This window comes from Sorex fumeus, unplaced genomic scaffold, assembly GCF_029834395.1.
Source record: "Sorex fumeus unplaced genomic scaffold, SorFum_2.1 ptg000098l, whole genome shotgun sequence".
Lineage (NCBI taxonomy): Eukaryota > Metazoa > Chordata > Mammalia > Eulipotyphla > Soricidae > Sorex > Sorex fumeus.
In genome coordinates this window covers 43,197,553-43,485,910 of record NW_026606155.1, presented here as the reverse complement: position 1 = coordinate 43,485,910, position 288,358 = coordinate 43,197,553, and the positions used below count along the sequence as shown (strand labels likewise).

Genomic DNA, 288,358 nt, shown 5'->3' with positions numbered 1-288,358 from the left:
CAGATTTATTGCATTTTCACAAGCCACTCAAAATTTTCAGCTTTCATGTCTAAAGGGAAGATTTTGAAATGGGATGTTCTTGAACTTCCTTTGCAGCTGTGAGGCAGGGATGGTAAGGATTGAGCTCTGAAAAGCGCACAATTGCTTGACTAACTCAATGCTATTTTCAGGACCTTTTCTCCTACCTACCTTTACTGTACACTCACTGGAAACACTCTATCCCCCTTTCCCATACTTCTTGCAGCTAAGGGGTGGCCAGTTTACTATGTTCTATCTGTATGAAGGTACATCTTATAGGGATGGTTCAACAGATCTTTTGCTTTCCTGATTTAAATTTTAAAAACAGGCATAAGAGAAAACAAACTCACCAATACTAGTTCTCCTACACCTTCTGCCTTCAGCACAGATTTAACTCCTGAATCTGCAGGGCGATGTGATGACTTTGTAGTAAAGCAGGGCTCCATGCATGGTGAAACCCAGCACCCCAGCAAGGATCTGTGGGCTTATCTTATTGGTGTGAGGTGGCACGTGGCTAGAGCTACTCTGACTCCTACCAGATCTACTTCAGGTTTTTCAAGTCCTATGCCAAATGCATGTGAAACTCCTTAGAGAGACCAACTTCCCCACTGGCCTGTCTACATTATTGAGGTAGGCGCTCCTGATAGACACAGCATATCCTGCTTGTCTTTAAGGTTCTCAGTCGTTCATAAGTTCCAGTTTGTTCTCTCATCCCCATAACACAGCTGAAAAGAAAGGAAGGGCTTTAGTGGCAAGAAGGCATCTAAAAAGTTGGGAAATTTGTCTGGACAGCATTGGTTATGGAGCAAATTGCAAAAAGAGGAAGTGAGAATCTTTTATGCTGAATAGAATGGTGGTGACATAATTGTTACCCTAAGTATATATTTAGAAGTAGCCCAGAAGAAATCATGTATATTTATGAGGGACACAGACAAGCATGCACAATATGACTATGCATAATTACATATTGCATGGACAAAACATGGCAGAGAAGCATCAACAGGGATACCTTATTTGTAAATTAAGGAGACAAGTGATTATAACTCAAGGAGGGTCCCAGTGTACAGCCTCCACTGACCAAGTTCTGTCTAGCCAGGGCTCTGTCCGGTGTCTTATCAGTATGAAGTTCTATCTTGGTCCAATCAAATCCAAGTGAATTTATCCTAGAGAAGGATTGTCATGTCATCCAAACTACAGACCCTTTGCTAGTGTTGCGTCTGCTTCTTTGATCCTAGAGAGTCTCTCTCAATTTTGATTTAAAAAAAAAAAGGATGCACAAGGGTCAGAGAGATAATTCAGCAGTTAGGAGCACTGTCTTACATATACTAGGCTCTGGTGAGATTGTCCAGCACTACAAGGGCCCCTGAGTACCAGCCAGGAGTAGCTTCTGAGCGTTGCAGTTTGTGACCCCACAACCAAAACCACAGAGGCACAAAACTGCATAAAGCTTTGATTATTTGATCACGGTCCCTTGGGTTCTGTTTCTCTGGTTGAAACCTGGCTATTCCAAGAGCAGTGGTAAGCCCATGGGGAAACGCATGCACAGAGAAAGGCAGCTTTCAAGAATGACAGGGCTAGGGAAAGCAAAGACAGGGCGAGAGAAAGCAAATAGATCGCCTGTTAGCTTGCCCTGTTGAGAACTGAATCCCAATACTGATTCCCTAAGCCAAAATTATTAAGGTGGGCCAAAATATTCATGGGGAAGAAGCAGGCTGAGGTTAGGGTATGTGCCCTTTAGCTGTCAATATTAACTTGAACAAGATGAACTTGTTCTAGAAGTTGTTCCCTGTGTGGATCCTTCTACCTCCCAGTCTCTTCTCTTTGCTCGACGGATCGACATTAATCACCACTATCCAACTGGATATTTTGGCTTTAATTATCAGATCATTTTCACGAATCTGCTAGTATGACAATAAACAGAGGACCACCATTTATTGTCAGGTTCAATTCCCTAGACTGGCCAATTGACAGTACACGCGACCAAACTCGGGTCTTGCTGAATGAACCCCACGGAAAGAACCGAGCACGAAATAAGCAGAACAACATGGTCTTTCACAGCTGAGCTTGAGAAGAGAATAACGTGCAGTGGTTTCAAATCCGTGCCCGCAAAGACAATTTCACACAAGTACAAGGAACATTCCTTTCGTTTTCTTTTTTTTAAAAAAAAAAAAGTTGCTCACACAAGCGTTTATCCGTTGTGATGTTGACGTAGGAAAAGGTGAAATGCTGGCAATAGAATCAGTGCAACAGTCGCAGACGGAGCGCTGCCTGAGGCTCCCGGGATGAACAAGTTTACGCGCTCCCCACTTCCTCCTAGTTTCGGAGCCACGCGTTGAAAAAAGAAAAAAGAAAAGGGAACGTGTTGTTCTAGCAGTCGGCCGTCTTGGGTGGCCTTTGTTCCCTTCTTTTCCACGCTTCGCGGGACCAGGTCCTTCCGATTTCTCTGCAGTTCGGTGAGTCCTGCGACTTTTCCTCTCGTGGCCGGGGGCCTGCGGTGGATTTTGCGCAGACCCCGCCAGGGCCCCGAGCCTCCCCTTCTGCTCGCTCCGCCAGCCCGGACGCACCTTCCGCGCGCGACCCCAGAGCAGGGGTACGCCGAGCGCCGCAGGTCCCCCGCCCCCTCCCCCCCCACCCCCACCCCCCACCCCCCACGCGCGCTCGAACCGCTCGAACCCGGGAAGACCGCAGCTGCTCGCTACCACTTCCACGTCCCGGAGTGCGTCTGACGGCATCCACCTGAGCAATCACCCACCCCTCCGCCCCTCCCCCGCCGGAGCCGGGGGACCGCGGGGTCGCGCCGCCCGGATGCTGCAACCCGCCAGCCTCTCCGCGAGGGAGCGCCGGAGACTCGGGGCGCGAACCTGCCCTCGAAGCGCGCGCCGAGCCGGAAGGGGGCTCTGGACTTGGATCCCTCCCCCTTTCTGCCTGGGTCTCCCCGGCCTCGGGCTCTCAGAGCCACCTCCTGCTCCTCTTCCCAGGTACCGGCGGGGAGAGGAGGGCGCGGCTCCCCTCCCGGCACCCCCACTATGTGCAATAGCTCGGTAGACTGGAAGCAAGTCTTTTTGCTCCCCGAAGGGCATAGCCCGGCCATCAGTGCGCTGATGTTCTCGGCCGGGGTGCTGGGGAACCTGATCGCGCTGGCGCTGCTGGCGCGCCGTTGGCGGGGCGACTCTAGGCGCAACGGGGGCTGCGGCGGCAAGTCCAACTCTTTGTTCCACGTGCTGGTGACGGAGCTGGTGTTCACCGACCTGCTGGGGACGTGCCTCATTAGCCCCGTGGTGCTGGTGTCCTATGCGCAAAAGAGGACGCTTTTGGCGCTAGGCGCGTGCAAGTACTTCGCTTTCGCCATGACCTTCTTCAGCCTGGCCACGATGTTCATGCTCTTCGCCATGGCCCTGGAACGTTACCTTTCCATCGGGCACCCCTATTTCTACCAGCGCCACGTCACGTGCCGCGCGGGCCTGCTGGTGCTACCGGCTATCTATGTCTCGTCCTTGCTCTTCTGCTCGGTGCCGCTGCTGGGACCCGGGGAGTACGGGCCGTACTGCCCTGGGACGTGGTGCTTCATCCGACCAGAGAGCAACTGGTACCTGAAGCTGTACTCCTCGCTGCTGCTCATCCTCTTCGTCGCCGTGCTGCTTTGCAATTGCAGCGTCACCCTCCAGCTCGTCCGTATGCACCGTCGGAGCCGGAGAACCCGCTGCGGGCCTTCTTTGGGTAGCAGTCGCGGCGGCCCCGGGTCCCGCAGGAGAGTGGAGAGGCTGTCCATGGCGGAGGAGATGGACCACCTTATCCTTCTGGTTCTTATGTCCCTCACCTTCGCTGTGTGCTCCCTGCCTTTAATAGTAAGTCGCTTACTTCCTTAGCCCGGATAGGGTGGCTGGCTCTGGGCAATCTTCTCTCTAACCTTCTCCCGACTCACTCCCACCTGGTTAGTAAAGGGGTTTCTTAAAAGAGAGACTTGACCCTCCACAAAAGCTAGCTCAGCCCCGCGGCCACTTTCCATGCTAGAGTTTAAAAATCCTTCCAATGTCTAAGGAGGTGTCTAAAGAGGTGTCTGTCACTCTGACTCCTTTGGGTGGTGGTCCTGCATTAGACAACCCTGAGCAGCAGTTTACCTCCTGAGTCCACCCCACCCTGCCTTGGTTTTTGTGTTTGGTCTTATTTCTCCCAGGGCAAAATTTCCACTCACCCCAAGACTTTCTAGTTGCTGCTAAAGATGAGCCCAGGAGAGAAGGATCTCTGTTGCAAAACTTCAGAGCATTCATCATCCCAAAGTTCATCAGAAACAAAGTTTACAATTTCCCAAATTACTGTTTGTGTTTTTGGTTTTGAGTTTGGGGCCACTCCTTGGCCAGTGCTCAAGGATTCCTTCTTGCTCTGTGCAATATTATGGGGGCCTTGTGCCATCCTTGGTCTGCCCCATGCAAGGCAGGCAACTTACCTGCTGTATTATGTCTGATCCCCAGTTTTCCCAAATCTACCTGTGGGGAATATAATTCCTTTTGGTCTTGATAATTCATAATAGTAACTAGAGGAAAGATGGTTGCAGGAAGAACCCCTTCATTATTTTCTGAGATCCTTCTGGAGGAGGCAGTTTCTTGTTCCCTTCTACATCTCTCCATGCTACTGTCAGAGATGGATACAAGTATCCTTCAGCTTAGAGTTGCACACTTCATGAACATAATGCCCTGAGCAGAAAAGAATGGCTATTCAATTCTGGGAGCAGATACAGAGGCATGATCAGTAGAATGGAAACTGCTCAAGGATCTGAGAAATAGGCACTGACCCAGGAGAGGGACTGTCATGGTCTGAGACACGTTCAGCAGTTTGATGCTGAAGTTTGAGCCTATCATGATGCTATAAGTTTGGGCCTACTAAGGTGGAAACTCAGTAGCAGAATCTGGGATGCATTCAAAAATGTGCTGACCTCATAGAGAGAGGAACTATGAGTTTTGGCAGCACCGCTCCCTAATCTTTCAAACAAGTTCCTAAGTTGGTAAACAGTCGGCAAGGACTACCACCTGCCATTACCTTGGAGAAAAGACAGACAGACCTGCCTTCTATCAGTAGTCTGACCAGTAGGAGCTGAAAAAGTAGTATTCCCCTATTTTCTACCTCCATTGCTGTCTCTAGTAGACAGCAGTGTGAAAATGTAGGAGCCCAAGTTAACACCATTTAGACTCCATTTGTAGACTCTGTTTCCCACCCTGAATCCTGCCTGTTCTCACCTTTTTATTCCATTCTCACATAGGTTAGGAAGTGGTTTAAATCACTAAGTTACACGTTGCCAGAAATGGGATGTAGTATATCAAAGGTGACATATAAGAAGAAGTAGCACCATGGGCTGCTATGTACCCCATTCCATCCAGCTTGAGCTGGGGAGTTTGTTAACAGAAATGCAGGGCCAAAGATACAGATGATAGGCTGTTTGCCTTGCATGTTGCCAACCTGAGTTTGATCCCTAGCACCTCATATGATCCCCTGAGCTCAGCATATGAGTGATCCCTGAACACAGAGCCAGGAATATGCCCTCAGCACAGCCAAGTATAGTCCCCAAAGCCCCCAAATTAAAAGGTAATGTGATGGTGTGAGACTAACATGATTTCTATGTATTTGTTTTATTTACTGGTAGGATCTTTCACTTATATTAGGAGATGAGTAGGCTGAGGCAGTTGGTACTAGAATATAAAATGTTTATCTCTGAAGGAAAACACTGCAAATACGACTAACGAACTTGGAATTCAACTTGGGGGACAGAAATCCTTTCTGAATTGGAGAATGCCTATCTTGAACTAGTGGAAGTTCAGATGTTGATGATAGAATTTTATCTATTTGCGAGTATTTCTATAAAAAAAGGAAAGCAGGAGAAAGTTGGCTTTGATCTCCTTTGAACTCTACTGACCCCTGATTTTAAAAGAATAAAATCAGTAATTTTCAACAGAATTCCCTGTTTTCAAATAAGTGTGCCTTTTATCATGAGAGTTACATTATTGCCCACTATATATATATATATATATATATATTTATATTACGGTCCTCCCATTGTTCATCAGTTTGCTCGAGCAGGCCCAGTAACATCTCCATAGTAAGACTTGTTGTTACTGTGTTTGGCATATTGAATACGTCATGGGTAGTTTGCCAGGCTTTGCCATATGGGCAAGATAGTCTCGGTACCTTGACGGGCTCTCCGAGAGGGGCAGAGGAATCGAACCCGGCTTGGCCGGGCTAGCTGCGCGCAAGGCAAATGCCCTACCCCTGTGCTATCTTTCCAGCCATATAATTTATATTTAGTGTATATTTATATAATGTATATTTAATTTAACATTAGGTTGGAGAGCTCCAGGTTGCCAAAAGGAAAAAGCTTAGAGATAGAATTCTGGTTAGCAGGGTTAGGGTAGTAGATTTGCTTAGAAACTTTTTAGATTAGTTACTTATGACTTGAAGAAGTGGGGAGATGAAGGTTATGAAAAAAGGCTTAATTCCCCTGTGCCATTCTTTATTATCAATAAGCATCATCTAGATTTTCTTCTTCAAGTACTCTTGGACAAAGAGCAGGGTTAAAACCTAGCATGGGGGGCCTGGAGCAATGACACAATGGGTAGGGCGTTTGCCTTGCCTGCGGTTGACCTGGATTGATTCCCAGCATCCCATATGGTCCCCTGAGCACAGCCAGGAGTAATTTCTGAGTGCATGAGGCAGGAGTAACCCCTGTGCATCGCTAGGTGTGACCCAGAAAGCAAAAAAAAAAAAAAAAACCACCAAAACCTAGCATGGACATAATCCAAAAACCACACAAATTAACTTCTTGCCTTGGGAGTAATTTGACATGCCATCCAAATGAACAATGGATATAATCCACTAGGCCCAAAGAGAGCCTTACACATATCTTCAGTAGAAAGATATGTCATCTCTTAATAGTAAAGTCCACATTGGCCATTGTTATCTTGTTACTGAATTAATGATACTATCATTTACTCGAAAACAGGTGCCTAGATTCTAGGCTTTAACCCTTATAAAATTCTGTACTACCCCATTTAAATTATTTCTTAGATGACAGTCAGTTTAAAATGCATGACTTCTGTTTAGTACATTGATCAAAATGCTTGACATGCATAATGATGGGAAAATGGTGCTTTTTCTTATGTTCATTTCTTCTATGTCTCCCACAATGAACTTGTAGTCAGTAATGGAATACTCCTGTCCCCAGACAAGGTGGGAATCGTTTCTCCATATTTTTTAGTTGTTAGACAAGACAAAGTCTTGTGGTTGCTTTCTAAAATTATCTTGTTCCTCTAAAAAAGCATAAAATCTAATAAAAATACATGATGGGCCACACATATGAGTCACATATAAAAATTTTAAATTTCTAGAAACCACATATCAAAAAGTAAAAAAAGAAACAGATGAAATGGATTCTAATCAATCTATTTCAGTGAGCCCAGTATATCAAAAAATTAGAGATTCAAAATGTGGTCAATGTAAAGTAATTACTAATGCAGTATAGTTGTCTTCCTATGTGCCCCCAAATACTAGCAATTTATATTATCACTGCTTCCTCCTTCCTTAAGAAAGCAGTGCTGTTCTTTGTATTCCTGAGAAGTGGGTCCCACCCATTCCAACCAGGAGGATTTTTCACAACTGTGTAACACCTGTTTTTTTCTACAACATTCCAGGAGTGGGGATAGGGAGTATGGGGAATTCAGGAAACTTGGAACTATTAATTCCAAGGTATGGACAGGTTAGAATTATTGGTTCTTCCAAGAATTCTACACTTCTGAAGTTAGGTAGCACTGCCTGTAGCACTGTCCTCCCGTTGTTCATCGATTTGCTCAAGCGGGCCCAGTAACATCTCCATTGTAAGACTTGTTATTACTGTTTTTGGCATATCAAATATGTCACAGGGAGCTTGCCAGGCTATGCCGTGCGGGCGAGATACTCTCGGTAGCTTGCCAGGCTCTCCGAGAGGGACCAAGGAATAGAACCCCGGTCGGCTGCATGCAAGGCAAATGCCCTACCCACTGTGCTATATAATTACCCTGTAATAAAGTCAAGTTCAACCTCAGCTATCATCACCAACATAAAAATAAGTAGCATTTTTAATTTTTAATTTTTGCATATATGAACCTACTACCTTCACAACATCTGTAAGATTAATGGTATTATATTCCATGTTATGTATATAGCAAATAATTTGGGCTGGAGTGATAGCACAGCAGGTAGGGCATTTGCCTTGCACACGGCCGACCCTGGTTTGATTCCTCCATCCCTCTCGGGAGCCTGGCAAGCTACTGAGAGTATCCTGCCCATATGGCAGAGCCTGGCAAGCTCCCTGTGGCATATTTGATATGCCAAAAATGGTAACGAGTCTTACAATGGAGACATTACTGGTGCCTGCTTGAGCAAATCGATGAACAATGGGAGGACAGTGCTTCAGTGCTACAGCAAATAATTTATACTGAGTTCCACAGCTAGTGAATGATGGAATCAGAATTTAAAGCCAGAAAGTTTTAGGCATAGAGATCTATATGCTTACCCATAATACTATCAGAGAGAAAGGAGTTGTCTCAGTAGTATCATAAAAAGATTAATACTGTATTTCATAACAGAATTGTGAAGATGTTAGAAATATCTGGACTACTTTTTCTTAAATTATAACTCAATGGCTTTAAACATACAATGATAAAAACCATTCTCTATGTCAGTTTCAAGGGGTATATAAGCTGGGACCATGTGTGCAGTTCACTTCTACTTCTCCAAAGACCTATGAATTAGAAGGCTGAGACTGGAATTTAAGGAGATTGACTAATATAAATACTGCCCTAAATTAAAAAATAATCAGATTTCCACCCCCCCACACACGCATAATCTTCCACTGTTATATTTGAAACATTTCTTAAGTAATTTTTTTAAGAAAAGCATGTGATGTTTAGGAAATGACATTATTTTGTCTGTCCAATATTAAATTATGCATGGGACCAGCAACATATTCCAAACAGTTTACGCACAGAAGGGATATTGTATGAATTAATAAATTTATCCTTATGTTAATCAGCTATTTCACAGAGATAAATCAAATCTTATTATCTTCCTGAAATGGAACAGAATACAGGAAATATATCAGGCCTCTATTCTTGTCTCAGATATTGTTTGTGTCTTAATTTCTAACCTATATTGAGCTTTCTCACTATATCATACTCTCTCGCAACTTTATAATAATTGTGGGTAGCCTGGTCATTTTAAACTGTTTTCCACATTCCACCAGGATAAAGTACTTATATATTTTATTCAGTTCTGAAATTTCAAGAGTGAACCACTGACTCATTCTTAAAATGTCTTCATCTTTAGAAATTCTTTACGGCTATAGTTTCTAGGTAAATCTGATTAGTGGAAATATGATCTTTGCAATACAGGAGAAATTCAAATAAATAGTTTCAGGGCTTCCTGTTCATTCCTGGTACTCCCTGTAAAACGTACATGAAGGATGGCTGTAAAATTGATTATGGAATTGCTCAGTTACATACATTTATAGTGCCAGGATTCTAACAGATTGAAAGAGTAGTACAGAACTCTCTCTGCATGACCACTATGAACTTTGGTAATACTCCCAAGTTAATACTCATAAACTACAGGAAGACTCTTTATCATAATGAGGTGTTTTGATTGTCAAAGTAATTTTAATACACATTCTTTTTAAGAGGAAGTTCTTCAGTTGACACCTTTTCCTTTGCCATTATATATTAAAAACGGGACTAGAGCAGTCGTAGAGGAGGGAAGGCACTTGGCTTGCATGTGGCTGTTAGTTATGACCTTGGTTCAAATCTGAGCACCATCTATGGTCCCCTAAGTACAGAGCCAAGAATAGACCCTGAATGCCTCTGTATGTGTCCCTCAAACCCATGTCCCCAAAAGAAATGCTAGTTGTGAACAAAGACATAACTACTCCGAGTTTTAAAACACTTGACAGAAAAGGCAATAGTCTTTTTTTTCCAAAGGAGAGACTGTCAATTCCAGCTACATTCTTGGTCAAGTTGATTATTGTTGCTATGTCAGATAATTTAGGCCAGATTCTTAGCTTAAAGAAGAAACTGTAATTTTTATTTTTCTTTTATCTTAATTTTTCAGTTTCACTTATTTGAATACAGGTGTCCTCTCTCTGTGATTTTCCACTTTTTTCTTTTTAAAAGCAAAGTAAGATCATAAAGGACATTGATATTACATAAAATACAATATATATTAAAAATCATACCTCTGTTTTTAAAATTTTTGAATCACCATGGGATAGGACACTACAAGGCTGTTCATGATTGGGTTTCAGTCATACAATGTACCAACACCCATCCCTCCACCAGTGTAATTTCCCAACACCACATACCTCTATTTTTATTTATTTTTTTACATTATAAATGTTTTAATATAATATTCTTCAAGTTTACATATTTGCATGTTTTAAACCAAGGATTCCAGTGAAGGACTTGTCTTACAGTTTTTTTTAAATTTTTATTAGTGAGACATCATGAGGTACAGTTGTAGACTTAGAAATTTTTGTGCTTGGGTTTCAATTATTCAATGATCAAATACCCATCCCTCCACCAGTGCCCATTTCCCACCACCACGGATCCCAATATCCCTCCCACCCCCCCATCCCGCCCATCCCACCCTGCCTCTGTGGCAGGGCATTCCCTTTTATTCTCTCTCTCTCTCTCTCTCTCTCTCTCTCTCTCTCTCTCTCTCTCTCTCTCTCTCTCATTGGGTATTGTGGTTTGCAAAAGAGGCAATGGGTGACAATCATGTTTGGTCTATAGTCTACTTTCAGCATGCTTCTCCCATCCTGGGAGGATCCTCCCAACACCCTTTATTTGGTGCTCCCTTCTCTATCTGAGCTCCCTTTTCCCCTAGCATGTGTGGCTGGCCTCCAAGCCATGGAGCCTTACAGTTTTTTTTCTCTATTTTTCTTTTTCCTAAATTTTTATTAGTGAAACACCATGAGGTACAGTTGTAGACTTACAAATTTTTGTGCTTGGGTTTCAGTTATACAATGATCAAATACCCATCCCTCCACCAGTGCCCATTATTCACCACCACCAATCCCAGTATCCCTCCCACCCCCATCCCCCCATCCCACCCTACCTCTGTGGCAGGGTATTCCCTTTTGTTATCTCTCTCCTTTTGACATACCTCTATTTTTAAATTGAAACTAATGATGAAAATTCAACCTTTAATTTTCTTCTCATAATCTTTTCTGTCAATTTAAACCATTTTATAAAACACCACCAATTGGCCCTGCTAAAAGCCCTATTTTTCTTATTAATTTTCTCTACAGCTTATTTTTCTTATTAATTTTCTCTACCTAGAGCTTATTGTTTTGCTATAGACCTCTATAAGAGCTGCATAATGGCCCAGCACTGCCAGGTGTGGCTCTGGGCACCCCAAGAATTGCCAAATGGCCTGAGTATCCTGGCTCTACAGGGCCGGAGTAGCATCCCATCTTCTAGTTCTTGTGCTGAAACATCTTGGTTGACTGAGATTAACAGAGGGGGTTCCTAGGCCTCATGGGAACTGCTTGAAGTCTCTCTACCTCCATACACATAAGAAAAAAATTGGAGAACCCTATAATGGTAGTGTAGCAGGTTGATTCAATGTGGTCAAGATATTATTGAGGAAAAATTGTTTTGGGAAATGGCATTCTTTTTTCAGGGTGTCAAGAGCCCATTACAGTCTTTTGTTTTATTTATTTATTTTGGGCTATACCTGGCAGTGCTTACTCCTGGGTTTACTTAGGGATCACTACTGGCCTTGCTCGGGGGACCATATGTGATTATAAGGATCAAACCTGGGTCAGCCTTGACCATATGCAAGGCAAGCATTCTAAGTCTTTTGTTGGGGAAATGGGAAAAAAATTAATAAATAAAAATGGTGAGTGACAGGCCCAGAGACTGAGTTCTAGGAAGGCGCTCACAGATCTCTTTCCAGCTAAAGAAACCCAGTGACTCTGCTTTTTGGTCTGCTGGGTTTCCATAGTTCCCATGCTCAGTTTCAAAGTTTCTGACCATCACTCCACATTCTAATCTTGAGCTCAGTTTTACTGTGTTCAGATTTCTAGTACTGAGGTATATCAAGCTTCAGTTATCTGAGAATAATTTACTGTGTAAGAGCTGGACTTAAGACTTCTGCAGTTGAGACATAAGTGTGAAGGGAAGAACCAAGGAAAGTGTAAAGCTGGAACATCCTCTAGAACAGCTTTTCTCAGTTAAGGACCATATGACTTATGTGGGCTCCCAGGGGCCACAGTAAAAATCACGTAAATGGGTGAGTCACGGTATGAGACTGAGAAGCCAGTGGTAGGACTCAGAGTGAGGGCACAGGAAGGAAACAAGGTCAGAAGGGGCCACAGTCAAAACATGGTTGAGAAACACTAATCTGGAACATGATTTTTCACCTGTACCTCATGGAGAGCACATATATTGTCTCAAAATCATTGACAAAACCTTGTGTTGATTAAAGCATTTTAATGCCACTCAGAAGATTTAATGCCACTCAGCTATTATAGAGTTTTAATTTGCTCCAAAATTCTGAATTCAATAGGTAATTGCTTTAAAGGTAGGTAAGTAGCTCAAATAACTAGTACCTAGTCAGTATCAAGATGAAGTTTTCCGCGAACTACTCCAAAGATTCTAAGACACACACTTAAAAAGCATACACAAAAAACTAAAACACTAATATTCACCTGTGCTATCATGAAGTCTCATAATCTGAAGCCCTGTAGACCAATGATTTTAAACCTTTGACACTTGCAAGCTAGCTCTGGTCTGTGGAGTGGTGGTTGGAAGACACAGCTAAAGATTGTGTGCTGTTAAGAATGAAAACTCAGTTCACACATTGACGTTAGCTTGGTATAGTTTCTCCTAACAAACTTATTGGTAATGTATACAAAGTCAATCATTTTTTTTCTACCAACCCCTGAAGTCAAATTCTAGAATATCACTACAACTCTATTAGTAGTTAATATATCAGTTGTGTAAGCCTTTACGTTTCTGGATTGTCCAGAGGGATTAGGGGATGTGGTGTTTTTGTTTAATGGCTACCAAGATTTAGTTCAATGAGGAAAGTTCTGGAGCTGGATGATGGAAATGGATAGTGGGTATATTCTCTTAGGTGGTTATCACCCAGGGGTGACCACAAAAGAGGCACAGAAAGGCTCAAGAAGATACCAGTTGTCTTTCTCTTGATTTCTAGAATCAGGATATATTACATGACTCATAGGACCACTAATAGGACCACTGGAAAGTGATAGTAGGGGGCAGAAGAATAATCAATCAAAGACAGAGCCTGAGCCATAGACTATTGGAGTTGTGAGGTCAAGTAGGCATGCCAGACAGTTTAGGACTCACTATTTTTGAATCATTTTAAGATGACTCCAAGATACAGGGCTAATTCATAGTTGCCTGGTCCTGCTCCCTGCAATGATTAAAGCAGAGGAATACTGCCTCTTGGAATATAGAGAGAGGAGCAAGTAATCACAATTTGTTAGTACATCACAATCTTGTGTCTGGGTGAACACTTGACTATTTCAAAGATGGGAAAGTTTTATTTTTTTTTGAATCTCAGAACATCACAATCTAGAGAAAACAAAAATAATAAAAATGCAGGTGCACAACAATGAGAATGTACTTAATTCCACTGAATTATACATCGAGAAATCATTAAAAGGGTGAATTTTATGTTAGCAATGATTTCTACAGTAAAAGTTTAAGCTTCAGATCAATAGTGGTGAGTTCTAAGCAAAAGACAAAAATCAGAAAAAGAAATGTAAAGTAGAAGATAAAACTTATGAGAACATCATGGGTCACTGAAATATGGTTTTTTTTCCCCAAGTGTTAAAAAAAAAAGATCTTTTACAAAATGTTGGCCACATCCTAAGAGGTATTTCTAAAGGTCATTTAGCCAAGTCAATGGAAAGGAAAGGAAACTTAGTACAGGATTGCTTCATCCTCTCAAACCAATTTTCACTTCTGCTTGCTCTCTCACACTCTTAGGGTACTGTGAATTATGGAGTGGATTATTCTTCCCTGGAAATCTGACTCATCATATGTGAAGACCTCTGTTAGAATACTGAGGCCTTGTTGCACTGCCCATTTTACCTAGCTAGTCTGGGGCTATTATATTTTTGGTTAAAGTGGATAATAAACTCAGTTACAGAAAATATAAAATTTTCTATAATAGAATGCTTGTGTGTGGGGCGAGAGGGGGCTGAAACTACTATATTTACATACATCAGATTTATCTCCATTGTTATCCTGACTTTACAAAGTCTGAAATTACTGAGGATTCTTCATCCCAAATGGTTGCACTGTCAAGAAAAATTTTACTTCATTGCATTCCCCACCCCATCCCAACTTTCTCCCTTTCTATAATTGAGGAAATCCACCAGCAATCCTTCTTTGTCCTTAACTGTTAAGTATCTTCTCCATTCTCTTTGCCAAGATTCCCTGGCATAAACATCACCAGTTGCCAAACCTTCCTGCTATTGTCTTAACATAAGCAACTGAAGATGACTACTCTTCTCCCTCTTTCAATTTTCTTTGTGTTTCCAGTTGCCAGATGCCTGCAAACTAAGTACCCAGAGAAGGAAAATAAGCCATTCCTTCTTCTAGGGAAGGAAGCAGAGAGAAGCAATAGCTCCCTAATTCACAGGCCACCAGTGATTTAAAAAAAAAGTCCCCAGAGTATTATAAAAAACTGACTTCAAACTACAGAGTTTGATTTACACTATTTTCCTATTTTTTTTTTTAAAGCTCAGTGGAAGTAGTTTGATCTTAATCAAGTACAAGCATGAACTTATGATGCCATTTCTTACAATCTGACCAAAACATTGCTCCCTGAAATCTAAATCTCTAAATCCTAAAATCTAAGAAATCATCTGAAATAGGCATAGCACTTGAAAACATAGGCCAGAATGTGAAGATGCATAAGCTTTCAATGTTTAGGACATTATTCTAAGTATCTTTGCCTAATATAAGTGACCTGTACTGAGCAAATGTCCTCAACACTACATGAGTATCAAGGGAGGTAAAATCTGTGTCCAGGCTCAGTCACTTACCCCCTTCTGGAACCTGAGAAAGTTACATAATTTCCCTAAACCTTGGAAAAATGGAAAAAACATCAGCAAACACAGTGGAGGCACTTTCCCAGAGATCACTGTTCTTCCAAGCTTACAAATCTTTGTCTTCCCATCAACCCTTTGAAGTAGACAGGTCTTATTATCACCATCACCCACTGGGACTGGAGGGGTTACACCACACCTGACTCTGCTCAGGGCTTATGTCTGGCGTACTTCGCAGATACTCCTGGAAGTGTTCAGGGGACCATGTAATGCCAGAAATTGAACCAGGGTCACCTGAATGTAAAGTAAAAGGCATTATCTTCTGTACTATCTCTCCACTCTTATCACCTGTTTTGAAGATGTAAAAACTGAAACTTAAATTACTTTATTAGGTCCCTAAATTATATCCAGAGCCAGGATTAAGATTAAACCTAGGCAGTCCAATGGCCAGAATCCATATTTTCACTAATAGTACTGTGGTATACCCTCTGAACTGTGACAGTTAAACCAGATTAATTATGTGGAAGTAAATAGTTAGGGTATTAACTTCTGGAATTTACTTTCTCATTTTCCAAAAAGGAATACTTATGTCTCAGATGTTTGTTAAGAAGGCCTAGGAATAAAGTGGATTTAGTATCAGGTACCATTCAAATGACATGTGTAAGGTTATTGATAAATGGGACCCCATAATGCCATCTCTTTGTACTGATATTGTTAAAGTAATTCTGTTCTAAGTGACAAGGCAAATTTATTCATATCCATTCATTTCCAATAATAAGCCCAGGATATTGTTCTTAGTGGTTTATGATAATCCTAATCCACAGAAAACTGGCTTTCCTCCATTATGCTGTGGCTTACATACAAGAGTGAGATTTTGCTCCCTGCCTTTCATATCATTACTCAACACAAACATATTTTACTTTTTAAATTTCAATAGCACATAATCTAAACATGTCTTCTGCTACAATATTAAATTTACATTATTCCCCCTTTTGCTTCTTACAGGTATTTGTATATATGGATAAATTCAAACCTAGCGATGACCAGTGGGACCTTCTCAGTCTTCGATTTTTATCACTCAATTCAATAATTGACCCTTGGGTCTTTGCAATCCTTAGACCTCCTGTGCTGAGACTAATACGGTCAGTCCTCTGTTGTCGGGTTTCATTAAGAACACAAGATGCAACAGAAACTTCCTCTTCGACACAGTCAAATGCCAGTAAATTGACTGACTTCTGTGGACAGTAGTTAAGAAGTGCTGAGTTACCTTGCATCTGGAAGATATTTTTGAATGACTTCTTGAAAAAATGATAAAAAGCTTATGAACAAAATGAACCTACCCTAATGAATCAGAATCTACAACATTTCAACCATGATTTGTGCTATAGATGAGCTGATAAGGAACTTGGAAGGTGCCCAAAGGGCTGACAAGTTACCTGGCCTTAGATCCAGTTGCCTTTTGATTTAAGATTTCCTGTTGAATGAGAAAGCATGTGGTTTTATAGTTTGTTTAAAAGTCCTAGTTACCATGTTTTTCATTTTCATCTGTTACTATTATAAACAGAGTACACTCAGACTAGACAAAATTTCATCTATTTTCTCTAGGAAGTCTCTATATGGGCACAACAAGCTTAATGTCTTTCTTGTGAGTGTTAACAAGTCCATTCTTGAGGCAATGAGGTTGGAAATCTGAAGAGGCACTATGTATTATAAAAAGGTAAAGGCCCTCCCGTTGTTCATCGATTTGCTTGAGCAGGCCCAGTAACGTCTCCATTGGAGACTTTGTTGTTACTGTGTCTGGCATATCAAATACGTCACGGGGAGCTTGCCAGGCTCTGCCGTGCGGGCGAGATACTCTCGGTAGCTTGCCGGGCTCTCCGAGAGGGGCGGAGGAATTGAACTCGGGTCAGCCATGTTGACTGCGTGCAAGGCAAATACCCTACCACTGTGCTATCGCTCCAGCCCTCTGTGCTATCGCTCCAGCCATACCACCCTGAACGCGCCCGATCTCAATGTATTGTAATGTTTCCATATGTGGAAGTCCCCTCATCACCACAGTATTATTCTTCACAGCATGGATCCAGCTTTTCATTAGTCCTCCAGAAACGACATGTCAAAGTGTCAGGTTATTTATTTTATAATATCTGTTGTGTACATAATAGTCAAGACGATTCTAGAAATTTTCCTCTCAATAAGAAATAACAGAAATGTTGTTCAGAAAGTTAATTTTAATAATTCTCTTTTTTCCCCAGGGAAGAATATATGTAGCTAAATCTAAGCCAAGTTTTAGTATTAAAAAAACTGAAAAATCTGGTCACTTCTTCAGATACACTGGAAATTCTTTAATGCTGATGCCAAGAGCATGACTAACATATGCTTAGGAAGAAGACTGTTGCAGCAAAATTCCTTTGTCTATATTTTGATCTGTGATTTGACTCATATAGGAAATCATGTTACAGTTAGTCATATCTTATTGTATTTCTAAATGTAAATATCTAGCATGCTATAAATGTGCATCAAAATAGTCCAGTGAATTTTCACTGTTAAAATTATAATTTAGTTTCTGTGTGAACTATTCTATAATGCTGCAAAAATAAACTATAAACCAAAAATTTAAGAATGGAATAGTATTTGTTGAAATTCTCAATGACATTTTACAATGTAAAATATACCTTTCCCCTCACTCCTTTGGGAGTACTAGGTATCAAATTCTGGTCCCATTATGAAACCTTTTAATGAGTGAAAAGATTTTTTTAAAGTATTTTCTTTGGAAGATCTTGAAAGTATGGTTGAATTATAAATGAAAATTTAAAAAACTATGTAACTTGGTAATAGACGATTTTTTTCTCTTTAATTTTTACCCTTATAATATGATCTCTGTGCTATAAGTAGAACTATTTTTTTCTGCAGTGAGTGTTATTCTAAGTTAGTTGTTATTTAAAAAAGAAACCTTACAGGAATGGAGTTTTGCTGCCCCAAAGTCTCAGCAAGTTGCTTACGCAAAAGCACTTCCTACATGTAACTTTCAAATTAGATGATCACTTAGAGTAATGCCAAACTGATGGAAACAGTATATTTTGACACAGCAAAATATATTATATCAGCTGTTATTTTACAAAGAATAAATAAATGGTTTGCTTTTCTACTAATTTAACCAAGCCAGGCAAAATTTAACTTGTTTAAATCTAACTTGTAAATAAATATTCTTTGTCCATCATGTTTTATAAAGTTCTAAATTGGAGTAATTAGACCCATGGGTAATTCCTAAACATACAATTGTGAAGTTACTTGGAAGCTGAAAAACTGATTTCTGGTGTCAGATGACTTTTTTTTTCCAAATAAAAATGTTAACTATAACTCTTTATCTTACCTTACTAACCTCCCAAATTCAAAAATCATACCTGAGAACTAAAAAAAAAAAAGAAATAATTGGAGGCTAAAGAGAGAGTACAGCGGGTAGGGCACTGCCTTGTGCACAGCACATCTGGGTTCCATCATTGGCACTAGATATGGTCCCTCAAGCCCTGCCAGGAATGATCCCTGAGTGCAGAGCCAAGAATAAACCCTAAGCACTGCTAGGTGAAGCTACCAAATAAAAAAAAACTAGATTTCTAATATTTTACTTCTTCATGTAGTTATATTTCTTGTACTGTATTAAATAACTAAATTCTATTATTTCACTTAGAGCAATATATAGAAAGACTTAAAAGTGAAAATCCAATGAAATTGTCAGCTTCCAACTATCAATAGCAATCATAAGGATGCTTAGAAAAATTTTCTTAGATTAGATACGAAAGCATTTCTGAAAATCCCATCAACCAGGCATACCTAAGTTTAGTGAACTCATTTTCAAGTTAAATGTAAGTAAGAAACACAGGATTTAGCCTGTTATTATAGGGAACTAAATTGTGATTAAAGAACTGCGTTTTGGGGGCCAGAGCGATAGCACAGCAGGTAGGGTGTTTGCCTTGCACGCGGCCAACCCGGGTTCAATTCCCAGCATCCCATATGGTCCCCTGAGCACTGCCAGGAGTAATTCCTGAGTGCAAAGCCAGGAGTAACCCCTGAGCATTGTTGGGTGTTACCCAAAAAAGGAAAAAAAAAAAGAACTGCATTTTATTCTTGACTCTAGCCACTCATGGCATGAAAAATTAAAGGAAAACTTCATTCAGCTCTGCAAGGGGTCCACGAAATGGTCTCAAGCCAAGCCATCCTTCTGAGCTGAATTGTTTCCTAGACGATTCATTGTTGTTGCATGTCATCAGAGATTTTCCAGGAGAGAATTTGTAAATTTAGGTACTACATTTTGGTCTTGAATATCCAAAAGTCTGATATGAATGTGGAATAAATAGTACAGCTGGCAGGGTACTTGCCTTGCACACAGCCAAGCCAGGTTTGATCCTCAGCATCCCATATGGTCCATGAGCCCACCACAAATGATCCCTGAGTGCAGAGCTAGGAGTAAGACCTGAGCACTGTTGAGTGTGGCCCCAAAACAAGCACACACTCTCTTTCTCACTCACAACACACACACAAACATATACACACACACACACACACACATACAAACACACACATACCTGATAGGGACCTGAAATGGTTTAGAAGCTATTGAAAACCTCCAAAAGACTTGGATCCTAATGTATATTGGACCTAAAAAGACCTAGAGTTAGACCCAAGAAAGCTCCAGAAAGCACTGACACTCTTACTCCCTCCCCAACTGCCATGCTGCAGAGTGGGCAAGCCCTGAGCAGTGGGGAGAGTAAATCTAATCCACATTTCTATGTTGATTCACATTACTATGTTCTCAGTGTAGTTCATTTAAACTTTTGGTGTCCCTCCCTGCCTACTCACAGGTACATCTTTGTACTTTGGAAAAGGATTGTCCTAATTATGCAACATCAGCTCTTATCTGAACCAAGAAAAAAACAACATATTCAGGTTTAGAAATTGAGTTCTTTGAAAACCAGAAAAACAATTGGCTTATCTTTAACTGGAGTTTTATTTATTTCACACAGTCAAAATGAATGATTTTCTGCATTTGACAAGTAACTCCACCTTTGCCTTTCATATACATTATCCCATGCAAATGAGTAATTTTTTATCATGATATCCATGCCCATTATTGCAGGTACTGTTACAACTTGAATATTTGATAACATTTTATGCTTTCACCTAGTTTCCCTGGACTTTCTCCCTGAGTATATGACGATACTTCCAAACACCAAACATTTAACATTATTATGACTTTTTAAAAATTTACAATACATTTTATCACCTGAGCTACAAATGTATTTCCATTATGGAAATAGAATATAATGTTAACAATTCACAAAAATCACAATATAATTTATATGTGAGTCCAAAGTCATGCTTAGGCATTAACTTTTATTTCAGAAAGTTGCCCTTTATTTCTGATAGCCTTTTATGATTTATTTTATTACATATAAATGTTCTTGATTAAATGTTTTAATTTTCTATAAAATATATGTAATAATAAAGGTCAGTTTTATTTGGATGTTGTAATTCTATGATTTACATGCATGATTGGGAGTGGCGGACTTGGGCCCCATCCAGCAGTGTTCAGGGCTTACTCCTGTCTCTGCATTCAGGTTTCACTCCTGGCAGGGTTCAGGGGACCATATGGGGTGCTATACATTGAACTGAGTTTAGCCATGTGAAAGGCCATAACCCTGTACTATCTTCTCATCCTCATGTGTTTTATTTTTGTTTATGGGCCACACCCTGTTATGCCCAGTCAGAACTTATTACTGTCTCAGTGCTCAAGAATCACTCCTAGTGGTGCTCAGGGAAACATACAATTCTGGCCTTGAATTTGATCTCAAAAATCTAACAATAGTCAAATCAGAGAGGATTCCAGAAGAATGGCCTATTGAAAAGAGTGACGGTTGATGAATGAAATGAATAGTAACTGAGGGGATCAACAGAGATATTGAAGTATCCCTTGGAAGCTATTATTCCTCTTTTCCTAAAGGACAAGAAGGAGCAGATATCAGAAACTAGTGAGAGCTTCAGGAGCTGTCATACAGTAGGGCTGTGGCCATAAGACAGAAACAGTTATAGAGGACAGAGAGATAGTACGTGAGGTAGGATTCTTGGCTTCCATGGCATTGACCTAGGTTCTATCCCAGCACCACATATGGTCCCCCAACCACTGCCTCTTTCCTACCTATTCTACCACTTTTCTATATCCCACTGGTCAAAACTGACAGTAGGATGAGAGCAATAGCATAGTAAATAGGGCATTTGTGCTCAGCCGACGTATATTTGATTCCTGATATTGTATATAGTCCCCCAAGAATTTCTGAGGATAGAATCAAAGTAATCCCTGAGCAGTGGATATGACCCCAAAACAAAATACCAAGACAAAGAAACAAAACAAAACAAAAAAACCAACCTGACAGTAAACCAGAGAGTTAAAGGAAACCCATGGGATGCAGTCCATAAATTATAAGTGGAGAGTAGATTTGAGTGACAAATGCAGACAATGCAGTGTGAGCAGATTAGATATATTTGTTCTCACTTTAAAAAAATTATAATACAAAAATAGAAGATGTGCACTAGTTATCCTCTCTTTCTGTCTTCTTACACATAGACAAGCTATTTGTCCTTGGCCCTGCTCCCCTGAGGTTCAGCATTTCTCCAACTCTGGAGACAATAGATTGGGGAGAGGTCAGTGGAACCACTGAATTTGACATCCAAGAGAACCTGAATCTCTAATCTTATTCATATTCACCATGTCCAGGTAGGTACAAAATGCTCTGAATGCTTGTACTTGCTCAATCCTCAGAGTAATTGAGAAGGTGACAAAGTTATCCTATTCTTTTTTGGATGAGGAAATAGAACCAGAGAGGTTCAATGACTTGATATCCAATAACTTGGGAAAACTCCAGTAGTGTGGTACAAATCATAATAAATCATACTCAAATGTATTTATTTCTGTTTCCCTGCCACAGCAATACAGCTTGACAGCTATTCCTAAGCCATGTGAAAAGAGTCACATATAACAAATATCTCTAAGAGTGGACTGAAGCATAAAAAAATTTCTGATGTCCCCAACTGTCCCTGACTTGACACATCATTGGGTACATCCCTCATCCCACCCCAAAAGCTTATCCAATGTCTGAAACTAGAACTAACCAATAAATAATTCTAAACCAAACAATAAATATTCTAAATAAATACTTTACTGGGGGGGAGAGGAGCTATACGACAGGATATCTGGGGGCCATTTCCAAGATTCTCAGACAACCAGGTCAAAGAGTTAAATGCTTAGGACGAGTAATGAATACAACTCAGGCCGAGTGATGCTGGAGGCCACCAGAGTCACTCTAGTTATATGGGACTGGGGTTTGAACTCAGGATCTAAAGGGTTTAGGGAGCAATTCAGCATTTCTGCATATTTTAAAATACCAATAAACATACCAGCAGAAATGAGACTTTGACAAAATGGTAAAAGATTGGACAAAGTATGACTTTGAAGGCCCTCTGTCAAGGTTGCCCTTTCTGCTATTTAGCTTTAGTTCCTTCACTCATTCTACACTGGTTTTGTCTTTGACCTCTACCTGCTACCACTGGACCCTCCCTCTGATGCACAAATTCAGCTGCCTGTCAGTAAACCCTAGATCTCTCCCATGTTATTAAAGGTTAGTCAGACTGCTGAAAGTTATTGAATCTCTCTAGCTCTGTTTCCTCATCTATAAAATAAATAGGATAACTTTGTTACCTTCGCAATCACTCTGAGGATTGAGCAAGGACAAGTATTCAGAGCATTTTATACTACACCTGCACATGGTGAATATGAATAAGATCAGAGATACAGGTTCTCTTGGATCTTAAATTCAGTGGCTCCACTGAGCTCTTCACATATGCTTGGTTCATTCTTGATGGTATTAATGTTGCTCAGGGCAATAGTCTCTGTTAATTCTCCATAACTATAAGTCATTATGACAAGGATGTGGGGCAGTTGTGAATTTCAAAGAGTTTAATGAAGATTGACACGCAGGAAACAAATGAGAGTACTGAATAAGTACAAGCAGGACAGAAAGACAACACAACATGTAATGTGGTTCCTGACCTCTCAAATGCATTTAAGAGGAGACCCGGAAGGAATAGTGCCTGAGATGTTGTTCAAATAGAGCAGCATATTATATGGTGCAAGTATTCCTACAACAAAGCCTGGCATCCTGTTGCTATAAAGCTCTTAAGAAGATTTCCACGGTCAGTTTAAGCCATGTGTCACGAACGATGTTTCAAGTTTCTGAAACCAGCTCCCAAAGCTTCTCTAGGCAAAAAATTTCTGATGTCCCCAACTGTCCCTGACTTGACTCCTCATTGGGTACGTCCCTCATCCCACCCCAAAAGCTTATCCAATGTCTGAAACTAGGACTAACCAATAAATAATTCTAAACCAAACAATAAATATTCTAAATAAATACTTTACTGGGGACTGGTATGTCAATTTCTGCCTTGATTTCGATATTATAGTATATTAATACATCCTAAAATTGCAAAGTTTGGGGGGCTGGAGCAATAGCACAGTGGGTAGGACGTTTGCTCTGCACACAGCCGATCCGGGTTCAATTCCCAGCATCCCATATGGTCCCCCTAGCACCTCCAGGAGTAATTCCTGAGTGCAGAGCCAGGAGTAACACATAAGCATCGCTGGGTGTGACCCAGAAAGCAAATAATAATAATAATAATAATAATAATAATAATAATAATTACTGTTCTCCCGTTGTTCATCAATTTTGCTTGAGCGGGCCCAGTAACATCTCCATTTTGAGACTTGTTGTTACTGTGTTTGGCATATCGAATATGACATGGGGAGCTTGCCAGGCTTTGCTGTGCGGGCGAGATACTCTCGGTAGCTTGCCGGATTCTCTGAGAGGGGTGGAGGAATTGAACCCGGCTCGGTCAGGTTGGCTGCGTGCAAGGCAAACGCCCTATCTCTGTGCTATCACCGCAGCCCTAATAATAATAATAATAATAATAATAATAATAATAATAATAATAAAATTGCAAAGTTTTATTCACTATTAGGTCATAAATTTAAACCCTTCAACAAGAACAGTAATAGCAAAAGAAGCAATATTTTCCAAGGCGAAAAACACACTAAGGACACCCTCATAAGAGACCCTAATCTTTGCACCTGGGAGCACATAGTCCTTTGATATTTCTCTTTCTGTATGTTCCAGAATTAGTTTTGTGGACAAGGGATGGGAGCTTTGGGTTTATCACTTGAACCTGGTCTTTTGGACGAAGAGAGATAATGTGTATCTATATTCTGGTGTCAGAACCCAGAGAACAATTGTTCCCTTGAAAACTGAATTCACTGCATTTGTTTAATAAGTGGTGCTTTTGCTAGAATGAAGTCACCAACATCATTTCGTCCTAAGAGTATGCCTCAGAATACTGTATCAGAATAAGTCAAAACATTTAACAGTAGTAACAGCTACTCAATAAAGCCCTTGGAGATAGTTAAACTATCTTTCAGCTCTTAGAAAATTTATAACATATTCGTGTGTTTGAAGAGCCCAGAGGCACAAGTTCAAAAACCTGTGACTTTGACAAATTCAAAAGTGACTTTTTGTGTTTTAAAAAATAAATGTCTTCATGGTACTTGTCAAATGTAAGTAACAATAACCAAAACACTTCATGCTGCACAGTGTAATGTACTACTTTTTGACATATAAAAATAAATCTTTCTGGTGTGAGTAAGTATTCTGATAAAAGGAGAGTAGTCATAACTATAAACTAAAGGTCTGTATTCTCTTTACTACCTATTATGGTGATTGGGGAGTTGAATGCCAGATTCTAACAGGAAATACTATCTCAGATGTTCACCAATTTTCTTGAAATGCCAGTTTGGAAAACCATGGAAAGTGGAGAATCAGATTTCTATCTTCCTTTTATAGATTTTTTTCTCTGTTTTCAATGAAGTTACAGTAATCACAATGATCACAAAAAATACTAAGTGGGAAAATAAAATTGTAATGTTATCAGTTATTATAGGTTTTTTAGTATAGTAAGTTCTTGCCTTTACACATTTGAGCATGCTGACACACTGTTCGGAATTTTCTGTAACAGAAATTTTGAATTGAGACTAATTACATGGTGAGGGTGGAAAAGACAGCTGATAACTTTGTTTTACAACAGCATACTGTAAGGTAACAGAACACAACATTAATTGGTGCAATCTTGGTAAATCTCCTCTCCTATCTCTTACTCCAGTCACTGGCCAAAGCATTGTGCTTGATGCGCACCAGCAAGCTCCAATCCAAGGCCATTACTCTGGCTGTTGTCCCTAACTAAAATAATTTCCCCCCATTTTTGCCTCCTTCAAAATTTAACTACTTCTGAAACCATGTTAAATAAAGTAAGCCATAAGAGGAAGGATAGACATGGGATGATATCACTTATATGTGATATTCAAAACAACTGGATGAGGGAATGCAATGATTTAAAGAGCGGGGGGTGCAGGAGATACCTGGATCACCCTTGGCCCCAGCATTTTGGGAGGAGAAGGAAAGAAGAAGAATGGGTAGGGGAAGAAGAGATAATGAAAAGCAACAAGGGGCAGGAATCAAAGGGATTCAAGTACACCAGTGGTATTAATGAATGATACAACTAAATATCCAAACCACAGAGGAATCGACGACACTGAAATCAAGAGACCCAAACTTTAACTACTGAACTTAAAAAGGTACCTGTGGAGATGGCAGATTGGGCTTGGGGGGATGGGGGGGCGCAGGCAGGCGAGGGAACCTGGCAGACACCACTGGAGGGAAGTTGACACTGGTGGTAGGATCAGTGCTGGAACATGGTACGTCTAAAATTCAACTGTGAATAACTTTTTAAATCATGTTGCTTTAATATGCTTTAAATTCACTCCATCTGACTGTGCCTTCTCAGAAATGTCTTCACTAACCACCTTCTCTAATATTATAGAAACAGACATTTGGAAATCCTGGATCTCATTTCCCTTCTCCATCATTTTTAAATATGTATGGCCTTAACTGGGGCTGGATCTATAACACAGCAGGTAGGGCGTTGCACGCGGCCGGCCCAGGTTCGATTCCTCCGTCCTTCTCAGAGAGCCCAGCAAGCTACTGAGAGTATCCCACCCGCACGGCAGAGCCTGGCAACCACCCTGTGGGGTATTCATTATGCCAAAAACAGTAACAATAAATCTCACAATGGAGACATTACTGGTGCCCGCTTAAGCAAATCAATGAACAGTGGGAGGACAGCGCTACAGTACTATATGGTCTTAACCATACTTCTAGGTTAGTATATTAATAACAACCATGTTTTGTGTCTTTTCACTAGAATATAAGTTTCAGAAAACAGAGGTGGATGTCAACTTGGTTTTTATACCTATTGTTAGGAGTTAGTTACAGAAGTTTCTAGATGTCCTGAATACTTGGAGCTATATCTGATAGATTTCAGAGCCCTTTATTTATTTTTCTTTAACCATCAATTTTATTTTATTTTTGAGATACCCCATGTTGTTTAATTTATTTATTTTTTATTTTTTTTAAATTTTTATTAGTGAGACATCATGAGGTACAGTTGTAGACTTACAAATTTTTGTGATTGGGTTTCAATTATACAATGATCAAATACCCATCCCTCCACCAGTGCCCATTTCCCACCAGCACGGGTCCCAGTATCCTTCCCACCTCCCATCTCCCCCATCCCACCCTGCCTCTGTGGCAGGGCATTCCATTTTGTTCTCTCTCAGAGCTCTTTATTTTAAAATTTTTATCAGTACATTATTAGATGTCTTGAAAATGATCACATATTATAGCTTTGAGTATCATATGTACATATATATATAATTTTATACTCAAAACAACCCATGAAATAGTTTTTGTTCCTGTTTTATAAATGACAAAATAGATACTCAAAGTTAAGCAATTAAAATAAAAATAAAAATTCACACAACTTTTAAGGGGAAACAAAAACAAAACAAAAAAAAACCCAACCCATATTTTAAAATTTCTCTATTTTATTTTCATAAAGTTGTTCACAATAATTGCTTACATTCACTATTTCAACCACCACCATTACACCTTCCCACCACTGTTATTTCAAATTTTTCCACCACCACTCAAGCCTGCCCCACAGGCAGATGATAAATAATTTATTTTGTATTGCTTATTATGAATAGTATGAGATATCACTCCTGGATTCTAAAATCTTAACTAATTGGGGTCTGGAGACATTTCTGCAGCATGCTGCTCTCTTCCAAGACTCATTTGTGAATCTCTGGATCATGGTCATTAATGCACTTAAATGGCACCCAGAGGCAGTTCGTGGGTGTGACTGCCAGGAAACTGGAAGGGCAAGGATAGGGGAGGAGGTAGTCCATTCCTGACTCTGTGTGGCCCGGAGTTTTCAGTCACAGGTCTCCTGTACACCTGGGTTTTTCAACAGATTCATTCTCATGTGTGGGGAACTCTGGGCAAGCCTGTGAAGATTGATCATGAGCGTGGTGGCAATTGCCAAGCCATTTGTCTGATTTCAAGCTCAGGGATCATTCTACTGATCTCACAGAAATGGAGGTCTGTAAGCACCTTTTATTTATAATTTTCTGATATGTTCTGTGGTAATAAAAACTCTCAGTATATGGATTCTGCCGATCTACCACCACCATATTTGTTGTGCTTAGGTTAATGTTTGGTGTACAGTTACTGTAGGTAACTGTAGGTTCTGATACTATTTGTTGGATGAATGGATGAATGAATGGATTGGTGACAGGGTTTAGGTATCTGAGCAGGATAAGGGTGTGCAGGGAAGTAATTTCCCACCTTACAATATTTGTGAAAGAAATGACATAAAATTAAATTACTTAAATAGTACCTGACTCTTACCCAGTAGTACTCAGGTCCATTAGAGCTATACATGTTGATGCTCTAGACACAATGCAGTACTATGGAAGGAACCCAGATTGGGCATGTATCTTTATTACCCCTATAATAATTGATTTTTTATTTGTTTGTTTTTGGGCTACACCTGGTGGTATTCAGGGTATTACCTCTGACTCTGCACTCATAGATCACTCTTGGTGGGCTCACGGTACCATTTGGGTTGCCAGAGATGGAACCCAGGTCAGCCAAAGGCAAGGCAAACACCTTACCTGCTGAACTATTTCTCTCATCCCTAGTCACTGATTATTTTTTTCATTGTTTATAATTTTACTTATTGAATCACCATGAGAGCAGTTACAAAGCTTTTGGGTTTAAGTCTCAGTCATACAATGAAATACCCATACCTTCACCAGTGCCCATTCTCCACCCCCCAAAACCCCAATATACCCCCATCCCACACCCTCCCCCTACCTGTGGGGCAAATGATTTTCACATTAATCTCTCTACACTGATCACATTCAATAATTTGACACCAGACCCACCATTATTATTTGGGATTTTACCCCAACACTCAGATCTGCTGAAAAGGCAACAGTAGACAATCTGTTTTCCATTGCTGGTTAAAAAGTAAAAAGGTAAAGGCCCTCCTGTTGATCATTGATTTGCTCGAGAGGGCCCAGTAACGTCTCCATTGGAGACTTTGTTGTTACTGGGTCTGGCATATCGAATACGTCACAGGGAGCTTGTCAGGCTCTGCTGTGCAGGCGAGATACTCTCGGTAGCTTGCCGGGCTCTCTGAGAGGGGCAGAGGAATCGAACTCGGGTCGGCCATGTTGGCTGCGTGCAAGGCAAATGCCCTACCGCTGTGCTATCGTTCCATTGCTGGTTATGAATAACATATGATGTTGCGTGGCTGCAGCAGTAGCCGCGTGATTTTGAAATTCAAAAATTTTAACACTTAAATCTGGAGGGATTTCTGCCAAAACCTGCTGGGTTCCGAGATTTGTTCCTGAATCTCTTGGATCATGGCCGTTAAGCAGCTTGATCAGGAGCCAGAAAGGTCATTTGTGGGTGACAACTCAGGGTCTCGTTGGGGTGGGAAACAAAGGGCCGGCTCCACCCCCATCCCGTGAGGTCCCTTGTGTCTCATCACTGAGGGCTCAAACCTGACTGTCCAATGGCCTCTGGTGGATAGCAGTCACCGAACCGCCAAGGGGGAGCAGGCGGAGGGACAATACCCTTTCCCCCCTGGGGTGGCCCGGCAACAGAACCTACTGCACGGTCTGGTCGCATTTCTGCCAAAAGCCTCTGGGTTTCAAGATTTGTTTCTGAGTCTCTGGGATCATGGTCTTAAGACACTTGATCTGGAGCCAGAGAAGCTGTTCGTGGGCAGCAACTCAGGGTTTTGTTGGGACAGGGAGGAAAGGACCGGCTCCACCCCCATCCCGTGAAGCCCCGCGTGTCTCGTCAATGCTGGCTCAAACCTGACTGGCCTCTGGAGGATGACAACCACCGGACCTCCAGGGGGAACAAGTCAAGGCAGGAAAGGACCGGCTCCACCCCCATCCTGTGAGGCCCCACGTGTCTCCTAAATGCTGGCTAAAACCTGACTGGCCTCTGGAGGATGACAACCACCGGACCTCCAGGGGGAACAGGTCAAGGCATGAAACCTATTCCCACCTGGATGTCCCAGTGCCGGTAATCTACTGCAGGGACTGACGTATTTCAGCCAAAAGCCACTGGGTTCCATGATTTGTTTCTGAGTCTCTGGGATTATGGCCATTAAACGGCTTGATCAGGAGCCAGAGAGGCCATTTGTTGGCGGCAACTCAGGGTCTTGTTGGGGTGGGAAAGAAAGGGCCGGCTCCACCCCATCCCGTGAGTCCCCGTGTGTCTCATTACTGCAGACCCAAACTTGACTCTCCAGTGGTCATCCTCTGGAGGATGACGGCCACCAGGCTGCCAGGGGAAATAGGCCAAGGCACAAAACCTATTCCCACCTACGGTGGCCAGGCACTGGTAACCTACTGCAGGGACCAGATGTATTTCTGCCAAAAGCTGTTGGGTTTTGATATTTGTTTCTGAGTTTCTGGGATCATGGCCATTAAGCAGTTTGATCAGGAACCAGAGAGGCCATGCCTCCAATTATATAGCTGAACCGGAGGTGGTTTGTGCATGTGTCTCCCACATACCTAACTTCTGACCATTTACTTTCTTGGTGAGCTTTGCCCCAAGTTTTTCGGGTCTAGTCAAAGACACAGCAGCAATTTTGGGGTATCTAGAAGTCTGAAGGTGCCATCAGGCTGCTGATGCACTCACCTCTCAGTTACAGATTGACCTGTTGGCTGCACCATACCCCTCCCCGTTCACTGATTAGACCCCTACTTATTCATTAAATTATTAAGTCATTACTTATTATATTATTAAATAATTATATCCTTAATCATTAAATAAAAATGGGCTGGAGCGATAGCACAGCGGTAGGGCGTTCGCCTTACAAGCGGCCAACATGGCCGACCCAAGTTCGATTCCTCCGCCCCTCTCGGAGAGCCCGGCAAGCTACCGAGAGTATTCGATATGCCAGACACAGTAACAACAAAGTCTCCAATGGAGACGTTACTGGGCCCGCTCGAGCAAATCGACGATCAACGGGAGGGCCTTTACCTTTACCTTTACCTAACATGATTAGGATTCTATATTTATAGCATATTTACTTCTAGCCCATTTCTGGTAAAACCTTCCTTTTTTATTTTTAGGATGAGGGTACATCTGTCAGTGCTCAGGAGTTACTCCTGGCTAAGTGGTGAGAGATTTAGCTCCCAGAGATGCTACAGGGATTATGCAGTGCTGGCGACTGAACCTTGGTCTCCTTTAATATAAAACATACACTCAGCCCATTAAGCTGTCCCTCTGGTGCCTATTTAGACCATTCTTATTGCCACAAACACACAACTACACACACACACACACACACACACAAATCACCAGCACCAACATTACAAAGATCACCACCAGCAACAAGAATTATATATTTGAGCATTTGTGCCGACCATGACTTTCATAGATACAATCAACAGACCAAAGTGGACTGGAGACCCTAAGGAATCCAGTCTAGTCAGGAGTGATGCAGCTAATTGGTCTACGTCAAAGAATCACCAAAGCGAAGAATGACCAAAGAAGTGGTGCGTTGGGCAACTGCTCCACCCATCTCCATACCTCTAAGACAGGGAGGCACTCAGGCATGTCTCTCCCACCCACACAATCTCATGGCTCACTTTTGCATTATAGTCATTCTAATTCATTCTCATTTCACATTGATTTCATTAAAGTTTCTGCTCTAATATTAATCCACAGAAGTCCTCCTGATTCATACAAATTTAATAAACCCATCACCCACTTTCCTCTTATCCTCAGTTTATTTCTTATAATTATTAAACTGTGGTTATTACATTATAATATCATGCTTCTTTCTACCCTAAATATGTGTGTTTGTGTCTATGTATGCATTTTATTGTCTTTCTCCTCAAGTCAAAAAAAAAAAACCTCTCCATGATGGTTGGGTCCTGGTCTTTTTTGCTTCCTGTTAAAATAATATTTTTATGGAAAATGTTGAATAAATATTCATTAAGTGAAAAATGAATGAATAAATCTAATTTAGGAGTTTAGAGGCAAATATCTTAATTTTAATTGAGGCTAAATATATTCAAAAATAAAATATTACCATTTTATTACTGAGCGGTTTACATGGAAAAGAAGACAACTTCATTATGGTTGAGGCAAAAACACACTTATAAAACCCTCACAAATTACCTTCGTTACAAAGATTCATTTCATGGATTAACATTTATAAAAGCATAATTTTGTATTAATGATTGTTTTTTTATTTTCATTGTATCTATATGACCTGGGCTGGAGCGATAGCACAGCAGGTAGGGCGTTCGCCTTACAAGCGGCCAACATGGCCGACCCGAGTTCGATTCCTCCACCCCTCTCGGAGAGCCCGGCAAGCTACCGAGAGTATTCGATATGCCAGACACAGTAACAACAAAGTCTCCAATGGAGATGTTACTGGGCCCGCTCGAGCAAATCGACGATCAACGGGAGGGCCTATATGACCTAGGAGACCAACCAGTGACTATTATCCAGAAACCAATTCATTCCTGTCATGTTTTCCTGGGCACCCTGTCATTATCAGGGTAAGATTTAGCAACTTAATGGACAAGCAAAGGTGATTTGGGTCTGCTCATTACCTCTTCTCAACTCTACAGTCTCTGACATCCTATCTCAGTGCTGAGGTACTTCCAACTTCTCCTCTCCCTGTGTCAGCTCATGCAAGACCTCAGCCTGCTGTGCTTATATTTCCCTATCCAGGTACACATACCCATTCATTTAAGCCTCAGAGGGAGGTGCTTCTGACTTATCTTTTCTGCTGTCTGGAGAATGAAAATCAAATGAATTAAACATTGCATTTTGACTACTAAAACTGGTTAGAGCAATTAAAATTCACCCACTCCAACATTTTAATAAAATAATATATGCTTCTGGGATATTTTAAGCTTTTTTTATTTTTGCTTTACTATGAGAAAAGTGTCTCATTCCATAGCATTCTTAGCTTCTGAGAATCAAATATAATGTTTGTTTTACCAATAACTGAAATTGAATCTATAATAGAAACTGAATACAGAAAGAAATGTAGCCAGATGAGTTGTTCACCACACGGTCACAGATAATCTTATAGACACTATCAAATTTTTACAAGAAAAGACAAAATATATACTTAATGCTAATTCAGTTGGATTCAATTCTTTAACTTTTTTTATTATTAAAGAACTTTGATTTACAAATTATTGGTAGTTGCCTTTCAGGTATATAATATTTCAACACCAAATCCACCACCAGTGTCAACTTCCCTCCCAGTGTTCCCATATTCCCTCCCCCCACCCAATTTCCACTTAATCCCTACCTGTCAGCTTGACAGGTACATTACAAAGTTTCAGTAGTCGCAGCTTAGATCTCATTTTCAGTATTGTTGAGTCTGTGGTTTGGATGTATGATTATACCACTCACCCATTTCTGTGAAACTATTTCGTTATCTTTAATTCAGCTGAGGAAAGGAAGCCTAGTTTGGTACATCACAAAACCACATTGCATTCACATTTTCAAAGTATGACTTATATTTCAGAAATAGTGGCATTCTAGGTTGGAGTGGTAGTACAGGGATTGAGGTGCTTGCTTTTCATGTTGGATTCCTGCTGCTGTATATGGTCCCCCAGCAGTACCAGGAATGATCCTTGAGCACAAAGCCAGGAATAACTATTGAGTGCTACTGGGTATGACCATCATCCAAAATAGTGTATTCCATTTTATGTTAAATTTCTCAATGCAAAAACATAAGCTAATAAGCTAATAATAATTTGCCTTTTTATGCAAAAAAAATCATACTTCCTGTGTTAAAATGAGAAGTCATCATTTGGATTTCCCAAGATTTTCAAGATCTCAAAATTGTGGTTTAAGTAAGCCAAATAACATATGTAAAATATTTGGGATAAGCTTCTATTTTAAGTTACTGACCAATAGTTTTGGTTTGTAATCAGGTCATTTATTTTGGTGAAGAATTTGTAAGAAGAGTGAGGACCAACACGGATGCTTGATTTTGACTGAAAAAGAAAAATTAGTACATATACACATAAGAAGAGAAGTTGTATTATTATTTTGAAGAGATACTTCTGGCTGTATATATTATTTCTAAACACTGATAAATAAAATGTGTTCGCTGAGAAGATTCTTCTCTAGAAATTAAGAGGATTTTTTTTTGGACTTAACTTTGTAAAGACTTGTGAAAAGCAAGCATTCTCATGAAAATACTGTTTTCATTTTAAACCATGTACTTCCAAAAAGAATTTGAGGAAAGTTATAAAAATAAATCCTATTAACATAATCATTATATAGTAATATGTTTTATGAATACATTTCATATCTCTCTGTTGTGCTGATATTATGGATATTTGTTATCTACTGCAAATAAAAAATAAAATTTCAACTGCCATCTATGAGGGCCTCTGGAAAATATAACGGACAAGGTCCAATGTTGAAACAAAAGAAACACTTTTCAAATGAAGCTCCAACAAACTTTCATTAAATATTGCTTAATTTGACCCAGTGAAAGTATTCTGTAAAGAGTTCAAATAATGTGATATACTTAAGATACTTTCTCACTATATAACAAGACAACAATTGTGGTAGCATTTTGTTGTTCTTATCATCAAGTCAAAAGTTTGTTTCCCAGAGTTTTCTTATCTGCCTGGCCACTGGAGAAATTTTTGCCAAATTTGAAAGGCCAGAGGCAAGTGACATCCATATTGAACCTTAGAATGCTGGTATTAAATCAGGAATCATTGCAGCTTATGCACAGTGTTGTGGGTTTACTGGCTCACCCTACTAGCATGGAAAGGCAGGCAGTAGCTGAACAAGTTTCCCATCTCCTCCCAGATTTCCTTGAGAAAGAAGGCTTGCTTCCCAGCAGAGAGCGATTCCCTCTTTAGCTTATTGGGTAAGGTTCTCATGCCACTTACTCATAATGCAGTAGGTCTTTTACTGGTCATACATCTCAGAGCGGAGGTATAAAAAGCTCAATTAAAGAATATATATATATATATAGATATATATATAGATATATAACCTAAATATTCTAGACTGACCAAAGAACCTAGAAAACCAGTAACTGTTACTGATATTTACTTGGTGTATTGCTTCCCTTGGGGATATATTTAGCTTCATACCAGATAAAGGGCTTGTAAGGGTAAGCATACTAGCTCCCAAGAAGTCTGTCTTTTGGAACAAGCAAAACACATGGTACAGAGGTGGGCCTCATTTTAGAAAGTTCTTTGTAAAATTGACAACAATATAAAGCAGGGACCTATTCTCCATGGTTTGAATAAGTTCTTCTCAGAACAGTACAAATTATATTTTTTATTCAAAATAGGTGGAGGGGGAGCATCTAAATGCAAATCCTCTAGACCAAGATATAAAGGAAATACTATCACTATCCCATGCATTGTCTATGTCCTAGACAAGACATAGAAACAAAAATTCTGAAGACTGAAAGACTACTTACAAGTAATGACTGACTATATGGAAAATCCTACAGACATCTGAGGCATATTATTAGAATTATTTTTCAGTTCAGCAAGTTAACTAGAAAAAATAGATTGGAAACAAAATCTAAACAATGACAAAAACAAAAAGTACAAAGTATGTAGATGTTGTCCTTGTGACCTCTGGAGCACCCTTGGATGTAGCCCCCAAAACAACAAAAACAAACTATAAAGTACCTCAGACTAAATCTTTCAAAGGATAAAAATACTTTTGTGGAGAAAATTATAATTAAGGCATAAAAGGCTGGAATGTGGATACATTAGGTTTTTAAATGGTAATATTCAATAAATGTACAAATATAAATTCCCAAAAATTTATCAATAAATTGCATACAATTCCAATCAATACTTTTTTTGCTGAATTTGTGGGTGTGTGCAGAATATAAAATTATTCTAAAATTCATGTGAGAGAGTAAAGAACAAGAATAACCAAATTTGTTCACTCCCTACTGCTAGTTCAATAATTTTCATAAACTTAGTGACTTAAAACAACACAAATAGTTTCTCTTACTGAGCTGGAGATCAAGTTCAAGTGAGTTTTACAGGCTTAAGATCAAGCTGCCATTGGTCTGCATTCCTTCTGGAGGATCCAACAGAGAATCTGCTCTGTTTTCCAGACTCTTGTCTGAACTCCTTGGATCATGGCTCTCACTCTCATCTACGCTTCCTCATTCTTTTTTGGGGGGGTGGGGCACCTAGCTATGTTGAGAGCTTACTCCTGGGTTTGTGCTCAGGGATAATTGCTGAAAGGACCATACACAATGCCAGGAATTGAACTGGAGTCCACAGCATGAAAGTCAAGCACCTCCTGTACTATGTCTTGATCTTTATTGGGAGAGAGGGAGAAGTGACAGAGGACACCCAATGGTGCTCTGGGGCAACTCCTGGCTCTGTGTCTAGAGACCACATCCAGCAGTGCAAGAGAAAGCTTTAGTGGTGGCAGGGATTCAAACTCAGTTTGTTACCACATTGCATACAAGGCAAGTACCTTACCTTCTGTTCTTTCTCTCTGGCCCAGTGACTATTCATCTTATTTCCTTTGTCCGATCCTGATGACTTTTCCTTAAGATTACACGAGGACTTTTGCAGTTACAAAAGGCAGAAATAAGTGGAACCCAAAGCAATTATGTATGAAGTATATGAAAACTGTATATGACCAAGTTACTATTACAAATTAGGAGATAACGTTAATAAGCATTGTACTTCATGGTGTTTCACTAATAAAAGTTTAAAAAAAAGAAATATAAGCTAAAAAAAGTTAATAAGCACTGTTGAGACCATTCTCCATGCAGGAAAAAATAAAATAGATCCTTTCTTCACGATGCATACATGTATAAATAAATTTTGGATTAATTATAAGGAACTGAAGGTGAGGAAAATCTAAAATTGTGGTCAAATTTTATGATTTCAGAAGAAAACTTCTTAATAAGACCTCAAAAATCAGGAACAATATAATAGGTTGTATAGATTTACAATATAATACTTCTACATGATACATATAACTCTAAATAAAGTAAAAAGACAAATTAAAAGATCTAAAAGAACTTGAACAGCCATAGAGCAATAAAGGTGTCAGTGTTTGGAATATAGAACTTAGAGAATCTATAAGAAATACGTATTAAATAAGAATTTATTCAAAATTGATTCAAAGGTCTAATATAAAAATATAAAATGTAGGAGAATATAATGTATTATAGTCATATGTGTTTTTGAATGATGTACATCTTGATCTATATGTCATAACACAATGTCACTCCAGTGTAATGTAGAAAAATGGAATAATAGAAAGTTGAAGATCATGGCTTTAGATTAGCAATTTTTACTTAGATATGACATCAAAAGTACAAGATACAAAGAAAAAATAAAATTAATTGGATCAAAATTAAAAACTTCTTTGCATCAAAGAATTACAAAGAAAATAGATGAATTAAAATTAAAGAAATACTATGTATGTAATAAGTTATTACATATGTAAAACCATATATGTAATAAGTTATGAGTACACAGAATACATAAATTCAAAACATATAATTCAACACAAGTAGAAATTCATTTTTAAAAGCATATTAGTAGATATTTATTTAAAGAAAATACAAACGTGGCCAACAAGAACAAACAAAAGATGCTCAACACAATTAATCATTATTAAAAGTAAGTCAAAACCATAAAAAATACTCTATCATACCATTAAGAGGATTAATAATTTGTGTCCCCCAAAATAATAATAATAATTTGTAATGTAACTAACAAGTGCTAAAAGGGATGTGGAGAAATTGAAAGCTTATACATTTCTTGAGGGAATGTAAAGTAGTACAGAAGATACTTTGTGGAAGACCAAATGTGGAAGACATTTTGGGTAGTCATCAGAAGACTAAATCTAGAATTCCTATGTGTGTCAGAAAATCTACTTTCAAGAACTAATTTAAAAATAAATATATGTACGGATCAATATTTTTCAGAGATTTGCTACAGCTTGGAGGAATCTTGAAAACATTATGCTAACTAAAAGACGTCAGTCACAGATCACCACAGAGAATATAGTTTCACGTGACATATTCAGATTCAGCAAAGCTATAAACAGAAAGCAGATTTGTGGTTCCTAAGACCTGCCTAATACACATGGGTTCCCTTTTGTTACAATTATTATGAATTTGCTAACGTCAGTCTAAATTTTATGTTCTGAATATTTCAAGCAAAAAGCACACATGATAAATTATATATTTATGCACATTTTAAAAACTATGAATAATGTAAAAAGACAAAGCACAAACTCTAAAAAGATTATTTATGCAACCAGTGAACATAATGTGAAGATTATTTTGTAAAGAAATTCTATAAATCATCAGGAAATAAAACTAGTACAAAAAGAAAATGAATAAACAGCCAATTGAAAGAAGAATGACACTTAAGTGGTCCCAAGTGGTCCCAAAAGTATCAAAATATTTAACCTAAAGTGGAAGTGTAAAGGATATAAATTTTGAAAAATCAAATATAATAAAATGTTTAATCTCATTCACTGTATCACTGTCATCCTGTTGTTCATCAATTGCCTCCAGCAGGCCCCAGTAATATCTCCTTCATCCTACTGCTGAGATGTTCAAAAGTGCCACATTCGAGGCTCTTTCAGGGTCAGGAGAATGATACCCATCATTGTTACTGGTTTTTGGCAGATTGTATATGCCATGGGGAGTTTGCCAGACTCTGCTGTGTGGGCAGGATACTTTGGTAGCCTGCCAGGTTCTCTAGAGTAAGAACTAGATGATAAGATGCCACGTGGCCGCAAATGCAGCCGCGTGCTTTCAGGAGCAGGGTTTTACAGTCTCTGGAACTTGGCCGTTGATGGGATTACACGGCGCTGGGGCAGTACATTCCAGTACATATTTAAAACAGGACATGTTGCTTTAAGATCCCAGATGCAGTAGTTTATGAACTCAAGTTTTTCAAAGTTTCTATGATGACCTAGTCCAATCCATCCCAATTTTTTCTTTCTGAGAAATTTCCATGAGGAGCCTGCAGCCCTCCAGACAGAGTCCTTTCCATCTGCGGTCCTCAGTCCTGCTCCAATGCAGGCTGCCTTTACACCCAGCAGTCATGTTGGGATTTGAGTTCCACGCTTCCTGTGGCTTTCATGTTCCCCTTTGTTAAACTACTTTCTCATTGCTGATATGTACACTTGGAGATCTCTTCTAGAAAAATTAATGTGGAAGATAAAATTTCAAATGTTTAAGTATTTGAAAATGCTTTGCCTCCATCTGCCCCCACTGCAAACTCAACGGATAGTGTGGATCACTTGATCACTTGTCCCCCGTTATTCATTGATTTACTTGAGCAGGTGCCAGTAACATTTCCATTCATCCCTGTTTCTTGCTAGCATAGCCCAATGGCATCTGTTCATTCTAGGAACATGCAGAGCCTCAAACCAATCATTCAAGGTCTTGACAAAGAAGTCTGACCATCTTGTAGGTGGGCATCCACGAGATCTTTTGATGTCCTGTGGAATCCAGTCAGTAATGGCTCTAGTCCAGCGGTTGTCTGTAAACCTCATTATGTGTTCAGCCCATCTGATTTTTGATGCCTTGGCAAATGAGCCAGTGTCCCTGATTCTTGAGCATTGACAGAGATCAGAACTCCGGATTCTATCTCTCATTTGAGTGAAGCATGATATTCCAAGCATAGCTCTTTTGATTCCTCTTTGAGAGGCCCGAAGAGCGTTCTCATCCTGTTTGCGTAGGGGCCAGGTCTCTGAGGCATATGTTAATGCAGGAAGAACAGTGGAATCAAAGAGATGTGCTCATAGCTGGAAGTTCTTTGTCCTCTTAGTTATTTCTTCAACGCTCTTGAAGGCATTCCAAGCCGCTCTCTTCCTCCTGCGTAACTCAGGTGCCAGGTCATTCATCATGTTGATTTCTCGACCTAAGTATATATAACTGTTGCATTCGGAGATGGTGGTTCTGTTGAGAGCGAATGGAGCGTCAGGAACAAGGCTGTTTCTCATAAACATTGTCTTCGTAAGATTCAGCTGTAGTCCAACCTTTCCACACTCACGGTCGAAGTCGGTCAGCATTTGTGCCACTTGGCTGATGTTTGGTGTTATTAGAATGATGTCATCAGCAAAGCGGAGGTGGTGTAGTTGCCAACCTTCTATCTTCACTCCCATTTCTTCCCATTCCAGTAGTTGCATGATGTTCTCGAGGGTGGCACTAAAGAGTTTTGGTGAAATGGTATCACCCTGCCGAACCCCTCTCTTGACATAAATGATTACTTCTTTGTAGAATGGTGAGATCCTGGTAGTGAATCCTCAATACAGCTCACAGAGGATCCTGATGTATTGAGTTTGTACGCCCCAATTGGCTAGGGCTTCCATGACCGCTTCCGTCTCAACGGAATCAAAGGCCTTCTTTAAATCAATGAACATTAGACAAAGCGGCATCTTGAACTCCTGAGAAACCCCAATGAGCTTAGTAATCATGTGGATATGGTCGATGGTACTGAATCCTTTTCGGAATCTGGCTTGTTCACATGGTTGTCCTTCATCTAGTGTTCTGCTAATCCTATTCAGGATGACTCGAGTGAACAGTTTGTAGATAGCAGACAATAAGCAGATTGGGTGATAGTTGCCAATGTCGTGGATGTCTCCCTTCTTGTATAGTAGTACAGTCTTGCTGGTTTTCTATTGGGATGGAACCTTGCATTCAGACAGGTAGCGTGTGAAGAGCCGAGCCAGTGTATTGATGAGTAATGATGGTAAGTTCTTCACGTGTTCAGGTCTGATCTTGTCTGGGCCAGGTGCTCTTTGTTTCTTTACTAACAAGATGGTGTATTGAATTTCGGAAGGGAGAACATTGGGAACACATGTCCATCCTGTGGAATTTGTTATGTGGGCAGGTGGACATAGCTATTGAAGAGATCTGAGTAGAAGTCATGAATAATCTTCTCCATTGCCCTTCTGGAAGATGTGTTAGATCCATCAGGATGTCAGAGGGCAATCATCTTGGTCTTGTAGTTGGTGAAGGACAGGTGGGCATTACGAATGCTTTTCCTGGCTTCTGCCACATCTACCAGCACTGCTGTTCTGTCTTTGAAGTCATCATTGATGGCTTCTCTGCATTGTTTTGCCAGCTCAGATGTTCGCTTGCGGTTGCCTGAGGCATGTGCCAAGCCACGTCAACGAATAAGTTCAAGAGTGTTCGAAGAAAGGCGGTTTTTTGTAGTTATCTCTCTCTTGGCATTCCTCTCACAATCATGGAGGTGCTGAATCATTCGATCGTATTCCTCATCAATGTTGTCAATGACGGCATCTTCCCATGTTGCCGCAACAGAGCCAAAGAGCTCCCAGTTGGTGGTCGTTCTGGGAGTTCTCTTCTTAAACTTTGCATTCTTTTCTCACCGTTCTGTGAGGTAGAATTGTGCACGAAGGAGACAGTGGTCCGATCCCGTTTGGAATTTTGGGACAACAGCAACATCAGTTAGGCAAAACCGCCAATTGAATATGATGTGGTCTATTTCATTGTGGAACTGTCCACCGGGAGACTCCCATGTCCAACGTTTAGATTCAGCCTTTTGGAACTGTGAGTTACCATGGAAGGTCTTGGTTGACATGATGAACTCAGACAGTCTGTCACCCTGTTCGTTCCATTCTAGGCCATGGGTCCTGATGTGGAGTTCATCGGCTGATCTTCTTGGTCCTATCTTGGCATTAAAATCACCCACAATGATCTTGTAGAAGGTGTGATTTTCTTTCTAGAACTTCTTCAGCTCCATGTAGAAATTCTCAATTTCTCTTTCACCATAATTGGATGTTGGTACATAGACAACAAAGATAGAAACTGCCGGCAGTGAGCCACATCTATTCAAGTGTAATCATCCTATTCGAGTTTTTAGGCATTCGAATGAATCAATGCTCATGGCTAAGTTCATGCTGACAAGGATACTGACACCACTGATGTCTCTTTTGTCACACGTTCCAAGGAACAGTTCTTCTCCAGTGTCGAAAACGGCGTGATGTGATTGATGTCTTCTCGTTTCGGTCAGACCAACGATGTCGTGCCTGATCTTTCGCGCTTGTATCATCAGGTCCTCGATGGATGCATCAGATGCCAGCGTACGTGCATTGAAAGTACAGACAATCATTTTTGTCTTTCTTCATTTTGGCAGCCTATTTCTGAGTTGGGATTTTATCAGCCTCTCCTTCCACATCCTTCTCGGTAAGGAGAATGAGATCCATTTTTTTTGGATTTGGCATATCGAATAGACCACGGATAGCTTGCCAGGCTCTGCCGTGTGGGTGGGATATTTAAGGTACCCTGAAAAATTAAATAAATGTAAATAAAAGTCGCACGACCACGTGTGGATAAGCACAGCAATATAGATTTCAAGTTATTTTCCTCAGAACTTTAAAAGCCGTGTTCCATTGTTTTTCTTGGCATTTCATGAAGTTGATAATTAATCTAATATAATAAATGGAAACTGTCTTTTGCAAATCTTGGCTCTCTGTTACTCTCTCATCTCAGATTTTAAGGTGTGGTGGAAGTTGTTTCTACGTGTAACTACTGTGTAAAGGGAATGTATATTTTAGTGAGGTAAGAAGAATCAAGTTCTCCCCTCCTAGGGTAAACAGGGTCCAGGAGGACAGGATGGTTAGAAGCTTCACACAAGCTTGTGTGTGTGTGGAGAGGGACACGGGGTGTAGGGCACAGGTATAGAGATATACCTAATAGCCTTTTATTATCTGCATTACAAATCATAAGGTCCAAAAGGAAAGAGGAAGAGAGGGAGAGAGAGAAAGAAATAGAGAGAGAGAAGGAAAGAGGAGAAAGAGAGAGAGACAGAAACAGAGACAGAAGGAATGAAAGTACCTGCCAAAGAGACAGGATAGAGATAGGGTGGCGGGAGGGAATCTGAAGGCACTGATGGTGGAAAACGTACACTGGTTGAGGGATGGGTACTGGAACACTGTATGACTGAAACCCAACCACTATCAGCTTTGGAACTCTGTATCTCATGGTGACTCAAAAAAAATTAAAAATTAAAATAAATAAATAAATAAATAAAGATACTCTGAGGTGGATGGGGGAAAAATTCTCCCCTCCTCCCAAAGATATCCATATCTGAAGACTCAGAACCTGTGCACAATCTAATTTTACACAGTGAAAACAATTTGGCAAGCAAGATGAAGGTTACTATTCCAGAGACAGGGAGATGATCCTAGATAGATATCATCCTGGATGGATATTACATAGTGCCCAATCCAATCACAGGTTCTTAAAAGTGAAGAGTCTTTCCTAAATCAGAGCTGAGACAGACAAGGAGTATATATGATGTGCAAGAACTTGAGCTGTGATTCTTGACTTTGAAGGTGGAGGAAGGCGACCATGAGCCAAAAACTACAGGTGGTCTTTAGAAGATGGATTGGCTTCTTTCTGTTGTTCTTCTTCCTCCTGACTCAATCTTGGAATTGAGAGAGAACGAAAGAGAAGGAGAAAGACAGAGACAGAAACAGAGACAGAAGGAATGAAAGTGCCTGCCAAAGAGACAGGATAGAGAGAAGGTGGCGGGAGGGAAACTGGGGGCACTGATGGTGGAAATAGACTTCAAAGATTTATCCATTTCTTCTAGGTTCTTCAATATTGTGGTGAAAAATTTCTGAGAGTGGTGGGAGGGAGGACGTGAAAATAAATTCTTTCTAAGGGTTTATTGATCTTGTTTATTCTTTTGAAAAAAGAAAGAATTTTGTTTGTTTGTTTCTTTGTTTGTTTGATTTGTTTTGCTTTATTAGGCCCCTGGTGGTACTCAAGTGTGAGTTGCAAAGGAAAAGCTTGCGGGTGAGCATGGGACTTGAGCGTTCGTTGGCCGAGAATTGCCTTCCAAGGCCAGACAATGGCGATGGACGGATGAAGGATAGGGAACAGAGAATCAAGGACTTGATCCAAGGCTGGCTGGTAGTCAGTTTATTTCTGTCTTCTACCCAGAGTAGTCTGATCTCTCCCTACTGCACAGTTGTGGTGGTAGTTTTTGTTATAGTCCCAGCCATCATAGTTCCATCATCCTAATTCTCATCTTTCTCTTTCTAGTTCTCAACTTTCTAGTTATTGTCTTCTCTCTAAATCCTCTAAGTCCTCAAAGTCCCAATGTCTCTTCTTTCCCCTTACAGCTTAGTTCTATAGCAATCATAGAGGGTAGGGTACATAGAGGTGGGGTTAAACATTGTCATATCAGCAAGCAGAGGTAAAGCTACTCTTTCAGGGGAAGTTCTAGGATATTAACTCAAGGACAAAAATTCATTTGAGGAGATTATTCCAGATTACTAAGAGATTTGCTCAAGGGCGGGATTCCATATAGGGTATATTGCTTTCTCCTTTCCTCAGCTAGCAATCCACTCAAACAATCATAGTGAATTTACTTTTTATATTTCTAGTCATTTTGTATAAACACAGTAAGAGATAATTATGCTTAAAGGTTGGCTCTTCCTGGGGACATCTCACTTTATATTTCAGACTATGGTCCTCAGGCCAGGTTAGTCTTTCCTAACCCCAGCAGCATCCTTATTCAGTTATCTCTTTCTGGATCATCATAGAGTTCGTTCCAAGACCATGCTCTTAACTTATACTTATGGTGCTTAGCTTGCCCCCTTTTGATGCCAGGGTAACTTACAGCTTGCCCTGGGTCCATCCAGTCCCTTTGTTGGGACCCTGCTTTTGCAGTGCTAGGAAGTAAGGGCAACTAAGGCTTAAGACAAGTAAATATGGATGCCTCGGAGTAAATATTATTTTTGAGTCAATTAACTCCATGTTACAAGACATAGCATGACCTGTCTTTCTGTGTCTATACAAAAAGGACATTGCTAAACCATGCAAGTGACATAAAGGAAAGAGAAAAGCAATACAGGATTATTAGTACTTAATGGCATTGGGTGTGACTCAGGGGCACTGTTGTGGGCACTGTTATTCATTAACCTCATTAATAAATAAAAATGCAAATGAGGCATGTTTTACTTCATCATATATGGAACACTAAAAATCTGATAACCGTTAGTGTTAGTGAAGATACAAAATGAAATTTCTGTTACATAGCCAATGTAGTACAAATTGAAACAATTTTGAAAAACAATTTGTCAGTTGAAAATCAGTATGAATCAGTATTCATAACTTCTAGAAAGAAATTGTAGGGAATCTTGCATGAGGAGATGTGTAAATATTTTTATAATGATATTATTTGCTACTACCAAGGGGAAGTAGAGAAAATAACTTTAATTAAATGGGAAATATGTTGTAGAATATGAAATAGTTCTAAATCCCTTAGAATGAATAAAACTAGATTTAAATGCTTCTATGGGCAGTTCTCAAAAGGGTAAAGCTGAATGAAAGCAGTTTCAGATTGCCGTCTATAAAATGAGAGAGAAAATGTTTCAGTATTCTGTTGTTCCATTGCCCCACATTATGAAATAAACCGGGTTATGTCTCTTTAAGGAGAGACCTCATAATAGCAACTTTGGTGACAGTCTATAGCAGAACTTCCTGGAGAGTGCAGTGCCCACACACTTGTATATTTGGTCAGTACAGCATCTACTATAATCAACCAAGGTCACTGCCCTAATACTAGCTCTTCCAGAACAGACGACCAAATGACAAATTCAAAACAGAAACTATCACCTATTTCTGACTTACTCAATATTTTTCATCGAACCCACCTATGTTCATTTATTTGCTTCTTGACTTACTGATAAAAGATGATGTTTTTTGGTCGGATTAGACAGTTTTAAGATTACCTCTACTATTTTAACTACTATTGTGGGTGGGGGTGGAAATAATCTCTAATCCAATTATATTTGAGACTGTTTCCTGACACCAGTTCATGTTCTCTGAAGAATCACAAATGCAAAATGCTATCCCTGCTCATTTAACAAACTGCTGCTGATTTTCTGGACTGCATATTCTAGACTAGCATATTCCAAACTATCATACAGAAATGACAGTGTATTGACAAAGGGGCCAAGAAGTTCAGCAGCTCCACAGTTCAGATCTTTTTTCTTGTTGTGATGAATCTAGTTTGCCTCTCTGCTTGCTCAACACGCAGGAATGTTAAATTTACATGCTACTTTTTCTCACTCATAAACAATTCCTAATGCAAGCCTTACTGGCAGAAGCCCTGACAGTGATCTTAGATTTTTAAAACCTTACCACAGGAGACAAAGCATGGAATTACATTCCGAAAATCATCATAAATATATATGTTATGTGTCTGTAAATGATACAATACAGTGGATTACTATTTGGTCAGACTGATGACTGCAAATTGCAACAGCAAGCTTTCTGAAATAAAGAGAAAGTTATTACTTCTGAAGCAGAGAACACATTCCAAATTTTTTAGAACACAACTTTCCATATAAACCTGGGCAGGGTAGGGGACAAGATTTTGTCCTACGTTTTTGTCACAGACCATGGCATCCACTTAATACATGATAATAATGTGAAATCAGATGATCACATAGATTATGAATTGTATTATATAGTCAAGACATAAGAAGCATACTTAATTCTCTGGTTTTGCATGACAGAAAGGGAAAAATATAGGAGCAAAAATAGTGGGATTCTAATCACTCCCAGTCAAGAAAACCACAGGAGTAAATTATGAATAGACTGATAGAGATTTGGAAAATGACAATCTCACACTGAAGTGCATAATGAAAAATAGTTACTGTCACTGTCACTGTCCTCCCCTTGTTCATTGATTTGCTCGAGCGGGCCCAGTAACATCTTCATTTTGACAATTGTTACTGTGTCTGGCATATCGAATACATCACGGGTAGCTTACCAGGCTTTGGCATGTGGGTGAGATACTCTTGCCGGGCTCTCCGAGAGAGGCGAAGGAATTGAACTCAGGTCGGCTATGTTGGCTGCTTGCAAGGCAAATGCCCTACCCGCTGTGCTATAGTTAAGCTAATTAATCTCTAAAGAACAAATCTTAATATTTCTGAATGGTGACCAATTGTCTAATTAGTTTAAGATGTTTATTAGGAAATTAATAAATCCCTCATTTCCTTATCAAAATCTTCAGCAAATTTTAATTTCTCCAGTATGAGTGATTTTTATTTAAAGACCTATTTAAGATATGCTGGGTACTGTTTCTGGATTTATGTGGATCAAACTGAGAGACCTCTCGTTTTGAACCAAAGAGCTAGCTAGTTATAATCCAGCTAATTCCTTGATGGTCCCTCTTGGATATCTTTAAGGCATTTCAAACTTAACACAGGGACAGAACCAAACTCTATTCTCTCACCCTCACCTTGCTTGTCCCCTTCCCTGAGGTTTTCCTTATGTTATTAAAGGGCATCATATCCATCAAAGTGCTCAAGTCAAACACAAGGTCTGCTTTGTTTTCTAACATTTTCCTCATTCCCTATTATCCATCAGCAAGTTGGCAGCAAGTCCTGCCAACTCTATCTCCCATATATACCCCTACTGCATTTACTCTGTCACCCAGCATCATTCCTCATTTCTCTCCCAAATTATTGAAATATACTCCTAGCTGATCCCTTTAGTTCCACTTTTACTAAACACATCTAATCTGGACTGGCTCTCGTACACATAGCATTCAAAGCGATCCTTGAAAAATGAAAACCTATCATGCACAAGTCCCCAACTTAAAACTCTCCAATATTTGTTCACCCTACCAAAACTATAATCCACTTTTAACATGATCCACAGTGTTTTGTGATCATCTAAGCTCTGACCTCACCCCTCCAGCCACATCTGATCCCTTACCGTTCCATCTCACCCACTTCCTGTTCCACATCAGCAGTACTGATGTTGCTCCTGTTTTGCAAATATCTTCACCATAAAAGGATCCTTTTATCCTGTGGACCCAGATCCCTGCAGCATTTATTTTCTAAAAAAAAAAAAAAAGTTTCCCTGTTCAAGGTGCAGCTGTTGTTCTACTAGAAATAGTCCATCACATCACCCTGTTTTAATATCTTTAGCATTTATCATTATTATATCATTGGTTTTTGTTTTCCTTGTCTCTCCTCATCAGAATGAGTGATCCACATAGGCAGAAATTGTATCTGCTAGCATATCACAGAACCTTGAATAATGTCTTTCAAATAGAATAAATTCAGCAGACAGTTGCCAAGATGCAGGAAAGCACAGTATGAAATATCTGAACTTTGGCATCAAACATCCTGGGAAATTTTTTCTTTTTGATTTTTTATTTAATTGATTTGGAGGCCCTACTCAACTGATGTTTGGCGTCTACTCCTGACCTTGTGCTGAAGGGTCACTCCTGGAAGTGTTCAGAGGGATCATACAGTGTCAGGTATTAAATCCAGTATGCTTGCATGCAAAGCAATATTCAGATCATCCAGCTATCTCTTCAGCCCCAGACATCCTGGGTTCGAACTGAAGTACTACCACTTACTGAACATGAAACTTTTTTTTTTAAACATGAAACGTTTTAAGTTATTTACTTGGCTTCTAGGTTTTCCTCCTCTAATATGAGAGAATAACAACGGCACTTGTCTCATATAGATTTTGTGTGGATTATATAAACTAATATAAGTTAAATGTTCAGAAAAGCAGAAATAAAATAAGCACCAAAGAGACTAGCTATTATTCATTCACTGTTATCTGTCCTTCAATTCTTATCCATAGGCAGACTTGGTTGGTGGCTGGAAACTGGGGACATTGGTGGAGGGAAGGGTACACTGGTGGTAGGATTGGTGTTGGAACATTTAATCCCTGAATTAAAACTTTAATACACACATATGTATATATATATGTATACACAAATATATTTCTAGGGGCTGAAGTGATAATACACTTACACAGAGGTTAATGTACTTACCTTGCATGCAGCCAACCTGAGTTCAACCCCAGCACCACATATAGTCCCCTAAACCCCACCGGGAGTGATCCCTGACCACAGAGACAGGAGTAAACCCTGAGTACCACCAGGTATAGCTCCCCCAAAACCAAAATGACTGTAAAATAAAGTATATTTCTATTATATCAGAACGAGATATATCATGCTTACATACTAATCCAGACCCCCCACAAAATGTAACCTAGGTATTGATAGGGCTTTCAAATTAGATATAGGACATCCATTAATTTGAATTTTATTTTATTTTATTTTATTTTTTATGTAGGAGTACTGCTATTTATTCAGCCACTGATTAGCTGATTGAATTGGGCATGAGCTCCACCTTTTTTTTCTGTCACTGTCACTGTCCTCCTGTTGTTCATCGATTTGCTCGAGCAGGCCCAGTAACGTCTCCATTGGAGACTTTGTTCTTACTGTGTTCAGCATATCGAATACGTCACGGGTAGCTTGCCAGGATCTGCCGTGTGGGCGAGATACTCTCGGTAGCTTGCCGGGCTCTCCGAGAGAGGCAGAGGAATCGAACTCGGGTCGGCCATGTTGGCTGCGTGCAAGGCAAATGCCCCACCGCTGTGCTATTGCTCCTTTATTTATTTATTTATTTATTTATTTATCTTTTTATATTTATTTATTGAAACACTGTGGAAAAAAGTTACAAAGTTTTCAGGTTTAAGTCTCGGTCATACAATGATCAAACACCTTTCCCTTCACCAGTACTCATTTTTCACCACCCAAAACCCCAATATACCCCCCACCCCTCCCAATGCCTGTGAGGCAGATGATTTCTACTTAACTTTTCTCTACACTGATTACATTCATTATTTTGACAAAAGATGCACCATTATTGTTTATAATTCCCCCCCCCCCCAACAATCAGAATTGCTGAAAAGGCATTGTGAAATGCTTCGTTTTCTATAGCTGGTTATGAGAATCATATAATGATTTTGGATTTCTGCAAAGAGCCAGATAATTACGAGATTGGTTTCTGTGCGTCTGGTGTTATGGCTGTATCATAGAGCCACTCATGGGGGGCAACTCGTGACCTCAGTAGGGTGTGAAGGACGAGCCGGTACTGCCCCCCTTCCCAGGAGACTGCAGTTGCCCCATCACCACCGGTTCATACCTGGCTTTCCTATAAGCTCTAAGGCAGGGGCCACCTTGCTGCCGGGGGTGGGGGAGGAGGGGGGAAAGGCAGAAGGGAGCAACACCCTTTCCCTTCCAGGGAGGCATGGCACCATAGTTTAACGCATGGTCCATTCACTTTTCTGCCACAAGTTGCTGGGTTCTGGATTAAGTCCTTTTGCCTCTGGAGCCATGGCCGTGCCAGAGAGCCACTCATGGGGGGCAACTCGTGACCTCGGTAGGGTGTGAAGGACAAGTAATTTGAATTTTAGATAAGCAACAAGTATGTTTAATCTTAAACTCAAACTTAACTGAAGTTTTTTTTAACTGAAGTTTTTAATTCTATAGTTTTATTTGATGTCTCCACATACCAGGACTAAAAATACCCTGTCAGCAAGAACTTGCAGCAAACAGATCTGGGATAAAATCTGTGCTTTGGGCTGAACTATAGAAACAACTTTTAGTATGTTACTTAACCCTCTGAGCCTCAACATCCTCTTCTGTCAACAAACCTTCCTCACCCTGTGAGGCTCTAATAGTGTTTATGAAGCCAAGTAAATAGGAGAATTGTCAAAGAACATTAATTTGTCTTCCTTTCCTTGTGATGCTCCAGGTCTAATCTCTGGATGAGATGCTGAAAGTCAATTTTTGTCTAGGATAATTAGAATCAGCCTAGCAGGCAATTGAATTAGGGAAATAAAATTATATTTAAATGACACATTTTCCTGTATCAATTATCTGTTGCCTCAATAATTCTGTGTAACAAATAACTATGAAATCTCACTTATATTCAACAATAAACATCTGTTCTGATTTATGAATCTAAAGTTGGTTTAGCAGTGCTAAGTCAATCTGAGATGGATTAATGGGTTCCCTTATGTTTCTTTGGTTCTCTCTCAGATTGGATAGTGGTTATCTGGTCATCCTCATGATCTCAGCTGGGATGGCTCAGTTCTGGGCTAACTGGTATTTCATCCTCCTAGTCTAACCTGTGTCTGCTCTTAGAACCTGGCATTAGTATGCAAGAGAAAATACAGAAGTATGGAAGAGCTTCTACAAGACCATGTGTGGCAAGTTTACTACTTACTACTGAGCAAAGCAAGGCTGTGACCAAGGTCTTTTCGGGTTATACAGCACTAACAAAAGGTCTGAACAACACAAAAAATTGGGATCATTGGTGCAACCAGTCTACAATACCCCACACATGGAATTTGTAAAGTAAACCTTCAAATTTCTGAAGTCAATAAGTGGAGGTATAAACAATATAGCAGATCCCTATTTGGACGACTCTCTAGTCCCTCATCTCTGAGCTACCAACGCATCCAGATAGATGGGTTTCTCCAATGCTGTAAGACTTTATACTTTTGGAGGATCAGCTAAGTGGGGAATCTCTGATTCAAACTGATCTGAACAAATTTTCTTTCTGAAACAAAGTATTTGGGTCACAATTTGTGTGACAGGACTATCAAATACAATTTGGGGTGCTCTTGGAAGGCTGGGTTTTAACTGAGAAGCAGAACAAAATAATATTTTGAACAAGAGATGGATAAATAAATAAAATACCATTTCAATTCCTACTGATGCTAAAAAAATTACCACAAAACGAGTGGATTAACTAAATGTAGGAGTCAGAGACAGTGAAATGGGTAAGGTGCTTGCCTTGCCTGCAGTTAATCTGGGTTTGTTCCTTAGCACTAGGTCCCCTAAGTCTTGACTAGGAGTGATCCCTGAGCACAGAGCCACAAGTAGACTCAGTACCAGCAGGTGTAGTCCCAAAACAGAAATAAAACAAAAATCAAATTTATTACTTTATAGTTCACGATCACAATCAAGATCATCCTGTTGTTTGTCGATTGCCTCGAGCAGGCACCAGTAACATCTCCTTCTTCCTAGCCCTGAGATTTTAAAAGATAATATTCAATGCTCTTTCAGGGTTAGGAGAATGAGACCCATCATTGTTACTGGTATTTGTCATATTGAGTACGACACGGGAAGTTTGCCAGACTCTGCTGTGCGGGCAGGATACTTTCGGTAGCCTGCCAGGTTCTCCAAAGGAAAAATAAGATAATAAGATATCGCATGGGTGCAAATGTGGCCACACACTTCCGGGAGCTGGGTTTTATAGTCTCTGCATCTTGGCCATTGATGGGACCAACCTGGCGCTGGTGGCAGCTGGTGGGTGTGACGCCTACCTACTGGAAGATGGGGAATCTGGGTAGAGAAGGCCCAGTCCTGATCCGAGCAGGCTTGGAGATGTCAGCCCCGCATGCCTGGGTTCCTCTGCCGGTTCCTTCATGCATGAGGCTTCTCTGGACGTTTGGAGAGTGGTCTCAGCATGGCTGTGGCTGGTTCTGGAGGTCTTCAGCTGCTGGGGCTCTGCTCGGAAAGGAGGGTAGGGAAACTCAACCTGCCTTCCCCCAAGGGGCTCTGGTGAGGACAGCCAGGTGCGGGGGCAGGAGACTCTGCGCTGTTCTCTTCAGGGAGCTGGGTTTTATAGTCTCTGCATCTTGGCCGTTGATGGGACCAACCTGGCTTTGGTGGCAGCTGGTGGATGTGATGCCTTCCTACTGGAAGATGGGGGATCTGGGTGGAGAAGACCCAATCCGAATCCAAGCAGTTTACTGTACAGTTAAGAAAGGTAAAGTGAGTTCCAGTTCTTCTGGAGCCTCAGATAGGATTTCACACATTGTCATCTTCTAGATTATGTCTGCATTCCTTGCCTTATAGTTATATGCATTGTGATTTCTTCTATGATGATTTTGACTCTGATGTCTATGTCACTTAAGGAACCTTATGCTATACTAGATAATCCTCAACAATTTCCCCATTTTTTAGATCTTTAATAGCATAGGCAAAATCCCAAAATCAAAGTTGGCCTGGGATTATGATATTTAGGGGAATGGTGAGGGCTGCATCTCCCACAAATGCTTAAAGAACAGATATGTAAACTGAAGAAGGTTCCAGTGGCATTCCTCCTGCTGTACTTTACACAGTCCTTGGGTCCCCTTCCCCACTCTTAAATCTTTATAGGCAGGGTTTTGGTAAATAGCTGCCTGAAGAGTTCTGTTGCGAAGAATTCTAAAGGCGCATTGTATGATCAACAAAAAGTATCTGGCATGGGTACCAAATGACAGAATTTTATCATATATGTGACAAATTTATGTTTTCTGCTCCAGTTGAGACACTACCAAATTAGCATGACTGAATGCAAAGAATTCTCTTTTTTTTCTCATCAAAGTAGGACTTAAGCTCTGAATATTTAAATCCTGGCTAATGGTTGCAGCTTCTGAATTCATGATATCCTTCAGGAGACTGCCTCTAACCTGTCAACATGAAAATTGGGGGCTATGGTTATACTTTACCATATACCAGATACTGTAGCGCTGTAGCACTGTCCTCCCCTTGTTCATCTATTTAGCTCAAGCGGGCCCAGTAACGTCTTCATTTTGAGACTTGTTGTAACTGTGTTTGGCATATTGAATACATTATAGGTAGTTTACCAGGCTTTGCTGTGTGCGCGAGATACTCTCGGTAGCTTGCAGGGCTCTCCAAGAGGGGCAGAGGAATCGAACCCTGCTTGGCTTGGCCGGGCTGGCTGCACACAAGGCTAATGCCCTACCGCTGTGCTATCGCTCCAGCCCCTGCCATACCATATACGTAGCACTTAAAAGACCAACTTGAAACAAAACTATACCCCATGTTGGTGATTTAACTACCCTACATCTTTCCCATTAACAAAGTATTTACTGTTCACAGCCCCTGAGCATAGCCCATACTGGAGAGTCATCGCTTCCCATTAACTGCTCCTAAGTCTTGTGGCCATAGCTGAAGGCAATCTGCATCACTACAAACATTTTTCTTTGTCATTTTGTTCACATAGGAGAAGAAAAGTTCCCTGGTTTTGGAGCAAGTTTTATTTCCATCTGTTTTGTTTAGAGCTGTGTGCCAGGAGCTGACTTTTGCCTGGATCCTTGGCCTGGCTTTTAAAGGGATTTCTGCTTTAAGTGATGCTTAAATAAACCTACTCATCACTCATTCCAGTCATCACAAGGCATAACCATATCGAAACTATACCATTATAGGCACATGGAATATGAAGGAAAATAAGTTAAACCTCTCATATCCCAGAACTTACAAAAAAAAAAAAACAAAGGGCTTCTGGCAGATATTGCTGTTTCCTTAGTGGTATAAAGATTTCAAAGTCTGTATCAGAACTAGTGAGAACACTTACCAGGAGAGGAGGAAGACAAACAATTTTTACAAAAGAGACATGTTTTTGCTCTCATGAAATTCTCTTCTCATCAATAATTCTTTCTTCTCTGAAGATTTAGGAGACAAGTATGATTAAACCCTCTGTAACTTTTAAATTTAGTGGAATGAGTATTATATGTAACATTTTCTACTAGATACTGTGGGTTTTTTAAAAAATCGATGTTAATGTGCATATTTTGCCAGAAATTAAAATATGGTCTTTGCCAAGGAGCAAAAATATACATGGTAGAAGTCAAAGATTCAGTAGCAAAGATAAAAATAATTACTCCCTTCAGCCGGTTGCTCACACCTACTACAGAACATTTGTCTTCTTCCCTGGGATAAATTTTCTCCCCTCATACAGTTTAGCCCTGGAAAATAGCTTCTGTGGCTCTGGATGGTCTGAGAGAGACACAATGAAGCAATAATTACATCTACACAGTGCCAAACACACGAAGGTTTCCTAGCTCAATACTCAGTGAATTTAATACAGATTATTTATGTGAGCACTGTGGTGATTTCAGGATTTCTCCCTTAACCCTTTTAGATGTCCTCAAAGATAATGACCCTTGGAGAAAAAAAAACAATCACAATAGTCTGATTCTGAGCAAAACCTCTGTCCTTCCGTTTCCTGTGACTAGTGCCCCACTGTCAGAAAACCAATTTTTTTCCTTAACCCAAATATAAAATTGGTTCTTTATAGACCAAAGCATAGCAATATGTTTTATAGATCAAAAAAAGTATGATACTTCTTCAAAAACAAGAGCTATGAGCAGTGATTAAAAATTTAAAACAGTTTTGGGGGGCTGGAGAGATAGGATGGTAGAAGGGCATTTGCCTTATGTGGCTGACTGGGGTTTGATCACCAGCATTCCATATAGTCCCTTGAGCATCACCAAGAGTAATTCCTGAGTGCAGAGCCAGGAGTTGTCCCTGAGCAGTACCAGCTGTGGTCCCCAAACCAAAAATAAATAAAAAAAATAACCCACATTTGCAAAATTGCTCACTTACTCTCATGTTGAAAACTATAACCCATGTAATTATTTTCTTCTCTTCTGAACTGTGGGTATCTAGAGAGGAGGCACCTTTAGCATAAAACTCTGGAAACCAAATAAAATCCCTGACCTTCAACTCTTCTTATAAAGGCTTTTTTCCCTCCTTCTATCCACAGCTAGTCTTAGAAAAAAAAAGTAATTATTTTCATTATCCATTTACTTAGGTTTTGTCAGAAACTTCTATGAAGCAGTCACCTCAGATACTTTCTTGAAAAAGAATAAGATATGTTATATATCATTTCTAAAACTCCTAATAATTTATAGCAGAAATATGTGTGGCAATGTTGGGGGTGGAAAGAAGGTTAGAAAGGGAAAAAGGATGTGCTTTGGAAGAAGATGATGATTAAAGTCAGCCATTGGACATTATTGTGAAATTTGACTACACATGTCTAATTAAAGCTGCAATTTTGTAGATATTATATTATAAAATAGTCTCAAAAGTCAAACATCCTGGGGTAGCATTTTTGGTAGATTAAATACCATTATTGAGATCTTTTCCTGCTAAATTACCAATGAAGGGGTGAAAATGTTATGGTTCTTCCCACAATATTGTCTGACAAACAGTTAAACAAGTCAGAGTTTCTATTAATAAACCAAGCAAGTCAAGTCTGTTCCAGGAAAATAAAAGTAAAATAAAAACTAGTTGGAACCTACTATGAGATTCAGATGATAATCCTCTTAAGTGTGCTTTCTACTATTCTTTAGTTGACTTGATGCATCAAAGCTTAGATTTATACAAATCTGGGAGAAAGTTCTTTGAATACAAGGTAAAATATCTTTAGTAGTCAACTTTTCTACCTCAACTTAGCAGTTTCTAAATATAATTTTAGAATTACATAAAATTTAGGTAAAACAATGTGTTTCCTGACAAGAATCCACAAACTCTCTAAGTCTATAGGAGAAAATTTAAGTCTCCTGGTAGTATCTTCTTCTCTTCTGAACTGTGGGTATCTAGAGAGGAGGCACCTTTAGCATAAAACTCTGGAAACCAAATAAAATCCCTGACCTTCAACTCTTCTTATAAAGGCTTTTTTCCCTCCTTCTATCCACAGCTAGTCTTAGAAAAAAAAAGTATACTCCCTATAATTTTCCACATGTTAATTGCCACTGAAGCTATGATTAAAGCAAAAACACCCACTGCAATCATTGATTTCTATTGAGCCAGTTTTTACTATTTTATTTTATAGTTAAAAAAGCCTATATTCATACAGTTTTAATTTTGTTCTTATAACTTATCAAAAAGATTTCAGAAAATATCTTGAATAAGGGAGAACACAGAAAGTAATTATGGAAAATTCAAACTCAAAATGGGCACATTTCCAAAACACACATTTCTGATCCCGAAATAACTTTCCTCTCCCTAAATAACTGGCAAAACTTTACAGACACCTTGCCCTATCTCCATCTTGTTTTGTTTCATATGTTTCCCAGGTTCCCAAGAATTAATAAAACTTATACACAGAACCAATCTAAAATGACTTATCTTACACTGAGGAAAACAGGCAGAACCTACATGACACTGATTTCAAATGAGATGACTCCACTGGAAAGGCAAAAGCAAACAAGTTCAGAAAGATAGCTTAATGGGCTAAGCATGTGTTTTGCAGTAGGGAGCATGACTTTGATCTTCAGCACTTCATGGGCCCCAGAGCATCATTGGGAGTATTTCTTGAGCACAGAGCTGGAAACAACCACCAAACACTGTTCTGTATAACCCCCTAAACAAAATAAAACAAGGCAGAAATAAATGGGACTACATTAAACTAAAGGGCTGGAGTGATAGCACAGCAGGTAGGGTGTTTGCCTTGCACATGACCAACCTGGGTTCAATTCCTCCATCCCTCTTGGAGAGCCCGTCAAGCTACCAAGAGTATTTTTCCTGCATGGCAGAGCCTGCCAAGCTCCCTGTGGCATATTTGATATGCTAAAAACAGTAACAAATCTCACAATGGAGACATTACTGGTGCCCGCTCGAGCAAATCAATGAACAATGGGAGGACAGAGCTACAGTGCTACATTAAACTAAAAAGTCTTTTTTAGTTTAATGTAGTGTGTACTGCACTGTGAAAGAAATGCTTACTTTTCTAAATCAAACTAAAGTCAAATATTAGCTACTAAATGGGAGAAATGGTAGCATATCATTTATCTAACAAAGTGCTAATCATTCCAAACTACATAAAGAACCCATAAAAATCAATAACAGAAAAAGCAAACTACTTCACCAAAAAAGGGAAAAGGAACCAAACAGACACTTCCTCAAAAAAATCAGCGAAAAACAGTCATTCAGATGGCCAACAGGTAGTTTTGAAAAGATATTCAACAAATCCAAATGATGATGAGATATCACCTAACACTAGTAAAGGTAAGAGGTAAAGGCCCTCCCGTTGATCATCGATTTGCTCGAGCAGGCCCAGTAACGTCTCCATTGGAGACTTTGTTGTTACTGTGTTTGGCATATCGAATACGTCACGGGGAGCTTGCCAGGCTCTGCCGTGCAGGCGAGATACTCTCGGTAGCTTGCCGGGCTCTCCGAGAGGGGCGGAGGAATCGAACTTGGGTCGACCATGTTGACTGCGTGCAAGGCAAACACCCTATATAAAAAAGTGCAGATATAATCTCTGCTGATGGGAATGCTGTGAAAAAAGAATCTACATTCACTATTGGTGGGAATGTTAAACTGAGATTTGCCTAGTGCTGTTTAGGACTCAGTATGAAATGCTACCAAATTTTCATGATCTTTTATGCATATATGAGACACAAACAGGGGAAAATAAACTAATAGCAAAAATAATAACGACCTCATAGCAAAAAATAGCAACAAGCTCTTGGTAATAAAAACAGAATCTATATTTTTACATTTGTAGGAAAACTAAAGTGTGAGAATAAAAGTTTCTTTTAAACTAACTGATTATTAATACCCCAGAGAATTTAGCTAAAACTAAAGGTTGGTGAGTTTTCTTTTATTCACAGGGACTTTTTATTCATTTTTATTTTCTTCACTGTAGTGGGAGCAAAGATTTTCATGAGTATGACCTTTTCTACCATCTTCTCAGACTTGCCATAAACCATCCCTTTCACAAAAGTCAAGCTACACTTCCCCTTTCCAGATATCTCTTTCTGTAATATCCCACAGACTGTCCTTAAAAACTCTAACTCTAATTCAGAGATGCATATTACTTGATTATCAGAATTATCTTTCATAAAGTATTAATAAAAATGATATTTTCTGTGTTTAAATTTGGGATTTCTGAATTATTCAGATGACTTAGAACATCAATATTTTAATTAATTTCCATGAATTTTCTCTCCAAGTCATTTAAAAGTCTCTGATGAGTTAAAAGGAAAAGAGCCTGAAATTGATCCCTGCAAAATGTATAATATCAGCATGAACCCTCAATATATTTCAACTAATGATGATGTTTCCATTGCTTCTCTTGGCCTCAAGGATCATTTTACTCAGTGATGAAATAAGGGAGACAGACATGCTCTGAATAAATGTGATACAAGAGGAATTGAATCAGAGTGTCGGAGATTAAAGTGATCTATAATAAAAGTACAGAGGTAGACTTCTTGGCCTCTCTGCTGGATTTTACTTCTAAGGAGTTCATAGTCTTGCTTGGACTCATATTCAAAAATTACAAGATGAACAGATATCATTTCTTCTCATCTCTAAAATAAGCCAACCAACAACTAATGACAAAGAAGTGTATCTTTGCAATAATCACACAAGGAAGTTCTTGGAACTAGTTATTTAATGTGGTTTTGTTGTTTTCTTTATGAAAGGTGATAGATATACCAGGAAATAAGGTGGTTTAAATAAGGTGGAATGTGCAGCACATCAAATATTCATGACACTTTTACTTTCTCTTAGGGATTTTGATGATGTAGAAACCAATCCCTCATCTCCAAGCTCACTCAGAGTGGAAATGGACCTCCTCCCCCATCTCCTAAGTTTACCAGTAGCTCAGCAGTCACACCCACAAACCAGTCACACCCTGGAACCACATAATCTCATCAACGGCCATAATTCAGACTCAGAAATAAAGCTCCCATAAGAGAGCAACATAGGCTTCACCCATGAGTCAATAAGTTGTACAGTTGTATTCTAAATTTAGAATTCCTGGAGTTCGCAGTCACATTCATGGATGTGGTACCTCTCATACTCTACATCACTGATGTACCAAGAGTAGCACACAACATTTGCTTGGGTTTAACAAACATGTTTGTAATCTCTTATACAAGGACTTAATGGCTCCAGGATGAACTACAACAATCTTGATACATTTTCCTCCAAGGACACTTTATTGGGTCATTTTTATCAATTTATTCATAACAAGCAAAACAAAATTAATTGTTTGTTCTGCTTTGGGGGGGCACAATTGGGGATTTAGGGGTGGAAACATTCAAAATATGGTAGTGGGAAGGTGCAATGGTAGTGGGATTGGTGTTTGGATATTAAATGTAATGAATTATTTTGAACAACTTCATAAAAATAAAATAAAATTTAGAAAAGAAAGAAAAGAAAACAGTCCCTCACTAGCAGAAAGAGCAGCCCAGACCAATCCTTGTGGGCCAGTTTTCTCCAATGCTGCTGTGATGCCTTCTGGTTCTCTGTCCTCTGAATGAGCCTCCACTCCTTAGCCAAAGACGACACAGAGCCCTGAAGTCCTTTTGCCAAAAATGAACAAGTTTATGCACAGCCTAGAATAATTGTGTCAAATAGTGATGCCCTAACCCAATATTCTGCACCTTCTTTAGTTGTGTGCATACTCAGACAGAAATAAAGGCACACCTGACATGGAGAGGGGAGGGTAACTTTTGCAAGACAGGTGATTCCCACACTAAGGTAGGTTCTTTATCTTACATCTGAGGGAGCAGAAGCCCAGAGAACTCTGGAAAGCTGCTCAAGGTCAAGTAGCTACCAGAAACAGGATTTAAATGCAGGAAGTCTGCAGAGTCCTTAAGCATCTTTAAGCAGTATGGAACAGAGGTAAAAAAAAAAAAAAACAGAAAAAACAAATAGAGCATCAATGCTGCAAGTTTTTCTTCTTTAATGAAGTCTTATCATTTTGATATAGGAAAATAGTAGAAGACTTCATTGAGAATGAGGTTCAGTTTAAAATTTTCCACAAACAATAAAACATGACTAGGTTCTTACATGAATTTCTAATAAACTAAAAATCTTTATACACACACACTGTTACCGTCACTGATCTTCCGTTGTTCATCGATTTGCTTGAGTGGGCCCAGTAACATTGTGAGACTTGTTACTGTGTTTGGCATATCAAATATGTCACAGGTAGCTTGCCAGGCTTTGCCCTGCGGGTGAGATACTCTTGGTAGCTTGCTGGGCTCTCCCAGAGGGGAGAAGGAATCGAACTCAGGCTGGCCATGTTGGCTGTGTGCAAGGCAAATGCCCTATCTGCTGTGCTATTGCTCCAGCCCACACACACACACACACACACACACACACACACACACACACACACACGTATATATAAACTGTACACAAGTAAGTCAGAATATATGGAAGATGGTGTTCTGAATGGGAAATCTCCATATGATAAATAAGAGTTTTAAGTTAATAAATGTAATGCTGAAAATAAAAATCCCAGTGATAGTGCTGCTCCTCATCTGGTGATAGTAGTTCACATTCTCACAGAGCTAAATTTGCATTCATATAAAACCACAAAAAATCATTATGTGCATCCATTTCATTTCATTTCATCATCCTGTTATTCGTCGATTGCCTCGAGCAGGCCCCAGTAACGTCTCTTTCCTCCTAACCCTGAGATTATATTCAAGGCTCTTTAGGAGAATGAGACCCATCATTGTTACTGGTATTTGGCATATTTGGTACGCCGCGGGGAGTTTGCCAGACTCTGCCCTGTGGGCAGGCTACATTCGATAGCCTGCAAGTTTGTCCAAAGTAGGAATGAGATAATAAGATGTCATAAAAAGATGTCCTGATAAGGTTCCGGGAGCTGGATTTTATAGTCTCTGAGTCTTGGCCGTTGATGGGATTACACGGCGCCAGGGGGCCAGGTGGTGGGTATGACCCCCGCCTACTGGAATTTGGAGGATCTGGGTGGAGGATGCTTGACTCCAATCTGAGTAGGCTGGGAGATCTCGGCCCCGGAACCCGCGTGGATTTGTCCCTCTGCCAGTACCTTCATGTGTGTGGAGAGTGGTCATTATGAAAAGAAATACTTAGCTACGGCTTTGAGATCTCAAAAAGTCCGAGCTATATGAAGAGTATCTAACACCAGAATGCCTGGTCTTGTCTGGTGGAAGTCAATGTCCAAACCTAATTCAAGACAAATGATTTGTTTCCCAAATGCTGTAGAATCTTAGAACCTGATGACAACACACTGACAAATTACTGGCAGCAATAGTTACAGGTGGATCCAGAAGTCAATCAGGCATGAACAATGTCCAAGGACATGTGATTTCTAGGGATTCACACAGAGTCCTTGTTTTGTGTCCATCTAGTAGGAAATCTGGCACTTCCCAAGCCTAACCAGACAGAGGTTACAAGGTGAAGAGAGAAATTGGTTTGGGACTTCCTGCTTAGAATAAGTGATACTTCTTTTGCAGGAGACAGCTGAAAGCCAGCTGGGAAAAGCTGGAGATGAGCAGGGCTAGGGAAATGAGGCTGGGCTCACCCAAGCACACATAAACTTGGATGAAAGGTCAAACTCAAGTTTATTTACAAACAACAGTGCATTACTTGAATTCCCCAAAGCAATATTCAGTGAAAAATACTGAGTTAGAAGTTCTTCAGATTGAAAACTTCTCTCAGAACTAGAATGAAGTTTTTTGGTTCCTTCCATCCAAGACTAGATGTGGCTAGGCAAATATATTCTCCTTGAAAATGTCAAGGTGGAATATATCTTGTGGTTTTTATTTTCTTTAAAGATAAATGAAGTTAAAGTGGGCTTAAGGTGGATGAGATCAACTTATTTATCTTAACTTGACTTTTATGCAAGATATGAGAAAGGGATCTGAGTTATTTATTTTTTTGCATGGGACCTATCAATTTTCCCAGCAACATATTTTGAAGAGGCTTTCTTTGTATCACTTCCTACTTTTTGCTCCTCTGTCAAGGTTAACTGTCAATATATTTGCAAATCTATCCCTAGAATTTTAGTTCTCTTTTATTGGCCTGAAAGTCTGTCCTTATTCCAGTACTGCACTGTTTTGATTATTACAATTTTATAATATAATTTAAAGCTAGTAAGGAGCAGTCTCCAATATTCTTTCCCTCTAGGATTGCTTTAGCTCTGCTGGGGATTTATTATTCTATAAATTTCAAAAGTGATTTATCTATGTCTTTTAAAATGTCATAGGTATTTTTATTAGTATTGCAATTAACCTATCTAATACTTTGGGAAGAATTGACATTTTGACAATATTGATCCTTCCAATCCATCAACAGGAGGATATATTTCCACTTCCTCATGTTCTCTTTTATTTCTTGTAGCTGTGATCTATAATTTTATTAGTATAAGTCTTTTACCTCTTTTGTCAAACTTATTCCTAGGTATTTTATTTTATGAGGCACAACTGTGAATGGTATTGTTTTTAAATTTCTCTCACTTCTATTTTATTATTTTAATATAGAAAAGCTGTAGGCTTTTGTGCAATGATTTTGTAGCATGCCACTTTGTTGTACATGTCTATTATTTCTAGGAGTGAGATTTTTATAGTCTTTAGTGTGTTCTAGATACAGTAGATCATGTCATATGCAAAAAAAAATTGAGAGTTTGACATCTTTTCCAACCAATCTGGATGTCTTTAACATCAGACCTGAATCCATTACTTATATCAAGGAAAATGCTGGCAGAACCCCCCATGACATTAAATCCAGAGGCATCTTCAGTGATTCAATGCCATTGACTAATCAAATGGAAGCGAAGATAAACAAATGAGGTTAAACTAAACTAAGAAACTTCGGTACCGCAAAATAAATGATTACCGGAATACAAAGATACCCCATAGATTGGGGAAAAAGTGTTTGCCTACCGTTTATATGACAAAGGGTAAATATCCAAGATATATAAGGAACTGATGAAACTTAACAAGAAAAAAATTCAACCCCATCAAAAAATGGGGAAAATATAATAACAGAAACTTCCTCAAAAGCATGCAAATGGCAAAAAGGCATATGAAAAATGTTCTGCATCACTTGTAGTCAAGGAAATGACAAGAAAAAGGGATACTTGTTCACTTCTGGTGGGAGTACTGCCTGGTCCAGCCTTTCAGGAAAACAATATGGACATTCCCCAAAACCCTGGGCACTAAGCTTCCCTATGACTCACCAGCAATTTCATTCCTTGATATATACCCCAAGGTCCCAAAAGCACAATAAAGAAAAGACAGCAACACTCCTATGTTCATTGCAGCACTACTCACAATAGCAAAAATCTGGAAACAACCCTAGTGCCCAAGAACAGATAATTGGATAAAGAAAGTATTGTACATATAAATAAAGGAGTACTACTCAGCTAAAGACGATTTCATACAATGTGCAGATATGTGGCTGGATCTGGAGAATACCATACTGATTGAAGTCGTCAGAGGAGAGAGATAGATACAGGATGATCTTCCTGATATGTGGTATATAAAGTAACAAAGTAAAGAAACAACAAATACTTGAAGGCAATGAAAACCTGAGAACTGGTCTTTAATAGGAAGCATATCATTATAGAAGTGATGAGGAAATAGAATAGAGAGATGGGGAAACACTGGAACAAGGTGGAGAGAAGCTGATGCTGGGGAAGGATGCTGTGTTGAATGTTTTTTGTACAAAACCTTGCCATGATCATCATTGTAAATCACAATGCCTAAAATTTAAAAAGTTATTTCAAAATATAAGAAAATGATGTAATCATGTGATTGTTCTCTCTCCTTTTGTTGATAGAATACATCAAATTAATTTATTAATCTCTATTGTACCATCATGGAATCTTAGGGTGAAACTTTTTTGATCACAGTGTGGTGTAGAGTTCTTTTGATATATTGCTGAATTGTGTTTGCTAGAATTTTATTGAGGATCTCTGCATTATGTTCATCAGAGATATTGGTTTATAACTGTATTATTTAATAGTATCTCTTTCTGATTTTGATGTGTGTAGTAGTGACTTCATAGAAGATATTAGGGAAAATTTCTTTTTTATTATTTATTTATTGAATCACTGTGGGAAAAGTTACAAAGCTTTCAGGTTTATGTCTCAGTCATGCAAATATCAAACACATTTCCCTTTACCAATACTTATTTTTTACCCTGAAGAACCCCAATAAAACCCCACCCCCCACCCCTCCCCGTCCCTGTGAGGCAGATGAATTCTAGTTAACACTCTATCTGCTTTGATTAGATTCATTGTTTCAATAAGATTCACCACTATTATTTAGAGTTTACCCCCCCCAAATCAGACATGCTGAAAAAGCATTGTGAAGTGATTTGCTTTCTACAGCTGGGTTCAAGAATTAAATGTTGGTTTTGGATTTCTGCTATTTTACCTATTGACCCTGGAAGTATTTCTACTGAAAGTCAGATAGTTAAGAAATTGGTTTCTGTGTTCTGGAGTCGTGGCCGTGCTGGAGAGCCACTCGCGGGGGGCAACCGTTGGCCTCGGTAGGGCGTGAAGGGCGGAGCGAAACGCCCCCCTTCCCATGAGGTTTTAGTCACCCCCACACTCCCGGCTCATACCTGCTGTCCACAAGGCTCCCATGTGGCCGCCATCTTTCTTTCCAGAGAGGAGAGGGCGAATGGGGCAACACCCTTTCCCCTCCGGCAGACTTGATGGGCTGGATCAACGCATAGTCCGTTCACTTTTCTGCACCAAGCTGCTGGGTTCTGCATTAAGTCCTTGTGCTTCTGGGGCCATGGCCGTGCTGGAGAGCCGCTCGCGGGGGGTGACTGGTGACCTCGGTAGGGCGTGAAGGACGGACCGGAACGCCCCCCTTCCCATGAGGTTTTAGTCGCCCCCACACCCCTGGCTCATACCTGCTGTCCACAAGGCTCCCATGTGGCCGCCATCTTTCCAGAGGGAGGAGGGCGGAAGGGAGCAACACCCTTTCCCCTCTGGGCAGAAATGATTGCCTGGATTAACGCATAGTCCTTTCACTTTTCTGCTCCAAGCTGCTGGGTTCTGCATTAAGCCCTTGTGCTTCTGGGGCTGTGGCCGTGCTGGAGAGCCGCTCGTGGGGGGCAACTGGTGACCTCGGTAGGGCGTGAAGGACAGACCGGAACGCCCCCCTTCCCATGAGGTTTTAGTCGCCCCCACACTCCCGGCTCATACCTGTTGTCCACAAGGCTCCCATGTGGCCGCCATCTTTCTTTCCAGAGAGGAGAGGGCGAATGGGGCAACACCCTTTCCCCTCCGGCAGACTTGATGGCCTGGATCAACGCATAGTCCGTTCACTTTTCTGCTCCAAGCTGCTGGGTTCTGCATTAAGCCCTTGTGCTTCTGGGGCTGTGGCCGTGCTGGAGAGCCGCTCGTGGGGGGCAACTGGTGACCTCGGTAGGGTGTGAAGGACAGACCGGAACGCCCCCCTTCCCATGAGGTTTTAGTCGCCCCCACACCCCCAGCTCATACCTGCTGTCCACAAGGCTCCCATGCGGCCGCCATCCTTCTTTCCAGAGAAGAGCGGGCGAATGGGGCAACACCCTTTCCCCTCCGGCAGACTTGATGGCCTGGATTAACGCATAGTCCTTTCACTTTTCTGCTCCAAGCTGCCGGGTTCTGCATTAAGTCCTTGTGCTTCTGGGACTGTGGCCGTGCTGGAGAGCCGCTCGTGGGGGGCAACTGTTGACCTCGGTAGGGCGTGAAGGACGGACCGGAACGCCCCCCTTCTCGTGAGGTTTTAGTCGCCCCCACACCCCCAGCTCATACCTGCTGTCCACAAGGCTCCCATGCGGCCGCCATCCATCTTTCCAGAGAAGAGAGGGCGAATGGGGCAACACCCTTTCCCCTCTGGGCAGAGATGATGGCCTGGGTTAACTCATCATCTGTTCACTTTTCTGCTCTAAGCTGCTGGGTTCTGCATTAAGTCCTTGTGTTTCTGGGGCTGTGGCCGTGCTCCAAACTTAATTCTGATTTTCAGGGAGAAAGATCGGGTGGTTTACTTCTCATTGATCACTTTGTATATAGAGGTTTTGAGAAAAAGTCCTCGTTCCCGCGTACTCGAGCTGTGTTTGTAGAGGCTTCTGGTCACCGGGGTTCCATCTGGGGGAGGCGGGATGCGGCGCCTACTCCATCTGGAACTTGCCGGTGATCTCGGCTCTTTTTGGAACCTGTTTTTTCTTTTTTTTTTTCCTCCGGGATCCCGCACCCTCCATGTGTTCCTTCTCTTATGGGGAAAATTTCTTTTTACTCAATATCTTGGAAGACCTTAAGAAATATGGGCACTAATACTTGAAGTTTTGGTTGTACTCTCTAATGAATCTATCTGGACCTGGACTTTTGTTCTCAGGATATTTTTAGTTACCATTTAAATTTCTTTACTCAAGATTGATCTGTCCAGGTATTCTATTTCCTCTTGATTTTATCTTTGGAGATGGTATAATCCTAAGAATTTATTCATTTCTTTCAGATTTGCAAGCTTAGTGCATAAGGTTGTTCATAGTGACTTCTATGATATTTTGTATTTCTAAGGTATCTGTTGTAATTTCTCCCCTGTCTCATCTGATCAAATTTATTTGGGTTTTCTTTTTTTCTTGGTGAATCTAGCTAAAAGTTTGTCAATCTTCTTTATTCTTCCATTCTCCTTTTCTATGTTAACAACTTCGTTCTTAGTTATTTTAAAGTGTATATGTATAAAGAGTATACATCCACAAATAACATGTGCTGTGCTTTTGTGTGTCTTTAAATTTTTACTATTAATTACCAATGTTTAATCATAACTGACACCGAAAAAAACCAATTGTTTTTGTCACTTTATTTTGTTTTATTAAGATTCTTAAGCACAGGTCTACTTTATTCAGTTTAAACATTGATTGTATTCTATTGAGAATACACAATTTATTCATACATTTTTTCTACAAGTGGGTATTTTTAAACTGTAAATTTTCAAGAACTACAAACAATGCTTCTGACATGTCTTATTTGAACATTACTTTACACATGAGCAAGAGTCTATCTAAGAGTTATATCCAGAAGAGAAACCTCTGGGTTTCTATCTTTTAATATAAATATGATACTATCATCTATCTGTAGGTGCAGAATCTATTATCAGTGTTCACTTTTGGAGTGACAGAGAGATTCAGCAGGACAAAGATTGTTAGTAGGCTATATCATCTTATAGAATAATTAACATACATCTATTTGTGGGACAGATAGACATTGTTTTATTTATTAATTTTAATTAAATAATATGTACATATGCTTTATGCATTATAAATTTACATAGCATAAAAACAATTATTATGCTTCTAGTTTTTGGTGTATACTCCCTTTGATAAAAGTTCCCTGTGTCGTATTCAATATGCCAGAAACAGTAACAAGTCTCACAATGGAGACATTACTGGTGCCCGCTCAAGAAAATCGATGAACAATGGGACAACAGTGCTACAGTGCTAAGGGCTATAATCCCTTTACCCTAGGGTATTTAGTAAAACAAATCTTAGTCCCCTTGGAGAAATCTCAGAGTCATGTTGTTTTATTAACTTTCAATAACCCAAGAACTATTTTCTTATATACGTGCTTTTGGCACTTGATTAATTTTCTTATATTAATAAGAACAGCTTTATCTGAATTTGAAATTTTTAGAAGTTAACTGGGACTTTAGAAATTAACGTAACCATATTGTGTTTATCTAATTTTAGGCATAAATTAATAACTTAAATATTTTGGCTACTCTCAGGGTTGCTTCAAGAAAGCTTGATTTACAGTAAGATAGAAATAGTATCAACAATCTTTTCAGACCACGATGCACTGAGGAAAGAAGTGAATCACACACAGACACAGAGAACCAAATAAAACACCTGGAAACTAAACAACTCACTGCTGAACAACGAGTGGGTCAGGAAGGAAGTCAAGGACGAAATCAAAAGGTACCTGGAAACAAATGAGAATGAAGATACAAGCTACCAGAATTTATGGGATGCAGCTAAAGCCATATTAAGGGGAAAATTTATAACCCTGCAAGCATATCTCAGGATGGAAGAAAGGATGCACATAAGCAACTTGACTTCACAGCTCAAGATCTTAGAAAAAGATCAACAGAAGGAGCCCAAATCAGGCAGAGGAAAGAGATCATAAAACTTAGAGCAGAAATCAACGACATGGAAACCAAAGAAACAATCCGCCGAAAGATCAATGAAACCAAGAGCTGGTTCTTCGAGAAAATAAACAAGATAGATAAACCACTAAAAAAACTCACAAAGAAACAGAGAGAGAGAGAACCCTATTAAACCGAATCAGAAATAAGAATGGAGATATCACAACGGAAATCAAAGAAATTCGAAAGATCATCAGAGACTATTTTGAAAGTCTGTATGCCACGAAACAAGAGAACTTAGAAGAAATGGATAAATTCCTGGATTCCTATAATCTCCCAAAGCTGAGTCAAGAAGATATAGAATACCTGAATAGACCTATTAACATCAAGGAAATTAAAACTGTAATCAAAAGTCTTCCCAAAAACAAAAGCCCAGGTCCAGATGGATTCACTAGCGAATTTTTCCAAACATTTAAAGAGGATCTACTGCCAGTCCTTTTCAAGCTGTTCCAGGAAATTGAAAAAAACAAAAACTCTCCCAAACAGTTTCTATGAAGCCCATATCTCTCTAATACCAAAAGGAAACAAAAACACCACAAAAAAAGAAAATTACAGGCCGATATCCCTGATGAACACAGACGTGAAGATTCTGAACAAAATACTAGCAAATAGATTTCAAAAACTCATCAAAAAGATCATACACCATGACCAAGTGGGATTCATCCCGGGGATGCAAGGATGGTTTAACATTCGAAAATCAATCAACAAAATCCATCATATCAACAAAATAAAATAAAAGATAAAAATCATATGATCATATCAATAGATGCAGAGAAAGCATTTGACAAGATCCAGCACCCGTTTATGATGAAAACCCTTACCAAATTGGGGATAGAGGGGACTTTCCTCAATATAGTTAAAGCCATCTACCACAAGTCTACAGCAAGCATTATCCTCAATGGGGAAAAACTGAGAGCCTTCCCCCTAAGATCAGGGGAACAAGGAAGCCCACTGTCTCCACTACTGTTCAACATAAAAGGTAAAGGTAAAGGCCCTCCCGTTAATCGTCGATTTGCTCGAGCGGGCCCAGTAACGTCTCCATTGGAGACTTTGTTGTTACTGTGTCTGGCATATCGAATACTCTCGGTAGCTTGCCGGGCTCTCCGAGAGGGGCGGAGGAATAGAACTCGGGTTGGCCATGTTGGCCGCTTGTAAGGCGAACGCCCTACCCGCTGTGCTATCGCTCCAGTACTGTTCAACATAGTACTGGAAATACTAGCAATAGCGATTGGGCAAGAAAAAGACATTAAGGGCATCCAAATAGGAAAGGAACCACAGATCGCGGAGACAAAAAAAAAAAAAGAACAGGTCCCAAAAAGAGCCGAGATCACCGGCAAGTCCCAGATGGGGTAGGTGCCGCATCCCGCCTCCTCCAGATGGAACCCCGGTGACCAGAAGCCTCTACAAACACAGCTCGAGTATGCGGGAACTAGGACTTTTTCTCAAATCTGCCGGACTACAGCTCCCAGGTAACCTCTGATTCCAGAAGTCATGCCCACAGCCCGCCCCCCAGCACCATCTTTGCAGCATTCAGCCTAAGAGAAGGACCACATGGAGGGTGTGGGAACCACAGATCCCGGAGGAAAAAAAAAAACAGGTTCCAAAAAGAGCCGAGATCACCGGCAAGTCCCAGATGGGGTAGGTGCCGCATCCTGCCTCCCTCAGATGGAACCCCGGTGACCAGAAGCCTCTACAAACACAGCTCGAGTATGCGGGAACGAGGACTTTTTCTCAAAACTGCGTGGCTGCTTATGCGGCCACGTGACATCTCTCTCTATACAAAGTGATCAATGGGAAGTAAACCACCCAATCTTTCTCCCTGAAAATCAGAGTTAAGTTTGGAGCACGGCCACAGCCCCAGAAACACAAGGACTTAATGCAGAACCCAGCAGCTTAGAGCAGAAAAGTGAACGGACTATGCGTTAATCCAGGCCATCATGTCTGTCCGGAGGGGAAAGGGTGTTGCCCCATTCGCCCTCTCTTCTCTGGAAAGAAGGATGGCGGCTGCATGGGAGCCTTGTGGACAGCAGGTATGAGCCGGGGGTGTGGGGGCGACTAAAACCTCATGGGAAGGGTGGCGTTCTGGTCCATCCTTCACGCCCTACCGAGGTCACCAGTTGCCCCCCACGAGCGGCTCTCCAGCACGGCCACAGCCCCAGAAGCACAAGGACTTAATGCAGAACCCAGCAGCTTGGAGCAGAAAAGTGAAAGGACTATGCGTTAATCCAGGCAATCATGTCTGCCCAGAGGGGAAAGGGTGTTGGTCCCTTCCGCCCTCCTCCCTCTGGAAAGAATGATGGCGGCCACATGGGAGCCTTGTGGACAGCAGGTATGAGCCAGGAGTGTGGGGGCGACTAAAACCTCATGGGAAGGGGGCGTTTCGGTCCGCGCTTTACGCCCTACCGAGGCTACCAGTTGCCCCCCATGAGCGGCTCTCCAGCACGGCCACGACTCCAGAACACAGAAACCAATTTCTTAACTATCTGACTTTCAGTAGAAATACTTCCAGGGTCAAGAGGTAAAATAGCAGAAATCCAAAACCAACATTTAATTCTTGAACCCAGCTGTAGAAAGCAAATCACTTCACAATGCTTTTTCAGCATGTCTGATTTGGGGGGGGGGGTAAACTCTAAATAATAGTGGTGAATCTTTTATTGAAACAATGAATCTAATCAAAGCAGATAGAGTGTTAACTAGAATTCATCTGCCTCACAGGGACGGGGAGGGGTGGGGGGTGGGGTTTTATTGAGGTTCTTCATGGTATAAAATAAGTATTGGTAAAGGGAAATGTGTTTGATATTTGCATGACTGAGACCTAAACCTGAAAGCTTTATAACCTTTCCCACAGTGATTCAATAAAAAAAAAAAAATAGGAAAGGAAGAAATCAAGCTCTCACTATTCGCAGCTGATATGATACTATACTTTACTTAGAGAACCCTAAAACTTCTACCAAGAAACTCCTAGAAACAATAGACTTGTGTAGTAAAGTTGCAGGCTATAAAATCAATATCCAAAAGTCCATGGCTTTCCTATATGCAAATAGTGAGAGAGAAGAAAATGACATGAAAAAAAATCCCGTTCACAATTTTACTCCAGAAAATCAACTACCTAGGAATTAGTTTAACTAAGAAAGTAAAGGACCTATACAAAGAAAACTACAAAACGCTGCTTCTGGAAATAAAAGAGGACGCGAGGAAATGGAATAATATCCCCTGTTCATGGATCAGGAGAATTAATATTGTCAAAATGGCAATACTTCCCAAAGCACTGTACAAATTCAATGCGATCCCTATTAGGATACCCATGACATTCTTCAAAGAAATGGAGCAAACAGTCCTGAAATTTATATGGAACAATAAGTCCCCACGAATAGCTGGGAGGAATTAACCTCCCGAACCTCAAACTCTACTACAAAGCAGTAATAATTAAAACCGCATGGTACTGGAACAAAGGCAGAGCTGCAGACCTATGGAACAGGGTTGAATATACTGACATTTCCCCTCAAACATATGATCATCTAATCTTTGATAAAGGAGCAAGAAATGCGAAGTGGAGTAAGGAAAGCCTTTTTAACAAATGGTGCTGGCAAAACTGGACGACTACATGCAAAAAACTGGGCTTAGATCTCTGCCAAACACCATGTACAAAAGTAAGATCAAAATGGATCAAAGACCTCAATATCAGACCGGAATCCATAAGGTACATTGAAGACAAAGTTGGCAAACCCTCCATGACATTGAAGCTGATGGTATCTTCAAAGATATCACGCCACTGGCTAAGATAGTGAAAACAGAGATAGACAAATGGGACTATCTTAAACTAAGAAGCTTCTGCACCTCAAAGAAACAGTGACCAAAATACAAAGACAGCCTACAGAATGGGAAAGGATATTCTCCAAATACCCATCTGACAAGGGGTTGATATCAAGGATATACAAAGTACTGGTTGAACTCCACAAGAAGAAAACATCCAACTCCATCAAAAAGTGGGGCAACGAAATGAACATAGACTTTCGCAAAGAAGAAATCCAAATGGCTAAAAGGCACATAAGAAAATGCTCTACATCATTAATCACCAGGGAGATGCAGATCAAAACAACAACAAGATATCATTTCACACCACAGAGACCACATTCAAAAGAACAAAAGAAACCTGTGTTGGCGTGGATGTGGCGAGAAAGGGACCCTCCTTTACTGCTGGTGGGAATGCCGACTGGTTCAACCCTTTTGGAAAACAGTATGGATGATTCTCAAAAAATTAGAAATTGAGCTCATATTTGACCCAGCAATACCACTCCTGGGAATATACCCCGGAGAGGCAAAAAAGTATAGTCGAAGTGACATCTGCACTTGTTTGTTCATTGCAACACTCTTTACAATAGCTAGAATATGGAAAAAACCTGAGTGTCTGAGAACAGATGACTGGTTAAAGAAACTTTGGTACATCTACACAATGGAGTACTATGTAGCAGTTAGAAAAAATGAAGTCATAAAATTTACATACAATTGGTACTACATGGAAAATATCATGCTAAGTGAAATGAGTCAGAAAGAGAGGGACAGACATAGAAAGATTGCATTCATCTGAGTAACATAAAGTAACAAAATAAGAGACTAACACCCAAGAGCAGCTGTGATAAATACCAGGTTGTTCACTCCATGGCTTAGAAGCCAGCCAGACACTGTAAGGGCAAAGGCAACTCAGACAGAGAAGGGAGCACCAAATAAAGGGTGCTGGGAAGATCCGCCCAGGATGGGAGATGCATGCTGAAAGTAGTCTATAGACAGAACATGATTGCCACTCAATTTCTCTTCTGCAGACCACAGCACCCAAAAGGAGAGATAGAACAAAAAAGGGAGTGCTCTGCCACAGAGGCAGGGTGGGATGGGGGATGGGAGTGGTGGGGGGGATACTGGGATTGATGGGGGTGGAGAATGGGCACTGGTGGTGGAATGGGTACTCGATCATTGTATAACTGAAACCCAAGCACAACAACTTGTAAGTCTACAACTGTACCTCATGGTGTTTCACTAATTAAAAAAAAAAAAAGAAAGCTTGATTTAATGACATCACTATTCCAGAATCTAGCTAGTTCCCATCCAGAATCTAAGGTTTTTGATTAATGATTGATTATTAAATTCTTAATTTATGATTTATTATATAAAATGCATCAATAAACTATCAATATAACCTTTCATTTCAACTAGTTATATGTACCAATGACACAATAATTAGAAAGATATGAAAGAAAATAAAAGAATGAAACATTATGAGAAAAAGCAATAAATAGGACAAATGATAAATTGATAAATAACTTTCTAATGACCGTTTATGACTAAATGGTTTTTTCCTGTTTGTCATTGATTTGTTTTCCATCCACAAAGAATAAAATGTAACGATTTTTTCATTCACATTTGCTCTGTAAAAATGTAGGAGTTAGCTGATAAATTGATTCAGTAAAATCCATTATATAGTCAGGATTATTGAATTAATTTAATTCAGTTAGTTAAATCAGGTTATTTCCACTTCAACTAATATTATGTAATATTATCTGGCAATATGGGCATGTAGTTATATATCTGAAAACTTCAGATATAGAAACACAGAAATATATAAACACAGAAAAAACAAGAAAAATTGCACTCTATACTCTGATATAATGGGCCAAAAACCTGGATCCACTGCCATTCTGAACTGGACTGCTGCTGGATCAGTACAAAGCAACCCATAACTTGTATACCAGTACCAGTAACTCAAATAAGTCAGTTTGGGAAATGGGATAGATAATTTACTTAGTTTCTATGCAGATTTGAAAGTTTTTGTGCATCTTTAATATTTCAAAAACACAAATGTGCAGGTCCATAAATAATAATATAAACAAACACTGTCCTCCCGTTGTTCATCAACTTGCTCGAGTGGGCCCAGTAATGTCTCCATTTTTGAGAATTGTTGTTACTGTGTTTAGCATATTGAATATGTTATGGGTGGCTTGCCAGGCTTTGCCCTGCGGGTGAGATACTCTCGGTAGCTTGCCAGGCTCTCTGAGAGGGGCGGAGGAATTAAGACTGGCAAGGCCGGGCTGGCTGCGCTCTGCACAAGGCAGACACCCTACCGCTGTGCTATTGCTCCTGATTAACAGGGTTTCTTGTATGCCAGAGCCCATATATGTATGTCTTTTTTTGAAAAAGTGTTTGTTCTTTGATGAGATAGACTTTTTGCTTCTGGTTAGTTTTGTGTCTTATATAAAGGTATAGTAGATATGCAGTGTTATCACAGTATGGTGTGTGAATATACAGATATATACATACCTGCTTATATTGCCACATAATATTTTATTGACTTGGTTCTAACATCTAAGTCTTTAATTATTTTGAGTTACCTTTAGTACGTGGTGTAATTTTAATCTGTTTTGTTTGTTTTTTGTTTGCAGGGCATATCTGGTAGTGTTTGAGGGATACTCCTAATTAAGGGTTCAGGGAGTACTCTGAGGGTTGTTCCAGAGAGCCAGTGAAACCAGGGATAAAGTCCAGGGCTCCTCCTAGCAAAATATCCACTTCAGCCTGTTGAACTACGTCCCCAGCCCCAATTTCAATCTTTACACATAGCTAACCAGTGTTCCTAGCACCATTTACTATGGAGACTTTCTTTCCTCCATTTCATGTTGATTACTATTTTGAAAATTAAATTCCATACATGTGAGGGTATATCTGCAGGTTCTCTGTATCTATTTCACTGGTTTGATTTTCTGTTTTATTCCAGTATCACACTGCTTTGGTTATTTATCTTAATTGTAAAGTTCTGGAGAGTAATATCTCTCAAACTTCTATTTACTTATAGCTTGAAAATACTGGGAGGTATTGTGGGTCCACATAAATTTAGTAGTTAATTGTTTTTTGAAGACTGCCATTGAAATTTTTTTTGCTTTTTGGGTCACACCCGGCAATACACAGGGGTTAGTCCTGGTTCTGCACTCAGGAGTTACTCCTGGCGGTGCTCAGGGGACCATATGGGATGCTGGGAATCGAACCGGGGTTGGCTGCGTGCAAGGCAAACGCCCTACCCGCTGTACTATCGCTCCAGTCCGCCATTGGAATTTTGAGAGGGATTTCAATGAACCTGTAAAAATGTATTGGCATCATTTTATGTCTCTTCAAATGAGTTAATTCACTAAGCCCTAATATAATCACATAGGTTAGAAATTTTCTTTACTCTATTTTGCAGGTGAAAACTAAAGGTAAAGTTACATAATCTCACCAACTTATACAACTCTTATTACTCCATTTTCCAAATATGAAAGTCAAGTATGAATTACATTAACTAAGCTATACAGCTCTATTTGATAATATTTTAAATATTATTAACTAGATCATGCTACATATTCTACATGGTTCCAATAAGGACAGTAAACCACTTATTAGCTATGGTCTAAATCCTTAGGAATCAATTTCTCCTGGGACCCAGACTCCAGGATCCGAAATCCTGAGAGAAAGACTAAGAAAACTAAGACTTGATTATGTCATTCACTCTAAAGTTGCCAACTAAAAGTCCTGGAGACTCTTCAAAGCCAGTTGGAGCTTTCTGTTTTTCCTAATGTCAGAACTTTATCAACCCTGTTAATAATTCTTTAAGCACAAATAGTTGAACTCATTGTTCAACTAAAATGCAAAGGGCTATCTCCTAGTAAAAAATAAACAATATTCTAAAATATTAAAACGTATCATAACAAATATATTGAAATTTTAGATAAATCCTCCTAGTCACAAAACATATTTAACTTTTCTTAAACTAATATTTTTCAAATCTGTATCCTTTCCCAAGTTCATTACCATTTCGAGAAAGAGGTTGACCAGTAGCGTCTTAGTATGGGAAAATAAGAATTCCCTCTGATCCACCCTGTCTTAAAACATCCCAAGGATTATTGTTGTCCCTGCATCACCCCTACTCCCAGCCTGGGTTTAACATAGACTTCTCCCCCTGAGAACCTTGGCAGGGTCTGGGTTCTGAGGTTGGTGCTTCATAGTCCCATGGCAAGGTTTACTTTCAGAGTCCCCTAGGACTTTTCTTTTCTGCCCACAATTTGATGTGTGACCCTGAGCAAGTTGAAAATGAACCATTCAGTTTTTCTCCTAAAGCCAGAGAGCAAGACCTTTTGTTTGGATGTGAAGATCTTTGGCAACTTTCCATTACAAGTGGCTCCTCAATAAGCAATGAATCACAAACATTGTCTATGACCAGGAGCAACTGGGTAATAATAGAATGACACATACTGTTCTTATGGCCTTTCCTCCAAAGGGGTGATTAAATTAAATTAAGTTTGTTCCCACAGTATATTACTCAGTATTTCTTAGGAATATGAGAAACCTGGAAATGATGTGACAAGTCACAAATGGATTACTGTTTAGTCGTCACACAATTAATAAAGTTAAATTCCTCTGTGGCCAAACAGAGAAACTGACTCCTAGTTTACAAAAAAAAGTATCAAGCTGGGAAAAGACCACTTTACAGGTATCTAAACGGGCTTAGTGAAGTATTTATAGTACAACCTTTATATTCTCTTTTTCAATTGTTAGGAAAAGTTGGGAATTGGGACTCTTTCTTATTTTTGGTAGGGGGCTTCCCAAGTGGTACTCAGGATGTCTCAAGGACTGGTAATCAACCCCCTTGAAATAAACACTTATGATTAGAGGAAACAGACCATTGATTCCCACTGTGTCCCAAGACAGAGAATCCATGGCAAAGATAGATTAAGAGGTGGCTACTTGGTTTGATATTGAAGGTTAGTAGATCTGAGTGAGAAATTATAATGAAGACATAATTTTCTTTCTTCTATAGTAGCTGGTCAAAAGCATATTTTCAACACTAGAACATATTCTGGGCTTGGAGAAATAACAGAGAACAAGCAAACATGCTGCAGATTCACCAACAAATTAGTACAGATGATAAAAAGATGATAGCTACACCAACAAATTAGTACAGATATCTAAAAAGATGATAGCTACATCTCATGTCATTAATGAGTCTACAATTTTGTGAAAATTCTTGTGAAAATTTCAGATCATGTAATTTTATGAACTGGAGAGATGGGGTTAAGAGATTAAAGCTCTTGTTTTGCACATAGCTGACAAGAGTTCAATCCCTGACACCACATATGACACCACATTTGACAGCTGTGGTGTCAGGGGGTTCTACTGAGCAAAAATAGTAGGTTGCTAAGGAGCACTGGTGGCAAGGTAGCCTCAGGGCCTGCAGTGCTGGCCTTGTACATCTCTAAAATATAAGTAAGAATGAGTATATGAGCCTGGGTAAAGGAAGCCATCATTTTTCACTTGCTGAGTTGTAAATGGCATACCTTCATGTGATCAAGGAAAAGAATAGGGTAATACTTTGCATTTTATAAAACTTATTATGATACTACATTCACTATCAATTTAATTCCCATCAAAAACTATATGAGGTAGGCTTCATTCTTCCAATTTTGGGGAAAACAGTGATTTAGTGGTTTATCACTTGCACAAGAGAGCAGGAATTTGAAAATAAGTCCCCCATATCACTAAATGACCTCTTACCGCATATGTCAATATTCAATAAATGTATGCTGGAGTACCATATTGTACCATATTGTAACTCTGGGGATTAGAAGCATGAATTAGATATATTTTCTGTACTCAATGCATTTATGATTTAACAGGATAAATAGGTTCTACTTAAATAGGCATACAAGGCAAATGATACAACTCCATCATAAATGAATTAAAACATCTATAGCAAGACAAGGCAGAATAATTACAATGAGTACAGATATTAGAGAAGAAAGGCACATGATAAACAACCAGGACTATAGGAGTACTATGGAAAATGAAAAATATTGAAAAGAGGAAGGAAGATAGGAGGAATGGTACTTGAGCAGATAATGGAAAACTCTTAATTGACAGTTAGATTTGGTTGCATTAATTCTGGAAAATAATTTCTTTTTCAATCAGAAAGTTACATTAGGAAAAGAAACCTGGAAGTGGTCTGCAGTGAAGATTAAAAGTAGAATAGCTTCCTGGCTGTCACGACCATTAATTACCTTCAGGCACCATTTAAGCACATTAACGACCAAGATCCAGAGACTCATGAATGAATCTCCAAAGGCAGCAGCTCACCACAGAGATGCCTCCGGACTCCAATTATTTAAAGTCTTAGACACCCTACACTATTTATAACAAGCATTACAAAATAAATTATTTAACATTTGCCTGTGAGGCATGCTTTAGTGGTGGTGAAAAAATTCAAAATAATGATGGAGGGAAGGGGTAACGGTGGTGGGATTGATATTGAAATGTTGAATGTAATCAATTACCATGAACAACTTCATGAAAATAAAATTGAAAAAAAAGTGGACTAGCTTGAGTGAGAAAGAATTTTAATGAAACTAGAATATTCAGAGACTGGAAAATCCAGCCAAGAGCTAAAGAACTGAACTAGGGCAGGGATATTAAAGCTATAGGGGATGGATATCAAGTATATAAAAAAAAAAGATTTGGGGAAAGAACATGTCAGAATAAATAAAAAAGAAATATAAAATATAAAATAATGTGAAATATAAAACATTTCAATATTTTAACACTGTTTGATTAAAGAGATGATGATATTATGATAAATGATCATGGGATTTAGAAAGGAAGGGAGGAGGCAGAAGCAAGCAGGGCCAGATCTGTTGGTGCAGGCGGTGCAGTAGGGACAACAGGGCTGGTAGTTGCTCTGGAGTAAGATACTTTCATAGTTTGTCTCAATCATGCACTGGACACTAAGAAGGAGGAAGAGATGAGACTGTGCAGAAGGGAGTTAAATGATGACACCAGGAGCAACTCTAAATTTACATCTACTGGATTTGTAATGCCCACAGTTGCTGAAAAAGTTGGTACCATCAAGATTATTAACATTTATTATGTCATCATTTTGTGATGTTCCAATAAGAAGAGGTTAGTGGAGGAGGGGAATGTGGGGGATGGCAGGAGGGATACTGGGAATATTAGTGGTGGAGAATGGGCACTGTTGGAGGGATGGATACTCAGTCATTGTATGACTGTAACGTAATAGCGAAAGTATGTAAGTCTGTAATTGTATCTCATGGTGATTCATTAAAAAATAAGTAAATTTAAATTTTAAGAAAAGGAGAGAGTGTGGTATGTTCCCTGCTGATTCAGCAGAGGAAGATCATCTTTTTGTCTACTAATACTGGAGCAACTGAACACTCACACACAGGCTTAAGAAATGAACTTTTACCTTAACTCCACACCTATATGCAACATATATACCAATCTAATATGAATTTGAATGTTATATAAAATCATAAATCATAGAGAAATGATATAGGATCTTGGACTAATTAGCAAAATCTTTGCCTTTACCCCAAAAGCACATTTCTAAAAGACAAATGTTGATATATTTGACTTCAACAAAATTAAACTTTTGGTATTAAAAATTAGTAAGAGGAAAATACAAGCTATAGATTGTGGAAAATTATTTACACACTATGTATTTGATCAATATAGACATACATAGTCAATAGAAAAAGCAATATAAATAGAAGAGAGGTAAAAGATGTCAGTAAATATTTTCACTAAGAAGGATAAATAGATGGCAAGTAAGCACATGAAGAAATATTAAACTTTAGCACAGCGGGTAGGGCATCTGCCTTGCACGCAGCCAACATGGCCGACCCGAGTTCAATTCCTCGGCCCCTCTCGGAGAGCCTGGCAAGCTACCGAGAGTATTCGATATGCCAGACACAGTAACAACAAAGTCTCCAATGGAGACGTTACTGGGCCCGCTCGAGCAAATTGATAATCAACGGGAGGGCCTTTATTTATTTATTATTAGTCATCAGAGAATGCAAATCAAACCTACACTGAGTTCTGACTACATACTTGACCAGAATAGCACTGTAGCACTGTCCTCCCTTTGTTCATGGATTTGCTCAAGCGGGCCCAGTAACTTTTCCATTGTGAGACTTGTTATACTGTGTTTGGCATATTGAACACATCACGGGTAGCTTGCCAGGCTCTCCAAGAGGGGCAGAGAAATCGAACTCAGGGCAGCCAAGTTGGCCGCGTGCAAGGCAAACACCCTACCACTGTGCCGTCATTCCAGCCCACTTGACCAAAATAACTAAAGAAAAAAAAAGTGAAAATACCATTTTCTCTACAGCATAGAAACAGCATAGAACGTTTTTGGGAGTAGAGAGATTATACATAGAGTAAGACACTTGCCTTGCACATGGCTGACCCAGGTTCGATTCCTGGCACCCCATGTCCCAGACCACCAGGAGCGACCTCTGAGTATAGAGCCAAGAATAAGCCCTGAAGACTGCAGGGTGTGGCCCAAAACAAAGCAAACAAACAAGAAGATAAAGAGAGAAAGAAAAAAGAAGAAACGGGGCTTCTCATACATTGTATAGAAGAATGCAAAATATATACCAACTCTGGAAAATAACTGAGGAACTTCTTATTAGGTTAAACATGCATTTACTATATAACCAGAAATTATACTCCTGGACATTTATCTGAAATAAATGTAGTCTTGTGTTGCCTCAAAGCCTTGTTCACAAATATTCTTAGCAGCTTTATTTGTAATGCAAAAAACTAAAACCAACATGGTTACCTTGCAATTGATTAAGTGGTTAAACCAACCTTACATTCCATAGATACTACTCTACAATGGAAAAGAGTTGACTCTTCCCACAATCTGTATGGACACCAAGTGTATGATGATCAATAAAAACAGTCTCAAAACTGTGCATGGTGCATAACTGGTTTTATATAAAGTGGCTGAAATGGCAAAATCATGCTATTCTTGGATATGAAGAACAGTTGCCAGGGTTAGGATCAAGAGGGACTATGTGATATGTGTGACTATAAAGGTATAACACAAAGGGTTCCTTTGAGCTGACAGAACAGTTCTCTCTTGATTGTGGCATATCTCTGCTAGAACAACATTGATCTAAACATGGCCACAAATGAATGCATATAAAATTTTATGAAACTGAATAAGGTCTTTAATCTAGTTACAAGTATGCACTATTGTCAATATGTGGGTTTTGAAATTATACAATATTTATTTAAGCTCTTACCACAGGGGAAAACCCGGTGAGGAGTATAAGTGACTCACTATTCTATTTTAAACTTGAGCGGTCTACAATTAATTCAGAATTAAAAGTTATAAGTTTGAAAGGAGGGTGAGAAAGGAACTGAGAAAAAAGGAAGTTTAAAGCAGGTGCCAGAAAGATATAGCCCAAAGGGCTGAGTGGATGCTTTGATACAAGAGACTTGTATTCAAGCCCCAATATCCTATGGAATCCTGAACGCCATAGAAGGGTAAACCCTAAATACAAAACTGTGAGTAGCCTCTGAACACCACCAGATGTGACTCCTCCCCAAAAAAGTGAAAGAAAGAAATGGAGGGGGAAGAAAGAAACAAATGAAGGAAGTTTAAAGCAAAAGCAGTAATCTCAGTTTTGATAGTCAACCTGGAATTGTCCACAAGATATCCAAGGACAAGTGTCAGGCAGAAATTGAAAGTGTTGGACAAAGAGAGAGAGAGACAGACATACATACAGACAGACAGACAGACAGAGACAGACAGAGAAGAAAAGTGCTTGCCATAGAGGCATATGGTGGTGGGGGGTGTCAGGGTATCTGGGAACATTTACCATGGTGGTGGGAAATGTACACTAGTGAAGAGGTGGATGTTCGAACATTGTATGACTGAAATCTAATCATGAACAACTTTGTAACTGTGTGTCTCATGGTCATTCAATTAAAAAATAAATTAATTGACCAAAAAAAAGGTGTTGGACCAATGACAGAGCAGTCATGGCTGGGTAAAGATATGGCTGTCCAATGCATGAAGAACTGAAACTACAAGTGTTTCAGGAAAATCATTTATTTGATTAATTTTTGTTGATCCTTATTCTGAAGCAAACACTTTCTAGACACTAGGGATACATAAGTCACAGGCCATTTTTCATGGTTTGTGCATTTTGGAATGTAGATGAAAAATAAGAAATACAAATACCGAATTGTAGAGAACATTTACTCCTAGCAAATAGATGGTGAGGACAAGCAACAGAGGAAACATGCATATATTATATTTCAGGTGTCAAAAAGAGAAATTTTAAGAAAGGAAAAATGAACCTATTACAGAGAATTAACTTATTATAATTATTTCATAAAAACTTACCAAGAGCCCTGAACCTAACTAAATATGGAATAGGAGCCCAGAAAAATGAATTCAGTCCCTGGCACCTCATAATCTCCTGAGCATCACTCAGAATGACTCCTCAATAATATTAATAAAAATAAATGAAATAGAAAAACAAGAGTAGTAAGCTATGGATTGGAAGGTAAGTTGAGATCAGATAATTGAAGGCTTACATGCCAGAATTAAAGGACTAGATTTGCAAGGTGCCCTCTCTGTTTGAGAGAGTGGATGATGGGACCCAAGGACACCTTAGGAAGTCGATTTAGTGATAAAATGATGAAATACCAGAGGTGGGGAGAACATAGATTTTTTGTTTAATTTTTTTAGTGAAACACCATGAGGTACAGTTGTAGACTTACAAATTTTTGTGCTTGGGTTTCAGCTATACAATGATCGAGTACCCATCCCTCCATCAGTGACCATTCTCCATCACCACTGATTCCAGTATCCCTCCCACCCCCCATTCCCCCATCCCACCCTGCCTCTGTGGCAAGGCATTCCCTTCTGTTTTCTCTCTCCTTTTGGGTGCTGTGGTTTGCAAAAGAGGCATTGGGTGGCAATCATATTTGGTCTATAGTCTACTTTCAGCATCCATCTCCCATCCTGGGAGGATCCTCCCAGCACCCTTTATTTGGTGCTCCCTTCTCTATCTGAGCTGCCTTTTCCCCTAGCATGTGTGGCTGGCCTCCAAGCCATGAAGTAAACCTCCTGGTACTTATCTCAGCTATTCTTAGGTGTTAGTCTCCTATTTTGTTACTTTATGTTCCCCAGATGAATGCAATCTTCCTATGTCTGTCCCTCTCTTTCTGACTCATTTCATTTAGCATGATACTTTCCATGTACCACTTGTATGTAAATTTTATGACTTCATCTTTTCTAATAGCTACATAGCACTCCATTTTGTAGATGTACCAAAGTTTCTTTAACCAGTCATCTGAGAACAGAGATTTTAAGATTTCAGCAAGACATCTTAAAGGGTATGAGTGATATGGCTGAACTAGGGAGAACATGGCAGCACTGGAGAAGAGGGAGAGAATGGAAGATGGAAAAAAATTTGACTGTACTACTCAATGAGAAGCAACAAAGAATTTTAGAGTGGAAGGAAGAGAGAAGTAGTCCAAACAGACTAAGGTTTTGAAGTTGGTGAATAGAAAGTAAGAGACAGTTTGACTGCAGAAACAGGAAGATTTGGTATTCTCTTGTAGAGAAGAAATTTGGTGTTAAATGTAGTTCATTGAGTCTAAGGCACCAGGGGAAATATCCTGGAGTAGATTTAAGCGGTGCACTTACTGAGCAGGCAGAATTGAAGCCTGGAAAGTTGTAAACAAACCTCCAGATGCATTAGCTGGTGGGTGAGCTCTGAAGTCATGTTATCAGAAGATTTATCCTGAGCAAAAAAATGTTGAGGAAAGGGTTGAGGGCAGACCCGTGTTGAAGTCCATGGAGGAATAAGTGTCAGGAGAGAGAACAAGAGTAGAGATACAGGAGTGGATAAAGAGAAAAACAAAAAGTGTTTGTGACAAAGCCAAAGAATCATTAAATAGTTCATATCGATTAACCTGATTTCAGAGAAACAATTACCCTGTGGTGTATTGAAAGCACATCTTTTATCCTTACTTAACTCACAAGGGTAGGTACTTGCATGCAATTTATAGTACAAATTAAGCACTCTTGTTTGAAGTATATTTGCCACTTGAGTTACACTAAGAATTTGCCTCTCACAGAGAGACCAGGCCTTGACTCCACAGGCAGAGTCAGGAGCTGCCCGAGGCCTTCTTCCCTGACTAATCAGGAGTGGAATAGTTAGTTGCTAGAGGAAAGGGGGCAGAGAAAGGGTTTGGGCCAAAGAAAGGAAATTCATACAGAAACAGACTGGAGAGGGAGAGGTGGATTATTTCAGGAAGAGGGATTTCTTCACACATCTATAAGACATTTCTTTTCTAAGTGTGTGTTTAAGTAGAATGGAAAGGACTGGAAATAAAAATTGAAAGGGGAACTAAGGTGTAAAAAATATGATATTGTAAGATAATCAATTTAATACATTTCCTTAAGAAACTTGCATATTTACGTGTGCAGTTCCTTCTTTTGAAAATAACTGAGTCTACTTATTTATACCGAAAAAAATGCACACAGATTCTAGAAATTGTGGAAACAAAATATGCAAAAAGATTTTTTTAATCAGGTTACTTCTAACCCATATCCAGAGAAGCATATGTTAGATTTTATAAAATTCTGCCTGTATATGAACAATTAGGCTATTTTCAATTGTGTACAGTGGTAATAATGGATTATGCATTCATTTTTTAATATTTCTTGAGCAAAAATCATTTCAAGTGAATTTGTTGGGTTACTGTGTGTGTGTGTGCATGTATGTTTAGACCACTCTTGGCCTTGCTCAGGGGCTCCTTGCAGTGCTTAAAGGACCATGGCTAGAGCCAAGGCTAGACTCTAGGACTTCTACATGTAAAGCATACAGGTATTTTTTCAGTTTCTTGCCAATCCAAGAGGCATACTTTATAGAAGTTTTTGAAAATCAAAATACTGCAAATTATCCTTCAAGTAACTAAACCAATTTGTTTCTCCCTCAGCAAAGTAAAAAGTACCCATTTGTTCCACATTATTATTGAATCTCATATTCATTCATTCTACATAATTGAGTATTATTATTTTTTATTTTGTGAACATGTCTATTACCCATTTTTCTTTTGAAGGGAAATGTTCATATTTTTCTTACTTTTAAGAGCTTATATAGTAATGATATTAATTATTTATAACTCACATATATCACCAATGTTTTATTCACAATTTTCTGTATTCCAGTGCTTGATTTAATTTTATTTTAAAAACTGGAAGTGAGGTGGGAGTTGTGGGCCACATCCAGCAGTGCTTAGAAATAACCCCAGGAATGATGCCTGGTGGTGGTATCAGAGGACCATAGATGGCATCCAGGATTCAAATATGGAATAGCCACATGCAAAGCCTAAATTCCCATATGATCTAATAGGGTGTAATTTTATAAAACTTAACAAAATGTGCAGAAACATTTTCATTGTTTATTGTCAAATATGTCAATATCTGTGGTTATGTTATGTTTCCAAGCAAGTTATATTGAAAAATTCTTTTTCACAAGATTGATATATATTTTCCTATATTTTCTTCATTTTTGTGCCACACCAAGCAGTGCTTAGGGCTTACCCTTGGTTCTGCACTCAGTAATCACTTCTGGTGGGCTCTGTGGTTCATATATGGTGCTAGGGATCTGACCCTGCTCACCATGTGCAAGCCAAGTGTCCTACCCACTATATTATCTCTCCAGACCCAATCCTATATTTTCTTAAAGACTTTTAGATGACTGAATGTATAAATATATGGATATACACATATGTGTGTGGTTTATCTGTGTGGATCTAAATTTTACACTTACATATATGAATTGCTATTCATCTATCCTAGAACACATTTTACAACTTTGTCTGAAGTTCCTTGTACAGAGAGATGAAAATAAGTGCTATGAGAAAATGGGGCCTATGAAAAGTTAGGGTATTTTTAACATTATTTTTTATTTACTTTCTTTTTTATTGAATCACCCACTGTGAGACACAGTTACAAACTTCATGATTTAGTTTCAGTCATACAATGATTGGGCTGGAGCGATAGCACAATGGTAGGGCGTTTGTCTTGCACGCAGCCTACCTGGCTGACCCCAGTTCGATTCCTCCGCCCCTCTTGGAGAGCCTGGCAAGCTACCGAGAGTATCTTGCCTGCACGGCAGAGCCTGGCAAACTACCCCTGATGTATTCAATATGCCAAACACAGTAACAACAAAAGTCTCCAATGGAGACGTTACTGGGCCTGCTCGAGCAAATCGATGAACAACAGGAGGACAGTGACATACAATGATTGAGCACCCATCCCTCCACCAGTGAGCATTTTCCAACCAATGTTCCCAGTGGCAGGGCGTGTGAAAGGATGAAGGTGGCAGGAGGGATACTGAAAAGTAAGTTTGACTGACTTGCATACTATAATACTTTTTTTTTTTTTGCTTCTTGGTCACATCTGATGATGCACAGGGGTTACTCCTGGCTCTGCACTCAGGAATGACTTCTGGCGGTGCTCAGGGGACCATATGGGATGCTGGGCATCGAACCTGGGTTGGCCACATGCAAGGCAAACACCCTACCCACTGTGCTATTTCAGCCCCTATAATACTGTTTTTAGGAATTAATAATACCAATAACTATTATCAATCTCATAAGGAATAATAATAAATCTCTATGAATTAAGTTCAAAACTTTATAATTGTATTTAAGCATACATAAATTTTTAAATTTAAAACAAATACTTATTACTGGCCTGCCACTTTGAGACATATAGAATTATGGGGATTTAAATATGTAAAAGAGTCTTAAAATCAAAAGGAAAATAAGTAGCACTGTCCTGTAGCACTGCTGGAGCGGGCCCAGTGACTTCTCCATTGTGAGACTTGTTACTGTGTTTGGCATATCAAATACGTCACAGGGAGCTTGCCAGACTTTGCTGTGCAGGCAAGATACTCTCGGTAGCTTGACGGGCTCTCTGAGAGGGGCGGAGGAATTGAACCCGAGTCAGCTGGGCTGGCCACGTGCAAGGCAATAGCCCTACCACTGTGCTATTGCTCCGGTCCCAAAAGGAAAATATCTTTAATAAAAGAAATTATAGAGAGTGCTTTAGATAAACTACTATATACTATCAACTCCAAATAAACAAAATCTTTAGGGATCATCAACAAATATTCACAAAAGTATGGAAAGGGAAGAGTCAAGAGTCCTGGTGACAGGAGGGTGTTGCATGGTGAGCAAAACTGACTCAGTTTAGACCAAAGCAATGGCCTATCCAATTATGGGAAATGAAAGGTGTAGATCTGGAGGACAGATGAGATGGTCAGTTAGATATTTCAAAGTAGGAAGAAAATACACAGAGTCCTTAAGGGGTTTATGTAACTATTAAAATTGTATACGTATTAAGATTGGAGCGATAGCACAGCGGGTAGGGCGTTCGCCTTACAAGCGGCCAACATGGCCAACCCGAGTTCGATTCCTCCGCCCCTCTCGGAGAGCCCGGCAAGCTACCGAGAGTATTCGATATGCCAGACACAGTAACAGTAACACAGTAACTATGAGAAAGAAGAGCAGGAACCAGAATGTGAGCGCTGTACAGTTAGGACATTTAGGGAGTAGCAGGAGGGCCCAAGGAAAGCCAAAAGAGGATGGCATCATAAAGGAAAAAGAAGAGTCTTAAATAGATTTGATGTCCTTGGAACAAGATTATTTCACTGGATCATTCTGATATTTTATTAAAAAATAATTGGCAATTTCCTGGATGAGAAGCTTGGGACAGAGGGTCAAGTGACTAGGTCAGGGGACTATCATGATTCAGCAGCTACATGTCAGTTCACTACACATGAAAAACAAATGGAAATGCCAATGCTGAGAAAAGGAAGAAAACTGGAGTTCTAAAAATCATATACAAGGACAGTATTATCTATTTGAAAAATTTTTTAATGAACATCCATGAAATAAACCATGACAAAGCTATTCATGATTGGGTTTCAGTCATAAAATGATCCAACACCCATCCCTCCACCTGTGTACAGGTTCCCTCCCACCATCCCCCAACACAACCAACCAACCCCCTACAAGCTTGCCTTAATGGCAGATACTTTTCTTCTTCCTCTCTCTCCTTTTGTGAATTATGGTTTGAAATACAGAATCATCATGTTTGTTCAGAGCGTTCAGAATTTTTGAGAGAGGAAGGCTGGAGTAGCTTTTTAAACTGAGTGGCAGCTTTGGGGTTTGGATGTGACGCTGAGACTTCTGGAAGTACAGGGAGATGGGGGGTGGTAGCACGTCCCTATGCCAAGAAAGTCTGGATATTTCAGTCATAAAAACCACATACTCAAATTTTCAGCAGATTACAGATCTGTGAGGTCCGTCTCAAGACAGTGGAGTCAGACCCAAGGATCTGGTAGTGATTTTGGATTGTGGAAGCAAGCAGCTGCTGGCAGCTCTGCTTAGGTGGCACCAGGCTGACCGGTCCCACTCTGATTTACCTCAGTCTGTTCAGCCTTGCACAGGTCCAAAATTAACTGCTGCTTTTGATTTCTTTTGAGATTTATTTATGAGTTTCTGAAGCAAAGCCAATAAATGAGCTTGTACCACTGAGCCAGAAGTGGTTTGTGGGTATAGGTCCCACTTACCTAGCTTTTGGCCATTTAATTTCTTTGGAAACTTGGTTCCAAGTTGTTGTGGTCTGGCTAGAGACATAGCAACAATTTGAGGGCATGAGGAAGCCTAAAAACACTATGAGGCTGCTGATGTACTCATCCTGCTGGTACAGGTTGACCTGCTGGTGGCACCACAACCCCTAAGGACAGTATGATCTTAAAATGCAGAGTTTAAAATAAATTATTGTAATGCAGGCATGGTGACCAATGATAAGGTGTTGATCTCATAAAACAAATGGCTGCGGTGTCAAATTGTCATGGTTTTATATGAAGTTGTCCTTACTCTTTAGAAAAAGAGAAGAAAAAAATAGAACAAATGGGTAAGGTTGGTTCCTCCACGAACTAGAGCTATCTGAGGTTAGAAATCAACTCTAACTTTAAAGGGTGACAAGTGGGTGGAGAAGTTACAATAAGAAGTAAAACCACAAAAAAATAGAATAAAACAAAGAAGTAAAACCACAACCACAGAAAGAGTGTATTCTGCTAAAGTGGCTCCTTCCCTGTTTTCTTATAGCTCATCCTTCCTGCTAGTTCCCTCCTGAAACAGTCTTTATGTTAAGACTTTCTCTCATCTCATTCTGTCTAGCTCAGGACAACCATCCCATCTTTTCAGGTTCATATTCCTTGACCACCTATCACACGATAGTTCATTACCTATCTAAATACATAGTCTTGTATTACTTTATATAATTATTTGGCAATTTAATGTGTTTCCTGCTTATTTCTCCAAATCAATGAAACTCCTCAAGGTCAGATAATATGTCTTCAGTTAATAGCTTGAAATGATCATAATTATCATTCTGGACAAGAACTGAGTGTTTCAAGTAAGTAAAGGATATATATATATACATATATATAGATATAGATATATTGATAACCTTTCAGTATCTGTACTGCAGATATTGAAATACAGTGCCCAAAAAGAGAGAAAGTGAGAGACAGAGAGAAACAGAGACAGAGGGGGACAGAGAGAGACAGAGACAGAGAGACAGAGAGGGACAGAGAGATGCAGAGAGATAAGGATAGTGCCTGCCAGAGAGGCAGGAAGTGGGGGGAACTGGAGGTGGAGGGGAGGGAAACTAGGTTCATTGGTGGTAGAAAATGTACACTGGTGAAGGAACGGGTGTTGGAACATTATATGACTGAACAACTTTTTAACTGTGTATCTCACTGAAATTCAATTTAAAAAATATTTTAGGAATATACTATGTCTTCAGAATTTCTTTCCATCATCCACCATCCCTTCCTTAAAATGTTCACATAAAACCCATGCAATGAAACTTTGTTTACTCAAGTTCCATTATTCTTCAGTCTTGGCATGAGTAAGTTCTCAATGTTTAACTTTTATTTGTTTTTAGAACTCAATAAAGATCCATTGTTTTAAATTGCATTAGAAGTTTCTGTTTACTAAGTAAGATTTGAGTTATTTCATACACATTCCTCTAAAAAAATTCTTGACTTCTGGAAAACATTTTTTATAACGTTGTTGGCATTCATACTGACATGGAACAAGTTCTTTATTTTGGTTGAACTTTGAACACAGATTCACATTCTCCAAGTTTCTCTTGGACTCAGCTTTACTCTTATGCAAACTTCCTAAGATTACCAACTAACTCTATTAATATGAAAGATAAATATCTATGTGTGTGCAGAATAATATGATGTCAATAAAAATAAAATGTCTGATTTTATTTTACTGTTTTTAGTTAAAATATTCTCAATTTTATAATATATGTGGCATTTTTAAATTCCCAAATGTTCACCTTATTTACAAGCCCAATGATAATCAATTTTCAATTGTAATTGGCAAACAATATGTCTTATAATGTGAACAGTAGCAGATAATTAACACGTGTCATTTTTCAGGACAGTGTAGTTCCTGATTTCATAGCACACAGCACCTAAAATTTTATAACTGCCTATAACTGACCACATCTTCCAAGTATCTTCAAAATATGTGTCATAAACATACACAAAATTTTTTTTTCAGTGTCAGAGTTTAAACACAGGGTCTCCTGTGTGTCAGGCATTTACTTTACTGCTGAACCAAATTTCTGGTGTATATTTTTATTCTTTTTTTTTTTTTATTTATTGAATCACCGTGGGAAAGGTTACAAAGCTTTCAGGTTTAGGTCTCAGTCATGCAAATATCAAACACATTTCCCTTTACCAATACTTTTTTTTACCATGAAGAACCCCAATAAAACCCCACCCCCCACCCCTCCCAGTCCCTGTGGGGCAGATGAATTCTAGTTAACACTCTATCTGCTTTGATTAGATTCATTGTTTCAATAAAAGATTCACCACTATTATTTAGAGTTTACCCCCCCCCCAAATCAGACATGCTGAAAAAGCATTGTGACGTGATTTGCTTTCTACAGCTGGGTTCAAGAATTAAATGTTGGTTTTGGATTTCTGCTATTTTACTTATTGACCCTGGAAGTATTTATACTGAAAGTCAGATAGTTAAGAAATTGGTTTCTGTGCTCTGGAGTCATGGCCGTGCTGGAGAGCCGCTAGTGGGGGGCAACTGGTGGCCTCGGTAGGGCGTGAAGGACGGACCGGAACGCCCCCCTTCCCATGAGGTTTTAGTCGCCCCCACTCCCCCGGCTCATACCTGCTGCCCACAAGGCTCCCATGCGGCCGCCATCTTTCTTTCCAGAGAGGAGAAGGCGACTGGGGCAACACCCTTTCTCCTCCGGACAGACATGATGGCCTGGATTAACGCATAGTCCTTTCACTTTTCTGCTCCAAGCTGCTGGGTTCTGCATTAAGTCCCTGTGCTTCTGGGGCTGTGGCCGTGCTGGAGAGCCGCTTGCAGGGGGCAACTGGTGACCTCGGTAGGGCGTGAAGGACGGAATGGAACGCCCCCCTTCCCATGAGGTTTTAGTCGCCCCCACACCCCCGGCTCATACCTGCTGTCCACAAGGCTCCCATGTGGCCGCCACCTTTCTTTCCAGAGGGAGGAGGGCGGAAGGGACCAACACCCTTTCCCCTCCGGGCAGACATGATGGCCTGGATTAACGCATAGCCCTTTCACTTTTCTGCTCCAAGCTGCTGGGTTCTGCATTAAGTCCTTGTGCTTCTGGGGCTGTGGCTGTGCTGGAGAGCCGCTCGTGGGGGGCAACTGGTGGCCTCGGTAGGGAGTGAAGGACGGACCGGAACGCCCCCCTTCCCATGAGGTTTTAGTCGCCCCCGCTCCCCCGGCTAATGCCTGCTGTCCACAAGGCTCCCATGTGGCCGCCATCTTTCTTTCCAGAGAGGAGAGGGCGAATGGGGCAACACCCTTTCCCCTCCAGCAGATTTGATGGCCTGGATTAACGCATAGTCCGTTCACTTTTCTGCTCCAAGCTGTTGGGTTCTGCATTAAGTCCTTGTGTTTCTGGGGCTGTGGCCGTGCTGGAGAGCCGCTCGTGGGGGGCAACTGGTGGCCTCGGTAGGGCGTGAAGGACGGACCGGAACGCCCCCCTTCCCATGAGGTTTTAGTCGACCCCGCTCCCCCGGCTCATGCCTGCTGTCCACAAGGCTCCCATGTGGCCGCCATCTTTCTTTCCAGAGAGGAGAGGGCGAATGGGGCAACACCCTTTCCCCTCTGGCAGACTTGATGGCCTGGATTAACGCATAGCCCATTCACTTTTCTGCTCCAAGCTGCTGGGTTCTGCATTAAGTCCTTGTGCTTCTGGGGATGTGGCCGTGCTGGAGAGCCGCTCATGGGGGGCAACTGGTGGCCTTGGTAGGGCGTGAAGGATGGACCGGAACGCCCCCCTTCCCATGAGGTTTTAGTCGCCCCCACACCCCCGGCTCATACCTGATGTCCACAAGGCTCCCATGTGGCCGCCACCTTTCTTTCCAGAGGGAGGAGGGCGGAAGGGACCAACACCCTTTCCCCTCTGGCAGACTTGATGGCCTGGGTTAACACATAGCCTGTTCACTTTTCTGCTCCAAGCTGCTGGGTTATGCATTAAGTCCTTGTGTTTCTGGGGCTGTGGCCGTGCTCAAAGCTTAACTATGATTTTCAGAGAGAAACGTTGGGTCATTTACTTCCCATGGATCACTTTGTATATAGAGAGACGTCGCGCGGCCGCATGAGGGGCCGCGCGGTTTTGAGGAAACGTCCTAGTTCCCGCATACTCGAGCTGTGCTTGTAGAGGTTTCTGGTCACCGGGGTTCCATCTGGGGGGGGGGGGGGCGGGATGCGGTACCTACCCCATCTCGGACTTCCCGATGATCTCGGCTCTTTTTGGAAACTGTTTTTTTTTTCTTTCCTTCGGGATCTGTGGATCCTGCCCTCCATGTTGTTCTTCTCTTCGGCTGAATGCTGTCCTATATTTTTATTCTTAATGGTAATAAATTCCCAAAACCTACAATCATTCAACTTTCTTACCCTTAAATATATCTCCCAACTGAATTACATACCATAAGTAAATAAAGATGTCATTTGTATCTTCTAAAAATTGAATTGCAATAACTCAATAAATTTAATTGTGTGATCTTATGCTTTTAAACCAACGGGTGAATAAATCAAACTTCAGTGGTTTTTTCCATCAGAGAATGCTGGTTGTTTTTCTTATTTTAGTATTCTGTTTTCAAAGGATGTGGTCATTCTTTAGATTACTTAAAATATTCATTCTGACATTATTCAAAGGACTAAATAAAAAACTTAGCTGATATAAATTAATCTTTTTGTTGTTTGTCTGTGGGACACACCCAGCAGTGCTCAGGGCTTACTCCTCGGACTATGCTCAGGCATCTCTCTTAGCAGTGCTGGGGATCAAACCCTAGTCAGCTATGTGGTCAGCCACATACAAGGCAAACACCTTACCCACTGCACTGTCTCCTCAGCCCTCATAGATAGTACTTTCTATCAAATATTTGGCCTGTCAAACACATCTTTAAAATTGAACTATTGTTTAGTGTTTTTCTCAAGCTTCGTTCTATCTCACACAACTTTTCTCCATGAATCAGTTTGAGGAGTCCAGATGGATATTTTATAAAGAGCATCCTTATGGTAACTTACATTTACCAATAACATAATACTTATACCTCATGTCTAGTTGTTAAAATAAGTTAAACAAGTAAGAGATGACATGGAAAAGTTCATAACATAATGTTAAGTAAGAAGAAAAATCTAAGCGTGGAACAATATAGCGGTGGTTCCTATTTCTGAAAGGAACCTCATAGATAGCATTTCTGAATGGTAGGCAACTCTGAGTGAGGGGGATCTTAGGGAACATTCATTTCCTGATGTATTCTGTAGTGTTTGAACTTATACAATAAGCATGTGTTATTTTTCTAAATAAGTAATTGTGGCAGCATGATATTTGAATTATTAACTTACAGTGGACTATTCCCATTCCTCCTATTCCCTTCCCTTTCTTTGAATAGGTTTTGTCCAAGAAATGTAACCAAAAAACATTGTAAATGACCTTTCCAGTATTTTTAGCTTTGATATTCCAAAAGCAAAGGAAGAGGATTTATTATGTTCATCAACACCATGTCCCATGCAACAGCAAAGGTAAATGAACATCTTGCAGATGAGGAAAGATGCCCCCTGACTGCTGTTCTGGCAGTTGCTGGAGAAGAGAGTCAGAGGAGGGAAGAAAGGGGGAGTCCTCCCCAGCAGTGCTTAGGGGGTCGGATGGTTAAATGCCAGGACCCTAAAATGCTGACCTGCATGGGCATTGAAGAGCCAGGGACCACTGAGGCCACTCCACAGGTGCTCCACTCCACAGTGGCCACTCCACTCCACAGGGGCCTCAGAGATACACAAGAAGGCTTGGAAAACATTTACCCTGACCCGTACCTGTATCCCTGCCCCCTGTGCTATCTCCCAGCAGAGCAGTAGCTTTCTGATTCCTAGAGCAGAATAGTCTGCATATCATTCTTAGCAGTCAGCAGGTAGAGGCACAAGGATAGGAACAGTTCAAGTTCCCAGAAAATAAGTGTCTGGATCTAGGTCCATAATGATCTTTCAGGTGTCACCTGGACTAGAGAGGTGGCATAAATGAGGGACATAGAAATGACTGTCAAAATCATGAGAGATGAGGGCACAAAAGGGTTCATGTTGGGAGTGAGGGGTGTGGACAGATATTAGTCAGCTGCATTGTTAGACCATTTCATTTTTCAAAACCAATTTTTACACTATAACCTTTTAATTTGGGGGTAAATATGGAGTACAGCTCAGTAGTGGGTATGGAGCACCCCTTATAGGTATGTAGCTGTGAGCTGCGCATGTCAAGTGCACCCCAGCAAGTACCACAATAAAATACATGACTCCCACAAAGCATCAAAGTCCATTGTGTGAGCAGCGCAATTAAGGGTGTGTGTGTTTGTGTGTGTGTGCCTGCCATTGCAACAACAATAACAAAGGAAAATGGAGGAAAAATGTCTATTTTGGGGTCAATTTTTGGCTGCTATAACAAAATACCATAGATGGGGGGAAGAGGGTGTGGGCTGTGGCTTAAAAACAGAAGAAATTTCTCATCCTTCTGCAGGCTGGGAATATCAAGAGCCTGGTGTGAGAATATTCAGTCACCATTGGGAGCCCACTTCCTGGCTCAGAGATGGTAATCTTCCAGACATGCCTCACACATGGCAGAGAGATGAAGGGGCTCCCTGGGACTTTGCTTTTAAGGGCATTTACTCCATTCACATGGATTCACCCTCATGGCCAAACCACCTCTCAAAGCACTCCCACCTGTAAATACCATTGCTTTGGGGGTTGGGTTAGGAACTGGTGGAGGAAGAGAAGCCTCTCAAAGCAATTCTGGGACTCAAGCCTTGACCTAGTGGAGGATCTGTGGCCTTTCTCTCAAAGCTGCCACTGTGGACTAGGACCATGAACCTCCTACCACATCCAATGACCTGCCTAAGATGCTAGTTTCATCAGCATAAGGAAAAGATTCAGAGGTTAAGTTCCACACCTCTGTATGTCCTCCATGATACACACTCTTATCACCTGAAAAGCCCCTCTCTTCACTCCTCCCACATTTTCCCTGGTCCCCTCCCCAGAAGCTGCTCTTCCCCCCTCTTCTCCCACCCCCCAGCCCTGGCTAACTACTAGTTAACCTCTCACTCAATCTCAAAGTCAGCTTTGCTTTTGGTCAACATATGCTTTCATTTATCTTATTTCACATAAGAAGTCACTTGATACTTATCTTTCACTTCCTTATTTATTTAATTTTTCTTAATCACCACAGATTCTATCCTTTTTGTCCCAAACAGTTCAACCTTATCTTTCATATAATGGTCTAATATTCCATTGAATATATATATATATATATATATATATATATATATATATCACAACTTGTTTACTCTGAAATTTCATAATATTGCAAGCCAAGAATAAATCAGTTAAAGATCTGAGTAAAATTAAGGATGAAATAAAGAAGAGTTTATTCAGACAAAGCTATCTTTCCTCAGGGAAGGGGGGGGAGATTTTTTTTTTTATGGAGATTACTATGCTCACTAGTTCTGACTAGGAAAATCCAGATTGATTAGTTTAAAATTCCACTTTGGGAAGAGACTGAAGGAAGATTAGTTTAGGTATTAAGTCTTGGCGGGGCTTGGTGTGAATGGTTCAATTTGGTACCTGCTGTTTCATTTTTCTTCTTTTTTTAACAGTTTACATATCATTTCCTCCAGAATGACTTTCCTGAGTTAGAATTAGATGCCCCTCCAGGCCCTGTACTTCTCTTCTCTCCCAGGGCATTATATTGTGATTTTCTTTCTTTACATCTAATGAGAGTGGGCAGGAATGAAGAAAATTAACTTCCTTTTGTGCTTTTTGATCATGACAAGAATTGTACTTCATTTTGTATTTTTTCTTAAAAGATGGGTTGGTCAAGAAATTGTGTGTGTCTTTATTTTCCTCAAACCAATGATCCTAAGGCACCTAGACTACCACAACAGGGTAGATTTTAATCTGGGTCATTCATGGCCCTTTCCAAAGAACCAGGACCCCAGGAGATTCCAGTGAACCCCCATTAGATCTTGGGTTCAGCAGCTCTGATTGTTCACAATGCCTGAAGGAACAGTCCTAGCAAAGCCTGGAGTCACGCAATACTTTCAAAAGTGTCTCACGACTTCCCAGAAATAAGCGCTCCTTTCACTACTCCCAGAACCACCCAGCAACTCTCACAGCAAAGGGAGCCCCACCCATACCCCTGTCACCTTCCCTCCTGCACACTCTCACAGACTGCTTACAGCTCTCAGCGCACAGTCAGAAAGGAAAACGTCTTGCCAGCCACTTCTGCTTTTTTGATTCCTCTGAGACAAGCTCAAAGTCTAGCTCCTGGATTACATAAAAGAATAAAAGTACAAACCTGTTATCTCGGTCCTTTTCCCAGCCATGTATAGCTGAAGTTTGTCCTCCCCCTTGAATGACAGCCAGTAGTGAGTGAAGTCCAAGACAACGCAGGGCTCCACACCTGAATCCCAGGACTGTGAACAGGTGACCATGTACACCCTAACAGGGACTCTGCAGATGGGATTAAACAAAGACTCTGGCTAGAAGACTACTCTAGATGATCTATGGTCCCACATCATCTCAAAGATTCTCATCAGAGAGGGACAAGAGCCTCAGGGGCAGAAAGAGACTTAAAGACATTAGTAAGGCCCAAAAGGTAGAACAGTAGGTAGGGCATTTGCCTTGTAAATGGCCAATTCAGGTTGAATCCCCAGCACCACATGTGGTCCCCTGAGTCCACCAGGAGTGATCCCTGAGTGCAGAGTAGGAGCAAGTGCTGAGCACCACTGGCTGTGGCCCTGAAAACAAACTAACTAAATAAAGATGTTAGAAAGGCAGTAGAGTGGCTACACTGTGATCCTTCACTGTGGGGAGCATAAGCTTTGTCTGTGAGCCCAGGAACTGGCAGTCTGTGGAGGCTGGACAGCAAAGGCATTGAAGTCTCCTCTAGAGACCAAGAGTGAAAATAAATACATAGGTACATGTTCTAGGTTTTGTCCCTGTCTTCTTCTCCACCACCTGACAGTGCTGCGTGTTTTCTTGTACACTGCACTCAGGCAGGAATGAACAGCCTGGAAAAAGAAAGACTCTGGTCAATCCCCAGCTTTTAAAAATAGCAGCCCTCTTGGGGGTATGGTGCTGCCTGCAGGTCAATCTGTACCTGTGAGGCGAGTGCATCAGCAGCCTCATGGCGCCTTCAGACATCTAGATACCCCAAAATTGCTGCTGTGCCTTTGGACAGACCCCAAAACCTTGGGGCAAAGTTTACCAAGAAAGTAAACAGCCAAAAGTTAGGTATGTGGGAGACACACTCACAAACCACCTCCGGCTCAGCTGTATAATTGGAGGCATGGCTGTCTGGTTCCTGATTGAACTGCTTAATGGCCATGATCCCAGACACTCAGAAACAAATCTCGAAACCCAATGGCTTTTGGCAGAATGCGTGTGGGCCATGGAGTAGGTTACCGGCTCTGGGCCACCCCAGGTGGGAATAGGTTTTGTGCCTTGGCCTGCTCCCCTTGGCAGCTCGGTGGCCGCCATCCACCAGAGACCATTGGACAGTCAGGTTTGGGCCCGCAGTGATAAGACACGTGTGGCTACATGGGATGGGGGTGGAGCTGGCCCTTTCCTCCCCACCCAAACGATACTGTGAGTCACTGCTCATGAACGGCCTCTCTGGCTCCTTATCAAGCTGCTTAACGGCCATGATCCCAGAGACTCAGGAACAGATCTTGGAACCTAGCAAGTTTTGGCAGGAAATCTCTCCAGATTTAATTGTTAAAATTTTGGAATTTCAAAATTGCGCAGCCACTACTGCAACTGCATGACATCATATATTATTCATGACCAGCAATAGAAAACAAATTGTCGAAATGAACAGAAACTTTCTCAAAGAAGAAATCTGAATGGCAAAAAAGCACATGAGAAAATGTTCTACATCATTAATCATCAGGGAGATGCAGATCAAAACCACAATGAGATACCATCTCACACCTCAGAGACTGGCCCACATTCAAAAGAACAAAAGCAACCATTGCTGGCGCAGATGTGGCGAGAAAGGGACACTCCTTCACTGTTGGTGGGAATGCCAACTGGTTCAGCCCTTTTGGAAAACAGTATTGACGTTTCTCAAAAAATTAGAAATTGAGCTCCCATTTGACCCAGCGATACCACTCCTGGGAATAGATCCCAGAGAGGCAAAAATGTGTAGCTGAAGTGACATCTGCACTTGTTTGTTCATTGCAGCACTCTTTACAGTAGCCAGAAACTGGAAGAGACCTGAGTGTCCAAGAACAGATGACTGATTAAAGAAACTTTGGTACATCTACACAATGGGTTACTATGTAGCTGTTAGAAAAGATGAAGTCATGAAATTTACATACAAGTGGTACAATATGGAAAGTATCATGCTAAGCGAAATGAGTCAGAAAGAGAGGGATAGACATAGAAAGATTGCATTCATCTGGGGGATATAAAATAACAAAATATGAGATTAATACCCAAGAATAGCTGAGATCAACACCAGGAGGATTACTCCATAGCTTAGAGGCCAGCCGGGTATTCTAGGGGAAAGGACAGTTCAGATAGAAAAGGGAACACCAAATGGAGGGTGTTTGGAGGATCCTCTCAGGAGGGGAGATGCAGGTTGAAAGTAGACTGGACTGAACATGTTTGCCACTCAATGCCTCTTTTGCTGACCACAACACCCAAAAGGAGAGAGAGAACAAAAGAGAATGCACTGCCACAGTGGCAGGGAGGAATGGGGGGATGGGGGGGAGGGATATTATCCTGGTGGTGGAAAATGGGCACTGGTGGAGGGATGGGTATTTGATCATGGTATGACCAAAATCCAAGCACAAAAATTTGTAAATCTACAACTGTACCTCATGGTGTTTCACTAATAATAAAAAAAAAAAATGTAAAAAAAAAAAAAAAGAAAACAAATTGTCTACTGTTGCTTTTTCAGCAGGTCTGAGTGTTGGGGTAAAATCCCAAATAATAATGGTGGGTCTGGTGTCAAATTATTGAATGTGATCAAAGTATAGAGAGATTAATGTGGAAATCATTTGCCCCACAGGTAGGGGGAGGGTGTGGGGTGGGGTTATACTGGGGGTTTTGGTGGTGGAGAATGGGCATTGGTGAAGGTACGGGCGTTTCATTTTATGACCGAGACTTAAACCCGAAAGCTTTGTAACTGCTCTCACAGTGACTCAATAAATAAAATTATAAAAAAGTGGGAAAAAAATAGCATCCCTCATTCAGCTATAAGATTTTTGTCACTGGGAAATGAATGGAGTTTTTGCAATTTTTAAAAAATAAATTATCTTTTAACTGTCAAGAGCCATAGCCCAACTAAATTTAGGACATAAAATTTCCCATGAACCGTGGAGCAAAGGAAACGCATAATGACATTATTAAGAAACACAATTCAGGCTGGAGAGTTAGAATAGTGGGAAGTGCCTTACACACAGTTGATCCTGGTTCAGCCCCTGGTACCACATATGGTCACCTGAGCCCCAACAAGAGTAATCCCTGAACGCAAAGCTAGAGAGATAGAACATAGGTTATGACCCCAAAGCAATCAAAAAAAGAAACACAATTTATCTTATGATTTTAAGTAGCTAACTGGCCTTTTTTAAAATAAATTGAATCACCATGAAATAGACAACAAAGCTATTCATGATTGGGTTTCAGTCATACAATGTTCCAACACCATGTTTTCACCAACATACATTTCCCATCACCAATGTCCCCAGTTTCCTTACCACTAACCCCCTTTCCCACCACCCCCACCTACGTATACAGCATGAATCTGGCAATATTCCATCTATTGACAAAAAGGTGCTTCTAAGAGTTATATAAAATGAAGAGTTTTTATAATCAAAGATGATGGGACAGTCACAAGCAAATGTAGGATAGGTTCTTTCAGGACCACCAACCTTCAAGGGAGTCAGGGATGGTGTTGAGGTCTCATCACACAGATTTCTCCACTGATACTGACTAGGAAATTCCAAATTGACTGTTGTAAAATTCTACTTTGGAAGAGGCTAGAAGGAAAATTACATTAGATACTATGTCTTGGTAGAAATTACATTTTGGAACTAGTACTTCTTTTATAACATTCCATAAGAGCAATTTCCACCAAAAAGAGGCATTCCTTAATTGGAAAGGCCAAAGAGTTTCCTACAGGGAGATCCATGTTCAGCCACAGTGACGGCCGTAAGTCTACTTTGCATTCCTCTTCATGCAGGCCAGTTAGGAAAGGACACCCAAAAGAATGTCTCAGAGTATAAAGGACAGTTAAGAAAAAGCACTGCAGGTGGCATGGCCCTAAGGGTAGTAAAGATGCACACATAGGCAGCAGATATCAGGTGTATCGATGGAAGTTGAAGATGGTACCATTAAGCTAGACAAGGACAACATGTAGGGCAGGGTTCCTGCCCCAGTACCAGAAGCACCTCTGCTCTCCTCTTCTCCTCCACACAAAGGAACAAATCCTGGCTTCTGCCTCATAATTTAATCCAAATAAATGGTTTAATCAAGGCACTGGTCGGGCAGCAGTTCATCTTCCTACCACTGGCAGAATGGGGTGCTACTGAGTAGCATCATATCACTTATAAAGAGTCATGACAATTACATGTACTCACATCAAAAAATCTGTAGCCTGGTTAAAAAAAATTTTTGCAATAACACACAACTTTGAGAAAAGTCTAAATGGAAACTTGAGTTGGCATGAAACCCAACTTTTATTACATAAAATTTATTTTAATCTACTCCAGTTCAAAGAAAATACTTCTATTTTATGGGTTCATTCTGAAAACATTTTTTCTTCTTTCTCAGAAAAATATTTCACAGTACTTTTGCTAGAGTTTTCTATTTGAGGCCAAGGTAAAACCAGATTTAGAATTCAATTCTACTTTTATTTATTTATTTATTTATTTTTAAATGTAGGAATACTGCTATTTATTCATCCACTGATTAGCTAATTGAATTGGGCATGAACTCCACCTTACGTTTTTTTCCATTTTTATAATTTTATTTATTGAATCACCATGAGAGCAGTTACAAAGTTTTCAGGTTTAAGTCTCTGTAGTACAATGAAACACCCATACCTTTACCAGTGCCCATTCTCCACCACCAAAAACCCTAGTATACCCCCATCCCACACCCTCTCCCTACCTGTGGGGCAGATGATTTCCACATTACTCTCTCTCTACTTTGATTACATTCAATATTTTGACACCACACCCACCATTATTATTTGGGATTTTACCCCAACACTCAGATCTGCTGAAAAGGCAACAGTAGACAATTTGTTTTCTATTGTTGGTTAAGAATAACACATGATGTCACGTGGCTGCAGTAGTGGCTGCACAATTTTGAAATTCTGAAATTTTTTTCTCTTTTTTTTTAATGTAGGAGTTCTGCTATTTATTCAGTCACTGATTAGCTGATAAAATTGGGCATGAACCCCACAAAATTCTGAAATTTTAACACTTAAATCTGGAGAGATTTCTGCCAAGACCTGCTGGGTTCTGAGATTTGTTCCTGAGTCTCTGGGATCGTGGCCATTAAGCAACTTGATTATGAGCCAGAAAGGCTGTTCATGGACAGTGACTGGGGGTCTTATTGGGGTGGGGAGGAAAGGGCTGGCTCCACCCCCATCCCATGAAGCCCCGTGTGTCTCGTCACTAAGGGCCCAAACCTGACTGTCCAGTGGCCTCTGGAGGATGGCAGCCACTGAGCCGCCTTGGGTAGCAGGTGGAGGGACAACACCCTTTCCCCTCTGGGGTGGCCCAGCGATAATAACCTACTGCAGAGTCCGGATGCATTTCTGCCAAAAGCCACTGGGTTACGAGATTTGTTTCTGAGTCTCTTGGATCAATTCTACTTTTAATATATATACTTTATCATAGAAGCCTTTTCCCTTTGTTCAAATATGAGTTATTAAAAACCCATCTTCTACCTCACACACTTTATCTTTGATACAGAGGGAAGATAATCTACTTCTCTTGGGGAAGGAAATATACACAATCATTTATTTTTATGGAATTTCAGCAGAATGTAATGGAAGAGTTCCAAGCCTAAGAATCAGTAGATATGTTTCACTGCTCCCAGCAACAGAGTCTTGTCTCTGGGTGGAAGTTCACATGCTTTCTCATACTGTTTTTCCTCTTCCCACACTTGTAAAATGAGGAGTGAATGAGATGTTCTCCAAGTCAATGCATCCCATACTTAATGCCTTGTCCAGGAGAACATACTCAGATGTATTCCTGGCATTATGCTTTCTAATCAGTCAGGGGAAGCAATGCTGCACACCCTCATCCCACACTGAGAAATAAGGCTCTGAAGAAAATCCCAGTCTGAAAGTTCTCAGTTTTGGTAGGCTGTTTTTTTTTTAAAAAAAGGATTCATTAAGAGTCGGAAAGAGCGGGATAGACACAGAAAGATTGCATTCATCTGGGGAAAATAAAGCAACAAAATGGGAGACTAACACCCAGGAATGGCTGAGATTAGTACCAGGAATTTTGCTCCATGACTTGGAGGCCAGCCACACGTGTTAGGGGAAAAGGAAGCTCAGATAGAGAAGATAGCACCAAATAAAGGGTGTTGTGAGACTGGTGGTAACAAAAGGGCAGGGTGAAAGAAGCATGCTGAAAGTAGACTATAGACCAAACATGATTGCCACTCAATGCCTCTCTTGCAAAACACAGTACCCAAAAGAAGAGAGAGAGAACAAGGTGGAATGCCCTGCCACAAAGGCAGGGTGGAATGGGGTATGGGGGGTGGGAGGGATGCTGGGACCCATGGTGGTGGAGAATGGGTACTGGTGGAGGGATGGGTACTTGATCATTGTATAACTGAAACCCAAGCACAAAATTTTGTAAGTCTACAACTGTACCTCATGGTGTTTCACTAATAAAATTTTTTTTTAAAAATGATTCATTAAAATAAAATTTTTAAATAAAAAGGAATTCTCATTCATTTCTGGAAGAAATACTATTTATTTCAACCACTATAGAAACAGTATGCATTTCCACAAAAAATGTAAGAATAGAACTTCCATGTGATCCAGTGATTACATTTCTTGACATCTATCCCAAAATACTAATTCTAAAAGATGTATTCATACCTATGTTCACTGCAGCACTTCGTACAATAGCCAGAATATGGAGATAACTCAAATGCGCAGAGACAGATGAGTGGGTAAAGAAGTTGTGGATATATATACACAGTGGGATATGTAGTCACAAGCACTGATGAAATCATGCAATTCAGTGCAACTTGGATAGGATTAGAGGGAATCATGTTAAGTACAGTACATCAGAAAGAGAAAGGATTATAGAAATAGGAATGCCATAGAGTGTGGGGTGGGGGTGTGGGGGCCGGGAAGAAAGAGGAAAAAGACTGGTGGTAACAAAAGGGCATTTGTCTGGGGCCTTGGACACTTTGGTGGTGTAGAGGTGGGATAACTGTATTCATCAAAACCCAACACTGTTACAAACTTATGAACCAAGCAATAAAAATTAAGTGAAAACAGTGAGGCTGCTAAGTAGGTGAAAGAGGGGTGAGGATGGACCTTGGGATATTGATGAAGGGATATTGACACTAGTTGTGGGGTGTGTGGAGTGTGAGGAGTTGGGTATTGTAGACTTGAATTTCTATTATTAATAGTATTGTGGGCTGGAGTGATAGCACAGCGGGTAGGGCGTTTGCCTTGCACGCAGCCAACATGGCCAACTCGAGTTTGATTCCTCCGCCCCTCTCGGAGAGCCCAGCAAGCTACTGAGAGTATCTCGCCCGCACGGCAAAGCCTGGCAAGCTACCTGTGATGTATTTGATACGCCAAACACAGTAACAACAAGTCTCATAATGGAGACGTTACTGAGCCCGCTCGAAAAAATTGATGAACAACAGGAGGACAGTGACAGTGACAGTGACAATAGCATTGTAAAACATGATGCCTAAATAACTGTATCACTGTTGTTCATTGATTTGTTTGAGCAGGTGCCAATAATGTCTCCATTTGTCCCAGCCCTGAGATTTTAGCAGCCTCTTCTTACTCGTCCTTCCCAACGGTACCATATTGGAGGCTCTTTCGGGGTCAGGGGAATGAGACCCATTATTGTTTCTGTTTTTGGCATATTGAATATGCTGCAGGGAGCTTGCCATGTTCTGCCATGCAGGGATGCCTAAATATAAATTAAAATAAAATTCAGTGTCTCAGAATATCATAGATGTGTTCAGACAGAGAATCTCGAATCTCATGTCTCTGTTCTTCTCCTCTTCGAAATAACATTCAGGATACTTAGAGAGAACCAATATTGTTCAAAGGCTTTAGGTTTTGGTGTAAACATATGAAGTCTAACTATAAACATATAGAAACAGCTTTTTCTTGGCCCTTGCTATCACCTGGGAGGCAGAGGCACACTTTCAGAAACTACCAACCCTTGCCCACTCATGCCCATTTTTGTAGGGAACATACTGTAATACAATTTATTTCTTTTAATTCTATTGTGTTTGCAGGGAGTGGGGGGTGGAGCACTCCTGGCAGTTCTCAAGGGACCACATAATATCAGAGGACTATATGCTACAGGGACCAAATCCAGGCTTCCTGCAAGCAAAGCATGTACTCAGCTGACTAAGCTATCTCCCCAGCACCCAACTCTCTACCTCTGGAATACGTGTTACTGGGCTAGGGCAAAGCCCAGGGACCTGGCTTTGTCAAAAGCTATGCTGGTGGTTTTCATGTGTGGCCAAGGAAAAGACTTACAATCTCGCCCATTGTGAAAGTTCTCCAGGTGCTGCCCAATTGTTTTCCGTATAGCCCACATCTGTTATTCATTAACTCAGTGCATTCTGATGGAAAACTTAGCTAAATTATATAAGTCACATAATATTTTCCTTACAAACTTGTAATTCAGCAAGCGAGATGATGCAGAAAATCCCAAAACTTTGTTTGGTCCTTTTTAGAAAAAAAAATTAAACACAATGATCTCATCAGAATATGGACTGTCACTCTAGGGAGAAGTCTGGCTCTAAGGGTTATTTGACCATTATGTCCTTTGTAAGTCTCAACTTAAACTAACAATCTTACAAAGCTGGCAGAACCTGGGAGAGGGGGCCAAGTTCCTGGCCACACTTTCTTACCATGTGGATTCAGTTATCAATAAAACGACTAGGCTTTGATATTAAAATGAGATCGTGTTTGTAAAATTCCTTTTCTACAATGCTTGGTAGATAAGAAATATTAGTATGGCTGGAACGATAGCACAGTGGGTAGGCCGCCTTGCAAGCGGCCAACATAGCCAACCCGAGTTCGATTCCTATGCCTCTCTCGGAGGGTCCAGCAAGCTACTGAGAGTATCTCACCCGCACAGCAAAGGCTGCCAAGCTACCCGTAATGTATTCGATATGCCAAACACAGTAACAATTTTCACAATGGAGACGTTACTGGGCCCGCTCAAGCAAATCGATAATCAACAGGAGGACAGTGACAGGATAGTGACAGTGACAGTGACCTATCCCATGAGATTAGAAGTGGGATATTAGTATTTTTCTCTTTAAAAGCACATTCTAGGGTCAGAGAGAGAGCTCAAAGGTGCATGCTCTGTTTGTAAGAGGCTCAGATTTGATTTCTGGCACTGCAAGTTTCTCTCAGCACTAGTGGAAGAGACCCCAAGTATTCAGTTACTGGTGGATGTAGTCCAACCCTCCGTGCCAATAAATTACATTGCATTTTAGGATTGATGAGGTGATAAAGCAGGTGCCTTTAATGTGTAGGGTCTTGGGTTTGATTGCCCAGCATCACACACACACACACACACACACACACACACACACACACACACAACTTATAGAGTAGTAAATGTTAGATGGAAAATTTCTACTCTCACTAGTAAGCAAGAAATTATAGTGCCATAAAGCCACATGTTAGCCTTGCCACACAGAGACTATAGTTTCTGTGTATATAATTAGAAAATGATGAAAAGAGTCATGTAGCTGCTGGCATGACTGGGAAAATCATAAAGTCAGACAGGTAAATAGAGGCTGGTTTGTGACAGACCTCAAAGACTAGGCCTCAAAGTATGGGTTACTCTTTTTGTTTGTTTGCTTATTTACTTGTTTTGTTTTATTTTGGAGCCATGCCTGGAATTGTTCAGGGGTTACTCCAGGCTCTGCACTGAAGAATTAACTCTTCGAGGTGCTCAGGGGACTATATGGGATGCTGAGGCTAGAACTCTGGTTAGTCACTTGCAAGGCAAATACTCTACCCACTGTACTAATGCTTTGGTTCCCTGGCCTGAGTTACTCTTGTTGAAATTTTTGAGTCAGATCAGTGCAGTTTACATGGGATTTGCTGTGTTTTAATTCTTTTTGAGCCCCAGAATTTCTTTATCCTATCTTCTGCTACCAATGCTATCACAGGACATGCATTTGCAATTTGTGGTTTTCCTGAAGCAAAGAAAGGCTCTCAAACCACTTCCGTTTCTAATGACAGTTGAACAAAACCATTAAGTACCCTTATTCATTCTTACAGCTCCCTGCTTCCTACAATCCTGGAGGAATTTTCTCTTCCTTTAGTCTTACAAACAGATATTTGTGTAATCTAAGACATTTTGTACATCTACTTTCCAATCTCCTAAAGACAGGATAAAAATTAAAAGAGCCAGGTAACTAGGAATAATGTCATGAATCCTTCGGGACCAGCTGAGGCCCTCCAGGCACTATGGTAATTTTGTACAATCATGATCATGACAGACCATCCTGTTGTTCATTGATTGCCTTGAGCAGGCCCCAGTAACGCCTCCTTCATCCTAGCCCAGAGATTTTTTTAAAAAGTGCCATATTCAAGGCTCTTTTAGGGTTAGGAGAATGAGACTCATCATTGTTACTGGTATTTGGCATATTGGGTACACCATGGGGAGTTTGCCAGACTTTGTCGTGTGGGCAGATTACATTCGGTAGCCTGCCAGTTTGTCCAAAGTAGGAATGAGATAATAAGATGTCATAATAAGATGTTGCGCGGCCGCGAATGTGACTGGCCACGCGCTTCCGGGAACTGGGTTCTATAGTCTCTGAGTCTTGGCCGTTGATGAGATTACACAGCGCCAGGGGGCCAGTTGGTGGGTGTGACCCCTGCCTATTGGAATTTGGAAGATCTGGGTGGAGGATGCTCAGCCCCGATCCGAGCAGGCTTAGAGATCTCAGCCCTGGGACCCACATGCCTTTGATCCTCTGCGGGCATTGAAAATGCTTTTCCCAGCTTCTGCTGCATCGCCAGCACTGCTGCTCTTCTCTCTTTGAGATCTTCCTTGATCTCGTCTCTGCATTGCTTTGCAAGCTCAGATGTTCCCTTGTGATTGCCCAAGGCTTGCGCCAAGCCACATTGGCAAATGAGCTCAAGAGTTTTCGAAGACAGGCTTCACTTTGTGGATCTCTCTTTCTCTGCATCCTTCACACAATCATGAAGGTGCTGAACCAGTCGATTGTATTCCTCGTCAATATTGTCAATGATAGTGTCTTCCCATGTTGCCACAATAGTGCCAAAGAGCTCCCAGTTGGTGGTCGTTCTGGGAGTTCTCTTCTTAAACTTTGCAGCCCTTTCTCCCTGCTCTGTGAAGTACAATTTTGCACAAAGGAGACAGTGGTCTGATCCCGTTTGGAATTTTGGGACAACAACAACATCGGTCAGGCAAGACCTTCAATTGAATATAATGTGGTCAATTTCATTGTGGAACCCTCCACCAGGAGACTCCCATGTCCAACGTTTAGATTCTGCCTTCTGGAACTGTGAGTTACCATGGATGGTCTTGGTCGACATGATGAACTCAGACAGTCTCTCACCCTGTTCGTTCCATTCTAGGCCATGGGTCCCAATGTGGAGTTCTTCGGCTGATCTTCTCAGTCCTATCTTGGCATTAAAATCACCGACAATGATCTTGTAGAAGGTGTGGTCTTCTTTATAGGACTTCTTCAGCTCCATGTAGAACTTCTCAATTTCTCCTTCGTCATGGATGTTGGTGCACAGACAACGAAGAAAGAAACTGCCGGCAGTGAGCCACATCTATTCTAGTGTAATCGTCCGATTTGAGTTGTTAGGCATTCGAATGAATCAATGTTTATGGCCAAGTTCATGTTGACAAGGACACCAACACCACCAACGCCTCTTTTGTCGCATGTTCCAAGGAACAGTTCTTTCCCAGTGTCAAAAATGGCGTGATATGATTGATGCCTTCTTGTCTGGGTCAGACCAATGATGTCGTACTTGATCTTTCACACTTGTACCATCAGGTCCTTGATGGATGCATCCGATGCCAGTGTACATGCATTGAAAGTACAGACAGTCATTTTGTCTTTCTTCATTGTGGCAGCCTAGGTCGGCCCTGAGGTTTAATCAGCCTTCTTCTTAACACTGCCATATTAGTGGCTCTTTCAGGATCAGGGGAATGATACCCATTGTAATTACTGGTTTTGGCATATCGAATACACCACAAATAGCTTGCCAGGCTCTGCCATGTGGGTGGAACACTCTCGGTAGCTTGCCAGGCTCTCTGAGAGGGATAGAGGCTTTTAGGGCGACCTCTAATTGTCCTTGCAGGTGTTCCCATGGTTCAAACATATTTCAACACAATCAAATATAGTGCGGTAATCTTGTAATAAGTGTTTTATGATGTTTCACATGGCCACATTGCAGTCCAGAAAGTGTCCTGGAGCGTGGCGGCGGCAGCCGGGTAGTGGAGGAAGTGGAGGTAATGGAGGTCTGCTGGGCTGCTGAGAGCAGGCAGAGGATCTCTGTTTCCAGGTCCATTGAGCCTGGAGTCCGAGGTCACAGAGTTCTGCTTCCCTCCAAACACAGGAACAGAGATCCTCTGCCTGTTCTCAGCAGCCCAGCAGACTTCCATTACCTCCACTATCTCCACTACCCAGCCACGGGCACTCTCCAGGATGCTTTCCAGACACTTGGGCCGGGACTCATGCATGAGTGAAGCCCCAGAGAGGCATACAGGGAAGCGGAACTCTGTATCCTCGGACTCCAGGCTCAACGGACCCGGGAGCAGAGATCTTCTGCCTGCTCCCAGCAGCCGGGCAGATCTCCATTACCTCCACTACCTCCACTACCCGGCCACCACCATGCTCCAGAATGCTTTCCGGACACTCAGGCATGAGTGAAGCCTGAGAAAGACAAAGAGGTTAAATAAGTAACCCCAAGTCACAATTTTTGAAAGTGGAAGAGCCACAGAATCTAGTCTGTGCTCTTGCAAGAAAATGCATACTATGCCCTAAACAAACTGACAGCTCAGTGGAAATAGAGCATCTACAAACAGGCTAATAACACAGCTGCATCGGAAGGAAACAGAGAAGATAGACAAACTGGAGGGCGAGGAAGGTCAAAGAGAAAATATTGTTGGCAAGTACAAGGCTTCTGAAAAGAGTTGAGAAAGGGGCTGAAAAAGTGAGCACATAGAATTTCTCCTGACAGAATGCAAAGATTCTATGTAGAGGAAACAAAAGAGGAACAAAACAATGAAGGCAAATGTGAAGCAAATTTAAACACTGTCACTACAGTGTCTCAGTGAAGGAGTATGACTAATGCATGGAGATGAAATTCATGATAGCAAAAGTCACAATGGTCTGAGCCACTTGTTGGGGGAAGAGAAAGTTAAAAGTTAATAAGTAAATCAAGGGGGAAACTTGACTGAGGAAGGATACCGAAAATCTGGCAACTCTTTAAGACCATCAAACTCTACTTTATTTGGGGGTACCTTATATTTAGTACATAAGTAAAGTTGTGTTTGTGAAATGAATAAATTGATTAAAGAATAAATGAATAAAGGTAAAGTTGTATTTGTGAAATGGATAAATGAATAATGGTTCCAAAAGGAACCAAGACTAAAAGAGAAAAATCACTAGGTATAAATAATTCAGTAGGTACAGGAAAAATACCTTTAGCCCTTAAGCTGAAGTAGAGCAGTCAAGAAAAGAACATGTTTGGCACAATGCCAGCCCTTTTCATAGGATCAAATGAGGTTTATACAGAGCTTCTATATGAGGGATATGTATTTGTATTCATTTATTACTAAACATTCTTGAGCATTCTTAATGCCCCTTACTCATTCAGCAAATGTTTTATGAGATCTGTAATATGTGCTATAAAGAGGAATGTGTATAAGGAATATTGTAGAGAGAAATTACTATGTAATGGTTGAGATAGAAATTAGAGTAACAACAATAGCCAATATTTATTGACTACTTACCATATACCAGGCAAGTCTACTGTGTGATTCACTTCGGCCTTGTAATGATCCTATGGGATATTATCATTGTAGTTACTGGAATAAAAGCTCCCAACCTCCCGAAGATGCCCATTTCCTATTTCCTGGAATCTGTGATTATGGCATGTTATCTGGCAATGGGGAATTAAGTTGCAGATAGAATTTGGCTGGCTAATCAACTGAGAGGAAAAGGGATCCTGGATTACCCTGATGAATGCAATATAATCACCAGGGCCTTTCAAAGTAGAGTGGGTGAGGAAGGAAGGAAATGTGGTTATGGAAGTAAGGCAAGAATGTTGTCAAGTCTCAACATGCCATTGTTTTTCAAATGGAAGGGAGCTATGAATCAAGAAACACAGCAGTTTTAGAACTAAAAAAATCACAGAAACAGATTCTTCCCCAAACACCTCTAGATGAAACACAGGCATGCCAATAGGTTGATGTTAGCCATGTAAAAAAAAGTCTATTTCAAACTTTGAACCTCTAGAAATGTATATTTTGTTGCTTTAAGACACTAAGTTTGTGACTGTTCTAATTTTTTGTTTGTTTCTTTAGGGGTCATACCCAAGGATGCTCAGGGATCACTCCTAGAGGGTTTGGGAGGACCATATGTGGTGCCGGATATCAATCCCAGGTGGCCCACACACAAAGCAAAATCTCTGCCTGCTGTTTATCATCACTCAAGTCCTTATCCTGTTCTAATTTTTTAAATGTTTTTCTTTTAAGGATAAGTAAAAGATAAGATGTATAGAAAGATTGTGACTTATGCAAACTACATTCAAACTATATTGATCACTTAATATAGTTCTTTCTTGGAAACGCCCTCACCTCTTTGGTCATTTGACAAATTTCTTTAACCCTAGCAAGTCTCTAATTGGGGTGTTTCTCTAATTGGGGGATTGCTCCTAGATTGTTTTCACTTTTCCTTCTGATCTCATTGACTCCCAGAGTTTTTCATATAGTCTATAAGTTGATTACTGTCCGAATGCAATTTCTAACTAAGACCCCCTCCTCTGAGCTCTACAATAATAAACTTGTCATCTGTCACTTCCCCTTTATTTGGATAGATTACAAATATTTCAACACTAACATATTCAAAATAATCAACCCCTACCACAGAACCAGTTCCCCATCTCACAAACCTCTATCATTTCTCACCTAAAAAAATTACAGTATCTTCCAAAAAAATTACAGAAGCTTCTGCTTCTATCTAGGCTCTTCTGTCAATCATGCTATCCGTCACCACAATGAAAGTGTCCTTCTTGCATTTGTACCTTCCTGCTTTGCGTCTGTCAATGACTTTACACTGAACTTAAATAATATCTAAACTCTGTTTTCAATCACAGGCACTGCATTGCGTAGTGCCTGCTCACCTCCAAACTACACGTACTACATCATGCCACTGCTAGTGTCAAGGTGGCTTTATCCTAGGATCCCCAACCCCTTTTAGAATTCTCAGTTCACAATGCTATTGACTATATTTTAAGGTTTCCATTCATTGGGGATTATCTAAGACTTAGATTTTGCTTTGCTTACTCATCATATTTTTTTTTCTTAAATCTAAAGACCTTTTGTACTAATTCCTAACCTTCTACTTTATACTTGTGATAAAACCACATGGTACAGATTCAGAGAAAAATATATTTTGAATTGACCAGACCACAACACACAATACTATAAATTTTGCCAAAGTTAAAATTCTAAAGAGAAGAAGCTTATGGGCCATAGTTCATAGAAAATTCCCAATACAAAGTAAAAATAGAATCGGATGATCCAGATTTTGTATAGCAAATGAATAATGGTTCTCAACTGGTTATTTGAAGATTAACAACAAACAATTAAATATAGTAGGGCCAGGAGACAGTACCACAATTAGGTAGATTACATACTTAACATGCATCCAACTTGGGGTCAGTTTCTAACACCATGTGGTTCCCGGACACTTGCCCCAGCACTGCAGAGCCTGAGCAGCATTGCAACCTTATGGTCTGCCACCCAGTTGGTAGAGAATCACTGGTGCTACCCCACTTTGGAGTCTATTGAACACCACTGGGAGAGTCCAAAAAATAATAACAGTCATCATGATAATTATAATATAGTAAAATGGCAATTGACACACTGATATATTTAACCTCAAATAGTTATAGTTAAATAATTATTTAGAAAAGTCTATTCCTTCAAATTACCAGAAGCATCTTTATTCTTCTTCTACCCTCTAGTAAAGCAGTATATAGCCATTTCCACCAAAAAAGATATCAGAGGTATGGAATTTATAAATTTGAGGAATAACAGTAAAATGTTCAATTCAGTACAATTCATATTTGGAGGCATGCAAGTATTATAGGGTATATATTATCTACCAAGTGGTATTCATGAGGCCTGGGGGTCCCTCTTGGCAATTCTCAGTCCCACAGTCAAACAGTTCAATGTGAAGACTCAAGGATTCAGGCACTGTAGTACTGCGGGTGTCTCGGGCCATCCCAGCAGTATGTGGGGTTTCCAGGGCAGCACCCAGAGGTGCTCAGGGAACCATGTGGTGTCAGGGATTGAACTGAGGTTGATCTTACCCTGTACTCTCTCTAGCCCAGGTGTTTTGAAAATAGCAAGATAAATGAATCATAGTGCCTGGTTTTACATAGTTTATAATCACTGTCACTGTCACTCCTCCCGTTGTTCATCAATTTGCTCGAGCAGGCCCAGTATCGTCTCCATTATGACACTTGTTACTGTGTTTGGCATATTGAATACGTCATGGGGAGCTTGCCAGGCTTTGCCATGTGGGCAAGATACTCTCGGTAGCTTGCCGGGCTCTACGAGAGGGGTGGAGGAATTGAACCTGCATTGGCCGGATCCGCTGCGTGCAAGGCAAACACCCTCCCCACTGTGGTTCAGAAAAATAAGGCAGAATATGTAAAGGATCAAACAACGCAGCAGGACCAGAGATTTTACAGGGCATTATTAACTGAACATACATGTGCCCTCGAGAGACATTTTTAGGGTGGAAGGACAAATACTGGATATCTCACTCACAATGGAATACAGAGACCAAAAACAAGGCAATAGACCGCTTTGAACAATGATAAAAGGTTGACCTTGAATTACAAAATTGATTAATAAATAGAGGGGGTTGAGGGGATGGGGAACAAATATGGGACCAGAGGTGACATAAGTGACAGTGGTAGAGGGTCTTGGGCACTTTGGTGGTGGTAGGATGCAGTAACTTAATCAATATCATAAACTCTAGTGTAATCATATTACCTAAACTATAATTAAAATGTAAAACAAAAAGAAGAGAGATGGTGTTAATTCTGACTCCAAATATTCTTCACTGATTGCTATACTTTTGGCAAGCTATATGATCTTTGAGACTTGATTTCTCTGCTCTTATGAGAAGATTATAGATGCCCACATAAGGCTTCAGGGGTCATGAGAGGATAAGATGAAATCATCCAAATAGAGCGCTTGGCATGAGCATGGTCTAAGCAAATGCTCATTAAACATTAGCTGTTATGATAATTTAGTCTTTTGTAAGTTACATGAATAATTATTTATTTACTGAAAATGAAAAAAGGCCTTTGTTCACAAGTATATTTTTGCAATTTGTTATTTGTTGTGAAGAATTTATCATAAACTTACTAATATTGTTAGCACAAATATCACAGTAACTTTTTCCAGGAGTTTGCTATTTTGAAGTGGCCCTTTCTGGAGTTTAAAAGTTAGTTGCTTTTCCTGATATGGCCTTACTTTTAATTAAATGCCGTGACAGGTGAGTTATACAAGGTATTTTATACCGATTCTAATCTGTGGGGCCATGGGAACCAGGGAGGTAGGACCTCCACAGAGATGCCTTTCCCACCTCAGACCCTGCATCACTGCAAGGGTCCCACCAGTACAAGGCAGCCTCCAAGCTGTGTCTGAATTCCCTTGGACATACATGGCACGGGAACTGGTCCCCACAGTCGGAGTCATCAGTTTTCTGGGAACCATCATCTCAGGCACAAGCAAGGGATTCTTCTTAGCAGGAAAAGGAAAGTCAGTTTTGAATTCCACCCAGGTTTCCCAAATTCTTCTACCTTTGCAGAAAAGAACTTTAGGAAACAAATAGTAAAGAAATTTGATCCAAAGGGAGGAAAAGATAATGGGCTTCTCCAGAAGGAAAAGAGCTTGAATAATTTTGGGGATGGAGTTTTACATGGATATTCTACAAATAACCTTGGCCTGGAGTTTTTTTGTATATAGAGTTGTCAATGTGTTGTCACTGAGAAAGAGTTTGGGTGGTCTCCTTTCCTGTCCTGATGCGTAACTTTCTTCTCTCCTGAGGAGTCCACAGGTTCTTTGTTCTGAGGCTGTATCACTGTATCACTGCATCACTGTCATCCTGTTATTCATCAGTTTACTTGAGTGGGCACCTGTAACATCTCTGTTTGTCCCAGTACTGAGATTTTAGCAGCCTCTCCTTACTCGTCTTTAACAACGATTGAAGGCTCTTTCAGGGACAGGGGAATGAGACCTGTTATAGTTACTGGTTTTGGCATATCAAATATGCCACAGGGAGCTTGAAAGACTCTGCCTGTGTTGGCAGGATACTCTCTCAGTAGCTTTCAGGGCTCTCCAAGGGGCATAAATGTATACATTTCTCCATGTTGCCTACTGTCTGAACTCCATCAAACTTGGTGTGGTAATTATGGAAAATGGACAGGAAGTGGCCATGCAGTCTGGAAAGCGGCCTGGAGCATGGCGGCGGTTTGGTAGTGGAGGTCAACTGCTGGGGCTGGGTCCCTTGGGGTGGGGAGGGTTCTCGCCTGCCTCCCCTGGGTTGCCCTGAGTGAAAACAGCCTGGCGCAGAGTCCAATCAAGGGTTCAAAAACACAATTTAAAAAAGACATCAACTTTCCAATGTTCACTGCAGCACTATTCACAATACTCGAAGTCTGAAAACAACCCGAGTTCCCAGAAACAGATGACTGCATAAAGAAACTATGACACATATATACACTATGGAATACTACTGTGCAGTAAGAAAAGAGGAAGTCATGCAATTTGCTGCTACGTGGATGGATCTGGAGAGTATCACTTTGAATAAAGTTAGAGAGAAAGGGATAAACATAGAATGATCTCGTTCATATTTGGAATATAAAGAAGCCTAGGGGAATAACAAATGTTCACAGGCAATAGAAGCAAAGAACATGAAAACTGATCCTCAGTAGGAAGCTTGCCACTGGAGGAAGGTATAGGACAGGGAAAGGAACAATAAAGTGATATGATATGTATGATTCCCTATCAGTAACAATACTGTAAACCACAGAGCTTAAAAAGGAACTTGTCACAGAGAAAGGTGGTGGTGGAGGCGGGCAGGGGTTGGGGGGAAAGGGGACTGTACGTGGATAGACAGACAACATTGTGTGACTGATAGCATCTGAGGTGACGAGACAACTTCCTACTTGTTGATTATTTCCAACTCATACATTAAATTTTTACTCAGTCTTTTGTGGAGTAGAACACTTTTCTAAATACGAAAAACAAGAAGAGTAGGAAAAATAGAGGTGATTCTTAACTTCTCTACTATGGATTCTTAACTTCTCAACTACTAAAAGACATAGTGTGAAAAGTAAAACAAAAAAGATGATACTATATAATTCCAGGTAGTGATTTCCAAAATATGAAGAAAGGTAAAACAGTGTGGGATACAACAAAGAGAAGACTAAAACTTTATGTAGAATAACTAGAGGAGACATTCTGAGGAGTAGCACCACAAACAAGGATTTTAATGGGGCTAAACAGTAAACAGTTTTTAAAAAAATCTTCAGAGCGGTTGCTTGGACAAGAATACAGCACAAATGTCCCGAGTTTGGAAAGCTCAAGGAAACAGGTCACTGAAATGTGTGCAAAGAATGAAGGTGACTGCATGCAGATTTAGGTAGTGTAGTTGAATAAAGCTTTAAAACCAACCAAAGAGCAGGATTTATTCTAAGGATAATAGCAAGTCTCTGAAAGGTGGTGTTTTGCTTTTTATTTATTTATTGCTTTTTGGGTCACACCCGGCGATGCACAGGGGTTACTCCTGGCTCTGCACTCAGGAATTACACCTGGCGGTGGTCAGGGGACCATATGGGATGCTGGGAATTGAACCCGTGTCAGCGGCATGCAAGGCAAACGTCCTACCCGCTGTGCTATTGCTTCAGCCCCAGATGTTTTGCTTTTGAAGACTGATGAATACTGAGATATAATTTGTACTTCAGAAAATATAGCATTTTTAAAGTGCACTAATTTGATGAATTTATGTTTTGAGTATGCAACTAAAACAATCACTGAGATACAGAATCTGTTCATCTCTCCCCAAAAGCTCCCTTGTGCCTTTTTGTAGATCATTCCCAGCCCTTTCTCTCAGACTGTTCACCACCGATCTGATTTCTGTTTGTTTAATGTTGCTTTTTCCAGAATGTCATATAAATGGAAGCAGACATTGTGCCTGGTTTCTTTCACTTACCATAATGTACTGGAGATATTTCCCTGCCATTACATTTTTTGTAGTTAATTTTTCACTCCTGAGAGTTGCTCCTTTATGGATGTGCTGCAATTTGTTTATCCAGTTGACAGATAGTTAGATTGTTTCAAGCTTTGGACTATTATGATTAAGCCTACAATAAACATTTACATTGGGCATATGTTTTCCTTTCTCTCAGCATAAGATCTAGAGGTAGGATTGCTAAGTCATATGACAGGGTATTTGTTTTATTTTATTAGAAATGCCAAATTGTTTTCATGCATGGTTGTTCCATTATGTAATTACACCTCCAGTGCACAAACGTTCCAGATATTCTATATCTTTGTCCTTGATGCTATGAATTTTTATTTTACACTTTAACCATTTGCTACTTGTGTATTGATACTTCCTGTGACTTGAATTTACATTTAGATAATAATTGATGGTGTTGAACATGCTTTTATATATTTATTTATTTACATATCTTCTATCTGGAAAAATTTACTGAAATTTTTACCCATTTTTTCAATGGATTATTTATTATTTTATAACTTGGTTATACAAATTCTTTGTGGTCTTTAGGCAGAGCCTGGCAAGCTACCTTTGGTGTATTCGATATGCCCAAAACAGTAACAATAATGGGCTTCATCTCCCTGACCCTGAAAGAGACTCCAATACAGCAGCATTGGGAAAGACGAGTAACAAGAGGCTGCTAAAATCTCAGGGCCAGGACGAATGAAACATTACTGGCGCCCACTCGGGTAAATGATGAACAACGGGATGACAGTGATGCAGTGATTAGATAGATAAGAATATGGGATCTTTATTTGATATGCTTCTTTTCCAAATATATTTCCCAGTCTAACTTTGATTTTCATTTTCTCATATTTCAAAAACAGGAAACGTTTCATTATGAAGTTCAATTAATCAATATTTATTAATATACCATAAAGGTTTATGCTTTTTGTATGCTGAGAATTATTTTATAAGGCTCATCCCCAGGAGCACACTGGTGGTGTTCTGGGGCCATTTAGTGCCAGGAATCAAATTCAGGGTTTAGCACATGAACTACCATTTAAGTAAACTTTCTCCCTGGTCCCAGAGAATTATTTTTTAATCTAATGCCACAAAGATTTTCTCCTATTTTAAGTTTCATTTTTGAATTTTGGCCTTTCATTCAGCACTATATGGTTTTGGCCAGAGCTGTAATAATATATTTAATAATGTAATGCCATTTTAATAATTAAGAATTAATACAAAATAAAAATAACTCATATATAACAAACGGGCTGGAGCGATAGCACAGCTGGTAGGGCGTTTGCCTTGCATGCAGCAAACATGGCCAACCTGAGTTCGATTCCTCCGCCCATCTCGGAGAGCCCAGCAAGCTATCCAGAGTATCTCGCCTGCACGGCAAAGCCTGGCAAGCTACCCGTGATGTATTTGATATGCCAAACACAGTAACAACAAAGTCTCCAATGGAGACGTTACTGGGCCTGCTCGAGCAAATCGATGAACAACGGGAGGACAGTGATATATAACAGACAAGGGGGTCCCAAGAGTAGTAGTAGTTCAGAGTCTAAGTATAAGGAAATTGCATAATGCAAGTGAGAGAATTTTTTAAGAATCTGGAGACACTATTTACAATAGCCAGGATCTGGAAACAACCCAGGTGTCCAGAAAACAGATGAGTGGATAAAGAAACCAAGATACATCTACACAATAGAACACTACAAAGTTGTTAGGAAAAATAAAGTTATGAAATTTGCTTATACATGGATGGCTAGGGAGAGTATCATACTGAGTGAAATCAGTCAGAGGGAGAGGGACAAACATAGAATGATTGCACTTATTTGAGGGATGCAAACAAAACAAAACAAAAACCATAGTATGTTAATAATACCCAAATACAATAGAAACAAGTACCCATAGGACTGGTCCATGGTAGGAAATTTGCCACCAAGGATGAGGGGGGATGCAGTTAGAATAGAAAAGAAACCACTATAATGATAGTTGGAAATTATCACTCTGGACAAAAACCAAGTGCTGAATGGAGGTAAAGTGATATGCATGATACCCTTTCAGTAACAGTATTACAAACTACATTTTCCTTTCATTTGCCTAAAAGGAAAATATGAGAGAGAGAGAGAGAGAGAGAGAGAGAGAGAGAGAGAGAGAGAGGAGAGACAAGAAAAGTGTCATAGAGGATGACTACAAGGTCGGGGTAGAGGAGCATGTGAGGAAAATGGGACAGTGATGGTTGGAAATGTACATTGGTGAAGGAATGGGTGTTGGAACACTGTATGACTGAAACTAACATGAACTTTTTTTTAAGTATTTCATGGTAATTCAGTTTTTAAAAAAGATATAGGTGATAAAGGAGTCTGAAAGAAGGTGTATGTAAAATTTAGAACTGAGACAGTCACAGGGATAGAAAAATATCAGCAAAGCAGTTGATAAAGTAAAAATCTTTGGAGCACTCCCTGTTTTGCTGATAGTTTTCTAACTGAATAACTTTAGGAGAGGGTAAATGAGGAGTTGCACTGTAGCTAGAACATTTGAGCTGTCAGTTGGACATCTGTATATAAATAAAGAATGCATGGAATCTGCAGCCTTGCCTATTCCCTTCTATTTACCATCTAATAAGAGCCTTGCCACTCTGTCTTCTGGATTAGCCTCCACCCTTTTCAGCACTTGCAGTTATAAATGGATTGATTCCTAACCCAAGCATAGACGTGTGGATTCAGAGTACCACAACGTTGCTTTGTCTAACAGTGATGCAAATTAGAACCATGTGTTGCTGACACTGTTGTGTGCACACACACACTGTTGTCCTAGCTCTTGGCAGACACTCATGGGCTGGTGCGCTTAAAGTGTCTGACACAGTTTAAGAGTCATCTCACTCGAAGTAGTAAAAGGCCTTGATGGGAAATGTCAGTTTCCACACTGAAAATAAGGCATACGTGTTATATCTAATGGACTGTATGTTTCATTTTCACTTTCTTAAACATCTCCTACTTGACTTGACTAGTGCAAGTGCCTGTCTAGTGGTGAAATAACATTCATTCTACTTAAGAGAATTTAAAAATCAATGATTCCCTAAAAGTCAGCATGGACCAAGAAGTCACTATAGTTCTAAAAAATGAAAGCTTCATTGTTTTTTATTTTTTTAATTTAATTTAATTTAATTTGCTTTTTGGGTCACACCCGGAGATGCACAGGGGTTACTCCTGGCTCATGCACTCAGGAATTGCTCCTGGAGGTGCTCGGGGGACCATATGGGATGCCGGGAATCGAACTTGGGTTGGCTGCGTGCAAGGCAAACACCCTACCCACTGTGCTATTGCTCCAGCCCCTTGATTGTTTTTTAAAAGCATCATTAGTAAATATATTTTAACACTATTTGTAAATGAATGAATGGACAATCTTAAATATGTAATTCAACTTTTTCAAATATTTCACTGTGAAGCATGGTGACGGGCACTGGAGCAGATAAAACCCAGCCTTGTAAAGCAGTCCAGAAGCAAAGACTCACAAGAGGGGGTATCTGGGCAGAGTTGGCAAGCACAGGGGGTCAGCCAGTACCAGATGTTCAGCCTTGAGCCTCATACAGCCCCCTGGTCACATGCGCCCAAGACACAGAAACTGTCGCTTAGCATGCCGTTCTAACTTCAACAACTAGCCTTATTAGGATTGGACCAGGGCAAAGCAGAGAAGGAGAGGTGATAGGCCAATAATGCTGAACTTCATGTGATTGGACCTTCTTGTAAGCTGAGACCCTCTATAAAATATGTGTATATTTGGCAATAAAATGAACAGCCATCAGCTGCTCGCAAAGCATGTTTCTCCATGTGTCCATCATCCTTCATCCCATGTCTGCCTGGACCTGGTGCACAACATGTCCCAGCACGTTGGGGGAAAACTGATCCCCAACATTTCACAAGAGTTCTCCTAGTATTTCTAATGGGTAAAATGATGAACACTAACATACAGCTGAGACAGAGGTGCCTCTGACTGAATAGTACATTGAAATAATTAGTGATTACTGGAGCTGAAAAAGGTTCACATAACACATACAAGCCATCACTTGTTTTGTTTGTTCCTCTCTACTTAATTTTTTTATCAATCATTTGAAAAAAATGACATTATAGATTAGCAAATGATGTTTAAAGTGATCTTAATAGGCTATCAAATTGTTCAGAAATATATATATATATATATATATATATATATATATATAGCAATTTAAACAAATAGCTAAGTCTGGCCTCTGGTTTTAGGATAGGAAATTCTGAGTTTCAAAGTAATTCTTGTTAAGTTGATCTAAGTACATCGTTAACTTACAAGAACAAATACTCAAGTATAGTCTTTTCCACTCACTCAGCTTTAGTTATTAATAAGGAGTATAATACCCCAAACTCGGGCAGTAATAACACCTACCTTATTCAGCACTGATGAGATAGTATAATGCATTCTTCTTGATAAAAAAGGAGAAATAATTAACCTATACCATGGCATGGACTAAATTTTGGGGTATCTGGACAGCACTTAGACAGGAAGAGGTACTAAGACAGACTGGGCACATCATGGCCTTCCAGTTCTCTCAGCCGGCACATCCAATTTGCTCGTTCTTCCCCAAAGAACAGGTCTGGCCTGCTTCCATCACTGGAAAGAAGAGAGTGAATTGGGCTCTGGATGAATCCAAAAAAAAAAAAAACACAGTAAACATCTTGCTGACTCCAGGTGAGCCCCTATACCAGGCTACTTGCTCTCCCACCAGGACTGCGAGCAATTTGTTAGGGTTCTTGGAGAAGGTAGGTTTTGTTCATCTGGTAAAGCTGGATTGGATTAACTGTAGTTTCAAGATTTGATTTACAAATTTAGAAAATAAATTAAATTATATAGACACCAGCTCCTTACAATACACTTATTTTCATGGGCAGGAGGCAAGGCAGGAGGTGCTCAGAGGCACCTTCTATCACAATTTACCTTTATAACAATTGTTCTGCTTTAGGTATTTTTGCCACCAGACAGAAATGGAGTTTGTCTGATTTCACTCCATTTGCAAAGCAGTGAAGAGCAGGAACTCTGAAACCTGTGTTTAAATTTCGGTTCAAACTATGCAGAGTTGTGCAAATTTTGGTCTAAAATCCATTTCTAAGCTGCAAACTGAGAATAGCAATAGACCTGTTCATGGGATGGTTCTGAGGAACAAACAAAACAGTGCATGTGAAGCTCTCAGCATGGTTCACTCTGTAACTCTCAGGAACAGTTATATGTGATCATATTCTATTTTATTTTTCTTTTCCTTTATTTTTTTTTTTTTAGTTCACAGGAAGTATTTGATAAGTCTGTGCTGGGTAATGAAGTGCCTGGATAAAACGGGTTATGATGTAATGACAATTATGGTGCTTACCGACACGGAAAGGAAAAGGGGGGTGAGAGGAAGAGGAAGTAGGAGGGTGCTGGTATTTGGTTGGTGGGAGGGTGGAACCTAAAGATATTCAGAAGCTTAAAACCTCTAAACACTTTTACCCCTGGAATTCCTTTGTAAGCCAAATATAAGTCAATGGAAAAGGAGTTACGTTTTATTTTCTTTTTAAACCAAAAAGAACTTTCTGGTTCATTTAGTAAATATCAGTTAACTCCAAATTCTACCTAAGAATGTCTTTTGAAGAGCTAGGTAAGATGGAGTTGTTAAAAAGAAACGGTTTTGAAGTTGGACCTAATCCCTTAACTCCATCTTAGTAGTGACTGATTATATTAATGCCTTTGCAAATGCTAAAGTCCTGAGTAAACACGTCACAGTTATTAATACACTAGCACTCATGCTGTCCCCACCCAGAGAAAAGAGGAAGTTGACAGTGCCTCCAGGGGATATGGGGTATAGGGTGTTCTCAGAAAGACCTCTGAATACCAATCAGGAGTTGCTGCCATAGATCCTGCAGTCTCATGAAAACTGGGAGTGAACTAAACTGGAATGAGAAGGGATTGGAGCCTCTTTAAACTGGGAAAAACAGAGGGGGAAAGTCAGTGAGGCCCAATGCAGCAGGGATCACCTGGCAAAGTTATTGTTAATGGTCTCAGATCTCTAACATCACAAAAGGAGAAAGCCAAAGCCCAGGGAAGTATAGAGAGCAGGGTATCACTGAAGCCAGGAGAAAGACTCTGGAAGCCCTGGCTCACCAGGCTACCCTTCTGCCAATATTCCAACCACTTTAGCAAGGTGGAGAAGGGACGGGTCCAGTTCTGTGCTCAGGGGTAGCTCCTGGGAATGCTGGTCAGAGCAGGGTGTACTGGGATTCAAACCAGGGTGTTCCCCATTGAAGATAATCACCTTTGGCTCTAGGCTATCTCTCAGCCCTAAAATGCCATCATATTTTTTACTGCAACAACCAAATCCTCCTATTCACTCCATCTCTTAGACTTATCCCTTCTCACTATAAAATGGACTGAGGGACTGAGTTTGTTTTGCTGATTGCTCCATCTCAGTAATAACAGAACTTAAAGACACAAAATGGAAACTTTTAAAACAAATCTTCAAGATCAGTGTAGTAGATAAGAACAGAGGTTCTAGTACTCTGATCAGACTATGACTTGTCATGTCAGTCATAGTATATTTTCCATCAGTAAAATGAAAGGGTTAGACTGAGTGATCTTTATACTCTCTCCTGATGAAAAGGTTTCACCCTAAATGGGGACACAAATATAAATGAATACTAGAGAACAGATAATAGAAATGGGGAAATCAAAAAGTCTAAAGACTAGTCCACGAACCAACACATCAAATTCGTGGACCCCATTCACAATGTGGTTGATGGTCCACGTGAGCTGCTTACAAGGCAAGAATCAGAATGGCTTTCATTTTCCTTAATTTTTTTTCTTTTTGGGTCACACCAGCGATGCTCAGATGTTACTCCTGGCTCTGAACTCAGGAATTACTCCTGGTAGTGCTCCGGGATTGAAACCAGGTCAGTCGGCCCCAATTTCCCTAAATTTTTATAAGTACACCTGATTCAACTGAGGGGAAGTGAAAGGTGACACATGCTAGGCATTGCCATGCAAATAATATAGTATCCCTCATACAGGCTTGCTTGCTTTGAAAAGCAGTCACAGCTGAGTTGACTAGAGAGTTGCCTATGTGTGTAGCCCTGACAAGACTTAATGTGCACCTGAATCTACAGAAGTAGATTGATTTCAAGATCCAGATGTCATTTTTAAAAGTCAGTGAGATGATGACCCCTTATGCCCCAAAGCTTTACTCTCAGTCAGAGGCTGAGGCTCTCTGCAGTTCAGAGAGATAGCCCACTAATCAAGCCCCACATTTCCCTGTACCCTTCTTGTTCCCTCTATCCTTCTCTGGAACTTCTCCAGCACTCTCAGTGTGTATATGCATTATTCATACAAAGAGTAAAATTCACTTCCTGTTTCCAAAAATGTGATGGCCTAGAACAGGCACACATAAATAGATCATTCTAATGCAGTAGTATGAGAGCAATGAGGAAGTGCAGAAGTATACAGAAGAGAGAGAAGACTAAAGGACAGAGGAGACTACTGGGGTGATTAAACTAATCAATAAAGGTTAAATAAGAAATAGCTCAGTTAGGCCAGAGAGATAGTACAGCAGGTCGGGCACTTGCCTCGCATGCAAATGACTTGGTTCAATCCTCAGCACTCCACATGGTCACCCAACTCTGCTAGGAGTGATCCCGAATCCCTGTTTTGTGATCCCTAATTCACAAAACAAATAAATTAGCACAGTAAATAAGTAGAATGGCAGAATGGCAGGTGGGGAGGATTCCCAGCAGGGAATGAACACAAACTTAGGCATGGCAAAAGGAAACAGAATGTTAACTATCAGGATATGAATCAAAGTGCAGGGCAGACAGGAGATAAGACTAACAAGGTTAGCATGAACTATGCGTTTTAAAAAGACCAATCTGTGTGATGCAAAGTAGTTAGATAAGTGATTCCCCATGTCATTCATGGACCAGCAATATCCACATCACTGACGGTGTGTGTAAATCCTTAGGTCTTATTTTGGATATCCCAAATTAGAAATGCAGAAATGTTTCCCCAGGTGATTCTGATAGACACTTCAGCAGTTCAAAAAACGCTGATCTAGTCTTCATCCCATACTGAGAAGGAAATTCTGAAGATCACTAAGAAGAGTGACATGGTCATACTTGCTTATTGAAGTCCCTGTCCTGGTTCCTACTTGCCCACAAAATCCCCATGTCTACTAAAGACAGCATAATGACCGAACTCAGAGAAATCTTGAAACTTCATGGTTTCCTGAATGAGAGAATATTTGTTAGCAAGGGACGTCAGCTAACCTGCTATTTCTGAAGGCCATTTCCATTACAAGATGTATCTTGTTATATTAATTCAGAACCAAACAGTGCTACTAAATGAAGACCAGTTTTGTTTTGTTTTGTTTTGAACAGTTCTGCACCTCCCACCTTTCCTTCATCCTTGTTGATGTTGGGATGACCACACCCATGCCTGGCTGCTATGCTTGCACACTTAGTTGTGGTGTTCACCAGAAGTCACATATCCCTTTGGGAGGCTCATCACAACTATGGTGCTCACTGAGGGTTTATTCCTCTAATTGTGAGGCCTGCTCACGTGTTCACCAGAGTCACATCCTTTAGCTGTGATGCTGATCAGGGGGAAAGTTCATTGCAGGGCTAGACATGTGCTTGCCAGAGATTGTATCCCTGGTCCCAGAGTTTTCACATTTTTCAATTGTGGGTTCAGAATTTCTATCCCTTTGTTGTGGCATTGACAACCACCTGGATGCTATTAGGAATCACTTGTGGTGCTGAGGAATCATAGATAGCAAAGCTGCCAGGACTGTGCTCAGCACATATAGTGACACCAGGTATTAAACTCATGACATTAATACTTGCTTGGCATGAATCACAATTGTTCTTCCAGGCCCTGGCAGAGGATTCTCACACTACCTGCTAGCACTGAGAGATAAAATAACCTTAGACACACTATTGAATTTTGCTACCACAATGCTCTCTGTTCATCAGTTCACAAAAACACAGATATTCTCTTTATACCTGCCACCAGTGATTTAGAATTCTGGGGCCTCAGTCTAGGTTTCCTTCCTTCCCAAATTCCTGAATAAACAGCTGAGTGAATAATCCACACAGTTGTAATCCTGTTTCTGCTTCTTGCTTTCTTGGGTTTGTTTTTCTAATCCTGTAGAAACACATAAAAAATATGATATCAGATAAATATTTCCCTGCCTCTCATGATTTTAGAAATTTTAATGCTAGTGAAAGGCCATTCAAGAAAATGGACTTACATTTTGGAAGCAAAGTAATTATAGTCTATGTATTAATATAACTAGAGAACTGGTTGGAATGAAGGAATATGGGAAGAGATATGCCCTCAATAATTCTCATAATAGAGATGATACTATATATAGGTCATAAAAATAGATCTGGTTACACACTTGGAGATATTAACTTTTCAGCAGTTAAAAACTATACCTTGATGTTTATAACAATTTATGAAAATATTATATATTTGGAAACTTTCTGGTCAATCCTAAGCATAATTTTCTAGCCTCAGTTTTGGCAATAGAATGATTTTTTGGCATCCTTTTTACTAACTTCCAACAAATAAAATAAAAAATCAAGTCATTCATTGGTGAAAGCTCAGCAAGGGGAGCACAGAGCAGCTCCTTTAGCAACTAAGACTTCTCCATGGGGCATTGTTTTAGAGCAATTGATTTAATTAAGTAGGTCTGAATCATGTCACTTTATTAAAAATAAAGCATATAGAAGTTTAGGGAGTGTGGAGGGGTGTATATGCATGCACACACAGAGATAAGAGGAAAAAATAGATTTAAAAAACCAGTATATGACCCTAAGAGAGAGTACAGAGGGTAAGGTGTCTGCCTTGTGGACAGCTGACCTGAATTCAACCCCCAGCACTGCCTATTGTCCCTTGAGCACAGCCGGGAATGTTCTCTGGCACCACCAAGTGTGACTGGTACCTTCCTCCCCTACTTCTATCTTCCCCCAAAATAACTGGTTTCTGTGAGTCTTGTGGCTAGAAAGTCTGGAATTTGCAAGACAGAGCAACAGGCTGAAGATTCCAGGAGGTGCTCAAACAGCAGTGCTCTATCCCAAAGCAGGCAGGTGGTAGAATGTTCTTCATTCTCCAAGGAAACTTCCTTCTACTGTTTTTGCCCTTAGGTCTTCAATTGATTATATGAGGATCACTCACATTGTGGAAGCTAATCTGCTTTGTATAGTGTCCACTGATTCAAAGATGTAGTTCATGTAAACATACCTTCATGTAATATCTAGACTTATGTATAACCAACCAACATAACTTGCCATTTTGACAAAGAAATTAACCAACATCAGGTAGCACTGAAATAGCATGAATTTCACTTCCTAAGCATAACTGCAGTCATAAATTTCTAAACTATTAAGGAGCCAGAGACAAAAAAAATCTTAAACATCGATGTGGTCAAAGGTAAAGGTAAAGGCCCTCCTGTTGTTCATCTATTTGCTCGAGCGGGCCCAGTAACGTCTCCATTGGAGACTTTGTTGTTACTGTGTCTGGCATATCGAATACGTCACGGGGAGCTTGCCAGGCTCTGTCGTGCCGGTGAGATACTCTCGGTAGCTTGCCAGACTCTCCGAGAGGGGCGGAGGAATCGAACTCGGGTCGGCCATGTTGGCTGCGTGCAAGGCAAATGCCCTACCGCTGTGCTATCGCTCCAGCCCCTACTAGCAGTGATAGCGTGGCCGAGCGGTGGTCAAAGGATGAATTTTTTAAATAAATGGTGTAAGTAAAGCTATCTATACTTGGAAAGTTTATGAGGAAAAGGCAAGAAAATAGCAATCTTAGTTTTCGCAAATCTGGCTCGGTGCAAAAACAACAGAGTAGAAATTAGTCACCAAAAGTCTACCATAAACTAAAAATGTTTTATTAAATATAACATCTGAGGTTGTTGATACAACAGCAGATTGGAATTTCATGTGTAACTCTGACCTATTTCTCAGCAACTTGTTGCTGTTACCAGGGATATTAATGAAGAAAATGAAACTTGTGCTCTCTGAAAGCTGAGCTCATGCTTCTTCCCAAAGGAAATTTAGCCCTAAAAGTAGATCAGAAAGAAGTGGTTGAGTGATAACCAATATAGATTGTTCATCTAATCATTCCTATGAGTGATCCCTAAGCACAGAGTCAGGAGTAAGCCCTGAGCACAACTGGTTGTGACCCTCCCCCACCCCCAAAAAAAGCCCACAAAAAATGAAATAATATGTAGAGAACAATGCCAATGGCTGAGGAATAATAATAGCAGCACAGCATTAGGGTAACATGATGCTTTTAAAGTTAGAACCAGATCTTAAGGATTCTTCTGGTTCAAACTGTAAGATTGCATTGTGATTAGCAAATAACTCAGATAATACAACTGTGGCTATATTTGTATGACTTCTGGTTCTGTTTTTTGTTGCTTGGTTTCTATGAGACTGCTTTTCCTGATTCTATTTTCATTTCTGTTTGCAGTAAAACCCTACACTTGAGACAATCAAGAGAGTTAATGTTACCTGTAATCTGAAAATGAAATGTGAAACGTTTGATTAACTGCTGTCACATAAACTTTATTAGCTGGGTCAAAACAACCTTAAAATTTAAATTTCTCAAATGAAAAAATGAGAGACTTATTCCACTTAAATTTTATTATTACTCCTGGAATATATTATGTACACATATTGTGGCCAGCGCATAGTAAACCTTCCATCGTGGGCCCTGGGATGGCTCAGTGCAGAGTGCCTGCCTTGCAAGTATGAGACTGTGAATTTGCTCCATAACACAGTCAACTATCCACTGACTGTGACTCAGAAACCTACTGTTTGGGACCTTCAGTATCACGACGAACTATGTGCAACCCAGTGTGTTTAAGCACTGCAACCAAGTGGGCTTCACCCACTTGCCACAACAACAATGAAACCCAAAAGGTCAGGGAAAGGAAATGAATAATTTTTTTAATTAACAAACAATAGAAAGTCATACTCTCCTCTCTCCACTTAGGAACTGAAACTATGAGTCAAGAATCAAAATGAATAGCCCACCTTGTTGTACCTCAAGCCACCTTCAAATGTTAAGATTACTCACAGAACACTGAGTCCTAGAGAAAGTTAAATACATACAATTACACGCACACACATGTTACAAAAACCTAGTGGAACTACATAGTTTCAAATCTCCTTTTAACTGATCATTTATTTGGTTTGATCTCTCATTCTAGTTGAGTTTTCTCAGCTGCCATTCTCCTACAGGATGTAAAAATCAGCATAATATAGACAATTACTGAAGAATGGAAGACAGGGTTTTGTTTTGTTTGGCTCACACCCATCAGGCTGGCTCAAGGTTTACTTGGGACTCTGGGCTCAGGATTACTCCTGGTGGTGCCCAAGGTGCCTGAGATTGAACCAAGGTTGGCTGTGTGTAAGACAAGCAGCCTACCCACTGTGCTATCTCTTGCCCTGTAATTACAGTAATTGTAATACCAGTGTGCTAATGGTATTATCAATTATGCAAAATTTTTGTAAATGGTATCTTACCAAAAAATTAAATTGAACTAAAGTGTGAGCAACTTAATAATTAGAAAGGATGAATTTTCAGTTTATCACATACAATAAAGCATGATTAATGCAAATAGATGCAAATTAAACTGAGTTAACATGAAAAGACTGAACTTAAAATATCAACGTTTCACTTTGAGCACAAAATTAGAAAGCACTTAAAAACATCTTGAAGAATAAGAATTTAATCTGGAGGAGGAATGAATAAATTACCAACTGTGTTTATGTTATTGGCATATGTCTTGGCCACTTTCTCTAGTAAACAACTTTGTCTGTCCCGTGAGAGCAATTAAACATAAAATATTCAAGTTTTGACTTTTGCCAAGTCTACAGGGCTTGGGTTAGAATTGGAACATGTTATTCTCATAAAAATAAAGAGGTATTGTACTTTCCCTGCTCAGAAGCTGAGCCATTCATGTCAATAAAATTTCTTTAATTTATTGAATAATATCTGGGTCTTAAAATACTTAGGAGAAAGTCATGGTAAGTTTGTTTCAGACTAATAAATAATGAGTGGGGTGAGTGCAGGGTCATACTCAGTTGTGCTCAGAGCTTATTTCTGGCTCTCCTCAGGGATCACTCCTGGTGAAGTTCAGGGGTCCATATGCTATCTCTGTTCTATCTCCGTGGCCCCAAAATGGTTGATTTTATGTATCAGCTTGAATGGGCTATGTGATGCCCATATGCTGATAAAACACTTATGGGTAATTTATGTGAGGGTAGCACTATCTGTAGCACTGTCCTCCTGTTGTTCATTGATTTGCTTGAGCGGGCCCAGTAACATTGTGATACTTGTTGTCATTGTGTTTGGCATATCGAATACGTCACGAGCTTCCTAGGCTTTGCCATGTGGGCGAGATACTCTCGGTAGCTTGCTGGGCTCTCCGAGAGGGGCAGAGGAATCAAACTCAGGTCTGCCAGGTCGGCCACGTGCAAGGCGAACACCCTACCCGCTGAGCTAAGAAAGACTATCATCTGGTAACTGAGTGAAACAGATGGTTCCCCCAAAGTGAGTGAGCATTATGCAAGTGACCTAGGACCTACACTACAGAGAAGGAAGGAGGAGCACACTCTGCTGGAGCAGAGACAGTCATCTGCAGCACTCCAATATAAACCGCTCTCAAACTTCTAGGGAGGTTCGAGCTCAGATAGGCTGGCATACCATCAACCTCACATTTCTGAGGCCTGTGGATTAGTGCTGAATTGAACTACCAGCTCTCCTTGCTCTCTAGCCTGAATACTTAAGATCAAGAATACTTACTTCTCAGCTCTTTATCTAGGTGAGTTCATTCTTTAATCAATTTTATAAATATTCTTTCAAGTGTTCATATATATTGGTCCTGTTTCTCTATAGAATCCTAGTATATGAATGTTGTTTAAAATATTTGAAATATAAAATATATAGCTTTTTTTTATAATTTATTTCTTTATTGAATCACTGTGGGAAAAGTTACAGAGCTTTCGGGTTCAGGTCTCAGTCATGTAAATATCAAACACATTTCCCTTTACCAATACTTATTTTTAACCGCGAACCCCAATGGAACCCCACCTCCCACCCTTCCCAATTCCTGTGAGGCAGATGAGTTCTAGTTAATACTCTATCTACTTTGACTAGATACATTGTTTCGATAGAAGATGCACCATTATTGTTTAGAGTTTACGACCCCCCCCCCCCAATCAGACATGCTGAAACAGCGTTGTGAAATGATTTGCTTTCTACAGCTGGGTTTAAGAATAAAATGATGTTGCGCGGCCGCTATTGTGGCCACGCGGTTTTGGATTTCTGCTATTTTACTTATTAACCCTGGAAGAATTTCTATTAAAAGTTAGATAGTTAAGAGATTGGTTTCTGTGCTCTGGAGTTGTGGCCGTGCCAGAGAGCCGCTCGTGGGGGGCAGCTGGCGACCTCGGTCGGGTGTGAAGGATGGCCCAGAACGCCCCCCTTCCCATGAGGTCCCTGCCGCCCCCACCCCCGGCTCAAACCTGCTGTCCACAAGGCTCCCGTGCGGCCGCCATCTTTCTTTCCAGAGAGGAGCGGGCAAGTGGGTCAACACCCTTTCCCCTCCGGGTAGGCATGCTGGCACAGTTTAACACATAGTCCATTTGCTTTTCTGCTCCAAGCAGGTGGCTCTCTGTGCTAAGTCCTTGTGCCTCCGGGGCCGTGGCCGTGCCGGAGAGCCACTCGTGGGGGGCAGCTGGCGACCTCGGTCGGGCGTGAAGGACGGCCCATTACGCCCCCCTTCCCATGAGGTCCCTGCCGCTCCCACCACCCCCGGCTCAAACCTGCTGTCCACAAGGCTCCCGTGCGGCCACCATCTTTCTTTCCAGAGAGGAGCGGGCGAGCGGGTCTACCTAAAATATATAGCTTTTGAACATATTATCTTTTAAGGTTTTATATAGTTACATTTTGCCTTTGGGGGATTATGAAACCTTTGACAATATAAAGGAAACTAAGAGTGTAACTCCCATAAAAAATGCATATGTGCACATATACGCTCCATGAAGTCCCAATAAATATTCAATAGTTATTGAATGGAGGGCCCCATAATAATTTCATGGGCTTATTATGCACTTATTATGTCACAATCCCCAAGACCAATCTGTAGCCCAGGTGCAGATGTGTAGCTAGAAATAACAAAAGCATTAAATAAATCACCAATGATTAAAGGAGTCAAAATAAATTTTTACAATTCCTTCATGACCTGAAAAGCATATTTTTTACAAAGTACACAGTAAAATTTCATACATATTCTTGGAGCTACCAACACTTGAAAGCAGAAGTATTGCAGTCTGCTTCTTAGGATGACATTCTCTAAAACACAGGTTTTTAATAAGCAGCTGAAAAGTGTTAGGTAGCACAAAGTAATATAAAATGTATTTTCTACCACCACAACCCCCAGACCAAAACATTCTCCTCTAAGTAATTATCCTGCCTCAGGCTGAATATTTTCACTGCCTCTGATTAACCATCGGAAATCACCCATTTCAAGCCTCTGAGAAGAAAGTGTCTTGACCACAGCTCAGTGGTTTTCTTCATAAACAAAAACATGGTAGAACAATGTTATTTATCACTAACATACCAGGATGAGTTATAAGTTGAATTATGTAAGCCACCTTCTTTAAAAACTACTCTCAAGGAATTTTTTAAAAAATTGAAAAAAAATTTTTTTTTCATTGAATTACCTTCTTTAACAGCCTCTGGTTTGTTGTTTTAAATTTGTTCATTATCCCTACTCCAGATGGAATCCTGGCGACCAAGAGCTTTCACAAGCAAGGCCCAGGTATGCATATATATATATATATATATATATATATATATATATATATATGGGCTGGAGCGATAGCACAGCGAGTAGGGCGTTTGCCTTGCACGCAGCCAACATGGCCGAACCGAGCTTGATTCCTCCGCCCCTCTCTGAGCCCAGCAAGCTGCCGAGAGTATCTCGCCCGCACGGCAGAGCCTGGCAAGCTCCCCGTGACGTATTCGATATGCCAGACACAGTAACAACAAAGTCTCCAATGGAGATGTTACTGGGCCCGCTCGAGCAAATCCACGAACAACGGGAGGGCCTTTATATATAAAGATGCCGTCATTGACAACATTGACGAGCAATGCGATCGACTGATTCATCACCTCTATGATTGTGCGAGGAACACCAAGAGAGAGATAACCACAAAAAACCGTCTGTCTTCGAACACTCTTGAGCTTATTCGCCAACGTGGCTTGGCACATGCCTCAGGCAACCACAAGCGATTGTCTGAGCTTGCAAAACAGTGCAGAGAAGCGATCAAGGAAGACCTCAAAGACAGAAGAGCAGCAGTGCTGGTAGATGCGGCAGAAGCCGGGAAAAGCATTTGTAATGCCCGCCTGTCCTTCACCAACTACAAGACCAAGATGACTGCCCTCCGACATCCTGATGGATCTATCACATCTTCCAGAAAGGCAATGGAGAAGATTATTCATGACTTCTACTTGGATCTCTTTAATAGCCACATCCACTTGCCCTCATACCAAATTCCGCAGGATGGATATGTCATTCCCAACATTCTCCCTTTCAAAATCCGACACACCATCTCGTCAGTAAAGAAACAAAGAGCACCTGGCCCAGATAAAGTCAGACCTGAACACCTGAAGAACCTACCGTCAGTACTCAGCAATACACTGGCACGGCTCTTCACACACTACCTGTCTGAATGCACGGTTCCATTCCAATGGAAAACCAGCAGGACTGTACTATTGTACAAGAAGGAAGACATCCATGACATTGGCTGCCAGTTGTCTGTCATCTACAAGCTGTTCACTCGAGTCATCCTGAATAGGATTGGCAGAACACTAGATGAAGGACAACCATGCGAGCAAGCTGGGTTCTGAAAAGGATTCAGCACCATCGACCATATCCACACGATAACCAAGCTCATGGAGGTTTCTTGAGAGGTCAAGATGCTGCTCTGTCTAACCTTCATTGATTTAAAGAAGGTCTTTTATTCTGTTGAGATGGAAACGGTCATCGAAGAACTAGCCAATCAGAGCATTCAAACTCAATACATCAGGATCCTCCATGAGCTGTATTACCAGAATCTCACCATTCTACAAAGAAGTGATCATCAATGTCAAGAGAGGGGTTCAGCAAGGTGATACTATTTCACCAAAACTCTTCAGTGCCATCCTTGAGACATCATGCGACAACTGGAATGGGAAGGAATGGGAGTGAAGATAGCTGGTCGGCAACTACACCCCCTCTGCTTTGCTGATGACATCGTTCTAATAACACCAAACATCAGTCAAGCAGCACAAATGCTGGCTGACTTCGACCGTGAGTGTGGAAAGGTCGGACTACAGCTGAATCTCACAAAGACAATGTTCATGAGAAACAGTTTTGTTCCTGACGTTCCATTCACTCTCAACGGAATGAACATCTCCGAATGCAACAGTTATGTGTACCTAGGTTGAGAAGTCAACATGACAAATGACCTGGCACCTGAGTTGCACAGGAGGAAGAGAGCGGCTTGGAATGTCTTCAAGAGCATCGAAGAAATAACTAAGAGGACAAGAAACCTCCAGCTCCGAGCACATCTCTTTGATTCCACTGTTCTTCCTGCATTAACATATGCCTCAGAGACCTGGACCCTATGAAAACAGGATGAGAATACTATCCGGGTCTCTCAAAGAGAAATCAAAAGAGCTATGCTTGGAGTATCCCGCTTCACTAAAATGAGGAAAAGAATCCGGAGTTCTGACCTCCATCAACGCTCAAGAATCAAGGACGCTGTCTCGTTTGCCAAGGCATCAAAAATCAGATGGACTGGACACGTAATGAGATTTAGAGACAACTGCTGGACTAGAGCCATTACCGACTGGATTCCATGGGATGTCAAAAGATCTCTTGGACACCCACGTATGAGATGGTCAGACTTCTTCATCAAGACTCTGAATGAAGGGGGTATGGTGCCGCCAGCAGGTCAATCTGTACCTATGAGGTGAGTGCATCAGCAGTCTGATGGCAACGTCAGACTTTCAGATACCCCAAAATTGCTGCTGTGCCTTTGGCCAGACCCCAAAAACTCGGGCAAAGTTTACCAAGAAAGTAAATGGCCAAAAGTTAGGTATGTGGGGGGCACACCCACAAACCCCCTCCGGCTCAGATATATAATTGGAGGCATGGCCTTCTGGTTCCTGATCAAACTGCTTAATGGCCATGATCCCAGAGACTCAAAAACAAATCTTGGAACCCAAACGCTTTTGGCAGAAATGTGTCCTGTTCCTGCAGTAGGTTACTGGCGCTGGGCCACTCCAGGTGGGAATAGGTTTCATGTCTTGGCCTGTTCCCCCTGGCAGCCTGGTGACCACCATCCTCCAGAGGCCACTGGACAGTCAGGTTTGGGCCTGCAGTGATGAGACACACGGGGCCTCACCACATGGGGGTGGAGCCGACTCTTTCTCCCCATCCCAACGAGACCCCGAGTCGCCGCCTACAAACGGCCTCTCTGGCTCCTGATCAAGGTGATTAATATCCATGATACCGGAGACTCAGAAACAAATCTTGAAACCCAGTGGCTTTTGGCAGAAATGCATCTGGACTGCATACAGGGTGGCCGCCAGCTCAGAGCTTATTGGAAAGCCAGGTATGAGCCGGCGGTGACGGGGCAACTACAGTCTAATGGGAGCGGGGGGGGGGGGGGGCAGTACCGTCTCGTCCTTCACGCCCTACAGAGGTCATGAGTTGACCCCACAAGCGGCTCTCTGGCATGGCCATGGATCCAGAGGCAAAAGGACTTAGTCCAGAGCCCAGCAGCTTGCAGAAAAAAAGTGAATGGACCATGCATTAAACTACGGTGCTATGCCTCCCCAGGAGGGAAAGGGTGTTGCTCCCTTCCGCCTTTTTCTCCCTGGCAGCAAGGTGGCCGCCGCCTCAGAGCTTATAGGAAAGCCAGGTATGAGCCAGTGGTGACGGGGCAACTGCAGTCTCATGGGAAGGGGGGCGGTACCAGCACATCCTTCACGCCCTACCGAGGTCACGACTTACCCCCCACGAGTGGCTCTCCAGCACGGGCATAACACCCAGACACACAGAAACCAATCTCGTAATTATCTGGCTCTTTGCAGAAATCCAAAATCGTGGCCGCATGACATTATATGATTCTCATAACCAGCTATAGAAAACAAAATATTTCACAATGCCTTTTCAGCAATTCTGATTGTTTGGGGGGAAATTCTAAACAATAATGGTGCATCTTTTGTCGAAATAATGGATGTAATCCATGTAGAGAAGAGTTAAGTGGAAATCATCTGCCTCACAGGCATTTGGAGGGGTGAGAGGGGGTTATACTGGGGTTCTTGTTGGTGAAAAATGAGTACTGGTGAAGGGAAAGGTGTTTGATCATTGTATGACCGAGACTTAAACCTGAAAGCTTTAGTGACTTTTCCAAAAGTGATTTAATAAATAAATATAAAAAGAAAAAATAAATTAAAAAAATTAAGGTGGAGTTCATGCCCAATTCAATCAGCTAATCAGTGGCTGAATAAATAGCAGTACTCCTACAAAAAAATGACTCCAAATGATCAGTTTGAGGCTCTTCATGTTCCTAGAACGAACAGATGCCATTGGGCTATGCTAGCATGCAACAGGAATGAATGGAGACATTACTGGAGCCCACTCGAGCAAATCAATGAGTAACGGGACATCAAGTGATCAAGTGATATATCTTCATGCCTCATGGTGGCAGACACCATCTTAGCGCACAAATAGCCCCGGTCCAGAGGTGCCCAGTTGAATCCCAAAATGGATTAGTGCCCTCCAGAAATGTATCTGGAACCCACCCACTTACAGTCTAGGATTCCAGAATTGTGCGGTCGTGGCATTCATGATATTCAGGATGAGCAATGAACAATAAATGATCTAGCATCTACTCCTGGCAGGCAGGCTCGAATGGTGGTGGGAAAATTTGAGTAAAACATAATGCCCAAAAGTAGAGAGAGAGTGTTGGAGAAATTGCCTGCCATGGAGGCAGAGTGAGGACTGGAATGGGGGGGAAGGATATACTGGGGACATTGGTGGTGGAAAGTGTGAACTGGTGGAGGGATGGGTGTTCGATCATTGTACAGCTGAATCTCTAACATTAAAGCTTTGTAACTGTATCTCATAGTGATTCAATTAAAAAAAAAGTAATGTGGAGTTCATGCCAAATTCAATCAGCTTAATCAATGGCTAAATAAATAGCAGTACTCCTACTTAAAAAAAAACACCGTTCATTAAAGCTTGTTTTCCCTCTTTTCTGTATTTTTTATTATAGTTATAGTTTAATATCAGACCTGAATTCTCAGGCTCAAAGTCCTCTCTTCCATATATTAGTCAAGCCTTTTAGATCCCTGAGCTGAGCCAGGAGTGATCCCTGAACACGAACAAAAACAAAACAAAACAACAGAAACAAATTACTGGATGCTTTCTCTTTTCTGTGTAGTCAGGTTTTTTTGTTGTTTGTTTTTATGTGCGAGAAGGTGAAGTCTACCTCTCTAAGAAGCAAATAGGCAATATACACTGGTGGAGAGAGTGTTGGAACATTGTATGACTGAAACCCAACCATAAAAAGCTTTGTAACTTTATTTTTTATGTGATTCAATTAAAAAGCAAAAAGTAGGCAATCCAAGAAATCAGCTAAGATAATTTCACTGTTCTGTGAAAACTTGAATCACTCTATTATTAGCAACTATGAGCCAAGATTGTCTACAGATAGAAAGGGAAAATGAAAATCACAGCCTTCAATGTACTAAGAAGAGAAGTCATTTTCATCGGTGGGTCAGTGTCCCTAAACAATGTTCAGGAGAGGAAAGGATCCCTCAAATAAATCTGAGGATTCAAAGATGGCTGAACCCAGGTATAGCAGCAAAAGAGACTCTGGGTAGATGCAAGAACTGCCTCAACCCAGCCTTGGGCATATTCACTCTATGAGCCATGACTATGAATCAGAGAAATCAACAATTTTTATTGGGACGAGGCTTCTAAGTAGCACACCTGGGATCATCTCCACTGCTATGTTATGGAGTTTTTCAATGGCCAACATGTGGATCATACCAGCACTAACAAAAAGAAAAAATTATAAAAATCATCTCCCACTTTTATATCCTGTTTTGTTCCACTTTCCCTCTTGCCCTACAGACTGTGGACTGGTCATTTCCATGGTGAATTCACAATGTAAAGGTTAGAAAATCAAAAATTGCTTCCAAACTCTTCTGAAGGTTGGAATGTTAAGCGGGTTAGTTCTGGCCTAAGCAGGATATGTAAGTAGAAGTCTCCCAGAGACTTTTGATTAAGACTTTGTTTTTCCAATAAACCAGAGAAAGATGCATCTGTAACTATCCTCCCTCCATATTCCTGCCTTGAATTTCAGACTTAAGGCTATAACTTCAGCATTTATCTCGCCACCAAAAAAGAAACAAGCTGTTGCATTATGAATGACAATAAGTAAAAAGTGAAAAGACAGAACTTGGGCACTGATGCTATCTATCATGGAGTTCTTACATGTACAAACTGCTTGATATTTAAATATCACCAACCTTGTGTTTCAAAGTAACTGTCAGATTGTTTTATGCAGTTAAATAATTCTTAGATAAAACTACTCTGCCAAAGATATAGTACAGGAGTTAAGGTGCTTGCCTTACTTGCAGCTGACCCTGGTACAATCCCCATCACCACATATGTTCCCCTGACACTCACCATGAGTGACCTTGAGCACAGAGCCAAAGTAAGCCCTGAGCACTGCTGCACTGAAAACCAATAAGGAGATAACCCACAGTCATCTTCTTTAGACACCTTTAACCACAAGGGATACCTAGGTACATGGCAACCCTGAGTAGTCAGGGGGGCTCTCACCACAAGTATAGAATAGTGTTCTCCAACACTGCGGTCTCAGACATTTCAGTCCAATAAAAGATATTATAAATATCACTGTATCACTGTATCACTATCATCCTATTGTTCATTGATTTACTCGAGCAGGCGCCAGTAACATCTCCATTTGTCCCAGCCCTGAGATTTTTGCAGCCTCTCCTTACTCATCTTTTCCCAATGCTGCCATATTGGAGACTCTATCAGGGTCAGGGGAATGAGACCCGTTATTGTTACTGTTTTTGGCATATCAAATATGCCACAGGTAGCTTGCCAGGCTCTGCTGTGCAGGCGGGATACTCTCAGTAGCTCATTATAAATATAAGTTAATTTTTTCAAATTCAGTTTTGAAGAAAAAACACCAGTATGAAAAAAAACCTGGCCACATTAATAATAAGATAAAACAAATCCTTTTATAATCCGTCCCCTCTGACTTAATTATGGACACTTAAGATGGATTTAACATTACAAAGTAAAAGGAAAACAATGCCTTAAATAGGAGGAAAAAAGGTAATATCTAAAATTCTAAGTATCAGAAGCAAAATATTTACAGGACCCAAAAGGAGAGAGAGACAGAGAACAAAAGGGAAAGCCCTGCCACAGAGGCAGGGTGGGATGCGGGAGTTGGGGGGTGGGAGGGATGCTGGGACCCGTGGTGGTGGAGGATGGGCGCTGGTGGAGGGATGGGTACTTGATCATTGTACAACTGAAACCCAAGCACAAAAATTTGTAAATCTATAACTGTACCTCATGATGTTTCACTAATAAAAAAAGAAGCAAAATATTTAAAAGGTCAAATACAAACCAAACTGTTTATAGTGATTTTTTAAAAATCCCCATCTGATTCTGTGATTAGAGTAGAAGGAAGCGAGGCTGGGAGTTTCTTCTCTTTCTTTCTTTTTTTTTTTTTTGGTATATTCTTTGAATTTTTGTTTCAAGGATGTATACTTATCTAACAGGAAAATTTTCTAATAAGTGAACCCATCTCTAAGATGAAATTATCAAAAGCTTATTATGTATTGTCCATTTAAATATTAACTCCCTGTGATGTGCAGTTTTCTTTTCACCAATAAAGTAACTTAGATGTCAAGATTTTAAATAACTTTCTATTATCATAGCTAGCCAATTGGGAGAACAGAACAGAAGATTGTTTTGTTCAACCCAAAGTTCATTCTCTCACCACTATGCACGAGGAGCCCAGATGTTTCCCAAATTGTAGCTATTCTTGATCCTCTTTACCAAACATGAGGGTTCTGTGACTGACACTTTGATTTGACTATTTTTAAGAACATTGTTTTTCAACAGTTTCCTTCCTCCTTCTCCTTACCCTCCTCTGAAAGCATAACTATCTTAAGAACAAAAAAAAATCCACCTTTTTCGGGGGTGGGGGTGGGGGTGAGTCTTAAAGGTTTACTTACTGTATGCTCTTGGCAAGACCATCTAGGGCTGGTGTGCCCTTAGCATCCTCCCAACCTAGAAATTCTGGGAAGGAGATATAAACGCATTAGTAACTCTTTTGCAATAAACCAGACATCCAGAAGGAGTTTAATGACACAAAGAATGGGGTGCTTGGTCATGTTTTATCCCTAACAAGGAAGTGTGTTTTAATGTGAGAAAAATTAATTCTTTGAAAATAGGCCATATTATGATACAAAATATCAATACAAGATACAAATCCAGGCTGCATGCAATGTCAAAGGAAATGAGTGTACTTTTTATTAAAAAGGCTGACATAAAATCTACTGTAAGTCAGAAGGGCTGTCTGCAATATTTCTCCAGATTCCAGATTCTACATCTGGTTTCTCAAAAATAGCTCTTCAGGCCTACCTATATAAGGATTTGACTCTGGATTAGTCAAAATAAATCTTGAATTTTCCTCCATTTATATATCTTTTTAAAGGGGAAAATAGGCTTATTTTAAGAGAGTATAAAATCAAAACCTAGAATCATAAGGTGTTAGAACTTTGATCAAGGGTCAGGGATGTTGCTTAGCAGTAAGGCACATGTCTGGTATGTGTGAAGCCCTGAATTCAATCCTTGGCATCACAAACAAATAAACAAATAAAAACACATTTATCAGAGCTAAAGAGATAGCTCAAAGTGCTGAATACATGTTTTTAATGCAGAAGGCTGGATTCCATCCCCAACATCATGTGATCCTAAGCACAACACCCTTGGGAGTGAACCATGAGGGTAGAGCCAGAAGCCATAAGCACTTCAAGTATGTCCAAAGAGATACACACCACACACACACACACACACACACACACACAATCAATCAATCAATCAATTCTAAATGAGAGAAATTAGTTTTCTAAACTTTTTCAGTGATCTAGTAATGAATTATCTTACTTTTCACATTACTTTTATGTGTTGTATGTATTTAATTTTCAAGAACAGAAAGAAATGTTGCGGACAAAAAACATTTTTATGGACCAGGGATATAGCTCACAGGGTTAGAAAGCATGCTTTGCATGTATGAAATCCTGAGTTTGATCCCTGAAAACAAAGATAAAATCTGGCACCCTCAACCTCTCTCCCTCATATCACACCACCAGGCCCAAGCATTGAACCATTGGTTGAGGATCCCAAGAAATGACCCTAAGATTCCCAAACACTGCTTGGGAGGACTTCTCCTCACAAACAGAGAAGACTTTGTGTCGTGATATCTCTGTCAAATGAATAGGAGTCACACTCGAGTTTAATTCCAAGTTTTGCCACTGGTAAACAACCTGACTCCCAGCTTATTTTTAGTCTAGGCGTATACAGCTCTTTAACTCTATGAGTCTGTGAATCCATTTATTTCTAGATTAATTGCACGTGGTCTGAGAATTTGTGGAGTGATAGCACAGCAGTAGGGCACTGCCTTGTGCGCAGCCAGCCCGGCTGAGCCGGGTTCAATTCCTCCGCCCCTCTTGGAGAATCCGGCAAGCTATCAAGAGTATCTCGCCTGCACGGCAAAGCCTGGCAAACTACCCATGTCGTATTCATATGCCAAAACACAGTAACAATAAGTCAACAAAATGGAGATGTTACTGGGCCCGCTGGAACAAATTGATGAACAATGGGAGTTTTTCAAAAAAATTTTATGATCAATATATGATAATTTATATTAATATTTTCCATGTGTTTCAAAGCAAAGTATATTCAGGAGTTTAGGAGAATACATCAAGTTTATTGATGACACTAAAATTTTTAGTAACCTTTTTTCCTGCTGAATATTAATTACGAAAGGTACTTTAAATTTAATATGATATTGCTTCTTATACTTTGAAACTGTTTTAGTTGGTGACCTTTAGAAAGTGATTGAATATTCTTTTTGCCTTAATGTAGGTCTCATTTGACATTAGTTATATGAACTAGCTTGCAGTTATTAAGAAACTAAAGGGTATATCTACTTTATCTCCTTTTACTTTAACCCTTTATGTGTATTTATTTCTTGCTTTTGAGGTCACATACAGTGGTTCTCAGGCGTTATTGCCAGCTCTATGCTTGGGGGTTGCTCCTGGCACTGCTCTGAGGACCATACCGAGCCAGGGATAGAATCTTCAATGCCTACATGCAACACATGCCCTCTGGGATGCTCAGGTTCTCTCATGCTCTAACACAAATTTGAGTGTCTCTGATCAACTTCATATAACTATTTTTTTAAGCATAGCAGTCTTGTGATATTTTAATATAGTTTAGGTAACTTGGTTACAGCAGTTTTTTTGTGTGTGTTCTGCTTACATAGTTACTGCATCACCACCAAAGTGTCCCAAACTCCCACATAGGCGGCCCTGTGTCACTTCCATCCATCTCACTCTTCCCTCTACTAACACCTCCCTAAGCTTGTGTTCTTCATTCCAGCCCACAGATTTGTTATCATTTTACATTGTCTATACCCTTATTTTGTTTATTCTTAAACCAATAATGAGCAAGTCAGAAGCTTTTCTCTTTTTTAGTGGCTATACTAGGAATTAAAAAAAATGTGTCTGTATTGCTTTTTCTTATCCCTCAACGATAGTTTCTCATGCTCCTCAGACCATGCTCTTGATGATGATGCCCTGGTTGCCTTCCATGCAGGTTGATCCTACTGTGTACTTCAGGCCTGGGTACCTTAACTAATGGTCCAGAACTGCCATGATTCAGGAGTCGGATCCTCCCAAGTGCCTCCATTTATATTGGTTTTACTTGAGTTAAGATTCAGACTCTTCTGAACCACCAAGTACTGGGGAATTCTCAGGAAATTAGTTTCTTGGAAAGTATAGACATCCTTTATATTCTGAATAATTCTCAACAACTGTCTCCTCATTTGTCATCTCTACCCCCAGATGTCTCATTTTTCTCTCCCCTTATAATTCCTATTACACAAAAGATGCTTTCTCATTCCATCTCCTAGGACTTTTTTGGACTTTTTTTAACTCTATGTATTTTTTACTGTCTTTCTGCAGTATGTGTTGGATAGTTTTGTAGTTTGGTTTGGTTTTGTTTGGGCACCATACTAGGTGATCTTCAGGTGCTACTCCCAGCATGGTGTCTCAAGGTTGCTCCTAATTGGTAGCTATTGCTCACCAGGGATTGCCCACTTGATATTCTCCCAATGGCAGCGCCGCTGAGACTGTATCTACCATGTAAAGCAGTGCCGGGCACTGAACTCATGGCGTCATCGCTTCAAGGCAGACACACTGCCACTGAGCTAATCCTGGGTCCTCAATTTCTCACTTTCTATTTAAAATCGTCCAGTATATATTGTCCTCTTTGTCCAACTTAGACTCCATGACTCATCATTTTGTCAATCATCCTGAATTCTTCATCATTCTTTCTGTCACGCTTTCCTCATCATGCTTGTTGGACAATGCTTAACAAAGCTAGAATGCAAGCATCTGCCTTCTCTCTGCCAGTAAATACCCAGATAGCAGAGCATCTAGGGGAAGGAGAGAGGGAAATCACCTCATAAGACAGCAGATTAGACTTAGGCTAAGTTCAAAATTCAACCTCAGATTCAGTCACAAAACCCTCCCTTCATACTGCCCATCAAACCAACTCCACTGACCTAGTTTCCCACCCTCGAGTGACATTTTCATACATTATCTTTTCTCCTCTAACTTCCTTCCTCTCATTTTTTTAGCTAATGACCCTGATTTATACTCTACTGACAACACATATGAGAGATAATCTTTCTTTCCCCCTCATCAGCTATGCAAACCTTTTCCTGCTTTGCTCCTTTTGCAACTAGGAGTTCTTACCCTTGTGTTAAGAGTAGTCCTCTGCCTGAACTTTTGAAGAATTTCTCTCTTTCAATCACTTCTTCTATGTTCCAGTTATCTCCTATCCTACCTATTGTCATGGGGACAGAGGGATGCATGGGTTTTTAGAGGGATGTATGGGTTTTTTGTCTTTGCCTAGAAAAAATAAATTCAAGGACAAGACATTGTATGTAAGAGTAGAGAGATGTGTTAAAGGATGTGTTACCTCAGGCCTGGTGTGTAGGCACTTTCAATGGACAGAGTTTCAGTTTGGAAGTGAGGGTTTCTTCTTTTTAAAATTTTTTATTTTTATAAAGTTGTTCACAATAGTTGATTACATTTAATATTCGAATATCAATCCCACCACCATCATATCATCCCACCACCATAGTCAGAATCCAGAGCGAAGGGTTCCAGAGAGAGCAGCAGAAGCACTCCAGAAAGGGAGAGGGAGAGAGGGAGAGGGAGAGAGGGAGAGAAGAGATCAGAGGAGAGAACTACAGAGACAGTCAGAAATAGAGAGACAGACAGAAGAGAGCACAGCAGCACACACAGAAGCAGAGCACAAAGGAGGAGCCATCCCAATTCAGTCCATACACAGCGGCTTGAGAGAACCGAACTCAGGCAGCGACAGAGAGCCGCTTTGAGAGCCTGCCGACAACTCATATCTTCCCATTCCTGCACACATTTAATATATTTTTTACACTTTCTGTGCTATTGGTCCAGCCACTTTTGTATTTATTACTTTTTTATGTTACATTTATTATGCATCTATATAGTAAGGATATCATACAAAAACAGTGGAAATCTCAATTATTTTAGTGAGAACTTTAGTGAAAATATTCAGTATGGTGGCCTCTTATTGTCTAGTTCTCACTCTCTGAGAACTCGACAGGCTACCGTGTGTATCCTGCCCACACGACAGATTCTGACAAGCTCCCTGTGGCGTATTCAATATGCCCAAACCCAGTAACAATGATGGGTCTCATTCCCCTGACCCTGAAGGAGCCTTCAATGTGGCACTTGCTAAAATCTCAGGGCTAGGACGAATGGAGACATTACTGGTGCCTGCTCGAGGAAATCAATGAACAACAGGAAGAGAGTGATTTAGTGTGGCTACTTAGGTGCTTATAGCTCTTATGTTTTTCAGTATAAGATTTTTTATAAGACTTTTTTTCAGATTGTGCTCTATATTATCTTTATTATTGAATAATAATTATCACAAAGTTAATAGCTTAAAACAGTACTTTTTTTAAATTTCGTTTTTAATTAATTTAGTGAAACACCATGAGGTACAGTTGTAGATTTACAAATTTTTGTGCTTGGGTTTCGATTATACAATGATCAAATACCCATCCCTCCACCAGTGCCCATTTTCCACCACCATGGATAATATCCCTCCCACCCCCATCCCTCCCATCTCACCCTGCCTCTGTGACAGGGCAATCCCCTGTGTTCTCTCTCTCCTTTTGAGTGTTGTGGTCTGCAAAAGAGGCTTTGAGTGGCAAACATGTTCAGTCCATAGTCTATTTTCAACATGCATCTCCCCTCCTGGGAGGATCCTCCAAACACCCTTTATTTGGTGCTCCCTTCTCTATCTGAGCTGCCCTTTCCCCTAGAATGCCTGGCTGGCCTCTAAGCTATGGAGTAATCCTCCTGGTATTGATCTCAGCTATTCTTGGGTATTAATCTCATATTTTGTTTCCTTATATTCCCCAGATGAATGCAATCTTTCTATGTCTATCTCTCTCTTTCTGACTCATTTCGCTTAGCATGTTATTTTCCATGTTGTACCACTTGTATATAAATTTCATGACTTCATCTTTTCTAACAGCTACATAGTACTCCATTGTGTAGATGAACCAAAGTTTCTTTAACCAGTCATCTGTTCTTGGGCATTCAGGTTTCTTCCAGGTTCTGGCTATTGTAAAGAATGCTGCAATGGAAAAGCAGATGGACTATGTGTTAAACCGCGCCAGCATGCCTGCCCGGAGGGGAAAGGGTGTTGCCCCATTCACCCAATCCTCTCTGGAAAGAAAGATGGAGGCCGCAAGGGAGCCTTGTGGACAGCAGGTTTGAGCCGGGGGTGGGGGCGGCAGGGACCTCATGGGAAGGGGGGCGTTCTGGGCCATCCTTCACGCCCGACCGAGGTCACCAGCTGCCCCCCACGAGCGGCTCTCCAGCACGGCCACAACTCCAGAGCACAGAAACCAATCTCTTAACTATCTAACTTTTAATAGAAATACTTCCAGGGTTAATAAATAAAATAGCAGAAATCCAAAACCACGCGGCATCATTTTATTCTTAAACCCAGCTGTAGAAAGCAAATCATTTCACAATGCTGTTTCAGCATGTCTGATTGGGGGGGGGGGGTTGTAAACTCTAAACAATAATGGTGCATCTTCTATCGAAACAATGTATCTAGTCAAAGTAGATAAAGTATTAACTAGAACTCATCTGCCTCACAGGAATTGGGAAGGGTGGGAGGTGGGGTTCTATTGGGGTTCGTGGTTAAAAATAAGTATTGGTAAAGGGAAATGTGTTTGATATTTACATGACTGAGACCTAAACCCGAAAGCTCTGTAACTTTTCCCACAGTGATTCAATAAAGAAATAAATTTAAAAAAAGAATGCTGCAATGAACAAACAAGTGCAAATATCACTTCGACTATACATTTTTGCCTCTCTGGGATATATTCCCAGGAGTGGTTTGCTGGGTCAAATGGGAGCTCAATTTCTAATTTTTTGAGAATCGTCCATACTGTTTTCCAGAAAGGCTGAACCAGTCGACATTCCCACCAACAGTGAAACAGTGTCCCTTTCTCGCCACATCCGCGCCAGCATTGGTTGCTTTTGTTCTTTTGGATGTGGGCCAGGCTCTGAGGTGTGAGATGGTATCTCATTGTGGTTTTGATCTGCATCTCCCTGATGATTAATGATGTAGAACATTTTCTCATGTGCTTTTTTGCCATTCAGATTTCTTCTTTGAGAAAGTTTCTGTTCATTTCATTGCCCCATTTTTTGATGGGGTTGGATGTTTTCTTCTTGTGGAGTTCAACCAGTATTTTGTATATCCCTGATATCAACCCCTTGTCAGATGTGTGTTCGGCAAATATCCTTTCCCATTCTGTAGACTGTCTTTGTATTTTGGTCTTTTGAGGTAAAGAAGCTTCGTAGTTTAAGATAGTCCCATTTATCTATCTCTATTTTCACTTGTTCAGCCAGTGGTGTGGCAACTTTGAAGATACCATTAGCTTCAATGTCATGGAGGGTTTTGCCAACTTTGTCTTCAATGTACCTTATGGTTTCTGGTCTGATGTTGAGGTCTTTAATCCATTTTGATCTTACTTTTGTACATGGTGTTAGGCAGAGATCTGAGCCCACTTTTTTGCATGTAGCCGTCCAGTGATGCCAGCACAATTTGTTAAAGAGGCTTTAATTACTCCACTTCACATTACTTGCACCTTTATCAAAGATTAGATGATCATATGATTGAGGGGAGATGTCAGTGTATTCAACCCTGTTCCATTGGTCTGCAGTTCTGCCTTTGTTCCAGTACCATGCTGTTTTAATTATTACTGCTTTGTAGTACAGTTTGAAGTTAGGGAGGTTGATTCCTCCCATTTTCTTTTTCCCAAGAATTGCTTTAGCTATTCGTGGGGGCTCATTGTTCCATATAAATTTCAGGAGTGTTTGCTCCATTTCTTTGAAGAATGTCATGGGTATCCTTATAGGGATTGCATTGAATTTATACAATGCTTTCAGTAGTGTGGCCATTTTGACAATGTTAAGTCTCCCGACCCATGAGCAGGGGATATCTTTCCATTTCCGCATGTCCTCTTTTATTTCCTGAAGTAGCGTTTGTAGTTTTCTTTGTGCAGATCCTTTACTTCCTTAGTTAAACTGATTCCTAGGTACTTTATTTTCTGGGGAACAATTGTGAATGGGATCATTTTTTTCATGTAGCTTTCTTCTCTCTCACTGTTTGCGTATAGGAAAGCCATGGACTTTTGGGTATTGATTTTATAGCCTACAACTTTACTATACAAGTCTATTGTTTCTAGGAGTTTTTTGGTGGAGGTTATTGGGTTCTCTAAGTATAGTATCATATCATCTGCGAATAGTGAGAGCTTGATTTCTTCCTTTCCTACCTGAATGCCCTTAATATCTTTTTCTTGCCTAATCGCTATTGCAAGTACTTCCAGTAGTATATTGAACAGCAGTGGAGATAGTGGGCATCCTTGTCTCGTTCCTGATCTTAGAGGGAAGGCTCTCAGTTTTTCCCCATTGAGGATGATGTTTGCTGTAGGCTTGTGGTAGATGGCTTTAACCATGTTGAGGAGAGTCCCCTCTATACCCATTTTGGCTAGGGTTTTCATCATAAAGGGGTGCTGGATCTTGTCAAATGCTTTCTCTGCATCTATTAATATGATCATACGCTTTTTATCTTTTCTTTTGTTGATATGATGGATTATGTTGATTGATTTTTGAATGTTAAACCATCCTTGCATCCCTGGGAAGAATCCTACTTGGTCATGGTGTATGATCTTTTTGATGAGTAGTTGGATTCTATTTGCAAGTAGTTTGTTGAGGATCTCTGCATCTGTGTTCATCAGGGATATCGGCCTGTAGTTCTCTTTCTTTGTGGTATCTCTGTCTGCTTTTTGTATCAGTGTGACATTTGCTTTGTAGAAACTGTTCGGAAGTGTTTTTGATATTTCAATTTCGTGGAAAAGTTTAGAAAGGATAGGGAGTAAGTCCTCTTTAAAGATTTGGAAGAATTCACTAGTGAATCCATCTGGGCCAGGGTTTTTGTGCTTGGGGAGACTTTTTATTACCATTTCAATTTCCTTGATGGTGATAGGTCTGTTCAGGTATTCCAGGTCTTCTTGGTTCAGCCTTGGGAGTCTGTAGGAGTCTAGGAATTTATCCATTTCCTCGAGGTTTTGATGTTCCGTGGCATAAAGCTTCTCAAAGTACTCCCTGAGGATCCTCTGAATTTCTGTGGTTTCTGTTGTAATGACCCCCTTTTCATTTCTGATTCAGTTTATTAGGATTTTCTCTCTCCCTTTCTTTGTGAGTTTTGCTAGAGGCTTATCGATCTTGTTAATTTTCTCGAAGAACCAGCTCTTGGTTTCATTGATCTTTCGGATTGTTTTTTGGGTTTCCATCTTGTTAATCTCTGCTCTGAGTTTTATTATTTCCTTTCTCCTGTTCGGGTTGTGCTCCTTTTTTTGGTCCTTCTCCAAGCTCTTAAGCTGTGAGGTTAGGTTACTTATGTGTGCTCGCCCCTCCTTCCTGAGGAATGCTTGTAGAGCTATAAACTTTCCTCTTAACACAGCTTTTGCTGTGTCCCATAAGTTTTGGTAACTCGTGTTCTCATTTTCATTCGTTTCTAGGAATCTTTTGATTTCCTCTTTGATTTCCTGTCTAATCCACTCGTTGTTCAATAGTGCACTGTTTAATTTCCAGGTGTTTGATTTAGCTTTCTGTTTTTGTGTGTGATTTACTTCTAATTTCAGCGCAATATGGTCTGAGAAGATTGTTGATACAATCTCTCCCTTCTTAATTTTATGGAGGCATGTTTTGTGGCTCAGCATGTGGTCTGTCTTGGAGAATGTTCCATGTATGCTTGAGAAGAATGTGTATTCAGCTTTTTGAGGATGAAGTGTCCTGTATATATCTACCAGTCCCTTTCTTCCATTGTTTCCCTCAGATGAAGTATGCCCTTGCTAAGCTTGAGTCTGGTTGATCTATCAAGAGGTGACAAAGCGGTGTTGAAGTCTCCCACTAGTATTGTGTTGCTATTGATGTCTTTTTCCAAATCTATGAGTAGTTTTTTTAAGTACTTTGCTGGTCTCTCATTAGGTGCATATACATTTATTATTGTAAGTTCTTCCTGTTGTACAGATCCTTTGATCAATAAGAAATGGCCTTCATTGTCTCTTGTGACCTTCTTCACTCTGAAATCGATGTGGTCTGACATTAGGATGGCTACCCCAGCTTTTTTTATGGGAGCTGTTTGCCTGTAGGATTGTTTTCCAGCCTTTGACTCTGAGTCTGTGTTTGCTTTGACTATTGAGATGTGTTTCTTGCAGGCAGCAGAATGTTGGGTTCAATTTTCTAATCCATCCTGCCACTCTATGTCTTTTAATTGGTGCGTTTAGCCCATTGACATTGAGAGAGATTACTGTTATGGGATTTTGCCCCATTGTTCTGTTGAAATTTGGTGTATTTGAGGGGCCTGTCTTGCCTTAAAGTAGCCCATTTAGTTGTTCTTGTAACCATGGTTTTGAGTCTATGAAGTTCCTGAGCTGTTGTTTGTCTGTGAAACTGTGTGTTGTTCCTTCTATTATGAATTAGAGTCTCGCTGGGTAAAGTATTTTTGGAGAGGCATTTATTTCACTGAGTTTTTTCACTATGTCCCACCACTGTTTGCGGGCCATGAGGGTTTCATCAGAAAAATCAGCTGTCAATTTTAAGGATGCTCCTTTGTAAGAGATTTCTTTCTTGGATCTTGCTGCTTTCAGAATTTTGTCTCTGTCTAAGGTTTTGGTCATTTTGATCAGAATGTGTCTTGGCGTATTTTTATTCGCATTTCTTCTAGCTGGTACCCTTCGGGCCTCCTGAATGTGGTCACAAGTTTTCTTCAGCTCTGGAAACGTTGTAGCAATGATGTCTTTGACAGTTTCTTCTTCATCAAGGTTTTCTTCCTGTACCTCTGGGACTCCAATAATTCTTATGTTACCCCTCTTGGCTTCATCACGATCTTCTCTTGCCATCTGTTCCCGAATTGTGAGTCTCTTTTCCATTTTCTGCTCTTTTCTGGAGAGTCTCTGAACTTCATCTTCGCGCTCACTGATTCTGTTCTCAGCAGCTGTTACTCTGCTGCTGAGGCCTTCCACTGAGTTTTTCAATTCGCCTACCAGGTTTTTTAGGTCTGACATTTCCGATTGCATTTTCCTCATTTCTGCCTTCAAATCCTCTTGTCTTTTATTGGCATTGCTTTCCATTGTTTCTTTTAGTTCCTGAAGCTTCCTAAGTAGCTCCCTTCTGAATTCCTTGTCAGAGAGGTTCTCTAACACTACAGTACTGTTGATGTGTTCTGGGTTAGCCTCTTCAATAATAAAGTTTGGTGGGCTTTTGTGTTGCTTTACCATTGTGACAAGTGTGGTTTAGTCCTTCACGTTTACTGTTACTATTCTGCTTGATATGTAGTGTGAGTTGAGATAGGCTTATGAGTTATTCGCTACTGTGTTTCTAGTGGCTGAGCTGATTGGAAGGAGGAGCAGGGTCCCCTTCAGCTTTGTTGCTGAGCCGTGGGGCTCAGTTCCCGTCCGCGCAGATCAGGGGAAAAAAACAGCTGTGCTATGAGATGGAGCTAGCTGCGCATGCCCAGAGAGTCCCAGGCCCTGGAGGTGAGCTGTACCTGATTGGAAGGAGGAGAGGGGTCCCCTTCAGCTTTGTTGCCGAGCCGTGGGGCTCAGTTCCCGTCCCGTGCAGATCAGGGGGAAAAAAACGGCTGTGCTATGAGATCGAGCTAGCTGCGCATGCTCAGAGAGTCCCAGGCCCTGGAGGCGAGCTGTACGTGATTGGAAGGAGGAGAGGGGTCCCCCAAAATGGCACTTTTAACATCTACTTTCCATTATCTTTTTTCTCTTCAGATTTTTCAGTTTAATTGTCAATTTCATAATTTTTATTTGTTTGTTTGGATAAATTCTTTTAAAATGAATTGTAATGAAATTGTAATGTTGAAAAGTTTATAAGGTTCTATTCGTTGCAAAAGTAAAATTATCTTCCATTTTTGAAGAATACATTCCTTAGATAAAGTTTGTTTTATATTTTTATTTTAACACTTTAAAATGCTATTGCATTGTCATTTAGCTTACATAAAAGCGATAGCACAGCGGGTAGGGCGTTCGCCTTACAAGCGGCCAACATGGCCGACCCGAGTTCGATTCCTCCGCCCCTCTCGGAGAGCCCGGCAAACTACCGAGAGTATTCGATATGCCAGACACAGTAACAACAAAGTCTCCAATGGAGACGTTACTGGGCCCGCTCGAGCAAATCGACGATCAACGGGAGGGCCTTTACTTTACTTTTTTACTAATTTCAAGAAGGAAGTCTTCACTAGATTTTTCATTTGTTCCAAAGTGAGTAACGTATCCTTTTTTAGGCTGCTTTTAGGAGTTTTTCTTATTTGTTGGTTTTCACCAGTGTAACAATTAATATTTTGAGACTTGATGTCATTTTACATGTGTTTATTCTTTTAAACATTGATTTGCATTTCATACCTATAAAAACAAATAAAATTTTATTTTTTAAATAGCAAAGTTATATTAATAAATGAGCCGGAGCAATAGCATAGCGGGTAGGGCGTTTGCCTTCCACGCCGCCAACCTGGGTTTGACTCCTCCACCCCTCTCGGACAGCCCGGGAGCTACCGAGAGTATTCCACCCGCACAGCAAAGCCTGGCAAGCTACCCGTGATGTGTTCGATATGTCAAAAACAGTAATAACAAGTCTCATAATGGAGACATTACTGGTGCCCACTCGAGCAAATGGATGAACAACAGAAGGACAGTGCTAAAGGTGTTCACAATATTTGATTACATTCAATATTTGAATACCAATCCCATCACCATTATACCTTCCCACCACCAATTTTCCATCCCCAACCCCAAACCTTGTCCCCAAAGCAGAACCAAAATAATTTATTTTGTATTGCTTACTATGAATAACTCGCTAAAAATGATGCACAAAAGGTTTCTTAGAGGAAAGTGTGAGAAAATTGTTATATTTCACCCAGGAGCCATTAAGCCCTTCTATAAGAGATTTAGTAACATGTTGTGAAAGGTTGAGCCTTGTATGCTTATATATAGGAGGGACATAACTAGAGGAAAGAACATACACAAGGGGTTCGGTGTGAGGAGCACAATTGGAGAGGTGTCAAAGTAGTGTATGTGTGTAAATACTATGTGTTTGCTCACGCACAGTATGCATGGCTATCATCTAATTATGCATTAAGTTAATGTGCATTGGGGGCTAAATTAGGGGGAAAATGAAATAATGTCAGGGCTCTAGTTGCCAAGCAGCAGCCACCAACTGGCTGCAACTGGTTTTCCAAAGTTCAATCAGGGAGTTGGTAACCACAAGGCCAGCTGGGTTAGAGTTTTTTGTTTTGAAAATTTTAATGTTTATTAGTCATTTGTACTTCTACTTTAATAAACTGAGTATACAAATCTTTTATGCAATCAGATTTTTTTCTGAAATTAAATTGTTAGGCACTTTTTGAATATTAAAAAATCATCTTCCTTGTTTGAGCTACCAAATGTTAATTTTTTTAAAAATTTTCTTTATTTTTTGATCACTTGATCACTTGACTTCCTGTTAATCGTCGATTTGCTCGAGCGGGCGCCAGTAACGTCTCCATTTGTCCCTGTCGCGTGCTAGTGTAGCCCAATGGCTTCTGTTCGTTCTAGAAACACGAAGAGCCTCAAACCGATCGTTCATGATCTTGATGAAGAAGTCTGACCATCTCATAGGTGGGTGTCCATGAGATCTTTTGACGTCCCATGGAATCCAGTCGGTAATGGCTCTAGTCCAGCGGTCGTCTTTAAATCTCATTACGTGACCAGTCCTTCTGATTTTTGACGGCTTGGCAAATGAGACAGCGTCCTTGATTCTTGAGCGTTGACGGAGGTCAGAACTCCGGATTCTTTTCCTCATTTGAGTGAAGCATGATACTCCAAGCATAGCTCTTTTGATTTCTCTTTGAGAGACCCGGATAGTGTTCTCATCCTGTTTGCGTAGGGCCCAGGTCTCTGAGGCGTATGTTAATGCTGGAAGAACAGTGGAATCAAAGAGATGTGCCCAGAGCCGGAGGTTCTTCCTCCTCTTAGCTATTTCTTCGACGCTCTTGAAGGCGTTCCAAGCCGCTCTTTTCCTCCTACATAGCTCGGGTGCGAGGTCATTTGTCATGTTGACTTCTCGACCTAGGTACACATAGCTGTTGCATTCAGAGATGGTCGTTCCTTTGAGAGCGAATGGGGCATCAGGAACGAGGCTGTTTCTCATAAACATTGTCTTTGTAAGATTCAGCTGTAGTCCGACCCTTCCACACTCACGGTCAAAGTCAGCCAGCATTTGTGCCGCTTGGCTAATGTTTGGTGTTATTAAAACAATGTCATCAGCAAAGCGGAGGTGTGTAGTTGCCGACCATCTATCTTCACTCCCATTCCTTCCCATTCCAGTCATTGCATGATGTTCTCGAGGGTGGCACTGAAGAGTTTCGGTGAAATGGTATCACCCTGCCAAACCCCTCTCTTGACATCAATGATTACCTCTTTGTAGAATGGTGAGATCCTGGGAGTGAATCTGCAATACAGTTCACGGAGGATCTTGATATATTGAGCTTGAATGCCCTGATTGGCTAGGGCTTCAATGACCGCTTCCATCTCAATAGAATCAAAGGCCTTCTTTAAATCAATGAACGTTAGACAGAGCGGCATCTTGAACTCCCGAGAGACGTCAATGAGCTTGGTTATCGTGTGGATATGGTCGATGGTGCTGAATCCTTTTCTTTTTATTAAATTTTTATTAGTGAAACACCATGAGGTACAGTTGTAGACTTACACGTTTTTGTACTTGGGTTTTAGAGTTTTACGACCCCTTTGTAAGTCTCACTGTCCCTCTGTTTTTCTTTAGATACAAGAGATTGTCTAATCTGTTTCTTACAGCAGATTTTACGGCTCCTTTCTTTCCTTATCTCCCTGTCCTCTATATCACCCATGTAACTAACTAAAATGCTTAAAATAATTACACTGGTTCCTGGTCCCCTGTCAGCCACAGCTTCACTTCTCTGCTTACCTGTATAGCAAAAATGTCTGGAAAGTTGCCCACTTCGTAGCTCTTCTACTCTTTCCAATTTACCTCTCAATGTCTCCCCAATCTGGCTTCTCTTCCTCAGCCTTTATCACTGAAAGTATTTGAGGACAGCAAAGTCTTGCTTTTTCAAGTGATATAAGTGAACCACTTTCAACCAATGTAAGCGAATACTCACTTTTTTGGATATGCTCCTTTTATGCTTAGACATGTTAAAATTATGATATATTCCCTTGAATATCTCCTTATTCTCTGGCATCTATCAAAAATGCTTGAGTTCCTCAGGATTTATCCTTTCTTTTGCTTTGTTAGTTTTTCTCCTTTCCCCCTCCCTCTCTCTCGCTCTCTTTTCCTTTTTCTTCCTTCCTTCTTTCCTGTCTCTTATCCTTCCCTTCCTTCTACCCTCCCTCCCTTCCTTCCCCCCTTCCTTCCCCCCTCCCTCCCTCCCTTCCTCCCTCCCTCCCTTCCTTCCTTCCTTCCTTCCTTCCTTCCTTCCTTCCTTCCTTCCTTTCTTCCTTCCTTCCTTCCTTCCCTCCCTCCCACCCTCTCTTCTTTCCTCCCTCCCTCCTCAAGTTCCCTCCCACCCTGCAGCTGCCTCCTGGACAGGCACATTTTTAACTTTGATTCTTGTAATTTGGGCTCCTGTTTACAGTGTTGTCTCTGGTTTAGATATATAAACCCACCTCTCACCACCAATGTGCCCAAAGCCTTTGCTCCCTGCCTGTTACCTCCCATCTGCCTCTTCTTACTTCTTACCTCTTCCTGTTCAATTAATTTACTTCCCTCTCCTTCTCATTTCTATAATCTAGAGTCCAGGGTCATCTAAGTGTCTCCCCTTTGATACCTGGGGTTCCTAAATCCTGTTATTCAACATATTATAGACAGGTGAGATTATCCAATTTGTGTCCTTCTGTCTCACTTCACTTAATCCGATATCCTCCAGTTCCATGCAAGCTGCAGTGAACTGCGTGATTTTGTCATTCCTTGAAGCTGCGTAGTATTCCGTTACAGGTATATAGAATTTGATTCAGGACCAGAGAAGTAGTACAGCAGGTAGGGGATTTACCTTGCAAGCAGCAAACCTGGCATCCCATCTGGTCCTCCAATCACTGCGAGGAGTAATGTCACAGTGCAGAGCCAAGAATAAGTCCTGGCCATTACTGAGTATGACCCAAATACAAAAACAAAAATCTGATTCATAAAAAATAAGATGTTATGAAAAGTGTCCATATTCAGTGGCTACCAAGTGTCAAAGGATCATAGGGGCACAGGAAAAGTACAAGATGGGGAGAGCTCCCGCAAATGGGCAGGTGGATGTAGCAGAAAGACCCGAAAAGGATACAAAGAAGGGAAGAGAGATATGGTGTCTGAAGTTTAATAGGTTTTCTGTGTTTTTTTCCATGCCACATTCATTCTCCAAAGGAGAACAGAATCTAAATGTGTTAGATTTTCCTCCTTTGCTCCTATTAGTGCTGTGAAGTGTCTCGGCACTGCCCCCAACTTTCTCAGGCCTCCCAAAGTCATGAGGATATTGGAAAACGATTCATCACTGAACTTCGTACCACATAGACTCCCACAAAAAATCTTGATTCCTATCTATTCAAAATGTATTTTATTTATGATTTGGAGCTGATCCACATTGGGCAGTGCTTGAGGGATACTCCTAGCTCAGTGCTCAGGGATCAATCTTGCTTGGGGGTTCATGCGATGCCAGGGATTGAACTAAATCTCGATGCAAAGTATGTGCTCAGTTCATTAAGCTATCTCTCCAGCCTATTTGAGTTTTTTTTTAAGTTTTGGGGCCAAACTTTGCTATGCTAGGGCTTATTTGTGCCTCTGCACTCAGGGATGACTGTTGGTAGGGATTAGGGATCATATGGAGTGCTGAGGATCGAACCTGGGTTGACTGTCAAGGCAAGCGCCCTACCCAGTGTATTAGTTCTCCAGTTCCTCTGTTTCAATGTGTATGGTAACTCTGAGTTACCTAGTATTTCCTTTTCCAAGTTAATCAAAGTTGAAATTCTGTTCCTTGCAACCAGAGAAAGTGAGCTAACCAAGCAAGTGGTCGGTCCAGTAAAGGGTATGACAAAGATCAAAAGAATCTTTGAAGAAAGCTGAAGTACAGGCATTCTGTTTAAAATTAAAAGAAAGTGTATTAGTGACTTAAAAATTGTTGGCTGTGGCACAATGACTAACTAACTCCATATTTATACATTCATATGTGATTAGTGAATGGTTAAGGTGTTGTGTCTTATTGCAGCAAACGATATTTAGAGTTTATATTCACATTGCCTGAGTTAGAAATAAAATAAAGTTTGCCCTCTCAAGCCTATGTTCTCCCAGGAACACATTATCTCACTTGCTTGTCCCTATGTCTTTTTGCTTGCTTGTCAAGTTCTGCTCATTGTTGAACATGTATTCCTTTTCCTTTTCCCCCTTCACATCTTTTTAAGTAAATTTCCTTCATTAAATACTATCTTGCTTCACTAATAAAAGAAAAACAGGTAAGCATAAGTAAAAATAATAAGGCACATGCTACAGGATAAAAATTAAGAAATTCTGAAATTATCAAATGACTGATATAACAACAAACTGTATTATACTCCTTTATTTAAATTTAGCTGTTTGATTATTTTTAATTTTAGTTATAAAAGTTGTACTAGGTAAACCAAGTAAATAAAAAATTTCAAGACTGAAATATATGACATAGATAACACAAGAAAAAATATAGTAGAACACCAATTAAGATTCATTCAACAAATGTCTCCAAAAATGCAGAGCAAAATCAGACAAACAACTGCTACAGAGAAATCAATCAGGCAAGTGAAAACTTTTGAAACAAAAAACTTATTTTTAAATTAATCTTGCTCTCTCATTAGACAGATAAGACCGTATGATCCTGAAAAAAAAAACCCAACTTGTTATAAGGATTATTTCACACATGATTCAGATGAAAGAGCCCTTTTGTGAAGAGAATGACAGAATGTTTCATTCCTGTTCAGTCTGAAATTTAGCAATATGAACTATAAGAAAGTTTTAAGATATTCTCATAGATATTTTTATTTATTTGAGAACTATATATTATATGAATCATCTAGGGCTGGAGCGATAGCACAGTGGGTAGAGCATTTGTCTTGCATGTGACTGACCTGAGTTCAATTCCTCTGTTCCTCTCAGAGAGCCCAGCAAGCTACCAGGAGTATCCCGTCCGCATGGCAGAGCCTGACAAGCTCCCTGTGTCGCATTCGATATTCCAAAAAACAGTAACAAATCTCAAAATGGAGACATTACTTGTACCTGCTCGAGCAAATCAATGAACAATGGGAGGACAGTGAGACAGTGCTACATGAATAATCTAATTATAAGAGAATATGCCATATACTATTATATCCTATTGAGTAATATATATTTATATATATACATTTTACTGGGTCTTTTTCAAAGTAATCTCATTACTCTTTGTAAACATAATAAAAATTAATTTCTATGAAAAGATAATACTGTATCCTGACAATACTATCTAAAATTTTCTTTCATATCCAAGATATCTTCAGAATGAGTAAGACCAGGAAACTCAGGAGTCCACTCTGCCACAGGTTGATTCCATCTTGGCATAACTGGCATTTGGGAAAAATTATTCTTTGCTGCAGAATAAATATACATGTAGAGGCTGTTTAATGCACTGTAGGCTGATAGCATCCCTGCATTCTACACACTAAAGTATCACTAATATCTCTAGTCATGACAGATGTTCCCAGGGGGGAAAATTTGCTTCCTGGTGAAGAAATACTGGTTTTAACATCATGACTACAACAAAACAGAGACAATCTCCTGCTGTATAATTCCACTATGAAGTTAACTCTAATTAAATTGGAGTTACACTCATACTTTTGCTCAGAACATATGTCAGCCATCACTACTATACCAGTTTATGCTAGACCTGAACTGTCTGTGTGATTTTACGAATACTTGAAACATAGCTATTCCAAAGTGGTATGTTGCGGTGAGTACATAATATGCACTGAAATGTTGACTTATTATAAAAACAATGAATATATCTCCATTTCTATGTTAATTATTTTGGAAATACTTTATTGGGTGAAATACATTAACATTAATTTTACCTGCTCATTTTTCTTTTATCTACAGCAGTCATGCCCATCAGTCAGGGGCTCCAGGGGCCACACTCCTGGCACAGAGATTCAGGCCTGATGCTTTGGTGCTCAGAACTACAGCAGAGGTGCCGAGGACTGATCTCAGGGTCATCCGCTTTTGAGACAAATCCCTGGCTCAGTTCAGCTTTACTTTTTAATCAGGTTAACAAAAAATTCTAAATTTTTTGTTGGATAGCACAGGTCTAGGAGCTTGAAATAATTCTGCCTTACTTTTAACGAAATAGGGTATTAGTCTTTCTAATAGTCTGTGAAATGAGCTTTGAGGATCATAATTCTTTATTGTCATGCCTTAATGATTTTCCTTCTTTAAACCAACTGCTTCTGTTCCAATGCTTTATTCTCAGCGTTTCAATTGGTTCTTTTCTGATTGCTGATCTATCTTCATGTTGTTCTTTGTTCTCCAGCACACTTGATTCTTTAATAGGCTCAGAAACTTTCCTGGCTGGCTGCTGAAATGATGCTGCAGCATCCATCATACTTAGAAAATCATAAGCGGGAAGTGGAGGTTTCCATTCCTGAGCAGGTAAAATAGCTGGAAGGAAGAAACAACCAAGATAAAGATATATACACTTATCACATGAAAAAACTAGAAAATGTTTGATTTTGAAAAATGTATTTGTAGGTCTGAAGGCTTTATCTACTACTTATGTAGGAAGAATTACATTTTTAATTGTCATGAAAAAAACTACTAACCAGCTTCATTTTAGATTATATTTATGGGCATTATAAGTGTGAATAGAAAAACAAAGGCCTTGCATCAATGTACTATAGTTTCTTTAACTGGTCAGCTTCAAATGCTGGGGCAGAAGACAGTTGGGATAGAAAGGAGACCACTATGACAAAGATCGTTGGAAATGATGACTCTGGATAAGAACTGCGTGCTGAAAGTAGGTAAAGGACCAAACAAGATAACCCCTCAGTATCTGTATAGAAAACCACAATGCCCAAAAGGAGAGGTGAGAAACAGAGAGAGAGAGAGACAGAGAGAGAGAGAGAGAGAGAGAGAGAGAGAGACAGAGACAGAGACAGAGACAGAGACAGAGACAGAGACAGAGAGAAGTGCCTGCAGGCTGGGCGGGGGGGGGGGGGGGAGCATCACAGAAGGGACACAGGGAAGGATAGGTGTTAGAATACTGTATGACTGAAACTCAATCATAAACAGCCTTATAACTGTGTATCTCGTGGTGATTCAATTTTAAAAAATAAACTAAATTTAAAAAATTTTAAAGGCCTATAATTTTAAAGTAATTTAAGTCTAGGGAATTTAAAAATTAATATTGAACATGAACAGTAACATGTGGGGCCAGAGGTAATGCAAGGAAGTTAAGAAAATTTGTCTTAAATGTGTTCAGTCTTCAGTACCTTAACGTCCATCAAGGAGTGATCCCTAAATACAAAGCTAGGAGTGATCCCTGAATACCCTTGGTGGGGCTGCAAAACCAAAATAAGCAAATAAATAAAAAGTATATCTTCTACTATTTGAGAAGAATCCCAGGCTTCCCATCCCCATCTTTACACCAGAGAACTGCAATAGCATTTCACTGAATCATTCCAGGAAAAAATAATCAGAATCTATTCTTCATATTATCAGTTTTATTGAGGGGGCCTCCCAAGAAAAGCTCAGGGCCCAAGGGCCACTATCATTTTTATATTCATGCAAGAATAAGCAGACGGAATGGTGTGAATGGTGTGGAGAGATAGTACAGAGGTTAAAGTGCTCGCCTTGCAAGTACACATCCCCACACCACATGTGGTCCTCAGATCATTGCCAGGACTGATCCCTGAACATAGGGCCAGGGGTAAGCCCTGAACATTTATATACCCACTCATCTCTGGCAAAAAGAAAAACCAAAAAAAAAAAAAAAAGAAAAAAATTTACCTTTAAAGCATCTTCCAATTTTAAAAATGCTGTTAATTAATATGTTACACATTATGAAAGGTTCATTAGCATAATTATAGACAAGGAAAAGTAAAAATTCTATGGAATCAACAGATAGTAATAATTTGTTAGGTTTCTAAAGGCAAGTTTAAACATTACTTTAGAACATTAGTCATTAGAAGAGAAAAACTGAATAAACTGATAATGTATATTTAAGATAAGTGAGATAACATTTTTCCATTGAATAGACAGATTATTGGAAAAAAATTTTAGAATTTAGTTGACAGTTTAAAAATCCACTATTAGAAATAAATTAAATGAGAAGTTCAAAGTAAATATTTTTTAAAAATAAAGTCCAACAAAAAATCATTATTCTTATACAAATTGAAGCTGTCCTTGTTTGTTGTTTTGAAGTATAGTGTTACCAGGGAAGAATACTGAAAAGTGACCTGTCTATAATAAACAGGGCAAAAAGAAAGGATATTGCAATTTGTTATATATTCATAAAGTTGGCCTATAAAAGATATTATGGTATCTTTAAGAAAGGATAAGCCAATTTGGGGACTGGAGATGCAGTACAGCAGGCAGGACATTTGCCTTGCACGCAGCCAACCTGAGTTCGATTCCCAGCATCCCATATGGTCCCCCGAGCATCACCAGGAGTAATTCCTGAGTGCAAAGCCAGGAGTAACCCCTGTGCATTGTGCATTGCTGGGTGTGACCAAAAAGCAAAAAAAAAAAAAAAGATAAGTCCAATTTACACAGACCCTCAATGAGGAGGTAATCTTTGATAAAGGAGCAAGAAATGTGAAGTGGAGGAAGGAAAATCTCTTCAACAAGTGGTTCTGGGAAACCTGAGCAGCTATATATAGAAAAATGAACTCAGACTTCTCTCTAATGCCATTCCCAAAAGTCAGATCTAAATGGATCAAAGACCTCAACATCTGACCTGAATTTATAAGGTATATGAAGGGAAATTTAGGCAAAATCCTCCATGATATTGAAGCTAAAGGTATCTGCAAAGATGAAATACCACTGACCAAGCAAGTGGAAGCAAAGATAAATAAATGGGACTATATTAAAAAGCTTCTGCACCTTAAGAGAAACAGGGATTACTCAATGACTCTCTTGCAGACCACAACACCCAAAAGGAGAGAGAGAACAAAAGGGAATGCCCTGCCACAGAGGCAGGGTGGGATGGGGGGGATGGGTGTGGGAGGGATACTGGGATCCATGATGGTGGAAAATGGGCACTGGTGGAGGGATGGGTACTTGATCATTGTATAATTGAAACCCAAGCACAAAAATTTGTAAATCTACAACTGTACCTCATGGTGTTTCACTAATAAAAATAAATAAATAAATAGATAAATAAATAAAAAAGAGAGAAACAAGGATCAAGATACAAAGACACGTGAGACCAGCTTCCAAATTGTGGAGTGTGTTTTTGTATTTTGATCCCTATTTTTCTTAAGGTGCAGAAGCTTTTGAGTTTAATGTAGTCCCATTTGCTTATCTTTGCTTCCACTTGCTTGGTCATATGCTGGGGGGGAAAGGCAGCTGGGACAGAGAAGGGACCATTAAGTAAATGATAGTTGGAGGGCTCACTCGGGATTAGAGATGCTGAAAGTAGGCTATGTACTAAACATATGTTCCCTTAGTACCTTTATTGCAAACCATAATACCCGAGAGAGACAGAGAGAGAGAGAGAGAGAGAGAGAGAGAGAATGTGTCTGCCACAGAGGCAGGGGGTGGGAAGGGGTGGGGGTGGCAGAAGAGATACTCGGAACATTGGTGGTGGAGAATGAGCACTGGTGGAGGGACGGATACCTGAACATTATATGCTTGAAATGAAAAAAATGGGCTGGAGCAATAGCACATTGGTAGGGCGTTTTCCTTGTGCGTTGCCGACCCAACCAACCCGGATTCAACTCCTCTGCCCCTCTTGGAGAGCCCAGCAAGCTACTGAGAGTATCTCACCCACACGGCAAAGCCTGGCAAGCTCCCCATGATGTATTCAATATGCCAAACACAGTAACAATAAGTCTCACAATGGAGACATTACTGGGCCCGCTGGAGCAAATCGATGAACAATGGGAGAACAGTGACAGTGACAGTGAAAAATAATTTAAAAAATTGTTTTAAAGAAACAAAGCCCACGGAATGAGAAAAATTATTTACCCATCTGATAATGAGTTAATATGAAAGATATATAAGGCATTGGTGGAACTTAACAAGAAAAGAAAAAACATCCAATACCATCAAAAGACTGGGAGAAGAAATGAACAGAAATTTCCTCAATGAATAAATTTAAATGGCCAAAAGGCACACAAAAAAAATACTCTACATCACTAATCAACAGGGAGATGCAAATCAAAACAACAATGAGATATTATCTCACACCTTAGAGACTGCCATACAACCAAAAGAACAAGAACAACCAGTACTGGTGCAGATACAGGGAAAAAGGACTCTCATTCATTGCTGTGGGGAATGCTGACTGGTCCAGCCTTTTTGGAAAACAATATGGGCATTCATCAACAATATGGGCATTCATAGAAGTTGAGCCCCCATTTGATTCAGCAATACCACTTCTGGGGAATATACCCTGGGGCCCAAAAACACACAGCAGAAGCACCACTTGCACTTCTATGTTCACTGCAGCACTATTCACAATAGCCAGAATCTGGAAACAACCTGAGTGCCTGAGAACACACTACTGGATAAAGAAACTATGGTAGATCCACAAAATGAAATACTATGCACCTGTTAGGAAAAATAAAGTCATGAAATTTGCTTAAAAATGGATGAACCTGGAGAGCATCATGTTGAGTGAAATGAGTCAGAAGGAGAGGGACAGAAGTAGAATGACTGCACTCATTTCTAGGATATAAAAAAATAGTATGAGACTAATATTAAAGGCCAAGTAAAATGGGTCAGGAGATTGGGTCAATGGTTGGAAGCTTGTCATAGTGTATAAGGGGCAAAGGGCAGTTAGGATGAGAAGTTACCAGTATGATAATAATTGTTAGATGTGATCACTCTAAGAACTGAGTGTTGAAAATAGGTAAAGGAATATACATGATAACCTTTCAGTATCTGTACCGTAAACCATAATGCCAAAAAGGAGAGAGAGAGAGAGAGAGAGAGAGAGAGAGAGAGAGCAAGAGTGGGAGGGGGAGAGGGAGAGAGCAAGAGAGAGAGAAAGAGGGAGAGAGAGAGAAAGAGAGAGAGAGAGAGAGAGAGAGAGAGAGAGAGAGAGAGAGAGAAAGAGAAGAAATGTGCTTGCCACTGAGACAGGCAAGATGGTGGAGAAGGGGGGCAGGAGGGAAACTGGGAATATTGGTAGTGGGAAATATACACTGGTGAAGGGATGGGTGTTAGAACATTATATAACCAAAACTCAGTCATGAACAACCTTGTAACTGTGCATGTCATTGTGATTCAACTAAAAAAATTTTTTTAAAAGATAAATCCAATTTAAAGTATAGAATTCTATTTTTTAAGGAAAACACTGCAGCCTAGTGGCTGAGATGATTGCAGAAAACCTGAAGCTAGATAGTCGAATGCCGCTATTTACTACTAGTTGTCTATTATTAATTGATAATGTTTCTGAATATTCATGGACATGTTTTTGTGTGTGTCTATGCTGGGTACCAAATTGTCTTGAAGACTGCAGCTTTGCAGTCTTGCAATGCCTATATCTTGTTTGTAGTAAATAGCAATGCTTCTATTTTCTAAGAGAAAATGGCATAGGAATTACTGTTTTTAATGCAAATGAAAAAATACTCTAATCATGTTTGGTTAGTAAAGGCATTACCACCTTAGTTATTAGCACTGATATCAATATTAGAGATGATAATAATAGTAACTTATAAAGACTTTATTGATTGATTGATTTAGAGACTACACTTCGCAGTGCTCAGGGGTTACTCCCAGCTCCGTGCTCACTTTTGGTGGTGCTTTGGGGGTCCATATGGGATGCCAGTGATTGAAGCCAGGTCAGCTGCATGTAAGGCAAAGGTCCAAACCACTGTACTATCACTCCAGCCCCTACACTTACCAACACTTTATACCAGGCATTATTCATTTAATCTTTACAATCCCAAGAAGTAAATAGCACTGCAGCACTGTAGCACTGTCCTCCCATTGTTCACTGATTTGCTCGAGCAGGCACCACTAATGTCTCCATTGTGAGACTTGTTGTTACTGTTTTTTGGCATATCGAATACTCCATGGGGAGCTTGCCAGGCTCTGCTGTGTGGGTGGGATACTCTCAGTAGCCTGCCGGGCTCTCTGAGAGGGATGGAGGAACTGAACCCGGGTCAGCCACACACAAGGCAAACACCCTACCTGCTGTGCTATCGCTCCAGCCCAAGAGGTAAATACAAACATTAATCCAAATTTCACAGATAAGAACATGAAAGCCTAGAAAAGTTAGAAAACTTGACGAAAGTCAATTGTACTTCTCAACTAAGAATGGTCAGAGGCCAATTTCACAGAAATTAAGATTGGTGGGAGCCCAGTGCCATCTTACAGCGCAACAAAGAAGAAAACCGGCTGGGGGGACCACAGCTCTCGGAGAATGCTCCAGGTCCCAAACAGAACCGATATCACAGGGAGGTCCCAGATGGGATAGGTGCTCCATCCCGCCTTCTCCAGATGGAACCCCAATAATGACCATGAGCATGCAAGCGGGCACCAGGACATTCTTTCCAAACCTTATATACAAAGTGATCAATGGAAAATGACATCTCCTTATATACAAAGTGATCAATGGAAAGTAAATCATCCAACGTTTCTCTCTGAAAATCAGACTTAACTCTTTTGCAAACCACAACACCCAAAAGGAGAGAGAGAACAGAGGGGAATGCCCTGCCACAGAGGCAGGGTGGGAAGGGGGAATGGGGGGTGGGAGGGATACTGGGATCCGTGGTGGTGAGAAATGGGCACTGGTGGAGGGATGGGTATTCGAAATAAATTTAAAAAATGGCAAATAGAATTATTAAAAAATAAATCAATAAAGTCAATTTGTGATAAAAAAAAAAAAAAGATTGGTGGGAGCAAGATGATGCAGACACCTCTGTCTCCACCTTATAGATTTAGGCCTTCCCAGGAGTAGCTGCATGAACCGTGGTAACCACAGAGAGCCATCCTTCCCTATTTAACAAAAAAAAGAGTCAACTTAATCTACTAATCCTTCATATTTCTCATAAAATATTAAAACTAATAAATTAGTTCAGAAATTGAGATTTTTAAAGATCCCTGGGATCAAGGCTGCTGCACAGTGGTTAGGCACACCACCTTGCATGTGTGAGGTTTGGGGCTGATCCCCTGCACCACATGGCTGCTCAAGCACCATCATAAGTACCCCTTACCTTAATAAAAAATAAAACCCATGGGCTGGAACAATAATACAGCAGGTAGGGTGCTGCACGCGGCTAACCCAGGTTCAATCCCTGGCACCTCATGTGGTCCCCCAAACCCTGCCAGGAGTAATGCCTGACTACAGAGACAGGAGTAAGCATTGCCAGGTATAGCCCCAAGACAAGATGAAACAAATATCAAACATATGCAGAAGAACCAAAGTAATTTTTGAAAAAATTAACAAACTCAGACAGGGCACGAGAAATCATTTGAAAATAAAATAAATGGGAAAAAATGAGTGAAGAATGCATAGGAATTTTCTAAGACATACTCAGGGAGACAAAAAAAAGCCAAGAAAAGAAACAAATGAAGAAAAAAATTGGACAGGATCATATTTTCCTTTTTAAAACCAGTACAAAGCTGCAGTCTATAAGACAGTGTGACACCAGCAAAAGACAGATACACAAAAAATATGTCTATGAATGTTCAGAAAACATTGTATATTAATAACAGCCAAAAGTGATCCCATAAGCTTATGAATGAATAAATTAAAAGTGGTATATATTTATAATGGGTACTTATTCATGCTCCTCTGCCCTTCTTGGAGAGCCCAGCAAGCTACCGAGAGTATCTCGCCCACATGTCAAAGCCTGGCAAGCTATCTGTGATGTATTCGATATGCCAAAAACAGTAACAACAAATCTCACAATTTGTTGTGAGACGTTACTTTTGCCCACTTGAGCAAATCAATGAACAATGGGAGGACAGTGCTACAGTGCTACAGTGCTACTTACTCATGCATAAAAAGAAAGTACTTGTTAATGCTATAACACACATAACTCTTAAAAAATCTTAGGCCAACTAAAAGAAACCAGATACAAAGGTTACATTTTATGATTCCATTTATATACAAAAGCATTGACGATAGGCAAATTTATAGGAACAGAAAGTAAATTAGTAGTTGTCAGGAGATAGGGAAGGAAGAATAGGAAGTGACTCTAATATGTATGGGTTTTCTTCTTAGGGCAATGAAGGTGTTCTGGAATTTAACCATAATAATGACTGCACAGCTTTGTGAGTATACCAAAATTCCTTCTAAAGAGTAAATTTTCTAAGATGTGTAAGGTACTCACAAAACTCAACAACTAAAAATAAGCAAAACAACAAAGAACTCATATAAAAATGGGAAGAGCTCAATAGATAGTTCTTCAAAGAAGGAATACAAATGGCCAATAAGCACATGAAAGACACTCATCATCACGGATTATCTGGGAAATGTAAATCAAAATGCTAATGAGACCTCAGTTTAGTGAAATTGGCTTACATCAAAAAAGGCTTAAAACAGCAGATACTAGTGGGAATATAGATTTAAAAAAGAACCCTTATTCACTGGTGTGCAATGGTAGACTGGTTCAGCTTCTGTGGAAAATAATATGAAGACTTTTTTTTTCTTTCCTTTTTTGGGTCACACTCGGTGATGCACAGGGGTTACTCCTGGCTCTGTACCCCTGTGGTGCTCAGGGGACCATATGGAATGCTGGGAATTGAACCCAGGTCGGCCGCGTGCAAGGCAAATGCCGTACCCGCTGTGCTATTGCTCCAGCCCCTATGAAGACTTAAAAAAATTTACCATATGACTTAGTAATTCTACTCCCAGACATTTATCCAAATAGCACAAAAACAAACATTTAGGAATGCACTCCTATGTTCATTGCAGCACAGTTTACAACAGCCAAGATCTGAAAACAACCCAAGTGCCCAGCAACAGATGAGTGAATAAAAGAAATTATGGTATATAATGGCACACTTCTCAGCTATGACAAAAGGTGACGTCTTACATTTTGTGATAACATGGATAGAACTAGAAGATATCATGTGAAAGAAAACTAAATCAAGAGAAAGATATTGAATGATCTAACTCAAATGATAAATAAAGAAACAAGCAAAAAGAAAAAAAGAATAAATTTTGTGGTATGTGAATTATGTTTCTGTATTTAAGTTAAGCTATAATTAAATTAAGACAATCTTACCTGAAGCAGATTGCTTCAGAACAGGTGTGCTGCAATGACTGGCAACTAAATAAACTCAAGTATCAAAATTTATTCAAATACATATAATGATAGGTGTTAATATGCAGCATGCTGGTTGACAGTTACTATAACATCAAATAACCAGAACTGTCACACCCTTATATTTGTCATGGAACAATGTCAAAATATTCTAATTTACATGGTATTCAATAACAAAATCAGTTTTCAGTTGTTAACAAAATAATCCCTGAGTGGTACTTTAGATTTTCCACTACATCAAATTCACAGCATTTTCTTGATAAAATTATCTGCATTATTACATGTTAATTTATTTAAATTACAGTAATGGGATTGGGTTTGTCACACTGTATCTACATGGCTAATCATCAAGTATAAATGAAGTCATATCATATATACAAATTTACATATGCTTCAGAGAAATGAAGACTGTGCCATGTCATGAACTAACATCATAAAATTGTGAACCAAAGACTATTTTCTTTAAAAAAAATTCTGGATCTGAGCTAAGAAGGTAGGGAGATTTTCTTGCAATTGGCCAAAAGAGTTTGATACTCGGCACCACCACATATGGTCTCCCCCGAGCACCATCAAGAGTGAACATTGAGCACAGAGCCAGGAATAAGCTCTGAGCACTACAAGGTGTGGTTCAAAAACAACAACCAAAGTAAAGAAGAGAGAAGAGGGGAGCAGAGGAGAAGAGAAGAGGGAAGGAGAGGGGAGGGGAGGAGAGAGAAGGGGAAAGGAGGGGAGGGGAGGAGAGAAGAGGAGAGAAGAGGAGAGAAGGAAAATAAGTAAACTATAAGAGAAGAAAAAAAGAAAGAAAATTCTGAATCTTGTATAAGAGATATCCAGGTTATTTACCAATTAATGAGATGACTTTGAGTTATTTAACTTTTCCATATATTTAATAATACACATTATCTGGTGAGAAATAATTAATGACGGTCACTTAGTATCTATTATGCTAGACACCCAGTAAGCAGTCAGTAAATGTTAACCATTATTACTAAAGTCAATAAAATTTAATAAAATGATACTTAGTTTCTGTAATAATACTACTATATAGCAGGATGTTCCCTGGACAATGTCATCAGCATAATAATATTTATAATATTTATAATCCAATCACAGTAGCATTATTAGAAATGATTCAATTTTATAAATCCATGAAAAAAATTAGTTCAGTGTCTATTAAATAAAGTAGAAAACTTACTTATATGATTTTCTAGTCCTGCTTCTAATTTCTGAAGCCATGTTAAAAGGTTTTGTTCAGTGATAGCTTGATCAGAAGAGAAGGCAAACACTCGGCCACTTGAATGCAAATCCACAAGAAGAAGAAGAGGAAGGGGAGGCAAGGTGACAAAATACTGTTGCAAAACTGTTCTCCCCACCTGAGTGTTCTTCCTATAAAAAATGGAACAATTAAACACATTAATCAATACTACTAAAAAGTATGAAAACTTTTTACATAACAATAAACATAATTATATCACACCAGTTTATTTTATAAAAATGTCTTATGCTGAAACCAGAGAGAGAGTAGTGGAGTTAAGGCACTTGCCTTGTTGTTTGCAGTTGACCTGGGTTCAATCCCCAGGATGGCCTGTGTTCCCTCTAGCACTACCAGGAGTGATCCCTGAGTGTACAGACAAGAGTGGTCCCTGAGCACTGTCTGGTGTGACTCAAACCTTCCTGCCATCAAAAGTCGTATGTTATTATGACATTAGAAATTAGCAATTACAATTGTTTGTCTGGGAGCTATTCCTGGCTGAGTGCTCAGGGGCCCATTTGGTGATAGGGATGAAACTCAGGGCAAGTGCATACAAAATATGTATCCTTGTGATTCAAGCTATCTTTCCTGCCCAGTAATCATATTTTTGTTTCATTTGAGGGCCACACCTAGTGGTGCTCAAGGTGAAACTCTGGCTTTGTATTCAGAGATAACAGTGAAAATCTCACAGGCCAGGAGATATGTAAATTCCCCTCTCAGGCTGTGTAAGCCCTTCACGTGTGAGGGGATTACACGTGAAAGGATGTTCGAGGGCTCTCCGGGTGGATCTCCCTCGCTCTCTCGCCAACTGGTGTTTGGTGCTCTCAGGCCACTTCTCCACCCAGGACAGCTATTGTCTTGGACAGACGAAGGAAGAACAAGGGCCAAGCTGGTTGCTGATTAGTTGCTGTTTATTCAATCTCTCATCTCTTCCAGCTCTCTTCTACCCTCTGTGTATGTGTGTGTGTGTCTATCTCTTTCTAACCACGCAATTCTTTCTTCCCACTGTAATGCATCTCCTCTCTCTCTGCTTCCTCTCTCCTTTTCCTTCAATCCCTCCCCTGCCCCTTCAATCAATCAATCCCCTTTCTTCCACAGCCACTCTTTTTTATCCTCTCACCATGCCTCCCCATGGAAAGCGGAAGCGTGATCAAAAATGTTTTTCCAATCTTCTGACAACCTGCAGCCCGCAAGGGCAAAACAGCCCTTAAGGTGTGTTCTCCTCTCCTTAGACCTGCAACTTAACTAATATCTTTAATTCTACTTCCCAATATTTACCATTCTGTATGGATATAGTAATAGACACTTTTACGGCTTGTAGGATGACTCTCCTGGGGACATCTTGCTACAGGCTCAGACTACAGTGCTCAGGCTGGATCAATCATTCCTAACCGCAGCAGGGTCCAAATCTAGTTATTACTTTTGGATCATGACAGAATTTGTCCATGACCAAACTCTTAACGTAGTTAAGCATTATGGCACTTCGGCCAGGCCCATTTCAATGCCAGGGTAGATCATAGCTCACTACTTGCCCTGGGTCCATCCAGTCCTTCGTCAGGACCCTGCTTTTGGGGATCTAGGAAGTAAGGGCAACTGAGGCTTAAGTTGAGAGAGCAGATGTCCAGGAGGTATATTATCTGGAGTCAATCAACTCCCCAGCCACAGGCTTGTCTTTTTAACTGTCTTCTTATATCCATACAAAAAGCAATTGCTCTGAAATAACTAACCATGCAAAGGACATTAAGCAGAAGAGAAAGACAATATTTACAAGTCAGAGTCTGATCAGGAGACAAAGGTAGTTGACAGATTTGGGGGCAATCAACAAACAAAAGCTCCCAGTGGCCAGGGAGGAAGGGCAAACCAACTTTATCCTACAGATAATGACAGGCAATGCTCGGGGGATCCTACAAGATGTCAGAGATCAAGCCAGGATCCATGCACTGTCTCCTATACTATCTCTCTGGACCCCTCTAAAATTAGATTCTTAAATCCATAAATTTAGTTTTAATATGCAGGACAATGTTTCTCACATCAGGCAACTAATGACAATTTTAATTTTTTTTTAAAGCATAGTTCAAAAGCTTGCCGATTTAGGCTTGACATCAGAAATAGATTCCTTTCAGTTTTTATCCCTTCTAAAATTTAACCAAATATCTGATTACATTTAGCTCAAAAAATTAATGCTACAAACTTAGAAATAAATTATTTATAATAAATACTTATCTAAATTAAATTGTATCTTTCCTCAGGGAAAGGGCTCTGGAAGGGACTATTTCAAATTAAACAAACTGGGAAAAAATGCATTCATTCACAAAGAAAACAGTTTTCCTAAGATAAGATATTCCACATAGAAAATATTATTTTACCCTGAGATATCTATATAATATTATATTCATCTGGAACTATCCAGGGGTAGGTAATTAACTGTAATTTCAGATATAGCTAAGGATGCTTTCTGTTTGTTTTCTTAGAGAGAGTACATTTCCAGCAAGGTGTAGAGTCATTTTTTTTCTGCAAAGGGGATAGTAGGCCAAATAAATTTAGGAACCTGATGTTTAATGTATTGTTAACTCTTCATATGCAGGGTGACTACAGTTGATAATACTATTTTATATAAGTGAAATCTGCTGAGAATACAACTTCAATGTACTCATTTTCTCATATATATGTGTATATAATTTTAGATATGCTTTGAATGAATGCATTAATTAACTAGAGAGAATAAAGGGAATCCTTTAATAACAAAAATAAGTAAATAAATTATTGTATACAATTTAAAAAACTACTTGTCAATCATACCTCATAAAGACCTATCTTTATTCGCCAGGAGATAGGTCTCAAAAAATACCTATCAAAAAATACCTACCTTATGGCAAAAAAATTCTAATTTTATGAGAAAATTTAATTCTTTTTTGGGGTTACTCCTGCTCTGCACTCAGGAATTACTCCTGGCGGTGCTCAGGAGACCATATGGGATGCTGGGAATCAAACCCAGAGTGTTCAAGGAAAATGCCCTACCCACTGTACTATCATTCCAGCCCTAATTCTATTTTTTAAATCACATAACAAAATTAAATATCTTTAGAGAAAAAAGTTAGAATTAAATCTAGAACATAGTCATCTTACACCACCTGAAGGATTTTACTTAATTATGATGAAAATATTTGTTGGTTCCACAGTACTAATTCCAAAGGTAAGGGTTTTATTTTATTTTTTTATTTTTTAATTTTTTTTTTTGCTTTTTTGGGGTCACACTCAGCAATGCACAGGGGTTACTGTTGGCTCTGTACTCAGGAATTACACCTGGTGGTGCTCAGGAGACCATATGAGATGCTGGGAATTGAACCCGGGTTGGCTGCATGCAAGGCAAACACCTTGCCCACTGTGCTATCACTCCAGCCCCTAGGATTTTATTTCTAAATGACAAGGTAATATTAATACTTTAATTACCTTTAACATATAAAATAGCACAGCAGGTAGGGCGTTTGCCTTGCACACAGCTGATATGGCCAACCCGAGTTCGATTCCTCCATCCCTCTCGGAGAGCTTGGCAAGCTACTGAGAGTATCTCACCCACACAGCAAAGCCTGGCAAGCTACCTGTGATGTATTCGATATGCCAAACACAGCAACAAGTCTCACAATGTTACTGGGCCTGCTTGAGCAAATCGATGAACAACGGTAGGACAGTGTCAGTGACAACATATAAAAAAAAATCAAAATATACTTACATATTTAACCAGCAGGGAATAAGTGAATCTAAGTTTTTGTCTTTTACCAGCTTCAGTATTATCTCTTTATATTGAGGGTTTATGTTGCCATCACTGAATAAAATGAGTAATGGTTTTTGCAGACTTAAATAACCAGGAAGATTTTCCACTGTGATTTCTGGCTGTTAAAAATAAAAGAACCAAAAAATGTGTGTAGGGGCAGGGAAGAAATGATATGTAATACAGAAAATAATGTCTAAACTACTCCTGCAAAACTACTTAAACTATTAATGATTTTACTCACTACAAACTATAATCTTAATATCTAGGGAGAGAGAGCAGGGTTAAGGTATAAAAAGACCTAATAAAGATTATAGTTGTGAGACACACAAAAGAATCTTGGAACCGAGCAGCTTGCTACAAAGATGCCTCTAAACATTGCACCAGGCTACTCCAGACAGGAGCGGGTGCTGTCCCTCCATCTGTACCTAGGAATCCTGGCAGCCGCCATCTTCCAGAACCCAATGAGAAGCCCAGGTATGCAAGAGCAGTAACGGCAAATGCCAGGCCTCACAGGATAGGAGATGGGCCCGTCCCTCTCATCCTTCCCTGCTGAAGGGACCCTGAGATGATGCCTACGAACTGCCTCTGGCTAATATTTAAGCTCATTAAAGGCCATGATCCAGAGACACACAAAAGACTATCAGAACCGAGCAGCTCATTGCAAGAGATCTCTCAAGACCCTAATTATCTAAAATTTTAGAATTCCAGGAGTGTGCAGCTTCTCTTGCAGCTGTGCAACACCTTACGCTATTCATAATAAGCAATAAAAAATAAATTGTCTAGTATTGCCTTTTTGGCAGGTTTGAGTGGTGGCAGGAAATTCCAAATAATAATGGTGGGACTGGTATTGAATGTAATCAAAGTAGAGAGAGAGTCACCGTCACAGTTACAGTCCTCCCGTTTTTCATCGATTTGCTCGAGAGGGCTCAGTAACGTCTCCATTGTGAGACTTGTTGTTACTGTGTTTGGCATATTGAATACGTCATTGGGTAGCTTGCCAGGCTTCGGCGTGTGGGCGAGATACTCTCGGTAGCTTGCCGGGCTCTCCGAGAGGGGCGGAGGAATCGAACCCAGCTCGGCCCGGCTGGCTGCACGCAAGGCAAATGCCCTGTCTGCTACACAGGCAGGGGAAGGGTTGGGATAGTGGGGGATACTGGGGATTTGGGTGGTGAAAATGTGCCAGTGAAAATGGTCTTTGATCATTGTATGAACGTAACTCAAACATAAAAGCTTTGCAACTGTATTTCACGGTGATTCAATTAAAAAAATGATTATAGGTGTTTTCTTGAGCCTAAAGTATAATATAAATAGGTTACAATGTCAAGAAATATAAGAAGTTATTAATTCAGTAGTTAGAACTATTAATAGTGCTCCCTATGTCAGTTTGGAGATGATAATCAACAAATTTATAACATTTGAGTTACATTTAATATATATTAATACAAATGAAGCCAGAAATGCAGGTGACATCTGTGGTGCCCTTAAATTTATGCTTGTCTAATGTAAGCATTGGAAAGGGTTTCTTGTAGAATTTTGTATTAAAAGTGTTTGAGTAAGAATACTAACATCTGTCAACTGTTTAGCAAGGACTAAACACTGTATACAAAGTCCTCCATACACACTTCACTTAATCATGATAATAATCTGCAGCAATAGATATTATTACACCTGTATTTTATATATGCAGAAGCTGAAGCACTGAAAAGTTAACATACAGATAATAAGAAGAGAATTTTTAAATGTAAATGTATTTATAATTTTAAGTATAGTTTAGGAATCATGGATAAAATAGTGTTAATATTTGTGATAATGATGTATAAAGTTACTGCACTCCATGACCTTCAAGTTGCCCAAAACCCTGCACCACTGTCCCTATGTCACTTCTTCAAGCAAGAACTTGAACAACAAATTTAACAAGGCATCTGACTCTTCTAAACCCATATGCTATATACCAAGTCTCAGCCTGGGTTATACTTAGATTGCTCATAAGCCATATTAGTCAGCAATTAAAGTGATCCAAAGGCATGTAAATTATCTGGCAGTGAACTAAAAAACTATCTATAATGAATGAACAATTAAACTGATAAGACCCATTGAATCTTCAGTTTTTTGAACATCATTTATGCCCTTTTCCAACAAAAGCTGGAACATCATATAATAAGACATACTCTTTTTCTCCAATCAAGATTCTATTTCAAATAAATATCCTTATTAAAATATACTCACAAATATCTCCAATAATGCATTTGTTATTATTTTTACTATGTCTTGTGCATTGGTATTAGCTAATGAAATGGTCTCCATTTTGCCTTCTTGGTGTCTGGCAAGCAGCAGGGCTGGAAGAATGGCACCATATTTCTTTGACCTATGCAGAAATAAATCATTAAAGTTCCCAACCAAACTACAGCAAGTCATCAAAACATGAACAATTAAAAAGATGACAATGGGTCACAAATGAGAATCCTTACTATTAAGAATAAAAAAACAAAAACAAGAACAAAAACAACACAACATTCTGTGTGAGCAGAAGTTAAGGAGACTTGATAAAGTAGACTAGAAGAAGTAAGAGACAATAATCAAGTCAGGGGCAGAGCAATAGTACAGAGGTACAGGGTTAAGTTAAAGGACATGACTTTCATATAGCTGACCCTAGTTCAATTCCTGCCACCACAGGGCCCCTGGAGTTATCACTTGGTGCAGTTCTGAAGATCCCTGAGTACCACTGGGGTGGCCCAGGTAATCTACAGTGCCACAGAGCCTGAGTAGCACTATATTCCCGGGCCCTATCATTGAGCCATGGCCCTGTTCGCTAGAAATAGCCAGAAGTAGCCTCGAGGCCCCTGACGACCAAGTAGGAGGCCCACTACCACCAACACCAACAGCAGCAGCAGCAGCAGCAGCAGCAGCAGCAGCAGCAGCAGCATGGAGCCAGATTTTTTTTCTAGACAACTTACTCATCAAAATTATCTAAATAGAATTAAAAGCACCCAAATAGTTTTCTAGCATTTTGGATTGCTGCATATACTGCTAAGCAAAGAGATGAGCTTTTTCTTTTCTTGAGACATGGGGGGCATACCCAACTGTGCTCATAGATTGCTCCTGGCTCTGTTCTCTGGATCACTCCTGGTGGAGCTCAGGGGACTATATGGGTGGCAGGGATAAAACCCAGGTCAGTTGTATGCAAGGCAAGCGCTATACCTCTGGCTCCAAGGAGATGGACTATTGTGTGTGGGGGGGTTAATATTTTAATTTTTAAAAATTTAAATTATTTTTTTACTTTTTATTGAATCACCATGAGATAGTTACAAAGCTTCCATGATTGATTTTCAGTCATACAGTGATCAAACACCCATCCCTCCACCAGTGTACCTTTCCCATCACCAATGTCCCCAGCACTCCTCCCACAACCCCCACCCTCACCCCACCCCCTGTCTTCATAGCAGGTACTTTCCTTTTTTATTCTCTCTCTACTTTGGGGCATTATGATTTAAAATACAGATATTAAGAGGCCATCATGTTTGGTCCTTTGTCTACTTTCTGCACACAGGAGATGAACATCTAATATAAACCTACTAGACAGCATACTAGGTAGTTTTCATTAAACCTCATGAAAACCCTATTGTTACCATCATCCCTATCTTATAGATGAGAACTCAAGAGTGAAAAATGCAAATGTTAGAATTCTAGGCTGTGCTCTTTCTGCTAAACCAGCCCAAATCTCCTTCCCACCACTAAAGTTCACTAAATAAACCTTCTTAAAAATAACCAATTGGGGCTGGAGTGATAGCACAGCAGGTGGGGAATTTGCCTTGCAAGCAGCTGACCCGGGTTCGATTCCCAGCATCCCATATGGCCTCCCGGGCACCGCTAGTAGTAATTCCTGAGTGCACGAGCCAGGAGTAACCCCTATGCATTGCCAGTGTGACCCAAAAAGAAGGAAAAAATCAACCAATTCAATTGAAAAATAAGCTTTGTAAGAAATTACAATGAGACAGACCCATTTGCATGATTTATAGAATCATGTAAAAACTTGATTCATGAGAGAACAAACTATAGACATATTTTTACATATTTTAGGCACCAGTGGAGAGCCCAGTCTTTAAATCACTTGGAGAACCACAGTACACACTTGGACAACTACTGTTTAAACTCTTTGAATCACAGCTAAATGCACAACTAATGGCAAAAAATAAGATAGTGGATGACTGTATGTCAAATGAAAAGGTATTTCAAAAAAACTTTAATTTGGTTTTTGATTTTTCAAAAGTTACTGATTTCATAAATGGAATAGGAGCTTGGTTATTAGAAGCCTATGCCACCAGTATTACAAATGAAAGATTTAAGATCACAAACCACAATTAGGAAAATTTTAGTCAGAAGGCAAAAAAAGAAAGACTACTGGGCTTAACTCCATTTGCATGTGAAAAGGATTATTATAGGTCATCATTTATATTAGTGACAATTGCCAAATTTTTCAGTTCAGCTTCAATTCTGCAGCAACTATAGACTCTTGAAATCTCAGTAACTTCAAATTCTACAAGTAAATTAATATAAATGGCTAAAAAATAGTAATAAAACACTATTAGGTCTGTTTGCAATTGCTCAAAATCATCTAACATTCCCCAAGAATGAGGGGAGAAAGGGACTCACCTTCATTGCTGGTAGGGATACTGAGTGGTTCAGACCTTTTAGAAAACAATATGGGCATCCCTCAAAAAACTAGAAACTGAGCTTCCATATGACCCAGCAACATCACTTTTGGAAATACACCCTGGAGCCAAAAGCACACAGCAGAAATGGCCCATCTTCACTTCTATGTTTATTGTAGCACTACTCATAATAGCCAGAATCTGGAAACAACCAGAGTGTCCAAGAACAGATGACTGGTACATCTACACAATGGAATACTACACAGCTGTTAGAAAAAATGAAGTCATGAAATTTGCTTATAAGCAGATGGACATGGAGAGTATCATGATAAGTGAAGTGAGTAAACTGTGTCAGGAGAGGGACAGACATAGAATGACTCCACTCATTTGTAGGATATAAAAAACATAATATGAGACTAATACCCAAGGACAGTAGAATCAAAGGCCAGGAGGTCTGGTCCATGGTTCAGAAGCCTGCCTCAAGTACTGCGGGAATAGTCAGTTAGGATAAAGAAGGGACCACTATAACAAAGATAGTTAGAAATGGTCGCTCTGGATAATAATTGTGTAAAAACATGACAACTTCTCAGTATCTATATTATAAACCATAATGCCCAAAAGAAGGGAGATAGAGGAAGAGAGAGGGAATAAATAAAAGTGCCTGCTCTTATGTTCATTGCAGCACTGTTTACAATAGCCAGAATCTGTGAAAAACCCAAATGCCCGAGAACAGATGACTGGTACATCTACACAATGGAATACTACAAAGCTTTTAGGAAAATGAAGTCACTACCTCCACTACCCAGCCGACGCAACACTCCAGGACGCTTTCCGGACCCGCGTGGCAGCTCTGGCCGAGACTCACGCACGACTGAAGACCCACGGAACAATATAAGTGGAACTCTCTGAGACCTTGGACTCCAGGCTCGGCGGACCCAGGGACATAGATTCTCTGCTTGCTCCCACCAACCACAGGTGACAAAGGGATTCTAATCAGGAGCCCCACCCTACCCTGCCCTGTCTGCTTCCACCAACTACCCAGGGATCGAATTGCACACAGAAGACCCACCCTACCCCTACCGGAACCAGATAAATACCCCACTGGCAGACACTATGGACACTACCTCCACTACCCAGCCACCGCCACACTCCAGGACGCTTTCCGGACCCGCGTGGCCGCTTTACATCATAAAACACTAAATACCCATCTTCCAGAATTGTCGTACCATATTTGATAGGGTTCAAATATGGTAACACCTACGAGGGCGATTAGAGTTTGCCCCAAAAGCCTCTATCCTTCTCGGAAAGACTGGCAAGCTACCGAGAGTATTCCGCCCGCACAGAAGAGCCTGGCAAGCTATCCGTTGTGTATTCGATATGCCAAAACCAGTAACCTGATTTCACTCACCTGATCCTGAAGGCTTCACCGATATGGTAGCACTGAGAAGGATGAGAAAGGAGAGGCCGATAAAATCTCAAGGCCGAACTAGGCTGCCACAACGAAGGAAGACAAAAATGATAGTCTGTACTTTCAATGCACGTACGCTAGCATGAGATGCACCCATCGAGGACCTGATGGCACAAGCAGGAATGATCAAGTACGACATCATTGGTCTGACCGAGACAAGAAGGCATGAATCTCACCATGCCGTTTTCGACACTGGAGAAGAATTGTTCCTCGGAACATGTGATAAAAGAGGTGTCGGAGGTGTCGGTGTCCTTGTCAACACAAACTTGGCCATGAGCATTGATTCGTTCGAATGCCTAGCAACCCGAATCAGACGTTTACATTTGAATAGATGTGGCTCACTGCCGGCAGTTTCTATCTTCGTTGTCTACGCACCAACATCTCATTATGATGAAAGAGAAATTGAGAAGTTCTACATGGAGCTGGAGAAGTTCTATAAAGAAGATCACACCTTCTACAAGATCATTGTGGGTGATTTTAATGCCAAGATAGGCCCGAGAAGATCAGCTGAAGAACTTCACATCGGGACCCATGGCCTAGAATGGAACGAACAGGGTGAGAGACTGCCTGAGTTCATCATGTCGACCAAGACCATCCATGGTAACTCACAGTTCCAGAAGGCAGAATCTAAACGTTGGACATGGGAGTCTCCCGGTGGACGATTCCACAACGAAATAGACCACATCATATTCAATCGAAGGTTTTGCCTGACCGATGTCGCTGTTGTCCCAAAATTCTGAATGGGATGGGACCACCGTCTCCTTCGTGCAAAATTCTACTTCACAGAGTGGAGAGAAAGGGCTGCAAAGTTTAAAAAGAGAACTCCCAGAATGACCACCAACTGGGACCTCTTTGGCACTATTGCGGCAACATGGGAAGATGCCATTGTTGACAACATTAACGAGGAATACGATCGACTGGTACAGCACCTCCATGAATGTGTGAGGAACGCCAAGAGAGAGATAGCCACAAAAAAATGCCTGTCTTCGAAAACTCTTGAGCTTATTCGCCAACACGGTTTGGTGCATGCCTCAGGCAACCGCAAGCTAATGTCCGAGCTCGCAAAACAGTGCAGAGATGCGATCAAGGAAGACCTCAAAGAGAGAAGAGCAGAAGTGCTGGTAGATGCGGCAGAAGCCGGGAAAAGTATTCGTAACGCCTGCCTGTCCTTTGCCAACTACAAGACCAAGATGACTGCCCTCCGACGTCCTGATGGATCCATCACATCCTCCAGAACAGCAATGGAGAAGATTATCCATGACTTCTACTCAAATCTCTTTGATAGCCATGTCCACTTGCCGACATACCAAATTCCACAGGATGGATATGTCGTTCCCAACGTTCTCCCTTCCGAAATCCGACACGCCATTTTGTCAGTAAAGAAACAAATAGCACCCAGCCCAGACAAGGTCAGACCTGAACACCTGAAGAACCTGCCATCAGTACTCATCAATACACTGGCTCGGCTCTTCACACGCTACCTGTCTGAATGCAAGGTTCCGTCCCAATGGAAAACCAGCAGGACCGTACTACTGTTCAAGAAGGGAGACATCCATGACATTGGCAACCATCGCCCTATCTGCCTATTGTCTGTCATCTACAAGTTGTTCACTCGAGTCATCCTAAATAGGATTGGCAGAACACTAGATGAAGGACAATCATGCGAGCAAGCCGGGTTCCGCAAAGGATTCAGCACCATTCACCATATCCACACGATAACAAAACTCATTGAGGTTTCTCGGGAGTTCAAGATGCCGCTCTATCTAACATTCATTGATTTAAAGAAGGCCTTTGATTCTGTTGAGACGGAAGCGGTCATTGAAGCCCTAGCCAATCAGGGCATTCAAGCCCAATATATCAAGATCCTCCGTAAGCTGTATTGTGGATTCACTACCAGGATCTCACCATTCTACAAAGAAGTAATCATTGATGTCAAGAGAGGGGTTCGGCAGGGTGATACCATTTCACCAAAACTCTTCAGTGCCACCCTCGAGAACATTATGCGACGACTGGAATGGGAAGGAATGGGAGTGAAGATAGATGGTCGGCAACTACACCACCTCCGCTTTGCTGATGACACTGTTTTAATAACACCAAACATCAGCCAAGCGGCACAAATGCTGACCGACTTTGACCATGAGTGTGGAAAAGTAGGACTACAGCTGAATCTTACGAAGACAATGTTTATGAGAAACAGCCTTGTTCCTGACGCCCCATTCGCTCTCAATGGAATGACCGTCTCCGAATGCAACAGCTATGTGTACCTAGGTCGAGAAGTCAACATGAAAAATGACCTGGCACCCGAGCTGCGCAGGAGGAAGAGAGCAGCTTGGAACGCCTTCAAGAACGTCGAAGAAATAGCTAAGAGGATGAAGAACCTCCGGCTCCGGGCACATCTCTTTGATTCCACTGTTCTTCCTGCATTAACATATGCCTCAGAGACCTGGGCCCTACGCAAACAGGATGAGAACGCTATTCAGGTCTCCCAAAGTAGAATTGAAAGAGCTATGCTTGGAATATCACGTTTCACTCAAATGAGAGAAAGAATCCTGAGTTCCGACATCCGTCGACGATCAAGAATCAGGGACGCTGTCTCATTTGCCAAGGTGTCAAAAATGGGCTGGTCACGTAATGAGATTTAAAGACGACCGCTGGACTAGAGCTGTTACTGACTGGATTCCACGGGATGTCAAAAGACCGCGTGGCCACCCACCTACCAGATGGTCAGACTTCTTCATCAAGATCATGAACGATCGGTTTGAGGTTCTTCATGTTCCCAGAGCGAACAGATGCCATTGGGCTACACTAGCACGCGACAGGGACAAATGGAGACGTTACTGGAGCCCGCTCGAAAACTTGCATATAAGTGAATTAACATGGAGAGTATCATGTTAAGTGAAATGAGTCAGAAAGAGGGGGACAGACATAGGAAGATTGCACTCATTTCTGGAATATAAAGTAACAGTATGGGAGACTTACACCCAAGAATAGTAGAGATGAGTACCAGGAAGATTGCTTCACAGCCTGGAAACCAGCCTCACATGCTGGGGGGGAAAGGCAGTTCAGATAGAGAAGGGACCACCAAGTAAAGGATGCTTGGATGACCCACTCTAGATAGAAGATGTGTACTGACAGTAGACTATAGACCAAACATGAGGGCCACTTAATACCTGCATTGCAGACCACAAGACCCTAAAGGAGAGAGCGAGTAAAAAGGGAATCTGCCTGCCACCGAGGGGGGGGGGTTGGGGAGGACAGGATACTGGGAACATTGGTGGTGGAGAATGGGCATTGGTGGAGGGATAGGTACTCGATCATTGTATGACTCAAACATGAGCACGAAAGTTTGTAAGTCTGTAACTGTATCTCGCAGTGATTCATTAAAAAATTAAAAATTAAAAAAAATTAAAAGTGCCTGCCATAAGGGACAGAGACAGGCTGGGGGGGGGGGGGGAGGGGCAGTGGTGGCAAGAGGGAAACTGGGGGTATTGATGGTAGGAAATGTACACTGATGGAGGGATGTATGACTGAAACCTGATCATAAACAGCTTTGTAACTGTGTATCTCATGATGATTCGGTTTTTCAAAAAATATTAATAAACAAAAAGATTCTAGCCAGGAGTAACCTCTGAAAGCTTCTAAATGTAGCCCAAGCTCTCTTCTACCCACCCCAAAGTATTCTAAATAGCTTGGTAGTACTTCCCTAGAAAAAGATTAAATTTCTGTTGCTATCTTATAATATTCATTCATCAACTATGTAAAGACAAACAATTTATTATTTTGCAAACTCCATCCTCTGCCAAATTATGAAAACAATAAACTTACAGTATAAAAACATCTTCTTTAGAATAAATTCCAGTGATAACACATCCTTTTAGGTACTTCCCTGCTTCAATGAAATCTTTTGCTATAAATGTACAGACAGAAAAATCAGAAACATTTAAAATTTTGGTTTAAATTTAAACTATGGGTGATTCTTACTGGTAAATGATTTACAAATGAGAGAACTTTAATACTAGTTAATTACAAAGATAAATATTTATGTACAGCCTTACATAACTTAGTGGTTCTGAAATAAATGTCTTTTATGACAGCTGATTATGAAGAAATATAAATTGATGTAATATAACTGCCACTTTCCACATGTCAGACGAGCCTCATGCATGAAGGAACTGGCAGAGGAACCCAGGCCTGCGGAACCCGGGGCTGAGATCTCCAAGCCTGCTCGGACCGGGACTGGGCCTCCTCCACCCAGATCCCCCCATCTTCTAATAGGTAGTCATTACACCCACCAACTGCCTCCCTTCCCCCCTCCCCCGGTGCTGTGTTATCCCATAAACGGCCAAGACCCAGAGACTATAAAACCCAACTCCCGGAAACTCTCATTATCTAGTTCTTACTCTTGGAGAACCCGGCAGGCTACCGAGAGTATCCTGCCCGCACAGCAGAGTCTGGCAAACTCCCCATGGCATATTCGATATGCCAAAACCCAATAACAATGATGGGTCTCATTCCCCTGGCCCTGAAAGAGCCTCCAATGTGGCACTTTCTAAACTCTCAGGGCTAGGACGAAGGAGATGTTACTAGTGCCTGCTGGAGGAAATCGATGAACAACGAGATGATAGTGATACAGTGAATATAACTGTAATCTCTAAACAACTACACTATAAATGCAATTTATAATATTTATAACACTCTAATCATATTAAATTGCTAAGTAAATATTTATTACTTTTTTATTTACTTTAAGGTGGATTAGATGAAGACAGACATCATGTATGCAGTCAAGAAAGAGAAGTAGGTGAAATTACACACACATAATCCCAGAATTTAAAACCTCCTATGTGCAAAACACAATACCTATGTTAAGGTTTTCCACATATGGGGATTTGTATCTTCTTTTTGAATCTGTCCTGTCTCCTATTTTATGCTGATAAGTAATCTTAGAAAACTACACTCCTATTTCCATACAATTTTTACATGCAAAAGCCTTTTACTCAAAACCAGGTTTCCTAAAAGACTCTTCATGAATCTACTTGTTGATGTACTCCATCTTTGTTGGATAGTCTCTCTAAGACTGCAGACCCTGGGTGCACAGACATTTCCGCTAACACAGAATGCAGACTCTCCTCCGAGTATTTAAAATCAGGTATATTATTCTTTTTGTTAGAACTTTATTCATAACATATCCCAAAATTAAATATAAAGACATATTAAGTCCTAAAAATACATACTAACCATAAATATATTTTAATAGAATTATGGTAAATTACAAAGTTACAAGGTCATTCATGATTGAGTTCAAAAGAAATACATAAATTTAGTAATACTGCTTTTTTTCACTCACTCACATTTTACTTATACATACATTTACCTTTTCTATTTTTTTTAAGTTCAGATAGCAAAACAGTTGGGAGGTAGTAACACTTAAGTAACTAGATTTGCTTCCAGTTCCTAGGTCTTCATTTCTATATTCAACATTTAACAAAATGTGACCGGAACTCCTTGGATAAATGACTGATTTCAGAATGGGGCTGAGAAAATATTAAAACAAAGGGCACATTCAACAAACAACAAAGAATGTCAAAAGAATGGAAACAGATTGAAAAGGTGTGCACAGTCTAACTTGGAACAATATAAACAAATAAATGATAGTAACTGATTGTCATTCATTGATTGAACAAGATTTCAGACATCCATTACAATAGAAAAAGGTGAAGGGAAAATTCATTCTTACAGTAGTGTGCCCACAAATAAATGGAGGAATTATAATACTCCATCTAGACTTATCATTTTGCAGGCAATGAATTTTAAAACTGAAGTGTAAAAGCTGATTGGAAAAACAGAACCTTCACAAAGTTTTACATGATCTCCATACAGCATACTTATAAATTATAAAGAAAAACAAGTAACTTTCAGTAAAAAGAACTGGCAGAAACACCAGTGAATAAAAGACAAAAGTAAGTTCCCGAGCACTACTAGGTGTGGTCCAAAAAATAATTTAAAAATGAATAATGCATATAATATGCAATTTACAAAATACAATCTATGCCCATTAAACACCCTACTTAAATATTTTTCTGCTTCTTAAACAAAGATAATCTTCAGTGGACATAAAATCCTGTTTCTGGATAAATATATGACTGTACTCAAAAACTTTTAAAGACTTTTTTAGATTAAAAAAAAGAATTGCAAACCACAATGCCCAAAAAGAGAGAGAGAGAGTGAGTGGGAGAAGGAGGAGGGAGGGATACGGGGGGAGGGGGGTGAGAGAGAGAAGAAGAAGAAGAAGAAGAAGAAGAAGAAGAAGAAGAAGAAGAAGAAGAAGAAGAAGAAGAAGAAGAGGAGGAAGAGGAGGAAGAGGAAGAGGAAGAGGAAGAGGAGGAAGAGGAAGAGGAAGAAGAAGAAGAAGAAGAAGAAGAAGAAGAAGAAGAAGAAGAAGAAGAAGAAGAAGAAGAAGAAGAAGAAGAAGAAAATTGTCTGTTATAGAGGCAGGCTGGCAATATAGGGGGAGTTGGGGGAGGTGGGAGAGAAACTGGGGACATTAGTACTAAGAAATGTATTATGTGGAGGGATGGGTGTTGGAACACTGTATGACTGAAACCCAATCATGAACAGCTTTGTAATAGGCTACTCATGGCGATTCAACAAAAAATTTTAATACATATGAAATTAATGGAAGCCTATGTCTAGCAAATACTAAATTCTATAGGATAAACATCTAATTAAATAGCAATTAATACTATTATAAACAGTCAAAATACTATTATAAATATCAAAAAATACATACAAAACCTAAGTTAAAAAACGTTCTTACAGCAATCTTTTAAAACATTATTATTAGTTTATGGTGAACAATTAAATTTTGAGTTATTCATTTAATCAAATGCCATACAGCAATGATACTTTGAAGAACATTAATAACATGGCAAAAGTACAGCAGTATAATATTAAAAACAGCAAGACACTGACCTGGATATACAATACTACCATACTGCTTTATTTATATCAAGTACATGTAAGTGTGCAATTTATTTATAACTATATATACAGGGATATATTTTTTTTAAAAAAAAGCAAACAAAATTGTATAGTGTATAATTCAGAGGTTAAATTCTACTCACCTGTTGTCATGGTAGGACTAAATAGTCCCAGTACTGATACACTAGAATAGGAGATAAGGTCTTTATATAACACCCCACTTAAATATTCTTCTGCTTCTTGAACAGAGGTAATCTTCACTGGACATGAAATCCTATTCCTGGATAAATACATGATTATACTCAAAATTTTAACTTTTAAAGATATTTTTCAGATAATAAAAAAATAAAAAATTACTAGAATCCTATGTTTAGCAAACATAGGATAAGCATCTAATTACGAAGCAATTAACACTATTATAAACAAAATATTACTCTTATTAAACAAATTTTCTATCTCCCCAAAAAGGATGGATAAAATGTCTTTATCAAAGTTTATCCTGTGACCTCAATTATAGTATCATCTCTATCATCCCTAAGTGTGCCAATGAAAATATAAAAATTGTTTAAAAATTTTTTATTTAAATATCATTATTTACAAAGTTGTTCATACATAATACAGTTGTTTCAGGTACACAATGTTCCAACACCAAGCCCACCACCAGTGTGACTCCACTGTCTACCAATGTCCCCAGTTTCCCACCCTCCTGCCCACCAAGTCTGCCCCTTAGCAGGCCCAAATTTACTTTATATTGCTTATTACAACAAAGAGGTAGAGAGAATTATCAGAAAATAGATCAATAAAGGTCAACTTGTGACAAGTTTTACAAGCCAATTCTATAACCTCATGATAAAGCTGAATACTTACAAGTGGATAAATTTTAGAAGGGCTTCAGTTCCTAGCATACCAGTATAAGAAACTGGGTTCTCCCCTTCCTTGTATATCTTTACAGCAGGAAATTCAGTAATATTTTGCTTAATACATACATTAGACCAATCTGCACAGTTTACTCTAGTAAGCAACATAGTAGATGTGCCTAAAGAAGAAAATGCACATTTTATGTAGCATAGAAAACCACTGTTGAGAACCATCAATATATTTCCCATTCATTTGAAACACTCCAACTCTCAATCCTTGATTTCTGCACCTTCGTCTCCTGTAGGCTTTTCTCCTACCTCACTAGCTAGTCCTTTTAATCCTTTTTCAGGTTCTTCTGCAAAGTAGAGCCTCTGTTTAAGGCTCAGTTTAAGCTTCCTTTTTCTGCTCCCTAGACAATCTCAGTGACCATCAACACATAATGAATCCTAAATGTGATGTAAATTTAAAGCTCTTTCTTTAAAGTTTCTAATGTAGGACTAGTAGATGGGATTATGGTCAAATCCAGGTTGAGTTTTTTTTTTAATGAATCAGTTACAGATTTACTAACTTTCATGATTATGTTTCAGTGATACAATGATCGAGTATCCATCCCTTCACGAGTGCCCATTCTCCACCACCAATGTTCCCAGTATCCCTCCCACCACTCCCACCCCATTCCCCCACCCACCCATCTCTGTGGCAGGCACATTCCCTTTTACACTCTCTCTCCTTTTGGGTGTTACGGTTTGCAATACAGGTAATAAGAGGCCATCATGTTTGGTCTATGGCCTACTTTCAGCACGTATCTCCCATCCCAAGTGAGCCCTTCACGTATCACTCACTTAGTGGTCCCTTCTCTATCCCAGCTGCCTGGGAAACCCCAGCACGTGAGGCCGACTTCCAAGCCATGGAGCAATCCTCCTGGTTCAGCCTTTTTTGGAAAACAATATGGACATCTCTCAAAAAAAAACTAGAAATAGAGCTCCCATTTGACCCAGCAATACCACTTCTGGGAATATGTCCTGGAGATGCAAAACAACACAAAAACACAGTAGAAATGGCATCTACACTTGTATGTTTACTGCAGCACTATTTACAATAGCCAGAATCTGGAAAAAACCTGGATGCCCAAGAACAGATGACTGGTTAAAGAAACTTTGGTACATATACATATACACAATGGAATACTATGCACCGGTTAGAAAAGATGAAATCATGAAATTTGCATATAAGTGGATCAACATGCTAAGTCAGATGAGTCAGAAAGAGAGAGAGACAGACAGACATAAAATAATTGCACTCATTTGTGAAATATAAAAGTAACAGAATGGGAGACTAATACCCAAGGATAATCGAGATAAAGGCCAGGAGGATCACTCAAATCCAGGTTTGATCCTTAGTACCTCATGGTCCCCCAAGCATCACCAAGTGGAGCCCTAAAGGCCTGGAGGCCCACAGCACTGCCCAGGTGTGACCTGCGTAATCCCAGGTACTGCAGAACAAAGTAGTATCCTTACTATTCTATTTCATCAAAAGAAACATTAAAACATAAAACCAAATATGGCTTTCTTTCAGCATATATGAATTAACATTTTTATTCTTATACAACTTAGAAAACAAAGTAACATCTTAAATGCTTCCTCACTCCTAAATCCCCCAGGACTAATAAAGTTTGTCCTAAAATTTTACCACCTACATTTCTAATTTTGACCATTTTTATTGATGTACTAGGATTTATGATACTATTAATTATGCTTTTCACACATACATCATTCCAACACCACACCCATCACCAGAAAGCCTGCTACCTTCTACCAGTTTCCAAAGGACCACTCCAAATCCACCTCCCATGAAGCTCAGTTCTATCATTAAAAAAATGATGATGAATTTGACCATAGTACCTTTACTATGTGATTTTTTTATCCCACATATTAGATTTTTTTTCAGTTTTATGTATAGATGGTAACACCTACACATTGACAAAAATAAACCCATGAAATCCCACAGAATTGTAAATCAGTAACTTAATTAATTTTTAAAAACTATCTTTCTCTACAAATATACAAATTTTGGTGTTTGCTCGAGCGGGCCCAGTAACGTCTCCATTGGAGACTTTGTTGTTACTGTGTCTGGCATATTGAATACTCTCGGGAGCTTGCCGGGCTCTCCGAGAGGGGCGGAGGAATCGAACTCAGGTCGGCCATGTTGGCTGCGTGCAAGGAAGACGCCCTACCCGCTGTGCTATCGCTCCAGCCATTATGTATAAAATTATATTTTAGAATATTATAAATAATTATGTGCTAGTGCACTTTAAACTTTATATGAATTATATAAATCCTATATATAAAATTTAGTATGAGTGAGAAGAATTAAGAAATTTGAAGGAAAAAGTATGAGTAGGTATATGACAGTGTGTTTCAGAGGCTGGAGAGATAGTGCAGCAAGTAGGACACTGCCTTGTGCCCCAGCACAGGCTTGATCCCCAGCACTCCATTTAGTTCCCTGACCACCACCAGGCATAAACCTGAGTACAAAGTCAGAACTAAGCCCTGAGCACTGCAGAAGTAAGCCCTGAGCCTAAACCTCCCTCCCAAAAATATGTTTAATGCTAAGAAGGGGAATTCAGTCTTTATGCTGGAAAATATTTTATTATAGATAATGCTTAAGTATCTGCATTAGTAAGTCAAATATTGTGACAAAAATCTCTGATCAAAAAAACAATACCTGATCAAACAAAAAATATTTGTTATTGAAAAATGTGTAAAATCTCTCTCCTATCTTTTTTTCAAGGAGTACCTCTGACTCACATCAGATTCCTAACATTTTTCCCTACTGTGGTAATATTGGTATACAATACATTTTTGAGTACAGGCTCATACCTTTACAAATACATATTATCACACCACACTCATTACCCTGGGCCAATAAATATTCATCATATCCACTGGTCTCCCTCCACCTTTTGTTCCCTCAATCACCGGACTCTATTAACCTCAGTCTAGAATCCATATGAGTGAAATCATCCAGTATTTGTCTTCTGATCCACTTAGCTTAGCATCATCTCCTCCAGTTGCATCTCATATAGTAAAGTTTTATTCTTGTTTTCACAGCTTAGTAGTATTCCAGTATGTCTACATACCACATCTTTACAGTGACCCTTGTTGGTCATTTATATTGTTTCCATATCTTGGCTACTATTAATAGTGCTGCAATGAATACAAGTGTGCAAATCTTTCTGGATTAGTGTTTTTACATTTTTGAACATATATCTCGGAGTGGGTCAGCCATGTTGGCTGCGTGCAAGGCAAATGCCCTACCGTGGAGCGATAGCACAGCGGTAGGGCATTTGCCTTGCACGCAGCCAACATGGCTGACTCATGTTCAATTCCTCCGCCCCTCTCGGAGAGCCCAGCAGGCTACCCGTGACCTATTCGATATGCCAAACACAGTAACAAAAAAGTCTCACAATGGAGACGTTACTGGGCTAGCTCGAGAAAATCAATGAACAACGTTGGGACAGTGCTTATCTCGGAGTGGAACTGCATGATCATATGGTAGATCTATTTTTAATAATTTGAGGAAACTCGTATTATTTTTCATAGAGGACACACCAGTTCGTGTTCCTATTAACAATGTATGAGGGTATTTCTTCCTCCGTTTCCTCATCAACACTTGTTTTAAGTATAGAATGTCTAGAATGTCACTATTTTCACAAATATTAAATGACAACTTATTGGATTTGATTTTACATTTCCCTAATAATAAATGATGATGAACACCTTCTCCTGTGCATATTTGCCATCTCTATGTCTTCTATTGAGGTTTTCTAATCAGTTCTTCTGCACATTTTAGTTGATTTGCTGTTGAGCTGGAAGATTGCATATATTGCATAGTAACCCCTTTTCATGTATATATGCATACACATACATATATGTGTATATATACATTCATATAAAGCAAATATCTCTTTCATTAAGAAGTCTTTTCATTTTAATGATAGTTTCTTTTGGTGTACAGAAGTTTTCATTTGGTGTAGTTACATTTGTTTATTTTTGCATTTGTTTCCTAAGCTACTAAGTTGAGTACCCAAAGACATTGCTGAAGCCAATGTGATAGGCAGTATTGACTGTTTTCTTCTATGTATTTCATGATTTCACTGGTTCCTATGTGCTTAACAATCCATGCTCCATTCTTTATCTCTTTGTGACATTATGCAGTCATATGTGCAGCTGTCTGAATAACATTTTCTATCAGAAGAGCTTATTGAGTAAAGACTGTTTTATTCACCATTAATTTTTCAGTACCTAGGGCATTCACTGCATAGAAAACACCATAAATATATATTAATAAATAAAACTCATGAAACTTCTAAGGCTTCAAATTCCCAATGCTGTTTAAATATTATAGTTATTTTCAACCAAAAAAAAACCCCCAAGAACAGATGCCAAAAGAGAAATTTCTATTTGCTAAATAGTAATACATGTACAGTTCCCGAAAAGATGAACTATTAGAAATAGATTTAAAACCAAATAAAATAAGCATTGCACAACTCAGTTACTGAAAGAAAGGAAAAACTTCTAACAAAATGAAACTTTAACATATTAGGTCAAAGAAATAATGTTTGACGATAGATTTAGGATCTATCCCAACAGTCAGCACTGTTAGCACTGTCCTCCCATTGTTCATCGATTTGCTCGAGCGGGCCCAGTAAAGTCTCCGTTGTGAGACGTTGTTACTGTGTTTGGCAGATAGAATATATCACAGGTAGCTTGTCAGGCTTTGCCGTGTGGGTGGGATACTCTCAGTAGCTTGCCGGGCTCTCTGAGAGGGGCAGAAGAATCCAACTCGGGTCAGCCCAGTTGGTCACATACAAGACAAATGCCCTACCTGCTGTACTACTATCACTCCAGCCCAACAATATAAGATTAAATTTTAAAACCAAAAAGTTTAATGCTAAAAAATTTACACTTATACTTTAAATGATTCTAGATTGTATCTCATATTTAATAACTATATCATTTTAGATTCAATGTTTGCAATTCTGTTTGATAATATAGCTGAGTCTAGACTTTCATATTTACCACTATCTATATGCTACCTAATACATAGGTAGTTTTTAATCCAATAAAAATGTGTGAAATGGGCGGGACGGGCACGGAGGCCCAGCTCTGGGCAACAAAGCTGAACGGCTCCAATTCCAAACAGGTACAGCCCACCCCCAAGGGCCTGAGACCCTCTCTGGGCATGCGCAGCTAGATCCAGCCCCTAGAAAGCCGGTTTTCAACCCCTGATCTGCGCGTAACGGGCACAGAGGCCCAGCTCTGGGCAACAAAGCTGAACGGCTCGAATTCCAAACAGGAGACGTTTCCAACTCCTCGCCCAGTGCCAGGGACTCTTTCCGGAGCCGCGGCCGCATTAGCGGCCGCGAAATATTTACCCACTACATATGCCATAGGAACCATAAGCTAACTTCTTAGATGGAAACTTCTCTATTTTATCTCAGCCACTAGAAACACAGTAGCCAATAACTCATAAACCTATCTTAACTCACACTGCATATCAAGCAGAATAGTAACAGTGAACGTGAAGGACTAAACCACACCTCTCACAATGGTAAAGCAAGGCCAAAGCCCACCAAACTTTCATATTGAAGAGTCTAGCCCAGATGACACCAACAGTACTGTAGTGTTAGAGAACCTCTCTGACAAGGAATTCAGAAGGGAGCTACTTAGGATGCTTCGGGAACTAAAAGAAACAATGGAAAGCAATGCCAATAGAAGACAAGAGGATCTGAAGGCAGAAATGAGGAAAATGCAATCAGAAATGTCAGACCTGAAAAATCTTGTAGGCGAATTGAAAAGCTCAGTGGAAGGCCTCAGCAGCAGAGTAACAGCTGCTGAGAACAGAAGCAGTGAGCTCGAAGATGAAGTTCAGAGACTCTCCAGAAAAGAGCAGAAAATGGAAAAGAGACTCACAATTCGGGAACAGATGGCAAGAGAAGATCGTGATGAAGCCAAGAGGGGTAACATAAGAATTATTGGAGTCCCAGAGGTACAGGAAGAAAACCTTGATGAAGAAGAAACTGTCAAAGACATCATTGCTACAACGTTTCCAGAGCTGAAGAAAACTTGTGACCACATTCAGGAGGCCCGAAGGGTACCAGCTAGAAGAAATGCGAATAAAAATACCCCAAGACACATTCTGATCAAAATGACCAAAACCTTAGACAGAGACAAAATTCTGAAAGCAGCAAGATCAAAGAAAGAAATCTCTTACAAAGGAGCATCCTTAAAATTCACAGCTGATTTTTCTGATGAAACCCTCATGGCCTAAAAACAGTGGTGGGACGTAGTGAAAAAACTCCATGAAATAAATGCCTCCCCAAAAATACTTTTCCCAGCAAGACTCTCATTCATAATAGAAGGAACAACACACAGTTTCACAGACAAACAACAGGTCAGGAACTTCATAGACTCAAAACCACGGTTACAAGAACAACTAAATGGGCTACTTTAAGGCAAGACAGGCCCCTCAAATACACCAAACTTTAACAGAACAATGAGACAAAATCCCATAACAATAATCTCTCTCAATGTCAATGGGCTAAACGCACCAATTAAAAGACATAGAGTGGCAGGATGGATTAGAAAATTGAACCCAACATTCTGCTGCCTGCAAGAAACGCATCTCAATAGTCAAAGCAAACACAGACTCAGAGTCAAAGGCTGGAAAACAATCCTACAGGCAAACAGCTCCCATAAAAGAGCTGGGGTAGCCATCCTTATATCAGACCACATCGATTTCAGAGTGAGGAAGGTCATAAGAGACAGTGAAGGCCATTTCTTATTGATCAAAGGATCTGTACAACAGGAAGAACTTACAATAATAAATGTATATGCACCTAATGAGAGACCAGCAAAGTACTTAAAACAACTATTCATAGATTTGGAAAAAGACATCAATAGCAACCCAATACTAGTGGGAGACTTCAACACTGCTTTGTCACCTCTTGATAGATCAACCAGACTCAAGCTTAGCAAGGACATACTTCATTTGAGGGAAACAATTGAAGAAAGGGACTTAGTAGATATATACAGGACACTTCATCCACAAAAAGCTGAATACACATTCTTCTCAAGCGTACATGGAACATTCTCCAAGATAGACCACATGCTGAGCCACAAAACATGCCTCCATAAAATTAAGAAGATAGAGATTGTATCAACAATCTTCTCAGACCATATTGCGATGAAATTAGAAGTAAATCACACACAAAAACAGAAAACTAAATCAAACACCTGGAAATTAAACAGTGCTCAATTGAACAATGAGTGGCTTAGACAGGAAATCAAAGAGGAAATCAAAAGATTCCTAGAAACGAATGAAAATGAGAACACGAGTTACCAAAACTTATGGGACACAGCAAAAGCTGTGTTAAGAGGAAAGTTTATAGCTCTACAAGCATTCCTCAGGAAGGAGGAGCGAGCACACATAAGTAACCTAACCTCACAGCTTAAGAGCTTGGAGAAGGACCAAAAAAAGGAGCACAACCCGAACAGGAGAAAGGAAATAATAAAACTCAGAGCAGAGATTAACAAGATGGAAACCCAAAAAACAATCCGAAAGATCAATGAAACCAAGAGCTGGTTCTTCGAGAAAATTAACAAGATTGATAAGCCTTTAGCAAAATTCACAAAGAAAGGGAGAGAGAAAACCCTAATAAACCGAATCAGAAATAAAAAAGGGGTCATTACAACAGAAAGTACAGAAATTCAAAGGATCCTCAGGGAGTACTTTGAAAAGCTTTATGCCACGGAACATCAAAATCTTGAGGAAATGGATAAATTCCTAGACTCCTACAGACTCCCAAGGCTGAACCAAGAAGACCTGGAATACCTGAACAGACCTATCACCATCAAGGAAATTGAAATGGTAATAAAAAGTCTCCCCAAGCACAAAAACCCTGGCCCAGATGGATTCACTAGTGAATTCTTCCAAATCTTTAAAGAGGACTTACTCCCAATCCTTTCTAAACTTTTCCACGAAATTGAAATATCAAAAACACTTCCGAACAGTTTCTACGAAGCAAATGTCACACTGATACAAAAAACAGACAGAGATACCACAAAGAAAGAGAATTACAGGCCGATATCCCTGATGAACACAGATGCAAAGATCCTCAACAAACTACTTGCAAATAGAATCCAACTACTCATCAAAAAGATCATACACCATGACCAAGTAGGATTCATCCCAGGGATGCAAGGATGGTTTAACATTTGGAAATCAATCAACATAATCCATCATATCAACAAAAGAAAAGATAAAAAGCATATGATCATATCAATAGATGCAGAGAAAGCATTTGACAAGATCCAGCACCCCTTTATGATGAAAACCCTAGCCAAAATGGGTATAGAGGGGACTCTCCTCAACATGGTTAAAGCCATCTACCACAAGCCTACAGCAAGCATCATCCTTAATGGGGAAAAACTGAGAGCCTTCCCTCTAAGATCAGGAACGAGACAAGGATGCCCACTATCTCCACTGCTGTTCAATTTACTACTGGAAGTACTTGCAATAGCCATTAGGCAAGAAAAAGATATTAAGGGCATTCAGGTAGGAAAGGAAGAAATCAAGCTCTCACTATTCGCAGATGATATGATACTATACTTAGAGAACCCAATAACCTCACCAAAAAACTCCTAGAAACAATAGACTTGTATAGTAAAGTTGTAGGCTATAAAATCAATACCCAAAAGTCCATGGCTTTCCTATACGCAAAGGGACACTCCTTCACTGTTGGTGGGAATGTCCACTGGTTCAGCCCTTCTGGAAAGCAGTATGGACGATTCTCAAAAAATTAGAAATTGAGCTCCCATTTGACCCAGCAATACCACTCCTGGGAATATATCCCAGAGAGGCAAAAATGTATAATTGAAGTGACATCTGCACTTGTTTGTTCATTGCAGCACTCTTTACAATAGCCAGAAACTGGAAGAAACCTGAATGCCCAAGAACAGATGACTGGTTAAAGAAACTTTGGTACATCTACACAATGGAGTACTATGTAGCTCTTAGAAAAGATGAAGTCATGAAATTTACATACAAGTGGTACAATATGGAAAGTATCATGCTGAGCGAAATGAGTCAGAAAGAGAGGGATAGACATAGAAAGATTGCATTCATCTGGGGGATATAAAGTAACAAAGTATGAGATTAATACGCAAGAATAGCTGAGATCAGCACCAGGAGGATTACTCCATAACTTAGAGGCCAGCCGGGTATCCTAGAGGAAAGGGCAGTTCAGATAGAGAAGGGAGCACCAAATAAAGGATGTTTGGAGGATCCTCCCAGGAGGGGAGATGCATGTCGAAAGTAGACTATGGACTGAACATGTTTGCCACTCAATGCCTCTTTTGCAGACCACAACACCCAAAAGGAGAGAGAGAACACAGGGGATTGCCCTGCCACAGATACAGGGGGGGATGGGGGGATGGGGGTGGGGGGATATTATCCATGTGGTGGGAAATGGGCACTGGTGGAGGGATGGGTATCTGATCATTGTATAATCGAAATCCAAGCACAAAAAATTGTAAATCTACGACTGTACCTCATGTGTTTCACTAATAAAAAAAAAAGAATTTAAAAAAAAATGTGTGAAATGTACCCTGATAATTCTCCATGAACACATTTTTAATTTTTATTCTGAAGTATATAAATACCTAAATATCAGATGAGCATATAAACAAAGATAACTATTTCTTCTAAAATCAGTTTCCTAAGTGACTTCTCTATAAAATTATCTTATCATTTTTACTAATCTTTTAATCAATAAGTATCCAGAGATACTTCTTCATATTAGAGTATATTAGAATATCTATTTTATACTACCATATTAGAATATATATTTTATACTACCACCTAAGTTTGAAATAGAATAATACTACTTTAACTTCTTTTCCTTCAACTAGAATCTTCAACAAGTTTCCTGCTGCTAAAAATATTAATGTTCTTGGGGCTGGACAATAATACAGTGGATAGGGCATTTGCTTTGCATGTGGCACACCACCAGGTAACGATCCAAAGCAAGCAAACAAACGTTAGTATTACTTTGTCTCCGGACCCAAGTTTACTTAAAAATTTTCATAACATTAAATCTGAAAAAAAAAAAAACTGGTGGAGGGATGGGTACTCGATCATTGTATGACTGAAACATAATCATGAAAGTTTGTAAATCTGTAACTGTATCTCATGGTGAGTCATTAAAAAAATGATAAATAAATTTAAAAATGGCTTTGCTGGGGGGAAAAATAGAAAAAAATAGTAGTCATTATATGTATAAGGCTATGCAGATTGAACTTATATTGAAGCTATCTGTTTAGTATTTTTATTTTATTTCCTATAAAGCAAATTCAATATTTAATCATGTTTCAATTGGGATAGTCTAGTATTACACTATACCTGTAGTAATTCACTCCATATTCTTTATTAAAGCAAAATTTTCAAAGAGGGTACAGATTTAAAAGGAAGAGAGAAAAACATTATTTTATTACCAGATACCATGTATGTGTAAAAACTTGATAACTGCTGCCACCTTGTGACTGAAGTTAAAATATTCTTCATCATTTTATACTGTAGTACTGTCTGTAGCACTGTCCTCCCCATTGTTCATCGATTTGCTTGAGTGGGCACCAGTAACGTCTCCATTGTAAGACTTGTTGTTACTGTTTTTGGCATATCGAATACACCTCGGGAAGCTTGCCAGGCTCTGCCGTTCGGGCAGGATACTCTCGATAGCTTGCCTGGCTCTCTAAGAGGGTCGGTCACGTGCAAGGCAAACGCCCTACCTACTGTGCTATTGCTCCAGCCCATCATCTTATACTAGGAGATGAAAAGTGATCTTTCCCCAAGAAAGCATTATGTTAAGATTATAGGACTAAATCCCTAAGTGCTACACTATTTTCTAAATTCACTTATAGCATATACGTCAACACCAACACAAAACACTGTAGTTCCCTATGCTATGTTTTTTTGTGTTAAGCACCCCTAAACTTCAAAAACTTAACCCATTTATCTAATTAGTAAAAAAAAAAATCACAAAGAAAATACTAATGGAAAAAGGAAATCAAGATTGGTTATCTGAATCCAATCACAAAAAACAGGTTTTTTTTTTTTTAAGTATAATTCAGACTATTAAAATACCCGGGGCTGGAGTGATAGTACAGTGGGTAGGGCATTTGCCTTGCATGCAGCCAACCCAGGTTCAATCCCCAGCATCCCATATGGTCCCCCAAGCACCACCAGGAGTAATTCCTGACTGTAGAGCCAGGAGTAACCCCTAAGCATCGCTGGGTGTGACCCAAAAAGCATAAAATAATAATAATAATAATTTAAAAATACCCTAGTCCATGGGGGTTGCTTATAATTTCAAGAACACTGGGATCTTGATCTTTCATGAGTTTGTGAAATTAGGTCACAGCCGTCAATTTTTTATTTAATGTCTATTATGATGAATAACTATTTCAAAGTCAAAGTAGTTACTAGATGAAGTCTGTAGTCACATGTACTTAATATACCTGGCTCTCTATGTTGTGCTAAACACAGCTCCATGGAGACAATCAAACCAAAAATTTCTGAACATTTTTAAACTCATGGTTCATTAAATTTAAACTTCAAGATATAAAAATAAAACCTAAAATTTTATTAGGTATTTTATATCTTCAACATGGCAAATTTTACAAATAATTACAGTTCAAAATCATGAAAATAAACATGCATACTCCAATACAATACCTTTCAATTTAATTGCCACATCAACATAGGATTTCAGAAATGCCATGGATACTGCTTGCCCTACATGAAGATAAAATAATTTAACAAATGTTACAACATGCATTTCTCCAGAGCATTTATTATTATGAATAATAAAAATGAGTATTTGTGAGGATTCCAAAACTTTTTATTTCTTAGTAGGAAATATTCTAGTATATAACACTTAATACTTCCCAAACATTTACTAGGGTTCCAATACAACTAATTTTCTCCATTACACTGTAAGAATATAGGTAAAGGGCTATTACTTGCTGATATGATGCATTTCCTATACATATATTTAAGAACTATTAGTATGTTGAAATCCTTAGCTTGAACACAACATATCTTAAAATTACTAAGCTCAGCATTTAATATTCAACTTGTAAGTCTGATACAATCATTTTTACAACCCCAGAATCATAAGTAAATCTTTCAATATATGCATCCTACTTGGGACATATGAAATTGATGTCCTTTAAAAACAAGCAATATACAGAATGCAGAAATAAAGGGTATGTACTTCAAGTGTTCTAATATGAGTACAGTTTCTTCTTAAGATTAATACTCACAGCCAGCATAAAAAAGCACTATGCTGTCTGAAGTCATTACTGTTGTGTTAAACGTCTCTTCAGTTAACTCCACCGTAAGTTCCAAAGGTAACTGGTTCTTCCTATCTTTATAAACAGTTTCTTCCACTTCATCATCTTGAACATCTAACATGTTTGAAAAGGAATCAATGTAAATGTAAATGTCAACTGAATATATTTAAGATTTTATCCCAGGCTAGCAAACAAAAATTTGATAGTTGAGAAAACTTGTGTTTGTTTCAGGGAATAAATCCCAGGGGTTCACACATACAAAGCATGAGCTTGACCACTAACTGAGCCACTTTCCTAGTGCCCCCTTAATAAAAACTTTTAATTCACACTCCCATTGTTTTAAATTCATGTTGTGTTTTTTAAAAACTTCCCAATTGTATGACTTAAAATGATTCTGAGATGCTTCCTGATACATAATTGTAAAGTTTTAGTCAACTACAAAAGTAATTACTTAAACTTGTCTATTAATAGGGTTTTTGTTTTGTTTTTAATATTCATTTTAATTAAAATATGTCTACCATACATTTTGAAAGCATTTATGTATATTCAACCACATTCAAGTATTGTAATCAAGTCTAGGAAAAGTCATGAACAAAACAACTACTAGCCACATATAGTTTCAACCTATAAAAAAGACAGTAAATTGGTCAATGAATAAACATATATTTCATCAGTTTATTAAGAAATGTAAAGATAAATGAGGTATTATAACAAAAATACTTATATTGAGAAATACAGAAGGGGCATCTAACTTAACAAGAGAGACAGATAAAGCTTCCTAGAAAAGGGTTCTGGAGACAACAACTGAGTGCTGAAACTTTCAGTACCTATATTGCAAATCATAATGACCAAAGAAAGAGATATAGAAAGAGAGAGAGAGAGAAAGAGAGAGAGAGAGAGAAAGAGAAGTCCCTGCCATAGAGGCAGGCTGTAGGGGGGTGGTGAGAAGATGGGGGAAGGAAACTGGGGATACTAGTGATGGGAAATGTACACTGGTAAAAAGACACATGTTGGAACACTGTATGACTGAAACCTAATCACGAACAGCGTTGCAACTGAGTATGTCACAATGATTCAATTTAAAAAAAATACAATCATGGCAAATATGTCCGTCTAAAATAAAGAAATCCAAGATGGGTAAAACTGAATAAGCAACAATTGCACATAGTGCATTTTGCTTTAAACATACTATGAAACTTCTGGAATCTGAATTTTAAAACTGAATTTTAAAAGTACAGCCGCACAGGGTTGTGACTACCATGATGAATACAGCCATTGTTGTTATGTTTGAATTTCACAGTCAGCCTAGTAAAAGTGAGGGAAGAGATGGGAAAGGAAGGAGATGGGGAAGGGGGAAGGGGAAGGGGAAGGGTTCTGGAGAGAGAGTACAGCAGGTAGGATGTTTGCTTAGCATGAAGCTGACCCAGGTTTGATCCCTGGTATCCTATATGGTCTCCAAGCCCTACCAAGACTGATCCCTGTGTGCAAAGGCAGAAGTAAGCCCTGTGCACAGTCAAATGTGGTGCCAAAACAAAAAGTTTCTTAGAATAGTTTACATTAGCTAAATATTTAATGAAAAATATAATATCAGGTGTCTATGAAGGAAGGCAGTGAAGCACACGGAGCAAGAGGAACAGTACATAGAAAGGTAGATTGGCCAAAAAAGCCTGGTGCAACTGGAAATGTGAACTTTGACTAAACATTTGCAATTAACAATTGCTAATCCTGTACAATTAGTAATACTATAATCATAATTTTAAAGAGGATTCCATAATTTTGAAATACATATGCGATTATAAAAATTAGCATACTAAGAAGATATGAGCTAGACAAAGTGTTTAGGGTATTATTTTCCATATGATTTCCAGTACTATAAAGTAAAAATACTAGTTCTCTATTTTGTTACCATTTCAGCAATCCTCTGTGAGTAGTCAATCAAAATCATCTGAGTCTCAGTGTTCCCAGGAAGCATAAATTACCCTGATTTACTTATTTTTATTCTGTCATGTGAAATCATAAAGTTATTCATCGTTTGGTTTCAGGCATACAATGCTTCAACACATATTCCTTCACCAGTGTCCACTTCCCTCAACCAATTTTCCCCCACCCTTATTTGCCCCCCACTCACCAGTCTGCTTCTACAAGAGGCATTTTTTAAATAAGTTTATACACTGTGGTTTACAGTAATGTTGCTGATTGGGTTTCATACATAACACTTTACCACCTGCCAACTCCTCCTGCTTAAGTGCTTCCCTCCACCATAGATGTTCCCTGTCCTTTCCTCAGCCCCCTCAAGTGGCATGTTTCCTACTTAAGACTAGTTCTAATGTTCTTTGTTGCCACTGTCTGAGTTTTTAATCATTCCACCATCATGTTTCTTTATATCTCACATATTAGATAGTTCTAGGTCAGTCTTTCTCCCTCAGACTAACTCATTCAGCATGATATTCTCCAGTTCTCTCCATGTAGCAGCAAATTTCATGACTTTATCTTCTCTTACGGCCAAGTAATATTCCATTGTGTATATGTACCAAAATTTATTTATCCAGCCTCCTATTCTTGGACACTTGGGCTGCTTTCATATTTTTGCTATTGTTGATAGTGCTTCAATGAACATGGGTTGCAAATGTCTTTTCTGCATTCTCTTTGGGCCCTAGGAGTATATTCCAAGAAGTAGGGTTGCTTGGTCATAGATTTATTAAGAATGATCATATTACCTTTCAGAAAGGTTGAACCAGTCAAGATTCTCACCAGCAGTGATGAGAGTCTCTTGTTCCCCAAATCCATGGAGGCTCTGGTTGCTCTTTTTTGATGTGTACCAGTCTCTGTGGTGTGAGATGACATCTCATTGTTGTTTTGATTTGCATCCCCCAAATAAAAGTGATGTTGAGAATTTTTTTCAGGTGCCTTTTGGTCATTTATATTTCTTCTTTAAAAAAATTTCTGTTCATCTCATCTCCCTGGTTTTTGATGGGGTTGTATGGTGTTTTTATTGTAAAATTTGCGAGTGCCTTGTATTACTGATATTAATCCCTTATTAGATGACTGATGAGCAAATAATTTATCTCATTCCATAGATTGCCTTTGTATGCTGGTCATTATTTACTTTGAGGTGCAGAAGCTCAATTTAATGTACTCCTATTTGTCTTTTCTTCCACTGGGTCAGCAATGTTTCATGCCCTTAGCTTCAATGTCATGGAGAGTTCTGCCTATGTTTTACTCTACATACCTTATGAATTTAGATCTGATATCAAGGTCTTTAATCCATCCTGATTTAACTTTTGTGCCTGGCATTACAAAGAGGTCCGAAGTCATTTTTTCTCATGTAGCTGACCAGTTTTCCCAATGCCACTTGTTGAATAGGCTTTCCATGCTCCATTTCATATTTTTTGTTCCTTCATAGAAGATTAACTGGTCATAATATCTGAGGCTCTATGTCAGGATATTCAACTTAACTCCATTGATCTGAGGTTCTGTTTTTATTTCCTGTACCATGCTGTTTTAATTATCACCACATTGTAAAACAGTTTGAAGTTGGGGAAAGTGATGTTTCCCATATTCTTTTTCCAAAGGATTGTTTTAGCTATTTGGGGTATTTTGTTGTTTCATATGAATTTCAGTAGTTTTTGATCTCTTTGAAAAATGCCATGAGTATTCTTAAAGTGACTGCATTTAATCTGTACAGTGCTTGCGATGTGTTGCTATTTTAATGATATTAACCCTTCCAATCCATGATCAGGGGATGTATTTCCATTTCCTCTTTTACTTCTTGAAGTGGTGTTTTGTAGTCTTCCTTGTATAGGTCTGTTACCTCTTTATTTAAGCTGATTCTGAGGTACATGATATTCTTGAGGCACAATTATGAATGGGGTTTTACTTTTAATCTCTCTTCTCATTCATTATCTACATATAGGAAAGCCATGGATTTTTACATACTAATTTTGTAGCCTGTACTTTATTACATAAATCTATTTCTCAAAGTCTTTTTGTAGAGGCTTTAGAATTTTCTAAATATAGTATCATTTAATCCTCAAATAGTGAGAGCTTGACTTCCTTTCCTTATGGATTCCCTTGATATCTTTTTCTTACCTAATTGCTATGGCAAGTACATTCAGTACTATATTGAATAGATATGGTGAAAGAGTTACACTATTTTAAATGCAATTTTTCTAATACTATATTCCACAACAATGAAAGTTATGCCCTCTATAGTAGAATACAGACCTACTTTATTATTTACTGTATTTTCTCCTTTTTGTAGGATAACATTGGTTTGTCCTTTCTGCCTTGCCACAGGAAGCTTGGGTTTATTAGGTTACTCCCATCATAGTGCTCCCATTCCTCTGTGTTTACTTGTAACTTCTTTCTTTGTGCTCTGCTTCCCCAACCAGTGAATCACCTTTATCTCTTAATCAGACTCTGTTAACTTGTAAATATTGCTTTTATCTTCTCCTTAAGTCCTTTGCATAGTTATTTCAGACCAATGTCCTTTCTGTATAGACACAGAAAGACAGCTAATGCTATGCTTTTGTAACTTGGAAATTAATTGACTCCAAATGATATTCACTCCTGGGCATCTGTTTTCTCAACTTAAGCTTCAGTTGCCCTTACTTCCTAGCATCCCAAAAGCAGGGTCCCAATGAGGGACTGGATGGACCCAGGGCAAGCAGTGAACTACCCTGGCATCAAAATGGGCCTGGCCAAATCACCATAATACTTAACTATATGTTAAAAGCATGGTCATGGACAAATTCTGTCATGATCCAAAAGTAACATCGAGATTAGGACCCTGCTAGGGTTAGGAAAGATTAATCCAGCCTAAGCACTGTAGTCTGAGATCTATAGCAAGATGTCCCCAGGAGAGCCACCCAACAAGCTCAATGTCTCTCTTACTGTGCTCACACAAAATAACTAATATTAAGAAGTAGAATTAAGATGTTAATTAAGATGTTAATTAAGTTATTGGAGGAAGGAGAAACATCCCTAGGTGGCATTTCCCTCCCTTGAGCCTGATCAGTGATCAGGAAGGGCTTTTGATATGTTGACTGTACTACTGGATGGGGTGTGGTATCTACCCTAATGCAGGAAGTTGGAGCAAGACTAGAGAGAGACCAGGGCAGCAAGATGGAGCATGGAGAGATGAGCAGGAGAGACAAGAGGAGACAGGAATAAGGAGCAGTGTGAGATCAGAATGGGGAGCTTAGTGAAACGGAAACAGGCACGTGGGGAGAATGGAATAATAAATGGAACTAAAAAAAATAAAAATAAAAAATAAATGGAACTGATCACCAACCAGCCTGGTGGCCTCATTTTCTCCTTCATCCACCCATGGCATTGGCCGTCCCAGGTGGGGAAGTGGCTCAAGTTCATTGAACGCAGGCAGCAAGAGAGTCGAGGAGGGCTTTCCCTAGCTGCCCAGAAATTACACACTTTTTCACATATTTTCATTTTCTACCCAATCATTATTTTCCATTCTATCCTTTTTATCATGCCCTGTGCCAATCGTTCCTTTGTCTATTCTCAATGCTCTTTCTCTGAATAAACTAAATTTATAAATTTCTTCAGTTCTCTCCTCTTTGCTTCACTTATTCAACAATGTGCATATATTCTTTCTCATCATTCACTTTTTAATTCCATTTATATTGTCCTTTTTTTGAGAACTCATTTCATTTTTACTTTATGCTATACCCACTTCCATTGAAGGATATTTCCTTTGAGTTCCATTCTTACATGGTAACAAACTCTTTTATTACTTTCTTCTTTTCTTCCTTGTGCATGGCATAAAACATGGAAGAGGTATGACATAAATGTTCCTGTACAATATTATGACCAACACAGCTTACAGGCATAGGACATTTTAAAAATAAAATAACAATAACAACAACGAAAAGGGTGGACTTGGCATGACTTTGGAACAGAGTGTGTCTACGCTACAAGTGCATGGCTAAAAGTTTAATCCTTAGAAATGTCCATGTGGGTTGAGGGCAACTTCAGGGACACTGACATCTGGAACCCCAGCACCACACAAGGTATGCTAGCTCTGGGCCACTACAGCAAGGTGCATGCATGTGTGCAAATTTGAGCATGTGTGTGATCACCAGAGCTGAATGTTGGACCCCTGGGAGAGCATTGAAACTAAGTGTGCAAGCACCACAACCAAGAATCTGACCCTGGTGTGAGAGCACCACAGATGAGAGCACCACAAATAAATTAGTGCTACTACCATTTGTTGCAACAGCAACTACAGAAGAATGAAAGGGTTGGGGGTTACTCTTAATAAAGAGTGAAATTAAACAAATGTCAGGCTGTAAAAGAAATAATAAAACTAGACTAGGGAAAACAAAAGGGAAGTAGAATCAGAAAAAAATAAGAGGGCAAATTGAGTCCAGAGTCAAAGCAACAAAGGGGTATGGTAAAGAAAATGGAAAAAGGCATCATTTACTTTGATCAAATATCATATTCATCTAGGACTCCTTAGACTCTAAAGGCTGGAATATCTGGACTATCACAGAAATGCGTTGGGTGTTTGCCTTGCACGCAGCCAATATGGCCGACCCGAGTTCGATTCCTCTGCCCCTCTCAGAGAGCCCAGCAAGCTATTGAGAGCATTTCGACCGCACCGCAGAGCCTGGCAAGCTCCCCGTGGTGTATTCGATATGCCAAACACAGTAACAACAAGTCTCATGATGGAGACATTACTGGGCCCGCTCGAGCAAATCGATGAACAATGGGAGGACCGTGATCGTGACCGTGATCACAGAAATAAAACAGTAAACCAGAGACCAGAATATAAGTCTGCTAGTACAATAACAACATGGTGGAGAACTCTGGTTCATCAGGAAACAATTCTAACCTTTACATATCAGAAAAGTACTAGAACATAACCAAAATGAAAAAAACATGTCACTGGTGACAGTTAAAATTCAGAGCCCTTATTAGATTTACAATATGAATTTTGAATTTTTATTATAATAAAAAATAAATCTTATGTAAAAAATATGTATACTACTTCATCTTGGCACAGATTGTAACAGTAATAAACAAAACATTCAGGTGTTTACTAAATGTGACATAAAAATAAATGATATAAACCCTACTTTAAAACTATAGATTGGCAGAGAAGAGCAAAAAGGAAATGAAAACTAGAGGATGATTATTATTATGAATACATATCAAGAATAATTATGATAGGGCATAATTATCATAAATGAGATCTAGTCAGAATTTAGTCAGATCTAGGTCCAGGCACTACCACAGGCCACTTTGTGATCCTGGGGAGATAATTTAACTCTGCTAAAAATAAGTATCCTAAAAAAAAAAAAAAAGAATGTATCCTTCATCTATTCAATTAAAATAACAATATCTAACTCAGCAGAAGGTTATCAAAGTGATTAATGTGGGGGAAAAAATCATGAAAACAATAGAATGTATAAAAATGTAAGCAGTAAGGCAACAGAAATATAAATAACTTTAAAAATATCAAAAGTGTTATTGAAATTTTCCCTCTGCATTATTAACAGTAATTACTTAAAACTACAAATGCAGGGGCCAGAGAGATAGTACAGTGGTTAGGGTGCTTTCCTTGCATGCGGCTGACAGGGTTTGATCCCCAGCATGCCATATGATCCTCCAAGTATTGAGTATAGAGATAGGAGCAACCCCTGAGTTTCACTGGGTGTGGTCCCCAAACAATAACAACAACAACAAAAACACTACAAATGCAATTATTTTTATCAGAATTTCATTAGGTCATAGAAATAATAAAAACACATGCCATAGCATTGGGATCATTTTCAACATGAAGTAGAACCACAGGGCTAAAAGAACTTATTTGGAGTAACAAAGCACATATTGGGAAATCTAGCCTGACATGTAAAATGAAAGTTATATTGGCCAGAGCGATAGTTCAACTAGCAGGGCACTTGCCTTACACACTGCCAACCTGGATTTGATCTCCAGCACTCTATATAGTCCCAAGCCATTCTTGCTTCGGCAGCACGTATACTAAAATTTGTCCCCTGAACCCATCAGTGTGATCCCTGAGCACAGAGGCAGGAGCAAGCCCTGAGCACAGCTAAGTGTGGTCTCCAAATAAAAATAAACACAAACAATAAAACCTGAGAAACATTATGCTAAACAAATATGTCATCCTTACATCTTTTCACCTAATTAACTTGATAAAATGTGAACTGAAATAAATTTCTTCATGTTTCTTCAGAATCTTGAAGGAGAATTATTGAATTCACTAAAATTCAACTGACTTTATGGGTGCTAAACAGGAATGGGGAGGATGAGCATAACAGAATATATATTACCCATATCTGAATCTTCCATGTCATCATCATCTTCTTCTTTTATTTCTTCAAAATGCATATTATTTTCCACATGTGATATTACTGAATCAATATCAGGTAATACCAAAAATTCTACAGGTACTCCCTGGAATTAAAAAAGAAAATCGCTAAATATAAAAAATCATTTTAATAATTTTACTTATTTGACACTAAAATAAAATTTGGCATCTATACTTCAATATTCTAATTAAAAAACATTTTTAGTTTATTTGGGTGGGGGTCACAGCTGGCAATGCTGAGGGGTTACTCCTCACTCTGCACTCAGGAATCACTCCTGGCCATGATCAGAAACCATACAGGATGTCAGGAATTGAACCCAGGTCGGTCTGCATAAAAGGCAAGCACCTAATCTGCTTACTATCTTCCTGGCCCCTAATTAAAAATTTTTTAACTTAAAAAAATTTTTAACAGTTACCATTAAAAGTATCCAAAGCCAACTGAGATCAGAGTGGAAGATCACAGAGGGCAGAACATAACACTGAGGACTGTGGTGGATGGGTATGAGTACTTTGGCTATAGGTGTGTTGTGTTAAAATAAAGTGGCGTGAAATTTATCCCCAAAATACAGTCTTGCAAACCACCATTTCAGCAATTTAAAAAATCAAGTTTAGAGGACAGTATGTGTTATGTACTATGAAAAATAATAGCATCAAAGAGAATATTAAAATTTCCTTATTTACTTCTGTTATAAATACATTGTACTGATCTAGGAAACCTACTAAATGTAATTCATAATCCTAGAGTTGAATTTGGTTTCCAGATAAGTTTTTTAAACTATCTACAGAAAGTAGTTTTAAAAAATGTGTGAGATGGACTGGCTAAAAGATTAGGCAATGACAGAGATGATATGAAAGATGATGTGTAAATGATATAAAAGAAGTTGTTAGCTTTGCCAAATGTTATCATAAATATTATGGTTATTTAAACTAGAGAATAATAATTTTAGAGAATCAAGATAAATATTGGGGTTTTTTTAAACATTCTTTAAAATGTTTCAGAAAAAAATACAGATGACGCAAGGACAAAATGTTAAATCTAAGTAGGTCACTGTCACTGTCACTGTCACTGTCCTCCCGTTGTTCATCGATTTGCTCAAGTGGGCCCCCTAACGTCTCCATAGGAGACTTTGTTGTTACTGTGTTTGGCATATCGAATACATCACAGGTAGCTTGCCAGGCTCTGCCGTGTGGGCGAGATACTCTCGGTAGCTTGCCGGGCTCTCCGAGAGGGCGGAGGAATTGAACTCGGTCGGCCAATGGCCGCTTGCAAGGCAAACGCCACGCCCAACCCGCTGTGCTATTGCTCCGGCCCAAGTAGGAGGTAGTCACTATTATCTTTTACTTTTTAATATGTCTAAGTTTGGGCTAAAAATGTCAAAGGAATATAGAGGTCTTTTAAAAACTCAAAAAGGAAGGAAGATTATAATTATTGATACTATTCCTCATCATAACACCCTACCCTTCAAAATTCCTGCTCCTCTTCTTAGAATTTCTGCATAGGAGTTCTCTCCTCCAAGAACATTCCTTCCTCACACCCCAAATGGATCATATATGCTTTATTGCCACTTACAAATGAGGTTTTTTTGTAATTTTCCTCTCAAATCAATTTGATTTCTTTTTATACTGCCAGTAGCATTATCTGGCATCCTAGCTATTCTTGTTTTTCATCTTTCTCCTGCCACTAGTATATTAGCCCTGTGAGGATAAAGGCTTGGTTTTTTTTACTGCTACTAAGACTAGGACTTGTTTGTAACAATGCATGGGCATGCATGTGCATTACTTATTCAAAGAGTAAAAGAGTATTAGTTAATATTTATGGAACACATACCACAAGGAAATGCAAATCAAAACCACAAGGAAATAGACTCTATTCAGGGACTAGAGATAGCCACCAGTGAGAACAGCCTCTGTCCAAAAGACTGGAAGCAAATGTTGGCAAGGATGTGGAGAAAATGACATTCTGGGGCCAGAGAAATAATTCAAAAGACTGGAATACATGCTTTCCATTACACAGGTCCATGTTCAATCCCCAGTGCCACATGGTCCCAAAAGCACTGTCAGAAGTGATCCCAAGCACAGAGTGGAGTATAGATCCTGAGTATTGTGGAATGTGGCCCCAAAACAAAGGAACTCTGGTGCTGATTGGAATGTAAATTGGTGCAGCCTCAGAGCCTTCACACAGTCCTGCCTCCATGCCAACACCTGTCTGGGTTGACAGGAACCCTGGGATGCATCCCCCAGGAGCTATAAACAATAAGCTTCAGTGAAAAACACCAGGAAGACAAGAGGCACAGTAGCTGCATGCTCCAGACAATACCAATAGACCAGGAGTGGTTTTCACCCCAGCCTGACACAGGAAACAAGTTGAATTACAACTGCTGATGCAGCCCGTACAGAAAACTGCATGGAGATTCATTTAAAAAGAAGAAAAAATCTGTATGATTAAGTAATACTCCTAAGTCTTTCAACCAAGAGATATAAAAATACGAGCAAGATATTATAACTCTGTGTTCATTGCCATAATATTCACAATAGCCAAAATATGGAATCAACCTAAATATCAACAGATGACTGGACAAAGAAGCTGTGGTATATATGCTCTGTCTAACACTGGTCTACCATTTAAATAGATGACAGTGTGCCTTTTGAGACAAAAAAGATCTTAAGTTAATTACACTAAATAAAATTAAAAAGTGAAAGAATTAACAGATGGCTTAGTTCATATGTGTAACACAAATAACTAATGCAAACAAACTGGCGAAAAATAAAACTTACCTGTAGAATCAGTGAAAACTATGGCAGATATTGAGAGGGAAAGGGGAGGGGTGGTGGGAGAAATCAGTAGAAGAGTCTTTTGGTGATGGGATTGTGGTGGAAATGATGAGAATTGTACATATATAAAGATGTGAAATGAAAGTCCTTAAAGTCTGTAAAACTGTACACCAACAATAAATTAGGAAAAGTTTGAAATTTAAAAAAAATTATCAAGCATTTATAGTGTAGTGATCCCTGTGCTATGTGAGATTTTCTGTTTGTTTTTTTCACTATACTGACACAACAGCTTGTTAAAGTATGATACCACCCCTGCTTTGCAATGAAAAGTATGAAGACATATTTAGGTCAAGAACTTTTCCAAGGGTTTTAATGTAGGACTGAACCAGGTAGTATGAGTCTATGCTAAAACTTTATTAACTATATTGCCGATTACTACCATAGTGAAAAAAATACCTGAATAACTCAGTTAATTCTATGTTCATAAATAGTATTGCACATTATATAGTTTGTATACAACAGTAATATTAATGTACAATACTATCTGTGTACCAGTTACTAGTATTTTAGAAACCCTCAAATCTTCTTCCAGCAGACAAGGAAAGAGAATGATTAAGCATCCCAAGATCACCATTTTGAATACATCACGGGTAGCTTGCCAGGCTTTGCCGTGCGGGCGTGATACTCTTGGTAGCTTGCCAGGCTCTCCGAGAGGGGCGGAAAATCAAACTTGGGTTGACCATATAGGCCATATAGGCCATATAGGTCATCTTGAGGAGAAAGGAGAAAAGCTCTGCACTTAATTTCATAAAGAAAATCATAGACCAGGAGGGTCACTCCATGGCTTGGAGGCCAGTCACACATGCTAGGGGAAAAGGCAGCTCAGATATAGAAGAGAGCACCAAATAAGAGGTGTTGGGAGGAGCCTCCCAGGATGAGAGATGTATGCTGAAAGTAGACTATAGACCAAACATGATTGTCACTCAATGGCTCTTTTGCAAACTACAGCACCCAAAAGGGGAGAGAAAACAAAAGGGAATACTCTGCCACAGGGGTGGGGTGGGATGGGGGGAAGGGGGGAGGGATACTGGGAGCACTGGAGGTAGAGAATGGGCACTGGTGGAGGAATGGGTACTCGATCATTGTATAACTTAAACCCAAGCACAAAAAATTATAAGTCTACAACTGTACCTCATGGTGTTTCACTAATAAAAATTTTTAAAAAAAACCAAAATCATAGAAAAATCTAGTCTGTCTTTATAGAAAACATTTTTGCAGAATCAATTTTATGTCACATTATAGAAATTGTATTTATTATAGTGCAATCACCTAAGGCATAAAACTGGGTAAACAGGGCTAGAGAGATGCATGGAGGCTTGCATGTAGCTTACCCTTGTTCAATCCCCAGCAAGACATGCTCCCCTAAATATCACCATGTGCAGATCTCATGGCCCTCAAGCACTACAGTAAGGTTTTGAGAATCACTGTTGGGGCCCTGGACCTTCTAAGCACTGTTTGGGGAGACTACCCCAACCCTGAGATTAAACACACACACTCTGTCCTCCCGTTGTTCACTGATTTGCTCGAGTGGGCCCAGTAATGTCTCCATCGTGAGACTTGTTGTTACTGTGTTTGGCATATTGAATACATCACGGGTAGCTTGCCAGGCTTTGCCGTGCAGGCGAGATACTCTTGTTAGCTTGCCAGGCTCTCTGAGAGGGGCAGAAGAATCAAACTTGGGTTGGCCATATAGGCCGCTTGCAAAGCAAACGCCCTACCCACTATGCTACTGCTCCAGCCCGTTTTTAGGGTATTTTCCTATTTTGTTTTATAAAATTTTTCCTAAGTTAGAAGGCAAAGTTTTATTGACTACTTCACAAATGACAAAACTGGAACTGAAGAAATTAATTTATATGGTCTTACGATTTGGAAGGAAGAGAATTCAAGTCTTCTGATTCTTATCCCAGTATTCTGGCCAAAGACTATGGTAGCAACTAAAGCTTAAACTATTTGTAAGTACATACACATATAAGATAAGTTTTTCAGCATATTTATAAAGTATTTAAATTTTATTTAAATATTTTTTTTTAATGCTCGTACGCTGGCATCTGCTGCATCCATTGAAGACCTTATGGTACAAGCACGAAAGATCAAGTATGACATCATTGGTCTGACCGAAACGAGAAGACATCAATCCCATCATGCTGTTTTCGACACTGGAGAAGAACTGTTCCTTGGAACATGTGATAAAAGAGGCGTCGGTGGTGTCGGTATCCTTGTCAACACAAACTTAGTCACGAGCATTGATTCATTCGAATGCCTAACAACCCGAATCGGACGATTACACTTGAATAAATGTCGCTCACTACCGGCAGTTTCTATCTTTGTTGTCTATGCACCAACATCCAGTTATGGTGAAAGAGAAACTGAGAAATTCTACATGGAGCTGGAGAAGTTCTATAAAGAAGATCACACCTTCTACAAGATCATTGTCGGTGATTTTAATGCCAAGATAGGACCAAGAAGATCAGTCGATGAACTCCACATCGGAACCCATGGCCTGAAATGGAACGAACAGGGTGACAGACTGTCTGAGTTCATCATGTCAACCAAAACCTTCCATGGTAACTCACAATTCCAAAAGGCTGAATCTAAACATTGGACATGGGAGTCTCCCGATGGATGGTTCCACAATGAAATAGACCACATCATATTCAATCGACGGTTTTGCCTAACCGATGTTGCTGTTGTCCCAAAATTCCAAACGGGATCAGACCACCGTCTTCTTCGTGCAAAATTCTACCTCACAGAACGAGGAGAAAAGAATGCAAGGTTTAAGAAGAGGACTCCCAGAACAACCACCAACTGGGAGCTCTTTGGCTCTATTGCGGCAACATGAGAAGATGCTGTCATTGACAACATTGATGAGGAATACGATCGAATGATTCAGCACCTCCATGATTGTGCAAGGAATGCCAAGAGAGAGATAACCACAAAAAACCATCTTTCTTTGAACACTCTTGAACTTATTCGCCAACGTGGCTTGGCAGGTGCCTCAGGCAACCACAAGCGAACGTCCGAACTGGCAAAACAGTACAGAGAAGCCATCAAGGATGACCTCAAAAACAGGAGAGCAGCAGTACTGGTAGATGCAGCAGAAGCTGGGAAAAACATTTGTAATGCCCGCCTGTCCTTCACCAACTACAAAACCAAGATGACTGCCCTCCGACATCATGATGGATCTATCACATCTTCCAGAAGGGCAATGGAGAAGATTATTCATGACTTCTACTCAGATCTCTTTAATAGCCACATCCACTTGCCCACATACCACATACCACATGATGGATATGTCGTTCCCAATGTTCTCCCTTCCGAAATCCAGCATGCCATCTCGTCGGTAAAGAAACAAAGAGCACCTGGCCCAGACAAGATCAGACCTGAACACCTGAAGAACTTACCATCAGTACTCATCAATACATTGGCTCGACTCTTCACACGCTACCTGTCTGAATACAAGGTTCCATCCCAATGGAAAACCAGCAGGACTGTACTACTATACAAGAAAGGAGACATCCACGACATTGGCAACTATCGCCCAATCTGCCTATTGTCTGTCATCTACAAACTATTCACTCGAGTCATCCTGAATAGGATTAGCAGAACACTAGATGAAGGACAACCATGTGAACAAGCTGGATTCCGAAAAGAATTCAGTACCATCGACCATATCCACACAATAACCAAGCTCATTGAGGTATCTCGGGAGTTCAAGATGCCGCTCTGTCTAACGTTCATTGATTTAAAGAAGGCCTTTGATTCTGTTGAGACGGAAGCAGTCATGGAAGCCCTAGCCAATCAGGGCGTACAAACTCAATACATCAGGATCCTTCGTGAGCTCTATTGCGGATTCACTACCAAAATCTCACCATTCTACAAAGAAGTAATCATCCATATCAAGAGAGGGGTTCGGCAGGGTGATACCATTTCACCAAAACTCTTCAGTGCCACCCTCGAGAACATCATGCGATGACTGGAATGGGAAAACATGGGAGTGAAGATAGATGGTCGGCAACTACACCACCTCCGCTTTGCTGATGATATCGTTCTAATAACACCAAACATCAACCAAGTGGCACAAATGCTGACCGACTTCGACCGTGAGTGTGGAAAGGTTGGACTACAGCTGAATCTTACGAAGACAATGTTTATGAGAAACAGCCTTGTTCCTGACGCTCCATTCGCTCTCAACGGAACCACCATCTCCGAATGCAACAGTTATATATACCTAGGTCGAGAAATCAACATGATGAATGACCTGGCACCTGAGTTGCGCAGGAGGAAGAGAGCGGCTTGGAATGCCTTCAAGAGCATTGAAGAAATAACTAAAAGGACAAAGAACCTCCAGCTACGAGCACATCTCTTTGATTCCACTATTCTTCCTGCATTAACATATGCCTCAGAGACCTGGACCCTACGAAAACAGGATGAGAACGCTATTCGGGTCTCTCAAAGAAGAATCGAAAGAACTATGCTTGGAATATCACGATTCACTCAAATGAGAGATAGAATCCGGAATTCTGATCTTCGTCAACGCTCAAGAATCAGGGACACTGTCTCATTTGCCAAGACATCAAAAATCAGATGGGCTGGACACGTAATGAGGTTTACAGACAACCGCTGGACTAGAGCCATTACTGATTGGATTCCACGAGACATCAAAAGATCACGTGGACGCCCACCTATAAGATGGTCAGACTTCTTCGTCAAGACCCTAAATGATCAGTTTGAGGCTATACATGTTCCTAAAATGAACAGATACCATTGGGGTACGCTAGCACGCAACCGGGATGAATGGAGACGTTACTGGCACCCGCTCGAATAAATCGATGAATAACGGGGATTAAGTGATTAAGTGATTTAAATCTTTAGAATTAGAATTTAAAAGATTTTAATGATTAGGAAAAGGGGCAATTACTAGAAATTTACCTAGGGAATGAAAATGATCAATAAAGCTCTAAAAATTTGTAAGTTTTATAATCCATGCAATTTAAAATTTGAAAGTTATCAGACATGCAAATTAAAATGGGACTTTTTCTCCACAAAACAGATTTAAAGATAATAAAATTCAGTATTAGCAAAGATAAATGAAAACCAAGGAAGCTAAATACTTCAGGAAAAGTATAGCCTATCTGGAGGGAGTTATGAAAATACATAAGAACCATTAAAATTCCCATCATCAGGAATTTTAAGAGCACAGGGGTTAAGATAGATGTCTTGCATGTGGGGAACTCCATGGAATCCCCAACACTGCAGGAACTGAGTAGCTCTGCATCATGGGCCTCCTGCATTGAACTGATTAGCCAAGAAAAACATAGAAGGAATCCTAAGGTCTTCTGAGCACCAATTAGGAGTTAACTACCCCCTCTCCACCCCCCAAACACACAAATTTACTTTAGCAAATATCCTATCAGAAATTTTGCTAGAAAAAGGAATCAGTGAACTGACTCTGGCTGGTACAAAAATCATACTGTAAACTATGATCTCTATTTAAAGAGGTCATTTGAGTTTAAAATAGTCATTATCTATATATTCACCCCATTTTTTCCCAGAGAAAACTATTTTCACTTAATTATTTGCGGTAGCACTGTCTTCCCATTGTTCACTGATTTGCTCGGGCGGGCACCAGTAATGTCACCATTGTGAGACTTGTTACTATTTTTGGCATATCGAATATGCCACAGAGAGCTTGCCAGGCTCTGTCGCGTGGGTGGAATACTCTTGGTAGCTTGCTGGGCTCTCGGAAAGGGATGGAGGAATCAAACCCGGATCGGCCACATGCGAGGCAAATGTCCTACCCGCTGTGCTATCGCTCCAGCCCATAATTGCTCCAGCCCATTTCAATATATATATAAAATATATATAATATATAATACATATTATATTATTAGTATAGTTATATATTAATACTTAACAGTTACTAATGTTAGTAATTAGTATATTATTAATATATTGGTGGGTCTGGGTGGTGTTTACTTTTATGTATTATGCCTAAGTTACTATTTTAAAACCTATGATATCGAGATAATTCTAACTTTTTCTTGTTAATCATTTCCTATGTACACTTAATATTTTTCTTTACTTAAATTGTTTCACTTTCACAAAATTTTGTTTTTCTTCATTTTTCCTGTAATTTCTAGTGTCTATTATGCATAACAGACACTAAAATCTGAACTTCATTGGAAAGAAATTTTGTGTTTCCAATCCCATTCTTGAAATCCTCTATTTCATTCCAAGTTCGTTGCAGTTAATAGAATGTGTGTGGCAGGAACTAAACAAAATGTTTATTGATTTAAGAAAAAGTAAAGAAAAAAGAATCAGTGATGTTCAAACATAGGCATCATAGCATAACAACAAGTAACTAAATATAATTTTAGGTAAAACTAAAGCTACACAATATGATCCTAATTTTTAAAAAACATTTATTTATTGAATCACCATGAGAACAGTTACAAAGCTTTCCAGTTTAAGTCTCAGTCATACAATGATCAAAGACCCATCCCTTCACCAGTGCACATTTTCCACCACCAAGAACCCCAGTATACACTTCATCCCACCCTTTCCCCTGCCTATGCAGCAGAAGATTTCCACTTTACACTCCATGTTTGATGCTAATTTTTTAAAGAAGCATGAATGTATGTTTACACATACACACATGAACAGCAAAAAAAAGAACCAACATAAAACAGTAACCAAAATTATTTTTGAATAGTTACAATTCACTGAGTATAATAAGCATACATTACTTTAGACAGTGTGTATTAAATTTTCTTTAAATAAGCACACATTGTAAACCAATGCAAAAAACTAACCTCTTCTGCTCTTTTGAAGATCACATTAGCTTGCTGAGGAATGTCCACTTCCAAAGAGTCCCTTATTAAAAAGAAATAAACACTTTATGTTGATAATCTAAACAGTATTAAGAAATCAGGATGTCAATATAAAATAAGGCAATAAATTCTTGCATAAAAAATGTTTATGGGCTGCTTTTCCCCGTGCATGTGTTCCAGGCATCCTCTGAGACCCTGGGTTGCTCACCATCCCTGAGTCTCTTAAAGTTTGTCCTCCATACCTTGTCTGGTCTTCTTGCCCTCCCAGGTTGTACCTCCCACATACACCAGGTACCCATAGGGGCATGGCCTCTTCAGAAGTGGGCATGGCCTAATTCTTGGCCGCAGATAAATTACTCATAGCCAGCAATCTTCTGTAACATCTCAGTCTCCATACCACCACACCAACATGAAGAAACAACGCAAATCCCCACCACGAGAAGAGGACGATGAAAAGAGTCCAGAATCCCCATTAGGTGTTACTCATTTAAGGGAGCTCTCTGAGAAAGAATTCAGATATGAAGTAATGAAGATGTTCAATGAACTCAATGAAACAGTGAGACAGATATCCAGTAAATTAAAGGAGGACATGAAAGAAACCATCGAGAAAATACAGGAAGAAATGAGAGCAGAAATTGGAAAGCTACGCACAGAAATGTCACAAATGAAAGATTCGGTAGGGCAGGGCCATGGCTCCAGAGGCAAAAGGACTTAATCCAGAGCCCGGCAGCTTGTGGCAGAAAAGTGAATGGACCATGTGTCAACCTACGGCGCCATGCCTCCCTGAGAGGGAAAGGGTGTTGCTCCCTTCCACCTCTCCCCCCTCCCGCCTCCCCCCTTCCCCGGCAGCAAGGTGGCCGCCGCCTCAGAGCTTATTTGAAACCCAGGTATGAGCAGGCAGTGATGGGGCAATTGCAGTCTTATGGGAAGAGGAGCGGTACTGGTTCATCCTTCACGCCCTACTGAGGTCATGAGTTGCCCCTGACGAGCGGCTCTCCGGCATGGATGGCCATAACACCAGACACACAGAAACCAATCTTGTAATTATCTGGCTCTTTACAGAAATCCCTCCAGATTTAATTAGTAAAATATAAGAAATCCAAAATTATGTGGCTGCTCTTATGGCCATGCAACATCATATGGTTCTCATAACCAGCTATAGAAATCAAATTATTTCACAAGGCCTTTTCAGCAATTCTGATTGTTGGGGGGAAATTCTAAACAATAATGGTGTATCTTTTGTCAAAATAATGAATGTAATCAAAGTAGAGAGAGAGTTAAATAGAAATCATCTGCCTCACAGGCATTGGAAGGGGTGGGAGGGGGGTATATTGGGGTTCTTGGTGGTGAAAACTAAGTACTGGTGAAGGGAAAGGTGTCTTATCATTGTATGACCAAGACTTAAACCTGAAAGCTTTGTAACTTTCCCACAGTGATCCAATAAATAAATATATGGGGAAAAAATAAAAAATGTACCAAATATCCTTCAAGTAGCTATAACAATATATGTAAGCTCTCTTCTAATATTAAAAAAATAAAAAAATAAAAGATTTGGTAGATGAAATAAAAAACTCAGTCTGTGCCCTCAACAGTAGAATGGCTACAGCTGAAGACAGAATCAGTGAGCTGGAAGATGAGCTGCACGAGCCTACAGGCAACAACAAACAATAGCAAGAGACCTGAGAATAGCTCTAGAGCGAAACAAAGTCCTAGGGAATGATCCAAGAGGAACAACATTAGAATCATTGGAGTATCAGAAGGTCAGGGAAACAGTCCCAATGAAAAAGCCACAGTTAAACAAATGATTGCTGAGAAGTTCCCAGAGCTGGACAATGCAGGCATCCAGATTCAAGGAGCCCCAAGGGTGCCAGCTAAAAGAGACCCTAACAAAAACACTCTGAGACATATCGTAGTTAAAATGATGGATGCTGTGGCTAGAGACACAATACTGCAAGCAGCAAGGTCAAAGAAGGAAATCACATACAAAGGAGCACCTCTTCGATTCACAGCAGACTTATCAGAGAAAACCCTCCAAGCCCAAAGGCAATGGTGGGATATAGTGAAAAAACTCACTTAAATGAACACTTCACCAAGAATACTTTCTCTGGCTAAACTCTCACTCAAACTCGAAGGAACGGTGCACTATTTTGTGGATAAACTACAGCTCATGAAATTCATAAATTCAAAACCAAACCTAAAAGAAGGGTTAAAGGGGATGCAAGACTAGACAAACCCCTACAAGCACAACAAACCCTTAAACAAAGATGACACAAAACCCCATAACCATAATCTCTATCAATGTCAGCAGTCTAAATTCACCAATTAAGAGACACAGAGTGGCAAAATGGATTTAGAAACAGAACCCAACATTCTGCTGTCTACAAGAAACACATCTGAACAATTACAACAAACACAGACTCAAAGTCAAAGGATGGAAAACATCCCTGCAAGCAAACAAGCCTCTTAAAAAAGCTGGAGTGGCCTTACTATTTATCAGACAACATAGACTTCAGAAAAAGAATAGAAGGGACAGTGAAAGTAATTTTTTATTAATCAAGGTATATGTAAAGCAGGAAGAAATCACACTCCTAATCGTATACGCACCCAATGAAGGACCAGCCAAATACCTACAACAACTGCTAACAGACCTTAAGAAGGACATTACAAGCAACACAATAGCAATTGGAGACTTCAACACTGCCTTATCACCTCTGGATAGATCAAGAACATTAAAACTCAGCAAGGATATAATGACTCTGAAGGACAAAATAGAAGACAGAGGGCTAATAGTAATAATATTACTGTAATAATACAGAACTTTATACCCCCCCCCAAAAAAAAGAATACACATTCTTTTCCAGTGAACATGGAACATTTTCCAGAATAGACCATGTGCTGGGCCACAAAGCATATCTCAACAGAATCAGGAAGATAGACATTGTATCAACTATCTTCTCAGACCACAATGCACTGAAGATAGAAGTTAATCATGTACAGACGCAGAAAACCAAATCAAACAACTGGAAATTAAACAACTCAATGTTGAACAACGAGTAGGTCAGGAAAGAAATTAAGGAAGAAATCAAAAGATACCTGGAAACAAATGAGAATGAAGACATGAGCTACCAGAATCTATGGGACACAGCTAAAGCTAAAGAAATGTGAAGCGAGCAAGGAAAGCCTCTTTAACAAATAAGGAGAAAATTTATAGCTCTAAGCATTCTCAGGAAGGAATAAAGGGCCCACATAAACAACTTGACTTCACAGCTCAAGATCTTAGAAAAGGACCAACAAAAGGAGCCCAAACCATGCAGAAAGAGATCATAATGCTTAGAGCAGAAATCAATGACATGGAAACCCCCCAAAAAAAATCCAGAGATCAAAGAAACCAAGAGCTGGTTCTTCGAGAAAATAAACAAGATAGATAAACCACTAGCAAGACTCACAAAGAAAGAGAGACAGAGAACCCTAATAAAACGAATCAGAAATGAGAAGGGGGGTATCACAACAGAAACCAAAGAAATTCAAAAGATCATCAGAGACTACTTTGAAAGTCTATATGCCACAAAACAAGAGAACTTAGAAGAAATGGATAAATTCCTGAATTCCTATAATCTCCCAAGGCTGAATCAAGAAAATCTATAATAACTGAATAGTCCTATTAATATAAAAGAAATTGAAACTGTAATCAAAAGTCTTCCCAAAAACAAAAGCCCTGGTCCAGATGGATTCACTAGTGAATTTTTCCAAATATTTAAACAGGACCTATTTCCAGTTCTTCTCAAGCTTTTCCAGGAAACAGAAGAATGAGAAACTCTTCAAACAATTTCTATGAAGCTCATATCTCTCTAATACCAAAATGAAACAAAGACACCACAAGAAAAGAAAACTACAGGTTGATATCCCTGATGAACACGGATGCGAAGATTCTCAACAAAATACTAGCAAATAGAATTCAACAACTCATCAAAAAGATCATACACCATGACCAAGTGGGATTCATCCCAGGGATGCAAGGATGGTTTAACATTCAGAAATCAGTCAACATAATCCACCATATCAACAAAAGAAAAGATAAAACCATATGATCATATCGATAGATGCAGAGAAAGCATTTGACAAGATCCAGCACCCATTTATGACGAAGACCCTCGCCAAAATAGAGACAGAGGGGACTTTCCTCAATATAGCTAAAGCCATCTACCACAAGCCTATGGCAAGCATCATTCTCAATGGGTAAAAACTAAGAGCCTTCCCTATAAGATCAGGGATGAGACAAGGATGCCCACTCTCTCCACTGCTGTTCAATATAGTACTGAAGTACTTGTAATAGCAGTTAGGCAAGAAAAAGATATTAAGGGCATTCAGGTAGGAAAGGAAAAAATCAAGCTCTCACTATTTGCAGATGATATTATACTATACTTACAGAACCCTAAAGCCTCTGCCAAGAAACTCCTAGAAACAATAGACTTGTATAGTAAAGTTGCAGGCTATAAAATCAATACCTAAAAGTCCATGACTTTCCTATATGCAAATAATGAGATAGAAGAAAGTGACATGAAAAGAAACAATCCCATTCACAACTGTGCCCCAGAAAAATCAAGTACCTAGGAATCAGCATAACTGAGGATGTAAAAGACCTGTACAAAGAAAACTACAGAACTCTATTTCAGGAAATAAAAGAGGACATGAGGAAATGGAAAGACATTCTCTGCTCATAGATCAGGAAAATATGGCAATACTCCCCAAAGCATTGTACAAATTCAATGTTATCCCTAAAATGATACCCATGACATTCTTCAAAAAAAACAGAGCAAACACTCCTGAAATTCATATGGAACAATAAGCACCCACGAATAGTTAAAGCAATTCTTGGGAAAAAGAAAATGGGAAGCATCAACCTCCCCAACCTCAAACTCTCCTACAAAGCAGTAATAATTAAAACAGCATGGTACTGGAACAAAGGAAGAGCCTCAGACCAATGGAACAGGGTGGAATATCCCTACACACAACTCAAAATGTATGAACATCTAATCTTTGATAAGGGAGCAAGAAATGGATTAAAAACTTCAACATCAGACCAGAATCCATAAGGTACATTGAAGACAATGTTGGCAAAACCCTCATGACATTGAAGCAAATGGTATCATCAAAGATGACATGCCACTGGCCAAGCAAGTGAATAAAGAGATAGACAAATGAGATTATCTTAAACTAAGAAGCCTCTGAACCTCAAAAGAAACAGTGACCAAAATACAAAGACAGTCTACAGAATGGGAAAGGATATTCGCCCAAACCCATCCGACAAGGAGTTGATATCAAGGATATACAAAGCACTGGTTGAACTCCACAAGAAGAAAACATCCAACCCCATCAAAAAATGGGGTAACGAAATGAACAGAAACTTTCTCAAAGAAGAAATCCAAAAGGCTAAAAGTCACGTGAGAAAATGCTCTACATCACTAATCTTCAGGGAGATGCAGATCAAAACAACAATGAGATATCATATCATACCACAGAGACTGGCCCACATCCACCCACATCCAAAAGAATAAAAGCAACCAGTGTTGGCGCGGATGTGGTGAGAAAGGGACCCTCATTCACTGCTGGTGGGAATGCCGACTGGTTCAGCCCTTTTGGAAAACAGTATGGACGATTCTCAAAAAATTTGAAATTGAGCTTCCATTTGACCCAGCAATATCACTCATGGGAATATATCCTGGAGAAGCAAAAAAGTACAGTCAAAATGACATCTATACTTCTATGTTCATTGCTGCACTGTTCACAGTGGCCAAAATTTGGGGAAAAAAACCCGAGAACAGATGACTGGTTAAAGAAACTTTGGTACATCTACACAATGGAATACTATGCAGCTGTTAGAAAAGATGAAGTCATGAAATTTACATACAAGTGGTTCTACATGGAAAGTCTCACGCTAAGTGAAATGAGCCAGAAAAAGAGGAACAGACAAAGAAAGACTGCTCTCATCTGGGGAATATAAAGTAACAGAATGGGAGTCGAACACCCAAGAATAGTTGAAATAAGTACCAGGAGGTCTGCTCCACAGCCTGGAAGCTGGCAGTACATGCTGGGGGGAAAGCAAGCTCAGATAGAGAAGAGAACCCCAAGTAAAGGATGTTTGGAGGACTTGCTTGGGATGTGAGACGCGTGCTGAAAGTCGACTATAAACCAAACATGATGGCCCCTCAGTACCTCTATTGCAAACTACAACACCCTAAAGGAAAAAGTGAGCAAAAGGGAATGCCCTGCCGAGGCGGGATGGGGGTGGGGTGGGGGGGAGGACTACTGGGATCATTCGTAGAGGTATGGATACTCGATCATTGTATAACTGAAACCCAAGCACGAAAATTTGTAAGTCTACAACTGTACCTCATGGTGTTTCACTAATAAAAAAAATCTTTATAACCCGAGCAATAGTATTGTACTATAATAGTACAGTAGGTAGGCATCTGTCGTGCATGTGGCCAACCCGAGTTCAATCCCCAGTATCCCATATGATCCCATGGCACCACCAGGAATAATTACTGAGTGCAAAGCCAGGTGTAACCCCAGAGTATTACCAGATGTGTCCCCCCCAAAAAAATTACGACTTGGTGGGTCTGAAAATTTGGGCATATAAATTCAGATCATATTTCTAGTCACCAATAAAATAGACAGCTTCAATTAGCAAAGTTTAAAGGGCTAAATTTTAATCAAATTACTAACTGAAGTACAGACTCTAACCCAGTAATTAGTTCCAGTGATATTAGAACTATTAAATATTTTAGTTAATTAAAAAGTTAATATATTATCAACTTTTAAAATAAGAAAAATATTATTGCTTTGCTAAATGACTTAAATTCTTTAAATAGTGAACACCTAGTGTTTAAGATACCTTAACAATAGCAGAACTCCTACTTTTCCCAGAAGACGCCAAGCAATCCATTCTGCAGTTCTTCTATCAGCTTCAATTGTAGCTTGTTGACTAACAATAAACACCAATGGTAATCCTAACTGGAGATGCACAGTTGAAATTTGTTCAGGATCTTCAGCAACTTCAGTCTTCATTGAAAACAAAACAAAAATAACATGTCTTCATTGTGTAATAATGTTCCAACATTCTAAATTTAAACCTCGCTAAATCTTATTAGTTCATAGGTTGAAAAGAAACTAGACTGTGAAATAGTTCTAAGATTAAGACAAATAGTCTTGTAATCTTCCACATTTAATGTTTCTTATGTACCGATAACCCTTAAGTATTATAAAACTAACAGATTTTATAAACATAAACTGTAACTTTAAGAAATAAACATTTGGGGGCTGGAAAGAATATAATGGGTATGGCACTTGCCTTGCACACAGCTGACCTGAATTAGACCCCTGGCACCACATATGGTCCCATGAGCCCCACCAGAAGTGATTCCTGAGCAAAGAGCCCGGAGTAAAGTCTAGTGTGATCCCAAAACAAACAAAAAAGAAGAAAGAAAACAAGGAAAAGAAGTAAGCACATTATAAAAAAATTTTTAAAAATTAGTAACAGAAGTGCTTATAAGAAATAAATACTTCTGGCAAATCAGACCAGATAACTAAGGAATAAATTCCTTTGTTAAAAAAATTTAACATTGGGACTAAAGAGGTAGTATAGTCGGTCAGGTGTTTTCCTTGCATATGGCCAACCTGCATCCAAGGGACTAAGAGATAATATAGTGGGTAAATAATTTTCTTGAATGTGGACAACCCAAACCCTGGCACATGGTACTCTTTGCACCACCAGAAGTGATCCCTGAGTGTAAGATAACACTGTTTTGTCCTTCCTGCATAGCCTCAGGTAGTTTAGGTATATTGGGTTGCTCCCATCACACTGCTCCCATTCCTCTGTGTTTATCTGTAACTTCTTTGTGCTCTGTTGACTTGTAAATATTGTTTTTCTCTTTTCCCTAAGTTCTCTGCATAGTTTATTCAGAGCAATGTCCTTTTTGTGTAGACACAAGATGACAGTATATGCTATGCTTTTGTTATGTGACTCTCAGTGATATTTTCCTCCTGGGCATCTGTTCTCTCACCTAAGCCTCAGCTGCCCTTTCTTCCCAGCGCCCCCAAAAGAAGGGTACCGATGAGGGACTGGATGGTACCAGGGCAAGCGGTAAGCTATGTGCTACCCTGGCATCGAGATGGGCCTGGCCAAAATGCCATAATGCTTAACTATAAGAGCTTGGTCATGGACAAATGCTGTCATGATCCAAAAAGTAATAACTAGATTTGGACCCTGCTAGGGTTAGGAATGATTAATCTGGCCTGAGTGCTGTAGTCTGAGTTTGTGGCAAGATGTTCCCAAGAGAGCTGCCCTACAAGCCTCAATGTTATCTCTTACTGTGTCCATATAAAAAATAACCAGTATTGAGATGTTGATAGAGTTATTAGACTGAGGAAAGGAGAAAAACCTAAGAAGGAGGTATTTGCCCTTGGGCAGTCAGGAAGGGCTCTGGAATACCTTTTAGGTGGTGTTCCCTTTGAACTGGGTGGGCCCTTAGGAAGGGCTTTCTTAAGTTGATTTTGCTACCTGACTGGGTGCAGTGTCAGCCCAGAGTGCTGGGGGTGGGGGGAGTGGGAGACGCAAGAGAGTTGGAGAATGAGAGAGAGAGCAGGGCGGCAAGATGGACTGCAGAGAGAATAGCAAGGGAAACATAGAAGAATGTAGAAGAATTCAGGAGCAGGTACGTGGAGAGAAGAGAGCCCAGGCTGCGAGATGGAGCAGAATGATGAGTGGGAGAGATAGGAGAAGAAGGGAATGAGAGGCAGTGAGAGACTTGAATGGGAGGCTCAGAGAGACTGGAGCAGGCGCGTGGGGAGAATGGAATAAACGGCATCGGATCAACCAACCGGCTTGGCCCTCATTTCCTCCACTGTCTGCCCCATGTCCCGGGCTGCCCCAGCTGGGCGAGCGGCCCAGGGCCCACTCCAAACTAGGCGGCTAGGGGAAGAGCTGTTGGGGCCTACTCCTAGCCGCCCTCCAAGATTTTTTACACCTGAGCACTGAGCTAGGATTAATCCCTGAAGCACCCAGTGTAGAGTAAACCCTTAGCACTTAGCCCTAAGCCCTGAACACCTTAATCCTTCTCCAAATTTAACATTTAATAAGTAATGTGATGCCCTGCCACAGAGGCAGGGTGGGATAAGGGGGATGGGGGGTGGGAGGGATACTGGGACCCGTGGTGGTGGAAAATGGGCACTGGTAGAGGGATGGGTGTTTGATCATTGTATAATTGAAACCCAAGCACAAAAATCTGTAAGTCTACAACTGTACCTCATGATGTCTCACTAATAAAAATTTAAAAAAAACAAGTAATGTGTTATAGAATAAATAAAAAGGAATATATGAGTTAAGATATCACTTTAAATATATACCTCTGGGTGACAGGGAGAAATAATTCAGTGGCTTTCAGATTATATACCTTGCTTTACACGTATATGGTCATGAGTTCAAATCCCTGGTGTCCCACATATTCAAAAAATGATACTGGCAGAACATGCTGTCCCTGGTGCTATAAGCAATCTCTCACTGTACTGCAGCTGTGTGTGTGTGTGCTCGTGCGTGCATGCACGCATTCATGCAATCACCAAAAAAAAATTGAATGCAATCCAAGGCATATACCACAACTGAAAATATGTACAATCATCATGGCCATGAGGTACGACCCATGGCAAGCATGTGGTGAGCACTACAAAGTGATGTGCTAACCCTGTCAAAAGTCCCAACCATAACTTTTGGGTCTCAACAAGCAGTGCAACCCCCCGTGAGCATGTATGCAAGCATGGCAACTAAAGGAATACAAAACTTGAGCACCAGAGCCAGGTGTGTAAGCACAACCTGATGTATGAACCTGGCAAGAACCACTGCTGAAAAATGTGCAAGCACCATATCCAAGGGTGTGTACAATCCCCGTCATCAGAACAACGGGGGTGGAAAAAGGGAAGGGTGATGGGGAGGGAATTTAAAAAATTAAGTGTGTGTATATACATATGTGTTTATATAAACACATAGAGAAACATGCATACACACATACACAACTAATTTCGTTTTCTTCAGATATGCTTGGAGAGCTATAACAGTAGGATTTTCTAAAAGAGATAAGCATACTTAAGTGAAGAATGAAAATGTCAGCAAAAGTTTACAAGTGGGAGACCAGAACAGTAAACGACTTAGGAGAGTAAACAAAGCAAAAAATATAAGCCATCAGAGGAAAATCTAGAAAAAAAAAATCAACTTATCTGCAGAATCCTTTCATTTCAAAAGAACCTGTCAGTGCCTGCTATTTCTGGAACTGAGAGAGAAATATAGGAGGATAAAGAATAAGACGGTTCTAAAACAAGGAGGAATAGGTAGAGAAGGCTTTGAGAAACAGATATTCTTCCTTGGTTACTCCTCAACGGCATCATAGCAGACAACTGTCCCTCATTCATAACAGTATAAATCTGGGAGAATTTTAAGAAAGCTAAGAGTACAGACAATACCCAAATCAGGGAGACCATCTCACGTGCTGAGAGGACTCCCTCCCAACTCCATTCACAGAATACTAGTAGCCAGACTCCGGTCATCCAGCAGTTAGTCAAAGACTTTTTTTCTATGTAACCCAAAGAACAAAAATACTAATATCAATGTTCAATAAAAAGTAACCCAGGTCTGTCTGTCTCTTCCACCTTCTCCCCCACTCCCACCCCCACGAAAGCACGGCGGCCACTGCCTCAGAGCTTATTGGAAAGCCAGGTATGAGCCGGCGGTGAAGGGGTAACTGCAGCCTCATGGGATGGGGGGTGGAACCGGCTCGTCCTTCACACCCTACCAAGGCCACGAGTTGCCCCTCACAAGCGGCTCTCCGGCATGGCCATGGCACCAGATGCACAAAAAACAATCTCATAATTATCCAGCTCTTGGCAGAAATCCCTCCAGACTTAATTAGTAAAATATCTGAAATCCAAAATCGTGCAGTCACACAAGAGCATATGGTTTTCATAACCAGCAATAGAAAAAAAATTATTTCACAATGCCTTTTCAGCAATTCTGATTGTTGGGGGGAAATTCCAAACAATAATGGTGCATCTTTTGTCGAAATAATGAATGTAATCAAAGTAGAGAGAGAGTTAAGTAGAAATCATCTGCCTCACAGGCATCGAGAGGGATGGGAGGGGGTTGTTATTGGGGTTCTTGGTGGTGAAAAATAATTACTGGTGAAGGGAAGGGTGTTTGATCATTGTATGACTGAAAGCTTTGTAACTTTTCTCACGGTGAGTCAATAAATAAATTTAACAACAACAAAAAAAAAAAGTAACCCAGGTCCAATCACCTAAGTCTTATTAATATGCTCAGCATCTACAATCAGCCCTAGAAAGAAAAAGCAATAATAGTTGAAGGACTAGTTCCAGAGATTTAGTATCCAAGTAACAGAAGTCCCATAAGAGAAAGAAAACAGAAAGAGAGATCATCACTAACATAAATATAAAGCTTTCCACAAGTGCAGGTCATAGGATTCCAGAATGAGAAAGTCCCCTGAATAACCAACATAATTCACTGTCACTGTCACTGTCCTCCTGTTGTTCATCAATTTTGCTCGAGCGGGCCCAGTAACGTCTCCATTTTGAGACTTCTTGTTAAGACTTCTTGTTAAGAAGTAGCTTTCCAGGCTTTGCCTTGCAGGAGAGATACTCTCAGTAGCTTGCCGGGCTGTCCACGAGGGGTGGAGGAATTGAACCAGCTCCGCCGGGCTGGCTGCGCATAAGGCAAATGCCCTACCGTTTTGCTATTGCTCCAGCCCAACCAACATAATTAAAAAAGTGAATTCATAGAAGATGCGTTACATGAACATCCCAATTACCAGGGATCTTTTTTTAAAAAAAAAAATTGTAAATACTGTTGTTGGGGTTTTTTTTTTTTTTTGGTTATTGGGTTTTTTTTTTTTTACTTTTTTATTGAATCACTGTGAGATAGACCTTTACAAAACCGTTTGTCATTGTATTTCAACCATATAGTACTCCAACACCCATCCTTCCACCAGTGTACATTTTCCAGCACCAGCATCTCCCTCTTATCACCTCCCACTCTCCACTCCCTGCCTGCCTCTATGGCAGACACTTTTTCAGAGAGACTACTAAATTCATGTATGGTGATCAGAAGAACTCTAAGATGGCTCTCAAGATTCCTAGTGTACAAATCTGGTAGAATCCAAATCCTTTGTGTATGGATGGAACTCCTAACCGTCATTCCTTTAATTAGGTTCCATTATAAAAGACTGATAGGGCATACTGGAATGAGAGTTTCTTGCTACCTTTAAAGGTAAAAGCTACAATTTTTTGAGGGGCTCATCTGACTGGAACCTGGAGAACAATCTGTAGACGCTGAGAGCCACATCAGCCAACAGTCAGCAAGAAGATGGAGAGCTCAGCCCTAAAAGCACATAAAACTAAACCATGTTGAAAGCTGAATGGGTAGATAAGTTTAAAGAGTAGAAAAGACTGGTTTCTTCTTTCTATATTTAGAGCTAAGGAGCAATAGGCAGTAAGGTTAGAGATGTGGCAAGGGGCCAAATCATTAAAAACCATGGATCTCCTACGAAATGGGGCTTTATCTATAAATAAAGTGAAGCAATTTAGGAATTACAAGCATCATTTTAACATGATAATATATGTGTTTTAACTATATCGTTCTGCCAGCAATAGCGAGAGTGACTTCAGGGGGTGAAAATAGAGGAACTGAGACCAGATAAGTTACTAGTACTAAAACGGTATGTATGGGAGATAAATAGAAATCAATAAAACATGAATTAAAACACTGGCTGTTAGAATAGAGAATTCAAAAGATACTGAAGACAAAAAGTCAGATGTAGGAAAATTGACATAATTTCCCAGGTTTCTGTCATAAATAACCAGATAGTAAATGAACCAAAATTATGAAATAAGAACAGATGGCAGAGAAGGACATACTTTAATGTTTGACATGTTGAGCTTAAGAAGAGATACATCTAATTAGTGGTTACATATATAGGACAGAACTCCAAAGCAACGTATGACCTGAAAAATTCAGGTTTGAGAACTGGTGTCACAGAAACAGATGAGATCAGTTGGAGGATATGTTCCAATCATCTGTCACTGTAAGAAAGCACCCCTGATGGATTAAAATAACAAGAATAATTCATTCTGTTTATATTTCTGCAAGCTCCTCTCTGCTCCAAAGGACATATATTATTACTGCAATAGCAGGCTGGAAGTTTCAATTTTTCAATGGCTCATTCATATGGCTATTAAGAGACGGAAATTACCCAATACAGTAAAGGTCACATATGAAAGGCCCACAGATAACATATAACCAATAAAAGAAAACTGAAAGTTTTTGTGTTAAAAAAACATGGCAAAAATGACCACATTTGACTTTCTTTCCAGAAAATTCTTAAAGAGAAACTAAGGAAAACAAAAGCATCCAAATTGAAACAGAAGAAGCAAAGGTTACCACTATTCAGAGATGACACAATCTTACATTCAGAAAAACCCTTAAGATTCTGTAAAAATGTTAGAAATAGTGAATTGATTTAGCAAAGTTACAAGATCAACACTTGGGAAGCAATTGTTCATCTATATACTAACAATGAGTGACCAAGAAAAGAAATTTTAGAAAATAATCCAGTGAACAGGGAGGTAGCTCTTCATAACTATTAAGCCACACCTGGCTTGGTTGGTGTTTGGGGGCTACTTTTAGCCTTGCACTGGAGAGGGAGGGGGTGACTAAAAACAGCACTTGGGAGACCATGCGGTCCAGAAATTGAATCTGGAGTTCTCATATGCAAAGCATCATTTCCCCAGTCCTGAAAACAGGATTTTTTTTTTCACTTGAATCCCTATGAGTTACAAAGTTATAAAGATACTGACTGAATTTCAGGCCTATATTGTTCTAACACCAGTCCCTTCACCAGTGCTCTCTACCCTCCACCAAATGTTCTTAGTTTCCCTCCCAACCCCCAGCCTTCTGTGGCAGGCACTTTCCTCTTCCCTTTTGTTCTAGTGTTCTCTTCTCTAATTTATCAGCCCCATACCTGCCCCAACCTTCCTACTGAAGACCAGTTCTCCTGTTCTTTGTTTCCACTGACCCTGGGCATTTGATATTCCCCTAAGAGACTTCTTTATTTCCTACACATGAGAGATCATTCTGAGTGTGTTCCTCTCCCTCTGGCTGATTTCACTCAATATAGTACTCTCCAGATACATCCTGTTGCAGTAAATTGCATGACTCTGTCTTTTCTAAGGGCTACATAGTAGCCCATGTGTATATGTCATATAGTGTCTTTATCCAGTCATCTGTTCATGGGTAATTTGGGTTGTTTCCATATTTTGCTATTGTATATAGTGCTGCTGTGCTATCGCTCCAGCTTAGATAACAGGTATATAAAATGCTTCCTTAAAACTTTGTTTCTAAGTCACTGGAGTGACTGGCCCTGAGCTCAGGAATCACTCCTGGTGAGACTCGGGAGCATATGAGATGCTAGGGATCAAATTTGAGTTGGCCATATGCAAGACAAGTTCTCTACCCACTGTACTATAGCTCCTGCCCCATAACTTTTACTTTAAAAAAATATATCAAGGAGCTGAAGAGTTAGTACAGCAGGTTATGGTACTTGCTTTGCACATGACTGACCTGGATTTAACTCCTAGCATTCCATATGGTTCTCTGAGCACTACTAGGTGTGATTCCTGAGTTTAGAGTGAAGAGTAAGCCCTAAGTACTGCCAGGAGTGGCCCTCAAACAAAACAAACATATATTAAGAGAATGCACAAGATTATTGAAGAATTTCATACATAGTTTCACTTGGTACATTTCTTTTATACAGAATTCAGGGTGTATTTTTATCCAAACATCTCAAAAACAAAAATCACAAAATCTTTTCACTATATTCATTTTGGGCTAGAGCGACAGCAGCGGGTAGGGCATCTGCCTTGCACATGGCCGACCCAGTTTCGATTCTTCCACCCCTCTCGGAGAGCCCGCAAGCTACCTAGAGTGGAGCGATAGCACAGCGGGTAGGGCGTTCGCCTTACAAGCGGCCAACATGGCCGACCCGAGTTCGATTCCTCCGCCCCTCTCGGAGAGCCCGGCAAGCTACCGAGAGTATTCGATATGCCAGACACAGTAACAACAAAGTCTCCAATGGAGACGTTACTGGGCCCGCTCGAGCAAATCGACGATCAACGGGAGGGCCTTTACTTACTTACTTACTTATATAGTGCTGCAATGAACTATACAACTTCAATGCATGTTTCTTTTCTAATTTGTGCTTTGAGGCCCTTGGGGGTATATATTCAAAGTGAAATTGCTGGGTCATATGGAAACTCAATTCCTAGAATATTTTTTGAAGAATGTCCATACTGTCTTCCGAACAGTGGATAATCCCACCAACAGTGAATGAGGGTCCCTTTTTCCCCCCACATGCTTGCCAACACTGGTTAATGTAATTCTTTTTGATGAGTGCCAGTCTCTGTGGTGCAAGACTCTCGTTTTGATTTGCATTTCTATGATTATTAGTGATATAGAGCATTTTTCATATGTTTTTGACCATTTTATATCTTCTATGAAGAACTGACTTTTCATCTCTTCTCCCCATTTTTTGACAGGGTTGGATGTTACTTTCTTGTAGAGGTCTACCAGTGCTCGGTATATCTTGGATATTAACCCTTTGACAGATGGGAAAATAGGTTTCTCCAGACTGTGGCTGTCTCTGTATTCAGGTCATCATTTCCTTTGCAGTGCAGAAGCTTCTTAGTTAAATATAAGCCCATCTGTTTATCTCTGTTTATTTTTTCTTGGTCAGTGGCATTTCATCCTAAAAGATACCTCTAACTTCAACATCAAAAAGAGTTCTGTCTACATAAAGTAACAAAATAGGAGACTAACACTCAAGAGTGGCTGAGATTAGTACCATGAGTTTTGCTCCATGGTTTGGGGAAAAGGGAGCTCAGATAGAGAAACGAGCACCAAATAAAGGGTGTTGGGAGGATCCTCCCAGGATGGGAAAAGCATGCTGAAAGTAGACTATAGACCAAACATGATTGCCACTCAATGCCTTTTTTGCAAACCACAACACCCAAAAAGAGAGAGAGAACAAAAGGGAATACCCTGCCACAAAGGCAGGGTGGGAAGGGGGGTTGGGGGTGGGAGGGATACTGGGACCCGTGGTGGTGGAAAATGGGTACTGGTGGAGGGATGGGTATTTTATCATTGTATAATTGAAACCCAAACACAAAAATTTGTAAATCTACAACTGTACCTCATGGTGTTTCACTAATAAAAATTAAAAAGAAAGTAATAAAAAAAAATAAAATGTAATTGTTAAACTAAAAAAAAGAGTTCTGTCTATATTTCCCTCTGTGTACCTTATGGATTCAGGTAAGATATCTACATCTTTAATTACTTTTGATTTGACATTTGTGCATGGCATTAGAAGTTTGGTCACTGTCACTGTCCTCCCGTTGTTCATCGATTTTCTTGAGCAGGCCCAGTAACGTCTCCATCATGAGACTTGTTGTTACTGCGTTTGGCATATTGAATATGTCATGGGTAGCTTGCCAGGCTCTGCCGTGCAGGCGAGATACTCTCGGTAGCTTGCTGAGCTCTCCGAGAGGGGCAGAGGAATCGAACTCGAGTTGGCCATGTTGGCTGCAGGCAAGGCAAACACCCTACCGCTGTGCTATCGCTCCAGCCCATGGCATTAAAAAGAGGTCTAAATTCACTTGCATGTGGCAGACCAGTTTTCCCAACACCATTTGTTGAAGAGACTTTCCTAGTTTCATTTTATATTTTGTTCATTTATCAAAGATTAACTAACCATATACCTGAGAGTCTATTTCTGGGTTTTCTATTCTATCCCATTGATCTGAGTATCTGTCCTTATTCCAGTACCATGCTGTTTTAATTACTGTTTTATTACTTTATAGTACTGTATCATTTTGGGAAAAGTGATACCTCCCAGCTTATTTTTCCTGAGGATTACTTCAGATATTCTGGGGAGTCTAATGCTTCATTTAAATTTCAGAAGTGTTTGATCTATTTCTTTGAAAAGTGGTATGGGTATCCATCTAGGGACTGCACTGAGTTTGTACAGTGCTATGGGACTAATGTTATTCTGACAATGTTAATCTTTCCAATCCATGAGCAGGGAATGTGTTTATACTTTCTTGTGATCTTTTATTTCCTGAACAAATTGTTTGTAGTTTTCTTTGTATAGGTCTTTCATCTCTTTAGTTAAGACAATTCCTAGGTATTTGATTTTCTGAGACACAATCATGAATGAGATTTTGTTTTAAATCTTTTTCTTCTATATCATTATCATTATTTGCATATAGGAAAACCATGGACTTTTGAGTGTTAATTTTGTAGCCTACCACTTTACTGTACAAATTGTTTCTAGGAACTATTTTTTTGTAGAGCCGTAGGGTTTTCTAAATATAGTTACCATGTCATCTGAAAATAGTGAATTCTTCACTTCTCCATTTCCTATCTGGGTGCCCTTCGTATCTTTTTCTTACCTAATCGCTATGGCAAGTACTTACAATACTATATTGAATAAAAGTGGTGAGAGTGGACAACCTTGTCTTGTGCCTGATCTTAACGGGAGGACTTTAGTCTTTTCCAATTGAGTATAATTTTGCAATTGGCTTGTAGTAAATGGTCTTGACAATGTTGTGAAAAGTTCCTTCAACTCCCATTTTATTGAGAGTTTTTGATCATGAATGGGTATTGAATCTTGTCAAATACCTTCTCTGCACCTATTGATACAATCATATTATTTTTATTTTCCCTTGTATTAATATGGTGTATTTCATTGATTGACTTGCATATGTTAAACCATCCTTGTAGGCCTGGGTTGAATCCCACTTCGTCATGGTATACAATTTTTTTTGAGTTGTTGGACTCAATTTGTTAGTATTTTGTTGTGGTCCTTGCATTAGTCTTTGATATCTTTCTTGAAGGAAGACATCAATCACAACACAGCAATAGTTGGAGATTTCATCACTGCTGTATCACCACTTGATAGATCAACTGGTTTAAAACTCAGCAAGGAAATGCTGGACTTGAAGAAAGAAATGGAAGAGAAAGACTTATATATTATGGCTTTTAATCCCCAAAAATAGAATACACAACTTTCTCCAAAGTACATGGGCATTCTCCATGATAGACCACATGCTAGGCCATAAAACATACCTCCATAAAGCCAAGAACATAAAAATCATATCAACTATCTTCTCAGACCATAATGCTCTGAAAATAGAAGTTAGCCACAAACAGAACAGAGAAACAACTAAAACACCTGGCAATTAAACAGCTTACTACTGAACAACTAGTCAGAGAGGAAATCAGAAAGATTTGAAATTGAAAGATTCCTGGAAATAAACTAGAATGAAAGCATGAGCTACCAGAACTTATGGGACACCGGGAGTGTTAAGTGGAAAGTTCACAGCTATGCAAGAATTCATCAGGAAGGAAGAAAGTACCCACTAAAATAACCTAACATCACAGCTTGAGAAACTGGAAAATGTTCAACAAAAGGAGCCCAAAACAGACAGGAGTAAGGAAGTAATAAAACTTAGACCAGAAATTAAGAATTGGAAACCAAAAAAATCCAGAAGAAAAAATCCAGAAGATTAATTAAACCAAAAGCTTATTCTTTGAAAAAATTAATGTATTGAGAAACCAATAGAAAGACTCACAAAGAAATAGAGGGAAAACTCTAATTAACTGAATCAGAAATGAAAGGGGAGACATCACAGCAGATAACACAGAAATTCAAAGCATCATCAGAGATTACTTTGAAAATCTTTATATCACTAAATGAGAGAACTTAGGAGAAATGAATTGATTCTTGGACTCCTATAACCTCCCAAGACTGAACCAAGGTTATCTGGAATACCTAATAGACCTATCACTATTGAGGAAATTGAAATGTAATCAAAAGTCTTCCCAAAAGCAAAAGTCTAGACCCAGATGGATTCACTAGTGAATCCTTCCAAACCTTTAAAGATGCACTGCCACTTCTTTTCAAGCTCTTACAGAAAATAGAAGAAACAGAAACACTCCCAAATATTTCTAAGAAGCAAACATTACCCTGATACCAAAAACAGAGAAAGCACAAAAAAAAGAATTACAGATCAATATCAAGTAGGATGGAAAGTTCTAGGTAAACTGTTACAGAACAATTTACATGCAATTTACAAAACTGTACTGGGGAAGTGAATTATTAAGATGGAAATGCATATTTTTATAATTTTTCTACAAATTGTAAAATTTGTACATTTTTGTAGAAAATTTTATATATTTTCTACAGTTTGTTTTTGAAGCCATACCTCGACAGTGCTCAGGGATTATTCCTAACTCTACAGTCAGGGATCATTCCTGGTAATACTCAAAGGACCATATGGGGTGCCAGGGATCAAACCCAGGACAGCTGTGTGCAAGGCAAATGCCCTACTCACTGTACTATCACTTGCTCTGTTTCTTCAGTTTTAAAAAAGAATATGAGACAATAGTGTAAGGAACCAGCATCTTCTTTTTTAATATTATAAATTGCCACATGAGTCATCAGGAACAACAGGAGTTAAACTCTAAGAGCAGCTTTCTAATTACCTATATGAAAAATAGACTGAAATTAATTCAATTACCCTGGATCTGAGAAAGACATCTCAGATGTACTTATAAAAAATTAATAAAAGTTTTTATAAATATATTACATAGTACATATCAACATATCTATTTTTAAACATTTTATGAGAGATATGCATTTGAAGATTCTTCTCGGTATTCCGATAAAAGCTTTTTTCTAGCTATAAGAACAAACTGCCCCCATTAGAGAAAATTATGAAGATTCAAAAATGTTCTTAATATTAGCCAACAGGACAATAATTGAACCATTTCCCCATCTGGATTGTTGTTGTTGTTATTGTTGGGAACCTTAAGAACAGTTCTACGATAACTGGATGCCTTCCAGAATCTGACTTCATCTATTTCAGATTGAATCCCACTTAAAATTTCTATGCTCAAGATTATTTTGTTATGATTTAAACAGCATGCCCCCCTGTCATGACTATGACATGGTTATTTATTATCTCTACAATAATCTGCTGTACAAGTAAACTTCTACAAAGACAAAAACATACAATCAGATACAAAAAAACAATTTACAAAAATATCTGAATTCCAATTTCTATTTTTATTTGTTTATGTATCAGATAAACACACAGTTATTTCCCATCCTGAACCTTATAACCTTCTCATTTGCAAAACATTTTACTAACTATATAAAACCCAACCATGATAGAACCCCAGAGATTTGAGAGAGACTGATGTCAAAATAATAAAGGAGAATTAGTTAATAGTGATGGGAGAGGAGATGGGTCATCAATGTGTCTGTGAGGAAAAGAGTAAGATCTTCTGTTTTAAAGTAAACTATGACTAAGTCTTGTAGACAAATCTTGTAAGAAGTCATTAAATTTAAGTAATAATTTAAGACCTCCCCATCCTCCCTTTTGAAAGCTCATTATTTTGTCTCACATGATTGATAATCATTTTCACCACATTTCCTAAGTCTTTAAAAATGAAGAAAATTCATCCAAAATTCTATAAATCATTCTAGTTTCATATTTGTTTCTTTTTTTTTCTGTTAACTTCAAATATGATTAAGAGGGCTGAGGAAATAGCTCAAGTGTTAGAGTACATGCCTGGCATGCTCTAGGCTCTTCGTGTGACCCTGATAGTACATGGCCCCTAAGCACCACCAGGAAAGACCCCTATAAAAATAACAACAGGAGCATATAACAGCAACAATGACAATAACAGCAACAGGGACTTAAAAACAACAGGAAATGTGACCTCTATAGAAAACAATAAAGTACAGCAGTACAGTTTCTGCTTTACACACAGATAACTTGGATTCAAACCTTGACTCTGCATACGGTCCCCGAAGCCCAGGCAACAGTGATCTCTGAGCACTGCTGGGAAAGGCCCCCAAACCAAAACAAAACCAAAAAATTTAAAAAGCAACAACAACCAAAAAAACCCAAAACTCTAACAATCCCCAAATAAATACATCATATGTAAAGACCCTGGGCTAGAGCGATAGCACAGCAGTAGGGCGTTAGCCTTGCACGCAGCCAACATGGCCGACCCGAGTTCGATTCCTCTGCCCCTCTCAGAGAGCCCAGCAAGCTACCGAGAGTATCTCGCCCGCACGGCAAAGCCTGGCAAGCTCCCCGTGACATATTTGATATGCCAAACACAGTAACAAGAAGGCTCATGATGAAGATGTTACTGGGCCCGCTCGAGCAAATCGATGTAAAGACCCAGCTTCAATCCCAACACTTCATGCAATCACACCAAAGCACTGCAGGCCAGGCCACAGAGTGTCACCCCGGAGGGGCACCTGGAATCTTTGAGTAAGGCTGAACAGGCAGTGTGTGTTGGGGGTGGGGGGGAAGGGGGGAGTATAATCAAATATATTACTAAATATAATACTTCTTATTATAAAGTAGCACATGAAATACATGCCCATTAACTATTCATCCCTCGATCTGTATTTTTTTTTAATTTTTTTTATTATCATTTTTTTATTAGTGAAACGCCATGAGGTACAGTTATAGACTTATAAATTTTTGTGCTTGGGTTTCAGTTATACAATGATCAAGTAACCATCCCTCCACCAGTGCCCATCCTCCCCCACCACGGATCCTAGCATCCCTCCCACTCCCCATCCCCCCCCACCCCCATCCCACCCTGCTGCTGTGGCAGGGCATTCCCCCTTGTTCTCTCTCTCATCTTTTGGGTACTGTGTTTTGCAAGAGAGGCACTGAGTGGCAATCATGTTTGGTCTATAGACTACTTTTAGCACGTCTCTCCCACCCTGGGAGGGTCTTCACAACACCCTTTATTTGGTGCTCTCTTCTCTATCTGAGCTTCCTTTTCACCTAGCACATGTGGCTGGCCTTCAAGTCATGGAGCAAAATTCCTGGTACTAATCTCAGTCATTCCTGGGTGTTAGTCTCCCGTTTTGTTGCTTTATGTTCCCCAGATGAATGCAATCTTTCTGTGTCTATCCCGCTCTTTCTGACTCATTTCACTTAACATGACACTTTCCATGTAGTACCACTTGTATGTAAATTTCATAACTTCATCTTTTCTAACAGCTACATAGTACTCCATTGTGTAAATGTACCAAAGTTTCTTTAACCAGTCATCTGGTCTCGAGCAGTCAGGTTTTTTCCAGATTCTGGCTATTGTAAAGAGTGCTGCAATGAACAAACAATTGCAGATGTCACTTCGACTATAGCTTTTTGCCTCTCTGGGATATATTCCCAGGAGTGCTATAGCTGGGTCAAATGGGAGATCAAATTCTAATTTTTTGAGAATCGTCCATACTTTTTTCCAAAAGGGTTGGACCAGCCTGCATTCCCACCAGCAGTGAAGGAGAGTCCCTTTCTTGCCACATCCGCGCCAGCACCTGTTGCTTTTGTTCTTGTGGATGTGGGCCAGTCTCTGTGGTGTGAAATGATATCTCATTGTTGTTTTGATCTGCATCTCTCTGATGATTAGTGATGTAGAGCATTTTCTCATGTGCCTTTTTGCCATTCGGATTTCTTCTTTGCGAAAGTTTCTGTTCATTTCCTCACCCCATTTTTTGATGGGGTTGGGTGATTTCTTCTTGTGTAGTTTAACCAGTACCTTGTATATCCGTGATATCAACCCCTTGTCAGATGTGTATTTGGTGAATATTCTTTCCCATTCTGTAGGCTGTCTTTGTATTTTGGTCACTGTTTCTTTTGAGGTGCAGAAGCTTCTTAGTTTAAGATAGTCCCATTTGTCTATCTCTGTTTTCACTTGCTCGGCCAGTGGTGTGACATCTTTGAAGATACCATTAACTTCAATATCATGGAGAGTTTTGCCAACTTTGTCTTCAATAAACATTATGGATTCTGGTCTAATGTTGAGGTCATAAATCCATTTCGATCTTACTTTTGTGCATGGCGTTAGGCAGAGATCTGAACCCACTTTTTTGCATGTAGCCATCCAGTTTTGCCAGCACAATTTATTAAAGAGGATTTCCCTGCTCCACTTCACTTTTCTTGCCCCCTTATCGAAGATTAGATGATTATATGTTTGGGAGGAGATGTCAGTATATTCAACTCTGTTCCATTGGTCTGCAGCTCTGCCTTTGTTCCAGTACCATGCTGTTTTGATTATTACTGCTTTGTAGTAGAGCTTGAAGTTAGGTAGGTTGATTCCTCCCATTTTCTTTTTCCCAAGAATTGCTTTAGCTATTCGGGGGGGCTTATTGTTCCATATAAATTTCAGGAGTGTTTGCTCCATTTCTTTGAAGAATGTCATGGGTATCCTTATAGGGATTGCATTGAATTTATACAGTGCCTTGGGAAGTATTGCCATTTTGACAATGTTGATTCTCCCCATCCATGAAGAGGGGATATGTTTCCATTTCCTCGTGTCCTCTTTTATTTCCTGAAGTAGCGTTTGGTAGTTTTCTTTGTACAGATCCTTTACTTCCTTAGTTAAGGCGTTCCTAGGTACTTGATTTTCTGGGGCACAATTGTGAATGGAATTGTTTTCTTCATGTCACTTTCTTCTCTTTCACTATTTGCATATAGGAAAGCCATGGATTTTTGGGTATTGATTTTATAGCCTGCCACTTTACTATACAAGCCTATTGTTTCTAGGAGTTTCTTGGTAGAGGTTTTAGGGTTCTCTAAGTATAGTATCATATCATCTGCGAATAGTGAGAGCTTGATTTCTTCCTTTCCTACCTGGATGCCCTTAATATCTTTTTCTTGCCTAATCGCTATTGCAAGTACTTCCAGTACTATATTGAACAGCAGTGGAGAGAGTGGGCATCCTTGTCTCATCCCTGACCTTAGGGGGAAGGTTCTCAGTTTTTCCCCATTGAGGATGATGTTAGCTGTAGCTGTAGATGGCTTTAACTATATTGAGGAAAGTCCCCTCTATCCCCATTTTGGCAAGGGTTTTCATCATGAATGGGTGCTGGATCTTGTCAAATGCTTTCTCTGCATCTATTTATATGATCATATGATTTTTATCTTTTCCTTTGTTGATATGATGGATTATGTTGATTGATTTCTGAATGTTGAACCATCCTTGCATCCCTGGGATGAATCCTACTTGGTCATGATGTATGATCTTTTTGACGAGTTGTTGAATTCTATTGACTAGTATTTTGTTGAGAATCTTCGCATCCGTGTTCATCAGGGATATCGGCCTGTAGTTTTCTTTTCTTGTTGTGTCTTTGTTTCCTTTTGGTATTAGAGAGATATGGGCTTCATAGAAACTGTTCGGGAGAGTTTCCGTTTTTTCAATTTCCTGGAAAAGCTTAAGAACTGGCAATAGGTCCGCTTTAAATGTTTGAAAAAATTCGCTAGTAAATCCATCTGGACCTGGGCTTTTGTTTTTGGGAAGACTTTTGATTAGCACAGCAGTAGGGCGTTCGCCTTACAAGCGGCCAACACAGCCAACCCGAGTTCGATTCCTCCGCCCCTCTCAGAGAGTCCGGCAAGCTACCGAGAGTATCTCGCCCGCACAGCAGAGCCTGGCAAGCTCCCCGTGTTGTATTCGATATGCCAGACACAGTAACAACAAAGTCTCCAATGGAGATGTTACTGGGCCCACTCGAGCAAATTGATGATCAACGGGAGGGCCTTTACCTTTTTTTCCTTGATGTGAATAGGTCTATTCAGGTACTCTATATCTTCTTGATTCAACTTTGGGAGATGATAGGAATCCAGGAATTTATCCATTTCTTCTAGGTTCTCTTGTTTCGTGGCATACAGACTTTCAAAGTAGTCTCTGATGATCTCTTGAATTTCTTTAGTTTCTGTTGTGATATCCCCATTCTTATTTCTGATTCGATTTATTAAGGCTCTCTCTCTCTGTTTCTTTGTGAGTGTTGCTAGTGGTTTATCTATCTTATTTATTTTCTCAAAGAACCAGCTCTTGGTTTCATTGATCTTTCGGATTGTTTCTTTGTTTTCCATGTCATTGATTTCTACTCTAAGTTTTATGATCTCTTTCCTTCCGCCTGATTTAGGTTCTTCCTGTTGATCCTTTTCTAAGGTCTTGAGCTGTGAGGCCATTTGTTTATGTGCATTGTTTCTACAGACCTAAGATATGCTTACAGAGCTATAAATTTTCCCCTTAATACAGCTTTCACTGCATCCCATAAGTTCTGGTAGTTTGTGTCTTCATTCTCATTTGTTTCCAGGTATCTTTTGATTTCGTCCTTGACTTCGTTCTTGACCCACTCATTGTTCAGCATCGAGTTGTTTAATTTCCAGGTGTTTGATTTTGTTCTCCGTGTCAGTGTGTGATTCACTTCCATCCTCAGTGCATCATGGTCTGAAAAGATGGCTGATACTATTTCTATCTTCCTGATTCTGTTGAGGTATGTTTTTAACGAAATGAATGCAGATAGAGCTGTGTGATTATCATCTAACAGCTCATTTCTGAGTGATGAGATTAGGTGAATTTACCAAAAAACTTTTTCTTTCCACTTTACTTCACTATTGTCATTATTTCTTATATATATGCACCTCTTGAGTAAGACCCAGATTTTATAGACACAAAGAACAATCCTTCAAAGTCTCAGAGACAGAAATCTTCTGATCACTAAAACTTACTGGTCTCTTTAAGAATTTTTCCAGTCTGACACTAATGCAAGTAGGAGACCAGGAATGCCATCAATGTTCTAATATTTACCAACACTTACAAAGTGATCAAAACATTTCTGAAAGCAGTCTTTTCTTAACATTGATACAGTCTTTGTGATCTTAGAGTGGTCACAGTCCATTTTAATAACTACCACTGAATATTTCCACTTGTACAACACATTATTTGGGTTTCAAGGAACAAAAATATCATATCTTCTACTTTAACATTAATGAAGAACTATGCCTTGGATGTGGGGAGCAAGAAAGTCTCATTCATGGTTGGTGGGAATGCTAACTAGTCGAGTCTTTTTGGAAAACAATATGGGCATTCCTCAAAAAACTAAAAATTGAGATTCCATATGACCCAGTAATACAACCTCTGGTAATATACCCCCGGAGTCCAAAAACACACAGCAGAAATGACATCTACACTTGTGTGTTCATTGCAGCCTGGTTCATAGTAGCCAGAATCTGGAAACAACCCAAGTACCCTAAAAAAGATAACTGGCTAAAGAAACTATGGTACATCTACACATTGGAATACTATACATATATTAGAAAAAAATAAGTTATTAAATTTGCTCATAACTGGATGGAAATGGAGAGTATGATGCTGAGTGAAATGAGTCAGAAGGAGAAGGACAGACATAGAATGACTGCACTCGTTTGTGGAATATAAAAAAAAAACCATAATATGAGACACCCAAGTACAGTTAAAACAAGGGTCAGGATGAATTTTACCCTGTTGGAAGCTTGCCTCAAGGGCTGGGGGAGAGGGCAGTTGATATAGAGAAAGAACCATAATGATAAAAATGGTGAGAAATTCTGGATAGATATGTGCTGGAAGTAGGCAAAGGACCAAAAACAATGGCCTCTCAGTATCTGCATTGCAAACAATAATGTCCTAAAAGAGTGAGAGAGAGAGAGAGAGAGAGAGAGAGAGAGAGAGAGAGAGAAGTGCCTGCCACAGAGGCAGTCTGGTGTGGGTAACAGAAGGGAGATATTGGTGGTGGGAAATGTACACTGCTGTAGGGATGGGTGTTGGAACATTGCATGACTGAAACTCAATTATGAAAGCTTTGTAACTATCTCACCATGAGTCAATAAAAAGAAAAAAGAAAATTTACTACACAAAAATAAAATAAAATAAACAACTATGCCTACATTCCTCTAAATGAAACATGTACAAAGGAAAAATATATTAAATGCATATCTATGGATTAGAAGTTAATTTATTTATGTATCATGTAATACATTAAAATTAGACATAGAAAGGAACATTGGACAATGGTGGAGGAATACTGACCCTGATGTTGAGATTGGAATTGGAATATGGAGTATGCCTAAAGCTCTATTATTAATGGTATTATAAATCACTGTATCTAGGGGGCTGGAGTGATTAGCACAATGGGTAGAAGTTTTGCCTTGCATGTAGCTGACCCACGTTCGATTCCCAGCATCCCATATGGTCCCCTGAGCACCACCAGGAGTAATTCCTGAGTGCATAGCCAAGACTAACCCCTGTGCATCGTTGGCTGTGACTCAAAAAGAAAAAAAATCTAAAGCAAAATTGTATCTAAAGCAAAATTGAAAAGTAAAATAAAATTAGACATACCAACAGAGGTGCTTCCATTATCTTAATAAATCGATGAATGTTCAATGTAGTCAATGACTGCTCCATTAGTGTTCTTCTACATTGCTGGGTCAAGTCCAAGACAGGTTTACAATGGAAAAAGTAGAGATGTGCATGTTCTATATCTTCAGTGCTACAAAGTTAAAAAAAAATAGGGGCAGATACCTTGAAGATCAGTTTGTAGTTTTTCTATCATCTAGAAAGACATAACATCAAATTTCTTTGCCTTAGGTCTCATACTTTTAAATTAATACTTCAGTAAAAGCCTTAAAGACTATATAACATCAAAATAAAAAAACAACCTACGCAAAAAAGAGGATAATATTAAATAAAATTAACCATTAATATTTTTGCAAATTTCATGAGTTGTACATGCAATTTTTCTTGAGTTCTCTCATATGATAGCTTCTACAGTAGGCTACAGTCAAGTTCATACAGTGTTTTAAATCAAAGGCTGTCATTTTGAGTACAATACTATTACCAACAAATAGTTGCTGGAGCTATGCTAAATAAAGCTTTGTAACACAAATTTTCTACGTCTAATTTAAACCCAAATCTGTTTTGAATAAACTTCATCCAAAATATACCTTAAAATAAAAACCATGTGGCATGTTGTGGGAGTCTGTGCATTTGTATCTGATATATTACAAAAGTCACCACATAGAGTTTATAATTTGAATTCTGGCATTGCCTTCAATATAAGAACTCAAAGATAAACTTGTAGTGGGTGAGTAGGGTTTGCCAAAATTAAAACAACAGTTCAAACAACTCCATATGGTATTTGTAGAGTTTGGTAAAATACTGAAATTTTTTTTATTTTATTTTAATTCTTGATAAATTTTTAAACAGAATTCCAAGGGACTATGATTTCATACTGAATTAAAAACTAATTTCTAATAGTATCAATGATAAAATAAAAGATCAAATATGTACATAATGCCTATTGTATGTTGGCACTACTAGTAAATATAAGATGAATAAAATAACTCAAATCCTTAAGGGGCATAGACTAAAGGAGGTATATTTTATCAACCAATGAATATATAACTTATAAATATTATAATGTTCAAAGCACTACAGGGAAAATAGAAATATTTCAATCTGCCTCAGAGGGGGAAGAGAGGAAGAAAAAAGAAAAATAATCACAAAAATTTCAAACAGTAAAGAATGACCTCCCCATTCTGATAGGACAAGTGGTTACTTCATTATAAAAGCAACAATATAACAATCACGGTCACGGTCTTCCCATTGTTCATGGATTTGCTTGAGCAGGCCCAGTAATGTCTCCTTCTGAGACTTGTTGTTACTGTGTTTGGCATATTGAATATGTCACGGGTAGCTTGCCAGGCTCTGCCATGCAGGTGAGATACTCTCGGTAGCTTGCCGGACTTTCCGAGAGGGGCAGAGGAATCGAACTTGGGTCGGCCGTGTTGGCTGCGTGCAAGGCAAATGCCCTACTGCTGTGCTATCGCTCTGGCCCAATATGACAATATAGTCATTAAATAAAGTACATAACTTTTTTAGAGAAACTTTAACCCAAAAAAGTCACATATAATGAGAGAAAAGTACTGAGAACAACAGAGTCTTGCTGGAGTTGGACATTATAGCATCACAACTGAAGTAATACAATGATGCTGGGAAGTTGTTTCATCAGTATTTAGTTTTAGGTAGCAGAAACTGAAAAACATAGGAATTTACTGAAAGTTTGGAAAAGTAGATTACAGTACACAGGAAAATTTAAATAACTTGTTCAGAAAAAAAAATTAGAGGTCTGAACTGCAAAAGTTCAGAGACCTTCATTTTGCCAAAAGCACTTCCAGTGCCTATCTCACTCCATGGAAATTCTAATTTCACTTCTGCATGGGAATAATACTGCTATAAGGAAGAGAGGCACACTACTATATAATCATTTTTCATACCCAATTTTAAATTCCTGAGAGAAGAAAATCTCCTTTACTCAGGTAAGCCAATGAATTGTTTGATTCCAGGTCAGTCTGGTGGCCAATTCTGATATAATTGACTGTGGAATGTATAGCATAGAGATAACACCCCATTTTGGCCAGTATGCAGGTCATTTAATAATAGAACATGCAGAGGTAGCAGAAAGTACTGGTGACTCTATGCTTTGCTATCTGTTTTATTACTTCATACACATCCTTCTTATCTTATGGAATTTCAAACATACTCAGGTACAACATGATGTGACAATTAATGCACTAGTTTGATCCAATGTTATAGCTACAATAATTAGAATAGTATCTAGACTACAGAAGGCATTAAATAAATAATTGTTGAATTAAAGAATAAAAAGTGAAAGAAAAATGCATTCACTATTCATGCATTGCAAGACAATCCTAAGTAACAGCCAATAACCTGATTTGGAAGTAGTGTCACAGAACTACTTACTGAATTTTGAATTCACAGCCCTTCCCTGTCACAGTATTATTCCTCAAAATCATGTTATCCATGAACATATGAGAATTCAAACATCTCTAATAAATAATCTACTCAAAAGTATGTAAAAAACAGGGTAAATATACAATACTGAAGTCTCAAAGAAACATTTCACTAAAACTGTACACTAGAAACTAGACAAGAAAAACAAACATGTAAGTTTTTCTGTTTACAACTAAAGGGGATGAGAGTACAAGAGGTTAGTCCATTAACCACATGGTCCCTGGGGCATCATCAGAGGTGGCCCGGGTATCCCAGCACTGCAAGGTCTGAGCAGCATATTCTTGAGTACTGTTGCCTTGAGAATCACCTGTGGACCTGACCCCACCTCTCAAAATAAATCCACAAAAATTGAAAAAAAATCAAACAAAAAAGCTTGTACTTAATTAAATATACTTAAAGATTATTATGACAAAGTAACAATACAATCAGAAAAAAGTTCTGGAGCTTTGCTATGAAAACTATTATTTTGTCATCTATAACTGTATGATATCTATTTCTAAAACACATTAATTTGGCTGCCCAGGGATAACAACTTATTTTCCTCTTTCACCTTAGTTTATCATCCCTTCTTTTTGTTTGTTTGTTTGATTTTTTTGTCTTGGGGTCATGCTCAGCAGTTCTTAGGACTTACTCAAGGCTCTGCACTCACGGATCACTTCTGGCAGTGCTAGGGAAACCATAAGGAAACCATCTGAAATGCCATGGATAAAAACTGGGTCAGATGCATGTGAAGCAAACATCCTATCCACTGTACCATAAGGCTCAGGCCCTAATATCCCTTCTGTACTCATAAATTCAGACTAGTTAAACAAATGATAATAATAAGGATATTTCTACTTTCATTTATATATTCACACCACTTGCATTTTCTCTCAGATAACTGCACTCTATGACAATATGATGAAAACGTTGAAGAAGGTGAAATATGTGAAGTTAAAATTATTGACATATGCATCTCATACATACCCAATACTTTCTAAAAGAGCAATTTCTGTGGTTAAGACAAATTGATATGTGGTCCCATAAACAAAAGCAGCTTCCATAACTGCTCTGTGCTCTAAAGGAAAAATAAAGGAATTGAAACAAGACATTAATTTGTATGGCTCTGTACAAAATTCTGTTATAAACATTACCCTACACCTTTTAAGCCCTATTTATTATGCTTAAAGAAAAGTCTTTTTATTGGTATCCCAGTTGAGAAAATGTAGGCAGTTAAGTTCTGAAGGGCAAATAAAAAATGAATTAAACCTGGTATTTAAAAATTGTGATAACATGTGCTAGGTGAGAAGGAAGCTCAGATAGAGAAGAGAGCACCAAATAAAGGGTGTTGTGAAGACCCTCCCAGGGTGGGAGAGACATGCTAAAAGTAGTCTATAGACCAAGCATGATTGCCACTCAATGCCTCTCTGGCAAAACACAGTACCCAAAAGAAGAGAGAGAGAACAAGGGGGAATGCCCTGCCACAGGGGCAGGGTGGGACGGGGGGGGGGGGATGGGGGGTGGGAGGGATGCTAGGACCCGTGGTGGGGGAGGATGGCACTGGTGGAGGGATGGGTACTTGATCGTTGTATAACTGAAACCCAAGCACAGAAATTTGTAAGTCTATAAGTGTACTCCATGGTGTTTCACTAATAAAAAAAATGAAAAAAAAATTGTGATAATCTTTTACTAGAGGCAAGAAATATTTTACAAATGTTATGTCTATATTTATTTTAAGTAAATTCATTTTTATATAGTTTAAGAAAACAATTCTATAAGGTACTTAAGAAAAAGACCTCTCTCTATTCTTGCCCCAATACAAGGAAAATTACATTCAACCTCCTCAGTATTTCTTTTGATACTTACTCCCAACTCTCTATGACATTCAAAAACTTCCTATTATATATTTTCTAAGTTTTAGTATTGTGTAGTAAATTCCCACCATGAAAGATAATTAAGGTATCTATGAATAAGATAATAAATTTTCTTTCCATAACCCTACTCTACAAACATATACCTTTCTCCTTAAATCTCTCGTTTCTTATTAGAATAGTCAATATTTACATTGCTATGGATAAGTAAATAACAATACTTACAAATGAAATACATAAGCAAAATGAACACATGTCTTTTTCACTACAATTATAATTGCCTTGCCTTGTTTTTGTTTGCTAGAGCAGGCCCAGTAACATTGTGAAACTTGTTACTGTGTTTGGCATATCAAATACGTCACGGGTAGCTTGCCAGGCTTTGCCATGCGGGCGAGATACTCTCGGTAGCTTGCAGGGCTCTCCGAGAGGGGCAGAGGAATTGAACTCGGGTTGGCCATGTTGGCTGCATGCAAGGTAAACGCCCTACCGCTGTGCCATTAGGTTTCTTTCTAATTTCTTTCTCAATCCCTTCAATATTTCTAATGTAGGAGATGCACTACTGATCTCCTCTTCCTGGAAACATTTCTGCAGAGCCTACTGATTTGTTCCGTTATGAACTCTTAGTTGACCTCCTGCACAGCTATGGTTCTGGGAACTCCATAATTCTGGGGAATCTCTTATTTTCTCTCTTGTGTGGGTATTTTTGCCCACATCTTCTTAACTGATTTGCTCTCTTGTTCCAATTCTCTAGCACCGTCTTTTGAGAAGATATATGGTTCACCTTTTTTGAACCTGACAATTCTGAAAGTGTCTTTATTCTACTTTCAAAACCATAACTTTCTACAGAATTCTAGGTTCAAGTTGTTTCCCCTGAGAATTTTTAAAGCTATGCTCAATTTCCATTGCTGTAATTCAAAAGTAGAATACTCTTCTGATTCTTGGCCCTCTGATGAAAAACTACACTTTTTTACCTGAAAATTTTGAATAGGTGTATCAGACATTCTAAAATTTCAAAATTAGGTACTTTATTATGGCTCTACATTTATCTGTTACCCTCAAATTCAATGGGCCCTTATCATTTAAATACCTCAAATACCTAGGTGATAGGAAATTTTCTTAAATCTTTATTTGAATATTCCCTCTTTATATTTCACCTTTTTTTCCAAAATCTGACACGCCATTTCGTCGGTAAAGAAACAAAAAGCACCCGGCCCAGAAAAGGTCAGACCTGAACACCTAAAAAACCTGCCATCAGTACTCATCAATATGCTGGCTTGGCTCTTCACACGCTACTTGTATGAATGCAAGGTTCCGTCCCAATGGAAAACCAGCAGGACTGTACTACTGTACAAAAAGGGAGACATCCACGACATTGGCAACTATCACCCAATATGCCTATTGTCTGTCATCTACAAGATGTTCACTCGAGTCATCCTAAATAGGGTTGGCAGAACACTAGATGAAGGACAACCATGCGAGTAAGCCAGGTTCCGAAAAGGATTCAGCACCATCGATCATATTCACACGATAACCAAGCTCATTGAGGTTTCTCGGGAGTTCAAGATGCCGCTCTATCTAACATTCATTGATTTAAAGAAGGCCTTTGATTCTGTTGAGACGGAAGCGGTCATTGAAGCCCTAGCCAATCAGGGCACTCAAGCCCAATACATCAAGATTCTCCGTTATCTGTATTGTGGATTCACTCCCAGGATCTCACCATTCTACAAAGAAGTAATCATTGATGTCAAGAGAGGGGTTCGGCAGGGTGATACCATTTCACCGAAACTCTTCAGTGCCACCCTCAAGAACATCATGTGACGACTGGAATGGGAAGGAATGGGAGTGAAGATAGATGGTCGGCAACTACACCACTTCCGCTTTGCTGATGACATTGTTTTAATAACACCAAACACTAGCCAAGCGGCACAAATGCTGGCTGACTTCGACCGTGAGTGTGGAAAGGTCGAACTACAGCTGAATCTTACGAAGACAATGTTTATGAGAAACAGCCTCATTCCTGATGCTCTATTTGCTCTATTTGCTCTCAATGGAATGACCATCTCCGAAAGCAACAGTTATGTGTACCAAGGCCGAGAAGTCAACATGATGAATGACCTGGCACCTGAGTTGCACAGGAGGAAGAGAGCGGCTTGAAACACCTTCAAGAGTGTCCAAGAAATAGCTAGGAGGACGAAGAACCTCCGGCTCAGGGAACATCTCTTTGATTCCACTGTTCTTCCTGCTCTAACATAGGACTAAGAGATTTGGGCCCTAGGCAAAAGGATGGAACTGAAAGAGCTATGCTTGGAGTATCACATTTCACTCAAATGAGAGAAAAAGGATGGAACTGAAAGAGCTATGCTTGGAGTATCATGTATCACTCAAATGAGAGAAACAATCCGGAGTTCTGACTTCCATCGACAATCAAGAATCAGTGACACTGTCTCATTTGCCAAGGCATCAAAAATCAGATGGGCTGGACATGTAATGAGATTTAGAGACGACCGCTGGACTAGAGCCGTTACCGACTGGATTCCACGGGAAGTCAAAAGACCACATGGCCGCCCCCCTACCAGATGGTCAGATTTCTTTATCAAGATCATGAACAATTGGTTTGAGGCTCTTTGTGTTCTTAGAACGAACAGACGCAATTGGGCTACACTAGCACGTGACAGGGACAAATGGAGACGTGACTGGCGCCCACTTGAGCAAATCAACGATTAACAGGAAGTCAAGTGATCAAGTGATATTTCACTTGCCCTTTCACCTTCTTAATGAAGTAGGTATTCAACTAGGAGGCCCCTAGACAATGAATTTCTGGAAGCCATAAAATTCAAGAAATGTTTTGAAGTTCCTACAATCAGTTCCTCAGCTCCAAACTGGGAATGCCAGCTCATAGCTTAAGTCAGAACCCAGAACCCATCAGAAAACCCATCTCGGGACAATTCAGCAGGAACAAAGATCTTGATAAGACTCTGAGTGAAGATCACAAGTCATTTTCCCTTGACAATGACCAATAACAAGACAATACCAGAACTCTTATCTGCACAGAAAGTTCAGAAAAAAAACCTATAAAGCCAGCTTTGCAAAAGTAACTCCTATGCACTCCATCCTGGAGTCAACTACAACTCTCTCCTTTTAGTTTGAAAAAGTCCTTCACACTCAGTTTGAAGCCACCTGCACATCCCAAATCAAGTGCATCATTTCTTTCCTGTCTTTCATATGGATCTCCTCTCTTCCATATTTCTTGAATAAAGTGATTTTACTTCACTGTTCTGCTGACATTCTTTTCTGTGAGATCAGACAAATAACCAACATATTGTACCATTGGTAATAATTACAAACTCCGAACAAAATACAACCACCTGAGGATCATGAAAAATAAATAGAATAGACTGAACGTAGAGTGACTTTATAGTGAATTAAGTTTAATAACATGCCATTAAGTTTTATATTGATAAAAACTGATATTTCCAAGTGTTGAAGAGATAGTCCAGAGGGCTAAGCACATTCTTTGTATGAAGAGGCTCAGGTTTTATCTCTGGAACTACATAATTCCCCCAAAACCTTCAGGAATGACACCTGGACACAGAACACCCTGCTGGATGTACCCCCTCAAAAAAATGTTAATTCCAAGACATGCTTTTATTTCATAGAGTATAAAGAATTAGTTAAATGTCTTTAACAACATTTTATACTAACATGGTCAATCTATAAGCACTAACAAAGTCCTGAAAGAATAGCTATGTTTTCTTTTTTAGTTATTTCTTTGGTGGGGTGGCCTCCAAAGCAGTGCTTGGGAAATCAGGGGGTCATTGCAGGTTTTATCTAGCCAACTGAGCTGGACTGCTCAATGCTTGAGCCATGCAGTACCAGGGATCAAACTGGAGACCCTGCTTATGTAAAGTATGTGCACCTTATTACTGAGTTATCTCCAAAGTCCTGTTGTTCATACTTTTTTTTTTACATATTTCTTTACAAAAATAACCCAGACTAATACTTGAAGTTATACTATCAAATTGCATTTCAAAAAATTTAAAAATATAAATAGCAAATAAAAAATAAAAGAGCTAGTCAGTCAATATTTACTTATAATATCTATACCAGGCTGCATAAAACTCTAAGGACATAAAAATACTAAGGTAAGGTAAAGGTAAAGGCCCTCCCGTTGATCGTCGATTTGCTCGAGTGGGCCCAGTAATGTCTCCATTGGAGACTTTGTTGTTACTGTGTTTGGCATATCGAATACTCTCGGTAGCTTGCCGGGCTCTCCGAGAGGGGCGGAGGAATCGAACTCGGGTCGGCAATGTTGGCCGCTTGTAAGGCGAACGCCCTACCCGCTGTGCTACCACTAAGTTAACACTGATTTTTTACAACTAGTAAGTAAGTAAGTAAAGGCCCTCCCGTTGATCGTCGATTTGCTCGAGCGGGCCCAGTAACGTCTCCATTGGAGACTTTGTTGTTACTGTGTCTGGCATATCGAATACTCTCGGTAGCTTGCCGGGCTCTCCGAGAGGGGCGGAGGAATCGAACTCGGGTCGGCCATGTTGGCCGCGTGTAAGGCAAACGCCCTACCCGTTTACAACTAGGAATCATTAAAATTTTTTTGTTTTTGTTTTAGGGCTATACCTCCTGACTGTTCTCAGGGACCAAAACTGACAAGGCCAGGGGACTATACAGAGTGTCGGGAATTGAACCCAGGTCAGCTGTGTGCAAAGCATGTGCCCTTCACACTGTACTATCTCTCCTATTCCAGCATCATTTAAATTATTTGAACTTTTAGTACTCATAGTAACACTAAAAAGTAGGTGCTATTATTTTCACCATCTTAACAACTACAAAATTGGAGTAAGTTGTACAAGGTGATAGATACTATAGGTAACTGGGCAGGTGGTGAATCTAGCCTAGACAGTCTGGCTCCATGTTCAACCTATATTCTATGTTGCCCATTTAAACGAAGAAAACATAATAGTAATTCCTATCTAGTTTTTTTATATATCCAAAATTGCATCAAAAATAAAGAACATTATATATCCTTCAACATACACAAGCTCACAGACACAGAAAACATTAAAGTAAAAGCTGATAAATACCTGGTGTACCAATGGCTCTTACATATGAAAATGCAATGTTTGCTTTCCCTTTCAGAACATTTTCTATATTCTGAAGGTCATCCAGTGTGGCAATATATTTAACTTCATTAAAAAGAAGAGCACTAAAATAAACAAAGATATGATTAGTAGAAAAAAATCAAATATGTACTTAGTATTTTAATATATATTTGCTAAGTTGAAGGATTAACTAAAAATTAATTATTTTCAATAAATTTTCAGTAGTAAGAACTGCAGCAATTCAATACTGAATTAGTCACTCTTATAGTCACTACTCTGTCTCTGAGAACACAAAGCAGGGATACCTAGCAAAAATAGAGCTCATTCTCCATTACAACCATCTCAATATGTATAAACTATGTATGCTAACTCCTAGAACATCCAATATTCCTTTCAGACCTCTTGGCCATGCACACACGTAGTTAGCCCAATATCTAACACACAAGTTGCTTCCCAGGGTCTCCAGTCTCTTTCTGACTTAGACCTTACCTAATCTCCAACCTGCTGCTGCTCCACCATTTCTCAGGTCTACCAACTTTAGGTATACTTCATGACCTTTGTCCACAGAATTTTCTTTGTTGAAAGCTATTTTTTCTCACACTTCTGACTTCAGTTTAAACAACATAATCTCAGAGACTCCTTTACTGTTAGAAGTAGGTCTCTAGCATTTTCCTATTTCATAACTACTTGAGGCTTCATAATCAATTTATAATTGCACATGTATTTACTTGTTTGTCTCTAGTTCTCTCATCAAATAATTTCCTGAAGCAGATAATTAGAGGGCAGAAGTATGTGGGAAAAAATAGCTTTCAACAAATTGTATTTTATCACTACACCAAAATTACTCAGAATAAAACTTAGTAAATTTTAAATAATAAATAAGCATCTGTTGAATTTGTGGAAGAAAAAATATCACAGAAAATTATTTAGTCCCACTTTTTATTGAATAAATGCAAGTGTAAACAGTAAAGATCTGGACCCAGGAGAGAGTACAGCAGTTAGAGTGCATGCATAACATGCGACCAACCTGGGTTCCATTCCCAGCACAACGTCATGTGGTGCAGTTCTGGAGGCCCAGGACTGCCAGAGAGGCCCATATATCCCCAGCACTGAAGGGCCTGAGCAGCATCACATCCGCCAGCCCTTGCCTGACTAAACTTCCAACAGTTGGACATGAATAGCTGGTGGGGCCCTCAGACCTCCAGACCACCACTTGGAAGAAACCCCCAATCCAAAAAATACCAAAGAGCTTATTCCCAAAAGACATTTCCTGAATCAAAGAGCAGAAACAAAACCCCAAACAAGCCTTCTCATTTCCAGGTCAGTGATATTTCTACGTGTTCTTGATTTTCCAAATCATTCTTTCAATTGTAACTTAAGCTAATCATATTCTTTACCCCTCACTAAAACTTCCTTTTATAAATTTCTACTCCAATATAAATTACAAAACCCAAAACACTCATCATTATTTTTAATCTGTATGTATATATATTCATGTGTGTGTGTATATTTAGGCTAATTTTTTTTTCTTTTGCTTTTTGGGTCACACCTGGCGATACACAGGGCTTACTCCTGGCTCTGCACTCAGGAATTACTCCTGGCGGTACTCAGGGGACCATATGGGATGCTGGGAATCAAACCCAGGTCGGCCACATGCAAGGCAATGCCCTACCTGCTGTGCTATTGCTCCAGACCCTAGGCTAAATTTTAAGTAATTCTGAAAGCTGTTCAAGTTTATATACTTTAAAATAAATAAAGGTTTTCTCAACTATCTCCAAAAAATTAGTCAAGGTTTACACTTAAAAATCACATTTTTCACTACAACAGCAGTTATCAAGCTCTTTGAGCTCCTCAAAGAATTTGTTACACATATTAAAAGTTTCCAAAACAGGGAGCTGGAGTTAACATAGCAGGTAGGGCATTTGTCTTGCACATGGCTGACGTACGTTCAATCCTGACATTCTATACAGTCCCCTAAGCCAACCAGGAGTGATCTCTGAGCACAAAGCCAGGAGTAATGCCTGAACACAACCAGGTGTGGCCCAAAAACTACAACATAAAAGCAAAAATGACTCCCAAAGCCCACCATTAAATGTCAACACAGTATTTTCACAACAATAATTAAATTTCCTAACACGAAGAAAAAACTGAGTGAAAATCACAGCAATAGTTTACATCTTTGCAAAATTTTTTAATCTTGGGCTAGAAGGAGGACAACTGAATTCTAATATCTGCTTCTCCATTCAACATATTATGACATCAAACATTTTATCTATAAACTCTAAAAACTGTACTCATAAGAGGAAAAAGGCAAATCATGTCTAAGTAATCTTAAAAGCACCACGACTTTGTGAGACCCTGGAATTAGCGATCCTAAGTTATATTGGCTTTAATGTTTGTCTCCAACTTTTCAGAGGAAACAAAAAATTAGATCTTTAAAAACTCCAGGGCTTTGGGGGTATGGTACCGCCAGCAGGTCAATCTGTATCTTTGAGGCGAGTACATCAGCAGCCTGATGGCGCCTTCAGACTTCCAGATACCCCAAAATTGCTGCTATGCCTTTGGCCAGACCCCAATAACTTGGGGCAAAGTTTACCAAGAAAGTAAATGGCCAAGAGTTAGGTGTGTGCCTTTTTCCCTCTGGACAGCAAGATGGCAACCGCCTCGGAGATTTTTGGAAAGCCAGGTATGAGCCGGTCGTGACAGGGGCGACTGAAACCTCATGGGAGGGGGGGAGTTCCGGGCTCGTCCTTCACGCCTTACCGAGGTCACGAGTTGCCCCCCACGAGCAGCTCTCCGGCATGGCCATGGCTCTAGAGCCACAGAAACCAGTCTCATAATTATCTGACTCTCGGCAGAAATACTGCCAGGCTTAATAAGTAAAATATGAGAAATCCAAAATTGTGCGGCCGCGCGTCATCATTTGATTCTTGTAACCAGCTATAGAAACAAATAATTCCAGAATGTCTTTTCAACAGGTCTGATTTGGGGGTGTAAACTCTGCATAATAATAGTACATCTTTTGTCGAAACAATGAATCTAATCAAAGTAGATAGAGTGTTAACTAGAATTCATCTGCCTCACAGGCATTGGGAGGGTTGAGAGGGAGGTATATTGGGGTTCTTCTTGGTGAAAAATTAGTACTTGTAAAGGGAAATGTGTTTGATGACTGCATGACCGAGACTTAAACCTGAAAGCTTTGTAACTTTTCCCACAGTGATTCAATAAATTAATAAATTAAAAAAAAAGTTAGGTATGTATGAGACACACCAACAAACCACCTCTGGCTCAGCTATATAATTGGAGGCATGGCCTCTCTGGTTCCTGATCGAACTGCTTAATGACCATGATCCCAGAGACTCAGAAACAAATCTCGAAACCCAATGGCTTTTGGCAGAAATGCATCCAGTCCCTACAGTAGAATACCAGCGCTGGGCCACCCAGGCGGGAATAGGTTTTGTGCATTGGCCTGCTCCCCCTAGGCGGCTCGGTGGCCGCCATCCTCCAAAGACCACTGGACAGTTAGGTTTGGGCCCTCAGCAACAAGACAGGTAGGGCCTCATGGGATGGGGTTGGAGCCGGCCCTTTTCTCCTCATCCCAAGACCCCGAGTCACCACCCACAAATGGCTTCTCTGGCTTCTTATTAGCTGATTAATGGCCATGATCCCAGAGACTCAAATCTCGAAACCCAGTGGCTTTTGGCAGAAATGCGTCTGGAGCCCACAGTAGGTTACTGTCGCCAGGCTACCCCAAGGGAGAAAGGCTGTCCCTCCACCTGCTCCCCCCTTGGTGACTCAGTGGCTCTGCCATCCACCAGAGGCCTTTGGACAGTCAGGTTTGGGCCCGCAGTGATGAGACACGCAGGGCCTCAAGGGATGGGTGTGGAGTCAGCCCTTCCCCCCCATCCCATTGAGACCCTGAGTTGCCACCAACGAACGGCCTCTCTGGCTCCTGATCAAGTCGTTTAATGGCCATGATTTCAGAGACTCAGAAACAAATCGCAGAACCCAGCAACTTCTGGCAAAAATGCGTCCATCCCTGCAGTAGGGTACTGGCACTGGGCGACCCCAGGTGGGAATAGGTTTCATGCCTTGGCCTGTTCCCCCTGGCAGCCCCGTGACCGCCATTTTCCAAAGGCCACTGAACAGTCAGGTTTGGCCCACAGCAACAAGACACATGGGGCCTCACAGGATGGGGATGGAGCTGGCCCTTTCCTCCCCATCCCAACAAGACCCTTAGTCGCCGCCCACGAACAGCCTCTCTGGCTCCTGATCAAGCTGCTTAATGGCCATGATCCCAGAGACTCAGAAACAAATCTCAGAACCCAGTGGATTTTGGCAGAAATGCATCTGGACCCTACAGGTTACTGTCACTGGGCCATTCCAGGGGGAAAAAGGGTGCTGACCCTCCGCCTGCTTCCCCTAGGCAGCTCAGTGGCCGCCATCCTCCAGAGGCCATTGGACAGTCAAGTTTGGGCCCTCAGTGATGAGACACGTGGGGCCTCACAGGAGGGGGGTGGAGCCGGCCCTTTCCTCCCCACCCCAACGAGACCCTGAGTCGCCGCCCACGAACGGCCTTTCTGGCTCCTGATAAAGCTGCTTAACGGCCATGACCCAAGAGACTCAGTAACAAATCTCAGAATCCAGCAGGTTTTGGCAGAAATCCCTCCAGATTTGTGTTAAAATTTCGGAATTTCAAAATCGCACGGCCATTGCTGTAGCCACGCAACATCATATGTTATTCATAACCAGCACTGGAAAACAGATTGTCTACTGTTGCCTTTTCAGCAGATCTGAGTGTTGGGGTAAAATCCCAAATAATAATGGTAGGTCTGGTGTCAAAATATTGAATGCAATCAAAGTAGAAAGAGAGTAATGTGGAAATCATCTGCCCCACAGGTAGGGGGAGGGTTTGGGCTGGGGGTATACTGGGGTTTTTGGTGGTGGAGAATGGGAACTGGTGAAGGTACGGGTGTTTCATTGTATGACCAAGACTTAAACCCGAAAGCTTTATAACTGCTCTCACAGTGATTCAATAAATCACGGTCACGGTCCTCCCATTGTTCATCGATTTGCTCGAGCATGCCCAGTAACGTCTCCATCATGAGACTTGTTGTTACTGTGTTTTGGCATACCGAATATGTCACGGGTAGCTTGCCAGTCTCTGCCTTGTGGGCGAGATAGATTCAATAAATAAAATTATAAAAAAATTTTTAAAAAAGTAAGGTAGAGTTCATGCCCAACTCAATCAGCTAATCAGTGGCTGAATAAATAGCAGTACTCCTATGTAAAAAAATTAATTAATTAAAAATAAAAAAATAAAAATTTCAGGGCTCTTGTTTTTAATATATATATAAACATATATATATTAAGCAGTACACACTATGTCTATGTACTAGGTATTCTCACACATTTTCTTTCTTTTTTCCTTTGTTTTGTTTTTTCTTTATGCTAGGGGTTTACTACTGGCATTGTGCTCAAAAGATCACTTCTGATAGTGCTCAAGAGACCATATGTCGAGACAGAACCAGGGTCAGGTGCATCAAGTCAAGCACCCTAACCTGCTCTACTTCATTCCAGACCCACGATACATTATCACTGAAACCCTCAATCACTTTGTTAGACTATTCTTTATTCCACATACATAAGTGCAAATACACGTACATATAGAGCAAACAGTCTGTTCCAGATTATACTGGCAGTCACTGGCAGAGCTAAGACTCAAATCCAAGTATCCTGACACTATGACCACGACTTTCTAAAACACTTAATCACTGATTACATATAAATGAGAAACCAGATAAAAAGGAATGCAGTTAAAAAATGACAAAGAAGTTCAGTGGCATTCTGGGCTATGGTACAGTGTGTATGTGTGTTGTGTGTGTGTGTGTGTTTGTATGTATATATTTAGCAGATATGGTCACGGTCCTCCTATTATTCATCGATTTGCTCGAGCGGGCCCAGTAACGTCTCCATTGGAGACTTTGTTGTTACTGTGTTTGGCATATCGAATACGTCACGGGGAGCTTGCCAGGCTCTGCCGTGGGGGCGAGATACTCTCGGTAGCTTGCCGGGCTCTCTGAGAGGGGCGGAAGAATCGAACTCGGGTCAGCCATATTGGCCGATTGCAAGGCAAACGCCTTACCCACTATGCTATCGCTCCAGCCCTTAGCGGATACAAGATATTTTATTACAAGTTATTCAACATGTAACTTAATACATAGGATAGTCTCTTAATGGATTTTAGGTTTGATTTTTATTTAGTTACCATGATATTATAATTATTTAGGATGGGGTTTCAACTATACACTGTTTCTTTTTACCAATGTCCACTTCCCTCTACAAATGTCATTCTACCCCCATTTGCCTCCCACTCATTAGTCTGCTTCTACAAGAGGTGCTTTTTTTATTTTTAATACATTTTGAACTGTAGTTTATAGTACTGTTGCTGATAGGGTTTCATCCATAGCATTTTACCACCTATCAGCAAGCAAGTCCCTTACGCGGTGATACTTTAAACCACGTGGAGGTGTCATTTAGTGAACTTAACTGGATGGCCATGTCAATTTAAAGCTTAGAAATAACATCCATCCATTCACCTTCGTTGTTCTAGTAGCTGTATTTATTTGCTTCAAAAATCAAATGAGATTCCAAGGAGATAGTACAAAATATTAGAGAACAAAAATAAAATAAAATAAAAACAAGAAGAAAAAGAAGGATTGGAGAACAACCTTTTGCTTTACATACTTTGAGCCCTGGATTCAATCCCCAGGTTCAATTATACGGTAACCCATGCACTGCCGGAAGTGACTCTTGAGCTTCCAAACAAGTCAAACAAAAAAATCAAATGAGAGCATAAATCATGCTAATCTTTTCCCTCTCAAATATAGGCATATATAAACTAATAAAAGTCAAAGTTGTGGGAACACTTAGCATGAGTCTTATAACAGGCCCTTTATAATTAGAGTTAATTTACATTTAGGGTCTACCCAGCTCTGAATTCCTGTCTTTGGTTTGAAGCATTCCCAGTTTTCTAAATCTCTGTAGAGGACAGCTGTCAAATCTCTTCGTAATAGGGAATTTGCTATTCTAGGTTCCCAGCTACAGGGCATGGCCATGTAACCCAGAATCACTTGTCTAACATTCTGGTCCACAAGCTAGTAGTGTCAACAACCAGGGATGGTATAGAATTAGTTCAAGAAGTAGTAGCAGTCACAGTCAGCATCAAAGGCCACAAAGACCTGATGGACATCCCTGAGCATCCATGTGCCATCCACTCTCAGCAGTAATGCAGCAGCTCTTCCCAGATTAGTTCCATGTCAAGATTTTCACTCCAGTTCAGAGCAGTGAGCCCAGGTCCCTAGCCCTTCTAGCAGCCCTGAGGTTTTTCCACTCCAAATCCTTTTCTGCTAAATCTAATCAGACCCAGATTCTGGAGCTTATATCTAAGAATGCCCAGCAATGCACTGTCATGTCTAATTTTCATAGCAACCATCTAAGTAAGTACTATACTTAGCTCTGTTTTTCAGATAAGGTCATGAGACTTAGAGAAGTTTCCTTGCCTAATGCCCCAAACTTAACTAAGTAGACATTCTCTATGAGGTAACAATAATCAAAAGTAATGATATTCATAATGTAGAGTCTCTATCATCCTTCCCAGTGGTTTTCTGATTTTTTTATGTTAATTTCTAGACTATAAGGACATCTAAGGCTCTCCAGAACCCACTGCACAGGCCTGGGCTTTTTACTCTACTCCTAAAAGTGGACATACTAACAGAAATAGGTTAAGGACAAAGCCTTTCTTGAGACTTTCTTTTATCTTTAATATTTTTATTTATTTTATGCATTGAATCACCATGAGAGAGCCCATTACAAAGTTGTTTATGATTGGGTATCAGTCATACAGTGTTCCAACACCCATCCCTCCACCACTGTGCACTTTCCAGCACCAATGTCCCCAGTTTCCCTCCCACCACTCCCCTACTTCTCCCCCCAGCCTGTCTCTTAACAGGCATCTCTCTCTCTCTCTCTCTCTCTCTCTCTGTCTCTCCCTCTCCCTCTCCCTCCCTTCTTCCCCCCTCCCTCCCCCTCTTCCCTCCCTCCCTCTCTCCCCTACTCCCTCCCTGTTTCTCCCTCTTTTTTGGTTACTTGAGACTTTCTTGCTGGAATTAGGAGGTATGCTCAGCCTGGGGCTGCTCTAGCCTGGGCACTCTTCCAGCCCTAGAAAGGTCTTCATTCTCCTTGGCATGCTTTTTCTGAGATTCTCCTGTGACAGCCATTAGGTAAATAAGAAATATGGCCAAGAACTGAGAGGATGTCAGGGAAAAAAGGAACCAAAACATGTACTTGACCTGCTTTTAGTATAGCAGATTACTCAGACTTTCTTCTTCTTCATTGTTTAGGGGGAAAGAGCAGTTTTTTATGTTCCTTTGAAAACTCAAATTATTTAAAAATCCAACAAAAAGGAACCATCTCCGTTTATTTCGCCAAACCCTGATTGCTCAGACAATAAAAAGGGGGAGGAGGGGAGACAATTTCGAGGGAGTACACAGGGCAGGGAGGGGAATAATGGGGAGAGATTACTTTTATCTAAATTAATTGTATTATGGGGCTAGAGAGATAGCACAGAAGGTAGAGCATTTGCCTTGCACACGGCCATTGCAGCCGACCAGAGTTCGATTCCTCCACCCCCTCAGAGAGCCAGGCAAGCTACCAAGAGTATCTCGTCCGCATGGCAAAGCCTGGCAAGCTACCCATGACGTATTCAATATGCCAAAAACAGTAACAACAAGTCTCACAATGGAGAGGTCACTGGGCTCACTCAAGCAATTTGATAAACAATGGGAGGACAGTGCTACAGTGCTACAGTGCTAATTGTATTATAGGTACTGAGATGCCATTGGGCTACACTAGCACATGACAGGGACAAATGGAGATGTTACTGGCGCCTGCTTGAGCAAATGGATGATTAACGGGAAGTCAAGTGATCAAGTGATCAAGCACAGAGGTTCATGCCTTTAGTTAATCATTTTGTAAATTAGCAGTTAAAACAGTAAATAAAAGACACTGCCAACATGTAGCTTGAAAGCAGAGTCATAAAAAAGTTCACAAACATTAATTTTATTCTTTCTGTCATGCATTATTCTATTAATAAACTTATCATAAAGTTCCTATCACCAAAACAATCTTTCAGGATTATACAATTATGAGAATTGTTAAATTCTCATAATGGTATAATGGTAAACTCTCCTCTCATTTTTAACAATCAAAAAAAGAATTTTTCCTTTCTCAAAGAAGAAATCCGAATGGCAAAAAAGCACATGAGAAAATGCTCTACATCATTAATCATCAAGGAGATGCAGATCAAAACCACAATGAGATATCATCTCACACCACAGGGACTGGCCCACATCCAAAAGAACAAAAGCAACTGGTGCTGGCACGGATGTGGTAAGAAAGGGACCCTCCTTCATGTTGGTAGGAATGCCGACTGGTTCAGCCCTTTTGGAAAACAGTATGGACGATTCTCAAAAAATTAGAAATTGAGCTCTCATTTGATCCAGCAATACCACTCCTAGGAATATAATCCAGAGAGGCAAAAAAGTATAGTCGAAGTGACATCTGTACTTGTGTATTCATTGCAGCACTCTTTGCAATAGCCAGAATCTGGAAAAAACCTGAGTGCCCGAGAACAGATGACTGGTTAAAGAAACTTTGATACATCTATACAATGGAGTACTATGTAGCTATTAGAAAAGATGAAGTCATAAAATTTACATACAAGTGGTACTACATGGAAAGTATCATGCTAAGTGAAATGAGTCAGAAAGAGAGGGATAGACATAGAAAGACTGCATTCATCTGGGGAACATAAAGTAACAAAATAGGAGACTAACACCCAAGAATAGCTGAGATTAGCACCAGGAGGTTTACTCCATGGCTTGGAGGCCAGCCACACATGCTAGGGGAAAGGGCAACTCAGATAGAGAAGGGAGCACCAAATAAAGGGTGTTTGGAGGATCCTCCCAGGAGGGGAGATGCATGTCGAAAGTAGACTATGGACTGAACATGTTTGCCACTCAATGCCTCTTTTGCAGACCACAACACCCAAAAGGAGAGAGAGAACACAAGGGATTGCCCTGCCACAGAGGCAGGGTGTGATGGGGGGGATGGGGGTGGGGGGGATATTATCCATGGTGGTGGAAAATGGGCACTGGTGGAGGGATGGGTATCTGATCATTGTATAATTGAAACCCAAGCATAAAAATTTGTAAGTCTACAACTGTACCTCATGGTGTTTCACTAATAAATTTTTTTTAAAAAGAGTCTTCAAATTCATTCATCTACCAATCCAATATTTAGTAAGCATCTAACACATATCATGCATAGTGCATGAAGTGGAAGAGGGTTCTGCCAGCTAACAGCAGAGTTTTGGGGAGGACAGTTGTTACTTCCAATTAACAGACTGTCCTATGAGGAATTCAAACCCCAAGACATGTAATTTTTGTTATAATCTCCCCACAAAATATATATGTTACCCTCAAACAATAAGCCCCCTATTAATTCTGTGTAGGAATAAAGAAGATACAGATAAAAGAGTGAGCAATACCTTGAGACAGTAAGAAAAATACAGGTCCAAAGAGATAGTATAGAAGGTAAGACAGCTGCCTTGCATATGGTCCCCCAAGCATCATTAGGAGTGATTCCTAATCACAGAACCAAGAATAAGCCCTGAATGCAGGAAGGGAGGGAGGGAGGGAGGGAGGGAGGAAAAAGGCTTCCCTCATGACTAATGCAGCTGTGACAGTATGAATTCAACATCTATTAGTAGCACTGCGAGGATCGCTTATTTTCTTCTTTTTTCTTTTCGCTCTTTTTTTTTTTTTTTTTGGAGAGAGGCTCCTATGGTTGTTCCGGGGTTCTAGGTAACATTCCCAGTGATTTTCAGCTAACCTTGTCAGTGGCTCAATGTGATAGCCCCAAGAATGCAATGTGCTTGTGCCCTGAAGTTGTAGGGACCATCCTGATGATGCTTGGAGGCTTCCAGGGCTACCCAGGAATGTGTAGGAGGACATGTAGATTCAAAGACAGAACTGGGGTCAAGCACCTTAACCCTTGAACTATCTTTCTGGCCTCTGTTTATTTTTTCTTAATAGCAAAATAATATCTTCTGCATTTAGGGTGATGGGAGGGATACCGGGATCAGTGGTGGTGGAGAATGTGCACTGGTGAAGGGAGGGGTACTTGATCATTGTATGACTGAACCGTAAGTACAAAAGTTCGTAAGTCTGTAACTGTACCCCACAGTGATTCATTAAATAAATAAATAAAATTAAAATTAAAAAATATCTTCTGCATTAAAACAAATAAGCATTTGTTTAGAACCATATAAAATCTACAATATATCTTCATATGTATTATAAAATAACAATCATAATGCCATTCATAATAATCTTATAAGGTCACAATTATTAGTTAAATGGGTGACCTTCAAAACTAGTCACCAGAAAACATAAATTGTCCAAATCCTGATTTCTTCATACATCATATAGCCCTGGAATCCACATTTGAAATACTGCCTTAATCTCTTATACCTCTGACTTGTTCAAACTGGTTAGATATATAATATTTTCAATCAACAAATAAAGTTTAGGTACTTCAAATCTCTTTTCTATCTCTAATCCTTCTTAAAGACACCTACAAATTGAATGTAAAAATTTCCTCACAGTTCTGAATCAAACTATTCAGATCTACCAGTTTAACCTAAGTATATTTTAAAGACCTAAGAACTTCTAGAATTTTAAGTCAATTCTTGTTTTGCCTTATTTTTTTTAACTTCTTTACTGTGCTCAGGAATCACAAGGGCCAAACTCAGCAGTGCTAGTGGTCGGGCTACATATGGTACTAGGGATCAAATCAAATATGCAAGGCTTAAAAAAATATACAAGGCTTGTGATCTACCATTTGACTCACAATCCAAGTCCTCAAGTCCTTTTTAAAAAAAAAATTTTTTTTTTGGTAGGGAGTTGGAGAGGTATTTTTGGCCACACCAGCAGTCTTGCAGTCTTGGAGGCTACTCCTGACTTTATGTTCAAAGATCACTCTCAGCAGTGCTTGGGGGACCATACAGTGCTGGGGAATCAAACCCTGGATTTCCATAAGCAAAGTATGCTTTTCATGCACATATCTAACTGAGCTATCTCTCCAGTTCTCATTTTTCATTTAAATACTATTTATCTTGGCCAGAGAGATAGCTCAGAGTGCCGAAGCATATGCCTAATGATGCAGGAATGGTGACAGAGGGTCTTTGTGTTGATTCACAGTTTGCAGGTTCTTCAATACTTTCAAGAGTAAAAGGACTTAGTCATAAAGATGCTCAAAGAGTTGGAAGAAGAAAGGTTTATTGGAAAGCAGAAGAAACTCCTCAGATAGGGAGTTGCTTAACATACGACTAAGTTAAATATGGCTCTCTTTGTGGGATTTTTTTTAGAGGAAAACTGGGTCTTTGTTACTTGTCAAGTGATGAGAATATTACAGAATATGCAAGAATTTCACAGAGCAATCTAACTAGCTTAGGGCCTTTTAGGTTCTCTATTTGGCAGCAATACCTACTAGCAATACCTATTGGCCTAAGTATTACTCATTTTCTCCTACTTTCCTGTGAGTCTAAGGTTTGGGGCAGAATCCATGATCAAAGGAAATGGTTAACTTCTCATTCTCAGAAAGAGCCCAGGAATTTGCAGGAATTTTTTAAATGTGAAATGGTAACAACTAAATGGAATGCAGCCACTGACAAAGGGAAACTGAGGCTTCCTCTTTCCCTAGCATTCAAAAGACTCAGCGTTCAATTCCAGCCCCATGTGGCCACCTGAAGACCTCCCTGTGTAGCTTGGGTAGCCTCTAGACTATTAGAGAGGCATCCTATCCCCACATTTCTTTATTTTGTAAATTGGTCAATTAAAAGTGATCCCAGTGAAACGGACATATCCTTAGAATGTGAAGAGAAAATATTCCCCAGCTTTGTGCCATACCAATTTTTATCTTCCACAAACTGAGACTTGTAGGAACACTGAGAAATCCAGAGAGGATTATCTCCTACCAAATGGATATGTAAATATAAATTTATACTTATTTATGGCATAAATATTCAAGAGTCTATTTTAAAATAAGATCATATTGATTTGTAAGAATTAAATGTCCCATCAAGCTAAGAGAAGGAGAGAGAGTTACAGGAAGACTCTATTCAACAGTTCTGGATACTTTGCATTTCAGATAAGCCACTACTTTACCCATCCCTAGCATTCCCATTCAAAGTATAATAAAACCTTTGTTATCTTTCCCAGAGTATTTCAGGGTCCATGTTCATCCTTTTCTGCTCCAAGTGAAGATGTTTTACATTACAGAGAAAGAAATATGCCTGCTATCTCCGGAAATATATGCCCTAGCTCCTACAACAGCTTAGAGACTCATTTTGAACACTCTTCCAAATGTTGATGTAAGTACAACTGTAAGCATATGAGATCAATCAACCCATCATAAAGAACCAGGTATACAGAACTACTACTACTGTGTTGCCCTGGCCATCATTATTGCTGTAGTCTATTATAGTCTGATTTCTGATTTGGAAGCCTGGTGCTTCTGCAAGTATATAAAAAGGAGGGTAATATCCACCTTAGAGTTTTATAATATCCCCTTTCTCAGATACATAATACTATGCTATTTTTATTCTTCTTTCCCACCCCAAATTGGGCATCTTTATTATTAAAAACTACTTCTCTGCCAAAGACACTCTTTAAAATTTAAAAAATTGAGCCACAAACTGGTTAACATATTTGCAAAATATAACTAATAAAAGATTCACATCCAAAATACACAAAGAACTCTTTTAACTCTTAAAACTCAACAATACATAACACAATCCAATTAAAATATAGGTAAGTCATCTAAACCCCACAAAAAATTATACAGGTGTCAAATAAGCATATGAAATAAATGCCAACATCATTTTTCACTATGTAATTACAAATCAAAACAACAATAAAATATTTTTATATCTATTATAATGGCTGACTTTTTTATTGGCAATACTAAATGTTGGCAAGAACATGAAAAAACAAAAACTCATTCTTTGTAAAGGAAAAACCTAAATAGAATAGCAACTTTAAAAAGAAAGATTGGCTTAACGCAGAGCCCAGCAGCTTGCAGCAGAAAAGTGAATGGACTAAGCGTTAATCCACGCCACTGTGCCTGCCCAAAGGGGAAAGGGTGTTGCTCCCTTCCGCCTCTTTCCCTCTGGAAAGAAAGATGGCAGCTGCTTCGAAGCTTTGTGGAAAGCCAGGTATGAGCTGGTCATGATGGGGCGACTGAAACCTCATGGGAAGGGGGGCGTTCCCGACTCGTCCTTCATGCCCTACCAAGATCACGAGTTGCCCCCCACGAGCGGCTCTCCAGCACAGCCATGGCTCCAGAGCACAGAAACCAATCTCATAACTATCTGACTCTCAGCAGAAATACTTCCAGGCTTAATAAGTAAAATACCAGAAATCCAAAATCATTTCATTCTTGTAACCAGCTATAGAAAACAAATTATTTCACAATGCCTTTTCAGCATGTCTGATTTGGGGGTGTAAACTCTAAATAATAATGGTGCATCTTTTGTCGAAACAATGAATCTAATCAAAGTAGATAGAGTGTTAACTAGAATTCATCTGCCTCAAAGGGTTGGGAGGGGGTTATTGGGGTTCTTCGTGGTGAAAAATAAATATTGGTAAAGGGAATGTGTTTGATATTTGCATGACCAAGACTTAAACCTGAAAGCTTTGTAACTTTTCCCACAGTGATTCAATAAATTTTTTTAAAAAAAAGGAAAAAATAAAAAATGTGGGTGTTTGCCCTATAGTAACTAAAATTAAAAAAAAGAAAAAAGAAAAAAATTTAAAAAAGAAAGATTGGAAATTCCTTAAAAGATAAATATAATGGTGGAAGTGAAAGTACAGTAGGTAGGAGGTTTACTTTGCATATGATCAACCCAGGTTCCTTCCGTGACATCCCCAAAAAAACAAAAATGCACAAAAAGATACATAGTCCTACCATAGTGATCTATAAATCAATACCATGAACTTTTACCCAAATGAGTGGAAAACAAACAACGAAACAATGACTATATATATATTTTTTTTTTCATTTTCTTGACTTTGGTGCCATACTCGGCACTGCTCAAAGAGGTTACTCCTGGCCCATGTCAGGAGACCCTCCTGCCAATGCTTAGGGGAACAAGCCTAAGGCACCCAGGAACAAACAGTAGCATTCTGAATGCAAAGCAAGTACTGCATCCCATTGGGAAATCTCTCCAACGTTTTTGAAGAAACTCAATTTTTGTTTATCTCCTTTTTGTTTTGAGGTTCCTGGAAATGGTGGGGGCAGGGGGAAGGACGGAAGAAGAGGAGGAGGAGTAGGATGAGGAGATAGATGACAACGATGAGGAAATGACAATGATGAGCTGGAAAAGTAACAGAATAGGTAGAGTACAGAGGACGTTTTAGACCTTTTAAAATATTTTGCATGACACTCTAATGGTGGTCACGGTATCCTACATTTGTAGCACTGTAGCACTGTCCTCCCATTGTTCACTGATTTGCTCGAGCAGGCCCAGTAATGTCTCCATTGTGAGACTTGTTGTTACTGTGTTTGGCATATTGAATACATCGCAGGTAGCTTGCCAGGCTTTGCTGTGCGGGTGAGATACTCTTGGTAGCTTGCCGGACTTTCCAAGAGGGGTGGAGGAATTGAAGCATGCTCGGCCAGGCTGGCCACTTGCAAAGCAAACGCCCTACCACTGTGCTATCACTCCAGCTGCATTTGTGGGGCAAAAAATGTGTGTGTGTGTGTATATATATATGTTTTTTTGGTTCACGCCTGGCAGTTCTCAGGAGTTATTCCTGGCTCTGCACTCTGGAATCACTCCTGGATGGTTCTGGGGATCATGTGTGGTGCTAGGGATCAAACCTGGGTTGATCATTGCAAGGCAAGTGCCCTACCTGCTCTACTATTGCTCTGGCCCACATTACAAGACAGAGTTGAATCCCTGGCACCAAATGACCTCCAGATGTGGCCCTGGTGACCCCTAACCACTGCTGGGCTGAGCCTCAAACTGTAAGAGCCATATGGACAACCAAGTATCACCATTAAAAAAGAAACTATTTATTTCTTCGTAACAAGGGCATATGAGAGGCCTTGGTGTAGCTTAAGTTCCAGAAATCTAAAAAGAAAAGGTAAATTAGGTTAGATAATTGTTTGAAGAATAAAGGAGGAAATTCAGAGAAAAATGACAAGCTTGGGAGGATGTACACTTTGTTCTGTTATTAATATCAATAAATAATATTATTATTTACTTTAAATAATAATAAAATTCAGATTATTAACACTCATCCCTAGATTATAGAAATGAGAAGGGCAGGGAAGGAAAGAAACTGAAATGAAGAAGAGGTGGACAAGAGGTAATGGGGCAGGGGCACTGGACACAACAGTGGGGTATGTCTATATATCTCAACCACAGAACTAACGAAACTGAAAGCCCAAGATACAAACTACAATAACCAAATTTAAAATGTGACTGTCGGCCTCTTCCTCTTTGTCCCCCAAGCTGAGCTGGTCTTCCCCCCACCCAGGTCAGTTTATCCGCCACTTCTCAAACCCTGCAAGCCCCCCAGGCGTCCTCTTGGACCTTAGGAGACAAAGCAGCTCTGAGCCTCTGCCTCTTCCTCTTCATCCCCCAAGCTGAGCTGGTCTTTATTTCCCTCCACACACCAGGTTCCCATCGGGGTGTGGCCGCTTTAGAAGTGGGCGTGGCTTATGTAGAAGTGGGCGTGGTCTAATTTTCAGCAGCCACAGGTAGTTTAGTCATACCAAGGAATCTAGTCCCCACACTTACACTCCAACATGAAGAATCAATGTAAATCCCCACCACAAGCGGAGGTTGATGAAAAGAGCCCAGAAGCCTCTGTAAGTGCTGCTCACCTAAGGGACATCTCTGACAAAGAATTCAGATAGGAAGTCACGAAGATCTTCAATCAACTCGATGAAACAGTCAGACAGATATCCAGTAAATTGAAGGAGGATATGAAAGAAACAATGGATCGGACAATCAAGAAAATACAGGAAGAAATGAGAGCAGAAATTGGAAAGCTACGCACAGAATCAAAGATTCCGTAGATGAAATAAAAAACTCAGTATGTGCCCTCAAAAGTAGAATGACCACAGCTGAGGAAAGAATCAGTGAGCTGGAAGATCAGCTGCACCAAGCCAATAGGCAACAACAAACAACAAACAACAACAAACAAACAAACAAACAACAAGGCAAGGGACTTCAAAATAGCTCTAGAGAGAATCAGAGTCCTAGGAGACGATTCCAAGAGGAACAATATTAGAATCATTGGAATACCAGAAGCTCAGGGAAACAATCCCAATGAAAAAGCCACGGTTAAACAAATCATCAGGGAAAAATTCCCAGAGTTCGACAATGCAGCCACTCAGATTCAAGGAGCCCGAAGGGTGCCAGCTAAAAGAGACCCTAACAAAAACACTCCAAGACATATCATAGTTAGAATGATCGATGCTGCCAATAGAGACACAATACTGCAAGCAGCAAGGTTAAAGAAGGAAATCACATACAAAGGAGCACCCCTTAGATTCACAGCAGATCCATTAGAGGAAACCCTCCAAGCTTGAAGGCAGTCGTGAGATATAGTGAAAAAAACTCACTGAAATGAATGCTTCACCAAGAATACTCTATCTGGCTAAATTCTCACTCAAACTCGAAGGAACAATACACTATTTTCTAGATAAACAGCAGCTCAGGAACTTCATAAACTCAAAACCAAACCTAAAACAAGGGCTAAAGGGGCTACTATAAGACAAAACAAACCCTACATCCACAGGAGACCCTTACAAAAAAGATGAGATAAAACCCCATAACAGTAATCTCTCTCAATGTCAACGGTCTAAATTCACCATTTAAGAGACACAGAGCGGCAAAATGGATTCAGAGACAGAACCCAAAATTCTGCTGCCTACAAGAAACTCATCTCAACAGTCAGAGCAAACACAGACTCGAAGTCAAAGTATAGAAAACAATCCTGCAAGAAAACTGCTCCCTCAAAAAAGCTGGGACGGCCATACTAGTATTCAACAACATTAATTTCACGTTGGAAAAGATTAGAAGGGACAGCAAAGGCTATTTTCTCTTCATCAAGGGATACGTACAACAGTAAGAAATCACACTCTTAAATGTATATGCACCAAATGACGGAACAGCTAAATATTTAAAACAACTGCTAACAGATTTTAAGGAGGACATTGCTAGCAACACAATAGTAGTTGGAGACTTCAACATTGCCTTATCACCTCTGGATAGATCAACAAGAACAAAACTCAGCAAGGAAACATTGGCTTTGAAAGAAGAAATAGAAGAGAAAGGGCTTATAGAACTATACAGGGCTTTACACCCCAAAAAGAAAGAATACACATTCTTCTCCAGTGAGCACGGAACATTTTCCAAAATAGACCATGTGCTAGGCCACAAAACATACCTGAATAGAATCAGGAAGATAGAAATAGTATCAGCCATCTTTTCAGACCACGATGCACTGAGGATAGAAGTGAATCACATACAGACACGGAGAACCAAATCAAACACCTGGAAATTAAACAATTCAATGCTGAACAATGAGTGGGTCAGGAAAGAAGTCAAGGATGAAATCAAAAGATACCTGGAAACAAATGAGAATGAAGACACGAGCTACTAGAACTTATGGGATGCAGCAAAAGCCGTATTAAGGAGAAAATTTATAGCTCTGCAAGCATTTCTCAGGATGGAAGAAAGGATGCACATAAACAACTTGACCTCACAGCTCAAGACCTTAGAAAAGGACCAACAGAAAGAGCCCAAATCGGGCAGAAGGAAAGAGATCATAAAATTTAGAGCAGAAATCAATGACATGGAAACCAAAGAAACAATCCGAAAGATCAATGAAACCAAGAGCTGGTTCTTCGAGAAAATAAACAAGATAGATAAACCACTAGTAACACTCACAAAGAAACAGAGAGAGAGAGAACCCTAATAAACCAAATCAGAAATGAGAAGGGGGATATCACAACAGAAACCAAAGAAATTCAAAAGTTCATCAGAAACTAAAAGCCTGAGTGCCCAAGAACAGATGACTGGTTAAAGAAACTTTGGTACATCTACACAATGGAGTACTATGTAGCTGTTAGAAAAGATGAAGTCATGAAATTTACATACAAGTGGTACTACATGGAAACTATCATGCTAAGCAAAATGAGTCAGAAAGAGAGGGATAGACATAGAAAGATTGCATTCATCTGGGGAACATAAAGTAACAAAATAGGAGAACAATACCCAAGAATGGCCGAGATTAGTACCAGGAATTTTGCTCCATGGCTTGGAGGCCAGTCACACATGCTAGGGGAAAAGGCAGCTCAAATAGAGAAGGGAGCACCAAATAAAGGGTGTTGGGAGAATCCTCCCAGGATGGGAGAAGCATGCTGAAAGTAGACTATAGACCAAACAAGATTGCCACTCAATACCTCTTTTGCAAACCACAACACCCAAAAGGAGAGAGAGAACAGAGGGGAATGCCCTGCCACAGAGGCAGGGTGGGATGGGGGGGATGGGGGGTGGGAGGGATACTGGGATCCTTGGTGGTGGGAAATAGGCACTGGTGGCGGGATGGGTATTCGAAATAAATAAATAAATAAATAAATAAATATAAATAAATAAATAATAAAATGTGACTGTCAAGGAGATAAGCCAGCAAGTGGGAGGGAAACTGGGGACAAGAGTGGACAAAAACTAACACTAGTGATGGGATTGGTTTTGAAACACTGCCTAAAACTCAACTATGAATAACTTTGTAAAGCATAATGCCTTAACAAAATATTAAATAATAAAATTCAAAGCACAATTTTAAGAAATGGGAAAAGATATTGAGCAACAGTGCAGTTCTATTTCTATGAATAGTATGCAACTACAAGAGTGCAAGAGAAAAACAGCTTGCCCATATGACATAAGAGATTTTAGTTTTGCCTTCATGGTAATTTGTAAGACAGAGCTATCACATAGCACACTATTCAGTCAGATTCTTCAATTGTCTGAATATCACTATTAAAAACGTTTATAAAATACTGTCTTCTAAGAGTCAGTTATCACATTTTTTAAACAATAGTGAGGATGTCATCTTTTGGGAATTCTACTCCCTTCACAATTATTTTTCTCCTGAGTTTCTTCTTCCTACAAAGCATCAGTGGGTGTTGTCTTAGCATGCTCCCTAAAGATTTATACATCTCAGAGCTCAAACTGTTGCACGTTATTTGAGATCGAAGTTTGATAGACTTGTTAAAGTAGACTCATCAGTATATGCCTCTTCCTAGCTCAATTCGGAAGGGGATCAGATTTGATTTGGGTCTAATGAGATGAAAAATAAGAAAAAGAAGGGAGTCGGGGGGAACCTACAGACACTGTAGGTTGATGGGGGGAACCTACAGACACTGTTGCTGGGAAATGTACAGTGGTGGAGGGATGGGTGTTGGAATACGGTGTGACTGAAATTTGATCATAACAGCTTTGTAATGGTCTATCTCACAGTGATTCAATTAAAAAAGTTAAAAGAAAAAGAAAGGATCATAGATAAACTCAAGCATGAAGTTTTACAGACTATTAACAAATAAACAGTGATAAAGTTCTGCTACTTTTACTTACTGAGCATTAAAAGAGAAGTCCCTCTCCTTAAGTTATTCCTAGATTGTAAAAGTCACACAGTGGTTTCTGCAGGTGCTTATATCCCACAAACCCATTTTACGATCACTAGGAGCTCTGGAGAATTAACGTGATCAATATATCCTGTCTACAGCTCTCTATTGAGTAATCAGGTGTGATTAGGACACATGGTGAGTCAAACTAAAATAACCAAACTTTAATTCACTTAGTCTGACACTGTAAGCAAGAGGCCCGAAGAAAAACTGATTTCACTATGTAATAAGGATTTCATTACTCTTCACCCTTGTCCTCCCACAGGGGTGGATTCAGCATTGACGCTAGGAATCATCTTATTCCAAGGAGCCCCAGCCAAAAGGCAACTGCCCATTGTGAATCCATGGGCTAAGGGAAAGGAAATGAAGAAATTCTAGGAGTAGAAAAGAACTGAGTCAAAGTGGAGATGCTTTGTGTGGCCACGAAAGACCCTCTTGTAGGACCAGTATACTTCCCTGCTCTCATCACCTGCTTCACATTTCATGCTCTAATAAAGACTGGTCAGTCTCTCCAACTCTTTTTTTTTCTTTTTTTGTTCTTAAACCAAACCCAGCAGTGCTCAGAGCTTATTCCTGGCTCTATACTCAGGGACCACTCCTAGTGGGCTCTGGGTACCCTATTGGGTATCAGGGGTCTAAGCCAGGTCATCCTGGTGCAAGGCAAACACTTTACCCACTGTACTATTGCTCTGGTCTCCATCTCTCAACTCTTCTGATCACTATGCCTTTCTCACATTCTTCCATTATGTTCCCTATATTCTCTTTTTTCGCTAAGCAAACCCCAATACTACTTCTGTCAAAAAGCCTTCAGAAACCAACAGCCTCCCTTAGCCTATAGATAAGTAACTATTCCCAATCTATAAATCTCTAACACCTATGCAAACAAATTTCTATTTACTTACTATATATTTGTTCATAAATCTGAATCTTCAACAAATGCTAAATTCCTGGACAACAGAAGCCCCATTCTATTCTTTTTTACATCCCCTGCACCTAACAAGTTTCCTTAGACAGCAGGAACATGAATGAATAATTTGTCCAAGGAATACTATATAATATTCTATAAATCAACTTTAGTGGAACACTAGGGAGAGGGCATCATCACAGCAGCAATAAAGTGAAACAAGTCATATAGCCCAGCCAGCTCAGAGAATATGGTCCCCAGTACTGATACCCTTTCCATATTTAAGGCCCAATTGTTTCAAATCCACTTGTCATAAACTGTCCCACATGGGCTTGCTAACTAAAATTGGGGTTGGGGGGGGTCCCATTCTCATTCTTCAAAGAATATTCTTTCTCTGTCTCCTGAATCTCATTTCTGAGTCAAAGACAGTCATCAGTTATGTACCGTAATAGCCAAAAAACAAGGCCTCTGAAAATAAATACCAGACTTATTACTTGGGGTTGATACTCCTTTCTAAGATTTTTGTGGGAACCCACCCTCCAGATATCTAAGCGACTTCTCATCCCAAAATTGGGTTCTCAGTCTACAGGTATTAAGGCCTAGGGTTTCTAGAGATTCCTAGTGACCTGTGTTAACGTACTATTTATAGTGAAACATTTAAAAGCATCAATTAACCAAGTGATAAGCATAACTTTTTCCTACAAATTTTAAATTGCCAGTTATAGGATAACATTGGTTTTCCTGTTATTCCTTTCTGTCTTGCCACAGGGAGCTTAGATTTATTGGGTTACTCCCATCACAGTGCTCCCATTCCTGTGTTTATTTGTAATCTCTTTCTTTGTACTCTGTTAACTTGAAAATAATACTGTTCCCTTCTCCTTAAGTCCTTTGCATAGTTAATTGAGAGCAATGTCCTTTTTGTATAGACACAGAAAGACAGTCAATGGTATGCTTCTGTAACTTGGGAGTTAATTAACTCCAAATGATAATCACTCCTGGACATTTGTTCTTTTGACATAAGATTCAGATACCCTTATTTCCTAGCACCCCAAAAGCAGGGTTCTGACGAGGGACTGGATGGACCAGGACAAGCAGTGAGCTACTCTGGCATCGAAATGGGCCAGACTTAACTGTAAGTTAACTGTCACTGTCCTCCCGTTGTTCATCAATTTGCTCTAGCGGGCCCAGTAACGTCTCCATTGTGACACTTGTTACTGTGTTTGGTATATCGAATACGTTGCGGGAAGCTTCCCAGGCTTTGCCGTGAGGGCGAGATACTCTCGGTAGCTTGCCGGGCTCTCCGAGAGGGGTGGAGGAATCAAACTCAGGTCAGCCATATTACCTGCTTGCAAGGCAAACACCCTACCCACTGTGCTATAGCTCCAGACCATAAGTTAACTATACTTAACTATACTTAACTATAAGTTAGGAGCATGGTCATGGACAAATTCTGTCATGATCCAAAAAGTAACATCTAGATTTGGACCCTGCTAGGGCTAGGAAAGATTAATTTGGCCTGAGCACTGTAGTCTGAGATCTATAGCAAGCTGTCCCCAGGAGAGCCTCCCTACAAACTCAATGTATCCCTTAGTGTGTCCATATAAAATAACTAATATTTAGAAGTTAAGATGTTAATTAAAATGTTAATTGAGTTATTGTACTAAGGAGAGGAGAAACATCCCTAGGTGGTATTTCCAGCCTTGAGATTGATGGGCAATAAGAAAGGGCTTTTGATATGTTGACTGTGCTACTGGATGGGGTGTGGTGTCTATTCCCAGGGAGATAGAGAGAGACTAGAGAGAGACCAGGGCAGCAAGATGGAGTTCAGAGAGACAAGCAAGGGGGACAGAGGGAGAAGAATGTAGGGGAAGAATGCATAGAGCAGGCACATAGAGAGACCAGAGGTGCAGCTGCAAGATGGAGCATGGGGGACTGGAGGAGACGGGAATGAGGGACAGAATGAGACTAGAATGGGGAGCCTGGGGAGACTGGAACAGGCATATGGGGAGAATGGAATAAATGGCAACTGATCATCAACCAGCTTGGCCCTAGTTTCCTCCTTTGTCCAACCATGGCATAAGCCGTCCAGGGTGGAGGAGCTGCCCGAGTCCACCAAACACAGGCAGCGAGAAGGAGAGCAGAGGGGAATCTCCGTACCTACCAGGAGATCACACAGCCAGTAATTTAACTTTAACCCAATTTTTGTGGGAATCAACTGGCAGATCAGAAGGAAGGAGAGAGCTAAGTAAAACACAAAGATAGTCTACATCAGCCAAGACCTCAATGGGCATTCAACTATGACATTAAATTGTAAAATTTCACATAAATTCATGTCTTTAAATAGCTGTAGTTTCTATACAGGCCACCAAAGAGACTACTAGACTTCAGGAATATATGACAGAAATGGAGCCCAGGTAGCTTGAAATCCCAGACCTGAGATTTCAAGACAAGGCAGTCAAATTTAGATTAATCTTCCCTCTCTACTCAGGTTTGTCCTAGAACTACTTTCATAATTTTTATACCAAGCAAACCAAAGCTAGAGCTGGCGTAGGGGGAGAGGGAGAAAGATAGAAAATCTCAATAAGAAGAATGTCAGACACTAAAATTTTCAGTGAGAGGGGTTGGAGAGATTCCCACTGATCCTGGTTCAAATCTCCAGCACCACACATGGTCCCCTGAGCATCGCCAGAGGTAACTCCTGAGCACAGAGTCAAGAATAGCCCTGGAGAAGATAAAGTAACAAAATAGAAGACTAACACCCAAGAATAGCCGAGATAAGTACCAGGAGGATTAGATGTGTGATGAGAGTAGACTATAGACCGAACATGACTGCCACTCAATGTCTCTTTTGCAAACCACAGCACTCAAAAAGAGAGAGATAATAGGGAATCCCTGCCACAGAGGTAGGGTGGGATGGGGGGATGGGGGGTGGAAAGGATACCGGGAATGTCCTGCCACAGAGGTAGGGTGAGATGGGGGGATCGGGGGTGGAAAGGATACTGGGACTGGTGGTGGTGGAGAATGGGCACTGGTGGAGGGATGGGTATTCAATCATTGTATAACTGAAACCCAAGCACAAAAATTTGTAAGTCTACAACTGTACCTCATGGTGTTTCACTAATAAAAATTTAAGGAAAAAAAATAGCCCCTGAGCATCACTGGGTTGTGGGCCCAAAAAGCCAGGACTTCTTACCTGATAAAGCTTTTACTCCACATGTATAATCAGAGCAAATGGTCCTGTTTTAAACCCTCTGTATGGAAGATAAGCCAACAAGCTGTATACAATTAATCCCTGCCAATATGCTAAAACCCTATTCATTTTATACATATTTGCCCAAGATAAAATAGGTAACAAGTAAATAAAAAAAATGGGTACCCTCTATACTTACAAGAGAACATGAGCAATGATTGCATTCACATCAAACAAGGTATCTGTAGGGAATTCTCTGAGTAGTATGTTACCCCTGTAAAAGAAATGTAAAGTGTAACTGAACTATTTCCTTGGAATTCAATTTACTTATGTCTAATCCACTTAACTATTATCTCAGGCAATAATTAAGAGTACTGGCCACAATACAAACTCAAATATTTATTAAGCACACACTTAACAAATGTGTTAACCTTAAAAAATCAAGGCCCGGGACCCTCTCCTTCTGCCTTGCCCTTTATTCCTCCCTCCTCCTCCCTGTGAACAAAAAGTATTAGAGAAATAGTAGTGTTCTTAGTTTTAGGTGCCTGACATATCTTAGCAAAATGTTTTAAGTGCTTACTTACAAGATGTTTATAATAGAAGATTGTGTAAGATGTTCACAAAGCAATCCTGCAAGGGGGTGCTGTTCTCATTTTTAGATACAAAAGCAAAGATTCAAGTAACAAATACTCTTGGGACTTTATGCTAAGTTTCATATGACCCCATAGCATACAAATTTACTCTGGTTTGGTGATATTTTATATAACTGAATATTCTATTGGAACAGCTGTATGGCTCTCACTCTCAAAAAAGTAGTTTACCTGAATAAATATGCTTTCATCAAATCATTTTCTTTTCCACAATATCTTGATGTTTCTTCTTTGGCACAATTAACCTTTAAAAGATTAAGTTTAAGTTTAAGCTTTATGTATATAGCAATGGAAACCAAGAAAGCAAAAAGATAAGGGTTAAAAGAATGGCATAACAGGATAGGTCAAGAATTGCTGGAACCTGAATTAGTGGAGGGAAAAAAAGAAATGGCTTCCTGCTTTATGTAAAACTAGGAAGAAGACCGAGCATGAATATGTAGCCTGTGATAGATACAAAAGGACAGAAATCTTAAAAATGAGATTTTTAGATGGGGCAAATGTAACAAAACTTAAGGCTGCAAAAAGTGTAGTTAGTTTTGGAAGAATAGTTAATTTGGGGTGTAATAAGTAGCTGGAAGAAGAGTAGTTAATTTTGGGTGATTTTGTAAATTTTTAAAGACAAACATTTTTATTGTTGTTCAATTTAATTTTAATAGAGTTTGAGGAAGCAGACTGATAATTGGGGAAGCTACATTTGACTTTAAAACACTGAAAAGGAGAAATGATACTCAGAAAAAATGTCAAATAGAAAATGAGAAATAAAAGTCAAAGTATAACCATAACCAAAAGTAGTGAATTTTAGTGAATGTAACTTTTTAAAAAAATTATTTTAAGTCAGAGCATAATGAAACTGGCATTATCACAACAGTCTTATCCATTTATCCATTCAATATAAATTTGAACACCTAACATATGTTAGTTACTGCTCCAGCCAGTAGGAATATAGTTCTGTTGTGAATAAATACAGTTCTGCTGCAAGTATTTACCATTAAAACTTAAATCTAAAAGTTGAAGCAATTTTTTAAAATGAATCAGTCTAATACAATAATAAATGTACATTGTAAAGTACCTAAAAAAGTAGTAAGGCTCTAGTATATGACAGGACATTTTAGAAAAGTAATCACAAAAAACTTCTCAGAGGAGGTGACATTTGCTCCAAAAACTGAAGTAATGAAACAATGCATACAAATTCTTAAATGTATAGAAATGATATGTTCCAAGCACAGGAGGAAATATATGCAATGATCTTGAGAAATAACAGGTAGCAGGTTGAGATGACAGGAAAATTACCAACACATGTCTGGGACAATAAAGGCAAGTAGATGAACGGAAAATGAGATAAGACAGAAACTAACATCCAGAGGAGTAGGGAACTTCCATTTTATCCTAATTGTACCAGGAAGTGTTTCTGAGAGGCCAGCAATGTGATCCAACACATCTGTCTTTCATGTGGAGAAGTGCTCAGTGAGATGAGAGAAAGGAGAAAGACCAATCATTGAAGGCTATTGTGGTTTTCTAGATGAGAAGTGATACTGTTTGGACAAGGGAAGTAAAAGGGAAGGTACAGGAAGTTGTAGAGTTGGAAAGTATTGATGGTAGAACCTAAAGGACTTGCTGACAGATGGGTTTATAGAAAAACAATCACAGATGATCCTAAAGGTTTTCTGTTATCACTGCTGTAGTTTTAAAACATACGTGAGATACCAAAATTAGACACACTTTGTTTTGGTTATCATTTGCATCATTACAAATACCTTTGAGTACTTTGAATATTTCTAAAATCTTTTTTCGAAAGACTTATTTCTAAAGAGCACATCAGAGGATTTTGCTACCCAAACTGAAAATCTTTGTCTTTACTGAATCCTTTATCTCAGATGTACTTTAATATGTTTATTTGTGATTTTGGTTTTTGCTCACCTCTGCCTTCTGATATTTTAACTGTTGAAGATTATCACAAAAATACTCTTTTTTGTGGTTGTTCCCAGATATTATATGAACTTCCACCCTGATGAGCAATATGTTTTCTTTCCTTTAAACCTCATTTTATTTCACATTTTATTTCTCTTATTATCATAGGTTCTGATAGTTATTAAATTTGTGAATAAAACAAACTGATCCAAAAATGAGGGAAAAGGTAGTAAAGAAACTGCTCCCCCCAAAATAATTAGAATCAATGATTATCAGAGAAACACATTAAAAAATGGATATCACCTTTTGGCATACATCAATGAGAATGGTGTATTCCAAAAAAGGTCAGAAAAATAGGCACTGGGTTAGAAATGATAATATAGTGGGCAGGGCACTTACCTTGCACATGGCCAGCCTGGGTTTAATCTCTGGTAAATGTATGTCCCCCAAGACTCCACCAGGAGTGATCCCTGAGTGCAAAGCCAGGAGTAAGCCCTGAGCACCACTGGGTGTGACCCCCATACCCCAAAAAAGAAACAACAGGTACAAGTGGAAATGTGGGGGGAGGGGTGAAGGAACTCTCATTAGCTATTGATGTAAAGGTAAACCAATTCAACCTCTGTGCAGAACAATAAGGATATTTCTCAAAAAAATTAAAAATTGAACTACCATGTGATCCAATAATTGCATTCCTCGGTATCTAGCCCAAGAACACAAAAAACTAATTTAAAAAGATATCTGTGCAACTATGTTCACTGCAGTGGTATTTACAATAGTCAAGATATGGAAAAATTATGACTAAAATATTGCAAACCATGATGCCTCAACGAAAAAAAATACAGAAAAAAACAAAGTACCCAAAAATGTATCTTTTTAATCTTGTATATATACAAAAAGAAATACTATACTACTCTTTATGCTATCACTCCAGCTGGAGAAATAGCACAGTGGGAAGGGCATTTGCCTTGCACGCAGCCGACCTGGGTTTGATTCCTCCATCCCTCTCAGAGAGCCTGGCAAGCTACCAAGAGTATCCCACCCTCACAGCAGAGCCTGGCAAACTCCCCATGGCTTATTCGATGTCCCAAAAACAGTAACAACAAGTCTTACAATGGAGACGTTACTGGTGCCCGCTCGAGCAAATCAATAAATACCACGACCACAGTGCTACAGTGCTACTCAGCTATGAGGGAAAAAAATGAAATTTTCTTTATGACAACTTAAGTGGAACTGTAGAAGGTCATTCTGAGCGAACAAAGTCAGAAGGAGAAAGACAAATATCATTTATCTCAATCATATATGGGGCATAGAAAATCAAATCACAGGAACAGATAAAAACAAATAAAATCAAATGCATGATTCAGAGGAGTGGTTACCAGACAGGGAGAAAGGATAAGTAGAAACAGTGGTCTAATGGACTGGCAGAGGGACAATGGTACTCTGGTGATAGCTTGAGTATGAGAACATACGTTTTGAAGACAATGAAATTATACTTTAAAACATATAAAACCTATCACTAACAGTATTGTAAATTATAGTGCCTCAATAAAAACTGAAAAAAAAACTTCATACTGTGTGAACTAATATTTCTGTTAAAAAAAATAAATGAATACAGGGTCTGGAGATACAAGACAGGAGTTAAGGTAAAAGCCTTGAATAGAGCCAACTCCAGTTCAATCTCTGGCACCACATAATCTCCAGAGTACCTCTAGGTTCATCCATAGAGGCCCGTAAGCACCACCAGGGTGGCCAAGGTATATACTTAGTGTAGGATAACAAATTGGTTTATCCTTCCTCTCTTGCCACAGGGAACTCAGGTTTATTACAGTGCTCCCGAGGCACTGCCATTCCATTGTGTTCATCTGTAAACTCTTCCCTATGCTCTTCTCCCCAACCAGTTAATCAGCTTTTTCCCCTAATCAGACTCTGTTAACTTGTAAGGTCAGATTCCTCAGAAATCTATGATTTTTATATGTATGAGTGAAATACTGTCTTTCTCCTCTCCTTCTGTCTTTTGAATAGTTTACTTTAAAGCAAAGTCCTTTTTGTATAGATACAGGAAGAGAGTTAATATTATGCTTTTGTAACTTGGGATTTAATTTGCTTCGAATATTATTCACTTCAGGGCATCTGCTTTCTCGACTTAAGCCTCAGTTGCCCTTAGTTCCTAGGACCCCAGAAGCAGGGTCACGACAAGCGACTGAATGGACTCAGGGCAAGCTGTGAGCTACCCTGGCATCGAAATGGGCCAGGCCAAAGTGCCATGATTCTGAACTATAAGTTAAGAGCTTGATCATGGACAAATGCTGTCATGATCCAAAAATAACGACAAGACTAGGACTCTGCTAGGGATAGGAAAGATTAATCTGGCCTGAGCACTGTAGTCTGAGATTGAGATGGCCCTAGGAGAGCAATTCTATAACCTTAATGTATCTCTTACTGTGTTCATGCAAAATGATTAATATTATGAATGCTTATATGTTTGTTGGACAAGGAGAGGAGAAACACACCCATAGGATTCCGCTCTAGGATGGGTCATCCTGCTGAATGAGAATCTGTCGTAGAAGTGGCTTTCCCAAGGGAAAGAACTTTACCCCTATTGATTGTGACCACACCTATGTGCAATTGATACCTCAACCCATCATGCTGGGGGATATAACTAGACTATAAGAGTGGGCTGGGGGAAGCAGAGGAGAGAGACAGGAGTGAATGGAGAGGAGATTGGAATAAACTGCAACTAAAACCAACCAGCCTGGACCTCCTTTTCTTCCTTTGCCTGCCCATTGTCATCGACCTTCCCTGGGGTGGGGAAACGGCTTGAAATTACTGAATGTGGGCAGGAGAGATAGACCCCTGCTATCTTTTGTGTTTACACAACTTAGTACCTCAGGGCCCAAATAGTACTGCATCCTTCAACCTTTACATTGAACGGCAGGCTCAATTGCCAAGACTCTATCTAGCTCCCAGACCCTCTTAACACTACTTGGGAGTGCTCTCTCCACCCATCAACCAAAGAAAAATAACATAATAAAGAGAGATTTTAAAAATGTCACCAAAAGCCTATGTAGAATTAAGCCTGAAAAATACAATTATTTTCTAAGTTAATGAGTTACAACTAGATTTCTTTTCTCTGTATGAACTTATACAATAATTTGGAACTATCTTCCTATGCTCTGTTTAATTTTATAAAACAAAAAAAATGCAATTTACAATTTGCATTGAAAAAGTTGTATAACTGTATAAGTATTTTTAGATAGTCTTAACTATTTATAGTTGTAAAATATTAGTGACTAGAAATATATTAGCATAAATATCTACCTTTGAAACTGAAATGCCATAGTCTTGAAGAGGTATAACAGCCTCATTTAGTTCTTCAAGAAATAGAGAGGTACCTGGAGAATCTAAAACAAAAAGTATTCTATTAATTTTTATGACTTTTCCCTTTGTAAAGATAAACTTTTATCATTAAAGCCCACAGCTGCAAAGTAAAGAAGATATTAGTTTTCCCAATTAGAATGCAAGAACAAATAATCAAGTAACTAAACACACTTTGTGCCTTTATTTTCTACTACCTTGCAATTCTTATTTCTGTTTTTATCATGACATATTTTAAGCTTATAAGTAATCTTAAAAACATTCCTAGACCAGTACAAGGTAAATATTAAATTTAAACGTCACATTTGGTATCATTATTCCAAATTTAATGCTACACACTAATAAACATATAAATATAAAAAGCCTTTCAAAATTATCTTAAAATACCACAACAGAGCTAACAGTTATATGGATTCACTCCATTACTAATTACAAGAATAGTATTTTAAGGCATAAAGACTTAGATGAAGGGCAGAGTGATAGTACAGCAGGCAAGGAACTCGGGTTCAATTCCAGCATCCCCTATAGTTTTCCAACTACTGCCAGGAGTGATTCCCAAGTGCAGAGCTAGGAGTAACCCCTAAACATTTTTGAGAATGGCCCAAAAACAAAAACAAAACAAAAACTTGAATGAGATCATCATAACTATTAGTTGTATTCAATATTCATTTCAAGTACCACTAAAGCAGATTATTAAACTAAAATTCAATATACTTAATGTACACTAAAGCAGATTATTAAGCTAAGCTATTATTTGATAATACTTAAATTTAATAATACTCTAAAATATTCACATGCTACAAATATCAAACAGTGTATCAAAAATAACTAGATAAAATTATGTGTTATCATAGTAACAACTAATTCTAATATAGTAATTATTATGGACTAGGCATAGTAGTAAAATCTTTTAAGAATCATGACAATTTAAAAAGAAAGTACAACTTCCTCCTTCTGGGTGGCAAAAAGTCTAAATGACTTAAGCAAGGTCACACAGTGAGTCAAATAGCAGACTCTGAATAGAACAGTGGTAGCTTTGCAGCACATATTATTAACAAGAATCTTCCTAAGAAGAAGATTCCAAAGAGCATATTGATTAAACATCAATCGAAACATCATCAAAATCATATTCGAACACAAAAAATACTTACCAGCTTGACAAAAATAAGCTAAGGAGGCTTTTCCCTGTTGTAATGTGCTGAAAAAATCCTTGGGACTCAGTTCTGGTAGAGAGTCTACTGGTGACTTATGCAGAATACATATCACAACAAAAGAGATACCAATTCCAAAAACATTGAAACCAGAAGACATCATCAGCTATAGGTAGATAGGGACAAGAGATTTTGTTTTCTATGTTCACAGCCGTGATCTTTTTTTTTTTTTGTCTATGACAGTATTTGGCATAAGTTCGATGAAGTTTTGCTGAATGAATTTCTTAAATAAATCAAAATCTGAAAAAAAGAATAATATAAGACATTACTTATATAGTATATATAATTTTGCTAAAATTTTAGTGTTTCCTTCTAGTTAAAAATTGGGGAGACGTCAGAGAGGTAGGACAGTGGATAAGGCACTTGCCATGCACGAGGCCATAGGGGTTTGATCCCCAGTTTCACATAAGGTCCCCTGGAGCATCAACAGGAGTGATCCCTGTGCACAGAAAAAGGAGTAAACCTTGAGCATCAATAGCTGTAGCCCAATCCAAAAGAAAAGAAAATAAGAGAAAAATTTGAGAGAAGAGCAATAGTAACTTGATAATATTACTTATATTTGATAAGTAAGGATCACTGTCACTGTCCTCCCATTGTTCATGGATTTATTGATTTGCTCAAGCAGGCCCAGTAACGTCTCCATTGTGACAACTATTACTGTGTTTGGCATATCGAATATGTCACTGGTAGTTTGCCAGGCTTTGCCCTGCTGGCGAGATACTCTCAGTAGCTTGCGAGGCTCTCCAAGAGGGGCAGAAGAACGTAACACAGGTTGGCCATATTAGCCGCTTGCAAGGCAAATGCCCTACCCACTGTGCTATCACTCCTTAGATAACTAAGGATAGCAAAAGCACTGCACTGCACTGTCCTCCCGCTGTTCATCGATTTGCTCGAGCGGGCCCAGTAACGTGTCCATCATGAGACATTTTACTGTGTTTGGCATATTGAATACATCACGGGTAGCTTGCCAGGCTTT

The 288,358-nt window shown here is 39.8% G+C and overlaps 2 protein-coding genes across 2 annotated transcripts; one reads left to right on the top strand and one right to left on the bottom strand.

The window, feature by feature from the left end:
* Positions 1–3,044: 3,044 nt before the first annotated feature.
* Positions 3,045–16,369, top strand: PTGER2 (prostaglandin E receptor 2). The gene is made up of 2 exons (XM_056133900.1): positions 3,045–3,863; positions 16,127–16,369. The coding sequence occupies exons 1-2, from the start codon at positions 3,045–3,047 to the stop codon at positions 16,367–16,369; spliced, it is 1,062 nt and encodes a 353-aa protein (XP_055989875.1).
* A 143,632-nt stretch (positions 16,370–160,001) lies between these two features.
* Positions 160,002–287,531, bottom strand: TXNDC16 (thioredoxin domain containing 16). The gene is given in 19 exon segments (XM_056133899.1): positions 160,002–160,321; positions 170,300–170,490; positions 174,087–174,247; positions 176,355–176,493; positions 184,071–184,152; positions 187,370–187,506; positions 188,094–188,262; positions 199,881–199,940; positions 200,471–200,614; positions 208,816–208,939; positions 218,498–218,558; positions 225,411–225,577; positions 245,883–246,033; positions 249,324–249,414; positions 255,301–255,422; positions 280,438–280,512; positions 281,060–281,133; positions 286,115–286,197; positions 287,323–287,531. Coding segments are annotated over 19 exon segments (2,514 nt in total). The 5' UTR covers positions 287,486–287,531.
* Positions 287,532–288,358: the final 827 nt, after the last annotated feature.

What these genes read in the sequence shown, in the direction of transcription:
- PTGER2 (XM_056133900.1), top strand. Translation starts at nt 3,045, where the DNA reads ATGTGCAATAGCTCGGTAGACTGGAAGCAAGTCTTTTTGCTCCCCGAA. An exon ending in TGTGCTCCCTGCCTTTAATA is followed by an intron (nt 3,864 to 16,126) that starts GTAAGTCGCTTA and finishes TGCTTCTTACAG; the next exon opens with GTATTTGTATATATGGATAA.